This window comes from Hemitrygon akajei, chromosome 13 (genome assembly GCF_048418815.1).
Source record: "Hemitrygon akajei chromosome 13, sHemAka1.3, whole genome shotgun sequence".
Classification (NCBI taxonomy): domain Eukaryota; kingdom Metazoa; phylum Chordata; class Chondrichthyes; order Myliobatiformes; family Dasyatidae; genus Hemitrygon; species Hemitrygon akajei.
Window position 1 is genome coordinate 63,688,274 of NC_133136.1, and position 288,358 is coordinate 63,976,631.

General features: G+C 40.2%; 2 protein-coding genes across 16 annotated transcripts; one reads left to right on the forward strand and one right to left on the reverse strand.

The window, feature by feature from the left end:
- The first annotated feature begins 1,529 nt into the window (after positions 1-1,529).
- rbm47 (RNA binding motif protein 47) lies at positions 1,530-184,596 on the forward strand. 14 transcript variants are annotated; one of them, XM_073064789.1, is made up of 6 exons: positions 44,507-44,723; positions 48,639-48,712; positions 161,735-162,882; positions 176,757-176,963; positions 180,137-180,312; positions 180,961-184,596. In XM_073064789.1, the coding sequence occupies exons 3-6, from the start codon at positions 161,766-161,768 to the stop codon at positions 181,207-181,209; spliced, it is 1,749 nt and encodes a 582-aa protein (XP_072920890.1). In that variant the 5' UTR covers positions 44,507-44,723; positions 48,639-48,712; positions 161,735-161,765; the 3' UTR covers positions 181,210-184,596. The 14 variants fall into 14 exon arrangements, with proteins under 14 accessions (XP_072920896.1, XP_072920894.1, XP_072920890.1 ...); XM_073064787.1 differs by lacking the exon at positions 44,507-44,723 and adding an exon at positions 45,285-45,846; XM_073064795.1 differs by lacking the exons at positions 44,507-44,723; positions 48,639-48,712 and adding an exon at positions 1,530-1,601.
- A 51,520-nt stretch (positions 184,597-236,116) lies between these two features.
- Positions 236,117-284,402, reverse strand: chrna9a (cholinergic receptor, nicotinic, alpha 9a). Of its 2 annotated transcripts, none has more exons than XM_073063962.1 (4): positions 284,377-284,402; positions 253,786-253,940; positions 248,079-248,611; positions 236,117-238,877 (listed from the first exon to the last, which is right to left on the reverse strand). In XM_073063962.1, the coding sequence occupies exons 3-4, from the start codon at positions 248,584-248,586 to the stop codon at positions 238,228-238,230; spliced, it is 1,158 nt and encodes a 385-aa protein (XP_072920063.1). In that variant the 5' UTR covers positions 248,587-248,611; positions 253,786-253,940; positions 284,377-284,402; the 3' UTR covers positions 236,117-238,227. The 2 variants fall into 2 exon arrangements, with proteins under 2 accessions (XP_072920063.1, XP_072920062.1); XM_073063961.1 differs by lacking the exon at positions 284,377-284,402 and adding an exon at positions 255,006-255,108.
- Between the last annotated feature and the right edge of the window lie 3,956 nt (positions 284,403-288,358).

The following is a 288,358-nucleotide window of genomic DNA, read 5'->3' on the forward strand; positions in this document are numbered from 1 at the left end:
GTGTGTAGCTCAAGATTTCCGGCATCGGGTTTTATTACACTGGCTCTAGGTCACCGTGTGTTAACCTATTACCCCTTGAACTCCTTGTTACTACCTTTCTCCCATGAACCCCGATCCTCGAATCCTCTGCCTTTCCTTGATGCCAGCGCCCCGGCCCTCATGCACGAGCCCCGCGCGTCCCAGAGAGCCTGTGCTGCGCGGCGCCGACGTGTCCGTTCACACACACACGTCCACGGACTGAAGAGGGCGCGGCGAACGAGGAACTCGCCTGTGATGACAGCACACCGACTGTGAACCGAATTTCTTTATAATTGTAGTACCGGCGGACCGATAATTAAAATAATAAATAAAAATTGACAAATTCCATGCACGAGTCTGGTCTCCGAGTTTAAAGTTGACCTTAGCTGTTACGCAATGGCAGCGGATCACTTTAATGTAAAAGGTCAATGTAAAAGATAAACATCTCGTAGGAACGCGCCCAAATGTAAGACTTTTAAAAATTTTATTGACATACAGCACGGAATAGGGCCTTCCGGCCTAATTGTAATCCTAGCCTAATCACAGACAATCTACAACCTACCACAATGGGGGTCGCGTTGTAGAATATCCCGATACACATGGGTGTTTTTAAGAACACACACTGTAAAGCGGGGGTCGCCTGTAATAGAGAATTGCAGTTTATAACTTCGCCCATGGCTATTTCCGTAAAACATTGAATTACAGCGATGATAGTCAGTTTTTTATAAGGATCCTATAATCTTGCCTTTTCAATGAAGGCACCAATGCAGAATGCATTTTAAACCACAGAACCTTGTCCTTCCAGTTTAAAAAATGCGCACGTATAGGATGACAGCCAGAATCGAAACTCTCAGATCGTGTGGGCGGGACTGTTGTGCTTAGCAACCCGAGAATATGCGAGCAATTTATTTCCTGATAAGACTGTGCTGCGTCGTTGTTGGAGATGTCCAAGCGGCCGGGGCCTGTTTCATCTTGTCAGAGCTGTTTAAAGTGATCGGCTTCTCTTCTCAGCTGCCGAGACTTTGTTTATAAATTGCAATCTTTAAGTGTTACCTTTGTTTTTGGCGTGTGACGTTCTTGACAAATCCAAGGTTATTCAAATTCAAAACAGCCGCACTTTCAGAGAAGTACAGTATTTTATCCTGCATGTTTCTGGAGCCCGTGCCTAACAGTGCGTTTTAAATCTAAAATTAAAAAAACTACTGCAATGTGCCTTGTTCTCAGTGATTTTCCTTACACTCACTTAATAATTCACATTCGTTTAGTTGCTCGAACGACCCGCTTTAATATCCAAATTCAAAACTTATCTGGAGTTTCTTAGGGTAGAGGTAGGGTGAACAGTTTTTACACAAATAGGAATAGTGATTAGAACTTTAAAACAACGCTAAAGTTAATTCATTTCAAGGCCGCGTTAATAATATCACTGGCGCTTCCTGATTCACTGAGATTCCGAATCACTTCCTCCTTCCCGGGATAGGTTTTCGGTTTAGTTCTTTTACATGATAGAGATGTAAATTGGTGACAAATTGGTGATCTGTCTGTGGAGAAACACTCATCGAGGCAGCGGCGGGTATCTACCACCGGTGAGTTCGGTCGCAGATACAGATCTTAAACCTTATTTTAAACCTTCTTATGTTAAAATAGTTCCAGTACCAAACTCGAGAATTAAACAGCTTTGTTAAGTTTAGAACTAATATTGATCACATCGAGAGATTTTTTTTCAGTTAGAACTAAATTTGGTTTTCGTTTGGAGAGTGATGAAATACGTGTAAATACTGGAGTGTCGGAGTCGAACATCATTTCGTAATCAGTTTGTACTCCATAGCAAACAGAAAGTTGTGAATTCATCTTGTTTGTCACAAGTGATTTTCCTTTTTATATAACAGTCACTATTATCAAGTACTTAATGAAGGTGTCAAGTGAATCATAACATTGCAGAAGATTTTCCGCTTTTTGTATTGTCCAAATAAATCAAAAATGAAGGTTGGTAATTGATGGGTATTGATGACACGTTTATCATTATAGCATAGTTAATAGATAGTAAACTTCTCATGAGAACAGTGTTTTTAATTATTATCTTATTGTTTTTACCTGGAATAAAGCGAAGACTCCAGAAGTAGCACAGAGGCCTTATCAGACATTGGTCAGACCGCACTTGGAATATGGTTAGCAGTTGTGGGCCCATATCTAGGAAGGAATTTCATTTATGGAGATACAGCATGGAACAGCCCTTCAACTTACTCCCCCCAGCAACCCCCAATTTAAACCTGGCCCAATCACTGGACGATTTACAATGAGAAATTAATTGACTAACTGGTATATCTCTGGACTATGGGAGGAAACCGGAGCACCCAGAGGAAACACACTCTGTCACGGACAGAACGTACAAACTCCTTACGGACTGTGGCGTGAAATGAACCCAGATCGCTGGCACCATTAAGTGTGTACTAACCATTACGTTACCGTGTTGCTAATGTTCTGGCATTGGAGAGGGTGCAGAGGAGGTTTATGAGAATAATCCCAGGGATGAAAGGATTAGTGTACAAGAAGCGTTTGACGCCTCTGAGCCTGCACGCACTGGAATTTAGAAGAATGATAAGGGATTTTATTGAAACATTACTTATATTGAAAGGGCTAGATAGAGCAGACATGGAGAGGATGTTTCCTATAATCGAGGAGACAAGGACCAGAGGGCACACCCTCAGAATACAAGTAATTTCTTTAGCCATTGGATGGTGAATCTGTGGAATTCATTTCCACTGAGTGCTGACAGCAAGTCATTGGGTATATTTAAAGTGGAGGTTAATAGGTTCTTGATTAGTAAGGATGTCAAAGATTTCGGAGAGAAGGCAGGAAAATGGGGTTGAGAGGGATAATAAATCAGCCATGAATGAATGGTGGAGCAGTCTCAATTGGCCAAATCTGCTCCTATGTCTCATGGTCTCATGATCTAATACATAATGCAATTCGTTCAAGGGTGAGATAATAGGTTTGTGCAAGAGAATGGATTGCAGGAAAATAGCTAGGGGACTGGGATTGAAAATCATTGAAAGTGTTGGAAATGCAGGTCAGACAGCATTTTTGGAAAGAGACAGAATTACGGTAACATTTCAGTTTAGAGACCTATTGTGAGAGGGAGTGGAAATGGTGTATAATTGAATTGGGAGTCCAAAGGCTGAATGGCAAATGCTTTGATCAATTAATTGCATGATGTTACTGATGATATGATACTGGACAGAGGACAATATAAAGTAGGATGAAAGCTGGATTAATGTGCAACATGATTTTAAAATGCAAATCATACATGGAAGAAATTTCACCCAGAGTAGTGTCTATTTTGGTGATTGTTTTTGAGTGATATTATGACCACTGAGACATGATCTGAGCACATAAAAAACAAGGGTAGTCGATCTTCAGTCTCTTGACCATGTTCCACTGCTCCTTTAAGATAATGGCTTATCCCGTCTTGATCTCAACACCACTTAACTGATCTATTCTCCTTGCCCCTTGACTTGTTTGTAATTCAAATTGTTATTATCCTCTGCCTTGAATTTATACAATAATTTCCACCTCACACAAATAGAGAATTCTAAAGAATCTTGAGAGAAAAAATATTCCCTCATCTCTGTTTTGAAACAATGCCCCTGGTTCTACATTAGTGGGTGGCACAGTGTGGGCGGTCACCTAGTGACCTAGGTTTCGTCTTGACCTTGTGTGTTGCTTTGTAGAGTTCACATGTTCTTCTGTGACCTCGTGTTTTTAACCACTTTCCTCACACATCCCATATTGACGCTGGTCGGTTAATTGGCTACTGTAAGTAACCCCTGAATACAAGTTACTAGCAGGAGAATTTAATGGGTGTCTGAGACAGAATTTTTAAAAATTACAGTACAACAGGGAAATAAGTAGAGGGGGGAATAGGCATTTTAGTGGGGGGGGAGCAATCTAGGGTAGCATGGTAGCGTAGCAGTTAGTATAATACTCTTACGATGCCAGTGACAGTTTTAATTCAATCTGTCAAATATAGTTTCTCTTTCATAAAATTACATTGACCCTTCTGTGTATGATTTATCTAAGAATGGTTGATATTCCATCAGTAGGCAGTCATACACCTAATGACGTTGCAGTTGACCAGCATACACATCTACCCTGACTGGTATAAATTGGTGCTTTTGAGTGCTACCTCTGACTTTTGCTGAACATTGCACAGAACAATTTGAAGCACATCACTGAGGAATTTATAACAAAGCATCAATGAAAGGGTGTGTTGTACTGATGCCTTGCATACCGCATCTGGCGGTGTCAGTTTTCAATGAATAGAATAAAGGAGACTTCATCAGCAGAACTTACAGCACTTTTGTTACCTTTTTGTACAACTGAGCTGCAACTTGGTGATTATACATCTCTTCATCACCCATATTATTCCTTGACATTAAACCACTAATGCATCTAACTCAATTGAGTATCGAGACAGACGATCACCATGTGCTTCATATTCTTTGTCCATCATTGTAGCCTTTTACACAATTAATTTGTGGCTGTTATAAGAAATGTTGATCAATATCCGATGCATTTCTTGATGATCAGTAAGGTGATGGTGCAGCAGTTGTGAGGTCCACATACAATGGAAACTGCATGATTTGGTGTGCAAACTGCCATTGCAATATTTTTAGGGAGAAGCGCTGTTGACGTTTCAGGCCGAGACGTCGACAGCGCTTCTCCCTATAGATGCTGCCTGGCCTGCTGTGTCCCACCAGCATTTTGTGTGTGTTGTTGTTTGAATTTCCAGCATCTGCAGATTTCCTCGTGTTTGCTATTGCAATACTTTTGTTGTGTTTGTAATCAATTTCACAATTTTCACAGGAAAATCCTTTGGGCATCAATCACATGCAGCACCTACTTAGCACATTAAGAAAATGACAAGTTTCTAGACTTTGAATTTTAAATTCCACCACAGAATGGTGGGATGATGATGAGATCTGTTCCCAAGTATCTAACAGTCAAAGGTTTGGGATGATTTCAAACTGTGAAACTGGAGCTTGAAACAAATAAATATAAAAATGATTATTGAATATTGAATATCATCCACGTTGAATGCTAAGAATTTTCAATATGAAATGTAAAATGTTGCAATCATAAGAAAAAAATTACTCCTGGACATGGTCCATGAACTCACTGGAGTGGCTTTATTTCTTCATGAGTCCATTTTGTTAAGTGGATGAGAATGTACCTCCATATACTGGCAAGCAAATAAAACAACAGAATATAAACTGGTAATGCTTCTAACCATGAAGCTGAAATGTAAAGCCTTGCTTTGACTGGGATGAAATGAGGGTAATTAACAATAAAAATAGCACTAGTGATAATTGCAGTGCCCCACCTGGGTGCTCAGACACCAGGTATGGTGTAGGATTAACGAATACTGTCGATAAGGTGAGTTTTTCCGTTTGCAGTGTTACGAACCCCGTAACTGGGTCACTTACCAGCAAAGATAGAGAGGTCCGTTGAAGTCTGATGGTACTATTTTTAACAGTATTTATTGGTAAAAATACACAAAAATAATATCAATGCCAACATACAGATACTATACGTTGTCAATACTAGATCTAAAAGTGCGGGTATAATAATAATCAATAAGAAATAGCTCTATCGTTGTCTAGGAGATAATGTATTGTCCGATGGAAATATAAAAGTCACTCAGTTCATTCAGGCTGCAGCTTTTTGGTTGGCGAGAGAGACAGATTTTTAGAAACTTGCCAGCTTTCCTTTATCCGATCTTGATCCGTATTCGTCCTTTAGCGAGGCCATTCCGTGGAAGACTTGTCATCTGGGCAAGGATGGGCAAGCCCCCACCGGTCTCATACGTTTCTCCTGGTGCGTCTAAAGGAATTGTTCCCCAGACCCTCTTTTATCCTTACTCACGGGGTCTCAGATGTCAATCAGGTTGGGATGATGCAATCCCTCAACCAGCCCACTCTGGTCATTCCCTGAGGGGCTTCACTGAATAGTACAGTACTCAATACACAATTCCGTCTCCAAGAGACAATGGCTGTTATCAATGGTTCCACCTTTCTGGGGCCAGGACACATTCCAAACCTGTGTATTCTGGACATCTCTCTCTCATTTCCTGGGTCCCAGACCCGAATTAATAGCGATCTTGCGATTCTCGAAAAGGAGGGGGCTACTTTGTACCCTTCGGCCCCTCAGAGTTGTGGCACATTCGTAACAGCAGAAATTTATTTATTTTGTTTAGAGATTCAGCACAGCCTGTGCTGCGCAATTACACCCATGTAACCAATTAACCTACTAACCCAAATCTCTTTGGAAACCCATGCAGTCACAGAAAGAACATGCAAGATCCTTACTGACAGTCACTGGCATTGTTTTACACTAAACACTGCACTACTGTGTCGCCATTATGGTCAGAACAGATTTACCATAGCCTATTGTGTTGGCAATGACTTTAAGTAATTTCTGAGAAAAGGCTGAATTTAAAAATTGGCATGTCTTTTTTTAGACTCTTATAAACAAAGTAATCTGAAGCTATGAACACTTCAGATTTGTCACCTAAATACTACTAAGCAAGTCTAGAAGAAAGCCATGTTAGATTAATAATGGAAAAAGAAATGGGAAGATGCATGATTGTGACATTTATTTCTACACTTCATTCAGTAAATATTTAAAACAGTTGTGCAATCCTTTATCCAATTGCAACATGACGGACGTAGTAAAACATTTCACAACTGCCTCATTATTGCTGATACTTTCTCTCCAACATCCTTGAAATTTCTGACCTATTGCAAATGGAGCATTCAGAATGATATTTATAATCTCCTCTCAATGCATTGGAAGTATGCATAAGGACTGAGAAAAACAACAGATGTGTATTAGCTCATTTGTACCATATGCCTGACCTGCCTGATGCATCCTGCATCATCTGTGAAAGAGTCTGTGGCTCCCATATTGGCCTTATCGGTCACCAAGGAACCCATAACATTGGAAATGAGCCAAGTCATTCCCATTTCCAAGGAATTGTCTAGAAAAAAGAAGCTGGTTTCTCTGCTATTTCCCTGAAGAAAAGGTTAGTGACAGTCTTCAGCCAGCTAAGATCTCAAAAACCTACTGTACAAGAGGTAATTAGGAATGGAAAACTGAAGTACAAATGGCAATTTCTGCAAGCTCTTAGCAGGTTAGGGGCTTTTAATGGAGAGAGGATAAAGCATTCATTTCATTTCAGGTAAATGCTTTTTCAACAGAACTGTGAACAGTTGGAAAAGGTGATAAGGGTAGGAGAGAGCAAAAGGGAAAGTCTGTGATAGAGAGGACGGATGATGATTTAAATGGACTGAGAATACAAAAGATAGAGGGTGGCAATTGAGAAAAGTAAAGAAATATAACTAAAGGAGAGATAAGTAGAAGAAGCGCAATCATTGTCTGAATCTGGCAAAAGAAGATACTGAAAATCTGAAATAAAAGCAAAAAAGGCTCAAACTCACATATTTCAGTTTCTGAAATCATTGAAATCAATTGTCTGAAAGGCAATAACGTGGCCAGTTGGAATGCTGTTCCAACAGATTATCTTCAGCTCATTAGCATTGTGTTAGAGGCTAAAGACAGAGAGGTCAGAGTGAGAGTGAGATGTAAAATAAAAGTGACGGGGTAGGGAAAGGTTATCCTAAACTGAACTACTTCACCAGACATCCACCCTGTCTGGATGATTATCATTAATGAATCCAGTATATTTTTAAAAAAAACAAGTAAATTGCTGTTTCATTTGAGAAGAGTATTTGGAATCCTGAATAGTTACAAGGGATGAGATAGAAGTATAAGGTTGCATTCTCGCAACTCTGTTAGAGTGATAGAACACTACAGCTTAGAAACAGGCCCTTTGGCCCATCTAGCCTGTGCCAAACCATTAACCTGCCTAATGCCATCAACAGGAGTGAATATTGGTGGAGATGGAGAAGTACTGTAAACCAATGTGTCCCAGAAGGAACAATTTCACTGGAATGTTACAAGGGAAGGAGAAACTTGATGGGTGGCGAATGAACATTCCAAATAATGGTTTACAAATTGATTAGTTTCATTTTCCACAGAATATTTCAGTTCATTATTGATTAGTATCACACAACCTAGCGGGTATGACTTTGGACTGTGGGCGGAAGCCGGAACACCTGGGGGAAACCCATGCATTGCACAGGGAGGACTCCTTACAGATTGCACTGGAATTGAACTCTGAGCTCCGACGCCCTGAGCTGTACAAGTTTCACACTAACCACTCTGCTACCATGGCACCCCTGGAGACACTTGATATTTCTTCATCAACAGATATACTTTGTTCAAAGGAGTAGATTTGATATATTGTTTTTAATGGTGCAGGCAATTTTGCTGTCCGTTATAACATATCTAATCTGTGATCTGTTCACAACAATTCTAAAAAAAAAGCAAGTGGTCAAAAGAATACGGAATTATAGTAAGGATAAATCAGAAGTTCAGATGTGCATGCCTTCTCATTAGCTCTGATACTTTGTTTTTAATGCTCAACAAAAGTCACAAGCTACTTCAATATTTACAAAGTGAACTATTTTGTTAAAGAACACTGTGTCCTGGACAGTGAGTAAAGATATGGTATTTGAATGGCTAACTGGCTTCCAAAAATAATTGTGGCTGGTTTCATGATTGTGTGTGTGTGTGTGTGTGTGTGTGTGTGTGTGTGTGTGTGTGTGTGTGTGTGTGTGTGTGTGTGTGTGTGTGTGTGTGTGTGTGTGTGTGTGTGTGTGTGTGTGTGTGTGTGTGTGTGTGTGTGTGTGTAAATCTATATGAAGATAACAAAAGAAACAAAGGAGAACAACGTGGCATAATTTCAGAAATTAATCACCTTGTACGTTTTTGAGTATTGCATTCTTATTTATGAAATATTAAGCATTTTGAGTCAGAGGAATGCAGAAAGGGTTAACTAATTTAAAAAGCCATTATCACTTTCAGTGGATCTCCCAGTGGCCACACATTTTAATTCCACGTCCCGTTCCCATTCTGATATGTCTATTCATGGCTTCCTCTACTGTCAAGATGAAGCCACACTCAGGTTGGAGGAACAACACCAGCTGGGTAGCCTCCAACCTGATGGCATGAACATTGACTTCTCTAACTTCCCTTAATGCCCCTCCTCCCCTTCTTACCCCATCCCTGATATATTTAGTTTTTTTTCTCCCCTCCTCTTTTTTTCTTTCTCTCTGCCCATCACCCTGCCTGTTCTCCATCTCCCTCTGGTGCTCCCCTCCCCCTTTCTTTCTCCCTAGGCCTCCTGTCCCATGATCCTTTCCCTTCTCCAGCTCTGTATCCCTTTTGCCAATCACCTTTCTGGCTCTCAGCTTCACCCCACCCCCTCCAGTCTTTTCGTAACGTTTTGCATTTCCCCCTCACCCTCCTACTTTCAAATTTCTTACTATCTTTCCTTTCGGTTAGTCCTGACAAAGGGTCTCGGCCCGAAACGTTGACAGTGCTTCTCCCTATAGATGCTGCCTGGCCTGCTGTGTTCCACCAGCATTTTGTGTGCGTTGCTTGAATTTCCAGCATCTGCAGATTTCCTTGTGATCACTTTCAGTGGTTTTTATTGGCATTTAGATAGCACTCTGAGGAAGTGGTGACAACAGGTGTCAATAGAAAAGATAATATCTAACTGGGGTTTGAGGGGGTGGGGTGCAGTGTTATATAACTAATTCACACATAGGTCACTACTTTCAGTATTATTTGTTTTCATTGTATTGTTAATTACTGCCAAATTTGTAAGCTGCAACCTTTGATCCACTTTCTGTCATTAAATAATTATTACATTCTGAGAAAACAACATGGAAATGAAACCTATATTCAGGTAAATCAAGAACAAAAATGCCCAGTCCACTTTTCTGGTGGGCGAGACTGGGACTGGAACTGAAATTGGGCACAAAACTACTTCAAATGGGTACGTTTCTGAGGAATGCACACTAATTTTGAAAGTTTATACAGAAAACAAATCAAATACCCATCTCACATAAACACTTGTCAGCCTCTTATTGCTGTATCATTTGTTGGGGAGCAGCATGGAACACTGAATACAGATGGGCATATCCTTCAGAGGCCCTGAGGTAGATCCACACCTTGAGGAAGGATTTTATTAATTAAGGATATTGTAAGTCCAAGTTGTTCCATGTAATGTGACTCCGTAATTAGCATTTTCACTGATCTATGATCCTTCATTTCTTTTAGACACACAACAAGCAGCAGTAGGCTCAATCAGATGCAACATTATAGATCAATAATGTTATTTTCATCAGTTATAAATTTAAAAAGTCAATTGCTAAGCAGCGGTTTTGAACGTAGTCAGTAGCATAACTTTTAAAAATGTGATCAGGAATCTTTTGCCTTGTCCCTTGTGGGTTAATGTGAAAATTATAATGTTTCTTAATTTCAAAACATTGCAAAAGATTTCACAGCCAACTGTGGAGGCTTTGGAATTTCTACCCAATAACAACAAGTGAGGTAATGACAAATAATATCATTTCATAATATTGTTTTGGCAAAATTTTGGATATTCAGATCATCCTTGATCTTTTTTGCTCATGTAAAAGACAGTAAGTACATAAAGGCAATCTAGTTTGTCCACATTTATCCCAACATATATTAGGTCATATTAAAACACAATTGTGTCTAAAGTTACTGATCGTTGATCAGCCACATTCTGCATTGTCCTAGATGCTCATTTTGTTTATTAATAAACCCCAATTTCTCAATATAATAGAGAAGCTGTTTTAATATTATTATTATTATAATATTGAAGTCAATCTCATAAGTTATTTTGTTCTTTTAATGAAAAAATTCTTAATGAATATAGAAACCTGGCATCACATTCACTAAGACTGAAGTTTAGTTATTTGCTTACTGCCTGTTACCCTGCTGGTATTGAGGGCAGCAATGAAAGTCCTCCATCTCTCTCTGTCTTTGTACATCTCCTCTATGTGCTCCAGGTTTGGTTCAGGGTCCTAATTTCTGCCACTACAGTGCAGTGCCAGGCTGTCTTTGGTCTCCCACATTTTCTCTGCCCTCAGGGGTCCAATGAAGTGCTGCCTTAATGATGGGCTCTCTTCTCATTATGTGACCAATCCAACTCCATTGTTTCCTCATGATCATTGTTGCCATGGCCTCTTGATGACACTGAAGGAGTAGGGTGTGCTTGGAGATCTTTCTTGGCCAGAAACTATGGAGGATCTTCCGGATGCTCATGGTGTGGAATGACAACATCGTGGCAAGGTCGCTCTCTATCATGTACCAGCATTCTGACCCATACAAGAGTGTGGACACAACACAGCTCTGGTACAGCCTCACCTTGGTGTGGATGCTGTAAGTGGTTGAGCCCCATATGTTGCTCATTGACCTGAAGACGTTTCCCACTTTGCTGAGTCTGGACTGGATGTCAAATGAAGTTTTCCATGTAGGTGAATCTGCCCGGTGCTGGGTAAGTCGATGCTGGAGGACAACACTCTACATGAGGGTCATGGTTTCAGTCTTTATCTAGCTGACTCTGAGTCCAACCTGTCCACCAAAGGACATCGGACATGTGCTGGTATGTATGTGACTGTAATACGAGATCATTTACAGTCATCTAAAATAGAGAATAGAGTCTACCTAACGCCCATCTGCTTATCTTTCATTGTTTGCCTCTAAATGGAGTCAATCACAGGTTAAATAATGTCACTGACATCAAACAGCCTTGCCTGACTGCTGTCTTGACTTCAAAGCTCAAATTGGAGCTCACTTTGGATAAACTGGACAATTTTGGAAGGAATCATGTATGACCTGAGAATGTGTCAGATGCTCTCCCTGTGGATGCTTTCAAAAGTCATGTTTATATGTGATTTAACATGACACAGTCAAAGCTGAGTTTATTGTCCTATGCACAAGTACATGCACGTACAGGTGCAATAAAAATACTTAGCTCCACCAACATCACAGACACATTACATCAGATACACAATATTCACATGATAAACACAAATTAAACATAAAACATGGGCAATTTTTTCAAGAACACAATTGAACAGAATAAAAACTGCCCACTGGATGCAGTGCAAAATGGTTATCATGCTAATAAGCTGATAATTTGTGCAAATAATCATTTGATACAAAAAGATTGTGGAGATCAATTGTTGCATGTCGCATTTTATCATTCACTGAGAGACTGTGCATTGTCCTTGTGTATTTAATATATCAATAATGTTTGAGTAATATTGTAAGTATATTGATTGATTGAGTATTCTTGTTCATTTAAATAATTCATTATGGTTATATGTATGACACTCCTGACTGGCATACATAATTGCGCCGCTGCATCATATGTGCGTGCCTCACTTAAAGTAAAAGTGAAGTGAGAGACTTCCTGTGTTTTATGTTTTGGACTTACAAAGCATAACAGTGATGATGAGGAAGTTTTAAACAAATGCAAGATGACCTACCTGTTGAAGTGCAGCAAAATGTTTGAGTTAAAATTGCAGTGAGAAACTGTTGCATGAAAGAGAATAGCACAACACATGCTTCTCGGAGAAGAGAAGACGGTTGAGTTTAATAAAAGGCAGGAAACAGTCAAATTCATGGGTTCATACACAGAGAGTACTAGGTGATAATAATCATAAATTAAAAAAGCAGAAATGGCTAGCTACATTGAGAAGATAGGTGCAGTTGATTGCACAAGAGATAACTGGATTTTGTAAATTGAATGTACTAAGCAGTATTTTAAAGCAAATGAAATAGCCAATGAGAAATAAATATTAATTTTGCATTGGATTTAAAGCCATAAAGTTTGCTTAGACTGCTCCAACCAAACCAGCCAGAATGAGTTTTGCTGATATCATGAAAGTAATGCAGAAACATTTAGAACCATAATCATTGTTAATTCCAGAATGATTTAGATTTCATAAGCAGAATCAGAAGGAAGGGGAGTCCATTTCAGCGTAAGTGGCTGAATTGAAGAGATTGTCAGAGTATTGTCAGTTTGGTAATGGACTTTAATGATGCACTGAGAGATCATTTAGTTGTGGAATCTTATAAGAAAACATTCAAAAACAGCTGCCAACTGAAGCACAACTTAAAAGATCAGCTGAGTAGCTGTTTCAAAAGAAACCTCAGACAGAGATGCAATTGTGTTGCAGTCGGGAATGAAAGTTAGTGTGAACAAAAATTGCAACATCTAAACTGAAATTGGCCTGGCCAAACAAATTGTGTTACCATTGTGGCAGGGCTCACATACACCAGACCAAAAAAGAAAGGAGTCAATAGAGATATGAAAACAGAGGATTCATCAGATGATATTGTGAATACTCTAGTGAACTAAATGGCCCTTCTCATGATCAAGATGTACCTCGTAGAAAGAAGAAAAAGGAATAGAAGGAGGAGGATGATATAAGTGGTAGGATAAAAGGGATCCAATTTCTTGAGAAATTAACAAATTCAGAGATATTCACAAGAAACTATAAGAAGAAAAGGAAGGAGAGAAAAAGAAAGACAAGTTGAAGAGGAGAGAAGAGATAGAAAGAACATAAATGAGAAAGAGAAAAGCATGGAAGAGAGAAGGAATGTGAGAAAGAAAAAGGCTGGGAACAGAATGTGATCAGGATCAGGTCTGTGAGTGAGACTATGATAGGGACCATGAAAATAGCAAGGGTAAAGAAAGGGATCAAGTGTGGGACAAAGAGAGAAAGAAGCCAGGACTAAGAAAGAAGCAAGGATCCAAGCAGATCTAGTGCAAAGCCAATAAAAGGAGTCTAGAGCTGTCAGAACTACTTCCTGCAGTCTCAGTGTTCTGAGACTCCGAGAACCCTACTCCTACAATCACCACAGAGGAGGCCCCCAAACCTGAGAGTGCTTTCACAACCACAAGTCTCATCTGCCAAGCAGAATGGCCACCCTTAGCAGGAAAGATGTTATCCCACAAAATTAAGAAATCTTCCACCAGAATTAAATCTTTAACTCTCAATGGGACAATTTAAAATTTACTATGCTGTGGATGTCTATATAGTAGTTGTATTATATAGTATACTGTATATATAGTTTATGTATTACTATATATACTGTAGTTGAGATGAGATGCATTCTCTATTGAGTTAGAGTCTATAGCTAAGCAGGAAGGAGTATCTAATATAATCTAAAATATCTAATGTATCTAATATATCAGTAATATTTGAGTAATATTGTAAATATATTGTTTGATCAAGAATTCTTGTTCAATTAAATAATTAGTTATGGTTTATATATATATATATATGATACATGAATGGCATATGTCATCATGCCTCCACATCATATGTGTGTACCATGTAAAAGTGAAGCTTTTCCTTGCTTAGCTTACACATTATGGACTCCTTTCAATTAGTCTTACGTTTTGGAGTTCCAAAACATAACATTTCTCTATGTGAATTAGTGTACTCTTTTGCTGAAAATATATTTCAGGTTCAGTTCGATTTATTTATTTTTTCTCAACTTACCTGCACACAAATGAAGCTAGTGTTAAACATTGAAGAGTTACTTTAGTCTTAACCTGCCTGTATTAAAAAAGAAGAACCTCCTTGTATTTAGCACTTTCCACATCTTCAGTACATGTTTTTATGCAGGTACATCAGGTGGATTATATACAGTGTTATTACCTCCTCCCCTGCAGATTGTAATGAGGTAAGTATGCAAGTAATATTTTACTACAAAAAAGATTGGTGCTGCTGTGCAAGTGAAATAAGGTGTTCAAGATATGGTGAGATATTCCAAATTCTTCCTAGAATAGTACCAGGAGATCTCCCCCAGTACTCTATAACTTAGCTAACATTGATTTTTTGTCTTGAATAAAACTGCATCACCAAATTTTATAGAAAGTTCATGGTTTTGTTCACATGCCAATGATGTTGCACAACTATTTGCATCCATAATAATGGATTTTTCACTCAACACATTTAAACTAATGAAAAGTAGGGGATAGGATACAGTTTTAAAATTAACACAACAGAAGTTCATTATGGGCTACTTTAAAATGATTTAGAAGTGTAGTCCTTCTGCACTTTTAAGGAATTGTTCAGTATATGTTGGGTTACTGAAGATCAGTAATTTGCATAGTTCTTTGAATGCAATTTTAAAAAACAAGTTTCTTATATAATGGTCTGCATTTCAGTTTGTAATTATCTTTTTGTAACACATCCCTAGCATATATTGCTCGAATGCCTCCCTCAGATAGTACTGGATGTTGTTTTACATATTCTACTGTGATGCATCGTGTTAGAGTTTGATATTTTCCCAGTTAAGTAGTTTCTCTGAGTTGTTTTTTTCTGATTACTATTATTCAGCTAAAGTTAGCAATGTGTGACAAATGCATACATACCTTTTCCATCAACACTTTCAAATTATTCAGCTAATTTCAGTTGTAATATGATGAGCACTTTTAAACTGAGATTCTCCCTTGCTTAGCTTACAATGACAAATTAGAATTCTTTGAACACACTAACTGTGACTTTTGATCTGTCTTTGCAATGGGCTCCAGCAAGAGATAATATTGTTGTAACATCATTGACATTATTACCCAGTAAAGTCTCCACCTGCTTGTGTTGGTGAAGCTTGCTCAAATTCACTTCAACCTGCTTCATGTTTACCAGCTGTCAAGAAGGAAAATAGTTAGCAGAGATGAAATACACAAGACCCAGTCTCCAAAGGCTGGCACAGTATATCTCTGATCTGTTGATTTAATCAAGATAGTATGGATCCTTCATTCAAGAAATCCAAAACAAAGGCAATTTATCACCAAAATTAGCTGTCAATAGAGAGGGTACATTTCTGGCTTGCGTGATTTCTGGCCCACGATCTGCAAAAAGTGCACCCTTTATTATTGGTGTAAATCTATATCACTAAACTGACATGGAGAGGTCTGTTGCTTTGAATAGAGACCTTGATATGACCCAGATGTGGTAAGACTAAATAATTCATGAGTCATTGTTGAGATTCTTTGAATAGGAATCAGTGGCCAATAGCATCATGACATTTACAGTAATCTGGCAAGAAGTTTCTCTTGGGAGTGTCCCACGGGGAAAGGCAAGAAGTGAAATGAAAAGAAGAAATGAAACAGGAATTTGAAAAGATATCCTAGGTGTGGGTTTCCAGTTCTTAGGCTGGAGATCATTGATTGCACATTAGCCCTCTGATTTTTTCCCCCACTCTTTCCTCTGCATCCATTTCTTACAACTTGTCAACTGGCTTACATGAAGTTGATAACTTCATAGATAGTTTCTTGACTTTGGCAGATTAGTGATGCTATTAATAAAAGGATATTATGGGGAAGGAGGCCATTCTGTAAAAGTTCAAAGTAAATTTATTACCAAAATATGTTACTATATACTACCTCAAGAGTCATTTTCTTGCAGGCATTTACAAGAAAAAAGAAATACAATAGAACTTTACAAAAAAGCACTATATATAAAGACTGACAAGCATCCAATGTATGAAAGAAGACAAATTGTTCAAATAAAAATAAAACTGAAAACATGATCTGTAAAGAGTCCTTGAAAGTGAGTCTATAGGTCATAGAATTAGTTTAGAATAGTGGTGAATGAAGTTATCTCTGTAGGTTCAGAAGCCCAATGGTTGCAGGGTAATAACTCCTGAAAATAGGGTGTGGGCCTGAGACATCAGTTCCCGCTACCCAGCGGTCGTAGTGAGAAGAGGACATGGCCTGGATAGTGGGGGCCTTTGATGATGGAAGCTGGGTTTTGTTGCAGCACTTGTATTAAATGTACTCAGTGTGGGATGGGCTTTGTTTGTGATGGACTGGCCTGTATCCACCACTTTCTGTGGCTTTTTTCATTCCTGGAAATTGCTCATTCCTTACCAGGCTGTTACGCAACCAGTTAGGATACTCTCCACTGTGCAGCTATATGAGTTTTTGGTGATGTGCTGAATCTGCATAAACTACTAAGAAAGTAGAAGCACTGTTGTGCTTTCTTTGTGATGACACTGCGTGTATTGGTCCTATGTCAGATCCTCTGAGATGTTAGTGACTACTGACACTCTCCAACTCGATTCCCCTAACGATGATTGGCACCCAGGGAACAATCTTTGGGTACAATTGGATATGTTTTAAAAAGCACCTGAGGAACAACCTGTTTTTATGCAGTAAGTGGATTATGGAATCAGCTGCCAGAGGAAGCCATAGAGGTGGATAAAATTACAATGGTTCAAAGACATTTGGACAGGTTCATGGACAAGAAAGGTTTAGAGGGATATGGCCAAATGCAGGCAAATGGAACTAGCTCAGCTATACAACTTAGGTGGCATGGATGAGTTAGACCCAAGGTCTTGTTTCCATGCTGTATAGCTCATGACTCTATGATTACTTTCTAATGTTCAACTATTTTCTCACACTCAGCCCATACCACAGTCTTCGAATATCTGTCAGTTCTACTTTGCTCTGCCTCCACAGCAATTTAGTTGAGATTCATGATAGTCTGAGTGAAAAATTGCCTTCTTATGTCTGTCTTAAATGAGCATCCTCTTATTAGAAGCCTGCGTTGCCCAGTTCTAGATACTCTCAGGATCCAACCTGTCAATGTTCCTCAAAGTCTTATGGTTCTCATGAGTATAGGGTCAAGTGAACATATTGGCAGTTTGTTGCAGGTTGCTAGGTTGAGGGTGGGGTAAGAGCTTGTCAAAGTTGTCAAGGCTTCATAAATGTTCCTGGTGGTCAAGCACCTACTTATCCAGGAGGGACAATATGTCAGCAATCATCTTTGGAGTTACGAACCACAGCCATTTGACCAATTTACATAATGGTCTTAATTATGTGTTTTTTTTAAAGAAAAATCATAGTTGAGCTATGGTGTGAATGTTGTTTAAATGCATGAGATCATGATAGGCTGGTTCACCATGTTGAGAACATTAGAACAGATGGATATGGTTTTATGTTAAAAGGATGTTTATGGAAAAATAAATGTACTTACTGAGAACACTCTATTAATTGGAGCTAGGGCTTATGGCAAACAGTCTATTGTTTTATAGTTAAGTTACTCATAAAATAATTAACTGCATTAGGTGGGAACACAAACAATAGGAAGCCAGCATCGAACTGAGAAAACAGATGCCCATTATTGTACGGACTGGGCAAGGAGTGGGTTGAAAAGATTGGGGAGAAGGCTAGAGACTGAGTCTAGGGAAAACCGATAGACTTGGGGGAAAGGGGCATGACTAAGATCAGGGCTCAGTGAGGCAGGCTAGAGTCAGGGGCTGGCAAATATCTAGATGTTATATGTAAGAAAGACTGCGTAGCATGTTTGGGGAAGGAAGATATTGATGATTGCAAGGGGGCAGCTGGTAGTCAAAACCAGAAATTGGTGCTTGGGTAGTCTGGGAGGCGAACTGGATTTCTGATGGCACCCAAAATATTAACTTGTTTAATATTAACTATTAACATTTAATATTAAATATTAAATATTTGATTAACTATGTGACAAGCCAAATGTTCCTTCTTTATTATGTGCAATCAATTGGTCATTGCAGTTTGTCAAGGGGAAATTCTGAATGTACTTGAGAATGTTCTCTGTCCATTTGGTAATTTCTTCTAATGATAGAGCTCCATGTAGTTTGTTTTGAGAGCCTTGGTTTAGATGTGTGAGTGATGCAACCTGCCCATTGGAACTGACTGAGCCTGAATACTGGAGATGTCAGCCTGAAATTGAACAGTGATTCATTTAGTGGATTTGGGATAGGTGAATTCTGGTATAGGTGACTCCTGTGGATAGTCCATGTTTCCAAAGCATATAGAAGACCAGGAGACATTCTATCAGTAGACCATAAATTTTATGATAGTTTAAAGTTTTGATCTTAATACTCTTGTCATCAGCCAAGCAAAGGCTGTGCTTGGAAGGATTTCATCATCAGTATGAGATATGAGATTGTTGAGATACGAACCCAATGTATGGAAGTGGTTCACATTTTCCTGCACTTTTATTGTCAAAGTTCAATGTCGCACGGCCACGATACGTTGGTAAAGGACCCGTGTTTAGTGGATATTAAGAATATGGCCCATTATCCTTTTTTGCTTGAATGAATATGTCAAAGGAGATTTGGCACCTCAAGCATTTTGGTTGAGAAGTTGCAGAACCTGGGCCTCTGTACCTCCCGCTGCAATTGGATCCTGACTTCCTAACCAGAAGATCACAGTCTGTGTGGATCGGTGATAAGATCTCCTCCTCGCTGACAACACTGGCACACCTCAGGGTTGTATGCTTAGCCCACTGCTCTACTCGCTGTATACACATGACTGTGTGGCTAGGCATAGCTCAAATACCATTTATAAATTTGCTGACGTTACAACCATTGTTGGTAGATTCTCAGATGGTGACGAGAGGGCATACAGGAGTGAGATATGCCAACTAGTAGAATGATGCCGCAGCAACAACCTGGCACTCAATGCCTGTAAGACAAAAGAGCTGATTGTGGACTTCAGGAAGGGTAAGATGAAGGAACACACACCAGTCCTCATAGAGGGATCAGAAGTGAAGAGAGTGAACAGCTTCAAGTTCCTGGGTGTCACAATCTCTGAGGATCTAACCTGGTCCCAACATGTCGATGTAGTTAAGACAGCGACAATGGTTTATTAGGAGTTTGAAGAGATTTGGCAGTATGTGCCAGCTCACAATATCATGTTCAAAGAGAATCAGAGTCAGGCTTCATATTTTGTTAATATTAAATTTCCCTACTACATCTCCAGCCTGTCCTGACTGTTGAAGTTGCATTCATGCTCCTCAAAGTTCCTTTGAATCATTTTTTCTTGTGTATTACTAGATCTGAGAAACAGCTAATTGATAAGGATAACCCGATAAAATTTATTCTCAGTAATTTCTGCCACCTTCAAAGAGATTCCACTTCCAGACGCATCTTCCCTCTTCTCCCCTTTCAGCATTTCACAGGGTCTATTCTCTTTGTGATTCCCTGGTCCACTCTTCCATTCCCACCCACTACTCTTCTTTACAACACTTTCCTTTGCAAAGAAAAGCAAAGCAACATCCATCCTTCCACATCCTACCTTCCCACCATTCTGGATCGCAAACAGTCTTTCCAGCTGAAACCACGGTTCACTCACACCTCTTCCAGTGTTCACAGCATGGGCTCCACTACCCTGCAGAAGCCAAGTACAGATTAGGTAATTGCTCTGTGAAGCACCCATGTTCAGCCTGTAGAGTCAACCCTGATTTCTTGTTTGCTTACTATTTTAATTCTCTGCTCCATTCACAGTCTGGCCGATTCACCTTTAGTTTCCTGCAGTGTTACATTGAAGTTCAATGGGGACTTGAAGAAGAGTACCTCACCTTCCACCTAAGCATCTTGTAGATTTCAGGATTCAATACAGAATTCTGCAACTTCAAGTAACTTTATTTCTTTGTTTGCATCAGTCATTGGCTCAGCTTGTTTTTTTTCACTCTGTTTTTCTGTGGAAGACCCTGTTTGACCTGCTAGGCAGGTCATTCCTTTAGCTATGTCCTCACTCCCAGCTGCTGCCATTCAGTCATAGACCTGATGACCTTTTTTTACAGTTTATCTCCATGGAGTCATCTCACCCTTCCCCCCCATAGCCCAAGGAACTTCTTTTCTCTCCACCCCAGATCTGAAGAGGGATCTTTGGCCTAAATGTTAACTCTGTTCCTGTCCCCACAGATGCAGCCTGAACCTGCAGCATGTCTTACTGTTTTTATTAAATGAATTCACTGTTACGTTAAATGTCATTATTGTTATTATGAGACTACTAGGATGTGAGGAGATGAACTTTCTAATGGATAATTTTCTTGTTTTATTTTGTCGATATTAGATAGGGCATTCATCCTTGGTGGCATTTTTCATTGTGCGGAGCTAAAACGATGTTTATTCACTTCTTTAGGCTTAAATTGTTTCTCTGCAAACTAGGCTGAATCAAGACAAGGAGCAATAAAAAGTGATTACACTTCACTCATGAGATGAATGTTAAACACACCCTTAGAGAAGGAAACAGTTTTAATGAAGGAAGTAGTTTTTAAGCATAATGTTTTTTGCTATGTGCCTACTCTCACTTCCCCCCATACTCATTCCATAAATTTCTAAATATCACATGTTGAGGAACTAAGCTAATGGTACGTGCAATGACAAGCTGAGATCAGTGACCTGGAATTAAAAACAGCCCTGAGAGCTCTCTGTTATACAGTATTCATACGAAAATTGGATCTTTTCACTCCACTTTGAGTTTGTGTATTCAAGGTATGTGTGATTTTGTTTATCATTCCATTTGGAACAACACACAAAGTACTGGAGGGACTCAGTAGGCCAGACAGCATCTGCATTGCACCCTTCTGCCTAGATACTGCCTGAGTTCCTCCAGTGCTTTGTGTGTTACTCCCAGCACCTGTAGTCTCTTGTTTCTTCACCACATTTCGATAATGCACGATCTACTGAGAGTTGTTTAAAAGAACAATGCCTTGGTCCCTCTGTATGTTCCTGCTTGTTGCTGTGTACACTCACATATGCAGAGTAATAAAGGGTTTGCATTTGCACTGATTGAAAGCCCAATTTTGGAATGCAAATAGTCAATCATTGTTTTATATAATGGAGCACTTTTAGCCAGATTAGCATCCTGTTTCTAGACAGTCCCTTGGACTTGCTTCCAGTAAGGTTTTGCAAGCTCTTGGGAGTCTGACCAAGTCGATGAGCGTCCCACCAATGAGTCAGCTGTGGGTAGTTTGGGAGGCTGTGGACATCTTCTGCTGCTTTGTTTAATTTGCTGGGCTTCCTTATACTCAGATGTAGAGACTTGTGGTTCACAGTGCTATCCCATATGCTTTGTCATCATTTCAAGTAGGCACAGTCAGCAAAGACACTACATTATTTTTAAGAAGCTTTACCAATATCTTTGTTTATGTTTTTCTGGAAATCTCTTGCTGTGTTCGAGCTTCAGATTCAGATTTATTCATCACATGCACACCAAAACATACAGTGAAATGTGCCGTTTGCATTAACAACCAACACACCCAAGGATGTGCTGGGGGCAGCCCACAAATATTGCCATACATTCCAGCCCCAACATAGATGCCCACATTTGTTCAGAGTCTAAAGAATGCACTGCAAGCAATGTCAGCAAAAGATATTACACTGGGATTGAATCAGAAGCTCACCAATTTCCCGCAGAACAACACGGAACACAATAAATCAGACCCCAACAAGTATCGAAGCAACAGCAGCACAGCAAGTCCCATTTTCCTCTCTCCTACTAACTCGCCCTCCCACGCACAAGCACAATCTCTAACCCCAGTGGACTTCAGCTTCTGGTGGGCCTGCTGATTCACAGACATTGGGCCTTCAACTTCCTCAGCGGACTCACAGCTATTTGTAACTCAAGGTTATTGGACCTTGACTTCTGGACTTCTGATTGCCCTATGGGTTTCAATCTTTGATGTCAATTCCAAGGGTGACAATGGGTGAGAATCCTGAACTCTAGGCCTCAAACTCTGGGAATGCTGATGACAGGAACCCGAAGACTAGGCCTTGAACTTTGCTCTTGCCAATTCGCATACTGGCTCTTGTACCTCCTGGCACATGAACTCAGATCTTGGAAGCAACTGACGGCTTGCCCTCATCCTCCCTGGTTGGCTGGCCGACATCCAATTATGAATGTCCTTCATCTCACACCCAGATTGCTGGTGCTTGATGGTCTAGATTCTGGCCTGATTTCTAACTTCTTCACATCCGTAAACCATAACCTCATCTAAAATAGAGTGCCTTTTCTGGAATCAGAGGACTGGTTTCGAGCTTGAGAATGATATGGCCCTCACATCAGAGCATTCCTGAGTAAAGCAATTTCTCCTTCTTTCAGTTTTAAATGACCTGCCTCTCTGACACTTTAATTCAGATTGAGCCTCCTTAGCTAAGAAAAGCATTCTATCTTCGTCTATCTTGTGAAGCCCTCTATGATTTTTGTATTTTGAAATGAAATTATCTCATTTCCTTCCAATCTCTAGAGAAAAGAGACCTGGTCAACATAATATCCCATAAATAGGCTAGAACTTCCCTGGAGAACTAGAGTATCTGGGAATTCTATACCAGCTTCTCTCTACAGCAAATACATCCTTTCTAACACAAGAAGACTAAAGTTGTACTCAATACTCTGGGTATACGCTAAGGCAGTGGTTCCCAGCCTTTATAGTTCAATACCCCCCTAAAGCACTTTCATACTTGCCAACATCCCCCAAAGCACTTTCATAATTGCCAACATACCTCTTAGGCACAATATACTTTCTGGCACACCCATAGTGTAAAAACATGTCTACCATATGCAAACATGAGAAAAGTGATTCAGCTTTAAATGCTTATTTGTCTTCAAACCTAGCTTACACAGTACTTACGCACTGTGAGCACTTCTGACACAGCAGGGATTATTAATCTTTCATGAATTGTATGTGATTTTCCACACTTTGCTGTCATTTTGGAAATGTTATAAGAAGTAATGGGACCACTATCAAGGTCAATTTTAGCTTTATTGGCAAATGACTTGAGTGTGCAATGCTTCTCAAATGCTTCTTTCATCTTCTGGAAATGAGTAATACCATAAGGAGCCTTTTCAGGGTGTCTTTTATGGAAGTGTTCCTGCAATCTTGATGCTTACATGGTTTCATTAGACAGTATAGAATTACAAATAAGATATATGGGGCATTGCTGATCTGACAGGAATGGAATAAAACCACACTCCAGGTATGTAACATTGTATTAACACTCTTTCTGTAGTTTCTGTTTCTTAGCAGGATTAGAATTGAAGGCTTCATTGCCTTCAAACTCAGAGAACATGCCATATGAATTTATCCAATTAATGGGTATAAATTAAAATAAAAAATTAGTACAAACTGGGAATACCTATTGTATGGTGATGATGGTAGTGAATTGACAAGGATGCAAAGATGGTAGTCACGTGCAAAAGGATGACAAGGCAAAGATGAAGATGATCACAACAGTGAAAATTATGTTGACAAGGATTCAGATTGAAATCTGAATGTTAGTCAGGATAGAGCTGGTGTTTGGCAAGCTACCTTTATACTAATGATGAATCGCATAAGGTCTCTCAATGGCTGAAGTTGGTTCTTGATCAGACATCGGAAGCCATAGTCACTTTGAACGCCTCAAGATGAATCCTCGGGGTTGGCAGGTTCACTGATTGACGCTATTTCACCATTTGGTGCCGGTCAGCGCTGTATCATTGCGCGACCTTTTCTCCATAGGTCTGTAGAAAAAGTTAAGAGGGTGTATATGACTTAGCAACTGTTAAACTTTGTGCCGCAAATCAAAGGGAACTGTTGGGCACTCAATGTCTATTTGGTTGGCAAGGTTGGATGAGATTGCTGAGTTTTAGATGTGTTGTGACATCGGGTGCTCACTGTCTGCAGAGCTATGGTTCTTCCTGAGTTCCAGTGCCTTATCCTTATTTTTTGGAAGTGCCTGCTCTACTAATGGTCGGTCAGGTCTTGTCCCTCAAGTTAGGGTGCTGCTTACTGTCCACCCCTCCAAGAAACTTGAACGCCCCCCCAATGCCCCCACCCCCAATGCCTTCTATTTCCCTAATGCCCCCTTCAGACATGTAACCACCGCCTAAGGCCTATATATTGCAGTAAGACTGTTTTACTCTTGTAAAGGCCCCCAAACATCCTGATTACCATTGACATCTTTGTTAGCTTTCTGGACACTTTGTGTATTAACATTTACCAGTCTCTCTCCTTTTCTCACAACACTTCTGGTTTTTCAGTCAGTAGACTACCTTGTATTTTCCACATTGTACTTCACCTGTTATTTTGTTGCTCACTCACTTTGTCTGTATACCGTTGAATGTGTCATTATTCAGATTTTCACGTTCATGTCATCAGTAAATTTGAAAATACTATATTTGGTCCCCTTAGCCAAATTGTAAACAAGGTGGGAGAGTTTAAACTTCATTGGATGAGGACTAACCAATCAGGAAGGACAAACTACGGGGGTATAAATACAACCGGACTAGACATGCCCAGGTATCTTCCCTGAAGTAGATGGCAGAATTTGTCATCGAAATGTCGGTTATAAGCAATATCTGCACCCAGCTGGAAGCCCGCGAAGAGTTTATTCGTTATAAATCCAAATGTCCAACGTTCTTGCTTGCTCTTCATTCATTCTACTAGATTTAATTAGGTCTTGGGGATTTATCTGTTTTCAGGCTCATTCATTTTTATGGTAGTCTTTTTTTAGATAATACTAATTTTTGTAACTTCCTCATTTGCTTTGAACCCTTTGTTCTCCAGTATTTCTGGGATATTTTTGGCTTATTTAAAGACAGGCGTAGAACATGTGTTAATTCCTCTTCCATTTCCTTATTTCCCATAAAATCTATCCTACATTTTTATCTACTAGGGACCTATATTAAGTTCCACTTCTCCTTTTAAGAACATCTCTCTAGCTTATTCTCCTGTACTATTTTCCATTTCTTATTCAGTTCTTTGAATTCCCTTTTTTAATGGGTCCTTTTGAGGTTTCTTTCTTTTGTGACTGCCTGTAAGGAAGCAAAGCTCAAGAATGTATAATGTATACATTGATAATAAATGGAAGTTGCACTTCGAACTTTGAAATACCTTGCTGAATTATAAACCATTCACAACCTGCAGGGTTTTGTTTTGCTTTTTTTCGAGCAATTATTTTTTAGATATTTGCTTTAATTTCTCTTGTCATCTATGTTTGGACCACTCTTGTATGTTTGTGCCTTGGAAAAAATGCATGGTTGTTGTCAGTCTTGCTTGCTTTATTTGTTTAAAAGCTAGTCACAGGAAGCACACAGGAGGAAAGCCTCTGAAACTTAGCATACCATGAGCTTTGTGCTACATATCAGTTCCTCAAACACTCTTTTCCCCAAAGAGGAAGATTCTTGCTTGTCAGACTGCAGCAGGAAATAGAAATACAGTAAAACTGCATTAATCCAGACGGCTCACGACATTGGCGGTCTGGAGTAGCAGATTTTCCATGCTACCAGATGTTCACAATTTTTTGATGTTACGCAGTGAAATAATTATTTTTCAGGTGAACTTTACTATTGTTTATTCGTGTATCATTACCACATGTACCAAAATTCAGTTGAAAGCTTGTTTTCCATACTGTTCATACAGGTAAAGTCATTACACATTGAGGTAGAGCAGGTAAAATGAGTAACTATTGCAGAATACAGTGTTAAAGCTACAGAGAAAGTGCAGTACAGGTAAACAATAATGTGCAAGATCATAATGAGGTAGATTGTGAGATCAAAAGTCTATCTTATCATACAAGTGGTCCATTTCAGAATCTAATAACAGCTACATAGAAGCTGTCCTTGAGCCTGGTGGTATAAGCTTTCTTGCTTTTGTATCTTCTGCCTGTTGGATGGGGTTTCTGTCCTGTTCTGACCTGTGTTTATGGTCACATGTAGAGCTGTTGCGATACTAAACCATAATGCATCTAGATAGAATACTTCCCATGGTGCATTGATAGAAATTGGTAAGGGATTCTGCAGAATCTCTCATATTTATGATTGGTGAGGGTTGGTGGGGCCATGCCAAATTTCTTCATCCTTCTGAAGAAGTAGAGGTGTTGGTGAGATTTCTTGGCCTTGACATTAATGTGGTTAGACCAGAACAGGCCGTTTATGATGTTCACACCGAGGAAGTTGAAGCTATCAACCCTATCAACGTCAACACTGTTGAAGTAGACAGAACCTCTCCTTCTTGAAGTCAACGACCAACTCTTGTTTGCTGACATTGTGAGGGAAAGGATGTTATCATGACACAATGTCACAAACTTGGCAAGGTTAAAAGGTCAAATGAGACCCTGGAAAGTTGACACCTAGATTAAGTTTCAAGGCAGTGCAGAGAACAAATCCAGGTTAGTATAAAGAGAGTGTGGGTATCAGGGCCTCAATGACCAAAGCTGAAACACAGGAACCAGGTGAGTGAAATGCAGTCCCATTGAGTCAGATGTCAAACCAATGGGTCCTAGTTAATAGTGAATGATCAGAGTTCTACTGTATGCAGCCTTGTGATGACTGCAGGCTTGTCATTGGCTGCACACGCCTGGATTTCTGGACGCCACATGTCTAAGATATGCCAGAATTAAACAAATTCCAACCCATTAAAGTCCAGTGGTTGTGTACTGTGAAATGGAGAATTCTGCAGAATGTCTTGGTCATAGTAATTTTATAGCCCCCTGTTGTGCCATTTTATATTTGAGGGCATCTACTAGATGACAAAAAACTATCTGCTGCTAGCAGGGCTGATATGGAATCTATATGGAACCTTGTCATTGACTGCTTGGAGGAGGAGGGAGAATACCTCTCCATGGCAAGTTGCTGATCAACAATCTGTTTGTCAGTAGAAATAAACTGAATTCCCCATTCAGCAATTGTACCACAGCATTGATTGGCTTAATTGGGAAGGAGGTACTCTTAGGTCCCACGCCTCAGGGTGCAGGAACAGTTATTAGCCTTCAGCTATCCTGAACCAGAGTGGATAACTTCACTCACTCCAACCCTGAACTGATACCACAACTATTGGACTTACTTTCAAGGTCTCTATAACTCATGTTCGCAATATTATTTATTCATCGGGCGGCACAGTAGGTAGTGGTTAGCACAATGCTTTACAGTTCTATCAAACCTGTTTCAATTCCCGCAGCTGCCTATAATGAGATTGTATGTTCTCCCTGTGACCGCTTGGGTTTCCAGGTTTTCTGGTTTCCTCCTACAGTCCGAAGACATACTAATTTTTACGTTAATTGGTCATTGTAAATTGTCCCACGATTAGGTCAGGGTTAAGTCAGAGATTACTGGGTGTTGTGCCTCGAAGGGTTGGAAGAACCTATTCCATGCTGTGTATCAATAATAAAAAATAAAATACATATTATAATTTATTTTTCTTTTTATAGTTGCAACATTTGTCGGCTTTTGCACTTTGGTTGTTTGTCCATCTTTTTGTGTATATTCTCATTGATTCTATTGTGTTTCTTTTGTTACTGTGAATGTTCACAAGAAAATTAATCTCAGGGTAGTATGTGGTCACATGTACGTACATTGATAATAAATTTACTTTGAAATTTGAACTTTGATATCCTTCCGAAATAAACAACACAAAATTTATAAATGGTAAATTACATATAAATGCCAGTCAATCACAACACCTCCATAGTAACTTGGTGTCAATTTTCCATGTTTTTGCTCATCAGGCTTCTGAGTGTTGCTATACAAATGGCAGCAGCATGACTAATGAAGATGTATTCTGCAGATAAACTTGGATGATATCCTTGTGCAAGTTTGGGCCTAGGGCCAATGATTTTGAATGACACATCTTAGTTAAGGCTGCAGCACTCTTGGCGGGATAGGTAATATGAAAGAGCAAATAGCTGTGGTGTTCTTCTGTCAATACAAACTTCCGTCATTCTGACAGAGAGATCAGCAGGTTTTGAGAAGCCAAAGCCACACTGTGGGGTAATGCCTCAAGACTAGCAATCTACTGGATAAAAGTTACTGGGTGACTGAGACACCTGGAGTCAGATTTTCTAAAGGTGCCATTCTGCAAACCCGTTTGAATGCATATGTTTCTAATTTCTCGGCAGCAGTTTGCAGTTACATGGCATGTTTCAATAGACTGTCTTCTGCTTGTGTTGCAAAGGCAACTGAAGCATCAGCCATCAGCTACTGCATCATGGTTGGTCCACAAGTGTGTCCATTATGTTCGGCAAGAGAGGGGGATTGTGTATTGATCTGGCTTTTAGGATCGATTAAATTGATACGTGCACACTCTGAGATGTTGTTATGAGACTTGTGCTATGTTTGTGTTGGTGAGGAATATCTGTAAATGTCAGTTTTGAGACCTAATTGATTGAAATTGTGGCAAGTGAGAGATGGATATATCATACAATATGCAGTGCGTAGACTAGCAATGATAGGCGCTTACAGGTATATTCATTCCCCTTGTATTGCCTATCACTCTGCTTCCAGTGGAGCATTTGAAGCTCTTTCAGTCTGATGTTAAATGATTGTTATGTCTTTCTTCACACCAGAATAAATGCCATAACGGTGTCCAGCATCTGTTGAAGCCAAATTGCACATCCCTTATAGAGATGCAGTGCGACCTAGCTTTAAATTGGAGCCACTTGCATTACTGGCCCTCTGATGTGGTCTGCATCATCCAACCTCATGACAATAGCATTGGCTGTAGGTGGCACAATATTGGCATGCTGCCTGCATCGGAAATAAATGTGTGTCCGTGAATCATCTGTTTCTGGAAGCTAGAAGATTCAGTTTTGAAAATTCAGCCAAGTTTTGAATACTGATTGATTTGGTTGTGCCAATAGAAGCGAGTGAGCTGGATGGCCTTCTGCAATTCTTTTGTTCCTTGATTCTGTGTGTGATTTTACTTGCTCATCATCTACAGTTTCATATTGATTACAATTTCAAGATGGAGAACAGAATGCTGTAAATGTATGCCCACAGGATGATTTCTTCATCAATTCTAGCTTTTAAGTTTATCTTGCCTTTTGTGATTTCATTTTCTTATTAAAGAATAATTCTGCTGGATGTCTTAAAATACAGATTTCTGGTAAAAGTTGCATCTATCAATGCCTGTTGGGTTCTTGTACTGTACATTAAATGGAAATTGAATCACAGTAGTGCTTAATGATCACTCATTGATAGTCTTGTCTTTTTTTCTTAAAGATAAAACTTCCTTTCACTTTATATTTGTGTGCATTCTTAGCTTGGTTGGGTTTGATGATGAAACATATCAACTTCTGTTGAGAAGTGACTTGGATCCACTCTAATTTGCCTACTGGCACAACAGGTCAACAGCAGATGCCATCTCATTGGCTCTTCACCCAACCCTGGAACATCACAACAGCAAAGGTGCAAACATCAGGATGCTCTTTATTGACTTTATGGCTTTATTTTAGGTAAGGGAGAAATACAAAGAGATCTAGGAATCCTTGTTCATCAGTCACTGAAGTTGAATGAGCAAGTGAAGAAGGCTAATGGAATGTTGGCCTTTATTACAAAGGGGATTGAGTACAAGAGCAAGGAAATCCTTTTGCATTTGTACAGGGCCCTGGTGAGACCACACCTGGAGTATTGTGTACAGTGGTCTCCAGGGTTAAGGAAGGACATCCTGGCTGTAGAGGAAGTGCAGCGTAGATTCACAAGGTTAATTCCTGGGATGTCTGGATTGTCTTACGCAGAAGGGTTAGAGAGACTGGGCTTGTACACGCTGGAATTAAGGAGATTGAGAGGGGATCTGATTGCAACATATAAGATTATTAAGGGATTGGACAAGATAGAGGCAGGAAATATGTTCCAGATGCTGGGAGAGTCCAGTACCAGAGGGCATGGTTTGAGAATAAGGGGTAGGTCATTTAGGACAGAGTTAAGGAAAAACTTCTTCTCCCAGAGAGTTGTGGGGGTGTGGAATGCACTGCCTCAGAAGGCAGTGGAGGCCAATTCTCTGGATGCTTTCAAGAAGGAGCTAGATAGGTATCTTATGGATAGGGGAATCAAGGGATATGGGGACAAGGCAGGAACCGGGTATTGATAGTAGATGATCAGCCATGATCTCAGAATGGCGGTGCAGGCTCAAAGGGCCGAATGGTCTACTTCTGCACCTATTGTCTATTGTCTATTGACTACAGCTTGGTATTCAATACTATCGTCCCCTCGAAACTAGTCAATAAGCTTCAGGACCTTAACCTCAATACTTCCTTGTGTAACTGGATCCTCGATTTCCTCACTTGCAGACCCCACTCAGTTCAGATTGGCAACAACATCTCCTCCACAATCTCCATCAGTACAGGTGCACCACCAGGCTGTGTGCTTGATCACTACTCCACTCGCTTGACACTTATGACTGTGTAGCTCAGCACAGCTCCAAAGCCTTATTTAAGTTTGTTGACGTCACCACTGTTGGAGGCTGAAGCAAGGGTGGTGATGAGTCAGCATATAGGAAGGAGATTGAAAATCTGGCTGAGTGGTGCCACAACAACCTCTTACTGAATGTCAGCAAGACCAAGGAGATGATTTTTGACTTCAGGAGGAGAAACGGAGGACTATGAGCCGGTCCTTATCAGGGAATCAGAGGTGGAGAGGGTCAGCAATTTTAAATTCAATAGTTCCATTTAATATCAGAAAATCCAACCTAAAATTCTTGTTCTTTGCAGACATCCACAAAGACAGAAGAGTGCCCAAAATAATGAGGAATAATGAATAATATCATTTTCCATTGTTCTAACTTAAACACTGGTCATTGCCACAAAAGAAAGAGAAATATTTAATCATGAATGCCATCAACATGTTTTTTGAAGTAGCTGTCGTATTTACTAGCTGGTGGTGTGTGCAAGTTTTGAATTTTCAATTTGATGTTTACAGCATTGTTAAGTGTATGAGGTTTTACTGGAGAGTTTAACTTTTCCCTCATTGCTCTCATTGACCACCTGAAAATCCACACAATCACCTACAACCCCAAGTGAGTGATAAGAAGAAGGGCGTTATGTATAAGTCCAGCTGAAACTGTAAGTCACTGAATTTTTTCAGCAATGCTTGAGAGTTGGGGTTCAATTGGTGGGAAGTTATGTTTAATAACTGAATTCACTAATTTTGACTGTATGTCAGATCACTGTTCTTTGTGTGGAACTGCAATCAGGTCTTTCGTATTTGAACCCTAGCATTTGCTTCTAAGACCATCGTCTTCCACTACCTTTGAGAAATAGATCTGCAGTGCATCCTGGCTTTTGGAAGATCTTTGTGTCTTTACTTCTCCTCTTACACCAAGATCGCCTGGTGAAATATTGGAAAACCTAGGAGCCAGCTTTCTCATGTTTGTTGATTTAGTAAGTTCCTGGCAGGTCACCTTCAGATGTACGTAGAGTGCCTGTCAGCACTGGCTCTAGCCAATACAGGCCTGATTTTAAGAGGGGCAGGTTAGCTTTAATTTGTGCAAGGTGGTTTAAGTTGGTGCAGGTCATCTATTGTGTGCAGTTTTAATCACCTAATTACAGGAAGGATATTAATAAGGTTGAAAGAGTGCAGAGAAGGTTTACAGGGATGTTGCCCGGACTTGAGAAATGAGTTACAGAGAAAGGTTGAATAGGTTAGGACTTTATTCCCTGGAGTGTAGAAGAATGAGGGGAGATTTGATAGAGGTGTATAAAATTATAGATATAATTTTATAGATATAGATAGAGTAAATGCAAGCAGGCTTTTTCCACTGAGGCTAGGGGAGAGAAAAGCCAGAGGACATGGGTTAAGGGTGAAAAGGGAAAAGTTTGAGGGGAACATTAGGGGGAAGCTTCTTCACACAGAGGGTGGTGGGAGTGTGGAGTGAGCTGCCAGATGAAGTGGTAAATGCAGGCTCACTTTTAACATTTAAGAAAAACTTGGACAGGTACATGGATGAGAGGGGTTTGGAGGGATATGGGCCGGGTGCAGATCAGTGGGACTAGGCAGAAAAATGGTTTGGCACAGCCAAAAGGCCTGCTTCTGTGCTGTAATGTTCTATGGTTCTATGGTTCTATTTAGCCTGTAAGTTGTATTGGTGATCTTTTACATCATTCCAATATCTTCCTTTAAACAATTTGTGTCATTTCACTCACTGAAAATGGTGTATCTTTTTGTTTTTCTCCCTTCTGATATCCTTTTCATTTTCTTCTTTCTTTGTGAATTTCCATCCACTCAGAACCACTTAATTACTTACCATTTTCAATTTGGTTGTAGGGAAACACCCAAAACATGGCAACCTGCCTGTTCCTCTTATAGATAGTTACAAGCCAGCTGCTATGTTCATATATGTAAAAAAGTTGTTATTTTCAGGAAATATAAATTTTACTTCTTATTCCCTGTATGCTCACTTAATGATCATAATCAATACCGGATGTTTAGCTAGATACTGTCTTGGTGAAAGCTCAGAAAAGGGAGATACATCCTGAATTGTTTGATGTACCAGTATATCTAAAGCATAATAAAGCTATCAAAATGTTAATAATTCCCTTTTTTCACTTCAGCACCACTATTTAGTACTAACCATTTATCTGTTAATTTCCCTAATATCCTTACTTAGTGGAAGGTTGTCCTTTTTGAAGGATGTAATTTTATTTAGTGTTTTTACAGGATGGGCATGCTATTAGAAATCCCAGAACTTATTGTGCATTCCTGTTTTTCTCTGATACTGAAGAAGTTGTTAGGAGTCAACCATATTGATGGGTCAGATCCATAGGACAGACTGAGTAAAAATAGCAGGTTTGCTTCCCTTAAGAAAACCAGTGAATCATATGAGACAACTTAACTACCAGTTGCCATTCCAATTTGACCTCTTCTCTGTAGATCAAATCTTGAACTGCGGCTGTTGCTCCAATAACAAACCCACCACATTGCCTTGTGAATTATACTGTTAATGTGTTGTCTTCTGGGTGGTGCATTAAAATAAGGACCCATTTCAAGATCATGTAAACATATTTTGAAAAAGAAACAGCAAGATTTTCGAATGGTCAGTCAACACATGCTTTTTAACCAATTGTAGACTGGTTATTCATTCATATATAATCAACACAACTGTTCATAACTATAGTCCTAACCATTTGAAAGGAATGCATTGATCAGAAATGTCCAGGAAACATATGAAGACACATATTAATGCAATGTTTTAAATTCCTAAAATGAAAATCCTTACATACTAATTATTTCTACCAGACTTATAAAATTTAAAATTGAAGCACATAATATATGGACATTGCCCTTTAAAAGAAGAAATAATAAAGGCCTAATTATATCTGGGCCAGCTGGTGGTATGGTGGCATCAGCATTGGACTTCAAGGGGAATGGTCTGGTGTTCAAATCCAGTCAGGTCCCAACCTGGGCAGCAACAGTATCTGTGCAGAAGAAAAGCCTGGCAATCTACTTCTGTATCTTACCACAAAAACCTATGGACAATTATGCTATCCATAGGGTCGCCATGAGTTAACAACGACTCAGTGGCACTCAACAACAACAATTATATATGACTGCCACAAACACAAATGGCTTCCCTCTGTTCTATACAAGTGCATGATTACAAAATTATCTTATTAAACCCAATAAACAGATGACCAGCCTCAACGATTACTAGTATTCTTCAATTTACAAATTTTCACCATAGCATCAATGACACTTTGGGAAACATCTGTTTATTTTAGGTCCCTCTTCTTTCACTATAAAGAGTAGTAGTCAACTCTGCTCATCGCAATACATTATAAGATATCATAGCAACACATGCAAAATGTTGGCGGAACTCAGTAAGTCAGGCAGCATTTATGGAAATGAATAAACAGTTGACCTTTCAGGCCTAGACCCGTTTTCAGGACTGGAAAGGAAGGGGGAAATTACCAGCATAAAAAGGTGGGGGGAGGGGAAGGAACTAGCTAGAAGGTGAGAGGTGAAACCAGGTGGGTGGGAAAGGTAAAGGGCTGGAGAAGAAGGAATCTGATAGTAGAGGAGAGTGGGCCATAGGAGAAAGTGAAGGAAGAGGGGACCTGGGGAAAGGCGATAGACAGGTAGGAGAGGTAAAAGGCCAGAGTGGGGAATAGAAAAGGGGAGAGGAGAGGGCAAAAATTATCGGAAGCAGAATTTGATATTCATGCCATCAGGTTGGAAACTACCCAGACGGAATATAGGTGTTGCTTCCACACCCTGATGGTTGCCTCATCTTGGCTTAAGAAAAGGGCATGGACCAATATGTTGGAACGGGAATGGGAACTAAAATATTTTGCCACCACTTTTGGCGGATGGAGCAGAGGTTCTTAACAAAGCAGTCACCCAATTTATGTAGAGAGGGCTGCATTGGGAGCACTGGACATAATAGACACCCCAGCAGATTCGCAGGTGAAGTGTTGCCTCACCTGGAGGGACTGTTTGGGGCCCTGAATGGAGGTGAGGGAGGAGGTGAATGGACAGGTGTGGCCCTTGGGCCGCTTGCAGGGAGAAGAGCCAGGAGGGAGTTTGTGGGGTGGGATGAATGGACAAGTGAACGATGGAGGGGACGACCCCTGCGGAAGACACTTCCACTTTCAAACTTTTGCTGACAGAAATGTTTCAATTATGCAATCCTTTTTAAAATCAGGTTATGTAATTTCACAATAGAATAATATCCAGAAATTAGTTCATATTTTCACATTAAAGTCTTAATTAGCTATAAACAGACTGAGCAATGTAAATGTTTGTTGTGTTTTGTGGATGAAACAATTATAATTTTAAAGATTTTAATATATTTTGTTTACTTAGTTTAATTTGTACAGGTTATGGTCATTGATGTTTCCAAAGTGTACAATACAGTTAAAGTCTAGCATTTCTGTGGAAAGCAAGACATAAAACTGACATATTCCCATACAAAAAGGCCTGATACATGGCTCCATTTTCTTTTAAATAGCTCACACCTGCACACCAAGTGTTTCTTTAATGGCTGACCTATATTGCAAAAGTTGCTGTGTAGTTCTTGGCAATGTCATCTAACCTCAAAAGCACGAAGCCCTCTTCAGAACACAACTTCCACAATGAAAGTGATAGACACTTATCTGAAAAGGCTTTGAGGATTTGCAAGATTAAATTCCATGCAGCTCATAAGGCTGTTCTGTGAAAAAGTCTTTCGTAAGAAATACAAGGACACTTTCTCTAGAGGAGGCATAGCATTGAATCTAATTTGCATACATACAGGGGTGCTCCCTCTTGAGAGGCTGGGAATCCAATATAGGTTTCCCCCTGTCCATGTTTGACCTGATATCCTGAGACCTCAACATTGTCAATGTTGCTCATTCCCTAGACCTCTCCATCCTGACACAGTACCTCTGTTCCACAAACTTTGATGGGTGCATCATGCCAGTGCATGGGACATCTCCATGGTTTGTGTAACCTGGGATGTTGAAAGGTGTGATTTTGCAAGCAACAATGTTGGTGACACTGTTATCCTAACTTGTTGTGATATGATTTACATTGGGACTACAGCACTCTAGCTGCAAGAAACAAGAAGACAATCAATTTCCACACATTTGGTGTTTGCAATGAATATCATCCAGGAAACAGAACATTGATTAATATTTCAACTCCGTCCTATGGCACTGAAGCCATTTGTAACATTTCTACTATTGGCCCATCAAAGATCAGCCATTTTGCCATGCATCAATTATTGTACCTGTGACATTTGAGATTTATATAGTTTTAGATTTATATCTATTATATACTGAAGGAATCTTAAATTTTTAACATAAGAAATATTGTTATGTATTTATTATACTATTCTCATACCAATGGGCATTATAGCCTTATAAAACTATTTTCATTAATTTTCTCACTTTGATAATTTGTAATAGCACCAAGTGTTACCATGTGCTGACATATTTTGGGTTTTTAGAAAGTCTTGGCAGTAGACTCACAACAAGTATTTATGTACTAAACACAAGAAATTCCGCAGATGCTGGAAATCCAAAGCAACATATCCATAATGCTGGAGGAATTCAGCAGGTCAGGCAGCATCTATGGAAATGAACAAACAGTTAACATTTCATGTCGAGACGCTTCTTCAGGACTAGAAAGGAAAGGGGAAGACACCAGAATAGAGGTGGAGGAGGGGCAGAAGGAGAGCAACAAGGTGATAGGTGAAGGCTGGTGAGTAGAAGAGTTAAAGGACTGGAGGTGAAGAAATCTGACAGGAGATGAGAGTGGAGCATAGGAGAAAGGGAAGGAGCAGGGGGAGGTGATAGGCAGGTGAGAGGAGGTAAAAGGCTAAAGTGGTGAATAGAAGAAGAGGGGAGGGGGAGGGGAAATTTTTACAGGAAGAAAAAATCGATATTCATGACATCAGGTTGGAGGTTACCCAGATGGAATATCAGGTGTTGCTCCTCCACCCTGAGGCTGGCCTCAGCTTGGCACAAGAGGAAGCCATGGACCAATGTGTAGGAATGGGAATGGGAATTGGAATTAAAATGTTGGCCACTAGGAAGTTCCACTTTTCGCAGATGGAGCGGGGGTGCTTGATGAAGCGGTCTCCCAATTTACAATGGGTTTCATCAGTGCCGAGGAAGCCACATTGGGAGCACCAGGTACAATAGATGACTCCAGCAGATTTGCAGGTGAAGTGTTGCCTCACCTGGAAGGACTGTTTGGGACCCTGGATGGAGGTGGGAGAGGAGGTGAATGAATAGGTGTAGCACTTTGTATGCTTGCAGGGATAAGTGTCAGGAGGAAGATCAGTGGGGAGGGACAAATGGACAATGGAATCACAGAGGGAGCAATCCCCGCAGAAAGAGGAGGTGTGGGAGGCATGTAGGTAAAGATGTGTTTTGTGAAAGGATCCCTTTTGCGGTAGTTCTAGAGAATGATGTACTGGATGCAGAAGCTCATAGGCTGCTAGGTAAGGTAGGTGCGTACTGTTCTCAACATTCTAAATTATCTCAAGGCACATCATGTGCATTTTGAAGCAAATTAGTCAATGGTGAAAAGATAGGTCTAAGATGTAGATTATTTTGTAGGAAAAAGAGGTATGAGGAAGGAGCTCATGATGAAGAACCCAGAATTGGAGAACTGCAGAAATCTGAACCTTTATAAAGCTCAGAGAGATTGCAGCTGTTTGGAGGGACTAGGCTATGGAGGGATTTGAAAGCAAATATTTTTCAAATGGATTGTTACATAATCAGAAACCAATGCAGCACTGGAGTCATGGTGTCATAGAATACTAGAGCACAGAAGAAGGCTCTTTACCTCATCTAGTCCATGCCAAGCTGTTTTTCTGCCTTGTGCCATCAACCGGAACCTGGACCATAACCCTCTAATCCTCCCATCTATGTACTTATCCAAACTTCTCTTAAAAGCTGCAATCAAACACAACTCCACCACTTCTACTAGATGCTTGTCCCAGACTCGAACCACCTCAGATTCCCCTTAAGTATTTCACCTTTCACTCTTAACCCATGGCATTTACTTCTAGCTTCACCCAATTTCAGTGGAAAAAAGCTTGCTTGCATTTACTCTATCTATATCCCTCTTCATTTTATATATCTCTATCAAATCAACCCTCACTCTCCTGCACAACAGGGGAAAAAAATTCCTGGTCCTCAAATCCCAAAAATATACTTGTAAATTTTCTTTCTTCTGTTTCAATCTTTTTGATACCGTTCCTGTAGGTAGGTGACCGGATCTGCACACAGTACTCCAAATTTGGACACAGCAACATCTTATACAACTTCAACATAACATCCCAACTCCTGTACTCAGTAATTTGATTTATGAATGCCATTGTATCATGACCCTATCCACCTCTGACACTCCTGTCAAAGAATTAAAGGATCTGTATTCCCAAAACCCTTTGTTCTATCACACAACTCATTACCCTAGCAGTCACGTATATTCCTACTCTGGTCCGTTCTCCCAAAGTGCAATACCTCACACTTGTCTGCATTAAATTCCATCTTCTAATTTTCAGTCCATTTTCCAACTAGTCCAGATCCCGCTGCAAACTTTGATAGCCTTCCTGGCTGTCCATTATGCCCACATCTTGGTGCCATCCACATATCTACTAATCCTGTGTTTATCACATCATCATCCAAATCATGAATATAGATGACAAACAACAATGGACCCAGCACCCAACCCTGTGGCACACCACTCTAGTCCTCTAGTCAAAGAGACAACCATCTACTGCCACTTTCTGGCTCCTCCCACTGAGTCGATGTTGAATTCACTTTACATCTTCATCCTGTATGCCATGCAACTGAACCCTCTGGACTTGTCTCCTATGTGGGACTTTGTCAAAGGCCTTGCTAAAGTCCATGTAGATGTCATTCACTGCCTTCATTCATCAACTTTCTTGGCAACCTCCTTGAAAAACTCTATACAATTGTTTTGACATAACCTACCACGCACAAAAACCACGTTGACTATTCCTAATCAGGCCCCGTCTATCCTTACTCTATATACTTACTTTATATCCTGTCCCTTAAAATACCTTCCAGTGATCTATACATTGTTGAGGTCAGCTTCACTGGCCTGTAATTTCCCGTCTTACTCTTAGAGTCATTCCTGAACAACGAAACAACACCAGTCCTCCAGCACCTCATCCATGGTTTTAAATACCCCTGCCAGGGCCACTGCAATTTCTTCGCTAGCCTCTCACAAGGCCTGAGGCAATTCCTTGTCAGGTCCGAGGGACTTACCCAACCTAACTTGCCTCAAGGCAGCAAGTACCTCCTCTTCTGAAATCCAGACAAGGTCCATATTCTCACTACTGTTTTGCTCTAGTCTTATAGACTCCGTACCCATCTCCTGAGTAAATACAGATGCAAAACATCCATTTAAGATGTCCTCACCCTCTTTCAGCTCCATGCATAGAGAACCATGCTGACCTTCAAGTGGACCGATTTTGTCCCTTGCTATTGTTTTACTCTTATTATATCAGTGAAAGCACTTGTGATTCTCCTTCACCTTGTCTGCCAGGGCAATCTCATGCCTTCTTTTAGCCCTCCTGATTTCCCTCTTAAGTGTTTTTTTTTTGCATTTTTCATACTCCTCAAGTGCCTCATTTCCTCCTTGCTGCCTGTTGCTTTGCACTTCCTTCCTCATCTTAACCAAGGCCTTAATACTCCTAAAAATAGAGATTCCTTAGACCTGTTAACATTACCTTTTATTCTAACAGGAACACACGAAGTCTTTAATCTCAATACTTCATTTTGAAAGGCCTCCCACCTACCAAGCATGCCTTTGCTAGAAAACAATCTGTCCCAATCCCTAAGAAATGCTGGGGGAGCTCAGCAGGCCAGGCAGCATCTATGGAAAAAAGTACAGTCAACCCATTTTAGTTCACCTATGCTCCATCTGCCAGTGGCCACCCTTTTTAATTCCACTTACCACCCCCATTTCAATATGTCTATCCATTGCCTCCTCTACTGCCGTGATGGACCATACTCAGATTGGAGGAAAACACCTTATACTCCGTCTGGGTAGCCTCCAACCTGATATCTTGAACATCGATTTATCAAACTTCTGGTAATGTCCCCCACCTTCTTCACTACTCCCCATCCACTTTTCCCTCTCTCACCTTATTTCCTTCCCTGCCCATCGCCTCTCTCTGATGTTCTTTCTTCCATGGCCTTCTGTCCTCTCCTATCGGACTCCCCCTTTCCAGCCCTGTATCTCTTTCACCAATCTGCTTCCCAGCTCTTTACTTCATCACTCCTCCTTTCGGTTTCATTTATCCCCTTGTGTTCCCCTCTCCCCTCCCCCCACCTTTCAAATCCACTCCTTGTCTTCTTTTCTCCAGTCCTGTTGAAGGGTCTGGGCCTGAAGCATTGACTGTTCTTTTTTCCATAGATGCTGCCTGGCCTGCTGAGTTCCTCCAGCATTTTGTGTGTGTTGCTTGGATTTCCAGCATCTGCAGATTTTCTCTTGCCTGCCCAATCCACAACCGGCAGATCCTTTCTGATACCATCAAAATTTTCCTTTTCCCAATTTAGAATCTCAGCCTGAGGATCAGTCCTATCCTTCTCCATAATTATCTTGAAACTAATGGAATTATGGTCGCTAGATACAGTATAAAATGTGCCATTACCCACACTTCTGTCACTTGCTCTGTCTTGTTTTGTAATAGGAATAGAGTTGTGGATGAACGTGGAAGTGCGAGTTAGGACATAGGCAGCTGTGTTTTAAACCGTTTTGTCAAGCATCTCTGCTCCATTTACATAAGGTGAAATTTCCCGGTGGACAACCATTTTAATTCCTGTCCCCATTCCTGTTCTGACATGTCAATCCATGGTCTCCTCTTCTGCCGTGATGAAGCCACTCTCAGGGTGGAGGAGCAACATCTCATATTCTGCCTCCAACCTCCAACCTGATAACATGGACATAGATTTCTCCTTCCGGTGTTGTTATCCCTCCCCCTGCCTTCTTCTTCTATTTCCCACTCTTGCCTCTTACCTCTTCTCAACTGCTTACCACCTCCCTGTGATGCCCTTCATCTTTCTCTTTCTCCCATGGTCCACTCTCCTCTCTTTATTAATAGAGTATATCTGGCACTTTCTGTTTCTGTTTCATAATTACAACATCAGGTTTTTTTATCCTTGTGTAGAATGAGGTGTTGTTGAAGTACCTATGTCCAGAGGTAACAAAGACAGGAATAAGAGTGTTTAGTCATCAGGGAGGGAGCAGCATAGTTGGGTGATATTATGGAGGTGTGTTCTGGTCTTATTCATGACATTGTTTCAGACAATTATAAGGCAGAGCGATAGAACCTTGGCTTGGATTAGAGTTTGTAAGTGTGCCCAAAGAAAAATGATACTTCAATACTTGAGTAAATTTCTTCTCCTCAATTATTGCATATTGGACACATAAAGTGGCTATAAGACATAGTGGAGGAGTTAAAAGAGGCTATGATAATTCACAGGAAATATCTCTCAATATACATTTGGAATCTGACTCTGCTTTTCAAGGATGTCCTTAAAGGACAACAGAATCAAAGGATAAATCCTTTTAGATACCAAGAATTAACAGCACAGTTGTGGGAAAATAAGCCATTTGATTTCCCAGCTCAAATGAATAAAAAAGGACGGTGCCAACAGTAACAGTCATAGTGAGTTTTCAAATCCTATAATGCAACTACTTTATATCATTAGGTTAGCATCCATCTCTGTACTATAGCAGTTCCTCACATCTGCACTGATCCCAGTTAAAATTTGCATATTAATTTGCATGCCCAGGAGAACCTAATAATTAACAGATCTTGGTGAAGTGGCAGTTGTACATCTGGGTTGCCTAGCACTGCATGGGACTTGTGAAGCAGAGGCATTTCCCTCACATCTGCAATGGATTGTGAGGACTGTTGAGAGAATCATCTCTCCCCCTCATACAGGACATACACCAGAAGCCCTGCATTCACAGAACCCTCAGCTTTGTCAAGGATTCCTCCCATCAATCCCACAATCTCTTTGACCACCTACCGTCAAGTAGAAGGTACCGCAGTATAAGAACAAGGACTGTTAGCAGGGTAACAGCTTCTTCACCCAGGCTGTGAGACTTCTGAAAAGCCTGCTACCATTATTTATGATTCCAGTAACAGTAATACTTTTGTATATTGCCTGCACTTTATGTCAACTTGTACACCTGCAGAATACTTTTTTAACTATTAATATTACTGTGTTAATATCATTTTATTATCTGTAAGTGATTTATGTACCGTGTATGGCACCTTGGATCCTGAAGAATGTTGTTTCATTTAGCCATATACATACTTATGGCTGAATGGTAATAAACGTGGACTTGAACTTTAACGTGAAGAATGAATACTTGTGGTGGGTGAAGTCACCGATGGTGTTTGTGTGGCGTGCATCAGTAGTTACATAGCGTACTGTCCAGACCATCTGGTAGAATTACTCATTGCCAGATCTTACCAGAAGGCTCCATGAACTTGGTCGGCTGGTATGAAAAGTCACTTCAACTGTGCACTGCTCCCCACCTCCCCCCGAGTGGCGATGAGGTGGTCTCGCACCTCTTTGCGGACTGCCGCTTTGCGAAGAGGGTGTAAGGGTTCATCCCCAGCAGCTGTGTGACAGAGAGCCCTCCAGGCTATGAGCTGTTCCCAGGGATGGACGTCAACTGCTGCTGGAAGATAATCAGCTCGGTGAAAGACGCCCTTTGGTCTACCAGCACATCAAAATGTCTGTAGAGGAATACTGCTGACTGGCACATTCCAGTCACTGAAGTAAGGCAAAGCTTGCGCAAAGGCTCTCTGTGGAAGGCCCACAGTGTAGGCTTCTTCTACTACTGGACAGAAGGGTGAGGAAGCTCCTCAGTTTGTGAAGTGCTGTACCACCCCACGAGTGCCAACAGTGCTATTGATTTTAAATTGAACACTACTTAACACCTTGTCTCTGGATGTAATTATGAAAAGGCATTATGATTTATTCTTGTAAATAATTTTTATTTTGAATACAGCTTATTTTCATATATACAGTAGGAAACATACAGTAAATTAAAACCTAACCTTGTTGCAACAATCCCTTTACAGGCTACCTGTTGGAATGCACTTAGACAAGGCTCTGCCTTAGAACAAACCACTCTTGCTGGGTGCTTGCTCCCTTAACTGCATATGCTGAGGGTAATAAAAATTTCAGCATAGTCCTGCCAGTTACTTTATGCCAATATGGCAGTGATGCTTTTGCAGCTTAGTATGAGCATGGGCTTTCGGCTTGGTAAATGGAAGTTTCACGTTCAAAAAGTCAGCACAGAATCGATATTGCTCATTAATGAATTTTAATAGAGCAGGATGAGATCCCTTGGAAATGTACAGACCTATTACTAGGGATACATGATAGCTGTAGGGCTGATGTTTCCCTTGTCTGTGATGTCTAGAACCTGGGCTCGCTGTCTTAAAATAAGGGTCTGGCCTACAGTACAAGACTGAAATGGAATTTCTTAACTGAGGAAGTAATATTCTTCAGAATTCTTTACCCTAGAATCTCAGTCACTGAGTACATTCAATCCATGTTTCTATATAATTGGGGGTATCAGACAGTATTTGATTGGTGCGAGAAAGTGACATGAAGTATGTAAAATAATCTCCAGTAACACTATAGAATCCTGCGGTACAATTGAGGGGCCAAATACCTCATTCCTGCTTCAATATTTTGTGACAAGTTTCTAATCCATTATTTGTCAGTTTACCCCAAAGATGTTTGTAGGATCATATTGAGTATAAATGATGACAGCACTTTGCCCTGTGGCAAGAGGGCTTACATTTCCCATGTACTTCTTTGACTCTAAAGTGCTTTGGGCTGTGCAGTGGTTTTGAAAAGTGATTTATAATGAAAAATTGATTTTCATTCAATTACGGAAAGCTTTGTCTCTATTGATCCAGGTAATCAGAAGAAAAGAAAGTGTAAGCCCGCAAAGAAACCAGAGCAATGTTACAAGGGACAAAGGAAGAAGCTTTGGGGATCAGAAAATTCTAAATCAGAATGTTGTGGAGATGCAGAGGCAATGTAAAGTTGGATACAGAGAGCTGAACTCTCGCAGAGCCCTGTATGCGATTTATTTGGTGGCGTGGCTGGGACTGAGGTTATATAACCAATAAGAATATTCTATTCAGAGGCACTGTTTCCTTCCCCTCCTATTTGTTATGGTCCCCAAAGTGCTTGAAATCTAAGCCTGCTTATGTATCACAAAGTAAACAGGGATTTAAAAATATGCCTCTTTTTTTATTGGATTATCAAATTTCTGTTCCAAACGGTTTGATCGGAAGCAACAAAGTAGATTCTGATTGGATAGTGCAGTTTACTATAAACTTTAATTCAATTTGACATCATGCTTAGCCCTTCCTGAGGTAGCTTCTGTGAAACAGAAGGCGGGAACAATCTGTTCATAGGTTTTTTAATTTGCTTACGTAGACAGGTCAAAACAAGAACGATACTGGGAACACATTACTTTTCCTCTTGCTAGTTCAATTTTCTCATCTCAGTGATTTCTCGGCACTTGACTGAAAAAAGGTGTAAGAATTTTTGTCACCTGCTTCTGCCACCTGTTCACAACTGGTGTGTTGTTATGAATACATCAGAAAGGTCATGGGTCTCTCCTAGCGATGTACCTTGCTACTTTCAGCGTTTTGCCCCAGGTAAGTGAGCTCAGCAATTCTCTGCTGAAAATTCTTGTCAGTCAAGTTAACACAACACGTCACCTTTCTCTTTTAAAAATTCAGCTAAGCTGAGTTCCGACAGTATTCAAGGTAAGGTGTCCCTACGTTTTATATATAATTGAGTTAGTTAGTTATTAAGTTATTGGCTGGAACTAAACGATTTCTTCAAGAATTTTCAGTATGTTAGTGCTAACAGGTGCATTCTTAAATCTGCATTTTTTTTCTTCGCATTGTGGTTAAGTCTGTGAGTATTCTCCGCCTACAGCACACCATTGTAACTCCCGAGTTTTCTCACAGTAACAGGTTGCCTTTGCCATTCTGGCCTACCATGATTAATAAACTCTTAATGCCCAGGGTTTCTTGTACAATTGATCTTTTTTAAATCTTTATAAGCATGAGAAAAGGTAGATATCTGTGCTCCTACCTCAAATGGAATGTTAGGCTGGCTTTGAGCCAATGAGGGCTCAGTGAACAGGGTAAAATTTCATTTTAGGTTTACGGGAAGTTGCCAGTGTTGCAGCAAAATTCTGGTTTGGTGACTTTAGGGGAAGGGCATTACAAGACGAAAACTTGTTTGAGAAGAAAGGAAACCAGACGAGCGAAAGGGTGAAACTAAACAAAATGTGAGTTAAAACTCACAATCTTAGTTTGGGCTACAAAGAAAAAGGCTGTCAGCTTTTTGCTGAACAGCAATAAGTGGGCTGAAAACAAGCATTAAGGGAATAATGCCTCATACTCTAAGACTAGCTAGGATTTTTTCCTCAGAGCGCTGGAGTTTCTGAGCTCTGTTTAGCTCCTATGGAATGTGCAGCTTAGGTCAGTGAGAGTCAGGTATTTTAGATTAACTGAGTCTAATTGTGAGTTTGCCAAAGCTTGGTTACATTTTTGATGGTCTCAGTGTCGTTTTGAAAAAGTTTACACATACGAAGAAGGAAGACAGAAAAAAATTAACCGTAATAAATAGCAATAGAAGGAGTTTCTGGCCACTCCTTGCTGAGATATATCATGAAAATGTGAGTATGCTGCCAGACCCTTTGCACTTCTCACTAAGTACGATGAAGAAACAAGCAATTACCATCTGAGGCCCTAAATCTAAAAGGAGGTAGGTCAAGATTCTTGCTTATTATTTCTCCTCTTTACGTTTTGTTTTCAGTAATCAATGCCATGGTCATTTTTTTCCACAATTACATTTGTAGAAGTTTAAAACTCACTGTAAGTTAAAGTGCCACATCCTACGCCAGGGGCTTTGTAGAAATGGGAAACTATTTTAAAATTGTTTTTTGACTTAACAATATTAGTTTTGTTGACTCTATGTGAATTAATGAGTAACTGCTATGTTTCACAGAGTTTTATATACAGTATTGGTAAACTAGCCCATATGGTGCAGTTACTGACTAAGCAGGGTAAAGATTAGATCACATCAAGGCTGATGGGACATAAAAGTGAACATCAGGTTCTACAGCTGAGAATCTTAATGGTTTCAGTGATAATAATCATGATCCTATATTTAACCATAGATAACAGTGTACAATCCAGAAATCAAATACCTAGGCATAAATAACCTGACGATAACGAAGCTTTTTTTAAAAAAAAGGAATTAACAAATTAATTTAAAAGGCCATAAAGGATAACCTTAGTACTATGAGGTTTGTTCAAAGCACTTGAAAGGTATTTCAGGACCAGAGGCTGTTTGCCACAGCAATCTGGATAGACCATGCTGAGCACCAGATCTGTTTGCACCTTATTACAACAAAGTAACAGTGTACACTGAGTAAGAAATAGTGCAAATAGTCTATTTGACAAACAATTGCCTCAGCCGGAAGCCCTCAATTCATTCTTACTTTATCTGAATAGCATCATTTAGTGAGAGATCAAATAATGTCAGAAAATTTAATCTGACCAGAAAAGGCTGAAAATAAGATCCATTTACACTAGGGTCTCATCAAGAATGTTCACATTTCAGATGGGACAATTCTCAGAAATTTCATAAAATAATTATTCTCTACAGAAACTAAATACTTAACTTCCATCATGTTTCTCGGCCCTTTTGCTGTAAAGATGCAGTCTGATTTTTACATATCATTTACCTTTCACCACCTTCATTCAGATGTGAACATGGAATTTCATCAAAGCTCACCTGGGACATTGGGGTGCAATTTAAATGTGGACAGATTTGGCAAAACTTTACACCGGTGGTTCCCTGGGGCATGTTCTGAAAAATTGGATAGGTGCTTATAACGTTGCTGAAAATAATGCCGTTAATGGAATTGAAGGAACCCATTAACTAAAAGCATTCAATTCTCTAGAATAACATTTTGTTTTTGAATATAATTAGATTTTACATCAGAGCACAATAAAATAGTGATGCAAGATTGGAAGAAGGGAGACCATATACTTCCTTAAAGGCCATTTCCTGGCCCACGAGGACACTGTTGAACATTGGGAGCTGGCACCTCCTTTCACCACCAGATTTCACAATTGCTGGGAAACTCCTGTAGCAGCATTGAGTTAAAGTTGAACTCCCAGTTGTATTTAAATTTCTGAGTTCAGCGTCCTGGCTCACACAATGTGACAACCCAGGAGCCTCAACGTGCACAGCTATAAAAAGACGGATTGCTTGTGAGCATATTGGGAGAGCATTCCACATATTTAATACTTTTAACTTCCCCTAATATCTTTTGAAATCTCTCTTCAGGGGGAAGAGTGAGGCTAATAATGCTTTAATTTCCTTATGCCATGAATAACCTGTTTTGTCAATGATATAAAACTCAATTATATGCCTCAATTAAAAAGTGGAATGATGTTGCAAAAAAATGGAAGCCAGAAGCAACAAAGATTCTAAAACACCCACAAAACACTAAGGGTACACTTTCCGACCCATTAATCTGTGACTTCAACAAATTTATTCTGAGCATTGTAAAAAGCAACAGTGGTGGTTAGCTAAAATACATCAATTTGTATTTAGGCCCTAAATCAGGAGGCTTCACCTGCTACCTCAGAATACTTCAAAATAAACACAGAAAAATTAATTTGATGTATTAAATATTCATCAGTACCTTCTTATATTCATCATGTTTACTTTTACAGATACAAATGCATAATTTAAAACCAAAATATATTCTTAAGAAATATTGACAATGGGGAACTAAAGTGGCATGTTAAAAGAAATGATTTTCCAAAAATCCTATTTGGAAATATTCCCTTGTACTTCTTAAAAGAAAGGCATATACTGTTGCCTCTCTCATCCACAGCAGGCTTCTAATATCTAATACACATGACTCTAAAATGTGGAAGGAGTTATCAAAAAAGTAGAAATTAAAATATAGGAATGACCATTTAAGAATATCTTTTTTTTTGGAAATAGTTTCCTTATTATGAATGAAAAGGAAAAGAAATCCATCCATTTTTTGCAGTTATATGAGTTAATAGTACCAAGTTATTAGCAAATTCTAACTTTACTATCGATCCCAAGCTGCTACCCGGGGAGAAGAACAGGAAGGAAATGTCTGTTTAATGGGACACATTAGTCACCAGAGCATACAGTGCATGGTAGATCTTGTCCAGAAATGAATAATCTGGTGATGCTATTGAGTTTGATTGCTGAGATATTGGAGAGCAAAAGCAAGCAATGAAATCAAACCATGAGGGGTGGGGAGGGATTGGGGGAAGGGTCATGATTAGATAAATTGAGATCATTTCCAGTTCTAATTTATGCCATTGGCCAGTTTGTACAGATTGGAACAACGATTAAATTATTTGGAGCATTGTTGCAAGACCAGCCAATGTGAGCCTAGTGAACTAATAGGGTAATTGCATATGTTTTTGTATAGTGTGCCACCCAGAATCAGTCAACCATAATGAGCGGATGTAAGTTAGATTTCTTTTATGTTTCAGGCCAGTCTTAGGTGAGCAACTTGCGTGACAGCGTGCCTGCATTTATTCAAGAACTGCCATTTCATACAATACTGGTAGGGGCAATTTGACTATTTTGCATAAATAAGACAATAGGATGCTGGTATGGAAATAGCACTTTAACTGGGGATCAATGCGAATGAGGTTTCTAATAAAAGAGACTAATTAGTTTTTTCATTATGGCTGTCACTGTGGGAGAGTCGGAGTAACAGAATAGAATCTTGACATTCTGTCAGAGAGGTAGTAGCATTCGTGCTTAAGTTTAGATTTTTTTCTCAAGAGGTCTAATTTTGACAGAGCAAATTACAGCAAATTCTTTGTTGAAATTTTCCTCTCAACAATGATTGCTCTGTGATTGATCAGTGAGACAAACATTGAAATTTTAGTAGGCTTTTGGTAATTTACACTGTTTCATGTCCCCCTTTGCTGTTAGTAATAATGGATCGTTCAGAGGCTTTATTGTCCTTCCATGCCTTGTTTCTGTGAGTGAGCTGATATTTAAACAATACCATGTTGAATTCTGCACTCAAACTTCTAACTATCTGGTGACAGTCATATTATAGCCATTTATGAGTTCATATTCTACAGCAAAATAGTAGAAATGTTACTATGATTACACAATATCTCTTCAGACAGATGGTGCCCTTTTAACAAATCTGAAGTGTAACTCCCTCCACATAGTAAATCCTCCCCACTCAGTTAAGTCAGTATTCATATTTCATTTTGTCAGTTGAATAACTAATTCACAGAAGAGAAGGGAGAGACAAGGAAGTAAAATTAGAATTACCTTCTCAAGTTTCTATGCAACTGTAAATTTTTTTTGAACAAAGACATTTCTTGGTGTATCTGAACCCTGCCAAAAAGAGGCACATCTTCTCTTGGGCTCATGAAAATAACATGGCCTTTGTAAGTCTGACAAATGAGAGATTTAGAAAGCACAAGGAAGTTGAAGATGCAAAATCTTCTCCTAACAGGCGCTCACAAGACACCTTAAGGCTTTGGCTTTTTATCTGTTGAAAACAGTATTGACCTGTTTGTTTTCTTTTGTCAGTGACCTCAATACTTTAGATTATTACTTTCAGGAGAACTGTGCTGTCTTAGTTTCATATCTGAAATTTTCCAACAGTAGAACAACAATAACCCACTACTTCAAAAAGGGACAAATGCTATTGTTTATTTGGTGAAATGTATTTGGCTTTGGGAACCTGGTCTTGGTTAAAATTAAAATGTTGGTTAATTTTTTGGATTAGAAGAACTTGCTTCAAAATAAGCATGTGATCCATCTAAAATATCCTCCACTGTCATTCATTCCTCTCTTCATCCTATATAATTTCTGTCACATTCTGAAGTGTAGCTTCAAAGGTCAGCCCCTGACATCTTTATCAACTAGCCATTTTTCACATAAGGAAATCAGTAATTGCCAACACTTTCTGATTAGGACATTTTAAATGGCTAAACCTCAACTGTCACCAGATAGGTGCATTCCAAAGGGAGGTCACTAGATGAGCAATAAGCTTACTGCTATTTTCTCTCTTCTGTGGGCACAGTTTCAAATGAGAAGGACCTTATCTTTGGGACTAAGAAAGGAGAAACAAGCTTCTGATGGCTATCTGTGGACCTAGACAGTGTATATGTGAATACAAAGTGAGTGTGGAACTGGTTTTAATTGTGATTCCCTCTAACATTCAGACAGTACAAGGGGCACTGTGGATTAGAAATCAATCCCTTAATTGTTAGAAAACACGTTCCACTTAACACCAGGGATCATGTAGAGAAATACTACAGAAAAAAAATGTTACAGGTGTTGGAAATCTGAAGTAAAATTACAAAATGAGGGAAATAGTGGATAGATAGAAAGAGGGACTGTTTCAGGACAGTAATCTCTTAATGGTTCAAGGCATGATCTTTCATCAAAACTTATTAAAGATCATGGACCTGAAACATTAACTCTGTTTCTCTTTTTGCGGGTTCAACTTGACCAAATGAATATTTCACCAGTTTTCAGCTTGCAGAGGTAATGAATCCACATCATCACACTGTTTAAAATGCAGCAGAAGTTAGTTATCATTAGTGGAATAAATGAATTTATTCAAGGGCATTGACTGATGCTAGGCAAGGAAATTTTTCATTGTTATGGTATACAGTCACAGCAAAGGTGTTCAATAGAAGCAGGATTCAGTTAAAGTTAAGAATTTCACTTTAAAAGGCTGTTTACCAATTTTCTTTGGTCCCATATTTGAATCTACTGTTAGCATCAGGCTAACAGAGCAAAAATACTTCATGTTAAAATTGAATACCAATGGTGAACAATCGCTCAGTTATTTGACAAAGGTAGAACAATCACATATATAATTAAAGGCAGAGGAATGCCTACAGAAATCCAGTACCAACATGTTTCATGAACAACTGAACATCAGACGACTCAATAAAACTGAATCATTATAACATTTAGAAACATTGCATTCATCCCATTCAGGCTATTTCCAGCATTAATGGAGCATTTGAGCCTTTTCCAATCTATCAGTGTAAACCTTAGTTCAAGGCTTCCCTTAAATGCTTTGATACTATTTTCTTCAACCACAGTTTGAGCAATCAAGCTCTCATATCCATAATCTCTAGTAATGATATTCTCCACAAGTAGAAAATATCATTACTAAATGATCTGTTCATATTCTCCATCGAAGCTTTTCATTATTTAAAAATCTATATTAGTCAGTCTTCTTTTGTCATAGGTAAAGTTGTCCAGTGTGTTTATATTTTTTCCTGATTGTATCATCATTATTAATTTTCTGTGTTCTCCATCCACTGCTTCTATATCCATGTTATAATATGATGATCAGAAATGTATGCTGGTATGTAATGCAACCAAATTCTGATCTGGGTTCAACATCACTGCACTACTTTTCAATAATGTCCTTTTGGAAATAAACTCTAGACCTTGGATTTCTTGTTTTATGTTTTAAAAATCTGTATCAAAAACTTGCAGTGGTTGGTGCTCCTGAGTGCCTTTGTTCCTCTCCCCCACCTACGTAATCCACGGTAATCCAACGTGAAGGCAGAACACCAGTGGTACAGTGACTGAATCTCAATCTTAACAATTTGCTGGGCAAGTTTATCAGCCTAGCAACTAGATCCTGTAGTGATGATTATTTCAATGTGACAGCACTTTATCCAAAGTGAAACTTGGATAACAAAAATTTTTGTGATGTTCAAGGTTAAAAAAATTAAATTTATGATCAAAATACATTTATGTCACCATTTACAACCCTGAGATTTATTTTCTTGTAGGCATATTCAGTAAATCTAAGAAACATATTGAATCAATGAGAGATCACACCCAATAGGGCAGAAAAACAACCAATGTGCAAAAGGCAACAAACCGTGCAAACACAAAAGAAAAAGGAAATAAAATTAATAAATAAATGAGGAATAAATATCGAGAACATGAGATGAAGAGTCCTTCACAGTAAGTCCATTGGTTGTGAGAACAGTCTGGTTACAGGACAAATGAAGTTGAGTGAAGTTATCCCCAATGATTCAAAGAGCCTGATGGTTGACAGGTAAAAACTGTTTGTCAGCCTGGTGGTATGAGTCCTGAGGCTCTTGTACCTTGTTCCTAATGGCAAAAGTGAGAAGAGATCATGATCCAGGTGGTGGGGGTCCCTGACGATGGATGCTACTTTCCTGTAACAGTGCTCCATGTAGATATGCTCAACGGTAGGGAGGGCTTTACCCATAATGCATTGGGCTGTATCCACTAATTTTTGTAGGATTTTCCATTCAAAAACATTAGTGTTTCCACACCAGGCTATGATGCAACAAATCAATATACTCTCCACCACACATCTCTAAAGTTTGTCAAAGTTATTTGTCAAACCCACAACCATCAAGCTCTTGAAGAATTAGTGCAGATTACTTAATTGAACTTCACTTGCCCCATCACTGAACTGTTCCCATAACCAATAGGCTCACTTTCAAGGACTTTTCATCTCATGTTCTTGATATTTATTGCTTATTTATTTATTTTCTTCTCTCTTTTGTATTTACACGTTTCACTGTTTTTTTGTACATTGGTTGTTTGTCAATCCTCTTAGGTGCGGTCTTTCATTGATTCTGTTATTGTTCCTAGGTTTACTGAGTATGCCTGAAAGAAAATGAATCTCAGGGTTGTATATGGTGATACATATGTACTTTCATAATCAATCTACTTTGAACTTTGAAGTTTTAGATGTCCTGCTGAATGTCCACAAACTTGTAAGGAAGTAGAGGTGTTGTGGTGCTTTCCTTGTAATTACAATTACATGCTGGGCCCAGGACAGACCCTCTGAGGAATTTAAAGTTACTGATCCTCTTCGCTTCTGATCCCCTGATGAGGACTGGCTCGTGGACCTCTGGTTTGCTCTTCCTGAAGTCAATAAGCAGTTCCTGGTTCACTCCACAAATTTGATCAGCAGTTCGCAGCATAAGTTTCACTTGCATGTCTACGTGATTTTAGAACCTGGCCCAAATTGAATGATGTTATTACAGGTTCAGCAAGCATTGTCGGGGAAATTGGTCCACATTATTTTAGACAGTGACTGTTGTTTGTCGTGTTCAGAACAGCCATACCAATGCATCAGGTGATTGGGATCATTTCTAATCCACTAATAATCAATCACCCCCAACCCTCCTACCCTATATCACTGAAATCACCCTCTGACTCCACCCTCTAGCTCTAGCTCATCTTTACCAAATGCCCAACTCCTCAACAACTGACCCCTAAAATTCCCTACTCACACAGACCTCTAAACTCCTAATCACTGATTTCCTGAATGCCCTGAGTTTATAGGCATTGCTATTCTCTGATCATTGACCCTGCCAATACTCCTTCCTGATACTCTGAACTCCACAGTGGATGTCCACATCTGTAACTTCACCAGAACAAGGCACCAATCACTGGGCAGCCAAACCAAATACCCTCCCTGGCCCTGATCTGGCATCAATTGTAACGGCTTCATGCTACCCTAACAGACCCCAAAATGTGATCTATTGCAGCGCCAACACCAACCCCCACCAACTCCAGCCTTGATCTTTGAATTGGTTATCTTCAGTTTAATCTGGAGTCTGGAGGTGAATAATGCTGGCATCTTATAGTCTTGCAAGCCTTGAAACTAGCAACCAAAGATGGCTTTAATTTCCTTCCTCCACAACCCCACCCCTACAAATCTTTTCCATGTCACAAACCGAAGAACTGCTAAATAGTGAGATCCGGTGGAATCTGCTATATCGATCTTAAGAAAGTGTTTATTTTTTTTACCCTAAGTAAATTAAATTGCCACATTAATAACCTAAATCACACTGTATAACTTCATACTTATTCTGTAATCCAAAAATATTTCCCATAGTATACTTACTGGAAATGAAGAAAATAGTTTTTTTTTGAATTACAGAATAGTAGGAGTATTATTTTCAGACCCAGCAGGGCGATATTGCCAGATCTTCAGCATATAATCTAGCAGTTTGATTTGTAAAGAATGAGAGTTGTGAATGGGAGTGGTCCATGGTGCTGAACGAAAGATAAATATTAGGTTACAACTGAAAAGCATTCCTAAGTCAGTTGGTGGTTTTAACAGCATAACGGCATAATAGGATAATTGTGGTGTTTAAATAAACAATATACAGGTCTACTTCAATAGGAAAGTAACCAAGGATAATTTAAGGCCAAATCCTTTACAGTGATACCTATCCACCCATCACAAATAATTATTCTCATTCATCTTTAGTAATATTGCTGCCAACCTGTTTGATACCAGGAAAATGTGCATTTACTACATTTTACAGGATATTATCATTCCTAATGAGGTTTGTGAAGATGGTGGGCTAAGGACAATTAGTATATCTTTAGTGTCAATGGGTTATGGAAACTGTTAGCCAACAAGATAGAAATATCCTTTATGTCAGCTACATCCTGGAATTCTGTAGTGTCTTTACCAGATGGACTGTAGTGATTCAAGAAGGCAATTCATCACCAAATTCTCAATGGTAGTTGGAGATGAGCAACAAATGCTGACTTTGCCAGTGAAAGATCTTCTCATTTGTAAAAAAAAGACTTCCCATTCAATAAGCCATCACTATCTAATATTCTTTCCAACTATTGTTTATCCACTTTTTCTTTGAATTATGAGGACCAATGTCTACTGTTCTGTCCAATTTCTGAGATTTCAATGCTGAAGACAATAATGGCATCTTGCACTACAAATGCCTTTATCACTGCTTTCTGCTTTCCCTCCCATTAGCTGCTTCATTCCCTTCAACTGTACTCCATTTCGTTCCTTTGGTGCTTCTCTCTCCTGGTCCTGATGCTGCATCAACCTCTTGCAAAGACTGCTGAAATTGCTTGAGATGACTCGATCTCTAATCGTATGATGAATTCAGGATTAGGGTTAGGGTCTGTCACCTGAACTGTCAATGTGCTATCTTTTGAAAATAACAAGCAGAAACATGGAACAATCATACCAAGTACAGTAATACGAGGGGTAATTGATTTTCCTGGCCTAGGGTAGAAGGAGTCAATTTTAGAAAACCTAGCACATTTATTTTTCAACATAGTCCCCTCCTACATGTACACACTTAGTCCAGCGGTCGTGGAGCGTACGGATCCCTTCTTTGTAGAAGTCGGCGTCTTGAACCTCCAGAAATGATCGACAGCAGGGGTGATTGATAAGTTTGTGGCCTAAGGTAGAAGGAGATGAGTGATGAACTGCAAACTTTCTGCATAATCACTCAAAGAGTTGAACTGCATGTGTCTGTAAAGACAGCTGTATAACTCATCCCCTTCTACCTTAGGCCAGAAACTTATCAATCACCTCTGCTGTGGACACTTTCTGGAGGTCCAAGATCCATATGCTCCACGACCGCTGGACTAAGTGTGTAAATGTAGGATGGGACTATGTTGAAAAATAAATGTGCTAGGTTTTCTAAAATTGACTCCTTCTACCTTAGGCCACAAACATATCAATCACCTCTCGTAATGTCAACCACTACCACTCTATTTCTTTCATTATTCACAAGCCATTGTCACATTCTCCAATGATCTGCCTGATACAAAAGAGCAGGAATAACAGGATCAAATCCACTGTCTCCCACCCACATGTCTATTTTCATAACCTTCTCTCTGTTGTCTTCCTTCAACGTTGCCTCAAGTCGTGGGCTGTAGAATCAATGGTTACCAAATTGGTTTCAATTAGTACATTTAATGTCAAATGTATACAAACAGCCACAAAAACAGAGGAGTGCCCCAAAGAATGAATGACAGTTAAATGTTAGAACCTCAAACCCCTCCCAACTCCCCCCCATGCATAAGCAGCAGCAAAGCAACAAATACCCCCCCACCAGCAAAAAAGCATCAGCACCCACCACCGAGCACTCAAGCGTGCAGCAAAGCATCAATAAAGACACAGACTTGTGGTACCCCAAACACTACTCGTTCACCCAGTAATTCGACATACCACAGGTTCTCTCTCTCTCCCTAATAAGGGAAAAAGAGGTGTGCCTGTTTCACAGCGAGAGGGGAAACATCACAAAACAACTCACTGACTTATGGTGTTAAAAGTCTGTTGCATCTCTCTCTCCGAGCTCTGTGCCCCAAGAACCCGGGTCTCTGGCACACAGCCAGCTCGCTGCTATCGATCTTCCATCTCCCACGACACATCAGGTGGTGGCACTGACCTCAAGTCCGCCCGCCTCCAGAGCCATGAAAATCCGGCACCCTGAAGGTGCACTAATCTTCCAGGCCGCGTCCCTGGCATAACGAAAAGCGACCGGTAATGAGGCCCTGAGAGTGGGTCCCATTTCTGTAAAGAACCGAAGTCAGCGTGTAACTCCAGGTCAGGGTTTCCAAAAGAACCCTGAAAAGGAAATAAAAGAGATATCAAAGATAGAAATAGAGCTGTTTCTGAAGATGCAAGCAAAGGAGTTGCTGTTAGACCCCATCATCCTAAGCTCCAAATATCTACCAATTATTTTGAAGTCAAAACTATTTCTTTTTGTTTGCCTTGTGTTTTAGGCAACAAAATTATTTTTAATCAAATCACACTTTCACATGGGGCCATGATACATATGTATATATGATCTGAAAACAAGTCTCTAGAAGTTCCAAAGAATCTTGAATTGTATTGTCTCATAAAAACGTTGCACTCAAACCCAATCCATTGACTTCGAAAGAATGATTTTCAAAGTCAAAATCAAACTTATTGCCATTGCTTTGGTACCTGTATGCACAGTTGAAATGAAAAACTTAGTTGCAGCAGCATCACAGACATATAGCATCACAAGAAAAACATAAATTAAACATATTATACATGTTTACAGTATATCTATACATCATAATCCACTTAACACCCCTGACCAGGGATAATGTGCTAGGTGAACATTTTTTAAGGCTTTTATCCACTTTTTTTAAAAAGCAGTAAAATTTTTGAATAATGTTTAAAATTGTACAGCTCTCAGTTATCGGTTGGAATTTTTAAAAACATGGTTTGACAGTGGTAATGAAAGGTTAATTTAAAAAGCGAGTCAATGTCCTTTTGAGTTGGCAGCTTTTGTTAATTTATTGAAGTCGTTTTTATTGCTTTGGGAGTGGGAGCATTTCAGTGAGTCCAGCAGGTTGTATTCTGATGATGTCACCAGTATCCTGTTTAGCAGGAAATGTGCTCCTCAGCTTATAACCGTGAACACAATACCAAGATAAAAAGGTCTGCATCACTGATCATCATTAATCCATTTTCAAAATTGTTGGCATACAGTATGTAAAATCCAAAATTGTACAAAGATCTCACAAACATGTGATGTTCATGTACAAACGTGTAATTTTATGAGGCGGAAAGCAAGTAATAATATCAATATGAATTTTTTTTTAAATCCTGATGGTTAATTTGAAAATGTACTGATCAATATAGTACTACTCCACAGGAATCAAAAGTATTTTTGGTCATCAGAGTTTGATCATCTCGGGTTGAACATAAACATAGAACATAGAATAGTACAGTACATTACAGGCCCTTCGGCCCACAATGTTGTGCTGACTCTCAAACCCTGCCTCACATATAACCCCCCACCTTAAATTCCTCCATATACCTGTCTAGTAGTCTCTTAAAGTTCACTAGTGTGTCTGCCTCCACCACTGACTCAGGCAGTGCATTCCACGCACCAACCACTCTCTGAGTGAAAAACCTTCCTCTAATATCCCCCTTGAACTTCCCTCCCCTTAACTTAAAGCCATGCCCTCTTGTACTGAGCAGTGGTGCCCTGGGGAAGAGGCGCTGGCTGTCCATTCTGTCTATTCCTCTTAATATCTTGTACACCTCTATCATGTCTCCTCTCATCCTCCTTCTCTCCAAAGAGTAAGGCCCTAGCTCCCTTAATCTCTGATCATAATCCATACTCTCTAAACCAGGCAGCATCCTGGTAAATCTCCTCTGTACCCTTTCCAATGCTTCCACATCCTTCCTATACTGAGGCGACCAGAACTGGACACAGTACTCCAAGTGTGGTCTAACTAGAGTTTTATAGAGCTGCATTATTTCATCGCATCTCTTAAACTCTATCCCTCGACTTATGAAAGCTAACACCCCATAAGCATTCTTAACTACCCTATCTACCTGTGAGGCAACTTTCAGGGATCTGTGGACATGTACCCCCAGATCCCTCTGCTCCTCCACACTACCAAGTATCCTGCCATTTACTTTGTACTCTGCCTTGGAGTTTGTCCTTCCAAAGTGTGTCACCTCACACTTCTCTGGGTTGAACTACATCTGCCACTTCTCAGTCCACTTCTGCATCCTATCAATGTCTCTCTGCAATCTCCGACAATCCTCTACACTATCTACAACACCACCAACCTTTGTGTCGTCTGCAAACTTGCCAACCCACCCTTCTTATCCCCACATCCAGGTCTTTAATAAAAATCACGAAAAGTAGAGGTCCCAGAACAGATCCTTGTGGGACACCACTAGTCACAACTCTCCAATCTGAATGTACTCCCTCCACCACGACCCTCTGCCTTCTGCAGGCAAGCCAATTCTGAATCCACCTGGCCAAACTTCCCTGGATCCCATGCCTTCTGACTTTCTGAATAAGCCTACCATGTGGAACTTTGTCAAATGCCTTACTAAAATCCATGTAGATCACATCCACTGCACTACCCTCATCTATATGTCTGGTCACCTCCTCAAAGAACTCTATCAGGCTTGTTAGGCACGATCTGCCCTTCACAAAGTCATGCTGACTGTCCCTGATCAGACCATGATTCTCTAAATGCCCATAGATCCTATCTCTAAGAATCTTTTCCAACAGCTTTCCCACCACAGACATAAGGCTCACTGGTCTATAATTACCCGGACTATCCCTACTACCTTTTTTGAACAAGGGGACAACATTCGCCTCCCTCCAATCCTCCGGTACCATTCCAGTGGACAACGAGGACATAAAAATCCTAGCCAGAGTATCAGCAATCTCTTCCCTTGCCTCGTGGAGCAGCCTGGGGAATATTCCATCAGGCCCCGGGGACTTATCCGTCCTAATGTACTTTAACAACTCCAACACCTCCTCTCCCTTAATATCAACATGCTCCAGAACATCAACCTCACTCATATTGTCCTCACCGTCATCAAGTTCCCTCTCATTGGTGAATACCGAAGAGAAGTATTCATTGAGGACCTCGCTCACTTCCTCAGCCTCCAGGCACATCTTCCCACTTTTATCTCTAATCGGTCCTACCTTCACTCCTGTCATCCTTTTGTTCTTCACATAATTGAAGAATGCCTTGGGGTTTTCCTTTACCCTACTCGCCAAGGCCTTCTCATGCCCCCTTCTTGCTCTTCTCAGCCCCTTCTTAAGCTCCTTTCTTGCTACCCTATATTCCTCAATAGACCCATCTGATCCTTGCTTCCTAAACCTCATGTATGCTGCCTTCTTCCACCTGACTAGATTTTCCACTTCACTTGTCACCCATGGTTCCTTCACCCTACCATTCTTTATCTTCCTCACCGAGACAAATTTATCCTTAACATCCTGCAAGAGATCCCTAAACATCGACCACATGTCCATAGTACATTTCCCTGCAAAAACATCATCCTAATTCACACCCGCAAGTTCTAGCCTTATAGCCTCATAATTTGCCCTTCCCCAATTAAAAATTTTCCTGTCCTCTCTGATTCTATCCTTTTCCATGATAATGCTAAAGGTCAGGGAGCGGTGATCACTGTCCCCCAGATGCTCACCCACTGACAGATCTGTGACCTGACCCGGTTCGTTACCTAATACTAGATCTAGTATGGCATTTCCCTAGTCAGCCTGTCAACATACTGTGACAGGAATCCATCCTGGACACACTTAACAAACTCTGCCCCATCTAAACCCTTGGAACTAAACATGTGCCAATCAATATTAGGGAAGTTAAAGTCACCCATGAATACAACCCTGTTATTTTTGCACCTTTCCAAAATCTGCCTCCCAATCTGCTCCTCGGTATCTCTGCTGCTACCAGGGGGCCCATAGAATACTCCCAATAGAGTAACTGCTCCCTTCCTGTTCCTGACTTCCACCCATACTGACTCAAAAGAGGATCCTGCTACATTACCCACCCTTTCTGCAGCTGTAATAGTATCCCTGACTAGTAATGCCACCCCTCCTCCTCTTTCTCCCCCCTCTCTATCCCTTTTAAAGCACTGAAATCCAGGAATATTGAGAATCCATTCCTGCCCTGGTGCCAGCCAAGTCTCCGTAATGGCCACTACATCATAATTCCATGTATGTATCCAAGCTCTCAGTTGAAGATTTAACAATTATTTTACTGCTTTTGGGTAGGAAGTAAAGAATAGTAATTTCATCTCCAAATGAGTGTCATTTTTGTTCAGGAGCATCACTCCTACTTCTATTGGTTTTAGTCCAACTCCATAAATTGGGGAGATTCTCCAGAGACATATGAGCAGAATTATGTGCTGTTGGAGGAGTCTCTATGATAATATGTCAAACTCAAAGTCCTACCTAATGCTTTGATACAATGTTGTAAAATGGTCAGAGACTTGTCCTGGTTAGTACTTCCACCACCATCACTGAAACAGATATTTTGTTTGTCTACTTCATTGCTGATTGGAGTCATAGGGAATACAGCACAGAAGTAGGCTCGTCATCCCACCGAGTCCACACTGAGCAACAAGCAACCTCTTCCACTAATTCTGTCCTAACTCATTTTATTCTCCCCACATTTTCATCAATTTCCCCACAGATTCTAACACTCCTCTATACACTAGGAGAAATTTACATTGACCAATTAACATATCAACCCACACATTTTTGGGATATAGAAGGATACTAGAGCACTTGGAGGAAACCCATGAGGTCAAAGAGAGAATATGTGGTTAAGAAGGTGTATGGTGTATTGGCCTTCATCAATCATGGAATTGAATTTAGGAGCCAAGAGGTAGTGTTGCAGCTATACAGGACCCTGGTCAGACCCCACTTGGAGTACTGTGCTCAGTTCTGATCGCCTCACTACAAGAAGGATGTGGAAGCCATAGAAAGGGTGGAGAGGAGATTTACAAAGATGTTGCCTGGATTGGGAAGCATGCCTTATGAGAATAGGTTGAGTGAACTCAACCTTTTCTCCTTGGAGTGACGGAGGATGATAAAGGTGTACAGGATGATGAGAGGTATTGACTGTGTGGATAGTCAGAGGCTTTTTCCCAGGGCTGAAATGGTTGCCACAAGAGGACACAGGTTTAAGGTGCTGGGGAGTAGGTACAGAGGAGATGTCAGGGGTAAGTTTTTTTACTCAGAGAGTGGTGAGTGTGTGGAATAGGCTGCCGGTAATGGTGGTGAAGGCAGATACGATAGGGTCTTTTAAGAGGCTTTTAGATAGGTACATGGAGCTTAGTAAAATAGAGGGCTATAGGTAAGCCTAATAATTTCTAAGGTAGGGACGTGTTCGGCACAACTCTGTGGGCCTAAGAGCCTGTATTGTGCTGTAGGTTTTCTATGTTCTATGTTTCTAATATGCAAACTCCAAATAGACAGCACCAGAAGTCAGGATTGAATCTAAAGTGAAATAGTAACCATACCATTGTGCCACTCTACCACCTCAATTATGCAACTTTGTACGCAAATTGGCAACCACATTACACATTGCAACAGTGACTTTACTTCAAAAGTACTCTTTTAACTTTAAAGCTTATCTGGAAATCTGAGTTGTTGAAAGCTTTTTATTATTGCTGTACTAGTTCTTTTTGTTACAGAGCTTTGTCGTAAATAAACATGTAGGAACGCTAAGTGAGGGCCCAGCTAATTTAAGTGAATAAAGATCTCACATATAAAGTGGTCAGGTATGCAAAATAACTAGACCTACACAGGGAGATGGGAAGTGGAGGATATATAGTGGAGATATTTAATCGTTGTGTTATTCAAACTTGTGTAAGTAAGCATGTTTAAGAATCAGGTTTATTATCACTGATATATGTTGTGAATTTTTTGTTTTACAGTACAGTGCAATACATATGAGAGGTATAATAAAGCAACTGGTCTTATCCCCAGGGTAGCGGAGAACAAAACAAGGTGGCATACGTTTAGGGTGAGAGAGGAAATTTTTAAAAGGGACACGAGGGCAACTTTTTCACGCCAAGCCTGAGTATATGGAATGAGCTGTCAAAGGAAATGATTGAGCGAGGTACAATGGTTTTAGAAGTTACAGTAAGAAATATATAGTGAAGAAGAAAGCAAAATAGTGAGGTAGTGTTCATGTGTTCATGGACTGTTTAAAATCTGATGGCAGAAGAGAAGAAGATATTCCTAAATCTATAAGTGAGTGTTTTCAGGTTCCTGTGCCTCCTCCCTGATGGTAGCAATGAAAAAAGGGCATGCCCTGGGTAGCAGGGGTCCTTAATAATAAATGCTGCCTTTTTGAGGCATCATCTTCCCAATATTTCCTTGATGATGGAGCTGGCTGAGTTTACAACACTCTGCAGTTTTTTTCTCGATCCTGCATCAGCGCCTCCAGACCAGGCGATGATGCAACCAGCCAGAGGCGGCCTAGAAATCTGTAGAACGTTTCTGGAGTATCTAGTGACATGTCAAATCTCCTCAAGCTCCTTATGAAGTATAGCTGCTGCCATGCCTTTTCTGTAATTGCACCAATATATTGGACCCAGGATAGATCTTCAGAGATATGGATACACAGAAACTTGCAACTGTTTACCCTTTCGACTGCTGACTCTTTATTGAGGACTGGTGTGTGTTCTCCCAACTTCCCCTTGCTGAAGGCCACAATCAATTCCTTTGTGCAACTGACACTGAGTGAAAGCTTGTTGTTGCGACACAACTCAACCAGCCGATCTATCTTACTCCTGTGCACCTTGACAGTGTATGAGATTCTGCCAACAGTTCATTTATCGTTTATTTATTTAGAGGTACAACGTGGAAATAGGCCATTCCAGCACTTTGAGCCACGCCTCAGCATCCATATGAAATCCTCAATTAACCATAACCTAATCACAGGCGATTTACAATGACCAATTAACCTATCTGGTATGTCTTTGGACGGTGTGAAAGGAAAATGAAGCAGAGAAAATCCACGCATTCCATGGGGAAGAAACTCGTTACAGAGGATGCTGGGATTGCAGTTGTGTCGTTGGCAAATTTATTGGTGACATTTGAGCTTTGCGTAGCCACACAGTCATGGGTGTAGAGAGAGAAGAGCCGTGGGCTAAGCATGCATCCTTGAGGTACACTGGTGTCGATTGTCAGTGAGAAGGAGATGTTAATTCTAATCCGCACAGACTGTGGTTTCCCAACAAGGAAGTAATCATTCAGATGCAGAGACCCAGATTTTGAATCTTGTAGATTACTACTGAGAGATGGTGGCGCTGAATGTTGAACAGGAGCCTGACAAGGATATTGCTGTTGTTCGAGTGGAGAGCCAGTGAGATTGCATCCACTGTAGACCTATTGTGACAGGAGGCAAATAGCAGTGGGTCCAGGTTTTGCTCAGGCAGGAGTTAATTCTAGCCATGGCTAACCATTTCGAAGCACCTCATCACAGTATATGCGAGAGCTACTGGGCAATAGTCATTGAGACAACTCACCCTGGTCTTCTTGGGCACCGGTATGACTGATCCCCCTTTGAAGCAGTGAGAGATTGAAGGCTGCCTTGAGCACTCCAGCCAGCTGGATGTTGGTTGGCACAGTTTTTCAGTGCCCTGCCATTTACACCACTGGGGCTTGACGCCTTGCAAGGGTTCACCCTGTTAAAACGTGTTGTGATGTCAGCTTCTGAGATGGATATTACTGGGTCAGAAGATGCTTCAGGGATTCACACAGCTATAGTCACATTCTCTCTTTCAAAGTGTGCATAAAAGACATTCATAAAAGGTCTAGAAAGATAATAAGATAATTTTATAGTATTTCCCAGTAGTTTAAAACAACAGTCTGCATGAAGAGTGTAAGTCTGACAATTTGTAGGATGATGGAGAAGAAATAAAAAGATAAGCGACAGAGAAAGGGCAAGCTGGGAACAGAATGACACCAATATGCATGCAACAAGGGAGACAGAATCACAGTGTATACTTCTACTTAGTTGGGAGTAATGACTTTCTCAGCTTCGGTAATCTTGTAATGGTGGCATGATCCTGTTTCACTGTTAGCAACCAATATCTGTGCCCACACTAAGATGTGTCCAGATATTATCTCCAATTTGTTCTGTGTCAAGCTATAGGTGACATAAAATGCATATTACAAGCATCACTACATTTAAAGTGTTCATAAATCACTCTGTGATAAACTCAGGTTATGAATTACACAGCGCAGAACACAGTCCCCTCAGTCCAACATGTCCACGCCTACTGAGCTGGTCCCATTTGTCTGCATTTGGCCTATTTCCCTATTCATGTACTTGTCACTTGAATCTTTGCAGATAGTGCATGTTTCCACTTCAGGCAAGGAATAATTAACAGCACATATCATCAACAGGGCACATTTGTATGATATCCTGCAGCCTTCCTCAATGGTAACGTCTTCCTTGTAATAAATGCCCAGGCCATACTCTGAAAACCATGCGTGTGCAGATGTTACCCAGGAAGATGGAAAGATGTCGCCACCCTGTGACAGACCACAGTGTAGACCCTGATAACTGTCTGGCATCAAGGACTGAAGGCTACCCACAAAGCTCTTTCTTTGGTATCCACACCCCTCTACAATTGCAAAGGCTACCTGTTCAACTGTGCTGCAACCGTGGTCATGAAACAATCATGCCAGACCGTCCATCAAGGAGTAGACTTTAGGAATATTAAATCTTATTTCAGTTAGTTGCATTGATCAGGCCACACTCCAAAATGCCTACTGCTCTCATGGTTACATGTAGAGATGCCTGAATTATATCATTTTAATTCACTGTTGACCGTGTACAGATCCTAGACAAAGAGCAGTGGAAAGACAATCCAATGAGGGGAAGATGGAAGGAAAGGAACATGAAGTGAGTGTCACACACAAAACACTGGTGGAAAGCAGCAGGCCAGGCAGCATCTACAGGAAGAAGTACAGTCGACGTTTCGGGCTGAGACCCTTTGTCAGGACTGACCTGAGAGAAAGCAGTCATTAAGCTATTTCAATGAAATTGAAACACCTAAAATAACACTCTCCCCTTATCTATATATTCTTAAAGTCTACCAATTTTATAAGATCTACAGCTGTATATTTTAAAAGAACAGCCATCTTTGATGAATCATGTACAAAATGCTAGTTAGAAAGGATTGATTTTTATTAAGTTAATGTGTTACTGAAATAGATTACTCCAGGCTCCTGTGCTGTTTTGTTATTGTGCTGCTGTGTTTTTAGCATTGCTGGTGATATGTGAGGTTCAGTTCCTCAAGCAGTGCAGTCAATATTTCTATTTGGTAGTGGAACAATTGCCTAGGAGTAAAGCTGACACTGAATTCAGAATTTGTAATGATTTTGCACAGAACTTTTCTGATGTTGAAAATGATCTCATGGTGCAAAAACTCCAGCCTGCTTTCTTTCACTTTAAGAGATTACCTGTTTGATGTTCCACCTTCCCCTTATTGGTACGCTATCCATTAATGTGAAGAAACGTCACAGCTTCTCATTGTATGATAATGATGCTCAACCACCAAAATGGTTCATACTTCTCAAATGGTGTCAATTCAGAGTCCAAAACAAAACTCAAACCCTAAAGGCATAATCAACTCTTTAGAATGAAAGATAATCCCCTTTGATATCTCTTGATCAAAAATCTATACTCATCATTTCACTTAACTGAGTCTTTAGTGTGATTTTTGAAACTACCAAAACTCTCCTATTTTCTCAGTTTTGTTACTTCAAGCTCCTCCTTGCTACTACTGCTAACTGGCACAAGTACAAGCAAATCTTCATGCCAGCCAGTATTTCTGGAATTTTGCAAGCCCTAGCAAGCAACAGCATTAAGAATATAGAGGTACTGCTGTACATAGCTAAAGGTGTGAGGACTCAGGCCACTTACAGTTTATCTTAGAACAAACATCCCCTTCATATTCAAATTAGTTAAACATTATAGCAAACATTATGTTGCCACACAACAATATGTTTAACAAGGTAATCTTTCTGCAATCATAATCAGTAAAATAGTTTTGGCAATTTTCAGGAAGTAGGTGTTTATGGATTTTTATTTCTAAGGTCCATTCTATATTTTAGTATCATTCAATAAAATAAATTGAGTTTCTAAGCAGAGGTTAAAGTGCAAGTCAATGTTGGAATTTGAAATAATCATGAAAAGATAATACTTTATATTTTTTAATTGTAGCAAGAGCAAATTGTACTCCACTTTAATTCAGTAGGAATGGCATTTTCAGTAAGGGTATTAACTTTTAATTGCTACCAAAACTGAACAAGTAGATGTTGTCCCACTCATAATGCATTGCAAAGGTGGAATTTAGTGAAATTTTAGTTAATCTTTTGATCCCTGTCACACCATAGAACTATGCAGTAATACAGTGTGGAATTTCTTTCAGACTGAGAACTTGTGCTCTGGTTGGATTGTGAACTGTGGTTACATAAATCTCTATGTAAGGCTGATTTAAGTAATATTAACAGAGATTCCTATCATTGTACAGCACCTGCTATTCACCCATCTGTGTATCTAACCATGTGGTTTTAGGTGCTCTTTGGTGTCCTTGCTAAGTCAGCTCTTCTTCAGGTGATAACTCTAAAACATTATTGTTTGTCATATTCGAATAACTTGTCATCTTTATCAACAGGCAATATAGCAATTTTAAGATAAAGTACCATTCTATTGGCTTCCCAGCAGTTTGTTCAGGAGTATAACTCTTTTTAAGGCAAATAAAAGAGTTAAGATGGCAGCACACTTGGATGCAGCTGCTTCTATAGGGGCCGTTATAGGTCATGAAGAGGATTATTAGAGAAGGTGTAAGGTAGGGGTCCTAGGATAGGGTAAGGGAAGAGTGTTGAGTTTAGAGCAGAGAGGCATTGATAAACTACTCTGCATGAGTTTCTTAACATTTTTATTATTCATTTAAACAAGTTATGGTAGGAAAATAGAATGAAATGTAATTGATCTTGTTAAATATATTTGAAATACAGACATTAGGCATTAAAAATATTATATCTCGGCAGAGATGGTAGTTATTCACTTACTGTGGAGTTCATGAAATGAAATATAATCGATTATTCCTTAAATCTGTTGAATGCGAAAGAACTTGGAAATCAACATAAACAAAGCTTTAAATTTCAGATACCCATTACCTCTGGTGTTTCCTCCTCTCTATCTCCTTTTATCGACTTTGGATCCTCCTATTCTCATTCTCTTTCCCCAATCCCCATTGCCATTTCTGTCTCTATTCCCACCTTGGTTTCATCTTCTTATTACCTATATATTTTGTCCTCTGGAACACGCCCCCCCCCCACCTCTTTTGCTCTTTGGATTCCATCTGCTGTTTATCTGTGGCTTAATGGTTCCCTTTATCTCTTTCCTTATTTATTTGATTCTATTACTGGAAAGTTATGAGTTCCTGCTTATCACTGTCCAGCCTCTGTCTCCACCTACACCCACATGGCTCTATCTGAGTTTTCTTTTTGTCCTGTCTGATGTCACTTCCACTTATCAACCCATACCCCCCACCTCTATCTCCCGATTCAATCCCTCCCCTTCATCCAATCCCTCCCCATCTGACTCCATCTGCCTGCCATCTTTCACCATTCCTCAACAAACCTGTCACCCACTGGCACCTGTCTCATCCCCTCTGCTCTCCTCTTTATACGGGCTATCTTCCATCTCCTGGTGCAAAGTCTCAATCTGAAATGTTAGCAATCCTGTCTCACCCCACCTCCAATACTACTCACTCTTGCAATGTTTTTGTTCTAATTGTGTTCTTTTTTGTATAATATTGCATCATCTATGTTTAATTAATGTTTTTTCTTGCAAATGTTGTGCTTCTGAAGCTATGCATCAATGCAGCTGCTGCAAGTGTGTCTTTCATTGCACCTGTGCATTTATGGCAATAAACGGAACTTTGAATTTGACCCACGTGAGATACTCCAGCCATTTCTTTCTCCTGCTTTAAATTATAGGATACTGAATGGGTAAAATTGCAGACTTATCTTAACAACAAAAAAAAAATCGCCTTAAAAACAGAACAAAGTCAGTTTGAAAAATATCAACCAATCTCTAGTTTAAAGCAACTGCCCTGGGAATTCAATTGAATTGAATGGGACTATACTGTAACAGGAATTAATGAAACAGTGCTGCATGACACTGATGTATAAATTCTCCTTTTTTCTATTTTTCCATTTGTCTTATGTTTTCTGCAACACTGCAAATTTATTTAGTAAAAGCATATCTTGATTTATTTTATTCTCCTCTTATGATCTAAGGTAATTGAGCTGAATTGACTTTATTACTTACATCCTTCAAATACATGAGGAGCAAAAATCTTTACATTATGTCTCCATTCAAATGTGCAATTATAGTAATTTATAATAAATAGCGTGTACAACAGGATAGTCAATATAACATAGAAATACAGTTGTGTCAGCATGAATTAAACAGTCTAATGGCCTGGTGGAAGAAGCTGTCCCGGAGCCTGTTGATCCTGGCTTTTATGCTGTGGTATCGTTTCCTGGATGGTAGCAGCTGGTACAGTTTGTGGTTGGGGTGACTCGGGTCCCCAAAGATCCTTTGGGCCATTTTTATGAACCTGTCTCTATAAATGTCCTGAATAGTGGGAAGTTCACATCTACAGATGCACTGGGCTGTCCGCACCACTCTCTGTAGAGTCCTGCGACTGAGGGAAGTACAGTTCCCATACCAGGCAGTGATGCAGCCAATCAGGATGCTCTCTATTGTTCCCCTACAGAAAGTTCTTAGAATTTGGGGGCCCATACCAAACCTCTTCAACTGTCTGAGGTGAAAGAGGCGCAGTTGTGCCTTTTTCGCCACACAGCTGGTAAGTACAGTCCACATGAGATCCTTGGTGATGTTTATGCCGAGAAACTTAAAGCTGTTCACTCTCTCAAACCCAGATCCATTGATGTCAATAGTGGTTAGCCCGTCTCCATTCCTCCTGTAGTCCACAACCAGCTCCTTTGTTTTGCGACATTGAGGGAGAGGTTGGTTTCTTAACACACTGTAACAACACACAAACACACACACACATATATATATATATATATATATATATGTGCTAGCATAGTGAAAATGGACCAACTGGTCTCTTTCTGAGATATGTCATTCTGATGTTTGGATAATGCCTACAGTCTGAAAGAAAAGACTCAATTAATGTCCTATCTTGTAAACCAATCTGGAACAGTGTTTCTTCAAAAATTACAGACACTACTCATTTTTTAAAAATCAGAATATCATGGAGTCATGGAGTTTTCCAGTCACTTAATAATTAGCAAGTCACATTCTTAGATACTTAATACTGTATATTAAACAGCTCATGGATAAATCTCTCTCAGAATTTACAAGATCAGACAGAATGAGAATGGGAGGATGAATAGTTATGGTAGGCTCCTTGACACAGGGCTTCTGTGACCTCAGTGAGTTTCTCAATGCCATTATGAATAATTCTTTACTTTCAGCTGCTCTGAGCAGATGTTCTCAGGATTCATAAGACCGTAAGATATAGGAGCAAGATTAGGCCATTTGGTCCATTTCATCATGGCTGATCCATTTCCCTCTCAGCCATTGCATTCTCCCCATACCCCTTCATGCCCTGACTATCCAACAAACTATCAGCCTCTGGCTTAAATATACCCAGTGACCTGGCCTTCACAACTGCCTGTGGCAATGAATCCCACAGATTCACCTCTCTCTGTTTAAAGAAATTCCTTTTCACCTCTGTTCTGAATGGTCTTCCCTCTATTCTGAGGCTGTGTCCTCTGGTCTTAGGCTGCCCTACTATAGGAAACATCCTCTCCATATCCACTCTATCGAGATCTTTCAACATTCAATAGCTTTCAATAAGGTTCCCCCCCCACCCCCCACATTCTTTTGAATTCCCATGAGTAGAGGCCCAGTGTCATCAAACACTCTTCATATGACAAGGCGTTCAATCCCAGAATTATTTTCATGAACCTCCTTTGAACTCTTTCTAATATCAGCTCATCCTTGCTTAGATAAGAGGCACAAAACTGCTCTCAATACTCCAAGTGAGGCTTCAGCGATACATTATAAAGCCTCGATATTACTTCCTTGCTTTTATATTCTAGTTTTCTCAAAATTAATGCCAACATCAAAATTTCCTTCCTCAATATCAATTCAACCTGCAAATTACCCTTTAGGGAATCCTGTATGAGGACTCCCAAGACCCTTTGCACCTCTGTTCTTTGAATTTTTCTCCCCATTTAGAAAATAGTCTATGATTGAATTTCCTTTACCAAAGTACGTGACCATATACTTCCCAACACTGTATTCCATCTGCCACTTCTTTACCCATTCCCCGAACCTATATAAGTCCTTCTGGAGCCTCTCTATTTCCTCGAAACTACTGACCCCCTCCACATATCTTCATATCGTCTGCAAACATAGTGAGAAAGCCATCAATTCTATCATTCAAATCATTGACATATAATATAAAAAGAAGCACTACCAACACTAACTCCCATGGAACACCATTTGTCAATGGCAGCCAACCATAAAAGGCTCCTTTTATTCCCACTCTTTGCCTCCAGCCAATCAGCTAATGTTCTATCCATGCTGGTATCTTTACTGTAATACAATGTGCACAACATGATGAGAAACCTTATGTGTGGCACCTAGTCAAAGGCCTTCTGTAAATCCAAGTACACAACATTCAACGATTCTCCTTTATCTGTCCTGCTTGCTATTTCTTCAAAAAATTCCAACAGATTTGTCAGGCAAGATTTTCCCTTGTGGAAGCCATGCTGATTATAGCCTATTGTATCATGTGCCTTTAAGTACCCCAAAACCACATCCTTACCAATTGACTCCAACATCTTCCCAACCACTGAGGTCAGACTAACTGGCTGTAATGTCCTTTCTTCTGCCTCTCTCCCTTCTTGAAAAGTGGAGTGTCATTTGCAATTTTCCAGTCCTCTGGAAACATGCCAGGATCTAATGATTCTTGAAATGTCATTACTAATTTCTTCAGCCACCTCTTTCAGAACCCTGGGGTGTAGACCATCTGGTCCAGGTGACTTATGTATCTTCAGACCTTCTAGTTTCCCAAAACCTTCTCCCTAGTAATGGCAACTTCATTCACTTCTGACCCTTGACACTTCTGAACTTCTAGCATACTGCTAGTGTCTTGCACAGTGAAGATTGATGCAAAATGCATCCACTATTTCCTTGTCCCCCATTAATCCATCTCCAGTATCATTTTCCAATGATCCTGTATCTACTCTCACCTCTTTTTTACATTTTATATATCTGAAGAAACTTTTGGTGTCTTCTTTAATATTATTATATTAATAATATCATTTGCCAGCTTATCCTTGTATTCCATTTTTACCTTCTTTATGACATTTTTAGTTGCCTTCTGTTGGTTTTTAAAAACTTCCCAATCTTCTAACTTCCCATTAATTTTTGCTCTATTATATGCTCTCCCTTTAGCTTTTATGTTGGCTTTGACTTCTCTTGTCAGCCATGGTTGTGTCATCCTGTCTTTAGAATACTCAATATATATCTATCCTGAGCCTTCTGAGTTGCTCCCAGGAATTTCAGCCCTTTCTGTTCTGCCATCATCCCTGCCGGCATTCCCTTCCATTCAATTTTGGCCAGCTCCTCTCTCCTCTGTAATACTGATATATTTGACTTCTCGTTCCCAAATTGCAGGGCAATTCTATCATATTATGGTGACTGGCCCCTAAGGATTCCTTTTCCTTATGCTCTCTAATCAATTCTAGTTAATTGCACAACACACAATCCAGAATAGATGATCCCCTCATGAGTTCAAACACGAGCTGCTCTAAAAAGCCATCTCATAGCCATTCAAGAAATTTCCCCTATTGTGATCAAGCACCAACCTAATTTTCCCAATCTACCTGCATGTTGAAATCACCCATGACTATTGCCCTTTTGCCATGCTTTTTCTATCTCACATTGTAATTTGTAGACTACATATTTACTTCTGTTTTGGGGGTCTGTATATAACTCCCATCAGTGTCTTTTTACCCTTGCAGTTCCTTATCTCTACCCACAACGACACTACACATTCTGATCCTATGTCACCTTTTTATAATGATTTGATTTAATTTTTACCAACAGAGCCAACCCAACCCTTTAGCCTACCTGCCTGTCCTTGGGCGTTAAGCTCCTCGTTAAAAATCAGTGGGGATGTTGCATTTATTGTAACTTTGAGCACATTCTTGCATCTCCTTCCCTGAATGCTTGGTACTCTCTTCTCAGAGAGCTTGAAGCAGGATGTCTGTTTCGGGAGTCTGTTGTTGGGTATGTGAGCAAAGTGACTTGCTGACTGAGTGTGAGTAAGGCCTGTATGGTGGGGATATTGGACTGTAACAGGACACCATTTCACTTGCCCTTCCTGTGAATCTAAGGATCTTATTGGAGTCAGTGTTGATATTTTTCCTGTGTCTTGAGTTGTACAGGTCTCAGAGGCTCAGAGCACTGGTTACACTGTGGCTTGGTAGACCAAGAGCTTTTTTTATTCCACATCTGAGAACCTGATTTGTAAATATATTTTTTCTCAATTGACCAAGGCACATTGGCAAGAATTCAAAGGTTCAGAAGTTCATTTATTAACAAAATATGTATGCAATATACAACTCTGAGATTCTTCTTCTCTAGACAGCCACGAAACAAAGAGAATGGCAACATGAACATCAACCTCCCAAACCCCCCTCCCCCTGCTCAAAACACATCAGCACCCAAACCCCCCGCCCTCGCACAAACAACTAACATAAACTCAACAAGAACATTGACCCCCCCAAAACCCCTCACAAAATGTAACAAGAACTTCAGCACCCAACACCCTCCCCTCATGAAATGCAACATGAACATCAGCCCCCAGACTCCCCTCCTCCAGCACAATAAAGCAACAAGACAGTACTACAAACAAGGAGAAAGTGTAGATTTTGTCATCATTAAGAAGTAGCTGCCAAGGTAATGGAAGTTTTCCAGGGTGTCAATCAGAATTGATAATATAAATGTGGCCTGCTCCATAGATCATAATTTATCCTGTGCGTACAGTGCAGCAAGGGACTGGAACGTGCACGTGTGGTATGCGGTTAGCTCCTTTGCACCTTTGCATTGTCCTGATGTTCTATATTTATTTTTGTATCTCAGAAGTTAGACTTTGGAGAATATGTATGACCCTTCAATTAATCTCTCCAGCATTGAACCCTTTTAACTGGCATTTCCTGTCAGGCTTGTTAACTAATCCCTTGAGATGGGAAACTGCACCTCATCAGTGCTGTGATGAGCACTTGTGCAAGGTATGCTATTGTGAACACAATTCTAGATTAATGCAAGTATGTAAGCTACTCAATTCAACAAAGAAGCTTAGAACTGCAATTTAATGTTTTTTTTTGTTTTAGTCCTTAGCAGCTTTATTTTAAAAGGGAACCTAGCCCGGTTTCTTTTTGTTTTGCATAGGATAGCACTGAAGGTCCTGCAGACGGTTACTTCATGGAAACAGTGACATGGTATTGTAATGTGAGATCATGAGCTTTAAGTCATCTCTTTCAGTACTTGGTAGGATGTGGAAACCAGTTTCACTATTGTGCAATTTTATTGATGAAGCGCAAAGTGAAACTGCTTTCATTCTGCTTTCAGACCTTCCTGCTGCACTCATGTATTTTAATTTGGATTCAACCCCAACTATATTTAGTACACAGATTTGCTTACTTTGATGTCCATTCAGTGATGTTGAAGGTCCTTGTGTGTAGCAGAGAGAATTGACAGTAGGAACTCATTTATACCAAGTAGCTAACTTAATCATTCAACCACTGTTAGTATTCTGTTTGTCAAGAATTAGGCCGGGTTCATCGAAGACCATACTGGCTTTCTTCGCTTAGCTCCCAGTAGGTAGTGAGACTTCACCGAGTGGGCATTCATTGTCCTGGACTGTAAGTGGCATTAAACTATTCAACCTGGTGAGTGTCACAGACTGATTTTGCACTGTTTTAATATCTACATGCATGCTTTTAATATTTGGCTCCTAATTCAAGGTTGTTAAATGTAAAGTAGGAAGCCCCTTTCTTCCATTGGACTACTGAGAATGGCCAATTTGTGGATTATACAAAGGTCCACAATGCTCTGTACACATGGATAGCAACGATCTCTCCAAAATGTTCTGCTTACATTTAATTCAACACTCAGTAGCTTCATTGGAATATTAATCCTTAAAGATCAACTCTTCTTTAGTCTAACTTGTTTTAGAAATTAATGGCATGGATGGAGAAAATTTGGTACCTTTGTATTCATGCTGCCCAAAAATGGTGTCATTTAAGTTGTTTCTTCCTTCCAGTATTTGGTCCACTGCAATGTGGGTTATGGTTCTTCAAGTGCCCATTCAAGTACATTTAAAAAAGTTGAGTATTTTAGCCTCCAGTATCTTTTCAGGCATAGTTTTTATACTGAACTGAAATAGCAACATATAGATTAATCAAGGTCAATAAAATGAACAACATAGTCCAGATACTTATTAATGAAGAACTGTTTATTTGGCAATGTTGATTTGTTGGCATTGTTTGTTATTTTCCAACAGTAGCTAAAAAATAATACTTCAAAGTTTTCAATCTGGGGATCAATAATTAAATTGCAGCAATGCAAAAAAAGTGGTTTCTAGGTTGCTGACTTTTACTGATATGGCTTGGCTTACATCTGTATAATAGAATTTTCAAACATCAGCTGAGTTTCCTCCAACGCACAGTAATTAATTGTAAATTCCAACCACCCCATCAGACCTTGAAATATGGTTGCACTCTCTGATTAATCAGGGTAAACTTGCTCAACATCATAACACGGTGGTAATTTAGCATCTAAGGCTTGAAAATGACACATACTCACAGGAAACTGTTCCAAAATATTGTATGCCTACAAATAAAAGAAAGCACCGTGAAAGCATGTTAGATATAAACAAGTCTTCAAGTAATATTGTGACTCTTCGCAATGACATATTCCTGACTGTTTATGGAAATTAATTAGCTTAGAAATGAAGACTGTCTAGTGAGGGGCAAACGAGTAAAGAATGGTTTCCCCTTCTGAAAAATTCATGCTTCACCCTTGTTTTAAACAAGTGCATTGTCAGTGTTAACATTATGAATACAGATACTTCTTCTGACAGTGCAACTCCTCTTTGTACCAAATTCTACTCTTGCCATCCATGATGTTACTCTCAAAAACATCTTTCTAAAAGGGCACTACCTACATGAAAAAAATATTTGGCAAACCATTTTTTGTTTGTTGGCAAACACAGACTGTGATGACATAAATATGTTGAAATGTGCCATCATGTGATTTGCACGGGACGCCGCTGTGAACAAAGTGGTTTACTCTCTCCAAAATTAAACTTACCATGGCATTTTTCAGGAAGATGCAACACCAAAACCTTACGGTTGTTTTTAGCATTTATACCAATAAATTCAATCTTGCATCCATACTAGCCAAAGGAGGAACTTTAAAATTTCAGTTAATCTTATAAAATTCTAAAATGAGGATATCTTTAAACCAAACAGAAAACTCCAGGTCTGAATACCATTGTTGTTAACATTCTGCTCATTAACACAGTTCACTTTTATATTTACTGCACTTAGCTTGCTTCAAGATTATAATTAAATCTTCAGTTGTATTCCTAAGTAGTTTGACCCTGTATGTCCTATGGTTGATTGTGCATTTGTAGTGTTGGTAGATTTAATGCATTCAGCAGCAGAGGGAGTTACATACAGTACATGTATTTGTGATAACTAACGCAGATAATGTTTGATCCATCACAGGAGTAACAAGTGCAGAAATTTTGTAAATTCCTATTGACTGTTCACTGCCCTCACTCTGACACTCATGAGGCAGTTAACAAGCGATCTTGCAGATAATTTCTGCAAATAATTTTGTAGTATCTTTCAGATGCAGCATCGATACGAATTGGCACTGGCATTTTAACAGAAGCAAAGTAATGTATGAAATGTTCAGCTAAACTTTTACACTACCTCTTAGTCTGGGCAGGTTAGATATGATGTGCTATATTTTATAGGACTAAATAAAAAACAAAGTGATTCCATCAGATATCTCAAACAGTCCTACTGATATAAAATAATTAACATTTGTTTTGCTATATTAAATGCTGTTTACTATTGATGCTATGTTGATTGTGTTACAGCTTTAGCCCAGAATGTAAGAATTTCTGGTAATAACATTTCTTCATCTCTAGTTTCTCTTTCTGTTAATAATCTGACATTAAAGACTAAATTAGCCCAAATAAATCTCCCATTTTATTGAATAGAGAGCAAAACAAGAAAGGGTAGCCAGGGGATATTGCTTAAAGGTAAAAGAACATGGAGATGATATATGGCAGAGGAGCAACTGAGAAATGAAAACAAGCAGTTGTAGTGATAAAAACTATCTTCAGACAAATATAGAGAGTGAATAAGTCAATAGATGTGGAGCAGAATTAGCTGCAAGAATAAAAGATCATGGTTTTAAAGTGATGTGCAACCTGCTGATGGCCTCACCTGCTCAGTGGTATTCAGGTCTGGCAACGAGAGGTCTAGGTATGACCTTCGGAAAGCCAGCTCACGTGCAGAGTGGCAATTCTGGACCAAACTGGAATCACAGAAGGGTGCTTGACAGCTGCAGCAGAACCTGATGCTATCTCCTTCTACAAAGTAAAACTGACATATGTGAAACGAGGTTTTGTTCCCAGATGAGCTCAATGCCTTTGACCAACAGAATGTGGAGACACCTTCACAAACTCCCACAGCCCCCGATGACCCAGTGAAATCAGTATCTGAGGCTGACGTGAGAGCATCCTTCAGGAGGGTGAACCCACGGAAAGCATCCGGCCCTGGCTGAGGGCTAAAGAGCTGTGCTGCTCAACTGGTTGGAGTGTTCACTGATAACTTCGGCAGACTGACGTACCCACCCGCTCCGAGCAGGCTTCAGTTATACTGGTGCCCAAGAAGAAAAGGTAACCTACCTGAATGACTATTTCCCAATCACACCTACATCCACTGTGAGTAAGCGCTTTGAGAAGTTGATGATGAAATATATCAGCTCCTGCCTGAGGAGCCACTTGGATCTGTTCCAATTTGCCTAATGTCACAACAGCAGATACCATTTCACTGGCTCTTCACTCAACCCTGAAACATCTGCGCAGTGAAGATGCATACATGAGGACGCCTTTCATTCAGTGCAGCTCGGCTTTCAGTACTATCGTCCGTTCAAAGCTCATCAATAAGCTCCCAAAACTTGGTCTCAGTACCTCCTTGTGCAATTGGTTCCTTGATGTCCTCACTTGTGGACTCCAGTCAGTTCGGATTTACAACAACGTCTTCTTCACAATCAGCATCAGCACAAGTGTACTACAAGGCTGTGTGCTCAGCCCCTGCTCTGCTTGCTTTATACCTATGCCTATGAGGCTAAGCACAGCTCCATTGTCACATTTAAGTTTGGTGATGACACCACTGTTGTTGGCCAAATCAAAGATGGTGATGAATCAACATAGAGGAGGGAGATTGAAAATCCGGTGGAGTGGAGCCACAGCAACAACCTCTCACTGAATGTCAGCAAGGCAAAGGAGTTGACTATTCACTACAGGAAAAGGAAACCAAATGTTAATGAGCCAGTCCTCATCAGAAAATCAGAGTTGGAGAGGGTCAGCAACATTAAATTCCTCAGTGTTATCATGTTCTGGGTTGGCATGTAACGGCCATTACAAAGAAAGCATGGCAACACATCTACTTCCTTAGAAGTTTGCGAAAATTCGGCGTGTCATTTAACACTTTGACAAACTTCTATAATGTGCAGTGGAGAGTATATTGACTGGTTGCAACATGACCTGGTATGGAAACACCAGTGCCTTTGAATGGAAAAGCCTGTGGTCGACATCTTGTGAATAGACCACAAAACTATTTACTTCAATTCTTTTACTTCTTTTTTTCCACCCTGAACGTGCCTCTGGAACTGCCAGAGCCTGTGATTTGCAGTTTGGTGAGTGTTTGGATGATCCGGAGTTTTGCTGTCTCTGAGAGGATTCTGGGAGGAGACGTGCATGAGCCTCAAGGCAAGGAGATTGTGGCACAGGGCGTGAGCCAATGTTGACTCATTTCACAGATTAAAGCTTCCATTGTTTGCCAATTAAAGCGACAAGGGTCATTGAAACATCGAGGCAAATGTGGAGGGTGCGCACTGAGTGCCTGCCTTCTGATCGCTGGCGGGATCACTCTACGGCTGAAGAGGGCCTGTTGCTATGCTTGAAGGATGTTACCAAGGTTATCTGTGTTCATGGATATGGATTTGGTCTATGGACTATGGACTTTTCCTCAATCATATAGTTTTTTACATTCTGTGTTTTCGCAGTCTTTCTAGTTTTTTGTGCGGGGGAGGGTGATTTGTGGTATTTTGTGCAGGGGAGAGGGTTTGGGGGTCGATGCTCTTGTGGCATTTTGTGCAGGGGAGAGGGGGACTTGGAGGCCGATTTTCTTGTTGCATTCCATGCGAGGGATTGGGGGTTGGGGTCTGATTATCGTGTTACTGTTCCTTTTTTCTCGATTTCATGGTTACCTGGAGGATAATCTCAGTTGCATACTTTGAACCTCTGAAAAGCTTACAAAAAGTAGAGTATGCAGCTTATTCCATCACGGGTGAAGTCCTTCCCACCATTGAGCACATCTCCAAGGATCGTTGTCGCAGGAAAGCAGCATCTATTATCAAGGACCCCCACCATCCCGGCCATACTCTTCTCACTGCTGCCATCAGGAAGGAAGAACAGGAGCCTTAGGCTGAGGATTATTACCCATTAATCATCAGGCTATTGAAACAAACTTCACTGAACCATTCCCAGTCCTATGGAATCACTTTCAAAGATGCTTCACTTCATGTTCTCGATTATTTAAGCTTATTTATTATTATTATTTTCTTTCTTTTTGTTCTTTTTGAATTTGCACAGCTTGTTGTCTTTAGCACATTGGCCATTTATTGCGTATGGCTTTTGACTGATTCTATTGAGTTTCTTTTTATTTACTGTGAATGCCTGCAAGAAAACAAATCTCAAGGTTGTATATGGTGATATATATATGTATGTCCTTTGACAATAAATATACTTTGAAAGAGTTGGGTGTCATCATTTTTGTAGTTAAACTGTCAGTGTGTTTGGAAGGTTTTGCTAAGGGACAGCGTGTAGATGAGTAACAGTAGGAGTCCAAGGAGAGATCCTTGGGGAATCCTGGAAGTATATGTAATAGCACAAGAGGGAATCTGCTGTAGCAAGCAAATGTAACATTTGAAATAAAAGTTTTTCATTAAAAGCGGATTTACTATGGACCTTAGACTATCACTGCAAAGTTAATCGAGTTGACTTCAGTGAGACTTAACTCATGTTCCCCCTTGTATTTATGCTAAATAAGCAAGTGAAAGAATAGCTGAATTGTGTCACAGAATTGAGCTGAAAGGTAGCAGAGTTGGTGCCTTGTGAGAACTTGTTTTGAGAATGAAACAGCACATTTTAAACCTCTAAACGTATCTTCCCCTTTACATTTGGCATCCCATCTAAAATGCAAATGTGAGAAAACCTGCAGATGCTGGAAATCCAAAGCAAAACACACACAAACCTGGAGGAACTCAGCAGGTCAGGCAGCATCTATTGAAATAAATAAACTGTTGACGTTTCGGGCTGAAATCCTTCATCAGAACTGGGGAAAAAAGATGAGAAATCAGAGCAAGATGATTGGGGGGTGGGGGGAGACGAGGGGTGACAGATGAAACCGGGAGAGGGGAGGGTGAAGTAAAGAGCTGGGAAGTTGATTGGTGAAAGAGATACAGGGCTGGAGGAGGGAGAATCTGATTGGAGAGGATAGAAGAACATGGAAGAAAAGGAAGGGAGCAGAGCATTAAAGGGAGGTGATGGGCGGGTAAGAAGATAAGAAAGCGAGGGAAACAGGAATAGGGAATGGTGAAGGGGGGGCAATTACCAGAAGTTTGAGAAATCAATGTTCATGTCATCAGGTTGGAGGCTACCCAGAAGGAATGTAAGGTGTTGCTCCTCCAACCTGAGTGTGTCCTCATAGCGGTAGTAGAGGAGGCCATGGACTGACATGTCGGTATGGGAATGGGAAGTGGAATTGAAATGGGTGGCTAACGGGAGATCCTGCTTTTTCTGGCGGATGAACCATAAGGTGCTCAATGAAGTGGTTTCCCAGACTACGTCGGGTCTCATTGGTATACAGGAGGCCACACCAGGAGTACCAGGTACAGAAGATGACCACAGACTCACAGGTGAAGTGTTGCCTCACCTGGAAGGACTATTTGGGGCCCTGAATGGTAGTGAGGAAGGTGTAGGGGCAGGTATGGCACTTGTTCCACTTGCAGGGATAAGTACCAGGAGGGAGATCAGTGGGGAAGAACAAATCGACAAGGGAGTTGGGTAGGGAGTGATCCCTGCAGGAAGTGGAAAAAGGAGGGAGGGAAAGATGTGCTTGGTGGTGGGACTCCATTAGAGATGGCAGAAGTTATGGAGAATTATGTGCATTTAAAATGCAACCTTTGCTGTAATTAAATCCAAACCTGGAATGATTAGATTATGTATTTATTAACTGACTTTGTCCACTTTTAACCATGTTATGGAACTTAAAAGGAACAAAGTCTTAACAAATTGCTGGGAGTGGTTCTCAAACCTTTTTCCATTCCCAGTTTTAGCGTTAAATCTCACAATTTTATTACTTTGAAACCTTGAACATAGGTGCAGTGGATAAAGGTCAAACTAAGCCTCATTTACTCCAGTTCTTTTGACCCTTTTACAACACCCTAACTACAGTATAGCATTTATTTTTATGGAATGCACATGTTATTTCAAGATTAGTTACAATATGTTTTTTTAAAAACATAGAACAAGCTAAATCTCTGATTTAAGATATGCTATCAGTCTAACATGAGCAAATGCCTTCCAGGAGAAAAAAAGTCAAGATTATGAATATCCTTTTGCACATTATGTAAATATTTGCAATTTAAAAATCAGGAGGCGATAATTACTGTTAGAAGGAAATTGAAATTTGAAATTTAAATAATAGAGATAGAAGTATTATATTAAAATAATTATTTTAAATCCTGTAGTGACTTTGTGTCTTTTATTTTAATTTACTGGACGTAAGTAAAGTTCTTGATTCATCATTGATGTTGTATTTACTGATTTCAAACAGTCCTACGTTCCACACATTAGTTCTTATAAAGCGTGACAATCACAACCCAGTGGTATCATCATTTTAGAAAATGAAATTACAAACTGAAATTAGTGGACAATTTGGAACTCTGTTGCAAAGTAAACAATATGTAGGGAGCAACAGTGAGATTCTGGAGGCTAAAGCCTGCCTGTTTCGTAAGGTTCATGTTTTAGGCTAACAGGCAGAATGTGAATCACAACTGAAATGCAATTCGAGCTGGAGAGAATTTTGATTTCATAGAAGTCCTGGTCAGTAATGCAGAAGGCAGAATCTGAATAGTCTACAGAATCATCACGTCTGTAATACCCAACTTCTATCCACAAGCCCTCCCAGTCTGTCTCATATCATTCTCTCTGCCTGCAAGCCCTCAGTGTTTGTTTATCATTGGTACCCTTTGGAATTTGTTTAAGTGAAGCTCACTAATCAAAATCAATAAGACTTTCTACTGGGCAGTAAGACTTCCTACTGGACAGTAGTCTGCCCACCCGCTGGACATAACCTCAAATGAACAAAATCTCCTTTGTGCATAGATTTTAAAAGACTATTAGGAATGCTGATACACTGATGCATGTTTGGAGTCCCAAATGATCAACTGAGCAATGTTTTTCTAAATGTCACTAATTGTGTGTTAAGGGAATGACATTCTGCTCCTTGTAGAATGTTGTTAAAGTGAGAAAATGTGAAGTTGCTTTACAACAGATCTGTAACAAAGAGTTTGACCAGACCTCCTTCATTGATTAAGAGTCTCTAATTCTGCCATGTATGTGGCAGTGAATAATACATGGATTATTAATTTATGCTCCATTATGTATTGAATTTTACTAAAATAGATTTAATTCTAAAAGTTTGAAAAATCTGACATTTTGTTGCTTTATCTCACTCAGCAGTTAAGGACGCAACTAATGATATGAATTTTAATTTTGAGATTTACACAACCAGCAACAATAATCTGTGGTTGTGAAGAGCACCTAAAAGACCCAAAGCATTACAAAGTGGTTCGTAAGAACTACTATTTCAGAAAGTCTGACCCAGAGTATGATAGAGAGAACTGCAGTGCTGAATGACATCACAGAGACAAGGGCCATAGCTTTTGGAGAGAAAGAACAGAAGGCAAGAACTTTAAAATCAAAGTACCAAATCATTGGGAAAGAGTAGCCAGTTAATGTTTTGGGCCAAGACCCTTTTAAGAGTTTCAACCCAAAATGTCAACTGTTTACTTTTTTTTCTAGAGATGCTACCTGGCCTGCTGATTTGTATGGGTTGATTTGGATTGCCAGCATCTGCAGATTTTCTCATGTTTGCTAATTTATTGGGAGCTAATCAGCAAGCACAGGAATGATGGATGGATTAAAATAAAAAGCAGAGTATTGGATAACTAAGCTTATATGGTTGATGGAATGAAACTGGTTGGCAAGAGTCAAATCCTGAAAAAAAATAGATGAGGGTATGGCTACATGATATATGGCTGGTGAACAGTCAAGTGATGTTACAGAGTAGAAATTGGCAATCTTAATGGATAATATGTGCTCTGAAGTTTACTCAATGGTCAAATGTAAAGGTAAGATTGCCAATAATTAAGAGGGAAGGGAATCAATGGCTAGAAATTGAGTTTGTTAATGGGACCAAGACAATGAGTCCTCAGTCTCAGTTATTTAGTTGGGAGAGATTTTTGCTCATCCTGATAGGCAGTGTGGCAGTGCCAAGAAAACTGATTATAAGATGTTAGGTGTTGTCAATGTGCATTCAAGAACTGGTGCTGCATTTTAGTATAGAGATGATAAAATAATAAATCAAATCTGAATCACTAATTGATTCATTTGTAATCACCTTGCAGATAAACTTTAGAATCCCAGCAGATGCAAGGCTCCCCCCTCCCAGATCCTTTATTCCCTGAAGACCATTGAGTCTGCACCTCATTCCATCACAGCTAATTTATTATCCCTCTCAACCCCAGTCTCCTGCCTTCTCCTCATAACCTTTGACACTGACTAAACAAGAGCCTATCAACCTCCACTTTAAATATACTCAATGATTTGGCCTTCACAACCATCCATGGCAATGAATTCCACAGATTAACCACACTGTGGCCAAGGCATTCCTCCTCATTCTATTCTAAATGGACAACCCACTAGCCTGAGGCTGTGTCCTCTGGTACTAGACTCACCCACTATAGGAAATGACATCTTCATATCACTTTCTCAGTCTTTTAATATTCAATAGGTTTCAATGAGATCCCCCATCTTTCTTCTAAAGTCCAGTGAATACAGGCCCAGAGCTATCAAACACTTGTATATTAACCCTCTTATTCCCAGAATCATTCTTGGGAGCCTCCTCTGGACCCTTCCCAATGCCAGTACTTTTCTTAGATAAAAGGGGCCCAAAACTGCACACAATACTCCAAGTTCAACCATACCAATGCTTTATAAAACCTCAGAATTGCATCCATGCTTTTGTATTCTAGCCAGCTCAAAAGGGAACCCTAACATTGTATTTACCTTCCTTATCACAGACTCAACCTGCATGTTAATCTTCATGGAATCCTGCATCAGGACTCCCAAGTCCCTTTGGACCTCTGCTCTTTGAATTGTTCTCCCCATTTAATAAAAAAGTCTACTCCTTTATTCCTTCTACCAAAAATACTTGACCATACACTTCCCAATATTATATTCTATCTGCCATTTTCTTTCCCATTCTCCCAACCTGTTTAAATTCTTCTACAGACTCCCCACTTCCTCAACACTACCTGCCCCTCTACCCATCTTCATATCATCTATAAGTTTGGGCACCACCAGAAATGTTGTTAGTGAAGCAGGATTACATTAAAATTATTTTTAAAAAATCAGTAAATTTATGTAATATTGCTCTGCCACAACTTAGTATTTCATTCACATGCACCAAGTGACATCATTTATCAGCTCAGTATGTGGAATTACTACAAAGCCAATATACATTTAGATGCAAGTACTTTTATTTGTAGAACACAGGTACTACTGATGGACATTAAGACCACAGTATGAACACCTGAGCATCTATTCAATTCACCATGATTCACTTCCATCAGGTTGGAGGAGGAAGTAGAAAAACATTCATCCAATACTTTCTTTATCTTTCTGGTCATTCTTTATGTCAATTGTACTTTAGACCTTATCACCTGAAAGTATCAACTCCTGATAACAAGGAGGAATTTGCATGCCAAATACCTTTACATGTCTGTACAATTCCTCATCTGCAATCCTAGCCACTAAACATCAGTTAGACTTGAAACCTGGATGCAGTCACATCTGATCACATCTTTATCCAACATGGAATACAGTTTCAGAGTCATAAAGCAAGAAAACAGGGCCCTCTGGCTACTGTTGGTCCTTTTCATACCCTGTGGCACATTAGGCAACAACCTTGCTGTTTTTTTAGAATCTTTGTCAGTTTATGAGGCTGAGTTGCTAGCTCAATGTTCAACCCAGTACAGAGGGAAAGCACGTAAGCAGCTGGCCAGATTTGAACCTGCAACTACTTATCTCAAAGTCCAGTGCAGATACCACCACACCACCAGTTAACTAACCAACTCCATTCCATTAAACATCCAGTTACATTAATCCCATTATATTTACCCTACATTCCAGACTCATGACCCAACCCAGGAGCAGAGTCTGAAAGTGATGACAGAATCACTGTGAAGTAACAAAGATTAGACATAGGAATACCAACAGAGCCTCAGAAGAACAACTACATGGAGCAACACTGCAAGACAAATCATTCTCTCTACCATAATTACTCCACTAAGGCACCAACCAAGAGCCCTCCTTTAAATAATTATTGAATGTGGGAACCACATGCCAGTCACAATTAAGTTGACCAGATCAAACCATAAACACAAGAGCTTAATGGCTCTAGTTAAGATAACAATTAGTAAGAACAGGTACTCAAGAACCCTGGAAGCTCAACACTCTACGGCAGGCCATAGAGGTCATGACAGTACCTTTCCCCCTAAGGCTGACACCTGAAGGCCCAGGGAGCTCTTGAGGCAGGTCTGAAGAACTCAAGGTAGATCTGGAGCTTAAGGCAACACTGGAAAATCCAGAACACCTGTGATGCTCCCGAGGCAGATCTGAAAAACACTAGGCAGACCTGGAGCTGGGGGCAGGGCTGAAAAATATGGAACAGATCTGGTGCTCTCGAGGGCAGGTCTGAAAAAATGCAAAGCAGACCTAATACTCAAGGGAGCACCTGGACTCAGGAACATAGCGTGAAGCTCAAGAGCATTGCATGTAACTCAGAAACAAAGCACAACATGGGAGACCTTATGAACCTTGTTAACTCAAAGGACCTTTGAAAAAATCTTGAACATAGACTGGAGAAACTCGGAACCTCCACAGGGTCCATAGTTAGTGGAGTCATTCTGTCACAGTATGCTCTTGGAGGACCAAACCCAGCTGTGGAGGAACGGCAGGGTTTCTCTGTCACAGAGGTCGTTAGCACCAGGAACTGCATACAGCAGACTCGTGGCTCAACCCAGGATTGACCTGATTAAACTGAAAGCACAAGGGCTTAACGACTCTAGTTAAGATAGCAATTAGTAAACAGAGGTGGTCAAGGACCCGAGAAGCTCAATGTTATATGATAAGGCGCAGAGGCTGCAGGGCTCATGACACGGAGCGTGCACACGAGCTCACTGACGTCTTCACAGCCATCTTCAACACTGCACTCATCCAGGCTCAAAAGGTTCAAAGGTTCATATTATTATCAAAGTATGTATGCAGAATGCAACTCTGAGATTTGTCTTCTCCAGATAGCCATAAAATAGAGAAAAATCTTAGAAGTAGTTAAAAGAAAAGATATCATTTGCACCCCCCCACACAAAAAGAAAAAAAGAAACAATAACTCACTAACTCAAGACCCCTCCAAAACCTCCTTCACACAAAAACTAACAGATCGCCCTCACAGAGAAACAGCAACAAGAACGTCAAATCCCAAAACCCCTGCCCACCAATTGCAACAGGAAAGAATGGGTGAGAACACAAAAATAGAATGGAAAGAGGCTAATAGGAACTATAGCTAGTTTGAACTACAGTCTCAGAATTTTGATAATATCTCTGAGAGCAGCAGGGAGAGCAATGCTCGAACCCACAGCCTTACTGAGGAGAGCAACTGGGATCCAATGACCCTCCGAGGGAAGTGACTCAAACTCAGCAGCCCTTCTGAGGAAAGCAACTCAAATCAGAAGCCACTCCAGCATCTAAAGATTTTCTCTTGTTTGTGATTGTTCCACTACGTTTTTAGGCTTTTCCAATCAAGGGCATTAGTGTTTCCATATCAGGTCATGATGTAGCCAGTAAATATACTCTCCACCACACATCTATAAAAATTTGTCAGCGTTTTAGATGACGTGCTGAATCTTCACAAATTTCTAAGGAAGTAGAGGCACTGCCATACTTTCTTCATATGTTAAGGTCTTAGGACAGATCCTCTGAAATGATAACACCAAGGAATTTAATTTTGCTGACTCTCTCCACCTCTGATGCTTCAATGAGTACTGGCTCATTGACCTCCAATTTCCACCTCCTGAAATCAATAATCATCTCCTTGGTCTTGCTGATATTGAGTGAGAGGTTGCTGTTGTGGCACCACTCATCCAGATTTTCAATATGCTCCCTCCTATATGCTGATTTGCCACCACCTTTGATGTGGCCAACTACAGTGGTATCGTCAACAAACTTAAATATGGCATTGGAGCTGTGCTTAGCCTCACAGTCATAAGTGTAAAGCAAGTAGATCAAGGGGCTCGTGGTTCACCCATGCTGATGGAGATTGTGGTGGACATGTTGCCATTCTGAACTGACTGGGGTCTGCAAATGAGGAAATTGAGGATCCAATTGCACAAGGTGGTATTGAGGCGAGATCTTCAAACTTACTGATCAGTTTTGAGTGGACGATAGCATTGAATGCTGAGCTGTAGTCAGTGAAGAACATCTTGATGCATGCATCTTCACTGTTCAGATATTCCAGCGTTGAGTGAAGAGCCATTGTATTGGCATCTGCTGTTGACCTGTTATGACTGAAGGCAAATTGGAGTGGATCCAAGTCACTTCTCAGGCAGGAGATGATACGTTTCATCATCAACCTGTCAAAGCACTTCTTCACATTGTACGTAAGTGCTCCTGGATAATAGTCATTGAGGCAGGTTACAATGTTTTTCTTGGGCACCAGCATATTTGAAGTCTGCTTGAAGCAGATGGGTACCTCAGACTGCAGAAGCAAGAGGTTAAAGATATCAGTAAACATTCCAGCCAGTTGATCAGTACAGGTCTTCAGTAATTGGTCAGGTATCCTGTTGAGCTGGATGCTCTCTGTCGGTTCACCTTCCTGAAGGATGCTCTTACCTCGGTCTCAGAGACTGAAATCACAGGTCATCGGGGCTGTGAGAGTTCATGAAGGTGCCTCCATGCTTTGATGGTCAAAGTGAGCATAAAAGACATTGAGCTCATCTGGAAGTGGAACCTTGTTGTCACCTAGGTAACTTGGTTTCACTTTGTAGGAGATGATAGCATTCATGCCCTGCCACAACTGTTGAGCATCCTTCAGTGATCAAGTTGGGTCTAGAACTGCCAGTTTGCATGTGAGATGGCTTTCTGGAGATCATCCCTGGATCTCTGGTATTATAGATGGTTTTCAGACCTGAATGGCCTCAGCAGACTGCAGATCTCATATATCATATAGGGCTTTCGGTTGGGGTAGACTCTGGGTGATTTTGGTTTGAGGGATAAAATCATTGACAACCATGGCATATTCATTCAGATCTAGTGATGAGTCCTTGAACACAACCCAGTCCATTGACTTGAAGCAATCCAGTAGCTGTTCCTCTGCCTCTTGCGACCACCTCCTCATTGTCTTTATTTCTGGAGTCTTGATCTTTACCCCTTGCTTTTCTGCAGGCAAGAGGAGGACAGCCAAATGATCAGATTTACAAAATGTGGCCTAGGGATTAAACAGTAGGATTTCCTTATGGTAGTATAGCAGTGGTCGAGTGTGTTGGGACCCCTGGTGCTGCAGGTGGTATGTTGATGATAGTTGGGCAGAGATTTCTTCAAACAAGCCTGATTGAAGTCCCTGACATTGATTCAAAAGGCATTGTGTTGGGCTGTTTCTTGTTTGCTGATGGCAGCAGTCAGTACCTCGAGTACCTGCACACTGACACTCCTCCACCCACTAATTCACCTCACCTCCACTACTTTATCATTTCCTGTCATAGTCACCTTATGTACCTAGTGTCACTTTATGTACATGCTATCTACTTATGTATATAAGCTGTCTTATGTATTTATATTTATTGTGTTTATTCATTATTGTGTTTTTTTAATTTCATTGTTTCTTTTCTTCTGTGTGGCATTGGATTCAGACTAATAATTATTTTGTTCTCCTTTACACTTGTGTACTGGAAATGACATCAAACGTCTTGAATCTTGAAACAAACCCTGCCTATCTATTCCCCCCTCGTAATTGAAATGCTCCATATGGGCAACATCCTGGGGAATATCCTCTGCACCCACTCCAGGACAATCAAAACTGTGCACCGTGCTTCAGCTGTGGCCTAACAAAAGTTTTGTAAAGGAAAACAAGTAATATTGCAGATGCAATATTAACAAAAAAAAAACAGAAATGCTGGAAGAGTTCAGTCAGTTTCTGGAAAATGATCATTGTTAGCATTCAATGTCGATGACTCTTCCTCGGAGTTTTCAAAACAGAGCTGGGGGAAGACGGACATGAGTTAAGACAGCTTGGGTGACAAGCAACACACACAAAATGCTGGAGGATCTCAGCAGGCCAGGCAGCATCAATGGAAAAGAGTACAGTCAACATTTTGGGCTGAGACCCTTCAGCAGTACTGGACAAAAAAGATGAAAAGATTTAAAAGGTGTGGAGAAGGGAGAAAGAAACACAAGATAGTATGTCAAACCAGGAGGGTGAGGGATGAAGTAGAGAGCTAGGAAGTTGATTCTTCCGTGGCCTTCTGTCCTGTCCTGTACTATCAGACTCCCTCTTCTCTAGCACTGTATCTTTTTCACCAATCAACATCAACTTTACTTTGTTCCATAGATGCTGCCTGGCCAGTTGAGTTCCTCCAGCATTTTGTGTGAGTTGCCTCCACCGTCTTGCAGGGCCTCCCATTACCAACCCAGTTTTTGGATTTAATTTTCTAATTTGCTGTAGATTTTGTGGGCCCTAACCTTTTGAATCAGTCTTCCAGATGCAACTTTGTTAAAACCCTTACTAAAATCCGCAAACCCACATAAAATCCACATCAACCATAGCATTCTTATCAAGTGATTGATTCTCCTAAAATTTCAATCAAGTTGTTCAGACAGGATCTTCCCTTATCAAAACTCTGCTATCTTTGATTAACCTGCTTACCCAAATGCAAGTTAATCCTGTTCTTCAGATTTTTTCCAATAACTTCCATTCCACTTACACTAGACCCACAGGCCTCTGATTACCTGGCTTGTCCTTGCTGCCCCCACATTTGCTGTCCTTTTGTCATCTGAAACCTTATCTGCAGCTGTAAAAGAATTTTTAAATCTCTGTCAAAGTTATAGCATCTTTGCACATTTGTCCCTTAATTCTGATCATGGCAAGAAAACACAAAACTCATTTCAATGACTTTTTTATATCAGTATCACAAATGATGTTTGCCTTCAGAATCTGAGAATTTTTTTCCGGACAATTGGCAAAGTTGATCTTTTGTAACATGTTAAATAATGATTGATAAAAAAATTATTAACTTATGTTGAAATCATGCTGGAGTTTATTCACTTTAGAATGATTTTGGGTACAAAACGTGTCATGCTGAAGTATTCTGCTGTTCCTGATCAACTATTCTTGGGAGTAAGATAAGAAGAGGCAAATATTAATGTAAATTTACCAGTTAAATCAAACTTCCAACTAATTACTAGGTAAAGTTTCCCTTACTGCGTGCAATAGTTTCAATATTTTAATACAAAATCCATTTAAATTTATTTATTTATTTGTTTATTTATTATTTTACATACAGCATGGAATAGGCCCTTCCAGCCCTTCTTGAGCTGTGCTGCTCAGCAGCCTCCAATTTAACGTTAAGCTAATCACAATGACCAATTAACCTGCCAACCTGTACGTCTTTGGGCTGTGGGAGGAAACTGGAACACCCGGAGGAAACTCACACAGAGAACGTACAAACTCCTGATAGACAGTAGTGGGAATGTATTTGTTAGAATTTAAATTAGGTACAGAGTGACAGAAGAAAGACGTTCAGTTGTTGTTTGAATGTAATGTGTAATAGATTTAAGTTCAGGTTCGTTTTTGTTTCTCAAAAGTACTTTATTAGAGAAGTTGTAAGCAAAATACATTCTACAAATTATTTTGCTTGCATTTGACTCAGGGAAGATAATGTCTGCCTTTCTGCTATGGCATTGATAAGAAAGGTGAATATCTTGGTGTCTGTGCTGGCAGGACTCTTGAGGTGGAATGATTTATAATAAAAAGAACATCAATTTTAATATGGTTGACTGGCTCAGACCTTCATCTTACTGAATGCTATGGCAGGTGCACAGTGCGTACATTTTGTACTGGAAATCTCTAGCTCACAATGATATTTGCATATTTTTGTTCTTCCCGTATCATGTTTCAACTGCATTTAGCCTAATTGCCTCAGCCATTTCAAATCGTGTTCTTTCTACTTGGGCAAGGGACTAAATCTATAATTCACTTCCTTAATTATCATCTACTTAACATACCTCAATGTAGTTTTAACCAAATAACATCTACACTATATTATTTATGTTTTAAAAACACATTTTCATTATTGGTTTTGTTATAAAGTGATGACAATTCAAATATAAAAACCATTACAACTTTTGAAATGGTTAGATCATGTTGAGTGGCATTAAAAGAGTTCTAGGGTCAAACAAAGCTATTCCGGGGCACAGTACGTTATGTTCTGTGAATCTTCTTGTATTTAACTAAATGTTATTAACTTCCAGCATTTGTGGACTCAGTGCATATACATCTGTCAAAAATGGATATAATGGTGAATTTAGAAGTTTTAGAATCAGTGCACATTTCATATCTATCATTAAAATATAGTAAGAGGGAATTTCTTTGGATTAATCATCTGAAAGTTTTCTGGAGAACATGGCTTTAAGCCACAACAACAATGAGCACAGCAGGGAATTGAATACATTGGTTACTATATTTAGTGTAAGTTTCTAAGGCAGTCTTGAAAGATATAGCCTTCACCATTAACAATAACCACCTCTGCAATTGTACTTACATGCATGTTATGCTGCTAAAATGTCCCAAAGAGTTAGCAGGAACATAATCAAGCAAAATTAGGCACTGACATGTTAAGGTAAACCTTTTAGCAAGATTCACCCAGATCTGCTGGCAGGGAGCTGAATTATTCCTAAATCAGCAAAGCGCCAGTCCCATGATTCCACATGGAATCTAACAGGGCAATGACATCTTATGCAGATGTTCTGCTCTCAGCTGAGATATTGACCCACTAAGCTTCCAAATGAGTAGGCTCGATACAAGGGATGATACCATTAAGATGATTATGAGCAATTGGTGCTAGATGAAATATAAAGTTTTAATCGTATTAAAAGTTCTAAATATTTATCTGTGTTTAATTATTGTTCTAAATAATTTACATATTTTTCATCAATATTCACTGGGGATAGGTTTGACGTCTGGTGAGCCTAGATACTGAATCCTGCAAGAGATACTGGCTACCTTCAATGAGACAGCTCCTATGATCCAATCTGCCATGCAAAGACTACCAAACTGCACAGCACGAGAGCAAGCAGTAATCTCAAGGCACTCAATGGTCTGCCTCACCAAGATGGCCAAATATGCCGCAAAGACACAGGCCCAGAATTTCTTTTATATAGTGCAACATTTTGGAGTGAAATGCAATATGTCCACTGATGCCCCTCTGTAATTCGTCATCCTCTCTTTTGGGATCTGCTGCTGTGATTAACTCTTTGCTTTCTGTTTCATAGCCTACGTGCTATCCATCCTACCACCACAAGTTTTTTCCTTAGTCATCATGTGATAACTTATTAACATCCTTAGGAAAATCCAAGTACATCACATTGACCATGTAAACCTTGTCCATTCATTTTGTTAACTTTTCAGTGTTTTTTTCTTCTGTATCTAACTGTTGGTCTTTAATATTATTTTTACTTCGACATTTATGTTTTACATCCAGTCGCAGATATTCCTCTTTTCACTCCAACCTAAATCACATGCATTTTTCTCCAATATTGATGAGGAGCCCTTGACCTGAAACATTGATTTTGCCTCTGTCTCATTGGAAGCTGCCTGACCAGATGAGTACTTCTTTCATTTTTCATTTTTCTTACAGATTTCCAGTAGCCGTACACTTCTCTCCAATTAGCTGAAAACAAATTGCATAGCACACAACATGAATGTATTTTATAATCATTATCATCTTATAATCTTGAAGAAATAAGGAAGAACTTTGTCATATACTGCAGAATAAAAATTTACATATGATTTTAGATTCTTGGTCAAATAAATATTTCAAGACTGTGATTAATAGATTTTTCTTGGCAATATTAAAAAGGGATTTGGGGTACCAAGGCAAGTTAAATAGAACTGTTGGAACAGGATAGGCATGAATGTGTAGCAGAGCAATTGCAAGGGATAAATGGATTACCCCATTTCAATCTTACCCTAAGTGACACACAAAAATTGCTGGAGAAACTCAGCAGGCCAGGCTGAGCTTCTATGGAAGAGTAAACAGTCAACATTTCAGGCTGAGACCCTTCATCAGGACTGGAAAGGAAGAGGAGAAGTCAGGTCTCTGCAAAGTCTCTTCGAGGGATGCCTACCCTGAAGAAATTTAAATTTTCACTGACTGTTAACTCTTTTCCATAGGTGCTGCCTGGCCTGTTGAATTCCTCCAGCATTTTGTGCGTGTTGCTTTAGATTTCCAACATATGCAGATTTTCTCGTGTTTGTAAATCTTTTCCTCTTCATATCACCAGGAGGTAAATCAGGAGCTTTGAAACATTTGACTTTAGGGGATGATTCACTGAGCTGGTATGAGGACTGAAACCCTTTAGTTCTAAGAGAAACAGAAAAGAATAAGAGATTTGCTAAAACTCTCAAAATTAGGGAGGAGTTTTGATAAGGCTAGTTGGGGAAAATTGATATCACCGGGCAAATGGCATGAATTTAAAATGAAAATCATTAGAACAAAAAGGATCATTCAGAGACTATACTTACTGGCAGTATCTTTCAGATAATACACACGGTTTAATGTAGCAAAATATCTGGAGCTCCTGTACTTCACCAAGGTAACAGTAAACAAAATTAATGTTGAGCTATGTGGAGAGACTTTTTTTTAAGAGTATCTGTCCACGAACTCACTCCTCCCAGTCTCTGCAGATTCCTACATTTCTGCAGATATTCTCACCTAGGTAGCTGTACCTCTTGCAATAATGTTTCATTCGGCTGGCAAGATTCTAAACAATGGAGTTCAGTCTCTTTGTTCCTCATTCCTCAAAACCTACTTGTTTCATCAAGTGCTTGTAATTGTCCCTGATATATTTTCATTTTGCTCAGCATTGATGTTTGTTTTCCTGTCATTAACCCATTGATGGGCATTTACATACTTTATTGAAGGTGCTTCATAAATACAAACTCCCCTGGTAATGGAAGCCAGTGTGTTTTACTGAACAGCCAGATGAATGTCAAGCTTAGCAGTCTTTCCTTTGCCAAAATGTACACTCCGTGGAAGATACAATCAACAGTTACATTGTCACAAACCATGACCTTAAAACAAATGGGCATGTGAAAACTTACTGTTTCAAGACAGAACGGACTGCAGAAATCTCCCTGCGATATAAGCAGCGCAGTTGCTACACAAAAAAAAATGGAATTTGTGGTTGTTATTGTGGAACTGCTTCCCGAATTGGTCAGACAGCAAAACTGATCACCAGACATGATTAGAAAGGGAAATATCAAAAGTTGAGAGATGGGAGAGGAAGCAAAGCAAACAGGAGAATGGTTGAAGCCGAGCAAAGCAGGGCAGGAGGCACATCTGTAAGAAAGGGAGCTAACAGGAAGACTAGCTGGAATGTTGCACTGCCAGCAATTGCTTGATATACCAGCACTTCCTTGATTTACCAAGTGCTGGATTTAATGGTGAAACTGCTGCTTAACAAGTGACTGTGAAAGGATTAGACTTCATGCCTTAAATGTCATTTTGTCATATTTTACCTACAGCCGTAAAGGACCATGTGCAGAGGTAATCATTTTCTTTGCTTTTCACAGTGGCAGCATTAACAGAATAAAGGAGGCGGTAAGCAAAGTAATACTTTTAAGAGATTTTAAGCTGTTTGGGAATAGTGGTGACCATTCAAGCTACATTCCGGTCAAAAAGAAATGAGGGAAGATAAAATTTGTCAATAATTTTATCCAAAACTTTGAAGTGACATCTTGCTATGTAATTGCAAGGACTTGAATGTAAAAGTTATCAAACAGGTGAATTTCACTATTATTGAAAAAAATATTGCAAGGTAACATTTGGATATTTCTGTGTTTGCTGTGTTCACTAAAAAACTGGACAAATTTTATATTTTAACTTAAGCTGGTTTGTTTGTTCCAATCAGTTAAGTACACCAAGTACAATCACTCTTTTATATGAAGCTATACGGATGTATCAGACTAAGCCAGGGTTAAACATACTTTGTGAAAAGGGACAATGATGTTCGAAACTGAACTTCTTTTCTCCATTGGAATTGTCTTTCATCAATTTTCTGTATTTCACAGCGTCCTGTGCTGAGGTATATTTCCACAGAACCTAGTTGTCTTTGGTAACATTTCAAATATCAGCATGGTAGAACCAAATGTATATGGACAATGCAATGGAGTTTTATCATTGTAAATCTTCCATTGTTGGTGATCTGCACCTTGGTCCTCTGTGTGTGTGACATGGAAGTTTCTGAACATGTGGAGTGATGTCCAAAGATGTAAATGACAGATGTAGATGTAAGTGGCGTGGGTCACTCACACAGAAGCAGGACTTCACTAAAATAATTATGGAGACTGCTCTGGCAACCCGCCAGGGATGTGTGCTCAGCCCACAGCTGTTCACGCTGCTGACAAATGACTATACAGCAAGATCCAGCTCAAACCAGATCAAGTTTGATGATGAATGAACAGTGGCTGGCATCATCAACAATGATGACAAGACGGCATACAGAGAAGAGGTAGAGCAGATGGTGTGAGCATAACAGCTTGGCTATCAACATGTCCAAATCTAGAGATGATTGTAGGCTTTTTGGAGGCGCAGGCTGACCATTCCTTACCACACATAAACTGCTCCTCCATGGAGAGTTAGAAGCACCTAGCTTCTGTGAGAGCACATTACAGATGATCACAACACCAGCTCTTTGGTAAAGAAAGCAGAGTAGTATCTCCCTTTCTGAGGGGATGTGGGTGAGTGAGTCTCACAACTGCACATACCCCTCACCCCCACACATTCTAATCAATTTTTACAGGAATACCATTGAGAGTACCCTGACAAGATGAATCACTGCCTGGTATGGGGGTTGCAAGGCATCAGATCCTACAAAGGATTCTGTGGACTGCTGAGGGTATCATTGGTGTCTCTGTTGCACCCATCAGGAGCACTGCATACGCAGGGCCTTTAGCATTGTCAAGGATTCCTCCCATTTGTCCCACAGTCTCTTCGACCCCCTACCATGGCAGGAGGTACTGTAGAATTAGGACAAGGACTGTTAGGAGGGAAAACTTTATCCCCCAGGCCGTGAAACTACTGAACTCCCTGCCACTACCCAGGTATGAAGTGCCAGTAGTGTTATACTTTTTAAATTGAGTCGAAAATGCATCTTATGCTAAATGTCAGTCTTCTGGAATACGTGTTATTATTTGTGGCAGTGTTACTTCTGTGTTGTGTGTGAGTTGTATGTACTGTGTTGGGCACCTTGGTCTAGAGGAATGCAGTTTCGCTTGAACTTGATGTTAGAAACCTGAAGCAAAAGCAAAGAAACATTCAGTAAGCCAAAGCTGAGGAGGGAAAAGGTTATGTTAATCCTTAAATTACAAAACCTTCAATAGAACCAGCATATTCTGGACATGAAAACGTATAATGTATTTGTTTTCTCCATAGGTTGCGCTTTATCTACTGAGTACTTAAGAGTGCTGTATGTTTTTGTTTAATATTTTGATGTGCTATGTTAAGCTGTTTCCATATCACAGAGTCACAGAATGATACCATGCAGAAGGAGGCCATTTGGCCCTGATTCATAAAAGGAACTTTCAATAGTTGCACTCCATGTCCCTAATTCCATTAAATGTTCATCACTTACCATTTTAATGTAATCATTTAATCCGTTTCACTTACTCTTTTAGACATTGCACCACAAAATGCATTATTAGCTTTTCCTCATGTTGTTCCTGTTTCCTTTGCCAAAACCCCGTTGAAAAAACACTGCACAGCATTTTGTACTTGTTCCATAAGCGAATTTCCCAGGTTCATTTTCCTTCAGCTGCTCTAATGCAGCCCTGCCTCCATCTTAAGGTCAGAAGGCAGTTGTTTACTGATGACTGCACAGTGTTCAATTCCATTTGTAGCCATTCCCCAGATAATAAAACAGTTCATATCAGGAAACAAAGTCAACATTCAAGCACAAGTTAATAAATAGCAAGTAAATTTTATTTCATACAAGGCAATCCATCTACAACAAGAGTCTGGTCATATCCCTTTTGACCAGAAATATGACTAAAGTTGCCACATGTATAATGCAGTGCATGAAAGAAGCCCAGAGCCTGAGTGTCTGAAGCAAATTACCTTTCAATCGAAACCCTGAAGCTTACTAACCATCTACGATCCACAGGTTAGGGGTACTTTGCAATACTCTCCATTAGCTTGAATGAGTGCTCAGAGCTTTGCCACCTGCTGAAACAAGAGCTATGCCCAGAAGGGAGCACCACAGCCTCCAAATTCACTTTCAAGGTGCAGTCACTGAAGGACCTCTGGCAGGTATATCGCCACTCCTTCCTGTCACTGGGGCAAAACCTAGAAGTTCCTAGGCAAGGGAGCAGCTTAGGTTAGGCCCATCTTCTCAAACTAAGAGAGTCTGGCTATGTGACCTGGATAAGGGGTGGGGCAAGGAAATAATGGTTGGTGTTGTAGAGAATCACCCATAAATCTGGTCAAAGGGAGAGCATACTCACTGTACTAGATGGTTCACTCTATTAATAGTTCTATAAGTTTTTTTTAAAATACCAAACGTCCTGCTGTATTGAGAAAAAAAGTTTCCAAACCAGAATTTCTCAAAATGCTTTGCCCCTTTTTTCTTCCGCCGAGGGCTCCCTTGACCTTTAACAGCCTGTATTTTCTGTTTTTGAAATGTCAAGTTGTTAATTTGCTCAACCAGAATGGCTGGAAATTTTCTCAGCAAAGGTGAGAAACATCAAACTGAAGTAGTTAGGGAGTAAGTTTACCCAGCACGCAAAGCAGGTGGGGAATGATCTTTGCCCCATTCCTGCCACCACTATTTCAATTAACCTCAAAAAGAGTGCTAAGGAGTGTTGAAGATCAGCTGACTAGAACTAATGGCAGAACCACAAGTAACAGAGAGACAGAAATCCCCAGCAGTTGCAGAAACCAAATCTTCATCCTGATGTTATGCAAATTGTGTAACTTTCAAAGTGGAGCTGACTTCCTCCCAGCTTTAGTCAAAAATTAGCAGAGAATTTACTCTGGAAGAATGCCCTATTTATAATCTACTCCAACACTGGTAATAAGTATTTTTCTAAACTTTAATCTTCTACCAATGATTATTTCATACAAATGCTGGAGGACCTCAGTAGGTCAGACCGCCCCCATGAAAAGGAATAAAGATAGTGGTTTGGGCTGAGACCCTCGTCCCAAAGCACTGACTGTTTATTCGTTTTAATAGGTGCTTCCTGAACTGCGGAGTTTCTGCAGCATTTTGTGTGTCTTACTGGAGATTCCAGCATCTTGTGTTATTTCATCTCTGATAGATTTGGACCTAGTTTTTAGAACTATTTCATTCCATGTCACAACGTTTTCTCTTCCCTTTCTCCTGTTATGCAGGCAACCCTAAAATTATGCCACAGACGACAAGTACTTAACCCTTCCTGTGAATACTAGTGAAAGAGAATCATTTTAGGTTACTCCCAACACCCAGCACCCAATCCATTTGCCTGCAGGTTATAGCACTTCCAGCTATGTCTTAAATGTGATGGAGGTTCTGCCTGCCACACCCCCAGCCCAAGTTTCAGACTAGTCTTTATGTGAAGAGACAGTTGTCAGCTCTCTCCTGTATAAGTAATTGTGCTAGCAATTATGTCTCCGCCTTCTAGTTATTAACCACTTTGCCAGAAAACTGTGTCCTTTCTATTTGCCCTCTTTCAACATTTCATTATTTTACTCACCTCAGTTAAATCTCCCTGCCGTTTTCAATGTGCCAAGAGAATTCTCAGCTTAGCGAGGGTCCCTAATAGCTCGAAATATCCTGAACTGCACAGCTTTGTATTACCTCCTGTGTACCATTTTAAATCCCATCACATGGTGAACGACTAGAGCAGTACTCCAGTAATTTTATGCAGATTTTACAAGAGTTCCCTTCTTTTATATTCAGCTTCAGCTGATAGAGGTAAGTATCCCAGATGCTTTCTTAACCACCTTATCCATCTGTGCCATTTCAAATAAGAATCTTTGGGTATGCACCCCAAAGTCAAGAACAATTTAAGCAAAATGTAGAAAAAGGTGCTGGGAATTTCAAAGGAAACCAAAATTGACAAACCACAGAGGATTGAAGAGCGGAACATATGTCATTTTTTTTTGTTGCTCCCCAACCTGCACATGGCAAAATTCAGATTGCAGTTTGAAAGGTACTTTCCTTGCGAAGAATGGTAAAGGACAACTTTTTTCTTATTTCTCAGTTGTTGGTGGGTTTGCAAAGGTGAGGAAGATTAAACCTTGTCAGGCCTGCACAGATAGGCACCTCCCAGTCACCACCCAGCTAACAGGAATCACCCACCACTCATTTCCAATGCATCACCTGCAGTCTATTTAAACCCAGCCCTCATCCACAGACTATGTTCGTCCATCAAACCAGCCAGCCTCAGCCGGTTGCTCCTAGATTTCAGTCACCTTGTCCAGTTAAGTGTCTGTTCTCGCTTGTTTTGTGGCTCATCTTGGCTTGTAATTTTGTAGTTTATTATTAAAGTTACCCCTCACTGCTAAATCGTATCTGCTGCTCTGCATTTGAGTCAAGCCTCCTCTACATTTCTTGACAAACTTCCCAACATCTGTGTTAACTGGGGACATTCAGCAAGCACAGGAATGAGACAGTCATCTCTGATAGATTTGGACCTAGTTTTTAGAAGTGACCAGTTCGTTCATGTGCATCCTTCTGTTCTGAAGCCTGATCCTGTCATTGTTATTTCATTGGTATGTGGTTTTGAAGGTCTAGAGTGTTTTGCTAACAGGTGTTTCTCTTGTGAGTCAGAGGTTGATCATAAGGGATTCAATACTTCCCCTCACCAGAATATTTGCAGTGTTGGGTTAGTCCTAAGTGCTGACTTTTGAGATGCAAAATTATTAAGCCCTGCCTTCAAACTGAGGTGGGAACTGACAGCTATTGAAAATGTCAACAACTTAGAAACACTGTGAACGTCTGGCATTCGCAAACACTCAAAAATGTAAAAATCTGTTCAAAATTAGTACAATCAATTAATTAAGACAATGCTAAAAAGTTTAAACATTTTAAAATGCAATTAAAATATGAGGAAATACTGTACTTGAAATCTATTAAGTACTTTTAAGTTAGCTCAATTAACTTGAGGAATGTAAATCATCTAGACCAATTGAATCTCTCTCAGAGCTGTTTCACAGCCATTGTAATGTCAAGTTCTGTAGATAACCGCCATGAAAACTGCAGGAAGATGGTGCTTCAGTGCTGGTCTCCATGACGAGTCCCATGAGGCCTTGCTTGGCCAGCAGTGAGAGGGGCTCTTCTTGTCAAATCTTTCCTGCAGCGTCAGATTCTCACGGCTCATGCATGCTGTCTTCAGGACAGCAGTGATGAGGACGAGACAATCAACTGCCTATTTGTGGAAAGTGAATTTTCAAAGAAGATCTAGACCAGGATGCAAAAGTCCTTTATATGGTTCGTCCCAAGACAAGTGTATAACAGAAAGCTCTCTGTGACAAAACAAACAGCTAATGATGCTGGAACATTGGTGAAAGATACTGTTTGTTCTGCCAGAAACTTGTTGGTCTTCCAATACAATGGGATGTTGGGAAGGTGAATGCTACCAACCAGCACACCTGGGCCACAGGAATACAAGGAGCAAAGTTTGATGAAACCAGTGTGGGAGGGACTGAATTTAAGGTCCTCTGCTACTAGACAATGAGGGGTTCAGTCCTGTGTAGAAGTCTTTCAAATGTTTAGCTGGTATTCACACAAAATGCTGGAGGAACTCCACAGGTTTGGCAGTATCTGTGGAAGGAAATGGACAATTGACATTTTGGGTTGCAGCCCTTCATCAGTTTCGATTCTGACCCACTTCTCTCCATAGATGCTGTCTGACCTGCTCAGCTCCTTTGTTTTGTGCCAGGCTCTTGTGTCTCCCAAGAAGGGCACGTTAGTGGCAATGGTGCTCTGTACTCACCAATGTGCTAACACTGCAAATGTATAGAACTGGTAACACCACAAATGTGTAGACTGAATGACACCGTGAATATGAAAAATGCTATGGACTGATTTTGTATTTATGAGTATCAGGCTTTTTAAAAAAATTAAACAAAAAATCTAGTATCGGAGCACAATGTAAATGATAGTGACCATGGTTACTCAGAAAGTTCGGGGCTTTAGTGTTCATGTGAGTGATCCTATACAATGCTTCAGATTATCGTCTTGACTTTCCTGATTTTTAAAATATAACACACTCTGCACCACTGGAATAGAATGACCCATGATGCCTTAAGTTGAAAATAGTGGATAGTTAATTGTAGATGTGATAATAGCATCAGTAATTAAACAGATCCATCATTCTATAGTGGAGGTGAATTGCAGAGGAAGAAGGAAAAGAACATTTCAGAAGCATTCAGCATTGTCAAAGCAGATGTAATGGAGACAGATGAAATGGGAGCAATTCTTGCAGGAAGCAAGGTGGAAAAATAATAATCTAGGTGTTCCTGAGCCGGGGGGAAGGGGCTTATAGGAGCTATAATTGAAAGTCTATGTCCAGAGGCAAAGAAAGTAAATCATAGAAATTTGGAATTTGATTGCATAAAGGTAAAGAAAGGGTAGAAATCTGAAGCAAGATTAATCACATCTCCAGATCAGGAAGGCACACTAAAAAAGTAAAATAGGTCAAGGAAGAAATCCGAGTATGCCCAGAGTAAGCTCTGAAACACGTGAGACTGCAGAGTCTGGAATCTGGAACAAAAGAAAGCTGCAGAAGGAAATCAGCAGGTCGGGCAACATTTGTAGAGGGAAATGAGAGTTGACATTTTGGATTGAAACCCTTCATCTGGATTGAAATATAAACAGGAGGTAGCAAGAGGGAGGGGTGGGGCATGAGCTGGCAAGTGTGGGTGGCTTCAGGTGAGGAGCAGATGGAGACAGATGGCAGAAGGAATGGCGGAGATGGTAATTGAACCTGCAGATGATGAAAACATAAGAAAGGAAGGTGAAGAGGAAGCAAATAAAGAAGGTTTGGAGCAGATGGGAACAGCGTGGAGGAGCTGTGTGTGGCTGATGGACGGATGGAGTACGCGGTGGAGGGGAAAGAAACTGGGAGAGAGAGGGCTGGAGGTAACAGCAGCTTAGAAAGAAGGGTATGTAGGAGAGGGCCAGGGTAAATCAGATGGAAAGAGAAGGAGACAGAGGGGGAGTGGGTTGCTTGGAACTGGAGAATTTGTTGTTCATGCTGTCAGTTTGCAGACTACCAGGTGCTTCTAGTTTGAGTTTGGCCTCATCTTGGAATTGGAGTAGACTGTGGTCGGATGGGTTGGTGTGGAAATAGGAAGGGGAACTAAAATAGTTTACTGTCGAGAGCTCCAGATGACCATGGCAAATGGAGTGCAGGTGCTCGGCAAATCACTTAGCTAGGTAAAATTGGTCTCAGCAATATACAAGAGGCCATATCAAGTGCACCACATGTACTATACAACAGAGGAGGTGCATGTGAATCTCTCACTTGCAAGGTCTATTTAGGTCCCTGGACGGAGGTGAGAGAGAAAGTCTAGGGAGAGGTGCTATACTTCTATAGGTGCCTGGCGAAGGGGAAAGATGGGGTGGGAAGGGATGAATGAACCAGGAAGACCTATAGAGAGTACATCCTGCAGAAAGTGATGAGAAGGGGGACATGTGTCTGGTGGTGTGATCGCATTGTAGCTGGCAGAAAGAATGATGTGGCACGTGCATAAGCTGGTTGGCTGAGAGGTAATGACCAAGGGAATTTTGTTCTGTAAGTGGGAAGTGGTGGGAGTGGGGGAGCAAGTGGATGGAGGCAGGATGAAAGCTGAAATGAGGGAAATGGGGCAATTGTCGGTGAGGGCTCCATCAAGCGCAGAGGCGGGGGGGGGGGCAATGGTAGGGAAGTCACATTTTCTGAAAAAGTAGGACATCTTGGTGCAAATGAGGAACAGACAAAGAAACCAAAAGAAAGGGGTGGCGTCCTTACAAGAGAACAAGTGCGAGAAGGTGTAGTTCTAGGAGGCTATAATAAGAATCAATGTACCCAACAACAGATGAAGCTTAGCCAGAGCAACACACATAAAGTGCTGGAGGAACTCAGCAAGTCAGGCAGCATGTATGGAGAGGAGCATAATCATCAGAGTTTCAGGTCAAGGCCCTTTAGCAGGACTGGAAAGAGGGGTGGGAGCCCGACTGAGAAGGTGGGGAGAAGGGAAGCAGTACAAGTTGGCAAGCGTTAGATGAAACCAGCTGAGGGGCAAGCTGGAAAAGATAAGGGGCTGGAGCAGAAGCTTAACTAGAGCCAATATAGATTCCACAATGAAATCTTTCAGCTGGAAGAAGTCTGTGGATGGAGTTAAAGAAAAAGTTGCTTCAAGTGAGAGGTAAATGGATTAAGGCAGACTAAGATTCTGGCAGATGTGGACTGGTTGAGCTGCTGTGCAGGAATGGAGCAGAGTCCTCAAGCAAACAATTTCATAGACTGTTCAACCAAGCTTCCATCTTCATACGCTGTCTATCACAGAATCCTCCTTATTTAACATTGCCTGCCTTAATTCCCACCTCAGCTCACTTTCATTACTTACATTTAAAACCCTCTTAATACTATTAAAGCTCCAGACAGAAGCGGAGAATCTATGGCACGCACGCTCAAGAGTGCAGCACAAACATTTTGTTGATGCTCAGCACGCAGTGTTGCCCCTCAACTCTTTAACCCCAATCCATGATAATAAAAAAATACATTATGATTATCTTTACTGCCAAATGAAGCAGCAAATTTTACAACCCAAGAGCTGGAAATTTCTTACACCAGCTAGACGATTGCAAGAACACATGATTTTGAATGATATGTTTTGAACCCCTCCCTCACAGACCTGGTGAGCACATCAGTTATTTGGATAGTAACAAGTAAAATTACAACACTATTTAGAACTGATGTTCATTTTCAATTGTCTTTTTAAAAGATTAATGTTAATAATTTTTGAACAGGTTTGCTAAAATGCTTCATTTATTTCAATCTCTCTCTACTATACTTTTATTAATAGTAAAACAATGCATACACAACAAGACTTATCCTATTTCCTTAAGTAAAAGGCCATAATTATTGTTACTAATTCAATAATTGGTGATAATCTCTGCTCAAAATTACAATAGGGATTTTCTTTTTGGAAGATTATCTTCAGTTCATACACACGCTCTCAATAAGGTTCACCATTCCTGCTCTAGGGACTTGTTTTCTAATTGACTGGTCTTCCTGTTCTGCCATTCATAACCAAACAACTGCAATCTAATTGACATTGTCCATTCACCCCTCCCCGTGTATGTTTTATTCTCTAGTCCCTAAACTCACTCGCCATCTTAACATTACTGAGATAACCTCTGGAATTCCTTCTCCTCCTTAGAAGGACTCCTTAAAATGTAGTACTTTGACTAAATTTTTGGTGATTAATGTCAATTTTAGCCAATTACTCTCCTTTGAGAAGCCTTGAAATCTTTTCCTATGTTTTGAGGCTATATACAAGACCGATGTGGATAGCGATGAAAAGGAAACTTCTTTTCCCTTTCCGATCTGTTACTTCCTTGTTACAGAGAGAACATAATCATATCACAAATTTTCCAGTTTAGGATTTCTGCTTCGTCTTTACCCAAAATGAGATGTTCTGCCATTGACAAAGAAAATGAACCATGCAGTTGTCAATCTTACCTTTACCCTTCTGATGCAAAAGATATCTTGTCAGCAGCCATAAGGGTGCAGAAAATTTTAGCCAAGTTGTACTCTTAACTGCCACTCATTCAAGACGAGAACTTAAAATCTTGTATAAATTCAGTTAAACAAGATTGACAAGCGAATGGGTATTCATGAAGCTCTGATTATTGGCACTATATGTCTGCTATGTTCTATATTAGAAGCTTATAGAAATTACAAAAGTGGCTGCTATGTATTTCCTGCTAAATTATTCATAGTTATAAAGTAATTCCTCCGATATCTTTAAGACTTTTGTCAACAGAGCAATTCAGCTACTAGGGCATATCTCAAGGACTTCTGATCATAAATCAAAAAATTATAAACCAGATGATTTTAACCCTGCCTGAACCTGTTTGCAAGACCATAATATTAGTGCATGTATATCTTGAGAAATGCACCTTAAAATTGAGATTGAACAATTGGAAGTGGGCAGGAGAAGATCAAAACACTAATTCAGGAATTTCAGACTATATTAGGAACAGTTATTGACAAATCTGGGTTTGTTTTCTTTGAGGAAACAATATTTTTAAGTATTAGTGATTCAGTTACTTTAAGTTATGAAAAAGAGAGATAGTGTAAGAGCAAAAATTGTTCTATTGTGCTGATAAAACCGTAAGGCACCAGGGCAACACTAGACCAGAGATGGGTTCATTTCATTTCTCATTGAGAAGTAAGTATCCATGTTAAATTCCCATTGGAAATACATAATGTAGGATTGATTAACTGTTTTAAAAATGAGTGGGTATGCACTCATTAATTAGTGGTGACTGAAACATGAAGACAAGGAAAGTTCTGAAGAAGAGAAATTTCCTAGTCTTCAGAACCATTATTTCAGTTTCTCTTTTCTTAGATGCTACCTGACCAGTATTTTTCTCTTTTTTTATTTCGGATTTCCTGCACCTGTAGGTTGTTTTGATATTTAGACAAGGGAAGTTGTAGGTTCTGTCCGTGGTTAGTGATCTCAGACCACTCAGACCACTGCAACAGGGTGCTTAACATTGCCTCAGCAGCCCAGGGTGTTCCACTTGCTTATCTTTAACCAGGCATCAAACCACATGATGAGAGCATCATGTGAAGACCAGATTAGTCTTATCTGTGCAAACTCAGTAACTAGCCATCATTGCTCAAATCTGACGCTGCGAAAAAAAATCAGGTGAGGAGATGAGTAAGACAAAAATAATGATTGAAAAATTGATCTAATAATTAGAAGGGGGCTAATGTGAACAAGTTTGAGAAATACCAGGTATTAATGAACCAAGGACCCCATCCAAAATTACCACTCACGGTTTTCCACGTTTATTTCTACTCAATCTAGTTGCAAACAGCAGATCTTGCTGGGCTGGGGTATCCCAGAGTCCAGCAGCACAGTCTGAGTGACAACTGGTGTCCAGCAACAAAGCAGAAGGACCCAACTCTAAAACCTACCGACAACATTTGTTTAAACACAACATCCTCCCTCTAGGTTTCCTGGTTGTCTTTACTTCTTAATTTTTAATAACTTCAAATGTATCAGACTTCAGAGGCATTCTCAAATGATTTAAGTGAATTAAAATGAATGTATTTTAAATAAGTAGTAGTATTAACTAAAAACACTTTAAATTTGCAATTAAAACATTAAACTAAGGCAGAATAAATTTAAAATAACTTATCTTCCAGGTTGCCTCCTAATCTAAAGCATAGCAATTTTAATTGATATCAATGGGACCTCAGGTCCTGAGAGTTCTGAGCTGGTGCAGGGGCTGGGAATCAATCACCAATATCATGATTGGGATTCACAGCAAGACTGGGCTGTGCCGTTGGATTAATGTCGGGCATGTAGTGGAGCATTTCAGATTCAGCAAGTCCTTGACTCCTACATTTGACACAAGTGCTGGACTTCCAGAACTTATTACTGTGAAAGCAGGTGAACACTGGTGGTTCTCTTAGGAATTGCCAGCAAAGGCCCCCAAGATCCAGGTTGTTGTAAATAAAGGATATCATAGAATATTAATAGAATTCATATTTTAGTATTCATTCTGAAGCTTTCATCTGGACTTGGCAAAATATGAATTAGGAGTTTAGGAGCAAGAGTATTCATGCTTATTCTGCCAATTAATAAAATCATAGCTGATCGACTTGTAGCTTCGAGAAGGCTGATGACTGCAGTCTTTACAAGTAACTTTGCAATCAGTTAGAATTTTGAGTAGCATTGTGGAGGTGGCTTATCATACTAATATTTCAATCTGGCCTTTTCCTGTACCATGTTTTGTTCATTTCGTCAAACTACTTTATCAGTTCTTATCTGTCTTAATGTGTGTAAGTTCATAATCTATAGCCTCACAGCAGAAGCATTTACAGTTTCTCAGGGAATTATTGATGCAGGATTGGTTTGCATACAACAAAATGGTGCTGCATACGGTTGTTCTTTAGAGTTGCAGAGTGCAATGTAAATGAATGTTCACCCTGTCATAAATGCATCCAAAGGACCATGCCTGAGATGTATGAGCAAATCCTTTATGTTAGGTCTTGCAATTCCAAGTCGCTCACTGCAGTTAACTGAAACTCCTCAAGTCAAATACAGGAACATACATAGTATTGGTGCTGTATGTATTAAATGGACAAACAGGGTACCCAAATGTCATATAACTCCCTAATATAGCTATTATGAATCATGGATTTTCTTTAAGTTCATTCTAGAGGAGTTATAAGACCACAAGAAATAGGAACAGAATTGGGCCATTTGGCCCATCGAGTCTGCTCCACCACTTCATCATGGCTGATTCATTTTACTTCTCAACCCCATTCTTCTGCCTTCTCCCTGTAACCTTTCATGTCCTGACTGATCAAAAACCTGTCTACCTCCACCTGAAATACACCCAGTGACCTGACCTCCACAGCCAACTGTGGCAATGAATTCCACAGATTTACCACCCTCTGGCTAAAGAAATTCTTCCTCATCTCTGGTCTGAGTGGACATCCCTCTATTATGAGGCTGTGCCCTCTGATCCTAGACTCCCCTACCGTAGGAAACATCCTCTCCACATCCACTCTATCTAGGCCTTTCAGCATTCTTCTAAATTCCAGCAAGTACAGGCCTAGGGCTATCAAACACTCCTCATACAATAACACTTTCAATCTCAGAATTATTATCATGAATCTCCTTTGAACCCTCTCTAATGTCAGCACATCCTTTCTTAGAAAAGGGGCCCAAAACTGCTCACAATACTCCAAGTGAGGCCTCACCAAACCTTAAGCATTACATCCTTGCTTTTATATTCTAGTCCTCATGAAATGAATGCTGATGTTGCATTCGCCTTCCTCACCACGGACTCAACTTGCAAGTTAACCTTTAGGGAATCCCGCACAAGAACTCCCAAGTCCCCTTGCACCATTTTTGAACTTTCTGCCTGTTTAGAAAATAGACTATGTTTTTATTTCCTCTACCAAAGTGCATAACTACACCATATTCCATCTGCCACTTCTTTGCCCATTCTCCCAATCTGTCTAAGTACTTCTATAGCCTCCCTGCTTACATAATACTTCCTGCCATTCTTCGTATTGCCTGCAAACTTGGCCACAAAGCCTTCAACTTTGTCATCCAAATCATTGCCATATAACATAAAAAGAAGTGGTCCCAACACCAACTACTGTGGAGCACCACTAGTCATTGGCAACTAAACAAAAAAGGCTCCTTTTATTCCCAATCTTCGTCTCCTGCCAATCAGCCAATCGTCTATCCATGCTAGTATCTTAAGAACCCATGTCATTGCAGGAATGATACTAGCATGGATAGAGGATTAGCTGATTGGCAGCCTCGTGTGTGGCTCCTTGTCAAAGGCATTCTGAAAATCTAAATATCCAACATCCACCGATTCTCCTTTTCTACCCTGCTTATTATTCCCTCAACAAATTCCAGCAGATTTCTCAGGCAAAACTTTTCCTTAAGGAAACTATGCCGACTTTTCTCATTTTATCATGTGTCTCCAAGTACTCTGAGACCTCATCCTTCGCAATCAACTCCAACACCTTCCCAATCACTAAAGTCAGGCTATAATTTCCTTTCTTTGACCTCCCTCTCTTCTTGAAGAGTGGAGTGATGTTTGTAGTTCTCCAGTCCTCCAGAACCATGCCAGAATCTAGTGTTTCTTGAAAATAATTATGGCTTTTGGTAACTGCAGCAATATGCCTACTCAAAATTAGAAAGGAGATGTGGGCCTGGATTTGTATTCAAAGCATAACTGTGGTTTATGGAGTCTGCAGCAGACTGTAAATGGACATGACACCACTTGGATCTAGTTACCATTATCTTGATTCTGGTACACAGAACATAGAAAATCTACAGCACTTTACAGGCCCTTCAGCCCACATTGTTGTACCGACCAAGTAACCTACTCTAGAAGCTGCCTAGAATTTACCTACCGCATAGCCCTCTATTTTTCTATGCACCATGTACCTATCTAAGAGTCTCTTAAAAGACCCCATCGTATCCACATGTTTGCCATAGTAAAGATGCACTGCCAACCATGTTAGAATTTGGAATCCATTCTCACTTTGAAAAGGCTGGGCATTTGCTGAAATGTTTTGCTGTAAGTCTCTGCTAAGCATTATATTTTTGTGAAATTAAAGTTTTCTCTGGGCATTTAGTGCTGTAGTGTTCAGCTAATAATTCAAGAAATCATCCACTGCGTATGTTGGAAATCCAAAATAAAGCAGACACCGCTGGATAAGTCTACGCAGCCAGGCAGTGTTTTGTGGACAGGACTGGCAAGCTAAAGTTTTTGTTACGGACACTTTGAGAGCTGTAATGTGGTCATTTAAAACAGAGCAAAGGAAAAGGGGATAAAACATGCACACACAATTCTAGTTTAATTCCCACAAGATGCTGGAGGAACTCTAGGAAGCATCTACGGAGAGGAATAAGGAGTGAAGGTTTTGGGCTGAGGCCCTTCATCATTCCTGCTGCCTGATCTACTGTGTTCCTCCGGCATTTTGTGTGTGTTACTCCTGATTTCTAACATTGGCAAAATTGAATTTAATTCCTATGTTCTCTTTCTTAATCTTGTGCACTCCCTTACACCGCTTCTTTCAATCTTTTTCATTTTACTTTTATCTTCTACATTCCTAGTTTTTCCATCTTCTTTTACTTTCTGTTCCCTTGAAGAGAACCTTTCACAGCCGGGCTAACTGCCAGCGTGCAGTGCCACAACTGAGTCATCTTTTTGCATTTCCTTGTGCTGTAGGAAAAATAAGGTTTAGGCCTCAGGGACTCTTGGGGCAAGTCTGGCACTGAATTTAACAAGTCTGTTTTGGGATGTGATCTAATCATGAGTTTTTATCAGCTTCCATTGTAAACTGGGAGATGCTTAAGAGTTTAGGTTGGTGTATTTATTAGATCTGTTTGAAATATAAATAAAGGTTCACCATGTGATAATCGATCTGTAATATAATGGAACTTTGTTAACTGCAGTAAAAGTAATTGGCCAATGCATTGTACATGGGGTTGACGGAGTTAGGGAGTTTAGTGGTTGATAGGGTATATCATGTTACAGAAATAATATAGGTCAGGACTCCCGAATTTGATTAGCATTAGAGGTAAATGTTTCAGTCCATGTCAGGAGCAAGATATCTAATTGACTGTAAACCCGTTTCAGATAAAGTAATTGCTGCAGTGGTACTGCAGATATAGCTGTCTCAGGCTAACAGGTCAGTGTCATTCTGATATCTGGAGCTGTCTATGTGAAGTTTGCTTGTTCTCTCGGTGTTCGTTTGGGTTTCCTCTGGGTGCTTTGTTTTGCTCCTACGTTTGAAAGGCTTCTGTATATTAACCCTAGTGCAGATGGCTAATGGGGGAATCGAAGGCCAGAGGGTTAACAGGAACGTGAAAGAGAATAGATTACAGGGAAATACACGGGGAATTGGCAGTCAAGAGAAAATCTGCAGATGCTGGAAATCCGAGCAACACGCACATCATGCTGAAGGAACTCAGCAGGCCAGGCAGCATCTGTGGAAAAAAGTACAGTCGACATTTCAGGCCAAAACCCTTCGGCAGGACTGCTGGGTAATTGGCAGAGATCGGATTGCCCTGTAAATCTCCATAAACTGAATGGGCCATATGGCCTCCTGTATGATTAAGAAATATGAAATAAAAATGGCCAGTAACATGCAAAGCTTCTATAAAATGCACTGAAATAGGTGCAATACCTTGTAACCAACATACAATTGGAACATTTGGGTTCAGCTCTCAACTCAAAAAATAAACGCCAGGCAATTTTTGGGAAGAGGTGGAATACAATAGAAACGGTTTGATCCATTTTATTCACAAACTACATTCTGAAACACCAAGACCTGGAAATTCACTCCACACCATGCAGTGTTCTTATGCACGAAACAATTGAATGCAGGTACAAATTTGATCACAAAGTAAGTCCAGAAAGTGCCAAATATGAAGCTGACATACGTCATGCTCTGTGCACATGACGTGCCTTTGCATGGAGGACAGTGCACAAATGTCAGTGACATCAACCAGAATAGAATGGGAGGCTGAAGACAGCCAAAATCCAGTCCAGCCAAAGGGTCTCAGCCTGAAACGTCGACTGTACTCTTTTCTATAGATACTTGCTGGCCTGCTGAGCTCTCCCGGCTTGTTGTGTGTGCCGGCTGATATTGTCACAGCAAAAGATCACAGTAAGAAATCTGTGTGGTACTCAGCTATGCCAGGAGGCTTGAACAGAAGGAATCAGGCCTGCTCAAGTGTTATTAAAATTCTAGTCTTTACTTGAGCTGTTGTTGGTGAGGACAACCATAAAGCTTCTCCAGTGGACCAGATGATTTCAGGTCATGCTTGTTCCATGTAATGATGTCTTCTTACTTTGAGGGAAGTGCCCTACTGGTCAGCACTGCTGCAGCATGTCCACTTTCACCAATATGATTCCTGGTGTTCCATCAGAGACAGAGGGAGCTCGCTCCATTCTCTGTCCTCCCGTTCCTCGCTTGATCCACTGCTCGAGGCCCATTACTTTGAGTAACACACACAAAATGCTGGTGGAACACAGCAGGCCAGGCAGCATCTATAGGGAGAAGCACTGTTGACATTTCGGGCCGAGACCCTTCGTCTGGACTAACTGAAAGGAAAGATAGTAAGAGATTTGAAAGTAGTGGGGGGAGGGGAAAATGCGAAATGATAGAAGACGGGAGGGGGTGGGGTGAAGCTGAGAGCCGGACAGGTGATTGGCAAAAGGGATACAGAGCTGGAGAAGGAAAAGGATCATGGGACAGGAGGCCTCGGGAGGAAGAAAGGGGGAGGGGAGCACCAGAGGGAGATGGAGAACAGGCAGAGTGATGGGCAGAGAGAGAAAGAAAAAAAAGGAGGGGGAAAAAAACTAAATATATCAGGGATGGGGTAAGAAGGGGAAGAGGGGCATTAACGGAAGTTAGAGAAGTCAGTGTTCATGCCATCAGGTTGGAGGAACAACACCTTATATACTGGCTGGGTAGCCTCCAACCTGATGGCATGAACATTGACTTCTCTAACTTCTGTTAATGCCCCTCCTCCCCTTGGCTCTCATAACATTGTGCAATGGCCCACTTATTTCCTCCTGATGTTTCTTGGGAAACAAGGATATAGTGATTTACTGGTTATGCTCTACAAGCAAGTTTTATAAAAATATAACATGAGAAATAGAAGCAGGAGTAGGCCATCTGGCCAGTCAAGCCTGCTCTGCCTTTCAATATCATGGACTCATCTCCACCTACCTGCCTTTTCCCCATAACCCTTAATTCCCCCACTATGCAAAAATCTCTCCAACCTTCTCTTAAATATATTTACTGATGTAGCCTCCACTGCTTCATTGGGCAGAGAATTCCACAGATTCACCACACTCTGGGAAAAGCAATTCCTCCTCATCTCCGTCCTAAATCTACTCCCCCAAATCTTGAGGCTATGTCCTCTAGTTCTAGCCTCACCTACCAATAGAGTTGACTTTCCTGCTTCTATCTTATCTACCCCTTTCATAATTTTATATGTTTCTATAAGATCTCCTCTCAATCTTCTGAATTTCAGTGAGTACAATCCCAGGTGACTCAGTCTCTCCTTATAGTCTAACGCCCTCATCCCTGGAATCAACCTGGAAAACCTCCTTTGCATCGCCTCCAAAGCCTGTTTTGGTCTGCATCTTTAGGGCTTTAGTTTTAGCATCAGTAATAGCTCTGCTGATAGTTCTTGAATTCCTCCCTTCTTTTGCCCTGCAGGGCTGTATGTTTGCTTTTATTTCTTATTTCCATTTTAACTGCCTTCAGGATCCAACTCTGCTTTGAGTCTTTTGTTTCTACCATCCTATCTGGGAATTTATTTAAAATTTTTACCATTCGGCAAAACAAAAGTAATATATTGTAGCTGTATCTTTCTTTGTTGACTGAAACGGATTCTGTTTTCCTTATTTACTTTGATGTAATTTACTGAGTTTTATGTAATTTACTTCATTATTACATTTAAATGCTCTTAAGAAACTCCTACCTCTCTTACCCATTTTCCCTATTTGCTGTATTGTGTTCAACTTTCTTTAATGTTTCTTTTGACTCATCCCCTACTTGTGTGAATTGGTGCTAGTTTAGACAACTCCCACCCCAGGGCCTGGTGTAATCATGATGATTCAGACGAATGCTAATATAACCTGATAGTGAATTTCTGACTTAATTCTTCTTGTACTCTCTCCCTCCTCCCTTCCCCTGGGCTGCCCAGCCTCCATAGTTTAAATAGTGTGCTTATACTTGACTTAGTTAAACCATGACCGCTGATTCAGGCTTCTTTGGGATTTTTTATAAATACACGACAAACTTCTAAATGTGATCACTTTCCACATGTCAATAATAAAGTCTCTTCATATGATTGTAATCAGTGATTGATGGCTGAAGGCTAATAAGAGAGCACCTCCCTTATTTTACATTTAGGTAAACAGACTAGTACCAATGCAATTTAGTTGCCAGTGCTGACTGATTAAGGTTTCACTGTATAGTCTTGAAGAGAGTGATCCAGCTTGCACAGATTTCCAAGAGTGTATGCTTTCACTACCCAGGTATGACCTTTCCATTTACTGCATTTTGAGGTGGTACTTTCATGGTCATCAGCAGTGAATGTGATTACTTCAACGCAGAGTTTCACATACCTAATATAATCTTATTATTGGGGGGCACTGCGTTGCAGGCCATGGATATGAGAAAATGTACTTTGACTTTCTTCTTATTTACTCCTTACAATGAAAAGATCTAAAAAGAGTGCAAAGGATTAGTATCTTATGGAGATGACATTTAAATTCTGCTTTAATGCTGAGGAAGGAGATTCAACTGATTTGGAATGAATGAACATCACTTTTTAACTATATAAAAAAAAGCTTTCTTCAATAGATGGTAACTCTACTTTTTTGTGGTACAGGGTTTAAAACATTCTTGTTGACAAATTTTGGAGAACTAAAAAAAAATTACAATTCGCAAGAAAATCACTTTATTTTCACTTCCATTTTAGCTGCACCACCTAATAAATACCTCTTATTTTACTCCTTCCCATGTCTTTGTTAAACCTGTCAAATAATCATGATTCATTTACTCTGGTTAATTTGCAAACAACAGTTGCTTTAGCCAAGTAAAATTTTAATGATGAAAGATGTTTATTGCTTTTATACCTTACCCGCTGAGGAGTAAATAATTTTCAGAAACAAATTCTTAGTATATTATGCAGTAAGTTGGAAAGATCTAGTTAATAAAGTGGAAATCTCCAATGTGTGTCTTGTTTATGAAATACTTAGCAAACATTTCACTGTAAAGACTGAAGTATACTTGGTTGAGCTAAATCATGGCACCATATGCTTGACTAACTGTATATATTAGCTATGGTCTTCAATTTTCAGTTTTTCTAAGCTTGTACAGTCCTTAATCTTGTAAAGGAGATTTAATAATAAAATCTTACCTATATCAATGTCAGTTAGCATATTTACGCAGATATTTTTAGACTGATGTTTTGGTTTTTAATTTCCCATAAATATTTGACAAAATGCACATCAACAGTGCTGCGCTTGGCAGTGCAAACGCCATGTTCATTTCTTTCCCTTTCCCCTCTGAGTGTCTCTCTTTGTGCACCTTGCACTCTGTGGAGCTGTTTGCTCTGAGGGTGGGACATGAGAGTTTTGTGTCTGGTGAAATATTAACTAAAGGCAATCAACCATGAGTCTGAAGGGCATTCCATTGCCGTGCTGGGTTGTGAGAGGAAGGTACACCTTGCTGAAGGTAAAGATTGTACTTTATTGCCAATATATATGCTCTCTTTATATATATTTATTTAAAATTGGCCATTTTTTAAATTAGCTTTTTAGAAAGTGAGGTAGTAAGATCACAAAAAGGAACTTAATCATGTTTAAACATTTGTAATTAAATTTATTATATTCTATGAGATGATCATGGCAATGTAACTTTTCCTAATGTAACTCACACTGGCTTTTCCAATTGAATACTTTGCGGTCAGGTTTGGTACTGTATTGTTCGGCCATTTATGTTTTGCTGATAACTCTGGTGGCTATGAAAGTTATATTACAAGTGTTGTGCGGACTGTCTTGGTAGCTGAGGCTCCTTCCAGTTCAAGCAGCTTATTTTCCTGATTTCCATTACTTTTGCTGCTCTCACTTGAAGCTGCAGATTCATAGTCAACTGACGTTCCACAATTTGCAGTGGAACAGTCTTGCCTGAGTCGTGCAGTAGATCTCAGTCTCTGCAGACTGCTGGCAGGCCATTTGGCTGTGAGGTACTGCAGCTCATAGCTTGTGCATTCTCCGGGGAGAAATAATTACACAGCAGCAAAAGGCAGAATTTGTTATTTTTCTTTCCTCCTGTTTCAACAGTATTTACTACAAACAACCTGTTTCCCTGGCTGATCAGACAGCTACATTAGCATAGGAGAAGACTGCACTGAGAACATCCTGGTCTACAGGATTTCTTTGTTAATTAATTTTTAAAATGTACGGTGACAGACGCTATAAATAAGAGGTAATATTATGAGGAAGATTGTCTGCAGAAGCAAAGACTAATGCCAGGAGGAGGAAACCAGAATATTACTTGCAGTGAATACATGTTCATTGGCTTCTTGTGGATATTAGACATCATCAAATAGCCAGTGAGCCTTGTTCCCACACCACCACCAGCATAAGGAGATGAAAATGACTGAAATTAGGATATTTAATCCCAGAATAGAAAATCCAAACTGTTACAGCACAGCAGGAGCCCATCAGTTTTTGTAGAAAAATTCAGTCAGTTCCATTCTCCACTGTGCCATGGAAATTTTTGCCTTCAAATATCATAATAACTCCAAACATCCATACTGAATAGTTTTTAAGAAATACAAAGGGGAATATAATGGTATCTATAATCAAACCTGTTGATCAAAGTTCAGGTAATAATTGTAAACCACCTGAACTTTGTTCCCAAAATTATCTAAAATTGCCAGTGAGGTTACTGCCAAATAATCTCCCCTGATAAACAGAGAATTTTACTTTTACATTGATCTGACATTTTGACTCTGGTCACCTCTACAGTCCATGTTTTGATTTAAAGTTCGCAAAGAGTTGATTCACACAAATATAGCAATGGTAAATATTTTGCATTTTAGAGTGAGGAAGGAAGAACATTTTAAAAATCCTAAATCTTGTTAGTACCACTATGATTATAACTAGACTTCATCAAGTAAGGTGGCTGGATGCTTGTGCAAAGTTGACTTTTAATACTATTATGGATGCTTTTAAGGATTTTTTTTAGTTTTGGTAGTAAACCTATGATATATGTATATAGAGGACGCAGCCTCCAATACAAGGCCTTTTGGTACCAATGGAACCACACCACAGCAGAGCCTTCGAAACAGGCCATTCAGCCCAAAATGCCCCTGCTGACCTCTGGACCTGTATTAGTCCCCATCTTGCTGCATTTTTCCAATCACCTCCAATGTCTAGGTGATTAAAGTGCTCTAAAATGCATGGACAGAAATACTGCACTTGCCCATACAGAGACTTCCCTCGCAATTTCCTGCCAGGAGCATCCGTCTATACCCCTAACAGGTTGCCATGGCCTCCTGGACAAGGAACCATGACTCCCAAGCACAGTGCACATCACTCTGGGATCACCCTCCTGTCCCCTACCATCATTACAGCATCCATTCATTCAGCCATAACAAACTCCATTAGATACAAAGGTATTGCATGTATTGTGACTTGTCCCTTTGGGAGTCTGCTATAAAAATCCCATCAGCCATGCTACATGCTAAAACTGTAAGAACTTTCAACACCTCGAAAGGAAGTGCCATGCTGAAACCACCAATGTCAGTTTCAATGCAATGGTACACAGTTCAACCCAACCAATACAATCTTTGAACTTTGCTAGTGAAGATTTTGTTCTGTGACCTTCACACACAGCAATAGGATTACCCACAAACCTGTTCTAGTATCAACAAAATCGTATGGACCATAATGCTTGTCTCATCGTCATGCAAATAGTCTACCAAGAACTTCATCCATTTAATTTAATTTTTCAATTTAAAGTTTTACATTTTCCTAGCCTTCCAAGGATTTAGCTAGCAAACCTACAGCCAATCAATAATTTGTCCTTGACCAGTTCTTTGCTTTGGCCTGTTAATTTTATGCTTTCTGCTGAAAGTTGAACCAAAATGTTTTATAAGATTCCCTGAAGTTTCTGTTTTTGAAGTTGTGTCAAATGGAATGTGTTTTTCAATTATTTTGGATGTGAACTGCACTAGTATCAAGAAATTTGTTGTTTGATTCTCAAACAGGAACAGGGAAGAGTTATTTTACTTGCAAAGAAATCAGTGCTTGAGACATAAAACCTTTATGCGAAGTGACTTTTAAGTTAACAAAATTTGCGTCACACTGATAGCATAAGAATGCATTTGGAGTATATTCAAGGCTTTCACCTTTCACCTGATAAACTGTTTCTATAACTAACAGTTCCACAGTCATTATTCCAATTTTAAGCAAAAATGTTAAGATGATTCAGCTATTAAATGAACCACAACATTAATCTGTAATGTTGGTTTAACAAAAGAGAAAAAAACCCATAATTTCTTCCAGCATGAACTGTACAATGAGAGTTTTTGTTTTCTACTGATATGGTTCCCATATGTAAATTTCTAATGAGGTTCATAGATTTCAAGTTGAAGAAGTTTCATTTGTAAGTAATTTTGAATTTGGTAGTTTCTCTTTCTGACAAGTACAAAGGGTCTGAAATGTAACATTGGTATATTTTATGCAGTGTCCAAATTTAAATATTACTTGAACATGGGTTGATTAATATATGGGAAATTATCTTCCTTACTTTTGCATGTAGGTGTCCTGGGTTTCATAGGCATGATATCAATTTTGCCAGAGAAAGGTATGAAAGCATCATTTCACTAAGACATCTACCACCCCCACAGCTGCTGGTAGATCTAATGCCTTATTCTGATCCTTTATTCCAATGCCAGACCTGGAACCCTAGATAAGAATCTGAGTTAAATGGAAAGTTTACAGGCACTCTTGGAACCTTAACAAAAAGATATATAGTCAAAGCGGTTATAAAAATATTAGTGATCTTTGTGAAATTTGCCATTTTATACACCTGATTGTCTCCTGGTGATTATGTTACAAGTTTGTCATAGTAGTAAAAAGACTTTAATTTATTGGAACATTATTAGTTAGCAAAATCTGTTTTTAAGACTTTATTTATGAATAATATATATTCAAAAGTGGAGCATAATGTTTCTGCCATATTTTGTGTATGTGGCACATCTACTGTATACTGTCAATGCCTTTATTTCCTCATCACTATGTTTACCTTCCTGCTTAGATTTTTAGATCTCTAATGCTAGCAATCCGCAGCCAGCAATATATCTTGTTTTTGAAATCTACAAACTCCATCTCAAAATGGGAAACTGTAAATAAACAAGAGTTTGCATTTGGTGAAATGCAAAACCTCCTCTCTGTATATTCTTTGTAGAGTGTAATACTCAAGTCCCCTTTGAAAGTCAAAAAGCCTACAGATACTGAAATTAATTGAAAAACAGAAGGTGCTGGAAATCATCAGCAGGTTCAGCTGCATCTGAGGGAAGAGAAACTTCTCAGGTCTTTTCAGGTCTCTTTTCACACACATTGCCTATCCTGCCGAGATATTTCCAACATTTTTGGTTTTTATTCAATTACTCTTTGTTTCTACATTTTTTTCTTAGTTTTAAAAAAATACTTTATAACCTCTCTCCGATTTCAGGATTTTGGTAACCTCCTTTGCTCTCTGCATTCAAATGTCATATTCCACCTGGCATCTCCCTTTTCAAACATGCACTCTGTTTTGAGTCATTGTCATTCTCCAGCCAAGGAAAATCCTCAAAATGACTAACCAGCCATAGTCAAATTGGAGTTGCACTCACCTATCCTGTAATGCAAAGGAGCCAATTGCATTACAGGAGAGGTGGAACAAAGAGTATCCTCTCTGACTCTACAGCAGTTTTTCCTTTTGAGCCAATCAGAGACAGTTTCTGTATTTTAATTCCTCCTTTCTGACATGATGGTTTACCTGATTTAGATTTGTGGGGGTGGAATCAAATTATAGTGCACTGGCCAATGAATGGAAAGAAAATGTTGGTAGTCAGCATCTTTCAATCACTTCTTTGCTTAAAGCTAAAATCCCCTGACTTCCACTATAAAATGCCCATTTTACCTCTATATACAATCTAATTAGAGCAGCGTAATCCTGGGCACCTCGACCATAGAGTTCATCAATGGCCCTGACAACAAATTAAAGGTCTTGGTGTAACTTAAATCGTGACAGCCAAATATGTGCCTTGTTAATGTATGCCAATTAAATTGCGTATATTTTGGCTATCATAAAATCTGACCACTCACCCTGGCAATTATCAAACTTGTGAGCTGGACTCTTTCTGTGGAAAGATTTGCACTGCTTTTACTCTTGATTCCACAAAATTATTGACAATTCTTGTCAGGGTAATACATACAGTGTAAATATATTTTCTCTTTTCTCCAGAGTAAAACTCAGATAGCTTTTTGTCCTGGTTGGATACTAGTTTAAATAAAGTACGTAAGACTCTGCAGAGCTAATTTAACATGGAAAGCACCCCATTTAAAGGGGAGTGGTATAAGTTATTCAACCCCTTGGCCAGACGATAGTCAGATTGCTGAGTTCAGTGTTCCAAGCCAGCAATACACTTTTACCATTGCTGGTAGGAATAAACCATAGCCCAACAAGGAAGTAGTTCCCTGAACTTTGTACTGACTTTGCAGTCACATGCACTGTGACAGCTTCACTACAACTTGGGAGTAACTCCTAATGCCTGACAGTAAGTAAGATTAGGAAAGTTCACTGGAAGAGTCAGTGTGCGTGTTTTTAGGGACTGATAATGGTGTATTACTTCGGAAGGTTTCATCTGCTGCCCATGGTTCAGCCATCACCCTTTATTCTCACTGAACTAGTGTGGCTCTCCTCTGACAACATCTTGATTTTAATACTTGCATCATTCTACAGAAACTTGTTCCTTATCTGTGCCCCTCCCTGTTTCTCAGCAGCCGCACCTTCAGTTGCTTAGCTCTAAAGTCTGCAGTTCCCTTCCTGAATCTCCCTTTTTTCTCAAAATCTACCTCATTGACAGAACTTTTTATCTAATATCCTTTAAGTCCCATATGCATTGTTTGATTATTGTTCCTTGGAATATTCTACATTATCAAAGGAGCAATAAAATGTTAATGTTGTAGTAAACTGGTAAACAAGCTTTTTTTATTTCACCGTGCCTTGCACACAGAAAAAATCTCTGCTATTTATATAGCAGTGTACTTTGACATGAATTATGGAGCAGTTCTTGTGATGCAACCTAGTTAGTGATAAGTCATTTTTATCTCCATTGCAGTTAGTCATTATCAACCAGAGCACTGGAAAGTTCACTAGTTCCAATTCAAACTGGTGTGTGTACACACACGCAATTGTACACGCACATATGAAGTAATCATGCTTGATCCCCTGTACACATACAAACCCTTACATTTAATCAAATTGAAAGATTGCCAAAGGCTTGTTGATACTTTTAATAGGAGTGAGGGCAGGGCAGTAAAGTATTGAGAACCTTTTTGTCAGAATTCCCATATAGCCACCCTGAATGCACTCTACACCTCCTTAGTTTAAGAACCTAGGCCAGTTGCAATGCCACTCTGAATATTAATCTTAATATTAGGTCCAGTGCTCAAAATCAAAAATCAAAACTCAATTAACCATCATTATTACCCTTCATTCAGTTAGGTCTTTATTCTTTGGAGCGTAGGTTGAGGGGGGACTTGATAGAGGTAATTAAAATTATGAGGGAGATAGATAGAGTTGACGTGGATAGGCTTTTTCCATTGAGAGTAGGGGAGATTCAAACAAGAGGACCTGAGTTGAGAGTTAAGGGGCAAAAGTTTAGGGGTAACACGAGGGGGAACTTCTTTACTCAGAGAGTGGTAGCTGTGTGGAACAAGCTTCCAGTAGAAGTGGTAGAGGCAGGTTTGATATTGTCATTTAAAAACAATTGGATTGGTATATGGACAGGAAAGGAACGGAGGGTTATGGGCTGAGTGCAGGTAGGTGAGAGTAAGCATTCGGCACGGACTAGAAGGGCCGAGATGGCCTGTTTCCGTGCTGTAATTGTTATATGGTTATATATACGGTTCATGACACATTGTATATTGTGCATTCCCTACTTTATAAAAGAGTGTCCTTTAGGGAAGTTTTTTTAAAATCTGTAAGTTATTGCATTTTTCCCCCCAAAACATGAGATGCCTCCATGAGGGGAACATCCCCTCAGCACCCACCCTGTCAATTCCCCTTGCATGTTTTGATAAGATCATCTCTCGTACATCTAAACTCCAAGGATCGTGACCCTAACTGACTCAAGATTTCTTTATATATCAACTCCTTTGTTCCAGTGAACCTTCTCTGCACTGCCTCCAGTGCACGTGTACCTGTCTTTAAATAAGGAAAGCAAAACTGTACCCAATACTGCAGGTGCTGACTGACCAGAGTACTGTAGAGCAGCATCTAAACTCCTCTACTTTATACTCCAAACCAGGCAATAAAGGCCAACATCCTGATTACATCTGTACCTGCAAACTAACCCACAGATCCCTTTATATCACCACATTTTGCTCACCCCAAAGTGGCTTGCATTTTATAGCCTTTTTAAAAAAAAAAGATTAGAACTGTTTCAGGTATGGAATCTTCTCTAGAATTCAGAACTTTATAACGTACATACTATAGGCAGAATATATGTATTTGGTGAGAACATCGTGGCTCAGCCACACATTCGAGTACTCTGTTACACCTAAGTGACCAGCTAGCTGCAGTCAGTGTTAAGCCTCAGAACGTATGTTAGAACAGACCAGGTGAGGAGCACATAACAAAATTCCGGGAAGGAAATTGAGAACCGTTTGCTTAACTTGTTTCAATTAAAAGAACTGATACCACGTTCAACTGGTTGCAAGCAATAAATAGGTTAACCAACTGAAACTCCTGGAGTTGATATTCATTGACAGCCCCACCCAACCACTGACGCGTTTCACTTAGTCACACATTCTTTCAAAAGACTACTGTAAGTACATCAGTTTCTTGGCATTAATCCACTTTCTGGAAGTTTCTCAGCAAACTTGTGCCAGTGGAGCTTCTGTTAACAATTTTAACTGAAAGATAGACAAGTAGTTGATCAATATCATCCAGAGTGCATTTCCACTAAAGTCACATTTGATCTTCTGTCCTACACGGATTGAAGCTTGGTTCTTACTGTTCGGGCTCAGCTGTCATTCTAACCGTGGGCCCAAGGAAGAAAGCTGTTGGGAGGTTGTTGTTGTTTTCCTGTCACGTTAGTGCAGTGGAAAGAGAAACCCGAAGACAAAAGTCTTAGAGATACTTCTATCAATCCTTGAATATAGAACAATACAACACAGGCCCTTCAGCCCACAATGTTGTGCTGACCTAATCCAACAATCAATCTAACCCTTCCCTCCTACAAAGCCTATAATCCTCCATTTTTCTTAAATCCCTAAATTAAATGTCCCAATTCTATCAGCCTCCACCACTAATCCTGGCAATGCATTCCAGGCATCCGCCACTCTTTGTGTAAAAACACCTTCCTCTGACATTGTCCTCTGGTATTGGTCAGTACCGCCGGTCCACTCAGTCTGTGCCTCCCATTATCAAAGAGCCTCTCACTCTCTGTCATTCCAAAGTGCTAGAAAGAGTAGATGTTTTCCTCCTGAACAGCAAAAGGAAAATTAGCCCTGGGGTCTCCCTACCTTATTGAGCAAAACTCACCTCCAGATGGGCATCATTCCTTCTCTCACCCCAAGTTGCACTGTATTCCAGCATCAGACTCTTCCTCTCAATGGCTTCAAAAGGTTTCTGGCAAGAGTTATGTCAATGATGCCCAGGAGTATAGATTTAACAGGCCTGGCAATGTTGAAATGAGTGATACTTACGGCACACTTTGGCTGCTTCCTGCCGTTTCCTGTTCTGAACTAAATTCATGGCTGCTTTGTGTTAATCAAAATATTTCTTCTTAAGCACCAACAGTTTAATCAAGGACAGATGGCATACAGCCTCCTGTGTAGCTAGGTCATAAAGACCAGGTACGCCTCTGTTTGATCTGTGGTCTGTGTTGACTTAGTAATGAATGGCAGAGATGTTCCAGAGCTTCAAAGTGTATTAACAGAAGTCAGACCCAGTGCAATGCCTGATCAATTCTGCGGAAATATCCAGATGCTGTCCAAGAATATGATCAAGTTTGTTCTTGATATTTTCACTTTTATTGACTGAAACCACAGATGAGCACACAGATAAAAGGATACAGTTAGCAATCATGCAACTGAACTATGGAACAGAGGAGGCATCTTAAGAGGAAAATGGCGGCATGTGGGAGGAGCAAACAATATTTATAAATGAAACATGTCAAGTGTTTTAGTAACAATAAGAACCTGTAACACACATCATTAAGTTGTCTCAGAGCATCTGAACTACAAAGAAAACACAATGACTACCCACACAGATGTAGAGAAAGGCGCTAGTTCAAGGAGCCAGGAGTGCTCCTTGCACTGAGCAGGTTTTAAAATTTTATTCATGGAATGAAATTAGAATTATTTGAGTAAGATTGAGCTCCAAAGGTTAGGAGCGCGTTAGTCAAATGAGAAACCACTACTGACAGAGTTAGGGTCGAATAGTTAAGATTGAAAGCGTAAGGTAGGATAACACAGGCTGAAGGGTTAGTCCAGATTGCAGAACAATGAAGGGATGGGCAGATATCAAGAAGACCCCACGTGTTTCCATTTGCTGACTTAACCTAAGGTGGAATCTGGAACAATGAGGACAGTTATGTAGAGATGCTGTTATAAACCAACAAACATAGAAGTCAGTTTGTTAGGGTGAGCTGCTTCAATGACTCTCATACCTACTATGATGAAGGGCTTTGAGTGGTTGGTCAAGACTAGAATCAGTTCCTGTCTAAGCAAGGACCTGGACCCACTGCAATTTGCCTATCGTCACAATAGGACTACAGCAGATGCAATCTCACTGGCTCTCCACTGGGCCTTGGATCGCCTGGGCAATAGTAATACCTCTGGCAAGCTGCTGTTTATTGACTACAGCTCAGTGTTCAATACAACCATACTGTCAGTCCTAATCAACAAGCTCCAAACCCTGGGCCTCTGTACATCCCTCTGCAACTGGATCCTTGACTTTCTCACCGGGAGACCACAGTCTGTGTGGATCAGAAATAACATCTTCTCTTCACTGACAGCCAACGCTGGCACACCTCAGAGGTGTGTGCTTTGCCTACTGTTCTACTCTTTCTACACCCATGATTGTGTGGCTAGGCACAACTGAACTGCCATCTATAAATTTGCTGATGACACCCCTATTGTTGGCAAAACTTCAGATGGTAACACGGAGGTGTACATGAGCAAGATAGGTCGGCTGGTCGAGTAGAGCCACAGCAACAACCTTGCACTCTAGGTTGGTAAAATCAAGGAATGGATGGTGGACTTCAGGAAGGGAACATGCACTAGTCCTCATCGACGGATCAGAAGTGGAAATGGTGAAAGTGTCACGTTTCTGGGTGCCAACTCTGAGGATCTATCCAACATATTGATGCAATTACAAAGAAGGCACGATAGTAGCTATACTTCGTTAGGAGTTTGAGGAGAATTGGTATGTCACCAAATTCCTACAGATGTATCATGGAGAGCATTCTAACTGGTTTCCTCACCTTGTGATATGGAGAGGCTACTGAACGGGATTGGGAAAATCTTCAGAAAGCTCAAGAAAACTTGCACCATTCACATCCCGCTTTACATCGATGGCAGAGCAGTGGAAACTGCGAGCGGTTTCAGACTCCTGGGCGTGCACATCTCACACAACCTCTCATGGTCCCAGAACACATCCCACACAGTCATGAAAGCTCACCAATGCCTCTACTTTCTGAAGAGGCTGAAAGGAGCGGGGCTATGCACATCTATATTCGTGAGCTTCCGCAGATGTGCAGTAGACAGCATCATAACATGCTGCACCAGTGCTTAGTACAGAAACTGCACTGTGATGGATAGAAGGCTCTACAATGGATAGCGAAAACTGCCCAATGCATCACCAGCCCCTGCCCACCCAACATCAAGGTCATATACACAGAAAGGCCAGTAACATCATGAAGGATCCCACCCACCATGCTCATGGACTGATTGCCTCTCTCTAATCATGGCGGAGATTATGTAGCTTCCACACCAGGATTACCAGACTCAAAAATAGTTTCTTTCCCCAAGTAATAGGCTGATCGACACCTCCAACTACTAATTTACCCCTCGACTCCCCACCACCACTATTTCATCATTTCCTCCAGTCACCTTGTGTGCAGACACTCAATCTATTTATATAAGGTAGCTTAAGTATTTATATTTATTGTATTTTTTTATTATTATGTTCTTTATCTTATTGTGTTTTTTGAGCTGCATTGGATCTGAAGTAACAACTATTCTCCTTTACACTTGTGTACTGGAAATGACATTAAACAATCTTGAATCTTAAATTTTGAATCTTGAAATAACCATTCCGCAGCTTCCAGTCTGTTCAGCTATTGCTCTGGAACCTAGAAAACTAAGAGACTCCCTCATCTAGGCTGTTGCCCAGCAACACTCCCATTTTACTTCCAAGATATGCTTGGTTTTTATTCTCCACTCCTAACCATCTCCCTATCTCTTCCAACCTCATCAGCAGCAAAGGCAAGGAACTCAAAATATCTTTGTCACAAAGACTGAAGCCATTCAGTCAGCTGGCTCTGCAGTTTTCCTTCTTTCTCAATTCCACTCGGCCAGATTATTGAAGTATTGCACAACTCAAACACAATTGTTCTTTAATTCTTATCTTGTCTCTTTTCATCATATCTCTCAACTCACATTTCCAGGCAAATTATGTCCGAAGTTCACAAACACAAGAAAATCTGCACATGCTGGAAATCCAAGCAACACAAAGGTCCTGATGAAGGGTCTCAGCCCAAAAGGTCAACCGTTTACTGATTTCTATAGATGCTGCTTGATCTGCTGAGTTCCTCCAGGATTTTGTGTGTGTTGCTTTAATGTCCTAAGCTGTCAACCCTATTTCCACTAAATGGTTGCAGATCTCTCAATCCTTATATTTTAATGAATGAGTCAGAACATAACTACTTATGCTGTGGAGTAGGAATCTCTTCCAACTCAAACTGAGATTACTAAAGCCAATAACTTGCCAACCCATAGTCATTGGCTCCATTCTCTTCATACTTCTCCTACAACACTTTATTAAAATTCTCACCTTCATTATGAAATCTCTTCATCATTCAGCCATCCCATCATTCTAAACCCTGGCAGCTCAAGAACCCTTCAGAAACTTGTGCATGTTTAGCTAATTATCACAACTGTTACTTATGCTCCCATTGGTGGCTCTGTCCCTTTCAGCCAAAGCTGAAATTCTTTACCTAAGCATCTCATTCTCTCTTTCCTCCATCAAGTTTGCCTCTTCGACTTGACTTGGTCATCTGTCTGAATGGGTTTGTGTAAATTTTCTCTTTGATAATAGTCCTGAGATGCGCCATAACAACAAGTTGTGGTTGTATTAGTACATTTTCAGGCATATTTTATCAGGGAGTTGAAACAGAAAAGTGTGTGCAAATTAAATTTAAAGGAAGTATTAATAATAAGTTGATGTTGCAATAGAATAATGAGAATTCTGGAAGCCTTTTCAATGCCTGAGAAGTCAACTGTTTGTATTATCAGGTTTTACCAGGTCTAAGAGTGAGTAACCATGAGAATAGCAGGAAAAACATAGTCAGGAGTTAGCAGACAACAGTGCAATTGATTACCTGACTCCTTACTTAATAGCGACTGAACTAGTTCTGCAAGTGGTGGTTTCTATCTCGGTGGTACCTGCTCCAAATCTCAGCAGTGTAATGTTTGAGCCAGGAGATGGAGCCATGTTTAAAACCACAGATAAAAGTTATCTTCCCCCTACCTCGGAACTCTATGTTTTCTGGTATCAAAAACCACAGAGCGGCATATGATTCACTATGTTGCCTCAAACAGCCTGATATCTATGTTCCAGGGTCTGCAAATATCTGTCCAGTGATTATTTTTGGTATGTATTACTTCCCTGTTAAACTCCAACATTGTCAAAATGCCTTCAGCTACAAAACTCTTGAACTTTCACCCAAAGCTTCTCTGCTCACAGTCCACTTTTAATACTCACTTACTCATTTTTCTCCTTTGAACTGTCACTTGCTTATCATATTTCATGTTTCTGTAAAGTGCTTTAAAGGCTCTGCACCAAATATATATTGCCATAATCGGAATGCTTCTGAAGAAACTTCCAAAATTAAGATTAATCAGCCATTCTGCTGCTTCAAAGAAGAGAAATTTCTATCTCCACTAACTAAGCGCTGTTCATTTCCATTGGAAGATGCAAGTCTGAAACCACTAGGTGATGAGAACTAAGTACCCATTGTAAGGTCTGGCATCTCAACACATAACTTCCTCCTTTTCCAAACATATTTTACTATGTGTGAAGGATTCCCAAAGGAACATTAATGGATCTCCATAGGACTGCCATGGGCAAGATAACTCACAGAATATGAAGAAAATATTTCGAACAGTTATAAGTCAGCAGAAAAAGTTTAAAAGGGATGCAGTGCTTTCTCTCCCCATATTAGTTTTGTATTCCTTCCATTATCTCCAGAGTATGTATTACTGCTTAAAAACTTTGATATCTGTGCCATATAATTATAATTAATGTTGGAAGTTCCAAGATGGCAGGAAATAATTTTCAAAACTGATAATTGCCACAAATTAATAATTGAAACATGTTAATGTGTGTGTCTGCGTGTGTGTGGATTTAATTCTACCAGCTATAAAGATACTGAATACCTACTGCTGTTTCAGTATGTTTCTGTCTGTGATGGGTTTTTTTTCCAAAGGACTAAGTGTAATCCAGAATGATCTGTCACTTCTCACACACATTGTTGGAAATGAAACCTCAGAACCACCTCCTTCCAATATTATATTCACCTTTCTGTAAAAAAAAATCTCCCTTCCAAACATTGTAGTTATTTGTTACTATAGTCAAATAGAAATAGACCATTTGGGTTAAAGCACTGAGAGGTATCACCAATAATAGATCTCTGCTAAATCTTTCAAATCCACAGCAGGATAAATGAACCAACAATAGTGTATTGCGACCGCTACTTTTCGCATTGTTTGTCAACGATTTAGGTAATGGAATTGATGGCTTTGTGGCAAAGTTTGTGGATGATATGAAGATAGGTGCAGGGGTAGGTACTGTTGAGAAAGCAGTGCAATTGCAGCAGGACTTAGACAGCTTGGAAGAATGGGCAAAAAAGTGGCAGATGGAATACAGTGTTGGGAAATGTGTGATAATGTATTTTGATAAAAGGAACAATAGTGCAGACCGTTATCTAAATGGGGAGAAGATTCCAACATCAGAGGTGCAGAGGGACTTAGGAGTCCTTGTGCAAGACTCCCAGTAGGTTAACTTACAGGTTGAGTCTGTGGTAAAGAAGGCAAATGCAATGTTGGCATTTATTTCAAGGGGAATAGGATATAAAAACAAGAAGGTAATGCTGAGTAGTAGTTAGGCTGCACTTGGAGTATCGTCAACAATTTTGGGCTCCATATCTCAGAAAGAATGTGTTGTCATTGGAGAGAGTTCAGACGAGGTTCACGAGAGTTGACCTATGAGGAGCATTTAGCAACTTTGGGCCTGTACTCACTGGAATTTAGAAGAATGTGTGGTGGGGGGGTGGGGGGAATTCTCATTGAAACCTACCGAATGTTGAAAGGACTAGTTAGGGTGAATGTGGAGAGGATGTTTCCTATGGTGAGGGGTATCCAGAACTAGAGGGCACATAGCCTCAAAATTAAGGGATGACAGAGGTAAGGAGGAATTTATTTTTAGCCAGAGAGTAGAAAATCTGTGGAATGCTGTGCCACAGACTGTGGTGAAGGACAAGTCCGTGTGTATATTTAAAGTGGAAGCTGATCACTTCCTAATCGGTCAGGGCATCAAAGGATATAGGGAGAAGGCAGGCGTATGGAGTTGAGTGGGATATGCAATCAGCCATGATGGAATGGGGGAGCAGCCTCGATGGGCTGAATGGCCTATTTCTGCTCCTATGTCTTAAGGTCTTATGGTACTTTCCTAGGCAAACGTCCCTGGTACTGAGGCGCTGATTATTGGTTTGCAGTAGTGAATAATGTCTAATTTGCATACAAGAACTTCCTATTTTATTTCTACCAAAGAGACAATGTACTATGTGAAGATGAAATGTGCTGTCTTTTGATCTGCCCATTGTACAGCAGGGAGATTTCAGTCTATTTCGTTAGATCTGTTCTTTACCTGTTTCATCAAATTACTTGTCAAAAGTATTTGGATTATATGAAGATTACATGCTTAATACAATCTAGATTCGGTTTACAAATTAGCTATTTAAATCTTCTGCACTATTGAGCATAGTGTGTCTACAGAACGAATATCGCCTTCTATGTCCCCACCCCTCATGCACACACCTTTCCCTGCACCCCACCACTTGACTCTGCCTAGAATCAGATCTCCAACACTACGCAGTACGACGGAGTTGTATTGTGTGCCTATTGTTCTACCTGATCCACAAGAGGGAAGCAGTTCCAATATGACGATTTTACAATTTTACCTATTCCATAACACTATCAATTGCATTCCTACTTCATGATTAAACTTATTACTTCCTATCTTCCTCCTGGTATCATTCCTAAACATTAAAATTACCTCTCCTCCTTTCCTAATTACATTGATGTTTATAAAACAAATCTGCGCAGACATAGATGTAGAGTAATACAGCACTGATTTGTCCAACTCATCCACGCCAACCACAGCATCCTCTCTGCTACTCCCATTCGGCCCATAAACCTCCTAACCCCTCCCCTCCATGTACCCATTCAGCTATCTCTTAAATGCTGCAATTGTACCAGCCTCAACCACTTCCTCCGGCAGGTCACGCCAGGTACTCTATTCTCTCTGATGTTACCTCTCAGGAGTCTTTTAAATACATGCCCGCTTACCTTATATTTGTGCCCTTTAATTTTGGACTGCCCAACACTGGGGAAAAGACTTTGACTATGCACCTTATCCATAGCCCTCGTGATTTTATAAGCTTCTGTGAGGTCACCCTGTGTCCTTTTTGATTCCCAGAAGTAAAGATCCAGTGTGGCCAACCATTTTCTACAACTGAGTCCCTATAGTCCAGGTAGCATCCTGATAAATCTCTTCAGCTTGGCAATGCCTTTCCTGTAACAGGGTGACCAAAACTGTACACAATACACCAGGTGCAATTTCACCAGCAACTTGTATAACTGCAACATAACCCCCATACTCCTAAATTCAGTACCCTAAATGATAAACACTAGCATGCGTAACACCTTCTTCACCACCTGTCTCCTTGCGTGGCTGCTTTCCTCCAGTCTGTGCACTTATACTCCCAGATCCCTCTGTTCCACAACACCTGAAACTTGTCTACCATGGTTTACTGTTCAAAATGCATCACCTCAACCTTATCTAACTTGAAATCTATTTGTCATTCCTCAGCCCTTCTCCAAAACACCAATTCATTGTAACCTGCTTCACTATCAACAAAACCCTTTAGTCTAGTATGATTTCACCACGTACATTCATATCCAAGGCATTAATAATAAATAACAGATGTCCCAGCACTGACCCTTGGGGTTTCTGATTGGTCATGGGCCTCCAGTCAAAGAAGTGAACTTCAACCATAACCCTCAGCCAGTTCTGAAACCACTTCTAGCTCCCCCTGAATTCCATGTGACCTAATCTTCCAGATCAGCCAGACGAGTGAGACCTTGTCAATGACCTTACACAGCATCCACTGCCCTTCCCTCATCAATCCCCTTAGTTATTACTTAGAAAAACTCCAAAATATTCATCAGATACGGCCTACTACAGATAAATCCATGCTGCTTAGACTATCCAAGTGATGGTAGATCTTATCCCTTAGAATTCCCTCCAGTAACTTCCCTACAAATTAAGTTAGGCTCACCGGCCTGTACTTCCCTGGCTTCTCCTTACTATCCTTCTTGAACATTAGCCATCCTCCAGTCTTCTTCAATGTCACCAGTAGCTAACGATGAAGGAGATATCTCCATGATTTATTCCCTAACGTCTAGGGGTGCACTTGGTCAGGCCTTCGGGATTTCCCTACCTTAATGTACTCCAAGGCAGCAAACACCTTCTTCCTCATAATATGTATATGTTCAAGACCTTACAACTTATTAACCTCATCTTAATAAACACCAAGGAGAAATAGACATTAAAAATCTCACCCTTCTCCTGCAGCTGCACACATAGATGGTTCTGATGGTCTTTAAGAGGACTTGATCTCTTCCTAGTCGCACATTTACTGTTAAAGTAAAGAACCTCTTGATATCATCCTTAACCCTGTCTGCCAAATCCCTCTCCCTTCCAAGCATTGTAGTGTTTGTTGTTCAAGTTTATTGTCAAACAACCGTACACATGTATATAGCTAAATGTACCAATGTTCTTCAGAGCCCAAAGTGCATAATGCATCATAATGTATCACATACAGCACATAAAATAAAAAAGTAATCTGTAGATGTACAAGCTGACATAAAATGCATGTATGTCATATAGTTAAATATACAACAGCATTACTTCTACTGGCTTTGTCATAAATAATGCGTGGTGGGTGGTAGAAGTCTCACAGTGTTTGGGGGGGTGGTATAAGCTAACAGTCCTTGTTCTTATATTGCGGGATCTTCTGCCTGACAGGAGGTGAAAGGCTTGTGGGATAGATGAGAGGGGCCCTTGACAATGCTGAGGGCCCTGTGAACGCAGAGCTTCTGGTGTATGCCCTGGATGGTGGGGGGAGGGGGCATGGAGAAAGACCCCGTTGATTCTTTCAGCTGTCCTCACAATCCATTGCAGGGTCTTGTAGTCAGATGCTTTTCCATTCCCATACCAGACAGTGATACAGCTGGTCAGGAAACTCTCAAAGTGGTGAGAATGGGGATGTGGAGACTTTATCTCCTCAGGTAGTAGAGGCACTGATGTGCTTTCTTGACTAAAGACATGGTGTTGAGGGACCAGGTGAGATCATCTGTGATGTGCATCCAAGAAACTTGGTGTCCTGACACTCTGCACAGAGGAGCCATTGATGTGCATTAGGGAGTGGCCAGCCTGCACCTTCCTGGGTTCAAAATCATCTCTTTAGTCTTGTTCATGTTGAGCTTCAAGTTGTTTGTGTCCTCACCAGTCCATAAGCTACTCTACCTCCCCTCTGTATGCTGACTCATCATTGCTGCTGATGAGGACAATCACTGTTGTGTCATCAGCGGATGTAACGCTGTGATTATAGTTGGATCTAGCAATACAATCCATGTATCAGCAGTGCGAACAGCGGTGAGCTAAGCTCGCAACCCAGGGAGCTGCTGCTACTCAGCGTGATGGAGCTGGAGAGGTTGCTGCCAACAAGGATTTTCCGAGGCCTCTCTGTCAAGAAGTGTTAGAATGCCTCCGAGGGAGGGATTTTGTTGAATGCCTATGAGATGGCTTTTTGGAACAGCTTGTTGTGACCTTATTCAGGGAAAGGCCAATAGATTGGGTGTTGAGTAATAACCCAGATTTTATTAGGGAGCTTAAGGTAAAGGGGCCCTTAAGAGGCTGTGATCATAATATGATTGAATTCGTACTGCAATTTAAGAGGGAGAAGTGCAAGTCAGCTGTATTAGTATTGCAATGGAATAAAGGGAATTACAGAGGCATGAGAGAGGAGCTTGTCCAGGAGGATTGGAGGGGAATACTGGCAGGGATGACAGCAGAGCAGAGATGGCTGAAGTTTCAGGGAATAGTTCACAAGGCACAGGATAGGTATGTGCCACATAAAAAGAAGTTCTAAAATGATGGGGTAGGCAACCATGGCTGACAACGGAAGTTAAGAACTGCATAAAAGCCAAGGGAAGGATATATAATGTAACAAAAGTGAGTCCGAAGCTGGATGAACAGGAAGTTTTTAAAATCCAACAAAAGGCAACTAAAAAAAGCCATAAGAAGGGAAAAGATTAAATATGAGGGCAAACTAGCCAATAATTTTCAGCAGGATACTAAAAATGTTTTTAGTTATATAAAGACTAAAGGGAAGTTGAGAGTTGATATTGGACAACTGGAAAATGATGCTCCTAGCGTAATAATGGGGGACAAAGAAATTATGGATGAACTTAATAAGTACTTATTGTCAGCCTTCACTGTGGAAGACACTAGTAGTGTACCAGTGTTCTGTGAGTGTCAGGGAACAGGAGTGAGTGCCATTGCTATTACAAAGGAAACAGTGCTAGGCAAACTCAAAGGCCTTAATGTGGATAAGTCACCTGAAGCAGATGGACTACTCCCAAAGTTCTGAAAAAGCTTGCTGAAGAGACAGAAGATGCATTGGTTATGATCTTTCAAGAATCACTTAATTCTGGCATGGTCCCAGAGGACTGGAAAATTGCAAATGTCACTCCACTCTTTAGGAAGAAGGAAGACAAAAGAAAGGAAATTATAAGCCACTTAACCTAACCTCTGTGGTTGGAAAAGTGTTGGAGTCCATTATTAAAGATGAGGTTTCAGGGTACTGGGAGACTAATGATAAAACATTGTTTCTATAAAGGGAAATTCTGCCAGACAAATCTACTAGAATTCTTAGGAAGTAACAAGCAGGGCGGACAAAGGAAAGGCAGTGGATGTCATTTATTTGGATTTTCAGAAGGCATTGATAAGGTGCCACACACGAGGCTGCTTAACAAGATAAAATTCCACGACATTGCAGGAAAGATACTGGCATGGATAGAGAACTGGCTGTCAGGCAGGAGGCAACCAGTGGGAAAAAAGGGGGCCTTTTCTAGTTGGCTGCCCGTGACTAGTGATGTTCCTCAGGGTCAGTATTAGGACCACTACTTTTCACATTGTTTGTCAATGATTTGGATAATGGAATTGATAGATTTGTGACAAAGTTTGCAGATAATACGAAGATAGCTGGAGGGGTAGGTAGTGCTGAGGAAGCAATGTGATTGCAGAAGGATTTAGAGAAATTGTTACAGAGGGATGTGTTAAGACCCAACAAGGACAGTTTACTAACCATTTTCTGAGGAATGATCATACTCAACGCCAAAATGAAGTCAATGAACAGCATTCTGACTTGGGAGACACCATTCTCCATGTGAGACAGGGCTGAGTAGAGGGCAGAGGCTATTGCGTCATCGGTGAACCGACTCAGGAGATATGCAAACTGGTAGGTGTCCGATATAGTGGGAAGGCAGGATTTAATGCAGATCACGACCAGCTACTCAAAGCATTTCATTATTATTGATGTCAGTGCCAGTGGACAGTAGTCACTAAGGCAGGTTACCATTTTGGACACTGGTATTGCAGTTAAATGGCTTGGACTAACAGTTCAAAGCATTGGAGAAGTAGCATCAGTGTTCTGTCTGCTAAATTATATAAATCCATGCATACCTGGCGTCATACTTCTGAAGCATACACTCTATTCTGAGCTCTTGGAGCTCTTGGATTATTTGGAGGATAGAGAAAATACTTCAATGATGTTTTGCAAACCTCTTTAAAAATAGTGCAACAGCCTTACTGGTTCATGGGAATTCCTGGAAACAGAGGAGAATCCAGGAAAGCACTAAATACCTTAAGTCACTTCAGCAAACCAAGTGACAATGGTGAAAGGAGCACACCAGATCACAAAGAATCCATCCACCCTATCGCACAATGCCTGCTCCATTAGAGACTGCAGATACCACACTGGCCCCATCAGCCAACTAGGAACCCATGAAACTGGAGGAGGAATATATTATCCTATGTCCCAGGGGATTGTGTAAGAACAAATAGTTAAGTATTTTTGATAATATGCCTTTACAGATGCTTGAGGTCCATAAAAGTCTTTAATGACCAGCTTAGATGTGATGCATAATTTGGTATTCCGAACAATTGGTATATAATGTTTGGGCTGAACAAAGTTTAGCAAAATGAGTAGAACAAAAAGCCAGGTGTTATCTGTACGCACACCCACTAAACCAGAAAGACAAACAAACTGACAGGTCCAGCAAGATTCCAGAATGTTCTGAATTTTTTGAATGTTGTTCCTACAATCCTGTCCTTTATTTAAGCAAATGTTGCTCTTCCAGAGTGGGATGGCCTTCATTATTTTATTAAAGGATAGGTTACTTAAAGCATCTTCTTCGAATAAGGATCCCATTTTAACAACATGATCTGCAGTGTCCGCATAGTTCATTTTTAAATATTGCTTTCAAATGAAGTGTAACAGTGGAGTATCTGTGTAGTCGACTCAAATGACTGTCAAACAAAAATGCATAACTTTTACATGCAAAGAAGAACTGCAATAGGACAAGTTTCTTTGTGGGATTGAGTACATTGCAGGAACATTAGAAAAAGCTGACTGAACATGAAGTATCACGTGATTTACATAATTCAACAATTTTAGTGCATTACCAATAAAGTTCTAAAAGCAATTCCCTCTAAAGCCTTCCCAAGTATTTTGTTCTCTATTCTTCTATTAGCTTAAAGGTTCTAGGCTCTTTTCTACTGTGGTTATTATTGGCATCTGTGATTGCTTCTTTCAATTCTAACTTGCTATTACTTTTCAAAATTTCCAAGTACATTTATTATCAAAGTACATATGCAGTATACAACCCTGAGATTTGACTTCCTGCAGGCAGCCACACGACAAAGAAACACCATCATTTCTGAGCCTCATTGTGCCTGGTGGAAAGGGTGTGGCATGGGGCCCACTTGATCTTTTCATGCAAGTTCCTTCAGTGTTCATGGTAAACACGATCATTTTGTTATAGATTGGAGAATCCAGGTCAATATCTCTATTTTGCTCTCTCTGCAGTTTATTCCCTTTGCAATGTCCAAGCTTAGGTTTGTAGTTTGACTCGTACATTTTCACATTCAATCCACAGGAATATGAACCCAGACACCGTCTGAAAGAACACAAAATGAATGGAACATACAAGTACATGGTGTCAGATTGTTCAAAGAGACTGGCAACCTGTTCACCCATTAGGGCACATCGGCTACTGTCTATTTCAATACCTGCTTCACAGCTGAGAATGCCACCACTTGTGAAGTCTTTCTCATGTAGATCTCTCATCCACAGGGCTTCTTAAGTTTAGCTTCTGTGCTTTTTTTAACCACTTTCTCATTCTATCAAGACACCTTCAATGAATTATGCACATGTAATCCTAGGTTTCTCTTTTGTAATTAGGCCTTCTAGATTACATTGCCTCTTATTCATGTAAAATCTGAAGCTTTGTGTTTCTCAACGTGAAATTTATTTGCCATGTGCCTGCCTATTCCACTACTATGTCTATAACTCCTTTAAGTCATAGCTTTCCTCATGGTTTTAAATGTCTCCAATTTCAATAAGATCCAAAAATTATTAAGTGATATATAAATGAATGTAAAGGTCCTAGTACTGGAATTTGGGAAACATCACTCTATGGTCCTTTCCAGGATAAGAAGCAGCCTCTCACTACCATTGTTTCCTGAGTATAATACTATGACTTTCACATCACAATTTTTTTCTCTTATCAAGAGATACTGTTAAAATATGTTTGATGGAGACAATTGCTTTTAGTATTTTTCTTCAGACCTTAGCCGCAAGATATAATGTGCTTCCACAATTCAAGCAGGCAGCAAGACCCATTGGGAGTGCAACAGTGAGGGTCTGGGCTGCACAGCCAATGAATGTTCCTACCTTTGAAGGAATAGGTAGGAAACCTTGCCCAAAGATCCCCACAGTTCATTCACTTAACATGACACAGCCCAGTGGAGAACAGAATTGTCGAATCAGCGATCGTGGTTACACATTACTTCAAAGTTCAGCATAGTGAGTCAGATCTGATCACGTTGTCTACAACATAGTAGCTAGGCCTTCTGTGGGAGTGTAAGCATGTGATAATGTTATTGAGTAAGTAAAAAAGAAGCACCTTCTGCTGTTTTGTCATGTTGATTTACAAATAGAATGTATCAATATTTAAAAAGTCTGCAAACTGGAGTAAAGTTGATGAAGTTGGTTTGTACTCACTTCAAGGAATGGTGACACTATTTTCTATACTGTGCTATCTTTAAAGCTGCAAGCACTTCATTTCAGTTACATTAGTTGTGGGCACGTAAGCATTGAAAGAGAAGCCTTAAGGGGTTTGACTAATACTTGAGGAAGTGCCAAATGACAGCAGTGAGCAAATTAACTTGGAACTTAGTAATTTTTACATTTATCATTGATTTACAGTCCTCTAATTTTTGTGGTATGCTTTCTAGTTTCACATATTCTCATATTTCACATATGAGTGAGCTATATTTTGCTTTGACTGCTGTATTCTCCAAATTGCATGCTGAAGATTTTACCATTCAGATTTCAGAAAGCCTCTGTGCAAGTGTCTTCTAATACTCAGGCAGGGAGAGAAATATGCACCAGTATTCACTTTGGAAAGAATCAATAGATGAATATATTAGGAGTTTTTATATTATTGTAATTCTTGAAGGGTATTAATCTATAATAAATCAGTAGTGGTAATTTGCAACTTCTCTGATACTGTGCTATAGTATGCTGGGTTTCCCAGAGCAACAATATCATTCAGAAAAGTTGCTGTGTCCAATGGAGTTATTGCTTTCCAAGAGAGAGAAGGGAAATTGTCTCATGCCACATCGCCATAACAGTCAGCTAATGGAAAGAGAAGGAAGGGAAAGCATCTTCAAAAATAATAGAAAGACTCATCACAAAATGAAGAACAATATTTTACATCTGGATTAAAGTGTTCACCAGTCTGCCTAAACTTACATATTTCATGAGAAGAGAAAATGGGATACATAATCAAATCCATTGTCACATGAGCAAATGTGAGTGATCTCTTTTTTTCACCAGGAAATGCTTATTGGTGTTCTATAAACTATTGGAGCTCCTGACTAAGGCTTGATGTAATAATGTTGGGTATTAGAGAAAAATGAACATTTTTTTTCTGGCTAACGTCAGACTGTAAATGTATAATTTAAACTGATGAACTGCTCATGAAGAAAGCACCTGATTATCTTATCAGGCCAATTGCTAATGTTGGAGATTGGTGAAGGCAATTATGTCACAAGGTTATTCCAGGATGCAACTAGTAATATTGATGATGTTTCAATCTTTAACGGTTCACCAATACTGAAAAAGGACCAACATTCTCACTATCCTAAAGATGGAGCTATTGGAGAGACCTTAGGCCTCCTTTGTGCTTGATCTTTGCCCAGTTTACAGAGCAGTCATGCTGCCAGATAATTCACCATTGGTCAACTAAATTGTCAAATCATTAAATTGCTTCATTATTGTCACATGTGCCAAGGTACAGTGAAAAACTTTGTTTTGCCATGCACACAAATCATTTCATCTCACCAGTATATCAGTACAAGGGAAAAGCAATTACAGAATGCAGAATATAGTGTTACAGTTGCAGAGAAAGTGCAGTGCAGGAAAAGAAAATTATTAGTAATTCTTAGTCTGTCAGAATTTAAAAATGTGGAATGAATATAATAAAATAAATGAATAAATTTGCAGCAAGCAGCTTGCGACGAGTTGCTGCAGTCTGGCACCATCTCGCACTTCTAGAACCATTGTTCCACTTTCTGGACCTTTTCAAATGAGATCTGCAATTCACTGTCTCAAATGCCTACACATTTGTTACCTTGCATTGCATGCTACATGTCTTGTTATGCAAAGGACAAGCCTCTCACCATTTGAGACGGATGTTGTGGAAGAAAGGGGGCATAAAAAGGAAGAGCAAGGGAAGAATTGATCACTAGTCCACCTTAGTGCCATAGCTTTCAGAAAATAACTTTAATGTAAATGGATTCCATATGAGTAACTCCTTCTCTTTCTTCCTGAAAAAAATGTCCTGACATCCTTGTATCTATTGTCTCTACCATCAACATCTGAAGACTCATGACTACAGTTACGAAGACCAAAGACAGTCAAGAACTTTATTTGAATAATTCCGTTCATATTTGCACACCATTTTGCTATAGAAGAAATATTCTTGAGCAAACTATTCAGTGGCTGCTGTTCAATCTACTCAGTTGCTTGTCCTGGTGCTCATGTGAAATTGCTTCCTATGGCAGCAATATGGAAGATGGAAAACTGAAGATTGTCTGCTGACAGTAGAATCCCAGCTGGGCCCAGCCAGTCTGATCCTGCTAACAGTATGGCACTGAGAATTACTTTACCAGAGGAGTGCCTCAGCACACCTTATGAAGGCTGGGTACTAAAGCAAAGCAATGCTCTGAGGATCCACTGTTACTACAGGTTCACAGAGTCAAGTTGACAACTGCCAAAGATTCAATAGTAGCATATCAGCTGACATGGAAGCTAAAAGCACTTTATGCCAGAGGAGGCATTGTCACAGGCCTTACTGCTGTGTCTGTGGTGGCTATCAATGCTCCATTTTGAAAAATAGTCTTTGATAAGAGTTAAATCTGAACTTTAAGCCCATGACACTTGCTGACCAGATCACGTGTGTGTTTAGTACTTCATGGTGCTTTATCTGATCTCTTTGTAGCAGGATTAAGAGTCAATCTCAAGTTCTCTGACCTGGTATTAGTGCACTTCTATCCTGTCCTGGCTCCTACAGTTAGTCACCACATAATAATCTCTCCTCTAGTTCTGTGCTGTTTTACTATTAAACCAATTTGAGTAAAGAGTTTAAGATATAGTCATAAAGGTTACAACAAATGCTTAATTTGTATACAGCAGAGTAGTGGATAGGTTCAAAGTTCAAAGTAACTAGATACAAAGATTCAAACTCCACCATTGCAACTAAAATGCAAGCAATTAAATAAATCTGAATTCAAATATAAAGCAATAACAGTAACCAGGAAAAAAATGTTGCAAAAACCTATCTGGTTCACTAATTTCCTTCAATGGTGGAAGTCTTCCGTCCTTGTTTTATCTATGTTATTCGTGACTCTGGGCCCTTTTAATGGCCGTCACTGTTCAGGCAGATTTAGGGATTGGAATTAAATTCTGGCATTACCTGCGATGTCCACATGCTGTGAACAAATAAAGATATGAAAATGAAGAGAATGTTTAGCAGTTTAGAAAGGTTTGTCCTTTGTAATTCTTCTTGGAGACTAAATTCAGAAAGACTGACAAGTAGTTTGGGAGGTTTGGAGTAAGATAATAGATCTGAGAATAAGATGAGAAGTAAAAAAATGTTGTCTCAGTTACAGACAGAACTAAACTTGTAATTCTGAATTTTTTTTTGTCAGGAGCTGAAAGCAAGGTCAAATGGAAGAGCTACAGTACCTTGCTAATTTTTAATATAGAGAAGCCCCTACACAATTTTTCTGAGAATGGTAGATGATGTATAGTTTTATGCACAAAGATAACAGGACTAGGTCATGTAATTTACAGTGTATTATACACCTATAGAAGTTTATAATCCAACAGTGCAGCAGCTCAGCTATTTTGCAATGGACTATTTGCATTGTAAATTTTATAAGGTTTAGTCAGTAAAGCAATTGACACTTGTTTCTGTGATAAGAATCAAACGTAAGCCCAAACATCGAAATGCTCAGTGTACATCAAAGTGAGAAATTCTATTTTTGTTAAATAAATATGGGCTCAGATTAGTCGACGTTACCATTTGAAATGCACCTGTTGGTTTTTGACTATATTGTCAATGAGTCCAACCATATAAAATTATTTTGCACCTTCGGTTAAAGGTGACACGTGGAATGCGGCTCTAAGTGGTAAATTTCTCTAGAAGATATTGTTAAGGAGTAGTTTGGAATCATGGAATGACCTGCTCCCATTTTTCAGGATAATGACATTTACCTGGGTGTCCTCACTTCTAATAGTAGAACTGATGTATCCGAAATCACATGATGTACTGCTGATCAAAATCACAGAAATGAAAAGTATGACTTTTAATTGGCACTCTTGAGGAGGAGAGAAACTAACAAATATGAGATACACAGGCAACTCTCCCTTCTATTTGGATCCCACCCGCCAGCAATTTCCCTTATATTTTCCATTCTAAATGTTGTGTGTGTGTGTTAGACCTTTTTACAATAATTTCTCATCATCACTCATCCTTGGAGAAATTCATTGCGATAATATACAAAATGTACATTTATATGCTACAAATGGCTCATCTTTTTAATAGGGAATATTAAATAAAATTGAATCTAAACTTGAAATAATGAAGGAGGAGTTTGTTATAATGATCTGGGCAATTGCTGAAAAGGAAGAGCCACTAAATTTAGGCAATCCATGTTTAAAATCAATAGGATAAACAGATTTAAATCTTTATCATTTATGCTTCAATGTGCTATAGGAGTGCAATAAAGATTATTTCTCACGTCATATTTTCATGAAGTCATTGTCATTTTGATAGGAAGAATTTAAAATGCGTGTGTGGATGTTTGACAATGGTTGCACAATCCATTGAACTGAACTGACACTGAAGGCTACACTTGGTTTGTGTGGTGAGCTTCACAAGTAATAGGATTTATCAACAAAGAAGGCCTCAGCTCTCTAATATTTAAAACAGTTGAGCTGTAACATTCTTGGTCACTAGACTTTAATTTCATTTGAGTATGCATTCATTTATATTCACTTCTAATAGTGTGATATCATTTGTTTGCTGAAGTCTTCTTAAAACCTGAATTTTAGTTCCTGGAATCGTGTTGTGGCCAGTTGTACTTACATAGCAGCAGTTTCAGCCAACATGCAGCAATAGTTGAACTCCAGACTTCCCTTCAAGAAGCACACTCTCAGCCTGCTGCTTGCAAATGTAATAGCCCTCTAACTCTAGCACAAGAGCAACAAGCTCCATTCATATGATTAGCTCAGCTGGAATCAGGTTATACCTTTAAAGTTTCTGTTAATGACGAATGCTGTGAAGCAGTACCATTGACAAAGGACAAGCAGGTTGGAAAAGATTACATGGATATTAAGTTAGTTAGTTAAAGTCTGTCCCGAGCCTTTGTGGCTCATCATGCCAATGCTTATGCTGGTTTCCATGGCATGAAGCAACTGAGAGTACAAGACTCCCCCCACACCCCCCGGATAGGACGCCAGTGTATCGTGAGGTTAACCCCCCACATTTTGCTGGTACCCATTTTCAGCTGGGTGGACTGGAGCAATGTGTGGTTAAGTGCCTTGCTTAAGGACACAACACACTGCCTTGGCTGGGGCTCGAACTCAGGACCTTCAGATCACTAGTCCAACGCCTTAACCACTTGGCCACGCGCCACAGCATGGATATTAAGGTGTTTATCATATTTTGTGTATAATTTACCTTTCTAAATAATTTCTATTAACAGTTATCACTGGGTATGTTATTCTCATCGCCTCAGATGCTTTTAACAATTGTTCTATAAGATTGTTTGATTCATCCTCCTCAAGCCACGGTGCTTTGCAGCTTTAGTTTAGACAAATAAGAAAATGTTAGAATTATGAACACAAGGAATTCTGCAGATGTTGGGAATCCAGAGCAATGCGCACAAAATGCTGCAGGAATTCAGCAGGTCAGGCAGCATCTATGGAAATGAATCAACAGTTGACATTTCAGGCTGAAACCCTTAATCAAGACTGGAAAGAAATAAATTTATCCTACCACTAACCATATCCTTACCTCTGCCCCTCTCTCCGTTTCAGCAGCGATTGCTCCCTCCATGACTCCTTTGTCCATTTGTCCCTCACCACAAATCTACACCTGCCCATTCACCTCCTCCCTCAACTCCACTCAGGACCCCAAAAAGTCCTTCCAGGTGACGCAACACTTCACCGATGAATCTCTTGGGGTCATCTACAGTATCCTGTGTTTGCAATGTGGCCTCCTCTACACTGGTAGAACCCAATGTAAATTGGGTGACATTCGCTCCATCCAAGATATGTGGGATTTCCCAGTGGCCAAACATTTCATTTTCCATCCCCATTCATGTTCTAACATGTTGGTCCATGGCCTCCCCTTCTACCACAATGAAGCCACTCACAAGTTGGAGGAGCAACACCTTATACTCCAGCTGGGTAACCTGTAGCCTGATGGCATAAAAATCAATTTCTTCTGGTAATTTTTTCCCTTCTCTCTTCCTTCTTCCTCTATTCTCCACTCTGGCCTCTTGCCTCTTCTCTCACCTGCCTATCACCTCCCCCAGTGTCCCTCCTCTTTCCCTTTCTCCCATGGTCCAATCTCCTCTCCAATCAGATTCCTTCTTCTCCAGCCCTTTGTATTTTCCACCTATCACCCACCAGCTTCTTCCTCATCCTCCCTCCCCCATCCACCTGGCTTAAACTATCACCTTCTAGCTTGTCCCCCTTACCCTCTTCTCCCACAACCTTCTAATTCTGACATCTTCCCCCTTCCTTTCCAGTCCTGATTCAGTGTTCCGGCCCAAAATGTCGACTGTTGATTGATTTCCATAGATGCTACCTGAACTGCTGAGTTCCTCCAGCGCTTTGTGTGTGATGTTAGAACTTTGAATGGTTTTGACACAGACTTTTTTTACACGTAGAAAATCATAATGAGAGCCTAGAGGGTAACAGTTTGAAACAGAAACAGGTAATCCAAAGGGAAATTCAGGATGAGATTTTTCTCTCTCTTACCAAAGAGAGTGTTGAAAATGTGGAACACATTACCTCAGGGAGAGGTTTAAGTGAATATTTCACAGGTGTATATAAGAATGCTAAACAAGAGTATGAGAGAGAAAGGAATAGAGTTACTTCTGCCTGTCCTGGGTTGGAGGACTGTTTGTGTTAGTGGGTGGGAGGGGAGGAAAGGGGCTTGTTCTGCTGTCGGGGTTTTGTCATTGTGTTCTGTGTTTTTCTGCAGAGCATTGTGGACGTAGCTATGTTCACACTGGAAAGTGTGCCAACACTTGTGTGTTGCCTCCAGCACATACTTAGGTTGTGCTGGTTGTTAACATAATCAACACATTAAGTGGAACATAATGCTGACAGAGACTAACTGGTCTGAATAGCCTGTTTTCTCAGTCCATTACTCAAAAAAAACTCAATTACCCACCTACAAAGACATGATGGCTATCGCTGCTCAGTACCTGCCTTTCAAAATGTACATAAATCCCCAGGATTTCCCTCAACTTTCTTCAATAATTTCCTTACCGCTGACCTAAGGCATTTGAGGGTTAGGCCAAGACTGTGTGTACCACCAGTATACTAAACTCTTATCTAAATATTTGCTAAGAGATGGCAATGATAAAATAATAGGACTGACTTTCCTTCCTTGGACAAGAATTTTTTTTTCAACATGGTCCCAGGGAACAGATTTCAGTTGGGAGGCTAGACTTCAGCTTGACATATGGTCCAGAGCTACTTAAGACTGTGTTTCTCAAAAGGTCTCGGCAGATTATGAGGCTCCAGACTCACCAGTTGCCATAGCTACCAATGCAATAAAATATATGTGAATGCCAACATTCGGAAATACCAGGGCAGCGTCAAAAATTCTAAAACCATTAAAATTGCTTTTCAAAAATTGTTAAAAATAAAACACAATTAAATGCATTTAGCTGACTGACTTCAACCAGAGGTGTCAATACAAAAAGAGCCGGAGGGATTTCTTCAAGTTAATTTCATTTGGGCCATTGTCCATTAAATAGGTTAACCCAACACAATAGATAAATTTACCAGTTTTCTAAGCAGAGAATCTGTCCCTTTGATGTTAAGTAATAAATGCATTGGGAATATGATCATTCTGAAGAGATTACAAAGCACTGCCTCACTCCATTAAATTTAATCAGTATTGCTAAAGGAGACACTGGCGTGACCTTCAAGAACATACGAAATAAGCTTGCTAGAGAAATAACCAGCAGCTTCCAGAAATAATCAGTCTGTTGATCAGTCACCTGACCAAGGTTTTAGGTTCCGCATTTGATGTGATGTTCTTAGAACTGTCCTCTGTGGCCACAGAAATCATTCATGGTTACAATGCTCTAAACCTGGTGTCAGTATTCTCTCAAACACTAGTGTCATGTAGGCTCCAAAGTGAAAAATCTGGACCATAGATTCCAACTTTTTTTTTCACCATCTCACTGTATAAATAATCTTGAAAGGGATTCTTAATATAAGGGGCTCCACCACCTCATGAAAAGATAACCTGGATCTAGCTGAATACAATGAACCACATTTACTCATTCAAGGAGGAGTAAATTCCATGCATGTGTTGTTATACATAGGATCCTGAATTTATTGAACACTGAATTTGTCAGTTTGCTCATAGCTCAAAGTCTTTAACATTTTAACTGACACAGATTTTGAGGCTGGTTACACCTCAAACAGGATTGTGGTCCCATTGTCTTCAATAGGCAACTTAGGATAATGGTTAAGAAAGTAAAGGGGACCTTGTAAAACCTTCGGGGATTGGCTATTAGAAACTCCATAAGGGAGAGGGTGTGCAGATGGGGTTTGGGATAGAGTGATTTATGAGCTGGGTTTCTGGCTACAGCTTACCGTGGGCAGGGCCACAATGAGTTTCACTGTATAACAGATTACCCTGGGAGCAGCAGGGGCTCAATGGGCTAAATTGGCTCCTGTATCTTGGGCACTAAATGAAATAAGTTAGGGGGGAAACAGAAAATATAAAATGATTTACCAGTGACTCATCTCTGAAATTTAATATTTTTTGTGAAATCACTGCAATCTCCAGGGTGTCTATAATTAGAAACACTTCCTCCCTCACTCACCCACATCTCTCACTGAGTCAGCTCAATCTCAATTTCACAGTTGTGTAACTTCATCCACAACAATGAGGGGAGGACCAAGGGTGGGATCTCAAAGAATCTTATAGCCCAATGTGTCTGTAGCAACACTTTATGGAGTTCTGAAATTGAATTTTGGCCAGGCAAGAGACTTGAAGCCATCAGGGCTACTCCAGTGTGACAGACCCATGCTCAATAGTAACAGTCACCAGAGTATATAGCTGGATGTGGACCTGAATATAAACTGGCCCAGAATAAAGGATCTGGCTTGACTGTTTCCCTGGTGCTAGACCCTGTGTGCTTCCTCTTCTGGGCATAGCAACCTGGTTGTTGGACCTAATGTTGAACAGGCTCCAGTACCTGAACCCAATGCTGGCAAGACCTTGAGGACTTGGATCTGCTTCAGCCTTGTTCAAGCATCCAAGCTCAATATTGGGTTTGTTGCAGAGCATTTGGCAGGCTGCAGGGAGATTTATTTTACCTTGAGTCTCCAGCTGCAGCCTCCAAGGCCATCCTCCCGGTTATCGTGTATAGGGAGGGTTTACGCCTCAGCTTAAACTGGCTGCTTCTTTTTAAGAATCTCAATGATTCGTTGCCCAGACTCCTACAATGTATTGCTTTCGTGGGAAGGTTGGCGTCCTGTACCAATGGCATATGGGCAGATAGCTTTTCTCTCATTAACTGTAGATTTAAAATCATTCAAGACATTTGGCAGCATTACTGTTACTAGTCAGACCATTCTGCAGGAATCCAGAATGATCAGAGCCAGCAAGATTGGCCCCTTCAGCATCCAAACCAGATAAGATACGTACCGTTTCTGCCGACCGTTCAAAACAATTTACCAAGTAGTCTCCTCTCTCTCTCTCATTTATAATCATGTTGTAACTGTTAATCTAATATTAGATTAATAGTTACAACATGATTATAAATGAAAGCTTGGTTCAGCACAATAATTAATTATTACTCCATATGACAGTGCAGAGTTCCCCAAACGAGTCTAAATAGTAACTAACCTGGTTTATAAGTATCGTATTTGTTTAAGCCTGGAAGCAATAACAGTGAATGGTTTTCCAGCTTACTTAGTTCTTTGCGACCCATTGAACTGTAGGGGCATTGTGAACTGTATCTCAATCAATATGTAGGGACATCTTGGACCTGATTCAGCTCTTGATTCCCTAAAAAGGTGTGTTATTTGCTTTACCTAAGTGTTCCTGCAATCTGGTTTACTGTTACTATGTACAAACTGCTTTGACTCATAAATCATTCTTTTGCCATCCCTACCCACCATTGCATTCAGTTTACAAATGGGAACAATTTGTTTTCTCACTAACTTTTGTTAGTGGAGCTACACAGAAATGAACCCATTGATTCTACAAAAGAGGTTTTCATCGCAGCATTGTAGCTTATTAATTTGCAACAACACAGGAAGATGTATTTGTTTCACAACAGTGCGCACTGATACAGAAATGAAGGTAGAAAAGCAAGTTTTAAGTAGATGAGGATAGCAATAATATTTATTAATGATAAGAGTCACATCTTTTTAAATTCTTCCAAACTGCTGGCTTGCTTTGTGTATATGAAGGAGAGTTTGTTTGCATATGATTAACTTTCTCCCTTGTCAATTCCTTTGTTAAATCGATTCTAAAAAAAATTATATAGTTGTGAAAATGTCAAAATTTCATTTCGCTTTCTCATTCCTCAAGTTTTGATTTGATGCATTCTGATATCCATTAGTTAAAAACTTGGGCAACCACCAACTTCAAAATAAATTTAGGCAGCAGGTAGTTCACTGTAGTTTGAAGCCTGCCCCACCCACTAACTTTTTTTTCAGTTGTCCTCAGCGAATGACTTCCCAGGAATTTAAGTAACTGGGGACAATAAATAGGCACAAGAACAGTACAATAGAGTTGAACAGTTCTTGTAATCCAGACGAAGAGCTGTTCTTTGGCCGAGACATTAGTGGTAACCCAGTTAACCCCGGGAAAAGTAAAGGTACAGCAGACTTTCTCTTTACTAATGTAAGGTTTTGAGGTAAATGAAGTGAAAGCTTTGCTGTTAGTTTATTTACAGTAATCATTTTCCTTCAATGTCATATTCTCCCAAGGTTAATAATGATTCAGTCTTTTTTATGTAAAGCACATTTTGAGTAAGTTGAAGTTTGTTGCTGTTCTCTGACTTTCAGTAAAAATAAGCAGGAAAATTTGTCCACTTATTTATTTTGCTTGTTTTTCCTTGGATTTTTAATGTGTTTAACCAAAAGGTCTGGTGTCCATAATCTAAAAAAATCTGCTGATTCATTAATTAATTTTATGTGGGTGAGATTGAATTGTACAGACCTAGACTTTTGGAGATAACTGATAAACTAGTCTTAGTATTACTAATTACAACTCACACAAAATGCTGGAGCAACTCAGCAAGTCAAGCAGCAACTAAGCACTGTTCTTTTTGAGTTAAGTTTCTTATTAATGTTCGGTGTATTATAACTTGTAGTAGTTTTTCAAAACATAGTTTGAGAATATTCAAGGTCAAGTTCAAGTTCCAGTTCAAGTTCAATTGTCATCCGACCATACACATGAATACAGCCAAATGAAACTGTGTTCCTCTGGGACCAAGGCACAAAACACAGAACCAATAGTGACACACATCACATAGAGCACACATACAGTATATGTACTGCGTAGGAAAATGTTTCGATAGTGTTTACAGTGATTTTTATTTATAATATTCTTGTTTTACATTTTCTGTAATCAAGTGGTTTCTTTATTCACAATCTCCAGTTCAAGGTGAACACTCAATTCATGTAAAAATGTGAAGCTAACTTGTCACTGTTAATATTTTATGGATGAAGAAAACAAAAGGGTTAATGTGGTATTATTATTTAATAAAGCTAAGTCCTTGAGACCATTCTGTTCATTTTATCCTTTAAATTATTAACTCCACCAAGACATCATGAGCATTTTTACCCAGTAGTAATCTGATTGGCTAATATTTCATTTATTTCCAGAGTTCCAAAGGGCTAGAGCAGCTCCAAAGACCGGGGGGTTAAGTACAAGTTGTTTCTTTTGTATCTCTACTGTGCAGATACAACAGTATTTATAGATATAACTGTTGCATCATTTTCTCCAGATTAGGGCTTTAAGCAATAGAAGACTTTGATTAGTGCAAGTCAGACAGTGGTACCACTAGTTAATCAGTAACCTGATGTTGCCTCAGGTTTCCTTGGTGCTAGGTACTTATTAGATTGAGGTCAACTGTCACTGAAAAGAGTTACTAGCTCTTTTAGGTGTGTGACATCTAACTGTAAAAGTTTAAAAATTGTTCAACATTGCCAAAATATAATTGTGAATTTATCCCAAACACATCCAAAAATTGTTGGTCATATGCAAAAATTAGATATATGGCCTCTACAAGAAATGCATAACTGCTGATATTTAGTCTGGCAATGTAGTGGTTAGTACAACATTTAACAGCACCAGTAATCGCCAGTAATTTGGGGTTCAACTCCCACCAATGTCTTTAAGGAGTTTTTATGTTCTCCCCATGGCAGCTGGGTTTCCTCTCATATAAGATGTATGGGTTAGGGTTATGGTTATGCAAGTGGCAATCTCCATGCCATTGCAATTTCCTTGTATTCCACCTTGCTCTTTGTGACATTTACATTAAATTTGAGTTCATTATTTACTGTCATTTCTTCTGTCGGAAACTGTTTCTCCGGGTCTGGTTCTGATTCTCTCTCTCTGCTGCTTTTCATTTGAATATTTTATTAAGTTGCGCCTTAAACTTGTCTGTTGTAAGGGGAACAATTCTAGCTTGTCTAGACTCTCCACAATGTTAAAGTGTCTTTCTTATACCTGGTACCACTCTGGTAAATGCACTCACCCCGTGGAACGCATGGGATTTCTGCAGGTGCTCCAGTTTCCTCTCTCAGTCCAAAAACATAACAGTAGGTTAATTGATCATTGCAACTTGTCCCGTGATTAGGTTAGGGTTAATTGGGTTTACTGGGGCGGGGGGGGGGTGGTGTTTGCAAAGAGTGTGTGCAAGAGGACCCAGGTAGGTCAGAAGGAAAGAGAAAGAAACAGAAAGGGAGCACATTAGCCGAAAATAGAGAACTCTGTATTAATGCAGTATTCTACCCAGGCAGAAAATGAGGTGCTGTTCTTCTCTTTCTGGTCCTGATTATTTCTTCCTCTGTATGCCATTCCTTAGTGAAATTTTCAAAATTTAAGTCATTGGGTTCGACGATGTCCCTCTTGAACACCTGGCTGAACTCCCAATTGCCTCCATGTTGTCAGAGGGCTCGCCCAAGCTGACTCCCACAGTGTGCAATTTCCATTTGTTAAGCCCTGCCTAACTAGTCTAACCAATACCATCTGCCTGCACTTAGTCATTATCCCTCTGTCTCCCTGTCTATCCATATGTCAGTCCAAACTCTGATATCCTATCTGCTTCCATCTCCTCCCCCTGGTAATGCATTTCAGGCAAGCACCACTCTCCATGCTTAAAAGAAGACTTGCCTCATATATCTCCTCTAAAAATTTCCCGTCTCACACTAATCTGGTGCTCTCCAGTCCTCCCACCATGGGACAAGACACATGATTCAGCAGATGCTGGAAATCTTGAGAAGCACACACAAAATACTGGAGGAACTCTGCAAGTCAGGTAGCACCTATGGAGGGGAATAAACACTTGATGTTTTGGGCCAAAACCTTCCATTAGGACTGGTGTGAAAGTGGGAAGAACACAGATTAAGAAAGTAGGGGTGGGGAAGGAATACAATTAGGTAAGATAGGTGATGCCATGAACATCAATTTCTCTAACTTTTGATAATTACCTGCCCTCCTCCTTCTATCTCTTTCCACCCCCATTTTGGGTTACCCTCACCCTCTCTCTTCTCACCTGCCCATTATCTCCCTCTGGTTTCTCTCCTCCATCCTTTTATTTCATCGTCCACTATCCTCTCTTATGAGGTTCTTCTTCTTCTTCAGTCTTTTACCTCTTCCAATTATCATTGCCCAGCTTCTTACTTCATCCCTCCTCCCTCACCCACCCACCATTCCCCCTCACCTGGTCTTACCCATCACCTGCCAGCTGTACTCTTTCCCTCATCCCCCTTATCTTCTTAGTTTAGCTTCTACCCGCTTCCTGTCCAGTCCCATTCAATCAACTGTTTATTCCCCTCCACAGATGCTGCCTGACTTGCTGGGACAAACACAGTATATATCTTATCTGTGACATTCATGATTGTAAATAGTTCAATCAGGTTGCCCCTCAGCTTTGATGCTCCAGTGAAAACAATTTAAATTTGTACATCCTCTTTCTATAGCTAATACACTCCATTCCAGGCAACCTTGCAGTGCACCTTCTCCAAAGCCTCCATATCTCTTCTCTCATATGGTGACAATAACCCAAATGTGACTTCCCAAATTTTATACTCAACCAAGGAAGGCAATCAAAGGCAATAAGCCTTTCTTAAAATAACCCTACCCACTTACATGGCCCTTTCAAGGAGCTATGGACTTGTACCTCAAGATCACTAGATCAATATAGCAATGGGTCTTGCCAATTGCTGTATGCTCTCCTCATCTATATGACTTCTCAAATTGCAACACCTCATGCTTCTTTTGAAACTTTATCTGCAGTGACTCCCCCAAATTTCCAACTGAGTTGTATCCTTTGACAAGCTTCCTCACTATGCACAACTCCAGTTTTGGTGTCATCTGCACACCTACTAATCAGACCAGATATACATACATCCAGACCATCTATGTACATGATAAACAACAGATACTTCAGCACAGATCCTTGCAAAACAACACTGGTCACACACTTCCAATCAGGAAGCACCCTGCACCACCACCATCCGTCATTTACGACCAAGCCAGTTTTGTATCCAGTTTGCCAACTCACACTGGATCCCATTTCACTTAATCTTGTGGACCAGTCCTGTTGCCTGATCAATTAAAATTTTCTTTTCATAATTCTCATGCTCACCTCCTTTTATGTCCTAGCCTGTAGCTGCATAACCTTTCAATAACCTGACAATGTTTAAAGGACTTTTGTATCCCTAAGTGGTACAATCCCTGGTAAGGCAGGAGTGACCTATTCTGAGAGTTCAGTTTAAAGACAACTATTTTAGATTTTTGAATAATTATGGAATATCTATTTTCCTTTGAGGTACAGCTGACAGTATTGCAAAGTTTCTTTGGGTACTACGTCAGCCATATCTGACATTCAGCATTTCCCCTCACTAAGCTTTTTATTTTAGAAACCTATGTTTAGGGGCTCTAAGATATAACGTTGTTCGAGACAATACCAAATTAACATTTTTCTTTAATCTTAGTTCCGTACCAAATTTATTATTTCCCTTATACATACTGGCTCTCTATAACACGCACACTAAGGAAGTTGGAGTAATTAATCTCTTCTAATTCATTAAAACTTCTAATTGAATGAAATTACAAACAGGTGTTGGTAAACCACTTCAGCACAGGGATTGGAAACTCAGCGATTTCGGTAAAGAATGTAATATTCTCCTCATGAACATCAACATAGAACAGTTAAAAGACAAACTGAAATATCCCAGCAGGATATTGAAATATGTATTCTTTCCAACATTGTTAGTAGTTGTAAATCAAGCTTTTTAGAAGGCGGCTGGTGACTAAAGCTTGCAGAAGTTTAACTATCAACCATGAATTGTGTGCTTTTCAATTTTCTAATACAGCAAATACCATTTACTCAAGTAATCCATCATCACTTCTAATTCAGCAGTTCTGTCAAAGTGTTACATCTACAACATTTCCTGTACTTTGAACTGTAACATTAAGGGCACTTAATAATGTTCCTGCAGAAATAGGAATAGTGCAGTTTATATATGGATGTAAGGGATACCATTCATCACTTAAAACTTAATGAAAACATTATTTGAATCTTCCTGTAAATGAGAAAGACTAATGTGTTGGCGAGTTCTGCTCACTGTAGATGGAAAATTTGTGTCCCAGGGCACTTGCATGCAGTGTTTTCCCCTTGAACTCCTACAGAACCTAAATACATTTTAGGAACTACATTTATCTTGCTTATTGAAGCTTGCTATCATTCTACATGTTTTGCTTCACCTGAAGATGCAGTTTCTCTGGTGTGACCCTCCAATATCTCCTCATTAAACAAAAACAGTCAATATACACACGTGAGCCTGGATGATGGCCAGACTTTATTCTTAAATTGTGCTATTGGACGCAAATTTCCGTAATGTATTTCCGAAAGCAAACAAGAAAGAGATCTATTGACTTATTTAACTCTGCTATTGAGTCACGCAGGATAATTGGAGCAGAAATAGGACATTTGATCCAAATAGTCCATGGTATACCTGAACCATTTCTGCTCTTTCCTCCAGCTCTGAACACTTGGTCATCCCTGATTTTAATCTCTCCACCATTGAAGGCTGTGCCTTCAGTTGCCAAGGTTCTCAGCTCTGGAATTGCCTCCTTAAACCTCAATACTTCTCTACTTCACCGTAGGATGCTCCTTCAAACTTAACTTTTGACCCAGCTTTTAGTCACCTACCTACTATCTACAATGGGCCTAGGATGAAATGATGTTTGTAACAAATGCTGCGAAGTGCCTTTGGATATTTTACTGCTGTAGGAATACAGGATGTTGTTGGTACTATATTGCTGTTGTTCTGCATGGATCAGAGTTTTGGATTTTCCTGATCTTTGTTCCTTAAGAATTCACTGGATTATCGAGGTAAATGAACTGATCATAATAAATAATCCACAGATCATTCAAAATCCATGCCATAGATTTTTATTAAAGCAAACTACTAAGGGTAGAAATGTGCAGGGAATAGATCAGTGTTGCACAATCATTCTGGTAATTGGGCTGCAGCATGGAAAACACTCTTTCCTATTAATTCAAGTGCACCCAGTTTGGAGGACATGTGTGCTTTAATATTAAAGGGTGCAAGTGAAAGAGCTGGGAAACTTCACCTTATGCACAGATTTTGGATAATTTTTCATCTTGATTGCCAGCACCCCTGCCAAGCCTCATGTACACTACCCACCACTATACTGCGTGGAGAGAGAACAGCATTTTCAGGGCAATGATGATTTATTTCCTGACCAAATCGCTCATGTCATTATGCTTTCTTACACATTTCTGCAAGCAGAAAATGGTAGGGTTGTGAGGTGTTTTATACTGTATCCACTTAATAAACTGATATGTATTTGACCCTTGGAGTCATGTGCATTGCCTGACTTACAATTTAAAATAATTTTTTCCCCCTTTTTGGAAACAAAACCAATAGTGACTGGTACACACTGACTGTTGTTTGAACTTCCTTTGTTTTAATGTGAAGTTGATAAAGCTTCACTTCCAAAGGTGACCTTTATAATAATGCTTAATTCCCTGTTTTACGGATCCCAAATTCCCAGACGGTTTATCACAACTTTGTGTTGTGATTTTGGTGGGAGTCAGTAGAACTGCAAACACATGACATTTCTCCCAGCGCCTCCACTAATCTCCCACTAACGTAACAGCAGGAAACTGAAAATCTCAATGGGATTTTGAGATTTATTTGTTTCATAACCAACATTCATTTTAATAGTGAAATAATTAAACAGGTTAAAAGGTAATGGTAATATTTTGCAAAAAAAAATTGCAAGAATTTTTTTACATCTTCTAGTTAATCTCCATGGTGATGCTTATAGGTAGTCTGGGTTTAGAAGCACCACTCTTACAACTGCTAATCAGTGCCTTTCAGTTATAGATCATAGAACATAGAACAGGCCCCTTTGGCCCACCATATTGCACCAAACCAGATAAACTATTATTAATCAAATGGCCAACTAAACTAAACACTTTTGCCTACATAATGTCCGTATCATTTCATTTCCCTCACATTCATGTGCCTATCTAAACATCTTTTTAAAAAATCCCTAATGTATCTGCCTCTACCGGGCAGCACATTTCAGGTACCCAGTACTCTCTGCGTAAAGAAAAAAAATTGCCCTTCACATTTCCTTTAAAATTACCCCCTGTCACCGTAAATACATGCACTCTGGTATCAGGGAAAAAAGATGCTGTCTGTCCACCCTATCTATGCCTCTCGTAATCTTATAAACATCAATCCGATCTCCCCTCAGCCTCTGCCACTCCAAAGAAAGCAACTCAAGGTATCACCCTCAGGTAAAATGAAGTGACACGACTAACACTAAGTCATTAAGGGGCACTCGTTGTGGAACCGTAAATGTAAATAAACCTCTACTCTCTAATTAAGGAGAGATTGAGTGAATCAAACATACTATAACAGTGGGGAATGTTGGTATACTTTATCATGAGGGTTTTAGTCCTTTGAACTGTGAGCGCTTACATGATTTTTATGTGCTAAATGCAAGACACATTGATGTGAGTTTGCTGAGAGTCTAATGTTATGGACAAGTAACCTACTTTTAATACAGCATGCAAGTAAGCCTATTTTTCATTCTTTTAACTGATAAAATATCAGAAAAAGACTTCTGGAATTTTGATACAAGCCTATTTACCCCCAGTTACCACAAATGTTGAGGTTTTATTTATGCACACTGACTTGTGAATCAATTTTCAATTAAGAAAACTTGACTATCATCTGTGTGCTCAAAAAATGGTTCATTTGCAAGTAGACTAGGATTTGCAGTCTGAAGTAAACACTCACCCCAATAACATAAAGTCAGAAAGAAACCTCTGAACTCTACACACGAGCATTATAAACAGAAATACAAAATATGCACAGATGTACTGTTTTCTTCTCCAGGCTAATCGGACAAAATCAGTGATCTGTTGACAATTTTAGATGTTAACCAAAAAACAAGTGAAATGCGAGTGTTTAATTTTGGCCTAAACCAGGGGTCAACAACATTTGCTCAACAACTTTTCCAGTTCTGATTATTTAATTTTATATTTCAAAATTCCATACATTTTAAAATAATGTTTAACTTGATAATTTTCCATCTTGTATTTTAATCCTATTTGTGTATTCCTATCATTTTATGTTTGTAAAATATTTTTAAAAATTAGATTAAAATGTGATTTTTTATTTGTTCACTGTGTTGAAATTTCTACATTGTCTCTCAGCTTGCTCGATAGCCGTACTGCTGCTACTGGTCTCTTAAAACTAGGTGTGACAACAGACAGCATCAGAAACTTGAAATCCATACCATAGAGAGCATTACATTCTTGAGCATACATTTTTTAAAGTCAGCCACAAGTGCCGTCATTTAGCTTCTGACAGGAAAATTGCCGTGGTAAGTTGTAAAAGTGATGTTGTAATAGTGAGTACTCTTCCAAAGTATTGTAAAGTGCTGTAGGATGCCCTTGGGTCAACAGTAGATGGCAATTAAACCCATTTTTCAATCTTTGTCTCTTTGCCAGAATGATTTTTTATCCAAAGGCTGCATCAGCTGTTTTGTGAATTTAATAACCGTGTTATCTTGGTTGACGTTTATCTAAACTATCCAAAATCCCAGAATTCAACAGTAGCTTGCATTGGGTTATCTGCTATTAGGCCTCTTAGAACACTACAAATTGAGTAGGGCTGAATTGAGCTGAAGTGTTTCAACCCACAAATCTGATCACTAATCAGAGATTTCAGATACGGGAACACATACGTTGTCATTTCATAAGATTTCAGTGATTGAGGTAACCACCAACATCCACTGATTGGCCTTGTGCAAATAGAACATTCCACAACTTGATCGATGTACCTGTTGTGCATGAAAAAAATCAGATTTAGAGGTCAATCCACTAGTTCAGATTCTTAAATGCTTTAAGATCTAAAGGATTTCAAAACAGTATGAAGAACATCACGAGTTATTTCAGACTTTGAACAAATAAGGGAAACAACTTTATTCACACTCATTTGATGTATTGACAGATGTTTCATTGGGTAACTTGTACTTTGAAGAAATGTATAGAGTAGAGGAGACTATTTTACCATTATGTCAATCCCAAACAAATGATCACTCAATCCTAACCTTCACTTGGCGGCCAATGACCTATAATAGGGGTTTAAAACATTCCCCTTGTCTGCACAAGCTTTTGTAAAAGTGGAAATAAGATGCAAATGACAAATTGTATGTTTTATAACTTTGAGGGTAACGTTTAAGAAAAATTTATTTGATACTCCTTATGCTATTTATTCATAAACAGAAGGATAGAATACAGTGATGTATGAATGGTGCCCTTTATATAATGCAAACAAAATTGAACCTACAGACATATAGTCATTTAGTAGCTGCCAACTTAAGTTGGAGATATTCTTGAAGGCTTAATCATGTGATGTTCCCATCACATGACATCTAATCACATGGTATCCAACCACATGACATAAGTGAATGAGAGTCTAACTGCCAAAGAGAGGTTAAGTCCTCTGAGGTTAAATTTTGATGCAACTTTATGCCAGGAGTTATTGTGTGAGAAGTTATGAGAACTGGAAGACCAACTTTTGAGCAGGTGAACAGTGAATGGTTGGAAGGGTTTAGAAGGGCAATTGGCAGAGTGTGGAGCTAGGTTTGTGAGAGGAAATTTTTGATTGCATTGAAATTGCATTTGTGTTAACACTTGTGACTTGATATAATCAATAGTGTTGCAATAACTCATTGTTAATACATTGGTATGTATATATAAAGAACCAGGTGTAAGATGACAGTACCTTATATGTATTAGTTGTATCTTATCTATAGTGCGTCTCCCTTTTAATGCTTAAACTATAAGAAACCCCTTTATAACGTAAAGGGTATTCAGGCTCCCCAGCACGAAACACGTTTTGATAGGTTCCATCTACTTCTATGTAATGGTGCCAGTTCTAAACTGGAAGGCTGCATCACATAAGAAGGTTCTGGTGATGTATGCTCATCTATTAATAGGTATTTGATTTTTATGAATCGCTTCTCATAAATCTAAGCAACTGATCTTGGCTGCTGTAAGTATTTGTTTTCTTTCATTCTATTAATTCATATATTCAAGATTTTTTCCACTGATGTAACTAATATAGCTGAGATAGTTTAACTATCTACATTGTGAAAACTTCGGCTTGTGTATTACTTATAAAATGGGAACTATTTATTATTGAGGTTCATTTGTGGAAATGCTTGTCAGCCACATGACTTGAAACTTCCCAAATACCAGTGAAGTCCAGCAAACAGCTGGGCAATCAGCAATCATTTATATTGAGCGGTGTAAGATGCAATCATGTGCTCATATTATCTGAAAGCCTTCAAGTTTTTTTAATCAGAAGATTCTCTCACTTGTCCCATCATTGTCACTCTAAGTCAATACTGTCTTCACCTAATGCAGTTTCTAGGGTGAACATTAATAGCTGCCCAAGTATAGTTAAGTACAGAGTGAAACTTTCCTTGTCCAGGTGGATTTCTTGATGGTAATGTTATTTGTTACAGTTCATTTATTTTTCTATATGAACTGCAGTATGCATTTGCTTTACAGAGCTATATTACTGATCTCTGGTTAGCTATAAGCATGTGACCTGAAAAGCTCATGTACTGCACATAAAGTTATTAAAACTGTTCTCCATAATTTCTTTCATGAACTATTGTGTATACTTCAAGAGCACAGTGTTACTCTGTCGCAACAACGCATCTTCCCCCCCCCCCCCCAACTCTGTAGGACAAGATAGGGGTTTGTATCGAGTAAAGTAGAAGACATACTGATCTGAAAAATGTACTGTATAAGCAACTCAGTGCCCATAGAGACTTTAATTTGCCTGTATGATAAAGTTTGCTTTTAATCTTTTGACACTGCATTAGACATCAGTGCAGTAAGTGGTTGACATATCAAATTTGGTGTTATTCAGCCTCCCGAGTTTCAAGCCAGATTGCTCAGCATACAAAGCAAACCATCAAGATTTCCTGTTAGTTTCCAGTGTTGCTAACGCAATATGGATTGTGTGGCTTTCAGCTATAGTTTAACTCATAAAGGCATTAAAACCACCAGTGCATTAAACTAATTATAGGGAACTATATTGGTTGTATATGCACAGAGAATAAAGCATTTGCTTTAAACAAATAATTTGATGTGGGTAACTGAGAACACAAGTGTTTACTTCTGAACTACATAATACTCAGAATAATCACTTTAACACATTATTTTCTCTGTTTTGTTTGACGTTCCTTCCAAAATACCACAAGAATTTTATTTCTTTAGAAAGGCACAACTCTCCTTAGCATTGGTACTTCTCACTTTTAATACCAAGTTTGCGTCATAGTACAGACGTGGCTAGACTCCTCAGATGACATTGGTGCTGTAGTGGTGACAAATCTATCAGCAGTTGCTATCTAATTAAAGCTGGCCCCAGCTTCACATGCCCACATCTGCAATTCAATACAGTACACCCGAAGTTGTAGTTAATGCCCTGCATCTATGCACAGTTAGTGATTTGATATGTTTTAACAACTTGTTACAGAACAATCAAAAGGTGTAGTTGAGGTTGTGACAGTGCCATTAGTCACAATTCTTGCTGAGCAACTGTGTGTCAGTTTCTTTACATTTAAAAATCCACAATTATTTTTTAAAAAGCTGACATTTTGCTGAAAATCAGTAGTAGTTCCACACCAAATCACTGGCATTTCTCATTGCAGGTACCATTATGTTTTGGAGCTCCAATGAACAAGCAGGTTACTTTCTGTGTATGTTAGAGAGTGTGTTCACAGATCCTGTGGCTTATTAGACCTGCAGTTGAACATGAGAGCCCATTGATTTCAATGAGGATTGTAAGATTGCTATAAAGAAAGACAAAACAACTTCCTTTTAATTAACTTGAACTTTGTTTAATAATAATGTATGTATTTTAGTTGATTATAGTTTTCTGATTTGAATGTATTCTTTTCACTATTTCAATTTTAAGTCTTTAGGTGTTTTGTAATGTCAGAGACAGATGTATTTAAAAATATTTGATGGGTGGCGAAAGTTGGAAATAGTGATTTTGCTTTCTGTCAAAGACCTTGAGTATTACACACACTGCGTGTTCTGGCCCAGCCACATTTTCCCATTACATTGTTTGAGGCCCTGCTAGCTCTCAGTCCCTTGCTGCTAAATTTTAAAACCCTCTGAATTGGCAAGATTGACCTTTTGGATTTGGCCGAGGCAAATTCAGTTAAGACGTAGCTGAGGATAACAGGCCCAAGTCAGTAAGTATCTCAGCCAGCGTTTGATATTTAAGCTTCCACATTAATTCCATGTCTTCATCTCTTTTCAATGTAATGTTAAAATTATAATATGTGCTTTGAGATCTGTGAGAATTAGTCTGCTGGGCTGGTCAGCATCATTTCATTTGCTGCTTGATGCCACTGATCTAAAAGATTTCAACAGATTCAAAGTCACATTAGGATAGAGGGAAGTGATGCGCAGGGCGTATTGATTCTTTTGGGTTACCTTTTACTTGCACTGATCAATAAAGTCCATACCTTCATTGCTGTTTGCATAATCCCTTATTGATAAAGTAACGCCAATAATTTCTTGTATTTTCAGTGAAATAACTATTCAGTCAGAATATCAGCATGCTCATCGGACTACTGCAAAGCTCAGTTTGAAAGTGTTTTCATGTTTTATTGCCATTTAGAGGAAGTGTAACATAGATCAATACTGCCTCTTATTTTCATCCACAGTAGTTAGTGGAAATGTAAATCAGACACTGCAAAATGGGAAGCCGATCTCCCCTACCTAATTGATACATCAAAATCAAAATTTCTTCTTTGTCCAGATTTAATCAGAAGTTATGCCACATCATGTTCCACAAACATTATGCATCACTGCACTTGTTCCCTTAACAGAGCACAGCACAAAGCATTTATGTCCTCTTCCTGTTATGGTTGCTCATTGGTTGAGGGCCAGTGTTGTATTAGGCCACTTAAAAGTTCAGAAAGGTGAAATGCAAGCACAGCATTCACCTCCTTTAGCTGAGAATGTTTCTCTTCACTTTATTTTGACACAGAAACATGCGCATGCTATTTTAAAAATCATTGTGCTAACAGTGGCTGCAAGAAAAACAGACGTAGAGTGTGGTAATTTCTAAACTCAGTAAAGCAAGTTACCATGTAGGAAGAGCTAAGCAACTAGCCCAATTCTACTACGTATTTGCTCTCACCATTAAGTTGCTGTATATATCACTTTAATTCTGACTAATTGGTTGCTATGTTCCTCGCATTTCAGCAGTGACCTCATTGAGACATTGAGGTTACTGGAGCTGCTTTACAAGGGCAGGTTTTTTTTCAATGTCACAAAGCCAATTGAAGTTTCCTCTCTTGCCTTTTCAGGTCTGAGCACAATTTGAATGGTTTAGACAGAATGACAGCTGAAGATTCCAATACCATGATGAGCACAGATTCCTGTAACACGTCTTCAACTAAAGCCATTGAAGGGGTTGCCGGCGCCCCTAATGAGTCTACTCTTCTTGCACTAATCGAACGCACCGGCTACACGATGGTCCAAGAGAATGGCCAACGTAAATACGGTGGCCCTCCTCCAGGATGGGAAGGGCATCCTCCTCCACGTGGCTGCGAGGTTTTTATTGGGAAAATTCCTCGTGATGTTTATGAAGATGAGCTGGTTCCCATTTTTGAGTCCGTGGGGCGAATGTATGAAATGCGTTTGATGATGGACTTTGACGGTAAAAATCGTGGCTATGCCTTTGTCATGTTCACAGCCAAGCACGAAGCCAAAAGAGCAGTCAGAGAGCTCAATAATTACGAGATTCGTCCGGGAAGGTTGCTTGGTGTTTGCAGTAGTGTGGACAACTGCAGACTTTTCATTGGGGGCATTCCGAAAATGAAAAAAAGAGAAGAGATTTTAGAAGAGATTTCTAAAGTAACAGAAGGTGTGTTAGATGTGATTGTCTATGCCAGTGCAGCTGACAAGATGAAAAACAGAGGATTTGCGTTTGTGGAGTATGAAAGCCACCGTGCGGCTGCTATGGCGCGGAGAAAGCTGATGCCTGGAAGAATCCAGCTGTGGGGTCATCAGATTGCAGTTGACTGGGCGGAGCCAGAGATTGACGTCGACGAAGATGTGATGGAAACTGTAAAAATTCTGTACGTGAGAAATCTGATGATTGAAACCATGGAGGACACAATAAAAAAGGTGTTTAGCCAGTTCAACCCTGGATGTGTAGAACGAGTGAAGAAAATTCGTGATTATGCTTTTGTTCATTTTGCCACGAGGGATGATGCAGTTCATGCCATGGAGAAACTGAATGGGACTGACCTTGAAGGTTCTCACATTGAGGTGACCCTCGCCAAGCCTGTAGACAAAGAGCAGTATAACCGTTACCAGAAGGCAGCAAAAGGCGGACCAACAGAATCTCCTCAAGCAAACATCGTGTACTCCTGTGATCCCTACACACTAGCTTACTATGGGTATCCCTACAACACTTTGATTGGTCCCAACAGAGAATATTTTGCCAAAGGTCAGTAAAATGCTAAGAACTGAAGACATTTAAATTTTTTACATGCTTTGTGTGTGTCTGTCTGTGTTTTCCTTCACAACCATAGGTGTTGCTATGAAGACTATGTCCATCATGACTGTTCTTGCTTTGGTAGTGGTGAGCTGTCTTTTGAGCCATTGGTGTACATGTGATGAATGCAGTGATCTTTAGGGAAAGGGGAAGAATTCATGATGGCTGTCTTGGAGATGGTAGAGTTGCTGCCCTTGCCCTTCAAAGTGTTGAGAAACTGTGTGTTTGGCAGGATCCCTGGTAAGTTATTGCAGAGCTTGATTAGCAGACTCCATCCCCCCAAATTCAGGCATTCATTCACATTTGTCAGTCATGCACCAGGACAGTAGTGTGTCCGGTCTCGGAGGAGATGGAACTGTGCGCCAATGGCTGAGAGAGCAATTATTTCAAGTGACTGACTACATTGCCAGTCAAGCAGACCGCTTTGTCCTGATTAGTATTCGGTCCTCATTTTCCTGAAAGGCTCTGTGCATAGCATAGGCTTTGAGTGAGTTAGCAAGTGAATCACTTGCCACAGAATATTCAGCCTGTGAGCTCAGTAATTTTGTACTTGCAGTTCTGCAGCAACCGCAGTTACTAAACATGAAAATGGAGAGCCATATTTTTGTTGTCAAGAAAACTGGGCTCTGTTGAACTAATGAAAATATACCTCTGCTTTCTCAAGTAGATTTTGTTATCTGAATGGTGTTCAGATAGAGGGCATTGTTTTAGATCTGAATGTTTAAAATGTGTTGTGGAAATGTGTATTTAATTTTCTTTTAATTTTAAAACTATCTTACTAGAATTGTAACATTATCATAATTATTTTCTCAAATTCTCTTTACAATGGAGTTCTTTGAATACACTTTAAGTTCCTATAATAAACCTTTCAGTAGAGCAAACATTTTGTTTCTTTCAGTGCCTGCCATTTCCCTATTTTCTATCACATCGTACCATGCTTCTGTACTTAATGTACTTACTTCCATTCCACTTTATTGTTCTCTTAACAATTGCAAATTTTTATTATTAGCTTTGGTTGCATTTTTGAAGTTATTTTCATATTCTTATTTTGTATCTCTTAATTTTGTTCTTGTATCAATTTGTGCTTGTGGGCCACAGCAGATCTTTACCTTGCAGTTTTATTAGTCCTTTGGCATGAAGTTAGTTCTTGCCTCATTTGTTGACAATGGTTACTAAACCACACAAATAGAATTTTTGTCTTTCAATGAATATGTACTGGATTTTTACTTTCTGCTTTTGGTTCTGGTAACAAAGTTGTCTGATTTATATTGTGTGTAATGAAATCTTGTATCTTAATGAAGGGTCTCAGCCTGAAACGTCAACTGTTTATTCATTTCTATAGATACCACCTGACCTGGCATTCACAGTAAATACAAGAAACATAATAGAATCAATGAAAGACTGTACCCAACAGGACAGAGAAACTATCAATGTGCAAAAGACATCAAACCGTGCAAATACAAAAAAATAAGCAATAAATATTGAGAACATGAAATGAAGAGTCCTTGAAAGAGAGTTCATAGGTTGTGGGATTAGTTCAGTGTTAGGGTGAGTGAAGTTATCCCCTCTTGTTCAAAAGCCTGATAGTTGAGGGGTAACAACTGTTCTTGAACCTGGTGGTGTGGGTCCTGAAGCTCCTGTATCTCCTTCCTGATGACGGTAGTGTGAAAACGGATTGGCCTGGATAGTGGAGATTCTTGATAATGATTGCAGCTTTTCTGTGACTACACTCTGTGTAAATGCACACAATGGTGGGGCAGGCTTTACCCATGATGGACTGGGCTGTACCCACTACTTTTTGTAAGTTTTTCCTCTCAAGGGCATTGGTGTTTCCATACCAGGGCTGTGAAGCAAACACATATCTACAGAGGTTTGTCAAAGTTTTAGATGACGTGCTGGATCTTTGTAAACATCTGAGAAAGTAGAGGCACTGCTGTGCTTCCTTGCATGCTGGACCCAGGGCAGATCCTCTGAAATGATAACACTGAGTTGCTGATCCTCTCCTCCTCTGATTTTTTTCCCCCCAATTAGGACTGGCTCATGGACCTATGGTTTCTTCCTGAAGTCAATAATGAGTTCATTGGTCTTGCTGAAATTGAGTTGATGTTGTTGTGGCACCACTCAGCCAGATTTTCAGTCTCCCTCCTACATGCTGATTCATCACCACCTTTGATTTGGCTATCAGTAGTGGTGTCGTCAACAAACTTAAAATAATGGCATTGGAGCTGTGCTTAGCCTCACAATCATAAGCAAGTAAAGCAGGGGCTAAGCACACTGCCTTGTGGTACACCTGTGCTGATGGAGATTGTGGCGATGTTGTTGCTAATCTGAACTGGCTGGGGTCTGCAAGTGAGGAAATCGAGGATCCAATTACACAAGGAGGTATTAAGGCCAAGATCTTCAAACTTATTGATTAGTTTTGAGGAGACAATAGTATTGAATGTCAATCTGTTGTCAATGAAGAGCATCCTGATGTATACACCTTTGCTATCTAGATGTTCCAGGTTTGAAATGCCATCTACTGTTGATCGGTTGTGACTGTAAGCAAATTGGAGCAGATCCAAATCGCTTCTCAGGCAAGAGTTGATGTTTCGTCAACTTCTCAAAGTGCTTAATCTCAGTGGATGCAAGTGTTACAGATAATAGTTACCGAAGCAAGCTACCGTGTGCTTCTTGAACACCAGTATAATTGAAGCCTTCTTGAAGCAGGTGGTTACCTCAGACTGCTGAAGCACAAGGTTAAAGATTGGTGAACTCTCCAACCAATTACTTGGCCAGGTTCCCCATCTGAGCTGCTGCTTCTGGTGGGTTCGCCTTCCTAAAGGATGCTCTCCCGTTGGCATCAAAGACCGAAATCAGTGGGTCATCAGGAACTGTGGGAGTTTGTGAAGGTCCCATCACGTTTTGACTGTCAAAACAAGTGTAAAGGACATTGAGCTCATCTATGGCGAAGCCTTGTCGTCACCTATGTCGCTTAGTCCACTTTGTAGGAGGTGATGGCATTCAGGCCTTGCCACAGCTGTTGTGCAGCCTTCACTGATTCAAGTTTGGACCAGAATTGCCACTTTGCACATGAGATAGCATTACTCTGGATTCCCAGCATCTGCGGAATCTCTTGTGTTTGTGATTATACTGAAGATTACTTTTTATTGTAAGCCATTAGTTTGTGACCTTCTGTTATCCTCTCAAACTCACCATGACTGAGAGAATAAAGAAAAGTCACCTGTTCTGGGTGCGATTTGTAAAATATTTCCTTACGGGCAGATTGTTAACCAGCCCTTGTTAACATCATCTCTAAACTGAATCAGTTCTAAAACATATTTCCCAGAGGACTGACTTGAACACTTACTGTCTTTCCATCTTGATTGGTTCTGCCTGTTCCAATCTATGTTTAAAGATAATATAATTAGAAGCATTTTGCTATTTGTTTCCCTGATCCCTGTGTTTATGATCCACCACAATACCTTTGATATTTTCTTTCATATTTTCAATGAATGGATGTGGGCTTCACCTGAGCCAACATTTAATTTCCCATCCCTAGATGCTCTTGATAAAGCAGTGGTGAGCTGCCTCATTGAATCCGTGAGATATGGGTAATACCTGCCATTAGGAGGAGTGCCGGGATTTGACCCAGCGATGGTGAAGTATTTCCACAAGTCACGCTAGTGTGTGTCTTGGAGGACAACTTGCAGTGCTGGTGCTCCCAGGCTTTTGCTGCCTTTGTCCTTCTAGCTTGCAGAGGTTGTGGGCTTGGCAGGTGCTGTCCAAGGAGTCCTGGTGAGTAGTTGCAGTGCATCCTACAGACGGTAGAAACTGCTGCCACTGTGTCTGTGCTGGAGTAAGTGAATGGCTGTGGATAGAGAGCCTAATGAGTGGACTGCCACTTACTGTAAAAACGTTGCGCTGCTTGAGCTCCATTCATCCAGGCAAGTAGGGGCACTCTATCACATTCGTACTGGAACTGCCTGTTACCCTTGTTCAAAACCATTCATTTGTGCACTGGTAATTGTATTTTACTTTGTGTTACTACCTTTTAGCTTTCCTGTTCTTTCATGATCTCATGCCCTGGAATGCTCATCTCCCGGTCACACCTATTTTGTTATCAAGTCTCTGTAACCCTTTAAGCTGAAATTGTCCAACAAGTCACTTGTTTCATGGCTAATGATTTGTGGTTTAACATACAGAAAACATGGATAACTGTCTGTTCTTGTGCCTTTTATTTCTTGTATCAGACATTTTTTGTTACTGGAACTCTGTTTCTATACCCATGGTTTAACACCAGGAGGTTTGGGTTCACTTGCACAGTTGTTGAAGTGAGATTTCCTCTGACATCTGAGCACATTGTGAAATAGAATTTGAGATTTTCAGCTCAGTGGAAATTCTTTCTGCATTAGTTTAGCAGTTTAAAATATATCTGTGCTTAAAATAACCCACAATCAAAATATTGTGGGACTTTTAGTCATCCTTTATCGGTGCACTGGCAGGTCCAACTTTTGTCATCCATTTCTAATATCCCTTCAATATTGTGGCACACTATCTTCTTGAATTGCTGCAGTTGTGATGAAAGTGCTCCCATAATTCAGTTGGGTAGGGAGTCCAGACTGAACACGCTGTTTTCATTCAATATTATCCTATACATTAGAAAGGATGTTGGATGTAGTGATTTTTCTTTGAGCTGTTGCTCCTCACTGGTTTGGCTAGTGCTGTTGATGAAACATGGTGGTGGACAGTGTGGGGATTGTTGAAGTGAAGAGCTGCCAGCTGATTATTTTCATTGATGGCTTGTGGGTTTTCTCAGCTTCATCTATCCAAATAAGTGTGCGCGTGTGTCCTACAGATGCTGTAAATCTGAAGCAAAGATGGGAAATCTTTAAAATATTATAATATTTCAGATCAAATTCCCTACAGAGGTTTTCAGTATTATTTATAGGACTGGTCCTATTAAGTTACTGGTCAGAGAAAACTCACAAGATGTTGATGGTAGGGACTTTGTTTGTAGTACTGTTGTTGAATATCATGGATGAGTGTTTGGACTTTTTCCTTTTTACTAATAGGAATCTCTAATAACTGTCCTTATTTAAGCTGAAACTTTTTCAGTGAAGGGAAACAACAGGAATGTTTTCTAAGGCTGTGATTTCACTTTTAAGGTCAAACATATAGAAACATAGAAAACCTACAGCACAATACAGGCTCTTTGGCCCACAAAGCTGTGCTGAACATGTCTCTACATTAGAACTACCTAGGCTTTACCCATAGCCCTCTATTCTTCTAAGCTCCATGTAGCCATCCAGGAATCTCTTAAAAGACCCTGTAGTTTCCGCCTCCACCACCGCCGCTGGCAATCCATTCCACGCACTCAGCACTCTCTGCATATTCAAAAAAAAACTTACCCCTGACATCTCCTCTGTACCTGCTTCCAAGCATCTTAAAACTATGCCCCCTTGTGCTAACCTTTTCAGCCCTGGGAAAAAGCCTCTGATTATCCACACGATCAATGCCTCTCATTATCTTGTACACCTCTATCAGGTCACCTCTCCTCCTCCGTCACTCCAAGGAGAAAAGGCCAAGTTCACTCAACCTATTCTCATAAGGCATGCTCCCCAATCCAGGCAACATCCTTGTAAATCACCTCTGCACACTTTCTGTGGTTTCCAAGCTGCCAATTATCCTGTTCCAAGCCAACTATACAATAATTCTGGATATTGTAGAAAATTATTTTCAAAAACGTAAATTGCACTTCACTAGAAATAATTTTACCAGAAGGACTTCGGTTCACTTAGGAGCTCTCTCTTCTGCTTGAGCAGTAAATTCAGGCCTATTCATAAATCCCATAAATTGAAGAAATACAGTTGACACTGCTCCTTTGAACCACGTTTTAAAATTTGTGTCATTTTTCTTCATCTGTTGAGCCAAATTGTACTGGCCGGCAGTTTCCTTTGGAACCAATGATTTTACCTTTTACAAATAACTAAAACATGAAAGTAGTGTTTTAATATGATTTTAATTTTAAAATATTTTAAACTTTATTTGAATATTTTTGAAGCATCTCAGATGAAGTCCTGGTAGTGGAGCTTCAGGATAAACCTGTGATCCAGTTGCTGCTTAGAGCCCAGTCCACTTCGCTGGGCTGTTGTCAGATGAGGTAGATGGGAGGCATGATTGGTGATGGGCAGCTTGCCTGGTCTTCCACACCCAGCAAAAGAAAATACAGGGGCCCAAGGGTAAGGTGATGGGATAGTAAACCAGATCCATGACAATATCGCTCTTCAAGTCAAGTTCTTCTCACGTCGGCCACGGAGAGACAACCTATTGCAACCTATTTCCAAGGTTCTGGTTTGAAAGGTAAATTTAAAAAACCAGTTGCACAGGTTTAGGGGAGAATCTGCTCAGTGATTTGCAAATAAGTTTTAATGAAGGTAGTAGAAATGGATGCAATTTCCACTGTAATTTGTGATTTTTTTTTTCTTGCCAAACTTTTACTAAAATATTTAAAATTCTTAGCCTGACATTCTATGGTATGGTAATTCCTGCAGTCTAGCATATTTTAGAATCTACGGTAGACCTTTATTAATCCACAAATTCTAAGATCTAAAGTTAACTAAGATCTATACTAATCAGTCACTAATAACCTACAAGTGCAAATTTCACATTATCGACCATCAGTGATCTCAACTTACAGAAACTTCACGGAACCCTAACATGACAGGTCCCAAGTGTGCTGGATTAGAGAGTTTTGACCTGTAGTACTTTTCAACATGTTTGTTTCAATTAATATTTTACTGCTTCCGGGATCTCTTCTGTACTTTGAGTTTATCTTGTGTTGTTTTTGACTCTTTATTTTTCGTTCACTATGTTTTTATAAATTATACCCAAATCCTTCTCTTTCTTGTTTCTTTTCCTTGACATTGACTTATGGAAAGGCAACAACGTAATTTGTCCCAATACCATATTTTTTTTAATGGTTTTTGTCATATTGGCACTATCTTTTTCACTTGGTGCTTTCTACAACCCTTTAAGATATCAGTGGCTTTGAGCTCACTGATGAGATGCAATCTATGTCCTCCTTTCACTACTCTTACTGCTAATTTCCCATGAAGAGTGCTGTGCACTTAATATTTAAGTTATATTTTGAGAAATCTTGTATATGTATGTATTATATTTTGAGATGTTCGAGTGGGGAAGAATTGCAGCAAGGAATGGTGAGTAAAATATGCAGCCCAGCATGTGGAGATGGTCAAGTTTTTTTTTAAAAAAAGGCTGTAAACAGAAAAGTTCAGAGTTGATAAAGACTGAGTACCGGGTGATGATTTAAAAAAAAAACAAAGCTGGTTACATCAGAAAGATTGAGTTTGATTACGTATTGGCTCATGTATACTGAGCTATTGGAATAGTATTTTGAAGCAAAATTAAACAGTCAATGAGAAGCAACTGCCAATTTTGTGAAGTTGTTTAGGTTTAAAAGTATACTGTTGGCTTTGAGGTTTGACTGCTCCAAACAAAGAATCAGAAATGAGCTGTCCAGGTATCATCAAAGTAATGCAGGAACATTTGGAACCAAAGCCATTATTGATTGCAGAACACTTTAGTTTTCATAAGTGGAATCAACAAGGAGAGTCCATTTCAGTTTACATGGCTGAATTGAAGAGATTGAGCATTGTCAGTTTGGAAATGGTCTTAATGATGCACTAATGTTATTTAGTGGCTGGAATCTTGCAAGAAAACCTTCAAAAACTGCTTGTAACTGAAGCACAATTTAAAAGAGCAGTTGAAATTGCTGTTTCAATGGAAACTGAAGACAGACACAATTGAGCTGCAGTCAGGAATGAAAGTGAGTGTGAACAAGATTGCAACATCTAAACAGAAACCAGCCTGGCTGAGCAAATTGTTACTGTTGTGGCAGGGGTTCACATTCACCACAATGCAGGATTAAAGATGAAGCTTGCAGAAAATGCAACAGGATAGGACGCATACAAAGAGCATGTCGGGTAGATAAAAATAAATGGACTGCACAGAGAAGAGGAAAAAGCTGAAAAGTCAGTTGCAGTTTCAAAAAGACCATTAACCTGCAAGCTGTTGATGACAAATCTGATAATGATGAGACTGATGCAGGACTGAGTACCCTTGAGATTTACAATGTGAAAACTAACAATAGACTAGCTACAGTATATGGAATTGGACACTGGTTCAACTGTTTCAGTCATCCCACAAAATAAGTTTGAATGGAATTTCAAAGATAATAAACTGAAGCCTGGAGATATCCAACTAGAACTGGAGAAAAGATGACTGCTATTGAATGACATTTGTGAAAGTGGAAGACAACAAACGAGTCACATTGAGCCTGTAGTGGTAGAAACAGGAGGACCAGCATGGTGGGATTGTGACTGACTGAGACAACTACAACTTGGTTGGAGATCCGTCCATAATCTGCATGCAACAGCCCTGCAAATCCAGAAAGAGGCTGGATGATGCCACATTGGTCATCATGAACTATTGACCAACAGAGGGCAAACAGGTGTTGGTGCCAACCTCTCTGCCTCTGGTTAGAAAGCGTATTGGACCAAGGACCATACTGCTCAGAGGAAGCATGAGAGTGACAAAAGCCGCGGACGAACTACAACAGTGTTCATAGGCAACACATCTGAGAAACCTTCCAATATGTTAATCACACAGTTACTTGTGAAATGTGGCTTGGTGTTAAGCTGGAAGATTGTTCAAGGAGCTTCAGGGAAGTTGCAAACATTCAGCTTTGAGAATAAAGAGCCAGAATCTACCATGTGCATTAAAGTTTTTGCATGAACTTCAAGCGGAAAATAAAAAAAACTGCTTGTACAAGTAGATGCAAAGACCAAAGCCCAGTGAGTTAAGTGGAAGGCCAAGAAGAATGGAGTCAATGAGGATGTGAAGAAAGATCTGTCAGATGTTGTGGATGTGGAAACCTAGAGGAGAGATCAGATCATAAAGGAGCAATAGAAAGATTAATAAGAGAATATTCCTGTGAATTAAATGCACCTTCCCAGGATCAAGAAGCACCAACTAGAAGAAGGAAAAGGTGGTTATTGCTATAAGAACCATTTCCTGCAGTCTGACTCAACTCCTACAACCACCACGAAGGAGGTCCCAGAACCCAAGATTATTTCACAGCCACGTCTCACCTGCCCAGCAGTGATTTCCACCCCGTCAGGAAAGACATTAACCCTCAAAAGTAGAAATACTCCACAGTGATTTTAAATCCACAATGATTATATCATTGTTCATTTAAATAATTGAGTTGTATGTAAAAATACATTACATGGATATGTCATCATGCTACCACATGATATGTGGGCACCTCGTTTAAGGCAAAACTCAGTTAGACCCTCTTTTTGGATTCCTGTGTCTTTCTTTGATTAATTTAATGTTTGAAGTTACAAAGTGGAATCACTTTATGACACAAATCTAAGCATATTTACTTTCCTGATTTGATTATTCAAATCCCAATATGCATGGTGCCTTGTTTTACTCATTAGAGTTGCTCTCAAAGTTCCCTCAATTTAGCTATTTATCTGCTCCTCATGTATTGCTACTTTCTTGTATCATTGACTCCGATGTAATTATAACAGCTAGTTTCTTCCACTACCTCTTCAAAGTTCACTTTCAGTATTTCCTGCACTGTTCAATTTTCTCCTTCCTCTCACCATCATCCACCATTTATCTCACCAGTCCATCGTAGATGCTTCCCTGTTTCTGATTAATTGCCTAATATGGGTGAGATTTTCCATTATCACAGAGGTTGTCCATAGACACATTTCTACAAACCATGTTGAGTCTCCCAAACCTGAACACTTGGGAGGGATTTTTGGTTTTAGATTGCTGTTTAGTGCTGGTTTCAGTTGATCAGGAATGTCTAATGCGTTCCACAAGTTGGATTCAAGAGCATAAAGACTAAGCTTTGGGAGAGGGCAAGGAACCTTTACAAGAAGTTGCATTTGACAAACCAGCAAGAAGGAGATGGCATTAAGCAACTTTAAGCCGTTTCATCTCAGTTTACTGAAATGTGCATTTAAACCAGAAAAAGAAATTAATTTATCTTTACCTTCCAGAGTTTAATTCGATAATTTAAAAATAAGTATATAACTCTGTTGTAATTCAGGTTCTTGGGTGTCAATAAATATTGCAGCATTAAAATGGGGGAAAGAAGTAAACATTTTAATCAGATTGAAAATTACAAATTATTCCTAACTGCCCTGAACAATTAGTGAATACTTGAAGTCTTAGTTAACAAGGAAACATTGTAATAAACTAATGCTTCAGATTCTCAAGCATTGTTACAAAAAATCTATTAGTTTAATAGCCAAAAGAAAACATCAAATAAACTTCTGTTCTGGACCAAATGTAGATTACACATTTAAAATGTGTCTATGGCAAGGACAACTTGAGTTTTACAATGTCAGACATTAAGGCCAATAAGAGAAAACAAAGCCCTGCCTGGTGCAGTAATCACTGACACACTAAAATGTGCTTTGAGACAAATTTCTGTGCTTGATTTAAGGACATTCATTGAAGGATGTCCTTATTTAAAGATGTGCATTAAAGGACAGAATATGTAACTAATGTAACATCAAAATGTTTTTTTTAACCATATAGCACATCAAATTTTGCAAGACATACAAATAGCAATAAACATTTGTAAGTCCTATTTTCAATGGGAACATTAACCAAAGCCACAATCTTGTCATTGCCAAGGACATGTATTATGGTGAAGAATTTGCCCTGTTTATCTTATTGAATATTAAATTGCAGTATTTTGAGCATCACACAAAATACTGTAAGAACTTGGCAGGTAAGGAAGCCTGTTTTTAACTTTTAACATTTACTGCAGGTAGGGTAAACGTCTCAGTTTTTAAATTCTATTTCAGCTCATCCAGTTACCGGTACTTTCCCTTAATAGTATTAACAAGTGACAAACAAGAAAATCTGCAGATGCTGGAAATCCGAGCAACACACACAAAATGCTGGAGGAACTCAGCAGGCCAGGCAGCATCTACGGAAAAGAGTACAGTCGACGTTTCAGGCCGAAACCCTTCAGCAGGACTGGAGAAAAGAAGCTGAGGAGTAGATTTGAAAGATGGGAGGGGAGAGAGAAATGCCAGGCAATGGGTGAAACTCTGACTGAGAGGGATGAAGCTAAGAGTTAAGAAGTTGATTGGTGAAAGAGATTGAAGGCCATGGAAGAAAGAAAGGTAGGGGGAGCACCAGAGGGAGGTGATGGACGAGCAAGGGGATAACATGAGAGAGGGGTAAGAGGATGGGAAATGATGAGGTGGGGGGAGGCATTACCAGAAGTTTGAGAAATCAGTGTTCATGCCATCAGGTTGGAGGCTACCCAAACAGAATACAATGTGTTGCTCCTCCAACCTAAAGTGTGGCCTGATCCTGACAATGGAAGAGGCAATGGATGGACATATTGGAATGGGAATGGGAAGTGGAATTAAAACGAGTGGCCACTGGGAGATCCCGCTTGATCTGGCAGACAAAGCGTAGATGCTCGGTGAGGTAGTCTCCCAATCTATGTTGGATCTCACATAGGGAACAAATCTTCCCCACTGATCTCCCTCCTGGACACATCTTTCCTTCCCCACTTTCTGCTTTCTGCAGGGATTGTTCCCTATGTGACTCCCATGTTCATTCGTCCTTCCCCACTGATATCCCTCCTGGCACTTGTCCTTGAAAACAGAATAAGTGCTTCACCTGCCCCTATATCTCCTCCCTCACTACCATTCAGGGCTCTAAACAGTCCTTCCAGGTGAGGCGGCACTTCCCCCGTGAGTCTGTTGGCGTCATATACTGTGTTTGGTGCTCCCAGTTTGGCCTCCTGTATATCAGTAGGACCCAATGTAGATTGGGAGACCACCACCAAACATCTGTGCTCCGTCTGCGAGAAATAGCGGGATCTCCCAGTGGCCACCCATTTCAATTCCACTTTCCATTCCCATTCCAATATGTCCATCCATGGCCTCCTCCACTGTCAGGATCAGGCCAGTGATTTCTCAAACTTAGAGTAATGCCCCCCACCCCCTCACCATTTCCCATCCCCCTGTCCCCCTCTCATGTTATCTCCTTGCCCGCCCATCATCTCCCGCTGGTGCTTCCCCTACCCTCTGCTTTCTTATTCCTTCCATGGCCTTCTGTCTCTTTCACCAATCAACTTCCCAGCTCTTTGCTTCATCCCTCCCCCTCCAAGTTTCACCAATCGCCTGGCGTTTCTCTCTCTCTCCCCTCCCGACATATTTCAAATCTACTCCTCAGCTTTTTTTTCTCCAGTCCTGCCAAAGGGCTTCAGCCTGAAACATCTACTGTACTTTTTTCCATAGATGCTGCCTGGCCTGCTGAGTTATTACAAGTGACAGTAACTTTCAAACTAACTTGATGTACTTCATTGAAGACACCTTAGTTTAATATAGTCTATGCTATTTTAGCATAAATATTAATTTTAAACTAGGAGCATGAAAAATAACTAACTCATCATTACAAATGGTGAATTTGCAGCCACTAGGTCTTTGCCCAACACTGTCACCTGGGACTAGTCTACTTCTATTTTTATTATTCATTCAGTTTTGGTACAAGAACTCAAATAAATTTCCCTATTTGTATCTGGTGCTGCCCTAGTGTCTACTTATTGTTTATCAATGTACTTGCTGCTTTGTAATATCAACAAAAACGTCAGTTTTCAGATGTGAGCTAGTAACACCCAGCTGTGAATTGCAACTACCTCTGTTGTCCCATCACACTCTCTAAATTGTCAGACTGCTTATCGAACACTTACTATGATTAAATAAGAACTTTTACAACTTAATTGAGTAGACTATAAGTTCTCAATCTACTGCGGTTGAGGTTTTGTTTACATTTAAAATTACAAATTCTGTTTCTTAGCCACCGACCAACTTTCTACATCAAAACTAAATAAAGAGTGCTGGTAATCCTGGTGCCATATTTTGGGTTCAGGATAACTTTGAATTGTATATCCAAGGTCTCATTAAGACTGGCTATTTCCACTCCATAACAGATGCAGACTTCATTGCTGCCTCAAGTGGGTGGTAGAACCATTATCTACTTCAGTTAGCCTTTTGCTTTGACAGTTCAGTACTCGTCTGACTGGCTGGCTTACCATTAAAACAACTATTTGAAAATTCCTCGCATTTAAAAAAAAATTTTTTCCCTATAGTTGTGTAGCACCTTCCAGCCCTGTATTCCTCCTATAAAACTGTATTTAATATCTGGACCCTTATCCACTGACTTAATAGAACATAAAAATCTACAGCACAGTACAGGCCCTTCAGCCCACAATGTTGTGCCGACCATGTAACCTACTCTAGAAACTGCCTAGAATTTCCTTAGTGCATAGCCCTCTATTTTTCTAAGCTAAAAGGCTCTTAAAAGACCCTACTGTATCAGTTTCCACCACCAGTAATCTCTCTACCATTGGTAACTTTGCCTTCAGTTTTTCAATCCCTCAACTCTGGAATTATGTTCTGAAACCATACTGCCTCTACATCTCTTTTCTCCTTTTAACCGAGCTTCTAGGAATCTCCCTGAACATCTGTCATGAATCAGCATCAAATTTTGTTTGCTAATCTTTTGCGAAGTATCTTGGGATATTTTACTATATTGTTGCTATACAAATGGAGAATATTTGTGTTCAAAATATGTCTGTAATCTGTTACTATGATCCTTTAAATCAAAAACACCAATTATGACACACTTGCAAATAATCATACCTTCTGGAATCTGACAATGAAATGCAGTCTTTGAATGTATCTTTTAAAATTGGTTCTTTCTGCTTTTTAAAGCAGGCGCTGTGCGTGGAAGAGGTAGAGGGGCAGCTGGCAACAGAGCAGCGGGACCTCGCGGATCATATCTGGGCGGATATTCTGCAGGCAGAGGTATTTACAGCAGATATCATGAAGGGAAGGCCAAGCAACAGGACAAAGCGTATGAACTGATACCCAGCTTAGATCTGGCCACAGTCAGTCCAGTCGCTATGAAACCTGGTGCAGGTTAGTAAAGGAAATGTTTTGCTAAACATTTACCTTAACAGTCGGAGAGACAAAAGTGGAAATAAATAGCCAATAATTTAGGATTTTAAGATATTCCTCTAGGCCAGGTGTTCCCAAGCTGTGGTCAATTGATCCATTGGTGAATGATGGGGGTCTATGGCATATAAAAGGTTGGGAGCTCCTGCTCTAGGATAATGTATAATCCCAATTAACAGTGAAAAGCTAGCAATTTTTGTGTCACTATTGAAGTCCCATGGATTTCAAGTCATTTATTTTATCAAGGAATCTCATGGCCACGAATGATCTGCATTACATGAGGTTATAAATAGCTTACCATGAATTATTTTATATGCTTACCAGAGGTTCGGGTTACAAACTGGTATTGCTATTGAAGTTTAAACATTACCATAGTTTGTGGTTGAGAATTCAATTGATGATGTTCCATAATTGCACCAAAGCAAATAATTTAAAATGATAACATGATGTCTGTAAACATAGAAGAAATAGTGACTTCTTAGCATGACAGATCTTTATAACCCAGATCAGAGTGACCTGGCGTGCTAGCTACGTTACTAAACTTAAAGTATTCACTGTTTTAGCTTTTTTTTTAAAATTAGGTACTCCAAGCTTTTTAATGCTTTTTTTTTTAAGCATTCACTTTTCTTTTAAATGTGATTCTGTATTTTGTTTCAACAATTGCTTCTGGTAGAGCAACGCTTGTTTTATTAGCCCCTAGGTGGAAAAGAAAAATCTACTAAAAACTCCAATGTGCAGTCTGCTTAAGTCTTTCCGGGATGCATCCTCTAATTACTGAGCTTGCTGACCCATGAAGTCATTTCATTGTTCCCCATTTATCTCCTTAAAATACATCATATTTTTGAATGCACCTCAGTGGATCTTGTAATCTTAACTACTTTATCCTATTTAGACCCAATGGGCACTTGGTCTCTACTGGGAATGTTGGGGAAATTCTGCATATTGGAGCAGTTATGGGAACTTTCAGCAATAATAGGCAAATTCAAAGCCATGCCTATTAATAGAAACTTTGAGACTTACAAAGTACCCTTTCCTCATGTGAGAGCATTCTGTGACCTCATTATCAACACAGGGAATGTTCTTCCCTCATTCTTGTTCTGTTAAGTTGTCTTTATACTTTGTAATCATTTTTTAAAATCTACAAACTTGTAAGTCCTTTTTCTCCTCCTCCTCTGGTCCTTTTAGTTTTATTATTTTCCATATAGAGTTTGCTGCCTCTTAATTTTCATCCCAAAATGTACCCCCCTGTATTATGTTTCATGATGTATTCTGATGTCTTTTAGTCAACATCACATCTACCAATATTCCCTATATTTATATGAAAATTGTATATTGTTAACTCTAACAGATTACATATACTGAAAAGAGAACTAGTCCCAATGTTTCATTGCTTCATTTCAAATAAAACATTGCCTTTCTTTTCTCGTGGTCCCTAGATCAATATTCCTTCCAATAACAGTGTGGGAGCCTCTTCACCTTTCTCTTGCTATTTGTTTTGCCTTCGTCCAATTGAAATCTACATCGTACTACTGTATCTGTCTCGTCTATTAGCAGAGAATCCCATCATCTTTGCCTTCACACCTAAGTCAAATTCCCACGAATATTTTTCCTAGCTTGATATCTTTGTAACCGTGTCTCCATAATGGCTGTTCAATCAATCTGTTCTTTTTCATTGTGCTTTTAGTTCACAGGTCTTTGTTCAATACATTTATTTATAGAGCTCTTTTAACCACTTTTCCTTGCATTACCTTACTTTCATTCTATTTCCTCCTTAGTCCCGTTTCTTTTTCTTTCTACTTTTCTGTTTTATTTTTATCCTCCCGTCTTCTCCATAACCTGCTTGGATACCACCCCCCCCCCCCGCCATACCAGTCTAGTTTCTCCCCAGCATTCCCCCACAAGGATATCAGTCCTGGCCTCAGCTGGGTCTAACCAGCTTGTACAGATCCTTCCCAATGCCTTGGGAATCTAACTTCCAGCTCCTTACACCATCCTTTGAGCCATTTGGCCTTTTCTATCCTTTGTAAAGCTTTTTCCTCCACCATCCTGGGATTACTACTTTTTGATGTCATCCAGTTAATTTTTCATCTCCCTAGAGTCTGTTTGCAGGATTTCGATCTTTTTACCCAGACATTGTATTGATATGTACAATGACTGTTAGCTTTTCTCCTCCCCTACTCTATCCTTATTAAACTTCTGGAATTTCCTACCGCCACTTTGTGATGTCTTTATTTCTTGTAATGACGAGGCATAGTACATCTTGGAGTCATAGTTGTGGGTTGCAGAAATACTATTTGTCCCCCTTAACATTTGAATCCTCAATCATTATAGCTCTCCCATTCTTTCTTCCTCTTCTGTTCAGCTGAGCCACCCATGGTGCACAGATTTTGCTCTTGTTGTGTTCCCCTGAGAAGCAGAACAGTATCCAAAATGGTTCATTAATCTACCTGAAGGGTAGGTAAACCATGTGCTAAAAGTCATAATAACTATGGGAGTCTGATCCCACGTCCTTCTAGAAAATATCCTAATTGCTACTAAAAAGTGGCTATAAAATTGTAAGCTGTTGTAAAGCACTGGGATTGATGGTGCAAAATCATCTTGGCCATTTTATCTCTTCCTGCCACACCACTAGGCTTCTGTGGGATTAACTTTGATCATTTCAAACTTGACCATTCCCTCTCTTCAGCTATTGTACCTGTTGAATCATTTTTCATTATGCCTGCAACATCTCTGCTGCTACTTGCATGACCACTCCCCCTACCCCCCACTAATCTTGGGAAACATCGCCTTGGACTCATACATGTGAGTAACTGCAGCCAGAAGAAATTAAACAATTGAAAGTTTCCCAATAATACCTTGTGATTCTATTGTAAACAATGATCAGCTATGATGTGGTGGTGAATTGTGAAGTAAATGAAGGGAAACTATCTATTGCTGCCCAAATTTGAAATGAATTTTACCTCCATCCAACTTTTTAAGTTTTTAAATATTCTATATGCTATTAAAATTTCACTGCATTCTTTTAAAAATCAGTTTTCTGGACTGTATGCCATGAAGTTGCATTTAATCTGTTCACATGTTATAGTAATATTATAACCAGTAATTTTTATTAAAATTGGTATTTTATCTGATTTCAGTGGCCATTCCTTCCATTGGAACCCAGTATCCAGTGTTTCAGGCAGCTCCAGGCACCAAGTTAATGGAAGAAAACAAAATGCATCCAATGGAGCACATTCTTAATCCTATTGCTGTTCAAACTGATCCGAACGGAGCGCCCATCATTCCATCCGTTTCCACTCCTCCACCTTTTCAGGTTAAATAAAGTTATTTTTCCTTGTAAGAGTGAAATGTTAATCTTTATCCTCTCTGCAATTATTGCAGTTATGTTCTCCTGATTAATAATTGGTTATGATTTGATTAGCCATAAATGGTCAGCCTAGAATGATTGGTGGGCTAAGAATGGGAATTATCACTTACAGGATTCCTACTTCTGATTGGTGTCAGTGGCCCTTACTTTAGACAAATAACAAGACTGGATTGGCCATGGCTAACTTGATCTAGCCCGCTGATGCTGATGGTTTGGATAAGAAGTCACGTTTGGGCAGCACTCTAGGAACAGAACTACAAGATAAATCAGGATAGGAGAAAATCAGATTGGGGAAAAATATAATTGCATAAAGCAATAATTTACATGTTGAAGCACAGATAATCTTAGAATTAAAAATAAATTATTTAAAATGCTGGGAATACTGAGTAGGCCGGGCAGCCTCTGTCTGCCCCAAATATTGCCTAACTGGCTAGCACTTTCTACTTTTGTTTCAGATTTACAACTTCAGCAGTATTTTATCATTTATACTACTCCAGAAATACTGAGTTTGGCCGAGCCACAATTTGTTACCCACAATTTTAAATTGTGACTGATTTAATTGTTGCAATGCCTTGATGTTTTCTTTCTTTGCAGACTCGCCCGATAACTCCGGTGTATGCAATGGCTTCCAACATTCAACGAATTCCCGCAGCTGGTTTCTATGGGGCAAGTTATGTTCCAATTGCAGCTCCTGCTTCTGCCGCTACCATGGCAACACTGCAAAAGAACGCGGCCACTGCTGCAGCAGTAGCAGCTTATGGAGGATACGCTAGTTATGTACCACAGGCATTCCCTGCAGCCACCTTTCAAGTTCCTTTACACGATTTCTACCAAACCTATTAGGATTTTATAAACAAAGACTTTATAATAGTGAAGGAATACACTGGTATTTATGAAGAAAAAAGCCAACATGGTTCATTGTGAAAGATTCTAATTTGGGACTTAAACTTCATACCAAAAAACTATGTGAAAGACCGAAATGTTTTTAAAAAAAAAAAAATCTTGTTTGTTACTAAATTTTGAAAGTGTTTTAAATGTTTTTGAGGGTTAAGAACCTTTCAGTAGAAACCATTCTATGCATTCTATGAAAACACTTTATTTGAAATTGTCTTGTCTTAAGTAAATATAAGATCTTCCGTCCATAAGGTTTGAACTCTTTGAATGTGGACAATTAGAAACTAAAGGTTAATACATGTAGGTATGGGTTCTTACACACTATACTATGAGGTTTTGTGTGATTTGTTCACTCCAGTTATTTATCCTGTTGGTGCCTTCAAGAAAAACTCAGCCTTAATTGAATCACATATCCTTAGATCCTCATAAACGTGCAGATAAATAGTGATCAACATACACGATATATATCCTAGCGTAGGCCTGTTGTGGCCAAGAATTGTGCACAGTGCTATTCTTTAAAAAAAAACTTGAGTTGTTTCTTTGGTGAGCAGCACCATTTCTTTTCTTAGTACATTGGGTACAAATGATCTAGGAACTACAATATTAAAAATTTGGACTGTTGAGCACAAAGCCAGAATGTTGCTTTCATTTATTTTCATAATTTGGGCTCTTTCAGGGACTCTTCCAGCTTCACAGTGAGTATTTGCAGTGCTGACCATCATGGGATTAGGTATTCAGATTGAGATTGGAAGACTGAGGAGGAAAGTATCTAGAATTGTGTTTGTCTCTTGAGGCAAGGTGTGCATTATTTTGAAAGAGGAAGAAAAAGCAAGGGAAATAAACAGTGGTAGGATAAGAGTTTTTGATGCTGGATAGTACACAGGACAGTAAGTAGAAGATAACCATTCAGATGAATGCTCAACCTAGTGAAAGCAAGGCTTAATTATCTTTTGCAATGCTCTTTTTGTTTTTGCTCTAAGCTCAGCTGAAATACTGAGTTTTGTTAGGACAAGGAATGAAATAAGCCTTGTCAGCATGAAGTTCTATTATAATAACTTCTCATCATGTTAAAGAAAATTTATAGCTGATCTGTGGTGATAAAGTAGTTATGGGTACTAATGTTGTATTTTGGTTATGTAACAAATTAGATATATGTGTGAGTGTGTACATATTATGTTTTAATATAAGTTTATGAGCAAAAGTCTTTTATGGTGCAGCAACACATGGTATGTGGTTTGCCACAGAGTTTTACCAATTTCTTTCAATGCTGTTGAAGAAACAAAAGAAATCTTTTATTATTATAGTAGGAACTAAATGTATTTTTGCAGTGTTTCAGTGGCCTGTAAAAGAGACTTTTATATAAAAAAAAGTCATGTTAAAACATGTTGTGATATTCACTAAAACCTGCATAATGTGACCATACTCTTTGGGCCAACCAAAGGAAACTGTTGATTAATGATATGCAGTTGAGCTACATTCATTGTTTTTGACCTGGGGAAAAGTTATTTGGTTAAAATGGTGTAGATTATTATGTTTTTTAAAAAAAAACAGCAACAGGTTTGCCTCTTCACACTTTCAACTGTTTTGAGAATAGAAGCTCTCATGCACTGTAAGAACATATTGATAATCTCCCAGAAACACTAATTCCATTTGAGAGGCACATTATAGATTGTTCGGTTTTAATGCTTCACATTCCACATTACCTTCTCACTCAGAGTACCTTAAATAAATTGAGATAAGAAAGGCAGTTGTTGTATTTGTCAGCACTGCCTCAATTGTTTAAAAGCCAAAAGTGAATTAAGCAATCTTGTGCCTCTCGCTTAAAACCAAATGAGGTATCTTTATTTTTTAAGGCAAATTCTCAATATTCGGAGGTCACGTTATATCTTCCATTTCTTAATTACAAGTCACTGTTCTTGCCATCCTTAGTCTCACCGGAAATGCCACTTTTTATAATTCATGAATTATTATACACTGGAATATGCACCCCTATGTCACAGCATTGTTGTTCCTTGACATAACTTTTTAAAGTGGAGTCCAGTTCACTACTTCTGTAATTCTCATTCCTAATGTTGTGTCTATGATATTCACTTTAGCATGTTAGATCTGGTAAGAACTAAGCACGGCATCAACTTGGAGGTGTCTATTTTCATCTGCACTAATAAGACGATTAAAGAGGCAAAAAATGTCCCCTTTTGGTTAGACTTGAAACATAAGATAAAGGTTGAACAATTTCAAATACGCAGGGTGAGGAAGCTTCTCTTCAACACTCCAACAGTAAGCAAACACTCCCTTTCTTAGTGGCTAAATTCAATGATGCTGTTGAATGCCAAGGGAATTTTTAAGATCTGAGCAATATTTTCTTTTTCATGTAGCCTCGTGCCCCAAATTAAAATGATGAATCATTGCATACTAAAATATTACCCAAACTATCTGTAAAAGCATTAAAGTATCAAGAAAAATTTTACCAGGCTAATATAGTCTAACTGCTGCCCAACTTACCATCATGGATTTAATATGTCAAATTCTTCAGTCACATTTTCTGCAGGCTTTTAGGTATAGTGTTTAAAATCAAGATTTAATAATGTTGCCAACAAAATAGATACTGCTGCTAGAAAATGCCTCTTTTAGTTGAAGTGCCTTGTTCGTAGAAGAAATATTAATTTTCATTGGGTAAGACCACTAATCAAAGTACAAAAGTTTTTCTGTTTTGAAAATGTATGTTAACTTAAAAAGGAGGGGGCTGTGGTCAGATTTTGAGAATTTGTTTTATTCCAAAATACTTTTATTTGACTGAATAGTTTCTAATAGCCCAGTGAGATGAGAAGAATGTAGATGTATTTAAAAGTAATATTTAACTTTCAAGATGCATTCAAGACCCAGTTAGAAGTGGGAGAGTACTTTGGAAGAAAAACAAAGGGTTTCAAGTAACTGTGTGTCAAGTAGTAAAAGCTTAATGTATTTTTTATTTGCTCTTTTGTTTTTGCTCTGCACAAACAAGGACCCGACAGTGATCTTGCAAGGCCAAAGTATTGAGTGACAGCTTTTGGCAGGGGCCTGTAAAAGGCTAGGTTGGGATCCAGACTTGTGCCACTTTCTAGCAGCTATTTTATTCAAGCAGCATTTCTTAAGTTCAAAATGTTGGTCTGGTGCATATAAAAGAACAAGGTATATATATAGACAAGTCTTTTAAAACTAATGTGCCTTATTAGCAAACGAAAGCATTACCATTAGGTGTTTGAACTGTTTTCTATTTACCTTGTGTTTTAAAAGCTTAAGCTTAGTCTGTTGCATTTATATTCTAAAGCAGTAGTCAATAAAGCATTATGAACCCTGTTTTGGTTTGGCTTGGTTCTTTTGTAATATAAATTTTGGCAATTAAATAGATTCTCTATTGATTTCAGAATTCGCTTAGACATTTGTTGCCTCTACGAGGTGGAATACTATGGGAAAAGCCGAGATTAAAATGTTTGAGCTGTTACCACAAACATTTCTTTTGTAAAATCAGAATTTGGCAGTACTTTGTTTTAATTATGAAGATCATAAAAATCATTAGAATTAGTTAAATATTCATGTACTCTTTTTCTTATTTTAGAAAGTAAATGACAGTCTGGCATATAGATTGTGATTTTCATAATGAAGTTTGAGCCAAATCCAGTACCACTAAATATGTGATCCATGCATGAAGTTACCGTAAGACTATGCTTGCATAGCATCTCCTCCACTTATGGGATTCGTGTTCTGGGACCTCTGGCTGACTGGAATACGCTGGATTTGTTTGCTGATGAATGTATGAGCACTTAACTGACTTTCAAGATGATTCCCTCAATCATTGCTTAAGTTTGCCTGCCAGCTTTCAGTAGGCATGCCAATGGGCAAAACTGTAGCAAGCTTCAACTGAGTGGTCAAGTGGAAACAGCCCTGGTCCCTGTCTGGGATTTATTTGGGGAAGAAAATTTTGGATGAGATGGTGCCTACCAACATGGCCAAAAGCTTTCAGGCGTTAGTTTGTAGACAGGAAACAAGCATTCAGTTTCCGCTTATCACGACATTCCAAGATACAAACCAGTCTTTAATGAATTTTAACTCCAGTCATCTTTGAATCATTATAATATAGACAATGTAGTTCTCAGTTTGCGTCCAGAAAGGTCTCTGGTAGAGTATATCCACAAAAAGTTGTCCGGTTCCATTTGTGTATAAATATCGTTTTTTGCTAAAGAAATGTTTTTGACAGAGTCACCCCTTCCTTTCAATTCTCCCCTTTCTTGATGCTGGGCTGGAGAACTGCTGTCAGCGAAGCAGACGGTGCAGGACTGAAACCGGGAAAAGGCAAGCTGCAGGTGGAGAACTGACAGGTGATGCAGAGCTGGCAATTGGGCAAAACACCTTGGAATGCGTCAACCTGTCTGAAATGTATGTTTTGGGTAAAAGGTTTTATTCAAACTCCACCTTGTGGCTGGTAAGGCATTGGAGGGTCATTTGGTCAGCCATTGAGTCATACCATAGAATGCATAGTGACACATCACAGAAGTTGATCCAGTCAGTGCCAAGCATCCAACGTGGTTTCTTTAAAGGGAATTCTTGCCTAACAAATATGTTGGAATTCTTAGAGGAAATAACAGGCAGGATAGACAAAGGAGAGTCAGTAGATGTTGCTTACTTCTATTTTCAGAAGGCCTTTGACAAGGTGTCCTACATGAGGCTGTTAAACAAGATATGAGCACATAACAGTTTCAGGAAATTTACTAGCATGGATAGAAGACTGGTTGACCGGCAGGAGGCAAAGAGTGGGAATAAAGAAAACCTTTTCTCCTTGGCTGCCAGTCACTAGTAGTGTTCTGCAGGAGTCTGTGTTGGGACTGCTTTTTACATTGTATGTTTGTGATTTGGATGACAGAGTTGATGGCTTTGTAGCCAGGTTTGCAGGTGGAGGGACAGGTGCTGAGGAAGCAGGAAGTCTGCAGAAGGGCCCGGATGGATTGGGAGTTTGGGCAAAGTGGCAGGTGGAATATAGTGTAGGGAAGTGTATGGTCATGTACTTTGGTAGAAAGAATAAAGGCATAAACTATTTTCCAAATGGGGAGGAAAATTCAGAAATCAGAGGTGCAAGGGGACTTTGGAGTCCTTGTGCAGGATTCCTTAAAGATTAACTTATAAGTTGAGTTGGTGGTAAGGAAGGCAAATGCAATGTTAGCATCAATTTTGAGAAGACTAGAATAAAAAAACTAGAATGTAATGCTGAGGCTTTATAAGCATTGGTCAGACCACACTTGGAATATTGTGAACAGTTTTAGGCCTGTTATCTGAGAAAGGGGAGGTGCACAAGGATGGTCCCAGGAATGAAAAGGTTAACGTATGAGGAACATGTGATGGCTCTGGGTCTTTACACACTGGAGTTTAGAAAAATGCTGGGGGATCTCAGTGAAACCTATTGAACATTGCACATCCACTATCAACACCTTTCAAAGGATATTTCCTATAGTCTAGGACCAGAGGGTGTAGCCTCAGAACAGAAGGACGTTCCTTGAGAACAGAGTGAAGAGGAATTTCTATAGCCAGAGGGTGGTTAATTGAGGAATTCATTGCCACACATGTCAATGGAGGCCAAGTTATTAGGCATATTTAAACCAGGGGTTGATGAGTTCTTAATTAGTAAGGGTGTTAAAGGTCACAGAGGAGGCAGGAGAATGGGATTGAGGGTGGGGGGGGGGGGGAATAATAAATCAGCCATGATGGAGTGGTGAATTCTGCCCCCATGTCTTATGGCCTTACCTATTTATACTCACCGTCTCTTGCTCTCCTTTCAACCTTCCAGATTCTACTGCTTACTTACACAATGAGAACAAATTACAAATTTAACTTGCCAACCCCTGCATCTTTGGCATGTGGTTGGAAACCAGAATATCTGGAGTCAACATATGGCATCTTGGGAAGCACGTGCAAGCTCCACACAGACAACAGAGAAGGTCAGAAATGAACCCGTCATAGTGACTGATGCAGCAATTCTTCTAGCTGCGTCATTGTGTCAGTGACTGATCCAATTAGGTTTTTGGTCATTAGTCATCAACAATCCACCCTCTAAGCAGGATTTTGCTGGTGGAGTAACAATACTTCTGAGTGTCAAAAGGAAATAGTTTAGCCCAATATAGTCAGTGCTTGGATTGTTCCTCTTCATGTTTCCCCTTAAAATTTTCACTTTTCACCCTTAACCCATGACTTCTAGTTCTAGTCTCACTGAGCCTCAGAGGAAAAAGCCTGCTTACATTTACCTTATCTATACTCATAATTTTGTATACCTCTATCAAATATCCCTTCATTCTTCTGTACTCTAGGGAATAAAGTCCTAATCTGTTCAACCTTTACCTACAACTCAGGTCCTCCAAAATAGGCCTCACCAACATTTTATACAATTTCAACATAACATCCCAACTCCTGTATTCAATACTTTATGAAGGTACAATTGTGTGTAAATCACCTCAGTTTAATTAGCCAGCAAGGAAAGATTAAGATTAAGTTCTTTACAAGAAATGGTCAAAAGCTGTCTTTTTGGCACGAAACACATTAGGCCCCCCAGTGGTAGAATATCCTAGTGCATGGTAATGGAGGTATAGCTGAGATACCATCACTACGTGGTACAGTCGCTGCTGATGATCCAATACTTATTCTAGTTCTAATCAGCATATGCAATAAAATCTAATCATTTTCTCTCATTCTTAACATGATATATAGCTACTAAACAACATGACAAATCAATAAAAAAAAAAGCAACAGCCATTTTACAAAATCTACATCCCTTTTGTACACCAAGTTGTTTCTCCCCACTCTCGGTATAGGGTTCAGAGGTTAAAAATGGCTTTATTAATGATTAACTTGTCACATGGTTTCAAATATGCCTTAGTCATTCTGCAACTGTTAGCATGAATAGTGCAATTGAAACAAAACTGTTGTCTTGATGACCTTGCTGAATCTGGATTGGTTAAGAAATAGCTGAAGTCAGAGGTTGTTATGACTACAAAGCTTCATGCCAAAGTAATCTTCTTTTCTCAAGCATTTCCTTGATACAGAACAACTTCCACGTTTGGTTCTTTGCCATTATCAAGTTTCTTTGCAGTTTCAGTCACATATAGTTTGTTTACTTTACAGCACCACTGCCAACAGCAACTCAACCTGGTCATTGTATCTAAGTTACTAAAGTCCATCTCCAACGTGTTTTATACTGGCATAAATGCCATTCATACTATTCGTACACTTAAATTACATTGTTGTTGTTCTTGAAATATAATATGAATGGAATGCCCCCAAAAATGCTTGTAACTGAGCAACAGAGGACACTACTTTTAGTTAGACTTGTCTATGGCTACTTAATGTTGGCAATATGATGTTGCTGGGAAGTGCAATATGAAAGCTGGGTGGTGTCCTCTGCCGGGCAGCTGGGATCTGAATGAACAGGTCAAGAAATAGTACCTCCTTAACCAATCAGATCGAAGAATTCTGAAGTTAAAGATTTAAAGAACAAGGAAGTGCAAGTTAGAGTGGAAGAGTTCAGTGACAAATCTGATAAAGAAAAAAGGTGTAAATGAAGAGAGAAAGAAGGGAAGAAAGATTGAAGTGAGAGGATCAAACTTCAAATTAGATTTATCAAAGTACGTTCTGTACATGTCACCAACTACTACCCTGAGAATTATTTTCTTGTGGGCATTCACGGTAAATACAAAGAAATACAACAAAATCAGTGAAAAGTCACATACAACAAAGATGGACTAGCAAGCAGGGTGCAAAAGACAACAAATGTCTTTTTTTTGTATTTGCAAACAGAATAATGTATAAATAATTAAATAAATATCGAGAACGTGAGATGAAGAGTCTAAAAGTGAGTCCACAGGTTGTGAGAACAGTTCAGTTGTGGGAGCAAATGAAGTTTATCCCCTCTGGGTTAAGAGCCTGATGGTTGAGAGGTTAAAAACTTTTCCTGAACCTGGTGGCGTGGGTCCTGAGAGTCCTGTACCTCTTGCTTGATGGTAATAGCGAGAAGAGACCGTGGCCGAGATGGTGGAGGTCCTTGATGATGGATGCCGCTTTCCTGCGATGGTATTCCTTGTAGATGTGTTCAGTGGTGGGGAGGGCTTTACCCTGATGGACTAGGCTGTATCCACTACTTTTTGTAGGCTTTTCCATTTACGGGCATTGGTGTTTCCCATTCCAGGCCATGATGCAACTCTTCACTGCACATCTATCGAAATGTGTCAAAGTTTTAGATAACATGCCAAATCTTTGCAAGCTTTTAAGAAAGAAAGGCACAGTTGTGCTTCCTTTGTTATGGCACTTATATGCTGGACCCAGGGCAGATCCTCTGAAATGATAATGCCGAGGAAGTTAAAGTTGCTGATCCTCTCCACCTCGGATGCCCCGATGAGGACTGGCTCATGGACCTCTGATTTCCTCCTCCTGCAGTCGATAATCAACTCTTTGGTTTCACTGACGTTGTGTAAGAGGTTGTTGAGGGGGCACCATTCAGCCAGATTTTCAGTCAGTACCCATGATTCGACCAGCAGCAGCGGTGTCATCGGCAAACTTAGATATCACATTGGAGCTGTGCTTAGCCTCAGAGTTGTAAGTATAAACCAAGCAGAGCCTGGGACTAAGCACACAGCCTTGCAGTACAGCCGGGCTGATGACGACCGTGAAGGAGATGTTCCCAATCCGGGTCTACAAGTGAGGAAATGACGATCCAATTGCACAAGTAGCTATTGCAGCTTAGGTCTTGGAGCTTATTGATTAGTTTTGAGGGGATGATAGTATTGAATACAGAGCTGTAGTTAATGAAGAGTATCCTAACGTATGCATCTTCACATCCAGATGTCCATAGACAGAAAGAAAAAAATTAATAAAATAAATAAAAAATAAAAAATCTGAAGAAACATGAATTTCCTTATTTGATAATTGATTGTTATTGATTGCTTGATTAATTTGTTTAATTCATTCAGCTATGATTATTATTCTATAGATTTATTGATTATGATCCATAATCAGTATTATCAGTTTTATGGACTGCCATAAAATAAAGGAGCAAAATTAAGCCACTCAGCCCATTGAGACTGTTCTGCCATTCCAACATGGCTGATCTATTATCCCTCTCCACCCCATCCTCCTGCCTTCTCCCCATAATATTTGATGCCCTGACTAACCAAGAATCTATCATCCACTGCTTTAAATATACTCAATGACTTGGCCTTCACAGTCATCCACGGCAAGGAATTCCACAGATTCACCACCCTCTGGCTAAAATTATCATCACTGTTCTAAATGGGTGTCCCCTCTATTCTGATGCTGTGACCTCTGGTTCTAGACTCACCCACTACAGGAAACATCCACTCCATCTATGCCAGGGGTGTCAAACTACCAGCCTGCGGGATGACTTGGGGGAAAAAAAAAGTACCGTATATTCACGACTATTTATTATGTATCAGTATGGCAGCCGTACAATAGGCAGCAGTTAAACACCCGCTGTGCATAAACACCAACCACCCTGCACTGAAGACCACCAGGGCCCCACTGTCAGACACAGTATAAACATACAGAGTACTCGGGTAAGTAACTCCTGTAGCAAGACTGAGACTGCTTGCTGCTGTGGTTCAAAATGCCTTCCAAGAAAAGGGAAGTTGACATCGAAGGTCGGATATTCAACAATAATTGGAAAGATAGTTTTTTTCTTCTGTGAGGTCAACGGCAAACCTGTGTGTCTGATACGCTCGCAACAAGTGGCTGTGGCAAAAGAGTAAAATATCAAACGACACTATGAGACATCACATGGAGAAAAATATGACAAGTACGCAGGACGGCTCAGGATGCAAAAGGTAAACGAGTTTGAAGCAGCTCTGAGAGAACAGCAATCAGTGTTCACCAAAAGTCAAGAGACTCATGATGGAGCTGTCAAGGCCAACTATATTATGCCAACAAAATAGCTGCTGCGTTGAAGGGGAGTTCATCAAAGCACGCATGCTGACGGCAGCTGAGCTGGTGTGCCCGGAGAAGAGACAGGCTTTTGGTAATATCAGCTTGTCAAGAAATACTGTGGCAGAGAGAATCGGGGACCTTGCAGGAGATTTGAACAATCAACTAAGAGACAAAGTGAAGTCATTTACTACCTTCTCTATTGCAATTGATGAGAGCACCGATGTGACTGATGTAGCCCAGTTGGGAATATTTCTTCGTGGCGTTGATGCACCTTTGACCATCACCGAGGAGTTTGTGGAGATGGTGCCCATGACAAACACCACAACGGCAAACGACGTTTTCTCCAGCCTTGTCGAGGCCATGGACAGACTGGAGTCACACTGTCAGCGTGGCAACAGATGACGCACCGTCCACGGTCGGGAAAAAGGCAGGTGTTGTTGCGAAACTCACAGAGAAAGTTCAGACAGAGAATCCAGAGCAGGAATTCTGGAATTTTCATTGTATTATACACCAAGAGGCGTTATGTAGCAGGAGCCTGGAAATGGACAATGTCATGGATGTAGTAATCAAAATGGTTAATTTTATTAAAGCCAAGGGATTCAACCATCGGCAATTTTACACCCTTCTGTCCAAAAGGCCTACCCTACCACATCGAAGTCCGCTAGCTGAGCAGAGGAGTTGTGCTCAAACGTTTTTTTTTAATTACGTGTGGGAATTGGACTATTCATGAACTAGAAAGGGAAGCCAGTGGCAGAGTTGGATGACCCAGACTGGCTTCATTTTGCAAACACGAGGAAATCTGCATATGCTGGAAATTCAAGCAACACACACAAAATGCTGGTGGAACGCAGCAGGCCAGGCAGCATCTATAGGGAGAAGCACTGTTGACATTTCGGGCTGAGACCCTTCGTCAGGACTAACTGAAAGGAAAGATAGTAAGAGATTTGAAAGTAGGAGGGGGAGGTGAAAATGCAAAATGATAGGAGAACACCGGAGGGGGTGGGTTGAAGCTGAGAGCCGGAAAGGTGATTAGCAAAAGGGATACAGAGCTGGAGAAGGGAAAGGATCATGGGACAGGAGGCCTAGGGGGAAAGAAAGGGGGAGGGGAGCACCAGAGAAAGATGGAGAACAGGCAGAGTGATGGGCAGAGAGAGAGAAAAGGAGGGGGAGAAAAGCTAAATATATTAGGGATGGGGTAAGAAGGGAAGGAGGGGCATTAACAGAAGTTAGAGAAGTCAATGTTCATGCCATCAGGTTGGAGGCTACCCAGCCGGTATATAAGGTGTTATTCCTCCAACCTGAGTGTGGCTTCATCTTGACAGTAGAGGAGGCCATGGATAGACATATCAGAATGGGAATGGGACGTGGAATTAAAATGTGTGGCCACTGGGAGATCTTGCTTTCTCTGGCAGACAGAACGTAGGTGTTCAGTGAAACGGTCTCCCAGTCTGTGTCGGGTCTCACCCATATATAAAAGGCCGCACCGGGAGCACCGGACGCAGTATACCACACTAGCCGACTCACAGGTGAAGTGTCGCCTCACCTGGAAGGACTGTCTGGGGCCCTGAATGGTGGTGAGGGAGGAAGTGTAAGGGCAGGTGTAGCACTTGTTTCGTTTTCAAGGATAAGTGCTAGGAGGGAGATCAGTGGGAAGGGATGGCGGGGATGAATGGACAAGGGAGTCACGTAGAGAGCAATCCCTGTGGAAAGCAGGAAGAGAGGGGTAGGGAAAGATGTGCTTGGTGGTGGGATCCCATTGGAGGTGGCGGAAGTTATGGAGAATTATACGTTGGACCCGAAGGCTGGTAGGGTGGTAGATGAGAACAAGGGGAACCCTATCCCGAGTGGGGTGGTGGGCGGATGGGGTGAGGGCAGACGTGCGGGAAATGGGAGAGATGTGTTTGAGAGCAGAGTTGATTGTGGAGGAAGGGAAGCCCCTTTCTCTAAAAAAGGAAGACATCTCCTTTGTCCTGGAATGAAAAGCATCATCCTGAGAGCAGATGCGGCAGAGACGGAGGAATTGTGAGAAGGGGATAGCATTTTTGCAAGAGACAGGGTGGGAAGAGTAATAGTCCAGGTAGTTGTGAGTCAGTAGGCTTATAGTAGATATCAGTAGATAGGCCGTCTCCAGAGGTGGAGACAGAAAGATCAAGAAAGGGAGGGAGGTGTCAGAAATGGACCAGGTAAATTTGAGGGCAGGGTGAAAGTTGGAGGCAAAGTTAATGAAGTCAACGAGCTCAGCATGCGTGCAGGAGACAGCTCCAATGCAGTCGTCGATGTGGCGAAGGGAAAGAGGGGGACAGATACCCGTATAGGCTTGGAACATGGACTGTTCCACAAAGCCAACAAAAAGGCAGGCATAACTGGGACCCATACGGGTGCCCATGGCTACACCTTTGGTTTGGAGGAAGTGGGAAGAGCCAAAGGAGAAATTATTAAGAGTAAGAACTAATTCCGCTAGACAGAGGAGAGTGGTGGTAGAGGGGAATTGGTCAGGTCTGGAATCCAAAAAGAAGCGGAGAGCTTTGAGACCTTCCTGGTGGGGGATGGAGGTATATAGGGACTGGATGTCCACGGTGAAAATAAGGCGGTGGGGGCCAGGGAACTTAAAATCATTGAAAAAATTCAAAGTGTGAGAAGTGTCACGGACATAGGTGGGAAGGGATTGAACAAGGTAGCCTCCAACCTGATGGCATGAACATTGACTTCTCTAACTTCTGTTAATGCCCCCCTCCCCTTCTTACCCCATCCTGATATATTTAGCTTTTTTCCCCCCTCCTTTTTTTCCTCTCTTTCTGCCCATCACTCTGCCTGTTCTCCAACTCCCTCTGGTGCTCCCCTCCCCCTTTCTTTCTCCCTAGACCTCCCGTCCCATGATCCTTTCCCTTCTCCAGCTCTGTATCCCTTTTGCCAATCAGCTTTCCGGCTCTCAGTTTCACCCCAACGCCTCCGGTCTTCTCCTATCATTTCGCATTTCCCCTCCCCCTCCTACTTTCAAATCTCTTACTATCCTTCCTTTCGGTTAGTCCTGATGAAGGGTCTCGGCCCGAATCGTCGACAGCACTTCTCCCTATGGATGCTGCCTGGCCTGCTGTGTTCCACCAGCATTTTGTGTGTGTTGCTTTATTATCTTGCATTTTTGGTGGATCTAACAGAGCATTTAAATGTGCTTAATGTTAATCTAAACTATCTCGATTCTACCCTGGCATTAGTCCGCTCTGTGATAAATGCAAGAGGGGCGTAGCCTCTCTCATCCATATGTACTGGTTCTGTCCTAGCTTGGAGAAATTCTGGAAAGATGTCTTCACTACATTATCGGGTATTCTGAATCAGCACCTAGAACCTAACCCCTTAATTGCTCTGTTCGGTTTTTGGGGCGAGACAGATTTATGTCTGGGTCCGACCAAATGCCGAATACTATCCTTTGCCTCTCTCCTGGCGAGACGCTTGATCCTCCTTAGATGGAGAGATGTTGCCCCGCCCACTCATGCGCAATGGCTTAACGACATTATGGCCTGCTTGGATCTCGAAAAAATTCATTATTCAGTTCTCAATTCGGATCTAAAGTTCCATAAGGTCTGGGGACCTTTTATCGAGTACTTTCATAACCTTCCTCTTGACTAGGGTTTTTTTTTTCTTGTTTTTTCTCTTCTTTTCGGTCCCTTGCTTTCAGCTCCCTTTTTTTTTCTGGTAGTAGGCATTATTATCCTCTGTTGCTAAGTGTATTCACAGTCTGGGAGTTTGACTGTCCGGACTTATACTCTTTATATTGTGTGGTGGTTGGTCTGGAGTTGTTGTTTTTTTCTTGTGTTGTGGGGCTTGGGGAGGACACTAAGCTCAATTGTCTTTAATTTAGGTGCTTTTTTGTTAAATTCTCTTCCTTTGTAGCATATTGTTATTGTATGCTTAATCTTGCACTGTATTAATGCTCCTCATTGGGATTTGGGGTTTTTAATTTTGTAAAATGTTTTGAAAAACTAATAAAAAAATTAAAAAAAAATATGCTTAATGTTAACATGCAAGGCCACAACAAACTTGTTATGGAATACTATGACAGCATTCAAATTAAATTAGGCCTGTGGGAGATGCAACTATCCCGGAGCAATCCAGCTCATTTCCCCTCTTTGCAGTCTGTGCGTGTCGCTCATGCGAATAATGACAACATGGACAGGTACAAGGACCAAATATCACGGCTGAAAAGTGAGTTTCAGTATCGTTTCCAAGTCTTCACTCAGCTCGAGAAGGAATTCTCACTATTTTGCTCGCTGTTTGCCGTCAACGCAGCATCAGATGTGCCGGAGGAACTCCAAATGGAACTAATTGAAATTCAGTGCAACTCGGCTTTGAAATATAAATTTGGGACTGTGGGTCTGGACTCATTCTATCAATATCTGGGACTGATGTACCCCAAGATGACAGACTTTGTCTCAAAGATCCTTTGCATGTTAGGAACAACACATCTCTGTGAGCAGGCATTCTCCATAATGAACATTAACAAATCCAAACTGCGCTCGCAGCTGACACACAGACATCTAAATGTCAATATGCAAATCACAACTGCCCAGAAACTGGTCCCTGATGTTGACAGGCTGGTTAAAGCCAAGAGACATCAGGTGTCTGGAAGCACAGGTGAAAAATGAGTGACACTGTTTGATGCACTGCGACATGTAAGCAAAATGCATTATGAAATATTGAGTGTCATAATATTGTGATTCATTCATTTTCTGACTATTCTATTACCGGTATTGTTGTTATGCCCGCAGCCCCCTCCTTTGTGAGAATCGCAAGATCACTATTGGGTTGGGTCAGGGGGCCCAGGAAATGAGAAGGAGACGTGCGGAATGTCTCGCTCCCCGACGATGTAAAGCTAGGGGAAATGGCCATTGTCTCTTGGAGACAAATTTGTGGATTGAGATCCTATGCTACGTGAGAGCCCTCGGGCAAAGTGGGCTGGGTGAAGGGGAGAGATTGCATCATCCCCCAACCTGATTGACATCTACGACCCTGCGAGTCAGGATAAAAGAGGGACTGCAGGAGCAGCCCCTCAGACGCACCGGAAGAAACACTATCGCTCCCGTGATAGTGGGAAGACATTCGAAGGAGGCCACGTGCGTTCAGTTCTGTTGCCCAGGACTGGTGGCTAGTAACACAGAAAACGGCTTTTAGCTGACAACGGGGAACTCAACCCCCAACGAACGTCGAAGGATTGACATCATAAAAGGAACGGGCAAGTTTTAACCCGTCTTTCTCTCCAACCCACTCAAAGAGCTGCAGCTTGAATAACAGTGACTTTTATATTTCCATCGGACAATACATTATCCCCTAGACAACAATAGAGCTATTTCTTATTATTACTATACCTGCGCTTTTAGATGTAGTATTGACGAAGTATATTATCTGTCTGTTTTGCATTAATCTTATTTTTGTGCCCCTTTATTAATAAATACTTTTAAAGTCCACACTTGGATCTGGTTACGCGGGTAGCCAGACAGGAAACCAGCAAAGATGGACGTGGGGGAATTTATAGAAAACCCGACTCTGGAGGCGCTGGAGGCGGCCATCAAATCAGACTTGATAAATTTGGTGAAGGGGTTAAACCTCGCAGAGGTGAGGTTGTCAATGAAAAAGCGGGAGGTGCGAAGGGCCATAACTCAGTATTATATTGGGAAGAATGTGTTTACAGCTGAGGTATTGGAAAATATCCCTGAAAAGGTACCAGCTAGTGGGACGGCTCAGTTAGAGTTGGAGAAATTAAGGTTGGAACATGAAATTAGGGTAAAACAGCTGGAAGCAGCCGAGAAGGAGAAAGAAAGAGCCGAGAGAGAGAGAGAGAGAGAAGGAGTTAGAGCGGGCCGAGAAGGAGAAAGAAAGGGAGCATGCATTCCAGCTAAAAGAGTTAGAGGTGAAACGGGAGCAGGACAGAGCTGAGAAGCAAAGAGAGCATGAACTTCAGTTAAAACAGCTGGAAGCAGCTGAGAAGGAGAAGGAAAGAGCTGAGAAGGAGAAGGAAAAGGCCGAGAAGGAGAGGGAGGCAGAGAAACAGAGGAAACATGACTTGGAGATGGAGAAGTTAAGGCAAGAACAACGAGTTCAGGGGTCAGACCGAGAGGAGCGGTTTAATGTTAGTCGGGAGTTGAGGTTAGTACCTCCGTTCGAGGAGACGGATGTTGATAGTTATTTCTTGCTTTTTGAAAAGGTGGCAGTGAATCAGAAGTGGCCCAGAGAACAGTGGGTGGCATTGTTACAAAGTGTGTTAAAAGGGAAGGCACAATGGGCATATGCGGCGTTGTCCATGGAGGAGGAAGAGGAGGAGAGTTATGACAAAGTAAAGGCGGCCATTCTCCGGAGTTATGAGCTAGTACCTGAGGCGTATAGACAGAAGTTTAGAAATTTAAAGAAAGGGTGGAATCAGACGTATACCGAGTTTGCCTATGAGAAGGGTGTGCTCTTGGACCATTGGTGCACAGCAGAGATAGTGGAGGAGGATTATTGGCGTCCCAGGGAGTTAATTCTGATTGAGGAATTTAAAGGTTGTGTTTCAGAGGATATCCGAATGTATTTGAATGAGAAGCCGAATAAGTCCATCTCAGAATTTGCTAGATTCGCAGATGAATATGCCCTAACCCACAAGACAAAGTTTTCCTCGAATAAAAGTTCCCTGAGAGACCGTGGGAACAATCGAGAAAGTCTGCCGGCTGAGGCAGAGGCCCCGCCGGGAGCTAGTGGTAAGGTTGAGGGGGAAAAGCCAGACGGACAGAGATTTCCGGGCTTGACCTGTTTTAATTGTGGGAAGAGCGGGCATATTGCATCTCGGTGCTTTGCTCCGAGGAAAGAGACAGGAAAAGGGAAAGCAGCAGTCCCTATCGGATGTGCCGTGGTAATCAGTAAATCGACAAGAGAGCCCCGGGTAGACAGAGTACGAGAAGGGTCTGAGACTTGTCTGTCACACGGAACCGTGTCTGTGAGGAAGGGAGACACACCAGTTCTTGTACGGATCTGGAGAGACACGGGGGCTGAGCTGTCGTTGATCAGCAGTAAGGTACTAGAGTTTGGTCGCAAGACGAGAATGGTAGCTGTGAAAGGAATAAGTAAAGTGACAGAAATGGTGCCCTTACATAAGGTCATTATGGATTGTGAGCTGCTGTCTGAACCAGTTGAAATAGGGGTGCGATCAGAATTCCCGAGAACTGACGCGGACGTCCTTCTTGGTAACGATTTAGCCAGTGGTAAGGTTTGGGCAGCCATGATGCTGACAAAACAGCCTGTGAGTGTTGAGGCTCCGCCCCTAGATTCCAAGAGCTATCCCGCATGCGCGGTCACTCGCAGCCTGTCGAGAGAGGCAGCTGAGAACGAGAGCAGTTTAAATCTGGCCAGTTTCGATTTGGCCGAGACGTTTTTACCGACCCTGTACCACGAGGGTTTAGAGGGTGGTAACACGAAGAGTAGTAAAGTGAAAGAGGGTAAGGGAGAGGAGGTAGATCTCCCCTTAGCGAGGAGAAAGGTTCTAGAGGCAGAAAATAAAGATGAGGAACCGTTAGAGCGGTTAAGAGGTCCAGAGTTGCACAGGGATGATCTGTCTGGTTTGGCAGAACTGTTTGAAGAAGTTGAAAATTCTAAAGGTGTTCCCGATAATGAAATGAGGGCAGTCCTAGATGAAAAGGGTGCCCTTGCCTTGAAGAAGTCTGCTGGGTTGGCAGATGAGGTTGTTTCAGCCCGCGGGGTTGAGTTTACTCCGGAAGGGAGTTGCCCAGAGAGTAACTGGGAGGATCAGGGGAGCTTAGAATTTGAAAAGGGTACGGGTATTGAAAGCCTGGAAGAGGTCAATGTCCCGTTTGAGTGTGTCCAAGATGGGGATGCATGTGGTACTGAACCTAGTAACGGAGCTCAGAAAAAGTCTGAGGTATTTGATTCAGCTGAACGAGACGGCCGTCCTTTTGGGTCAGATAGACTTGGTTCAGTGAAGGAAGGGTTAACCTTGGTAATAGTGGGAAGTGAGAGTTCCCAGGTGTTTGTGCTTGAAGGTGTGTTGAAAGTTAATGCGGAGCTCAAAAATGGGGAGATAAATATTATTATTGAAGGAAACGGGAAATCTGTAGTTCCCAACTCGAATGAAGAAATTTTAAACCCTGCAGATTGCTTACAGACTAAGCCGGGAGATGGTGGGGCCCCCCCGTACTATTGTTATTCCAGAATGTGGTGTGAAGAGGCCGAATTTGAAATACTGCTTGAACAAAGAGTTCGAATTAAAAACCAATAGCCTGAAGGGTCCTGACGAGAGGGCTAGCCACCTGTGTAAAATTAAAGAATTGGGTGGAAATGGTCTAAGTTTGGGACACGGTGTTGATAAAATAACCCCTATGAAAGAGGCGGGTGGGAGTTTACCTCGCCAAATTACCCAAGTTCCCCACGTGGGAACTCACCGGAAAAGAGGCGACGGTTAATGGGGACGCCATTTTTAAATAGCAAAGCCGGTTGTACGGGATTTCGACAAAGCATGTAAATAATAAAGACAACCCCCTGGAAGCCTGCCTGTTAAGTTTGAAAAGGACCAAAAGATTAGTATTTACATAAACTTTTGTAGATGCACGTAAGCTAAGATCACCACTCCTTAGTTTTGTTGCTGAGGGGAGGAAATAAAAAAAATAGGTGGTTATTAAATTGAAGTCTGATGCTACAAGACTTTTGTAAGGTACAAGACGTTAAGCTATTAAAGGAAGTGACACTGTAATCGTTAACTGTTTGGATGCTGAATTGGATGTATAACTGTATTACTCTGTAGTGAAAAGGAAAAGCTTTTATATTGTGGTAGATTCCACAGTCCTGTAAGACTCTGTACTACTTCGTTTTAACCGCTGGTAAAAACGCGTTGAAGAAGGGGGGTGTTATGCCCGCAGCCCCCTCCTTTGTGAGAATCGCAAGATCACTATTGGGTTGGGTCAGGGGGCCCAGGAAATGAGAAGGAGACGTGCGGACTGTCTCGTTCCCCGGCGATGTAAAGCTAGGGGAAATGGCCATTGTCTCTTGGAGACAAATTTGTGGATTGAGATCCTATGCTACGTGAGAGCCCTCGGGCAAAGTGGGCTGGGTGAAGGGGAGAGATTGCATCATCCCCCAACCTGATTGACATCTACGACCCTGCGAGTCAGGATAAAAGAGGGACTGCAGGAACAGCCCCTCAGACGCACCGGAAGAAACACTATCGCTCCCGTGATAGTGGGAAGACATTCGAAGGAGGCCACGTGCGTTCAGTTCTGTTGCCTAGGACTGGTGGCTAGTAACACGGAAAACGGCTTTTAGCTGACAACAGGGAACTCGACCCCCAACGAACTTCGAAGGATTGACATCATAAAAGGAACGGGCAAGTTTTAACCCGCCTTTCTCTCCAACCCACCCAAAGAGCTGCAGCTTGAATAACAGTGACTTTTATATTTCCATCGGACAATACATTACCCCCTAGACAACAATAGAGCTATTTCTTATTATTACTATGCCTGCGCTTTTAGATGTAGTATTGATGAAGTATATTATCTGTCTGTTTTGCATTAATCTTATTTTTGTGCCCCTTTATCAATAAATACTTTTAAAAATAGTACCATCAGACTTCAACGGACCTCTCTATCTTTGCTGGTAAGTGACCCAGTTACGGGGTATGTAACATTGTAAATGTGATCACTTCAATAAAAATTAGAGGTTAACTGTGTTCATTGTCTGAGCTTGATTGCTGGAAGCAGGCTAATAAAAATTAGGTGCGGTTGTGTAGCCTACATTTACAATTTGTTTCATTAGGTCTACATTTGTGTCTGCTAATGTTCAATTTCAAATGGTTTATTAATGGAAAGAGTCTGGCTCCCAAAACAATCTTAGCCAAAATAACATCGTTTTTTTTCTCTCTCATCACAACTTTTTTGTAGCCTACGACCATGAGTTAATACCCATCATAAAAATAATGCTTGCTAGGCAATCTTCTTCATGAGAAACAAAATTCGTAAAGTGAAACACTTCGTAGTTACAGCAGAGACTGAGACACATGAGAGCAGGTTGAAAAGACGAAGGCAACGAAAACTGTGTGAGCACACGCGCACACAACTGATCTGGCCCACATGAAGTCGCATTTTGTCCAATCCGGCCCGTGACCTAAAATGAGTTTGACACCCCTGATCTAGGCCTTTCAATATTTGATAGGTTTCAGTGAGAAACTCCAGCAAGTATTGGCCCAGACTCATCAAACATTACTCATAGATTAACCCTTTCATTCCCAAAATTATTCTCCTGAACCTGCTTTGCACCCTCTCCAACACTACCACATCTTTTCTTAGGTAAGAGCCCAGAAACTGCTAACTATGCTCCAAATGGAGTCTGGCCAATGCCTTGTAAAGCCTCAGCTTCACATCCTTGTTCTTATATTCTAGTTATCTTGAAATGAATGCTGGCATTGAATTTGCCTTCCTTACCAATGACTCAACCTGCAAGTTAACCTTTATGGAATCCTGCATAACGACTCCCTAGTCCTGTTGCACCTCTGATTTTTTTTTTAATCTGATTTTCTCGCTAATTTAGAAAATAGTCCATGTCTTTATTCCTTCTATCAAAATGCAATGCCATACACTTCCCTACACTATATTCCATCTGCCAATTCTTTATCCATTCTCCCAATCTATCCAAGTTCTTCTGCAAGCCCCCTGCTTCTTCAACACTACCTGACCCTCCATCTATCCTTGTATCATCTCCAGACTTGGCCACAAAGCTATCAATTCTTTCATCCAAATCATTGACATATAACATGAAAAGAAGTGGTCCCATTACTGACCCCTGCGGAACACCACTTGCCGCCAGTAGCCAACCTGAACATGTCCCCTTTATTCCCATTATGGCAGTCAGCCGATCTTCTATCCATGCTAGTATCTTTCCTGTAATACCATGGCTTTTTATATTGTTAAGCAGCTTCGGGCTCTTACATATATTATACTTGGTTTCCTTCTTGAATAATGGGACAACGTTAGCTCTTCACTAGTCACCTGTGGCTAGAGAGGACATGATGATATTGAGCAAGGCTCTAGCAATCTCTTGCCTCTCTTAATAGCCTAGAGTATTTCCCATCAAGCTTAAGAGACCTGACACTACTTCCTCCTTTACCTTGAAATACCCTAGGATATTAATAAGCTCAGCACCAATCCCTCTTACCTCCATGTCCTTCTCCTTAGTAAACATTTATGTAAAGTATTAACGACCTCACCCATATCTTCTGCATCCAAGCAAATGTTCACCACTTTATCCTTGATTACCCTCTCTCTAGTTATCATTTTGCTCCTGACGTATGTATAGAATACCTTGGGATTCTCTTTAACTCCACTTGCCAAGAACTTCTCAGTGCTCCTCAGAGCTTTCCTAATTCCCTTCTTGAGTTCTTTTCTTTATAACCCTCAAGGGCTCTGAATGATTCTAGCTTCCTAAGATTCACATTCTTTTTCTTCTTGATTAAATTCATCACCTCTCTCAACATCCAAGGTTCTCTTACCTTGCCATCCTTGTCCCTCCTTCTGACTGGAACATCCCTGTCCTGCACTCTGTGCCATTTGACTTTAAACACCCTCCACACATCAGATGTGGACTCTCCCAAAAACAGCTGTTCCCAATTAATTCTCCCTAGTTCTGCCTAATGCTCCTGTAATTGCCCTGCTCCAATTTAATACTCTCCCACAGGATCAGTACTTATCCTTAACTATAGCTATTTTATATCATAAGAAGCTGTGGTCACTGTTCCCTAACTACTCACCCCCTGAAATTCACCTGGCCAGGCTAATTACCCAACACCGGGTCCAGTATAGCCCTTCCTCTTGTAAGACTATCTACAAACGTACATATTGATTTAAGAAACCCTCATGAATACACCTAACAGATTCTGCTCCATCTAAACCTCTTGCACTAAGAAGATAGCCGTTTACATTAGGGAAGTTGAAGTCCCACATAAGGGACAGGCTGCAAAAACTGCAGGAGAGCCAATATCCTGGCCGGGAAGTTTGTTAGAGCTACTCAGGAAGATTTAAACGAGATTGGCACGGTTGGGAAGCAGAGCACCAGGTTAAAAAGGTCATCCATGCCCCAGAAGAGGCTCCAATAATCCAAGAACCTGAAACCTTGCCCATTACCAGTTTCTCAGCCACTCATTCACCTGTACTAACATTCTATTCTTGCCCTCTCTAGTACGTGGCACCAACAGTATTCAGAGATTATTACCCTGGAAGTCCTCCTCTTCAGCCTTTTTCCTAATTCATAACTCATCTGAACCCATAACTCATTGGTTATGGTGAAATGCTACCCAGTGAATCATATCTGACGCAATGTCATACTTTATGTAAGCTGGTACTATTTAGAGTCACAGTCATACAGCATAGAAACAGGCCCTCATACCAACTCACCCATTCTAATTGTGTTGCCCAGTGAACTAATCCCATCTGCCAACAATCAATCTAAACCTCTCCTTTCAATCTACTTATCTAGATAGCTTTTAAATGTAGTTAATGTGTCCACCAGGGCCTCTATTTCTAGCCACTCATTCTAAATATGCAGTAACAGTTGCATAAAGAAACTGGCCCTAATGTCCCTTTTAAATCTCTCACCTCTGATCTTAAACCCATGACCTCTTGTTTTTACCATCACTTCCTGGGGGAAAAAACACTGTGCTTTCCTCCTGTCTATGCCATTCATGATTTTACTGTTTATACCTCCATTAGGTCACCCCCTCCATTTTGTATGTTCCAGGGAATAAAGTCCTAGTCTGTACAACCTCTCCTTGTAACACAGCCCCTGAAGCCCAGGCACACTTTCCACAACATCTACCCTATAGCAGGTTGACTAAAACTGTACACAATACTTCAAGCATGGCCTCACCAATGCCTTTTAGAATTGCAATGTAATTTCCCAACTCTTCTACTCAATGCTCTGACTGACGCTGAAAACCTTCTTCACTACTCTATCTACCTGAGATGCCACTTCCAACAAACTATGCACCTGTATTCATAGAATAGTACAGCACAGTACAGGCCCTTTGGCCCACAATGTTATGCCGACCCTTAAACCCTGCCTCCCATATAACCACCCCACACCTTAAACTCCTCCATATACCTGTCTAGTAGTCTCTTAAATTTCACTAGTGTATCTGCCTCCACCACAGACTCAGGCAGTGCATTCCACGCACCAACCACTCCCTGAGTTAAAAACCTTCCTCTAATATCCCCCTTGAATTTCCCACCCCTTACTTTAAAGCCATGTCCTCTTGTATTGTGCAGTGGTGCCCTGGGGAAGAGGTGCTGGCTGTCCACTCTATCTATGCCTCTATTCCTGGGTCATTCTGTTCTATAGCATTCCCCAGAACCCTACCATTCTCTGTACTAGTCCTGCCATGGTGCAATATGTCTTGGTGTTTGCTGCCTTGATGCAAAATATGGTGGATGGATAAGTCCCCAGGGGTGACAAGGTGTTCCCTCAGACCCTGTGGGATGCTAGTGCAGAAATTGCAGGGGCCCCAGCAGAGATAATTAAAACACAGGTGAGGTGATAGAGGACTGTAGGATAGCTAATGTTATGTTGTTTGAGAAGGGCTCGAAGAATGAGCCAGAAGTTATAGGCCAGTGAGCCTAACATTAGTAATGGGTAAGTTATTGGAAGCTATTCCGAGGATATATACATTTTTGGACAGGCAGGGACTGATTAAGGATGGTCAACATGCTTTGTGCAAGAAAGTTACCAGGCAAGGTGATGAAGGCAAGACAGTGGATATTGTCTACATGGACTTTAGCAAGGCCTTTAACAAGGTCCCACATGGGAGATTGGCCAAGGAGGATTAGTCGCTCGGCATTCAAGATGATGTAGTAAATTGGATTAGATATTGGCTTTGTGTGAGTAGATGGTTGCCTCTCTGACTGGAGGCCTGTGATTAGTGGTGTGCCCCAGGGATCAGTGCTGGGTTCATTGTTGTTTGTCATCTAGGTCAACAACCTGGATGATAATGTGATAACCGGATGCGCAAATTTGTAGATGACTTGAAGATTGGTAGTATAATGGACAGTGAGGAAAACTATTATAGCTTGAAGCAGGATCTGGACCAGCTGGTAAAATGGGCTGAAAATTGACAGTTGGAATTTAATGCAAACAAATGCGAGGTAGGTGCACTTTGGGAGGACAGATGAGAGTGGGGCTTACAAGGTGAGAGGTAGGGCACTGAGGAGTTTGGTAGAACAGGGGATCTGGGAATACAGATCCATAATTCCACGAAAGTGGCATCACAGATAGATAAGGTCATAAAGAAAACTTTTGACACATTAGCCTTCATAAATCAAAGCACTGGAGTTGGGTTGCTATGTTGAAGCTGTGTAAGATGTTGGTGAGGTCTAATTTGGAGTGTTATGTGCAGTTTGGTACTTAACTATAGGAAAGATATCAATAAGATTGATAAGTGCAGATAAAACTTACAAGGATATTTCTAGGACATGAACACCTGAGTTATACGGAAAGCATAATTCCCTAGAGCGAAGGAGAATGTTAGGAGGTTATGAGTGGTATACAGGGTAAATGCAAACAGGCTTCTTCCACTGAGATTGGGTGAGACAAGAACTAGAAGTCACGGGTTAAGAGTGAAAAGTTAAATGTTTAAGGAGAACGTGAGTGAGAACTACTTCAGTCAGAGGGCGGTGAGAGTGTGGAATGAACTGCTAGCAGAAGTGGTGGATGCAGGTTCAATTTCAACATTGAGAGAAATTTGGATAGGTACATGGATAGGATCGGTATGGAGATTTGGATAGGTATGAACGGGATGGGTACGGAGATTTGGATAGGTATGGATGGGATGGGTATGGAGATTTGTATAGGTACATAGATGGGATGGGTATGGAGATTTGGATAGGTATGGATGGGATGGGTATGGAGATTTGGATAGGTATGAATAGGATGGGTATGGAGATTTGGATAGGTATGGATGGGATGGGTATGGAGATTTGGATAGGTACATGGATGGGATGGGTATGGAGATTTGGATAGGTATGGATGGGATGGGTATGGAGATTTGGATAGGTATGAATAGGATGGGTATGGAAATTTGGATAGGTATGGATGGGAGGGGTATGGAGATTTGGATAGGTATGGATGGGATGGGTATGGAGATTTGGATAGGTATGAATAGGATGGGTATGGAGATTTGGATAGGTATGGATGGGAGGGGTATGGAGATTTGGATAGGTATGGATGGGATGGGTATGGAGATTTGGATAGGTACATGGATGGGATGGGTATGGAGATTTGGATAGATACATGGATGGGATGGGTATGGAGGGTTATGGTCTGGGTGCAGGTCAATGGGACTAGGCAGATTGATTGTTGGATATGGACTGAATGGGCCAAAGGGCCTGTTTTGGTGCAATAATGTTCTATGACTCTATAACTCTATGGCACGTTTATGTGGATTAAAATCATTTGGTAATCAAGTTCAAGTTTAATTATCATTATCATCCAACCGTACATGAATAAGTTTAAATACAACCAAAGGAAACAGCTTCCCTCTGGAGCTAAGGTGCAAACCACAGTACCATCAGTTATACACAAGGCACAAATAGAACATATAAGATAGCAAGTTCACATAGCCACACAAAAATATTTTTTCTCAGGTATTGAAGGAATATTGCCTGAACCCTTAGGAATTGTTAATTTGATCTTCCATAATTAACAATAGGCTCCATTTTTGACCTGCAAAAAGTATATTGTCAAAAAATTTGACGAACATTGAGAAAAAATTCAAAACTTCCAAAGAAAATGCAGTTAACAAAGACGTTCACTTTTCAATCTGCCTTCCTCTCCCACTCATAATATCTTTGCTCCAGTGTGGTTTTCATATCACCATTCATCTTCTTTCCATCTTCCACATATCCATCCTAATAAACTTATTTTGTGGTCCTGTAGCCATTCCAGAGCCAATTCAATTTGACTGTTCAGTCTTTGGAATTAACAAGATCTGATTCTAGTTACAATTGTTACGAACCCCGTAACTGGGTCACTTATCAGCAAAGATAGAGGTCCGTTGAAGTCTGATGGTACTATTTTTAAAAAGTCTTTATTTATAAAGGGGCACAAAAATAAGATTAATACAAACATTCAGATAATATACGTCGTCAATACTCAATCTAAAGGCATGGGTATAGTAATAATCATCAATAAGAAATAGCTCTATCGTTTGACTAGGGGATAATATATTGTCCGATGGAAATATAAAAGTCACTCAGTTCCTGCAGGCTTCAGCCTTTGGGGACTGCTGGGTTTTCACTTATTGGAGAGAGAGAGATTTGTGAGAAAAGAAACTTGCCCGGGTCTTTTGATGAGGCCAATACGTTGAGTCGGGGGAGTTGGTTCCCCGTTGTTAGTTCAAGAAAATCGTTGTCTGTGGTATCAGCCACCGCCCCCCCAGGCAAGGGAACCGAACGCACGTGGCTTCCTTCAAATGGCTTCCCGCTATTACGGGATCGCTAGCGTTTCTTCTGGTGCGTCTCTACAGCCCCTCTTTTATCCTGACTCGCAGGGTAGGGGGTGATGCAATCTCTCTCTCAACCAGCCCACTTTGCCCGAGGGCTTACACGTAGCATAGTCCCCAATCCACAAATGTGTCTCCAAGAGACAATGGCCAATGTCGCGTGACTTTACATCGCCGGGGAACGAGGCAATTTGCACGTCTCTCCCTCTTTTCCTGGGTCCTTTGACCCAACCCACTAGTGCTCTTGCGATTCTCACAAAGGAGGGGGCTGCGGGCATAACACAATGAATCTGAAAGCACTTTGCTCTCACCAAACTGAGTTTTATCATTTTGACCTGTGGATTCAAATTCATGAACTAAGTTCTGCAAAATTATTATTGTATTTTTCAATATAGTTGGCATGCTTGACTCAAAGTCTACAGAAGCAATATCCAAACCCCATCACCTGTGCATCAGGGCAGAATTTATCAGGCTTTGGAATCATTCACTTTGGAAACAGAAACTAAACTATACATATTAAAGTCACGTAAGCCTGTCAGTGAAGTAAATTTGCATATGATTAGGTTTTGATGCTCAGTGGCTCCTGGCAATAATGTCTGGGCACTCCTACAACTAGCAAGTATTTAAAATGCCTTTAAATGTCCTCCAAGAATGCAGATCATTTTTAATTTGTTACCAGTAAACCAGAGATTAGGGATGAACAATACCAGAGGCTCTGCCAAGTAAAGAAAACTGCTGCAAATTCTTTCTGTGTCCTTGTGCATAGAGACTGTGAACAGGATTGCTCCAGGCTCTTCTGGTCCTGGTCCATTTCAACACGTTTGACATTTCACAACCCAGACATTCATATAATGCTGTCAAACCCATGCACAATTCAGCTCGCACCAATTTACATTGAAGCTGAAAATGCCATACAACACTGCAGTGGAACTCGCACAAGAATGGGTTCACAGCTGCGAATGGGTAACTATGATGTTGTTGGGATAACGGAGACATGGCTGCAGGGAGATCAGACCTGGGAAATGAATGTACAAGGGTATACGTGCTATCGTAGGGACAGAAATGTGGGCAGAGGGGGTGGGGTGGCCCTGTTGGTGAGGAATGAGATTCAGTCCTTTGCAAGGGGGGACATAGGGTCAGGAGAAGTAGAGTCTGTGTGGATAGAACTGAGGAACAGTAAGGGCAAAAGGACCCAAATGGGTGTTGTCTACAGGCCACCAAACAGTAGCATGGATATTGGGTGCAAATTGAATAGGGAGTTAACATTGGCATGTGGCAAAGGTAATGTCGCAGTAGTTATGGGGGATTTCAACATGCAGGTGAACTGGGAGAATCAGGTTGGTGCTGGACCACAGGATAGGGAGTTTGCAGAGTGCCTACGGGATGCATTAATGGAACAGCTTGTACGAGAGCCGACCATGGACAAGACTATTCTGGATTTAGTGTTATGTAATGAACAGGATTTGATAAGCGATCTCGCAGTAAAGGAGCTATTAGGAGGTAGTGATCACAATATGATAAGTTTTTATCTGCAATTTGAGAAGGATAAGGGCAGCTCGGAGGTGTCAGTGTTGCAGATGAACAGGGGAAACTATGGAACCATGAGGGAGGAGCTGGCCAAAGTTGACTGGACGGATAGCCTAGCAGAAAAGACAGTGGAACAGCAATGGCAGGTATTCTTGGGAATAATGCACAAGGTGCAAAATCAGTTCATCCCCCAGAGAAGGAAGGATTCAAAGGGGGGAAAGGGGCCTCAGTGGTTGACAAAGGAAGTCAGAGACTGCACAGCATTAAAAAAAAGGAAATATGACAGAGCTAAGGTGAGTGGGAGGACAGATGATTGGGAAGTTTTTAAGGAACAACAAAACTTAACTAAAAAGACAATACGGGGAGAAAAAATGAGGTATGAACGCAAGCTAGCCAGGAATATAAAGGAAGATAGCAAAAGCTTTTTAGGTATGTGAAGAGAAAGAAGATAGTTAAGAACAATGTTGGGCCCTTGAAGAATGAATTGGGTGAAATTGTTATGGGAAACAGAGAAATGGCAGAAGAATTTAATGAGTACTTTAGATCTGCTTTCACTAAGGAAGACACAAGCAATCTCCCAGATGTATGGATGGGCCAAGGACATAGGGTAACAGAGGAAATGAAACAGATTGACATTCAGAAGGAAACGGTGATGAGAAGACTGATGGGACTGAAGGCTGATGATGCACCATCAATAACTCACGCTGAGACTTAGGAAGTGAGATATCGGCTTTTATTGACTGGAATAATAAACAGCACTACATCCTGGGGAAAATGAGGGAGAGCAGCAGCCCACAGTCGCCTTTATACAGGGGTCTGTGGGAGGAGCCACAGGAGCAGTCAGACAGGTATATCTAGTTCACCACAGCTGACAAATCCCCAGGTCCAGATGGTCTGCACCCTAGGGTACTAAAGGAGGTGGCCCTGGAAATTGCGGATGCATTGGTAATCATTTTCCAATGTTCATTAGATTCAGGATCAGTTCCTGAGGATTGGAGAATGGCTAATGTTATCCCACTTTTTAAGAAAGGAGGGAGGGAGAAAACAGAGAACTATCGACCTGTCAGCCTGACATCGGTGGTGGGGAAGATGCTAGAGTCCATTATTAAGGATGAAATAGTGGCATATCTAGATAGCAGTGATAGGATTGGGCCGAGCCAGCATGGATTTACCAAGGGTAAATCATGCTTGACTAATCTGTTGGAGTTTTTCGAGGATGTAACCAGGAAGTTAGACGGGGGAGATCCAGTGGATGTAGTGTACCTCGATTTTCAGAAGGCATTTGATAAGGTCCCACATAGAAGATTGGTGGGTAAAATCAAAGCTCAGGGCATCGGGGGGAAGGCATTGACATGGATAGAAAACTGGTTGGCAGATAGAAAGCAAAGGGTAGCGGTGAATGGGTGTTTCTCGGAATGGCAGGTGGTGACTAGTGGGGTGCCACAGGGCTCGGTATTGGGACCACAGCTGTTTACCATTTACGTTAACGATTTGGATGAAGGCATAGAAAATAACATCAGCAAATTTGCTGATGATACTAAGCTGGGTGGCAGTGTGACATGTGATGAGGATGTTAGGAGAATTCAGGGTGACTTGGATAGGCTGGGTGAGTGGGCAGATACTTGGCAGATGGCGTTTAATGTGAATAAGTGTGAGGTTATCCACTTTGGGAGGAAGAACAGGAAGGCAGATTATTATCTGAACGGTGTAGAGTTGGGTAAGGGAGTAATACAAAGAGATCTCGGAGTCCTTGTTCATCAGTCACTGAACGTGAATGAGCAAGTGCAGCAGGCAGTGAAGAAGGCTAATGGAATGTTGGCCTTTATTACAAAGGGTATTGAGTACAAGAGCAAGGAAATCCTCTTGCATTTGTACAGAGCCCTGGTGAGACCACACCTGGAGTATTGTGTACAGTTTTGGTCTCCAGGGTTAAGGAAGGACATCCTGGCTATAGAGGAAGTGCAGCGTAGATTCACGAGGTTAATTCCTGGGATGTCTGGACTGTCTTACGCAGAGAGGTTAGAGAGACTGGGCTTGTACACGCTGGAATTAAGGAGATTGAGAGGGGATCTGATTGCAACATATAAGATTATTAAGGGATTGGACAAGATAGAGGCAGGAAATATGTTCCAGATGCTGGGAGAGTCCAGTGCCAGAGGGCATGGTTTGAGAATAAGGGGTAGGTCATTTAGGACAGAGTTAAGGAAAAACTTCTTCTCCCAGAGAGTTGTGGGGGTCTGGAATGCACTGCCTAGGAAGGCAGTGAAGGCCAATTCTCTGGATGCTTTCAAGAAGGAGCTAGAAAGGTATCTTATGGATAGGGGAATGAAGGGATATGGGGACAAGGTAGAAACCGGGTATTGATAGGAATTGATCAGCCATGATCTCAAAATGGCGGTGCAGGCTCGAAGGACCGAATGGTCTATGTCTGCACCTATTGTCTATTGTCTATTGTCTAAGAAATGGGAGCATAGTGGGCTACATTCTTGCTTTACTCAAGATTTAAAGGGATCTTCTGCTGCTATCAGCAGACAGCGCAGTCTGCTTCAGATATGACTGCCACTGCTCAAACAGATCACGTCTGTTAATAGACCAAAGGACAACACTTCTATAATCATTCTGTAGCTGGAATCTGTGCACAAAAGACATCACATCACACCTGGATCTGTCCTTTTGAGTCTGCTCTGCCACTTATAGAAATTGAGGATGATCTAACTTCAACCTCAGTTCTGCAGTCCCATTTATCCATGGCATCATTTTATCCATTCGCTAATGAAAGATCTATCTGTTCTAAGCTTATTCAAAAACTCTGCTACCACCAGCATTCAAGGGAGAATTCAAAAAGACCCATGACCAAAGAAGAAAATTGGTTTTGTCTCTGTCTTAAATTGGTGAGCTTTAAACAGTGAACCTTGGTTCCAGATCCTGCCAAGAAAGGAACTATCCACTTACTTATCCACCCTAGCAACATCCCTCAGGACCTTACATCTTTTAATTAAGTCCCTTCTGACTATTCTGAGAAAAAGCAGATGCAAGTCTAGCCTGTCCATCTTTATACCCACTCATTCCAGGTATGCAAAAAATGTTTTCACAGAGTCAAGTTTTCTCAGCTTGTAATAGTAGAGGTGTGTTATAAACTGCAGGTCAGTCCCTTGCTCACATACACGCATTGAGTCTGCCCTCTGTGGAGGTGAAGATCACAGTGACTCTCAACGTCCAGCCCACAATTACAACTGACCACAAAGAGACTACCACATTTCTGAGTTATTGTTCACTGCTGTCACAGAGTCTCTGTACTCATGGACAGACAACTTTGTGTTTTTAATTACTTTGAGAAAAAAGTAGCAGCATAGGCACTGGGACTGGCCACCTCCGCTAGTTCCCAGTGAGTGTAGGAAGCTATCAATGGCACTCATGCTCACATGGAACTTTGAAGATGTCCATTCCCATTTTGTTGTCGATCTTGTAGTTGTTTGTTGTCTTTCCCAGTGACTCCCATGACTTCCTTACAGGATTCTGTATGCCAGATATTTTGAGCAGCCATCATGGTCTGAGAGGTGGGTCCTGGGGGATGAGAGCATCCTTCCCCTCTACTTTTGTGATTTTTCATGCCTGTTCACACTCCAACCACACCAGTTAAGATAGTGAAAGATAGCCACACAAGGGCCAGCACAGATACTGACAATCTCCCGAGGGCGAGTTTTGTAACACTGTGCTGCATCACAGCATCAACCTGCAAACAGAGCAACAGCAGGTGGGACCCAGAGCCAAACGGCCATATAACAAACCAGGAGGAACCAGAGGAGCTGGAAGAAGATGATCACTGCTCAATGCTCAGCGCTTCCTGGCTGAGCAGAAGAGGGAAGCCAAAGATAAATGTCTCATAGAGAAAACTTGAAAACAGCCAGCAAAATTATCATCCCAGTTACTCACTCTACATCCCAACCATTACAGCAATGCAGTACACTAATAATTAGCCGGGAGAGCCTAGATATGCAAAATATTCCACCACATCCTTTTTGTAGGTCCAATTTTACTACTTGTAACAGTTAAGGTGGTTAAGGAGATTTGGTGTGTTACTGAAGACTCCAGCAAATTTCTACAAGGGCATTCTAACTGGTTGTATCACAGCCTGATACAGATGCTTCATTGCACAGGATTGAAAGGTGCTGCAGGGAGTTGGAGGCACGGCCAGCTCCATCAAAGGTATAGCCCTTCCTGTCATCGATTATCTTCAAAATGTGGTGCCTCAAGAAGGCAATGTGCATCATTAAGGTCCCTTACTATCTAAGACATGACCTCTTCTCATTACTACCATCAGAGAGGAGGTACAGGACCCTGAAGACCCACATTCAACATTTTAGGAACAGGTTCTTCTCTTCTACCATCAAATTTCTGAATCACTATTCCTCTTTTGCACTAATAATTTTTTTATTGTTGACTTACAGTAACTTTATGTCTTGCACTGTACTGCTGCCACAAAACAGCAAATTTCGTATCATATGTCAGAGAGAGTGAACCTGATTCTGATTCTAAATGCTTCATAGGACTATTCAAATGGTGTGCTAAAAAATATCTTAATTCCTGATGAAATCCACCCTGTTTAAGGATTCCACTGGACAAAATACACTTTCCTCAGAGAAGATACACCCCATTGGCTGACAGCTTAACCTCTTCAGAAAGAGTTCAATATTAAAGGTGGTTTAATGTAGCAGATGTCCATTACCGTGGTTCCGTATCATTCAAACATCCGAGCACCATTCCCTTTTGGTGATCACGTTGGCAAATGGTCTTGATAAGTAGCACTACTTGGCATCCCGTCCCTGGCTGGGGGAAGGCTGCTCCTTGAGTCCTCGGTGACTCAATTGAAGATTTTACTGTGGATGGGCCAGCTTCAGTCTCAGGAGGGCAGCTTTGGATCACAGATGAACATGCCACCAGGCAGACTGTGGTGGAGATCTCCAGCCTGGTGAAGTTCCATACCTGAAAGAGCCTTCTTGAGTTTAGACAGCTTCCCTTATGCTATTTGGTCTATTTCATTACCTACATTTGGAAGTCTGATTTCTGTTTTGGGAGTACGATGTAAATAGGATATGTGGGAGCTATATTTTAAGTAACAGCTGGTGTGTGTGTGTGTGTGTGTGTGTGTGTGTGTGTGTGTGTGTGTGTGTGTGTGTGTGTGTGTGTGTGTGTGTGTGTGTGTGTGTGTGTGTGTGTGTGTGTGTGTGTGTGTGTGTGTGTGTGTGTGTGTCAGAGAGTGTACAGCTCTTCCATTTCAAAAATTAGTGATATTTATGTTGTAAAGCAGTCTGTAAATCTATTTTGTGAAGTCATGAAGTTTCTTGTGATACTGCTCTACTGGGTGGAGATTCTTGGTCCTGAAGAAAATGACTCCATCCATGGTCACTCGTCCTGACAAACAGTCTCAGCCCGAAACGTCGACAGCACTTCTCCCTATAGATGCTGCCTGGCCTGCTGTGTTCCACCAGCATTTTGTGTGTGTTGTTGTTTGAATTTCCAGCATCTGCAGATTTCCTCGTGTTTCTATCCATGGTTTCTTACCAGAGAGGCTCCCCTGGAAATGCTCCCACCTACCTCCAATCAATAAGATTTTCCAACTGAGATGCCCTAATTTCTGAGAATGTCTATGTCTTTCTATAAATCATGCTGTCTCCTCTTCTCTCTACATGCTTTCTCCCTCTATGCCAGCTGTAATGTGTATAGCTGCAATCCAGTTGGCGGGGTTGTGTTTTAAGTGCTGAAGCCCTTCATCGATTGCTAGGTCAGCAGCTAAACAATTTAAGTGATGTTCTATTGGGAACCACAGAGGTTGTACTGTGGCAATTATGTTTTTGTGTAAGACCTAACACTTTTATATACTTACTTTGACTAAAGTTGCAGGTTTTTGATTTGGCTGTAGAAGCAAATATGACAATATTTTAATGCACCAAGTATGTAATCAAATTTTGTAATCAAGTATTGTGTTTCATGCTTCACTTTACAATTCCACTAGAGGGGGTTATTGAACTACAATTATCTTTATTGACTAGAACTCACATAAAATAAGTTTTCATAAAATAATTCTTCTTTGTTGTTTTGTTTAATAATGACATCCAGTTTGTGCACTAAATCATTTTGCACTCCATAATTTTGCCTATCTTTTCAAAGTTTCTAGCATGGGGTGGCACTGAGGCGCAGTGGTAGAGTGTCTGCTTCACAGCTCCAGCGAACTGGTTCAACACTGCCATGCGCCACTGTCTGTGTGGAGTCCGCATGCTCTTCCCATGACTGCTTTGCTTTCTTCCTGTGCTCTGCTTTCATCTCACATGCCGAAGACATTTGGTTAATTGGTTATTGTAAATGGCTTTTGTGCAGATGATCAGTTGAACTGGTGTAAGTACAGGAAGGTTAGGTTACAGGGAAATCTATTGGGGAATTACTCTGTGAACCAGTATAGACTCATGGGACAAATAGCTACCTCTATGTCACAAGGAAAGATAATTATATCATTTCAATAATGACTTATCCCAGAGTCTTGGTGGTATAAACGCAGTACAGGGGTAATAGCAAGTGAAGTTGAGGCAAAGGCTTAATTCTGCAGGAACTGCCTTCAGAAATATCCAATTAATTCAATTAAATAATCTTCAAGTCCAAAGCTCCAGATAGTATACTCACTCCTTTTAGGGTAGACAGCATGGTAGAGAAGGTTTTGGGCATCCTGGCCTTCATCAGTCTGGACACTGAGTATAGAAGTAGGGATGTTATTTTGCACTTGTACAGGATGTTGGTAAGGCCATACATGGAATAATGTATTTGGTTTCTGTCACCCTGGTATAGGAAAGATGCCAGTCAGAGTACAGAAGTAACTTACGAGGATGTTGACAGGACTCAATATCCTCGCTAGGGAGAGGTTAAACAGAGTAGGACTAGGGCATAGAAGACAGGGGTGATATAGAGGTGCCTGAAATCATAAGGGCCATAGATAGGATGAAAACACACCATCTGTTCTCCAGTGTTGCTGAATCATGAAATAGAGGGCACAGGTTTCAACTGAGAGGGAAAAAGTTAATAGGAACCAGAGGCAACTTTTTTACACAGAGGGTGCATAAGGAACAAACTGCCAGAGTAAGTGGCTGAGGCAGGTGAATTAACGACATTTAAAAGACATTTGGACAGGTACTGTACATGGATAGAAATGCTTTAGGGGGATATGGGGCAAATGTGGTCAAATGGGACTAGCTTAGATGGGCATCTTGGTTGACATGGATGAGTTAGGTCAAAAGCCCATTTCAATGCTGTATTTGCCTGACAAATCCTTGAAGAAATAACAGGCAAGATAGACAAAGGAGATTCAGTACATGTTGTTTACTTGGATTTTCAGTAGGCTTTTGACAAGGTGCTGCTCAGGAGGCTGCTAAACAAGGTAAGAGTCCAGGGTATTGTAGGGAATTGGTAGAAGATTGGCTGACTGACAGGAGGCAAAGAGTGGAAATAAAGAGGGGGGGGGGCTTTTCTGGTTGGATGCCAGTGACTAGGGGTTTGTGTTGGGACCATTTCTTTTCATGTTATATGTCAACAATTCAGATGATGGAATTGATGGCTTTGTAGCCAAGTTTGCGGATGATACAAAGATAGGTGGAGCGGCAGGTAATTTTGAGGAAACAGAGAGTCAGCAGAAGGACAGTAGGAAAAGAAATAGCAGATGAAATATGGTGTTGGAAAGTGTATGGTCCTGCACTATGGTAGTATAAAGCCATAGGCTATTTTCTAAATGGGGAGAAAATTCATAAATCAGAGGTGCAATGGGACTTAGGAGACCTCGTGCAGGATTTCCTAAAGATTAAATTGCAAGTTGAGTCGGTGGTAAGGAAGACAAATATAATGTTGGCATTCATTTTGAGAGGATTGGAATATAAAAGCAAGGATGTGATGCTGAAGTTTTATAAGGCATTGATCAGACTGCAGTTGGAGTATTGTGAACAGTTTTGGGCCCCTTATCTATGGAAAGACGTGCTAGCATTGAAGAGAGTCCAGAGGAAGTTCAGAAAAATGGTTCTGGTTAACATATGAGGAGCATATGATGGCTCCGGGTCTGTACATACTGGAGTTTCGAAGAATGGTGGGGGGGGGGGGGGGGATCTCAATGAAACCTATCAAATATTGAACGGCCTAGAAAGAGTGGATGTGGAGAAGATGGTTGCTTTACTGGTGGTGTCTAGGACCAGAGGATACAGCCTCAGAATAGAGGAATATCCCTTTAGAGCAGAGATGAAGAGGAATACCTTTACCAAAGAGTTGTGAATCTATTGAATTCATTGCCACAGATGGATGAGGAGGCCAAGTCAATGGGTACATTGACCAAGTCAATAGGTACATCTCCAAAGATCAGTAGGTTCTTGCTTAGTCAGGATGTCAAAGGTTATGGGGCAAAGGCAGGAGAATGGGATTGAGAAGGATAATAATTCAGCCATGATGGAATGGTGTTGCAGACTCTATGGACCAAATGGCCCATTTCTGCTCTTATGTTTCATGGTCTTATGATGCTGTGATTCAAATGTCCAATTTTAGAACCAGTCGCATTCTTACAACACCATTTGATATTCATGTTCATCTAGTGTCTTTAGGGCAGGAAAGATCTGAATGAATATGACCTAAAACAAACATGAAGGCCTTGGATGATTTCACTCATTAACATCTATGTCACCAAGGTATTATGCGCCTATGCCACAGGATTCCTCCATTTTGTGGCTTCCAGATAAGCCAGACCACAGTTCATTCCTGAATTAAACTAACGCTACAGGCATGTCAGTGGAAGCAATATGATCATAGTGGAAAAGTGATTCTAATTGGAAAGGACATATAGGAATTATCTTAGAGGAACATTTAATGGGATTCCACTATGAGTACACTTCAGATGTTATTCATGAACTGTTAGATATTCCAATTCTGTGAAAGGTGTTATGTAGATGGAAATCTGCAATTCTTTTACAACTGCAATTTATCTGGTTATGGGACTTCATACATCAGCTCTAACATATGGCTTCATGATGGAGTCAATTATTGTCAGACCTCAGAAAATTAACCTGAAACAACAAAGGAAAGGCAAAAAAGAATGTTAAGCCCTACCAATCAACTTTAGTGTTAACACTTTAGGGATTTTTAACACTGATTCCATGTTTGTGTTCCATTGCTATATCCCTCCTTCAGTTTTCTATCTTATTTGTTCTTGAACGCTGGCACTATCACTACTTCAGTCATCACATTCAGTGGATGAAGCTCTTCTTCTTGGAAGTGAGTCGAAGAGCAAGCTTCCAGAATTGAGTAGCCGCTTCAGGCAGTCATGTGGCTGCAGCTCGAGCTTTACATAGCAGTATTAAAACGTGTGCTGGCACGATGAGGGCTTATGAACAAAATGTAGAAGTAATTGCACCAAAATATGAACTCAGTCCAGATTCAATTTGAGTAAGAGGAAGCACCTCATGGTCAGAATATCTCGTCCAGAATCTAGAATCATCCGGCAGGCGATGTGATCTAGAATCTAGAATCATCGGGCAGGTGATATGATAGGAGAGATTGAGACGGTGGAGATAGGCAGTGTGATGACACGTGAGCCGACCAGCTTTGCCATCACATAATCAAGTTCCACATCTGAAATTATGGATTTTGCAACAAGGAAACAGGTAATTGCAAGGCCACAGTTAGGGAAGTGTGAGTATTGGGGGGGGGGGGGAGGTGATAGTTCAACAAAGAATTTGTCATTTTAATAGATCAACTAGAAATTGAGGAAGAACCTGATCCTAATATAACTTTGCTGCAAGTGATAATACACACAGCAGATGAGGCAACATCTAGATTATCATCTCCAGTACTTCATAGTTACCATTGCAATAGGAGGACAAAACATTTCCTCAGAGGCGTTACGTGAATCAAATGAATGGGTCAGAAGAAACTTTAATAGTTGCTGATGTTTACCCTACTTAAGGGATCTCGCAAGGGAAAATATATATAGCTTAAAATATCACCAATTTATTGAAATTTTTTGTCATCTTACCAAAGATTTTTTAGAAGTACAATTTCTACATGTTACAATACCATCTAGTGATTGTGGGGATTGCTGATCCAATTGATGGCTTACACGTTTTCATACTTATAATCTATAGTAGAGAACTATCTAGAGCAGTATTCATGTCTTGGGGGCATAACTTGTTAACAATCTTGTCCTTAAAATGTCAGCAATGTAATAGAAGCTGTGGAACTGGCCAATACCATAACAGAGAGGCTGTAGATAAAAGACTAAGATAAAATAATGGTAGACCCAGTGCCAATAGCTTTCATTATAGACAGAAATATGGTTCTTTTGGCCTAATCTGCTTCTAGCAGAAAGGATGGGTTTCAGATTTTGCAAAGCATGCCCTGTCCGCTGTTCAAATGAACTACAAGCCTGAGGAGAGCTTGCTCAGAGCTGGTCTATATAGCTCAGCAATGACGGGGCAGGGCTGCTAAGGGGCTGCAAGTCACCAGCAATGGGGAGTTGTGGTGACAATCAGGCTGTACATTGAACTGAGTTACATAGCCACTGTCACTTCTTTTAATGCCACGTAAATCCCACTGGAGAGACTGTCCAAAGAGAGCAGTACTGGTTTCAAGACAAGACATGGCAGCTGTGCTTGTAGCCTCTGTGATATTCTAAAGGACACCAGCAATATTCAGTGTCATAGGCAGCATTGCAGGGAATGTCATATTAATGAACTTCCAAGTGTTTTGTTGAAATGAGAGCTTGTGAATTTCTTGGATTATTCTCCCCCTGTATTGATTGCAATCCATAAAAACCGGTTGACTTCAGCTGAACTGGTTTGAAGACAGTGTGGTAGATTGACACACAAGATCAAACCAAATTGCTATAGAAGAGTCTGATCTGGTAAACTCAATACTGTTATAATGTTTCGCTTGGCTGCAAGGAAATGCATTAGTAGAAATTAAGTCCCTAGAACAGTAATCCAAAAACCTGAATTTAAATCTCATTATTTTAGGGGGTTCGGCTTATCACTGAACACTCTAACAAAGCACAGATATATGAAAGTATCCTGTGCACAATATCCTGACTAGTTGCTTCATGACCTGGTACAGCAATTGAAATGCTCAGGAACGTAAGAAGCTGCAGAACGTGGTAGATTCTGCCCGATACATCACAGGCACATTCCTCTCCACCATTTACAGGAGGCAACACCTGTAACCAAGGATCTCCACCATCCTGGCCTTGCCACATTTTCACAGCCACCACTGGAAAGGAGGTACAGAAGCCTGAAGTCCCACACCACTGGGTTCAACCTTTCATTTCTTGAACCAACTGGCCAAACCCTAATCAGTACATTTCAACAAGACTACTAACACTAACCGGCATGAACATTCAACTCACAGACCTCCGTTGATACCCCTGCCCCCCCTTACCCCATCCCTATATATAATTTTAGTCTGGTTCTCTTTCTCTCTCTTATACCCCCCTCACTATAATCTCCCCCCTGCCCTTTCTTTCTTTCTCTTTTATTTCCTATAATTCTCCACCTTCCCCCTAGCCCATTTCCCTCCAGCCTATCACTTCCCAGCTCTCTACTTCATCCCTCCCCCCACTTCTTATCCCCCCTCGACCATCCCATGTTACTTCACTCCTGATGAAGGGTTTCGACCCGAAACGTCGTCACTACCTCCTCCCATAGATGCTGTCTGGCCTGCTGAGTTCTGCCAGCATTTTGTGTTTTTACTACTAACACTTCGATGACTTCACACTGTTTTCTTTGTTCTAGTTGCGTTTTCTTGTAAAAATGATGCATGTTTAGCTTGTGCATACTGCTTATGATGCAATGTGCCTCAGATGTTGCTGCAAGTAAGTGTTTTATAGTCCCTGTGTATACATGTACTTCTGCGTATTCCAATAAACACAAAGTTGACTTTTGAGTATTTAAAGTCAGTTTGGAAAAACAGCAACTGGTCAATAAGAAGATGAAAACTGTAGATATTGGAAATCATTATGGAATTATGTATTAATAGAATTATACAGCATGGAAAGGTGTTTATCTTGACTCGTTTATGTTAACCAAGATGCCTACTTAAGCTAATCAAATTACACTGTGGGTTGTCCATTCCCTTCTTAAACTTACATATCATGTACCCATCCAAATGCTTTTAAAAGGTTGTGATTGTACCAACCTTTTCTGGGTCCTCCGAGACTCATTCCATATACCTACCACCCTGTGTGTAAAACTTGCCTCTTAGATCCCCGTTAAATTTTACCTCACTCATCTTAAACATAGGTGGCATTGTGGATAATGAAGTAGGCTTTCAAAGCTTGCAGAGAGATTTAGGCCAGTTAGAAGAGTGGGCTGAAAGATGGCAGATGGAGTTTAATGCTGATAAGTGTGAGGTGTTACATTTTGGTAGGAATAATCAAAATAGGACATACATGGTAAATGGTAGGGCATTGAGGAATGTAGTAGAACAGAGTGATCTAGGAATAATGGTGCATAGTTCCCTGAAGGTGGAATCTCATGTGGATAGGGTGGTGAAGAAAGTTTTTGGTATGCTGGCCTTTATACTTTGTAAATCAGAGCATTGAGTATAGGAGGTTGGGATGTAATGTTAAAATTGTACAAGGCATTGGTGAGGCCAAATTTGGAGTATTGTGTACAGTTCTGGTCACCAAATTATAGAAAAGATGTCAACAAAATAGAGAGAGTACAGAGGAGATTTACTAGAATGTTACCTGGGTTTCAGCACCTAAGTTACAGAGAAAGGTTGAACAAGTTAGGTCTTTATTCTTTGGAGCGTAAAAGGTTGAGGGGGGACTTGATAGAGGTATTTAAAATTATGAGGGGGATAGATAGAGTTGACGTGGATAGGCTTTTTCCATTGAGAGTAGGGGAGATTCAAACAAGAAAACATGAGTTGAGAGTTAAGGGGCAAAAGTTTAGGGGTAACACGAGAGGGAACTTCTTTACTCAGAGAGTGGTAGCTGTGTGGAACAAGCTTCCAGCAGAAGTGGTAGAGGCAGGTTCGATATTGTCATTTAAAGTAAAATTGGATAGGTATATGGACAGGAAAGGAATGGAGGATTATGGGTTGAGTGCAGGTCGGTGAGAGTAAGCGTTCAGCATGGAGTAGAAGGGCCGAGATGGCCTGTTTCCGTGCTGTAATTGTTATATGGTTAAACCTATGCCCACTAATATTGGACTCCCCTACCCTAGGAAAAGTACTGTAACCATCTACCCTGTCTATGCTCTTCATAATTTTATAAAACTCTGTAAGTTGGCCTACTTTGCTAAAGGAGAATCAGACACAGCCTCCCAGAATCTCTTCTTATAACTCAAGCCTTCCAGTTCAGGCAAGATCCGTACGAAACCTTTCTGCACCTTCTCTAGCTTAATCACATCCTTCCTATAGTGTGGAGAGCAGAACTGCACACAATACATAAGTGCAGTGTAACCAACATGCTGTGACATAACATCCCAACCCTTGTACTCATGGCCATGGCCGATATAAGCCAGCATGCTTTATGTCTTCTTCACTCTGTCAATTTGTCCCATCAACCTGTGTTGCCACCTGCAGGGGTTTCTCTAATTGTATGCCCATGTCTCCCCCAGGGCCCTACCATTCACTGTGTGTACCCTACCCTGGTAAAACACTCCAGGAAATAAGAGCAGAAAATGCTAAAAATACCTGAGAAAAATAGAGTTTAAGAGTTAAAAAAGGAGTGTTGTTTTTTTAACTGTATAGCCCTAGTTTAGTGATTCTGATATTTCTTAGTATCTTAATATCATTTCCGAAATAGAAAAAATTTATAAAGATTCTTTGTTAAAGCAAACGCACAATGCACTGACATGCAATGGCTAAAAAGCAAATTAAGTCAAAATTGATGCTAATTAAATAGAACGGTTGAAACAGAAATGACTTAAAAGTTGTTGGACTTCTTTGAAGAAGCAAGTTGCATTGTGTGTAAAAGGCAACTGGTACTATAAATAAATCTCCGCAGGACATTAGATACGCTACAAAATCGAAGGTTATGTTGCAAGAAAAGCTCGTGCTGTGGGTGATAACCTATCAGCATGGACAGAAGACTATCTGGCTAACAGGAAATAGATATGCGTAAATAGATACTTTTCTGGTTGGCAAGGTGTAACAAGTGATAGAGAGATAGGTATTGGGGTGTCAGGCTTTTACAATTTAATAAATGTTTTGGGTGAAGCACTGAAAATTGGTTGCTAATCTGATGCCACAAAGATAGGTAGTAAGGTAGTTGGTGAAGAGGAAATCAGGTTATAATGGGATATAGATAAGGTAAGTGAGCATGCAGAGAATTAGCAAATAGAGATAAATACAGAGAGAATAGAGAAATCATCCGTTTTGATTGGAAAATAAAAAAGGAAGCACTTTATCTGAATGAGGAGAGGTTGCAGAGTTCTCGGACAAAAAATTATCGAGGAGTTCCAGTACATAGCTCACAGAAAGCAAGTATGTAGGTAAGGAAGTGATTATTAAAGCCAACAGAATGTTATTGTCTATTACTGGGAGAATTGATTTCATTAGTGAGGAGGTTATGCTAATGTTGTACAAAGTGCCTGTGAGAATGGAGCTAGAGTATTCAGTATGCTATCAGCCTTCTTATTCAAGGAAGGATGTTCAGAATAAGTTTGCTGAATTGATATGATAAATGAGCAGGTTGATTTATGAGGAAAATCCTTCTGATTGAAGCACACAAGATTCTGAGAAAAGAGAGTGAATGTGATGAGTGTATTTCCTCTTATGAGAAAATCTAGGCCTAAGGGTCATAGTTTAATGTTGTATCTAATTATTATAATCTATATCTAATGTAACTCTTCTCTCAGGGTCATGACTCTTTTGAACTTGCTTCTTTAAAAGGTAATGAAAGACAAAATAAATTTGCAGCCCTGAAATGGAATCATTCTTGATAAGCTAGAGAGTTAAAGGTTATTGAGGGTTGGTGGAAATGCAAAGCTGAGGTTACATTAAGATTAGTGATGATTTTATTGAACAGTGGACCAACTCAAGGGGATGGATGACGAATTTCTGGCCCTAATTTGCATGTTTGTGCAACAGTATGAAGGTCAAGGTACTTATTTGGACTATGGCATAAAGTTTGAAATCAAAATAAGCAAATTATGGGGAAATGCAATTTAGAAGGCAGAAGAAAGGAAGTGTTCACACATTCAAGATGCTGAAACAAAAATAATTCGTAATTTAATGTAAGTCAATTAATGTGAAGATCATAATTCAAAGAACAGCTTAATCTGTGTGGGAGCACTCTCCAAAGAAACAGCATTGGTTATAAGTAAAACATAAATTATATTCTTTAAATGACCATAAGTAGCAAAGTTCAAGAGATTGGCACTTGGCATACAAGATCAAGTGAAAAAGCAAATAAAGGTACGGAGTCCAAAAAAGACAGTGCAAGCAAGCCTAGGGCTCAAAGATCCTGTGGTCAATAGAGCAGAGCAGAGGGAAAAGCTGCAGTACCACAGAAACACCCAGAATGAGACTCTGACATTACCAGGAATGGTCTCTGACTATCGTCTTTGTTAACTTGCTTTTTGGAGTGGATGCAAATTACAATAAATTTGTTCAACTTATAATCAATATCCATCCTGATTTGTTGCAGTCATGAACAAGATCCTTTAAATTAAACCTTGAACTTAAAACAAAGCTATGCATTGACATATCTTATAGTTTCAGGCAAGTGATCTACCATCAGTAGATTGTTATTTGATGAAACTATCATCAGAGCTTATTGGGAATATGAGAAGTTTTATTATCAAAGGAACTTATGAAAGGTGACTGGCTTGAAATGTTAACCTCTGTCCTCTGTCCACAAATACTACTGGATCTGCTGAATATTTCCAGTAAGTAGAAGCTATACCACACTCACTTAACTGTCCCACAATTAACACATCAAACTTGCTCTAATTTAATATCTTCCTGTTTGTTGCTCAGACTAATACTGAATTACAGTAGTTGTAATTTGGTTTTCAAATAATCTTCTAAAGCAATTTTTCCTCATGCACCATATATAACATATATATGTTTTATATATATATGTGTGTGTGTATGTATATATATATATATATATATTTGTGTTGGGTATTGTAGCACCAAGTACTGACATGTACATCTTGTATAGATAAACAGACAAAAGTAAATTTCTAACTAACAGTTTGTTTAACTTCTGGTCAGTCTTCAGTTCTTAAAATGTAAAAGGAAAGCAATAACCCATTTGAAGTTAAAAACACAGCTTTTCAAACAAGCTCTGTATTTAGAAGAGACTGTCTGTAAGGAATCCCTGACCTGCTTTGCTCAAGATGTAGCATAATTTGGGTTGTTTCAGAGCGGACAAGCAGAACGAAGTTGCTTAGTTCAAGGAAGCTTGCAGAACCAGATGGATATTATCATTTAGCATATCAATAACTGATGTGTCTATAGCTGCAAGGTTTATGTCTTCAAGGAAATTAGCTGCACAGCATTTACAGCATTTGAGGTCTATGTCTCAAATAAGCTTTTAGACCATTTCTGTCAAGAGTATCTGAGGATATACAACATGCATATGAAGTCATTCAAGTGGAAGAAAAGGAGTATCAGTGTAGTGAGCAATTCAGGCTTATTAGCAACGGGCTAAAGAACATCAAGAAGAAACCATGAAGAAACCATGAAGAATCCATTCCTCAAGAAGAAACCATGAAGAAACCATGAAGAATCCATTCCTCCAGCTTCAGTTTCTGTGATGGACAAACTTCTTTACCTGCAACTCTTGGCATGTCTTTTTAGTATATAAGAATTGTATCTGTGTTTTGGAAATCCTTGAAGGTTAATCCTCTGTTTTTAAGAAATGCTTTATGCTTTAAGTTTAAGAAATGGTTTATGCTTAAGAAATGCTTTGTGCTTTAGAAATGGCTTGTAATTTGGAAATGTTTTATAAAGTCTCAAGATTCAAAATAAGATAGAAGTCCACTAAGAGTTTTAAGAGTGTTGTTTGGACGTAAACATGAATCACTAAATAACTATGTTTTGAACTACTTTGTTAGTTGGAAGCATATTCTCCTTGGTAGGGAGAGGAGACCCACCGTTCAAATAATGGGTACTGGCAGCTAAAGTCCATGACGACCATCAAGTGCTTTTTTTAAAATAATCCTCTTTTGTTCTGCCCACATTCCTGGATTTTTCCACCCCGTCCTGCTTGTCCACTAGGTTCAATTTACAGAGGCCAATTAATTTACCATCCTGCAGCCCTTTGGGATGTGAGAAGAGCAGGCACGTACGTTCGAATGCTGTTCATAGACTTCAGTTCAGCATTCAACACAATCATCCCTCAGAAACTGATTGGAAAGCTGAGCCTATTGGGCCTGAACACCTTCTGCAACTGGATCCTAGACTTCCTGACTGGGAGACCTTAGTCAGTCCGGATCGGGAGCAGCATCTCCAACACCATCACACTGAGCACGGGGGCCCCCCAGGGCTGTGTGCTCAGTCCACTGCTGTTCACTCTGCTGACCCATGACTGTGCTGCAACACACAGCTCGAACCATATCATCAAGTTCGCTGATGACACGACCATGGTGGGTCTCATCAGCAAGAACGAGTCAGCATACAGAGAGGAGGTGCAGCGGCTAACAGACTGGTGCAGAGCCAACAACCTGTCTCTGAATGTGAACAAAAGAGATGGTTGTTGACTTCAGGAGGGCACGGAGCGACCACTCCCTGCTGAACATCAACGGCTCCTCAGTAGAGATCATTAAGCACACCAAATTTCTTGGTATTCACCTGGCTGAGAATCTCACCTGGTCCCTCAACACCAGCTCCACAGCAAAGAAAGCCCAGCAGCGTCTCTACTTTCTGCGAAGGCTGAGGAAAGTCCATCTCCCACCCCTCATCCTCACCACTTTCTACAGGGGTTGTATTGAGAGCATCCTGAGCAGCTGCATCACTGCCTGGTTCAGAAATTGCACCATCTTGGATCGCAAGATCCTGCAGCGGATAGTGAGGTCAGCTGAGAAGATCATTAGGGTCTCTCTTCCCGCCATTACGGACATTTACACTACACGCTGCATCCGCAAAGCAAACAGCATTATGAAGGACCCCATGCACCCCTCATACAAACTCTTCTCCCTCCTGCCATCTGGGAAAAGGCACCGGAGCATTCGGGCTCTCACGACCAGACTATGTAACAGTTTCTTCCCCCAAGCCATCAGACTGCTCAATACCCAGAGCCTGGACTGACACCAATTTACTATCCTCTACTGTGCCTATTGTCTTGTTTATTATTTATTGTAATGCCTGCACCGTTTTGTGCACTTTATGCAGTCCTGGGTAGGTCTGTAGTCTAGTGTAGTTATTTTCTGTGTTGTTTTCACGTAGTTCAGTGTAGTTTTTGTACTGTTTCATGTAGCACCATGGTCCTGAAAAACGTCTCGTTTTTACTGTGTACTGTACCGGCAGTTATAGTCGAAATGACAATAAAAAGTGACTTGACTTGAGATGTACCTGCAAGTCATCACAGAGAAAATGCAGGCTTCATTCAGAAATGGCCACGGTCAGGATTGCACCCGGCTGCTGCAGCACACATGCCTACTGCACCACCTTGACATACCAGTGCTGAAGGGGTTAATGTGACTTCTGGAGAAAAAAGTGAAGTAAATCATTTGTAGTATGACGATGATGAATTTGTAACGCAAGGTCTGACAGTGGCCAATGGTGATAGAGAAATGAAAACAGAAAATTATGGAAACTATCAGCAGGTCAGGAAATCACCCAGTTTCAAAATAGATAAAGCAAGTTTTGCATAATCTAGTTGTAATAGATGATAAGAAGCATAGACTGAATGGACAACCATAGACTTTTACCAAGGGCAGAAATGGGGCATAATTTCAAGGTGATTGGAGGGAAGTATGGGTGAGAGTATGTCAAAAGTAAGATTTTGTTTTATACAGAGAGGTGGGTGTGTGGAACACCCTACCACGAGTGATGGTAGAGGCAGGTACATTAGGAGCATTTAAAAAACTCTTAGAAAAGCACATGGATGATAGAAAAATGTAGGGAATACTTAGATTTCTGAGCTTAGGTTAATGGGTTGGCACTAGATCATGGGCTGAAAGACCTGTACTATACTGTAATGTTCTATGTAAAATATATCAAATCCTTTTTAAAAAACACTTGAAATAATGAACTCCACTTAATTTCATGCATCTTTACACAATAGTCCCCATTTCCAACTCTTCCCATGACAGACCTTGAAAACGGGGGTCTGCTTCAGAAGTATGATATTAGCTATGCAAGCAACGTGGCCAGCCCAATGTGCTCTACTGATGTGTAACTCGTCCACCAGAGATGGGGCGAGGACACCGAAATTAGTTCACTTTTCTTTCTAGTGAATTTGGAGGGTTTTGAGGAGTTAGCACTGACGGTGACTTTCCAGTGCCATGAGCCACTTGCTTCGGACATCCCAAGTCTAAGAGCATATTGCAGGGCAGGGATTATTGCTGCTTAGTAAACTATGAACTTTGTGCTTGGTCTTCAAATCTTGCAGAAGAAAAACATTAAAAGATATATTCAAAACCTCCTTGAAGAAATGCAACGTGACTACTGGGACCCATTGGTCAACTGCCTTTCAATATGGAGGAGTATTGAGAACCTCGAGGTCATGCATTGGGAGCACCGAGAAAATCTGCATACGTAGTGGATACAGAGCATCACCTCACAAAGCACTTTCAGCCTGTGGAGGGGAAGGTAGTGTTGAGGAAACAGGTAGGCTGTAAAAGGAATTAGACAGATGAGGAGAATGGGCAAGAGAGCGGCAAACAAAATACGTTGGAAAATGCACAGTCATACACTTTGGTAGTAGGAATAAATGTGCAGACTATTTTCTAAATGGGGAGAAAATCCAGGAATCTGAGATGCAAAGGGACTTGGGAGTCCTTGTGCAGAACACCCTGAAGGTTATCTTGCAGGTTGAGTCGGTGGTGAGGAAGGCAAATGCAATGCTAGCATTCATTTCAAGAGGTCTACAATACAAGAGCAGGGATGTGATGCTGAGGCTTTATAAGGCACTGGTCTGACCTCACCTTGAGTATTCTGAACAGTTTTGGGCTCCTCATCTAAGAAAAGATGTGCTGGCAGTGGAGAGGATTCGCAGGAGTTCACAAGAATGATTCCAGGAATGAAAGGGTTAATATATGAAGAATATTTGATAGCTCTGTGTCTGTACTTGCTGGAATTTAGAAGGATGAGGGGTGATCTCATTGATACCTTTTGAAAGTTGAAAGGCCTAGACAGAGTAGATGTGGAAAGGATGTTTCCCATGGTGGAAGAGTCCAGGACAAGAGGGCACAGACTCAGGATAGAGGGGTGTCCATTCAAAACAGAGATACAGACAACTTTCTTTAGCCAGAGGGTGAATTTGTGGAGTTTATTACCATAGGCAACTGTAGAGGCCAGGCCTTTAGGGGTACTTAAGACAGAGCTTGATAGGTTCTTGATTGGAGAGGGCATCAAAGATTATGGGGAGAAGGCCGAGAGGTGGTGCTAAGGAAAGATAAAAAGGATCAGCCATGATGGAATGGCAGGGAATACTTGATGGGCTGAACTGCCTAATTCTGCTCCTATGTCTTATGGTCTAAAATGGAAGAATATTAATTTAAACATTGCTACTCATGTCATCTAGTTAAGGCATCTACACAGAGAGCCAGTTAGGGAACTTATAACTCTTATTGACAGAAGCAGATAGACTTACAGCTTTGAACTACACAAACAATACAGAACATTAGAGATGCAATGCATTATTTAATAATGATAGCTTTTACTGCATCACTTTACTCTCTCATTAATGTTTAATGCATTATATATAGGACTACAAGAAATGTTAATTTTAAATGTTAGGGCCTCTTAGGATGCAACTCATCGCTAAAGACAAAATATAACAAGGTGTGCATAAGATCGTAAGTGAAAATCTACAATGATTTGATAACTGAAGACTACTTTATAAGACTGAATTCTCTAAACTTAGCTGGCAGATCTAGAATGGATAGGGAACTACTTAAGAGGGTGTTAATGCCTACTGTTTTCATAAGATTTTGTTTGCTTCCTGCTGCAAAATTCCTGAGGTCAAATTCAAAGTTCAGGCCATCTGGAGATCAAATAACATGATACTGAGTTCCTCAAAGCCAACCATCTCTGCTTCCATAAGAATCTGCCCTCCATCCAAACATTAGAAGTGGGAATGCCTGCTGAGAATTGTTGTGTTTGGTTGGAATTGCCTCAGGTAATAAGACAGTTTTTGTCTACTTGCCACTGATCCTGGATAATACCAGATTTCAGCTGCGCGTCACACTCAGCGGCAGTGCCATCATCCTAAGTGAAAGCGTCCCCAGGACCGCAGTTGCCCACCATCCTTCCAGCGCCCTGACCTACAGGAGTGAATCAGTGTTACTGTTGAACGACTCATTTGTCAAGTATCAGTGACAGAGGCAGAGTTCATTGCCTATTCCTAATCGCCCGTGGAGTGACGACAGTGACTTGCTCCAACAGCTTCAATCCACCTGGTGAAGGAACTCTTGGTGGACGACAGGACCGTAGAGTGCTCCAGGATCTTGACCCAGTGACAGACATCCACAGCAGGATGGTGTGTGATTAGGAGAGAAGCCTTTCCTAGTGGGGTTGGTCCTCCTTTTAGAAGCATAGAAAACCTACAGCACAATACAAGCCCTTCAGCCCACAAAGCTGTGCTGAACATGTCCTTACTTTAGAAATTACCTGGGGTTACCCATAATCCTCTACTTTTCTGAGCTCCATGTACCTGTCCAGGAGTCTCTTAAAAACCCTATCATTTTTTTTTTGTCCAGGTGGGTTAGGGCCAGGTGGAGGGTGATGGCAATGGTGTCATCTGTTGAGTGGTTAGGACAGTACACAAACTGCAGGGGGTCCAGTGGGGGGGGGGGGGCAGCAGGGTCCTGATGTGCCTCATGACGAGCCTCTCGAAACACTTCATGATGATGGATGTAAGTGCAATGGGACGGTAGTCATTGAGATAGGACACTGAAGACTTCTTCGGCACGGGGACGATGGTGGCGGCCTTGAAGCACGTTGGAACGGTGGCGCCGCTCAGGGAGATGTTGAAGATGTCAGTGAGAACATCTGCTAGCTGGTCTGCACATCCTCTGAGCACTCTACCGGGGATGTTGTCTGGTCCAGCAGCCTTCCGTGTGTTGCTCAAGATTTCCAGCATCTGCAGAGTCTGTTGAGTATATGAACCAGATGCAAGTGGCAGTTATAGAAGATAGGATGGGAGAGTTGGGAGGGAGCACAGTGGAGCAGCAGTTACTACTGTTCTCTCAATGTCCCTGAGACCCAGGTTCAGCTCTGGCCCTGGGTGCTGTATGTGGGGTGTAGGCACTTTCTCTCTGTGACACACAGGATGTTTCAGTTAGCTCCCCCATCACAAAAGCATGCTGTTCAGATAAATAGCCAATGCAACTTTCCCCTTATTGCTGGTGACTGGTGTAAGAATTAAAGGGGCGTTGACGGGCATTCAAGAGAAGATAAGTTGCAGAGCTTTGGGGAAATGAGGAGAAATGGCAAATGGGACTAATGGAATCTGCTGGGAGTCGGGATTGACACAGTAGATTGAATGGCCTTCCTCTGAACTGCAGTAGGTAAATAGGTGGGAAAGGGATGAGATCCTCCTGTCATTTTATATTACATTGTTATGTTCTCATTTAGACCATTGTCACTAAAACCAGATTAAAGGGAAGTTGGAAGGCAATCAAAATGAATCAACAGGATGAAGGGTTTCCATTGCGACATGCAGCCGTGAGAATGTTATATTTCCACAACAGAAAAAGTTGAATTGCAAATGACTTTGTGTCTTAATGTCTTTGGTATTCTTAGAAATGTAAATAGTTTAGGTGATGGGAATCCATTTTAACCTGCCCTGAAAGGAGAAATAAAACAAATATCTGTCCCATGCCTAAAAATAAGAGGCTGGGCAGCTGCTACAGAATGAATTTTTCAGTGCATCGCTGCGCAATTTGAGGCATGGCACCGGGGGGGGGGGGGGGGGGGTGCTTAACCAACAAAATGACAATGAATTGAGAGCCAGCGCCACGTTGACGCTCTGCATTTTATTTATGTGTGTCAAGCTCAGTACAAGCTCCCTCAATTAAAATGGAGGCTTGCAGGTTTCCTGGAACTTCTCAAATTATGAAAAAACAATAAGTGCAATGTAGGTAATCATAAACACGAGAGATTCTGCAGATGCTGGAAATCCAGAGCAACACACACAAAATGCTGGAGGAACTCAACAGGTCAGGGCAACATCTATAGAAATGAATAAACACTCGCTATTTCGGGCCAAGACACTTCCTGTTCAGTCTTTCCAGTTGGCCTGAAGTGTCAACCGTTTATTAATTTCTATAGATGCTGACTGACCTACTAAGTTCTGCCAGCATTTTATGTGCGTTGCAATGCAATGTAGAAGCCTGATGACTAGACAGGGGTTTCTGTCAATAACCAAGTCAATCTCACAGCTGCTTTCTTCACTGCTTCTGTGAAATGTTTTGGTTAGCACACCTGGGAGGTAACTTCATATATTTACCACATTGCATCACCACTGATAAAGGTCTCTGATCTCTCATTGCAGAATCGATGCTACTTACCCAGTGTTACCTGGGAATTCAGATAAAGAGCAGAATGCGAAAAGGCAGGGTAAATACCAGCAGGAATAGAAGAACAGGAACAGACGCACCCTATCCTTCACAGCCCGCAACCCAACAGCTATCAGCAGACCAGTGCAGGTTACAGATAACTTTACCTACCATGAAGGATGCAGAGACAGAGATAAGCTTCCTCCACATGTTGCAAACCCAATGACCCAAGGAACTAAAGTCCAGCCCAGGTGACAATGTTAGACATGCACAAATTGCAAATGGCAACCGTGGCTATCAAAGGTACCATCTGTCTTGTACAAACAGAAAAAAAATGCTGGCTTCTAATTCATATGTTTCATTAGCCATTGCTTTCTCTGTCAGCATCTCAGAATTAAATGTCTACTGCAAGTCCGTTAAAGATCAACAAATGGAAGTATGGCTGCTGACATGCATGGTACAGTTACGTCTTGTGATTCAGACTGAGTCAAGGCTTTTAATAACATCTGTGGGGCAGGAGAAGGTACCAGGACATATATATAATTAATTTCCAGGACAAAACAAGTCATAATAGACAAATTCCTTCATGTTTACTGATCGACTCCACCACTGTAACCTAATAATCAGGCTTTCTGTGCAGCAATGTGCGTCAACAGCTCAATGTTTCGTGGCACGTGTGTGTGCAAATGGTAGACAGACACTGGCTTATTTACTAACACGGGTCAGGCCGTTTATATTGCTTTTCTTGTTAGCTCTTTGCTGGATGAAAAGGTGAAAATTAACATATGGGTGGTGGATTTTCTACTTTTCACAAGGCAACAAATGAAAACAGAGAGCTGATGCAAAGAACCGACAAATACTTGAAACATTTGTAAATACCTCACTGTACTGAGTTAAGCAGGGTTTGGTGTTTGGAGATTATAGAAAATATGTAGCTTTAGCTTTAACCACGTCAGGGTTTGGGAACAGCCAAGCTTATGTCAAACTTCAACTCTTTCCTTGGCCATCATTTGAATAATTCTAATTTCAACTTTTCTAAACCATCACATGCTGACTTATTTAATGTTGTCTCCTACTTTTTTAAATGTTATTGTAAACTCAATATTTGATATTATTAGAGTAAAACAATTACCCTGCAGTTAGGTTACCACGAATGACCAAACATTGAACATTTCACAAAATTTGTCGGTCATTAAACAGCAGAATTGAGAACGTGGTTAATGATACAAGAGAAACCTGATTTAACATTCACCATGCATGTCCAAGCTTATGATGGAATTAGGATCACGTCTAGGCATAATTCAGTCATCCAAGCAGCATCCAAAGACAATTGCAATTTTAAGAGAAATATGTTCACTCCAGCACATGGAGATCCAATCTGTAATCATATTTATAGCAGCGTCTTCCACTACCGGTGGCAAACATTACTTTGTGTCTCTGCAAAAGCACTGACTGATTAGAAAAGAGAAAACAAAATACTAGAAGATGCTGTTTATAATACCTTTATACATTTTGGATACAAGGAGGGCACTAAGAAAATAAGCTTCTGAAGATGTGATCACTTCTTTCACCAAACAATTGCACTCGATTCCACCACATCAAATGATTACTTTTGAATTCCAGTTTAATGTTAGCATTTTGAAACACTAACTTTAAAAAAACTAAGTTGTCAAATTTTCTTCAGAAATTGCCCTAAACTGAAACGCATTAATACCCATGCAATAGAAACAAACAGAGTGTGTTCTTGGCTTTAAATAAGGGAAGAGATCCTTGGAAGTGTTTGCCACAGAACACAGTAAAACAATATTGGTGTCAGGAGGGAAGAGTACTCAGAAAAAACTTTTTCATCTAATGGTTTCAGGTGAGCCAGCTGCAGCCAGTAGAAAACATTTATAACACTTCACTCTGTCAGTTATTTTTTTTCTAACTTCCAACCAATCTCAAAAGAATTCCCAGTGTTCAACCCAAAACATTTTTCTTTTTAACTTGACCTCATTGACAATGTGAATAAGCACATTTTTACAATAATGATCTGGATAATAAATGCTCTTTGAGGAATTTTCAAAGATTTATTTGAAGGTTAATGTGATAGAGACCTCACTTCCAATAGCTCTGACACAACTCAGAGTTTTCCTCTTCTCATTGCAACATCACATGTCAATTAAATTTATATGGCCATTCCAAATCAGAGCACTCAAGTGAAGGATTAACTAAGAACTATTTTTACTCATTAGTGCACAAAGAACTTGCTCTGGCACTTACATATATTGAAAAACAATGCCAAAAATCTTCATTTTTAAAATGTTATTACTGATTTTGCAAACATGACGATTGAAACTGGAACAGCAGCTTACAACAGATTTCATTATTTATACACATTGATTTTTAAATTAACATTTATTTTGTCCCCTTTTTCGCTAGCAATGGATTTGCCTCTTTAACTTCGAGTGACTTGGAGATAGTAAATCTGCTATGACTCGTTATGCCTGCAGTTACAGAAGTTTGTACAGGGGAAAGCAGAACTGATGCAGAACCTCAATGGTACAACGAGTCACTATTCTATTCACTTGTTTCACTTTGGTTGTATTCTCTGTAAACAGGAAGGTCTAATAAATTTATGTCACTGTTACATTTTTCCAAGTAATGCTGAATTCAAGAACAGCTGCTTCAATTGAGTGGCATCACAGTTATTCATCTGGTTCCACCTCAGAAATGACTCTTCTGTTATGTTTTCAATATAATATGCATTATGTTTGATGCACCATCAATAACTCACTCTGAGACGTAAGAAGCGAGGTATCGGCTTTTATTGACTGGAAGAATGAACAACACTACATCCTGGAGAATGAGGCCGGGCATCAGTCCTCAATCGCCTTTATACAGGGGTCTGTGGGAGGAGCCACAGGAGCAGTCAGCAGGGGTCTGTGGGAGGAGCCACAGGAGCAGTCAGCAGGGGTCTGTGGGAGGAGCCACAGGAGCAGTCAGCAGGGGTCTGTGGGAGGAGCCACAGGAGCAGTCAGCAGGGGTCTGTGGGAGGAGCCACAGGAGCAGTCAGCAGGGGTCTGTGGGAGGAGCCACAGGAGCAGTCAGCAGGGGTCTGTGGGAGGAGTCACAGGAGCAGTCAGCAGGGGGTCTGTGGGAGGAGCCACAGGAGGAGTCAGCAGGGGTCTGTGGGAGGAGCCACAGGAGCAGTCAGCAGGGGTCTGTGGGAGGAGCCACAGGAGCAGTCCAGACAGGTATATGTAGTTCACCACAATGTTAGAGCTTATTAATCACCACATTCATGTTGTTACAGTGTTAACAGTCCAGTATTGCATATTTTAGGCATCTATTAGTCTCGTGAGACCATGGATTTGTGCCTTGGAAGGTTTCCAGGGTGCAGGCCTGGGCAGGGTTGTATGGGAGACTGGCAGTTGCCCAAGCTGCAAGCCTTCCCCTCTCCACACCACCGATGTTGTCCAAGTGAAGGGCACTAGGACCCAAGCACTGATGTCGTCACAGAGCAATGTGTTGTTATGTGCCTTGCTCAAGGACACAACACACTGCCTCAGCTAAGGCTCGAACCAGTGACCTTCAGATCACTAGACCAATGCCTTATCCACTAGGCCGCACGCCAACAGTATTGCATAGTACAGTGATTAAGTACTGTATTTTGCTGTAACTGCTAAAGGCACAAGATCCAAGACCTTGTATTCCTAGCTCCAAGATTTCTATTGCAGCAGTGGACTCCTAGAATAAAAGTCCGCGCTCCTCCCGTCAGCATAAGCCATTGTCTCTACCACAGATTTACAGAGTTGGATTGTGCTCGCTGGTGATTACATGCAAAACTGCTGGCCACCTGCACTGCGTAGTTCACCACATTCCCGACTTCCATGCCTACAAGCTACAGGACAGAAACACAGACTACACTGGTGCTGAGGCGGTGGCGCTTTTAGAATGCTGCTCTCTCTACCTCTGCTCTCACCAAACCTGAATTGTCAACTTAGGGGTCAGCTAGGATGAGCAAAATTTGAGTAAGGTCATTAACCTTAAAAACATAAGATCTTTTAAACAATTTTGATTCCTCCATAAGTTTTGTTGTAATTATACTTTAACTTTATTTTACAAGAGGGAGTGGTTGTACTTGAAAGAAACAGTTATGTACTGGATCAGGTGCTAAAGTGGGGTAAAAGCTCCAGGCTCCATGACGTTTGCAAGACCCTGCGCTGAACTCGGGCTGAAGCATAGCCTGCCCCAGCTGCTCCGGGCTTCATGCCCATGAACTCACTTTTGTTTAGAATGCCAATTGCCTACTTTAATCGCTTGCATGATTTGGTTTCTTTTCTCTCTGCTCAGTGTGTGTTTGACAGTCTTCTTTTCATGGGTTCTTTCAGGTTTCTTTGTAAGGTGACAAATCTCAAAGTTGTATAATGTGCACATACCTTAATAATATATGTACTTTGAGCTGAGGTATTACTATGATGTGGGTCAAACACAACATTTACATTCACCTTTCCCACTCTTCTTAGGTTACTTAACAGCTTCTACATTGAACGCTTCTGCTGCACTCATTGGCAACCTCCAGCCACGCTCTCTTTCTCCTACGACTAGAAGTCTATTTTCATACCTATCTTTGCAGACCAGGCACCACTCACCTAAACAATTCAATGCGAAAGTACTTACAGAAATAACAATGCAACCATATTGGTTACAAAGATGCCAATAAATGAAGGAATACTTCTGTTCAACAAAAGCAATGGATTAAAATTTATTCTGCACCAGGTACTTAACGTGCAGAGTGAATGAGTAATTGATCTGACAGACTATACATATGGCCTGAGTACAATAATACATACTTCTTTCCTTTGCTACCTCCATCTTTACAGAATTAGAGGACAACATTACTTGACACTCTGATTCCATGAAAGTTGGGAGGGAGCATGAGAAAATGACACAAGATGACCAAACTTTATCAGACTCTCAGTTGTGTAGCAGGATACAGATGTTGCTGAACTCAGCTCCAACGTCAGTAGATCTCACAGTATATGTCATGATTCAATAATCTGGTCAGACAATGAAACCTGTAAAACCTAACAGCTGATAGTGTTTGCAGATGAATTCTATATGCCCTAGATTCAGATTCAGGGAAATAACTTAAAATTTCATGAACCTATTAATTTATGAAACTCAAAGGGTTATTCAATTTCCAAATTTCATCAGCACTACATGTGAAACTACAATACTACTGGAATTGTAATTGACAAACCAATTAAACAGTATATAATACATATCAACATAAAGTCATATTGCCTTTCCAACAATCAAAATACTCATAAAGAATACCATGACAAAGAAAATCCACATGAAGAAACGATCCATTACCTTAGCCACCTTTTTCCACTCTGCAGATTTTGCATTGTTTGCTTTTTGCTCTCTAAAGCAATTTGCTATAAATTCAATGTTTCTTGCCACCCTACCTCTATGTAAGTAACAGAAACAAGAGGACATATTCAGATCCTCTTCACTGGCACAACTATTTCCTGTGCTTCCTTCAAAATGTCCATTACTTTCCTTGAGGTTGCAAACTGGACATCGATGCACTGGTATCACAGACAGTGCAGAATCTTCCTTCGGTATTGTATTGTTACATTGGTAATTTTTAGAAAGTTGGTCCTTTATTATTAATTCTTTCTCTTTTTTAAGTTTTACATTTGTTTTGGAGTTATCTGACCGCACTTTACAGTTCTTTTTCTCATTTTCCTTTTGTATGGTTGTGCAGGTTTCACCAATGTCATATACAAAGAAGATCTTTGACATGTACTGCAGTATGATCACCTTAGCCCATTTTGGAACTGGCTTGGCTTCTGGCCCGCAGTGATGGATATTCATGATGAAAATAGTCAGTGCAGTCGAGGCAGTGATCATTGTCATTGTTGCTATGTAGTATTTACCTGAAAGCAAACAGAAATAAATATTAGAATGATTTAATCACCTTTCTTTCAAAATTGTGCACAGGATTAAAAAGAAACATTCTCATCAAATCTGTTGCCTTCAGTGTAACGTGTGAACAATGTTTCATCAAACACAAAAATAAAACTGCAAATTCATTCATTTAATTCTCCCAAATTTAAGGAAGGTAAATTATTAAACACATATTTTCTCTTATTTTGTCAGCACAATCAATTCATGTCTTCCCTTCACTGAAGAACCTGTGTTTTGATTTTTATTTGCTTTACTGTTTATTCCTCTTTCCTCTCTCTCAAAGACATGGATTTTGTCTCAGATTTCTCCTTGAAGGCCACCACTTCCCAATGTCATGGACGTGACCATTGGATTGACTAGATTTTGAGATTAACTAATAATTAGATCTGGAGTATCATCAGAAATTCCATCAGAAATATCATCAGAAATTCCTCATCTAACGTCACAAGTCACTGCTGAAAGCAACTATAGTTATCAAATAATTTTCCTAACGTAGCCAGGATGCAACAGAATCTTAAATACCTGTAATATTGCCCCCCACCAACACTATCTAATTCATTCCAAAGATGTGTAAGTTGATATCAAGTCAAGACCTTATATGTAAATTCGCTTCTGTCTTCATATTTATTGTTCTAAATACTGGAGACATCATCATCACAATTTTTTTAAAGTCCCTTAAAGCAGTGGTCCCAGCCACCGGTCCGCGGCCCAGTGATTGGGGATCACTGCCTTAGGGGTTCTACCAAAATAGTTACAGCACCAAACATCACAGCATCAAAGGTACAACCTGGCATGTGATGTGACAGGTCCTTCTCAATTAGTTGGTAGCTTTTGACAGAGCTGACCACAGAACCTTCACAATTGAACATTTGCATGGGGGCTTCTTCACCCGCTTCCATTCTTATCCATCCACTCCATCACACGCACTGGTTTCTCTTTGAGTTCCTCTATCATAACTACTGATACCAGCCATTGATACTTGTCCTTCACTCGATTACTATTATTATGTTGGTTTCACTCAAATGTTTTTCATACCAGCACCAATGTCCATATACTTGCTGATTTACCTAACCAACACCTTTCAATCCCTAAAAAAACTGCCAGATTTAGGGCAAAAGGTCTGCTGGAAGCATTGGGGAGTCGAGCAGCAACAGGAATTGCTGATGTTTCAGGTTGAGACCCTGCACCAGGACTGAGAGTGAGGGGGAAGATAGTTGGTATAAGGAGTAGGTTCTCAAGCTGAGCCTGACTGAGTTTCTGCTTCATCCACCCATCACCCTGTTTCATTCCCTCCTCCTCCTGGTTCCATCCACCCACTCCAGCTGGTTCCACCTGCCCTTCACCTCTCCCTTTATTATTCCCACTATCTCCTTCCTTACTTAACAGATTCCAGCACTTGTTGTCGTTGTGTCCCCTCTCAACTCCCTCTAGCCTCTGTCTCCACCTTCACCAGCTCTTCCCCCCACCTGGCTCATTCTGACCAGGGCTAGTAGGGGACAGGTGGACTGAAGTGACATGAGAGATGACGGGCAGAAAGAGGCTGGTGGGAAAGGCTGAGAGGCAGGCAGGTGTGATAGATGGGTGCAGACGAAAGGAAGCTGACAGAGGCTAGAGCGGATAAATGGGACACAAAAGACCACAAATTTGATATCTGATAAGGATGCTGATAAGAGTTAAGGGAGAGATGAAGAGCATTCGGAACAGGATGGGGGAGAGACACCTGTGGTGAAGTATGTGGGTCGTAGGTGGATGGAACCAGTTCGGGGAGGGGTGATGAAGATGAGCAACGGTGGGTCTGGAGCAGAGATTCAATACAGCTAAACACTACACCCATCTTGAAAACCAACTCTTTAAAACATGATCTTGATCATCCAATCTACCATTGTATGCTCATAATGTCAGATCTGTTTATCAACTCTCTGGAAGATGTTTTGCTTTGTTAAAACCAGTATATAAATCCTATTTATTGATACGTGAGGGCAGGTAGTCTAAAATCAACATAATTAGGTTAGTTTCCTCACTCACTTTTGTAGCATGCTCCCTAGCTCATTTAAATCAAACTTCTGAACTACTGCAAAGCAATCATTAAAACAGAAGCAAGTAAGACAACTTTCATTACAGTCACAGTTTAAACATATAAATTGTGCTAAAATTACTAAGTAGTGGAAATTCAAAGATTTAAAGTACATTTATTATCAAAGTAAATATGCAGTATACAACCCTGAGATTCATCTTCCCCACAGACAGACAGCCCATTCAAACAAAAACAGCAAACCCTTCCCCCGCTGTGCCAGAAAAAAACAAATTGCTCAATCAGCAACAACAAAATTAAGCTAGCGGAAAAACACAAAATCGAAAGCGCCCAGGCATATTCAGTTCGGCTCAGTGTTCATTAGCTGAAAGCCATCCTGATTCAAGGTCGCCCAAAACAACAACAAAAAGAGAAGAAAGCAGAGCGCATGATAACGTGAACTACAGAGTCCGATCCACGGATTCAAACTTCCCCAAGAAATTAAACCCTGATATTCACAATGGAGAAAATTTAAATAACTTTACGATGTTACGATGGGTAGATAAAGTAGAAACTCAGTCAGGCTAAGCACTACATTCAGCTTGAATACTGACTTGAAAGCCGGCTCTTTATGCTAACGATCTTCTCCCTTCACTTTCCATCTTGGTGCAGGGTCTCAACCTGAAACATCATCAATTCCTTTCCATCCACAGATGCTGCTCGACCTACTGAGTGCTTCAGCAGACCCTTTGCTCGAAACCTCTGCTCATCTAGTTCATGTTATACGTATTTTTGTTACTGATATTTTGCGCAGTTCTGCTCAGTGTGATCTGGCTCTGAGGCTTGCAGTCAACTAACGACACAGCGCTAAACTGAGCCAAACTGAACATTCCTAGACAGTTTCAGGGCCTCTGTGGTCTGATGTTCAATATTCTGTATGTTAGTCCCTCATTTTTTTGCTAATTGCACAATTTGTTCTTTTTTTTTGCACATTGGGTGTTTGATGTTTTCTCTGAACAGATTCCAGGGTGTTTCTTTGTTCTGTTGCTGTCTGCAAGAAGACAAACATCAGAGTTTTATGCTGCATACATACTTGGATATTAAATCTACTTTGAATCTTTGATGCATGGGCAAGTGATTTGGAAGCTTATGCATGATATGGTGGAACCATCTTCATCTGACAGCTACTTGGTGTCTGGCTCTCTGTTTAACAGTGATATATAATAAATAATTTACATTCAATGAGCAAAAATACAATTCAACTCAAAAGCATATTGTTGTTCCAATAAAACACAATCTAAAACAAGTTTAAATACTTAAAACTCTCAATAATAAAAGCAATGTATCTAACTATTGACACTTTGCAACATAAGGAAACTTGCTGCAGACAAAGTGGCTACAATGAGTTTAACATTATAAACAGTGATTGCATTTAAAGTGCTTCAGTGGCTGGAAAGCAGTTTGGGTAGGGAAAGATGCTATGTAGACGTAGAACACAGCACATAGGTTAGTACAGAACAGTGCAGTCCCTTTGGTTCACGATATCATGGCGACCTTTTAACCTTCTCAAGATCCATCTGACTCTTTCCTCCCATGTAGCCCTCCATATTTCTTCCTGAGTCTCTCAGATGTTCCTAATCTATTTGCCTCTACCCTAGGCTGCACATCCTATTCCCCCAGCACTTTCTGTGCAAACAATCTACCTCTGACATTTCCCCATACTTTCCTCCAACCACTTTAAAATTATTCCCTCTTGTATAGCAATCTCCGCCTTGGGAAAAGGTGGAAATGGCCAATACTAGACAGCATAATTTTAAAGATTATCTATGCCTCTTATCATCTTATACACCTCTATGAAGTCACCTCTCATGCTCCTTCACTATAAAGAGAAAACCCCCAGCTTGCTCACCTTTCCTCATAAGACATGCTCTCTAATCCAGGCAACATCTTGGTAAATCTCCTCTGCACCCTCTCTAAAGCTTCCACATCCTTCTTGTAATGTGGCAACTAGAACTGAACACAATACTCCAAGTGTGGTGTACCCTTTACATCACAGCTTTTGAATTCAATTCCTCAACTAATAAAGACCAACACACCATACTTCCTTTACCCCTCTATCAACCTGCACAGTAACTTTAAGGGTTCTATGGAGTTGGACCCCAAGATCCTCCTCTTCTTCCACACAGCTAAGAATCCTGCCATTAACTCTGTACTCTGCCTTCACATTTGACTGTTCAAAGTGAATCACTTCTCACTTTTCTTGATTGAATTCCATCTGCCACTTCTCAGCCCAGCTCTGCATCATATCAATGATAGGTTGTAACTTATGACAACCTTCCACACTATCCATAACACCAAGCTTCATGTCATCTGCCAACTTACTAACCCACTCTTCCACTCCTCACCCAAGTCATTGATAAAAATCAACACTTACATTTATTTTATACTAATTATAATGCTGGTCTATTCTGGTTATGAAGCAAAATTTAATAGTTTTTGTATATGAACACTTAGGGAAGATGTTTTGAGGCCAAGAAAGCATTCACCAAATTGCCACATATACGTGCTGTTGGTAGGATGTGGTCAGTCTTAAAGCGAAGCCAACTATTTTGAACGAAATGTGCTAAGCAGCCAAAATAGATAGCTTGAAATTAATCTCCTCTGCAACACAACTTCTATAATCACAACACACCAAGAATGAGCGAGTTTTACATTGTTCATCTATCTTAAGATGTAAAGAAGACAAATCGTTGCTGGAAATCAATATTGTCAATTTACATTTTTCTACTAAATGATATCACAGACAGCAAATATAGAAACATAATATATGAAAGAATTGCACTTGCTTAGTGCCTTGCCTGGTTTCAAAACATCCCAAAAACTGTGATATTCATGTGTTTATCATCAAGAATAAATAAAGGTTTCCAATGCAATGGGTAATTCGACAGTAATTAGGAACTGATGCTGCGTTAGCAATTTAATCAAACTGGAAGGAATGAGACAACTTTTTTTCTGCTTAGTATATTTCATACAGAGAGAGGACAGTAACATCATGTCCCACCAATATATTAGCCTAAAAATTCATAAATTTAGAGGGGTTTTTTTCCAGCCCCACACATCTGAAAACTCGTTTTTTAAACAGAACATTATTCTGAACATTGGGTTGAAAACTGGCTATCACATACTGTAGAAAACAAGGAATTCAATTAAATGCGCCCTTCTCGGGCTGGAGGAATACACTTAGATAGACTTATTGTTTATATATAAGCTGTTTGTTTACTATCAGAAGACTAAGGAAATTCATTATGTTCCGGTTTACCCTTTTATAAATGCACAATAGAAAGTACCCTGTTTGAATGCATTGAGAAACACATAGAGTGAGTGGGTGAAAATCTGGCAAATGGAATTTAATATGGAAAAGTATGAAGTCATGTTCTTCAGTAAGAAGAAACAAAAGGCAGGTTGTTAAAATAGAACCTGCAAGTGAGCAAAGTTCAGAGGGATTATAGCATTCTAGTTAGCAAGCAGTCAAGAAGGAAAGCAGCATGTTATCTTTATTGCCAAAGGGGTGAAGATTAAGAGTTAGGAGATCTTGTTGCGTTTGAACAGGGTGTTGATGCCGACACGCCTAGAATACTGTACCCAGTTTTGGCTCCCTTACCTCAGAAAAGGATACAGCAACTTAGTCGTCAGTTCACCAGGCTAACTTCCTGGATGAGAGGGATGTCCTATTAAAAGAGGCTGGAGAGTTCAGGTCTGTAATCCTTGGAGTTTAAAAACATTGAAGATTGAAGGAGACTTGACAGGATAGACACTGAGATGGGAGATGGGAGAGTCACTGCAAAACAAAAGGCCATTCATTTAAAAAAAGGAGATCGAATTTGTTTATCTCAGAGGGAGTAAATTACTGGAATTCACTGCCCCCAAGAGTGCTAGAGGCTAGATCGTTAAAACTATTGAAGGTGGAAACAGATAAATATTTGAAAGATTGAGTAATTAAGAATATGGAGAAATAGCACAGGAGTTGAGGCCTGTTGTAAAGCAGCAATAATCATACTGAATTGGCCAGGCATCAGCATTGTATGGTCCTGGGTTCAAAGCTGGTTCCTTACAAGCTTTCCATCCATGCTGGGTTGAGCATCAAGATAGCAACTCAGCCTTGTAAAACATGGTCAAATGCTGCAGGAACAGCAAAAAATGTCTCCTGATGCGTCATAAGGCACGAACAGGAACAACAACAATCATACTGAATGGTGGGGCAGGAATGAGAGCCCTGGTGGCTTTGCTCCTCCTCATGCTTTCTGTCATCCGAGTGTTCGTTTCCATGTTGAATTTTACAACCCTGGTAGCCAATAGACTACTTTTTGTCAAGAGTTTCAATATCAAATGATTTCAGTTTCCAGTGGTGTACCTTTGGCAGGTAGTGCTCATTACCCTGGGAGCATCTGTTATTGAACACTCCAAAGCCACAATGTAATTCTGAACTACTAGATAAACCCACACCAGGTAAACCCTTCACTTGTCTCTACTCCTTCTGTTGGCCCCTGTATCCCCACAATACAAATGATACCAACCCTCTTACCTGCAAACTGCACTACCTACCATAGTCTCTAATTGTCCATGGTCTTTAATTCCCAATCTTCAACTTCCTCCTGACAAAGTGCAAACTTCCAGTCAAACACCATGACCAACAACTCCACATCCTCAGCAGGTCTTGATCAGGTCCCAAATGCCACCCAAAGGTCACATTCCCCAAACCTGGCCCTGGACCCATTTTAATTATGCACGCTGCTACACATAAAAGGAAATGAGCAAACGGCCTTTCAGAGTAAGCCTAACATGATAGTTGTCTGCAGGCTATAATCAAAACAGTTGCTGGTGTGTGACACAACACCTATGCAGCAATCTATCAGGGCTTAGAACAATTTCTAAATCACCATCTTTTCATAGCTTTGGAAGTAGCATAAAACCCACACAGTTTTCCAAAAGTTTGGATTTAGTTGTGCATTCAGTCACCATATGTTGCCGACAGTCTTTCACTGTAACAGTATAAACAGTAGAATAGCTATTGTTTCTGCAGTAAAATCCAGCCCCACTTACGAGCTGAACTGCAAGTGGGTATATGAGGCTAATTTCCAATTGACACACATTTCAGAAGCAGTATAATGAATGAGGACAGTGTATCAGTCAAGTGAAATAGACAGACCTGGCAGATAAAATTTCACACAGTGGTACATAATGATTCACCTTGACAAGCAAGAAAGAATTGTCTGAAAAAATCTGAAGGAAATACAAGAACAGTGAAATATTGACACATTTTTGAAGGATGAGATGAGAATGCTATTAAAAAAAAGCATTTAATATGTTGAACCTTGTACACATAGCTAGAGTATACAAAAGTAGACATACTAACTATCTATAAAACAGTGATTAAACCAGTGCTGGAATATTGCAGCCGATCGTCGGCACACAGTTAAGGGTATTAGCAATTGATGCAAGAATGAGCCAAATGACCCCTGAAGCTTGTTTGATCATTCACCGAGCATAAATCCTACATTTCAAGTACAATTTCATACTCAATTCTGATATCTATCAGTCACTTCAAGCACCTAAAACTCTTATCAGTTATGATATTACTAAGCGACTAAGTGTATACAGCCCTTTAAGCTAAACGATCGATATCACACACTTACAGCCCTCCTCGTCAAAGCCTTGAGATGAAGGAGAAGTTGTTTATTGGAACAATGCCAGGATTGAAAGCTTCAGGCTAAATCCTGAGACAGAAGAAATCAGAGTTGTTCTCAGAGCAAAGTAGGTTAAAGAGAAATTTGGAAAATGTGCTTGAAAAAAAAAGTTGGAAACTGTTTTCAAAAGAGAAAAGTGATTGCAACCATTTAAGACATTTTATCTAGCAATTCCAAATGCAAATCAGCCTGTGACAATGAAATTATTTCTACCACAGTCACTTCCAGATTGATATCATTGATTGAGGACCAAAATAAGCTGAAACCACTTCAGCCCTTTCGTTCAAAACCATCCTCTTGTCAGATCACTGACACTGTCCCACAGAGCTCCATCCCATCCAGAAGATAAAATGCAGATGAACAGCAATTCAGAAAGTTGACCAGCTGATCAATGGTCTCAAAGGATAGCTACTTAAATTTACCATGCCATGTATTATGGATGAAGGTAAAATTTAAATGGTACATATAAACAAAAAAAGAGAGATTATATTATAAAGGCATATTTCTAGATGACCTCTGTTCCTTTCCTGGATGACATATGTTTGCTAGAGAAGCAAGATCAAGGCCATTGGTGTTAGAATAACATATTTCTTCACATTGCGTAAGAAGAAATTTTCACTCAAGGCTATTGCAGTACGTATTGCAAATTAACCTGTTGACTACAATACCCCAATCGTCAACTGTGCTGAGTATAGGCAGAAAGAGATTGAACCAGATTTTGCTGGGACATTCAGAAACTCTGAGGAACATTGAGAACTGACAGAAAGCTGAGAGCATGATAAGGACATCTGCCAAAGGAATTTTCAATGGTTTCATTGTCAGCATTTATTCTGGCTCAGACAAGTGACCCAATTACAACTTAGGAGGTCACAGCGTTGCCAAGGTCATTGTCAATCAGAAGGAATCCGTACAAACCAAGTTTGGATGTGCCCATAATTTGGCTGTGGGTGCAGGCACCGTTAAGCCAAGTCTACATTATTAAAGGGGCAAAATAATCTATTTCACTCAAAGAACTGTATAATATGAATATTGATATCAAAACTTTGGAGTTAATTTCATTATTTCATTCCATTGCTGAGACTTATCAGAATGTGTGCATATGTGCAAGTGTAATATTACAGCCCAAGAACAGCATAAGAAGCCCAAAGAACGGAACCTTCGATAACTACGTACTGTTAACTAGATATCAAGTTATGTTCAAATTCTGCAAGGTTTATCTAAAGCAAATTTAATGATTCCACATGTCCAAGCTTCATTTAAAAGGTTAATTCTGAAACTCCGACTGCCACAATGTTCTTTCAAACCTAGTTTCGTCTAAGAGATTCTACATTTATGGGAACTAAAAAACTGCAAAAATGTACTGTATGCACCGACCACCTCCGAGCTGAGAATAGTACTCTGGAATAGCCACTTACCAATCAATGGAACACTTTCAGATGGAGGCATGCTTTCTGCAACCATCAGCTGAAACACAGTCAGTGCCAGCAGAACGGTCACACCAAGTGAGACCTTCTCTCCAGAGTCAGCTGGTAGGTAAAACCCTAATGGAGCCAGGAATGAAATCATTACACATGGGATCAACAAGTTAAAAATGTAAAAGGAAGACCTCCTTTTGAGAATTAATGTGTATGTGACATCTGGGTAGGGGTCTGAACAACAGCCATATGTTATCACATTTTTTGTTGCTGGCATTCCATGTACTTCCCATTCCACATTCTCCACAAAATCAGTCAGGTCTCCACTATCAAGTCCATTTGTGATATCAACCTGGTTTCCATTGTAGGTCCACGAGCCAAAAGTAAGGTTACATCTCTGATCATCAAATGGGAAATAGGCCACATCAACGACACACGAGCTCTTGGTAATTGCAGGTGAATCCCATGTAATCTGCCCATCGTATCTCAGGACCACATTAGTCTCCATGGATCCAATAGATTCATCATCAGCTCTAAAATAAGTTACCAACAGAACTTACAGTTGGTTACAAAGACAGAACTTCATTAAAAATTTCAGTAATATCATAGCTCAATACTTGAAGGTCAAATAAAATGATTGAGAATTTATCAAGAGTTTAGAAGTATATTAGAGAAATTAGAAGCAATTACAACAGGATAGAAAATTAACAGACATAGTTTTTAAAAGTCTTGCTGTTCAATGCATGGAACTAACAGATGGAATAGATGAACTCTTGACCTCACTATCTACATCTTCATGGCTTGTGGCTTATTGTCTACCTGCACTGCCCTTTTCTCTGCAACTGTAACACTACAGTATATCCTGCTTTCTGTTATTGCTTTTCCCCCTGTACTACCTTGATGCATTGATGTGATGAAATTATCTGTATGGATGGCATGCAAAACAAAGTTTCTCACTGTACCTTAGTAAGAGGGCCTTGTTGGTCAGTGTTGACCATGGATGTTGCATCCTAGCTGTCTACGTTATCGATATGCAAGCCAGAGCAATACGATATAGAGAGCGAGCTGTTACCCACTCAGCAGGTTCCTCCTCTCCGTGCAGCTGATGAATCCAAGGGAACGGCAGAGGCTGATACAGTTTGGCAGCAGCAGCTTCACAGGAATTGCCAGACAACGTCGAACTCAACGTACGACTGCCTTAGGGACTCCAGCTCCAGGTTTTTCCTCGGGGTTTACCCACATGACTAGGTATAGCCACCAGTCATAGTTTATTCAGAGTTTTCCTTCTCCTAGATGAGCTGCCTACCACAGCTGATGAGCCCCATCTGCCCAAAGTGACTGGGTTTGAGACACCAGGAACCCACCTTTGCCCCTTCTCCTGTCGGTAGAAATGGTTCCGCTGGGCTAGGTAGCTATGCCACAGATGAAAGCCAGGAGCTGGATTGTTTGTCAGAGGGTATTTGAGATGCACGCCATAGGGAGCATTTAATAGGTAGTGGGAGATTATCCTCACTAACCCCCACCCCCAGCTATGACAACCTTTAGGTTCCTGGACTTCAATACATGTGAAAATAGTGAATAAATTTATCAATTTCATTTAATTTACCAATGAAAGCAAAGTATAGTGAAATTACTTTATTGGGAAATTGGTAAATCTGAAGAAATAGTGATATTGATGAAGGTAAGAATGATTCTAGATATTCATAATTTGATCTCTGACACAGGGGAAATGAAATTTCAAATACTGAGTACAAGAGGATTAAATAGTTAAAAAGTTACCAAAACTGAAGAACCCATCACATAATGCTCAGAAGGATGATAAAGATAAGAAAAACAAATGTTAAATAAAGGAAAAGACATCTGAGGAGGGACTACAAGAAAATGAATCACCTGAATGTATTAAACAGAGCATTGACCAGTGACTAATCCGGACATCACAAGATTGAGAGGATTGGATTTCAATCAGGTCCATTGCCCAACTAGAAAAAAGCAGCATCAAGCAGGTCAAGGCAGTGTAATAGAGCATTGACCAGCCACCAATCCGTGTCTGGGATTGATTAACAGCAGAAATTTAAAGGAAGGTGGGGCAAACACGCTGTCATCTGAGTGGACAGAGTCAGAGTGGTGATCTTGAGGCTTTAGCTCTTCGGGACTTCAGCAAAGTGAGGCTTCAGTCAGAGAAAGCAAAGAAAAGAAAAGCTCTATGTTAAGTTCTTCTTCCCTTCTTTATACCTACTCAGTTAGGACAGTAGGGATGACAGGCAGAACAGTTGAATGCTCCTCTTGCAGGATGTAGGAAGGCAGGGAGACCTCCAGTGTCCCTGATGACTACAACTCTGAGAAGTCTGTAATGAACTCTGGATCATTCGGGAGGCTGAGGCGATGATAGATAGAACATACAGAGAGGCAGTTACACCAAGGAGCAGGACACAGGAGATGGGGTGACAGTCAGGAAGGGGAAAGGGGTTACAGAGCCAGTGCAGAGTACCCTTGTGGCCATCCCACTCAACAGCAGGTGTATCACTTTGGATACTGTTGGGGGGGGGGGGGGGCGGGGGAGTTGACCTAACAGAGGAAAATCACAGTGGTTGGGTCTCTGGCACTGAACCCAGCTCTGTGATTCAGAAGGGAAGGGGGAAGAAGAGGCATACTATGGCGATAGGGTATTTGTTAGCTGGGGGAACAGACAGGAGGTTCTATGGGAGAGAATGAGATTCCCGGATGGCATGTTGACTCCCGGGTGCCAGGGCCTGAAACATCTCAGACTGAGTCCTCAGCATTCTTAAGTGGGAGGGTGAACAGCCAGTGGTCATGGTTCATGTAGGTACCAATGATATGGGTAGGATAAGTGACAAGGTTCTGCATAGGGAGTTCAGGGAGTTACGTGCTAAGTTAAAGGGCAGGACCTCCAGGGTTGTCAAATCAAGATTGCTACCTGTGCCACGTGCTACTGAGGCCAGAACTAGGAAGATTATACAGTTTAATACGTGGTTAAGGAGTTGGTGTAGGAGGGAGGGCATAAGATTTTTGGATCATTGGGCTCTCTTCCAGGGAAAGTGGGACCTGTACAGAAGGAACATTTTCCACCTGAACTGGAGGGGGCTAATATCCTAGTGGAAAGGTTTATTAATGCTGCATGGTGGGGTTTAACCTGGAGTTGCAGAGTAATGAGAACCAGAGCATCAGAACAGTTAGTGGAGAGGTTGTGGAAGCAGATGTTGGTAAGACCTCAGACAAAGATAAGAATCAAAAGACTGAGCATGATGTGACTAGTGTCCTGAGTTGTGTATACTTCAATGCAAGAAGTATCGTAGGAAAGGCAGATGATAGTGCTGAAGATAAGGTTTACAACAGAGGCAATATGTCTAGAGGATAAGGCAAAACTAGTCAACAGGGTGAGTTGCACATAAAGGGTGGACAAAATCGAGAAGGGTGAATACAGGACTGATGGTATTATATTCGAATGTAAGCAGTATACGGAATAAGGTGAATGAACTTCTAGTACAGCTACAGATTGGCATGTATGATGTCATAGGCATCACTGAATCATGGCTGAAAGAAGGTTACAGCTGGGTGCTTAATGTGCAAGGATACACATTATATCAAAAGGACAGGCAGGAAGACAAAGGTGGCAGCATACTTTTGTTGGTAAAAAATGAAATCAAATCTTTAGAAAGAGGTGACAGGGTTGGAAGGTGTTGAATCATTGTGGATAGATCTAAGGAACAGCATGGATAAAGCAGTGGCTGATTGGCAGGAGGCAAATAGTGGGAATGAAGGAAGCCTTTTCTGGTTGGTTGCCAGTGACTAATGGTGTTCCACAGGGTCTGTGTTTGGACCAATTCTTTTTAAGTCATATGTCAATGATAGGGATAATGGAATTTATGGCTTTGTGCAAAGTTTGCAGATGATATGAGGATAGGTGGAGCGGCAGATTGGTTTGAGGAATTAGAGAGGCTAAAGAAGGACTTAGATTAGGAAAACGGGCAAAGAAGTGGCAAATGAAATACTGTTTCTGTTTCATGGTCATGCACTTTGGTAGAAGAAATGAAAAGGTAGACAATTTTCTAGATGGAAGGAAATACAAAGAAACTGAGTTCCAAAGGGACTTGTGAGTCCTTGTTTTAATTTGCAGGTTGAATCTTTAGTGAGGAAAGCAAATGCAATGTTAGCATTCATTTCAAATGGCCTAGAATATAAATGCAAGAATGTAATATTGAGACTTTATAAAGCACTGATGAGGCCTCACTTTGGAATATTGTGAGCAGTTTTCAGCTCCTTATCTTAGAAAGGATGTGCTGAAGCTGGAGAGGGTTCAAAGGAGGTTCACGAAAATGATTCCAGGATTGAATGGCTTGTCATATGAGGAGTGTTGATGACTCTAGGCCTCTATTCAATGGAATTCAGAAGAATGAGGAGTGACCTCATTGAAACCAATCGAATGATGAAAGGCTTTGATGGAGTGGATGTGGAGAGGATATTTCCTACAGTGGGAGAGTCTAAGACCAGATGACAAAACCTCAGAATAGAGATGAGGAGAAATTTATTTAGTCAGAGAGTGGTGAATCTGTGGAATTCTTTGCCACAGGCAGCTGTGGAGGTCAAGTCTTATATATTTAAGGCAGAGGTTGATAGATTCTTGAATGGTCAGGGCATGAAGGGATATGGGGGGAGGGCAGGAGTTTGGGGCTGAGAGGAAAATTGGATCAGCCATGATGAAATGGTGAAGCAGACTCGAAAGGTCATATGGCCTAATTCAGCTCCTATATCTTATAGTCTTACTGGCTTAACTGAAGCTCTAGAGTACTCTACAAATCAGTCAGCAAAACTGAATTATACATGAAGTGGGACTCCTGGAAGAAATGTTAGTGATTCAATGAAGGATAAACTAAATAATAGATTTTCTTCTGTGCACGTCTAGTGAGTTTGAATTATTACCCAGAATTTTATTATATTAGCTTCCCTGCTGGAAGACAACCAGAACTACAGAGAGCTTAGACCAATTTTTCATCTGATCTAAAAAGTTAGACACACCAATGAGCACCAGCCTGATCTGGTTGTTGCTCATTTTGTTGATGTTGCAAAAAAAAAGTATTTTACACTTCATGACTGAAGCATATTAGGAAGTTTTATGAATCTTTCTGCACTGTACACAGATGGCCTATACGGAGAAAACCCCAGCCATCCTGCTGTTCTCCAGAATGTCTGATTTTGTCCCATTCCACCAAACACACTCAATAAGCTATAAAATGGCTTCTGACAATCCAAAACCCAACGAAGGAGAACAGAAGGCTGGGACTTGCAAAAGAGGGGAGTGTGGTAGTAAGGGTTTAAACAGAGTGGACCATGCCAGTAAAAGTCAGTAGACCACACAAATAAATGGATCTAAGGTTAACCCCTTATGTTCAAAATGCACAATGCGATGTAAATTTCTAGCTTAACATAAAGCCTAGGGCCAATAAAATCACCTAACTTTGGGCCAACTTAGTTTTCTGCAACACCAATTCATTTATACAAAACCAGCAAACCATCAACAAATTAATTATAACCTATACACATGTGTGAAAATGCAAATCGTTCTTATGCATGTCAACAAAATATCTTCTAATATAAAGAGAAGTACAACATCAAAAAATGTGGTATTAAATTTCTAATGCATTAGAATTTTTAAATGAAATATACTAATAATCAATGATGTTCCACATACTTGTTATACAGAACAATGTCAGGTCTCCATACAGAACTACTAGGTATTCGAATAGCATCAAGTCCATCATATTTGTCTCGATCCCACTTGAGGAAAGCATCAAACCAGATTTGTCGAATCCAAAGGTAAGCAGTCAGAATTTGGTTCCTTTCATCCTATGTGCAAGAAATATAATCTCATAAATCAGAAATTTAAATCAATACTACTACAAAATATATCTACATTCTTCATCATATTTTATATATCCTCTTCTTCATGATTATCATTACTTCCAACTTTATATTCACACTGTAAACTATCCTTTCCAATAGTCCACACCAATGAGGCATACACCATAGATGGAAACCTTTTGCAACACTCTATGATATTCTTATTGTTGTTAGGGAGACAACGCACTGGGATTTGTTCACTGGCCCACTGAGTCAATACTGACAATTACCCATTTATATCAATCCTACATCCATCTTTTTTTTATCTTGCCCACATTTTCATTCACCCCCTCTAAATTCATGCTACTCGTCCACACACCAGGGGCAGTTTATATTAACCTACCTGTTGTGACGAAAAAGGCACTGGATTGATTAATATTAACCCTGTTTCTTTCAGTATAGATGCTGCCTCATTGGTGGAGAATTTCCAATATTTCTGTCTGTATTTCAGATTTTTTGACAGGCACAGTATTTATCTTTTGTTGTTCTTATTGTTTGAAATCAAGACTTTAGCAGCATTCTACCATTGCAACTGTTGGATCTATCCAACAATGACACAAGTCAATCAGCAGTTACATCTTCTTTTCTATTACAACTGAAAATCCAAATAGTAAAGCATACATGAGTAATTGATCGGCCTGTATTTTACAGAATATTGAAGAGTTGTTCACCATCGTTAGCCCACATCAATGAAGTAACTTTGCCATTTGCACATTCACACGCTGAACGCAGCTTTCCAGATATCACTCTCTGTTCCATAACAAACTGGAGGGATGCTGCAAGTTAGTCCCTGTCCCCCGGGCCATTAAGACAGAAAATGGAAAATCCCGTGTCCAATTACCCAAAACTCAATTAATGAACAACCCATTGACAGTTACTATCAAGCTTCAGAAGTGAATGCTGTCCACTTGAGCAGGGAAATGGTAGGACAAGTAATCCTGCAGAACTGTATCTTCAAAAGACGAAAGTATTTTATGAGAATTTATAGACAGCTATCCAAACAGCTCTTACCATATCTTTAATTTGTGAAAGGGTGACTTTCAAAGTGACATTTAGCACGAGATCTGTATCTTCTACAGGCCTGAGTGCATCTGTATAATCTTCAAATAAGTTCTTAAACAGCATTTGAGCATATCTTCCATCTGCTGACTCAGTACCTGTTCAAACATGATTCAAGTTTCTGGTTAGTCAACCACGTAGATTTATTTAGAGTTATATATTGTTCAAACCAAAATGAACGGGAACTGGATGGTGACAGGGCTGAGAATGCGTCAGTTGGTATACAACTAGATGCAGTGCGTAACAGGAGCCCAAAGTCAAAAAATATGATGAATACAGCACTGAATGTATTATATTTGAATGCATGCTATATATATGGAATAAGGTAGATGATTTGTAGTGGAATTAGTCACTGCCGAAGGAAGATCATAGTTGGGAGCTTAACATCCAGGTTGGTACTGGATCACAAGAGAGAGAATTTGTAGAATGCCTACAAGATGGCTTTCTGGAGCAGCTTGTGATTAGGCCTAACCAGAAAAAGGCACTTCTGGATTGGGCTTTGTGTAATAAACCAAATTTGATTAGGGAGCTTAAGGTGAAGGAACCATTAGCAGAAAGTGGTCATAATGTGATATAACTTACCTTGAAGTTTGAGGGGGAGAAGATAAAGTTAAATTTCTTAAAAAAATATCAGGCAGAATAAACAAAGGAGAGTCGGTGGATTACTTGGGTTTTCAGAAGACCTTTGACAAGCTGTTGCACTTGAGGCTGCTTAAGATAAGAGTCCACATTAATACAATGAATATATTAAAATGGATAGGAGATTGGGAGACTTGCAGAAGGCAAAGAGTCGGAATAAAGGGGGCCTACTCTGCTTGTCTGCTGGTTACTAGTGTTGTTCCACAAGGTATCGGGACCATTGCTTTTATTGTATTTGTCATTGATTTGAATGACGGAAATTAATGGCTTTGGGCAAACTATACAGAAGTAGGTGGAGGGTCAGGCAGTGTTGAGGAAGCAGGGAGTCTGCAGAAGGACTTGGACAGATTGAGAGAATGGGCAAAGTGGCAGATGGCATATAGTGTAGGGAAGTGTATGGTCATGCACTTTGGTAGAAGGAATAAAGGTGTGGACTATTTTCTAATCAGCGAGAAAATTAAGATGTGCAAAGTGTGTGTTTAATATTTCAGTAATATTTGAATCATATTGTAAATATATTTGATTAAGCATTCTTTGTTTAAATAATTCATTATGGGTTATACATAATAGTACGGGAATGGCATACGTCATCATGCCACCACATTGTATGTGCACACCTCTCAAAGTAAGAAAGTAAAACTAAGAATGTACATGAGTTATTCCCAGCTCTGTGTTTTCCTTTCAATGAATCTTCATGTTTTGGAATTACAAAACCTAACACAAAAGGTCTTGGGAGACCTTGTGCAGTATTCCCTAAAGGTTAACTTGCAGTTTGAGTCAGTGGTAGGGAAGGCAAATGCACTGTTAGCACTCATTTCGAGAGGACTAGAATATAAGAGCAAAGATGGGATGCTGAGTCTTGATAAGGTACTGGTCACCCTGCACTAGGAGTATTGTGAGCAGTTTTGGACCCCTTACCAAAAGAAGATATGTTGGTTTTGGAGGGGGTCCACAGAAGGTTCACAAGAATGATTCCAGGAATGAAAGGGTTAACATATGAGGCGCATTTGAAGGTTCTGGGCCTGTACTCACTGGAGTTTAAAAAAATCAGGTGATGTGCCATTGAAACTTGTTGAATATTGAAAGTCTCAGATAGAGTAGATGTGGAGAGGATGTTTCCTATAGTGGCTGAGCCAAAGACCAGAGGGCACAGCCTCAGAATAGAGGGACATCCATTTAGAACAGTGGTGAGAAGGAATTTTTTTAGAATAGGGTAATGAATTCATTGCACAGGGAGTTGAATTAATAGGCTGTGGAGGCCAAATTATTGGGTATATTTAAAGCAAAGGTTGATAGGTTCTTGGTTAGCCAGGGGATCAAAGGTTACACTACAGAGAGAAAGCAGGAAAATGGAAAACCAATAAGCCATGATGGAATGGCGGAGCAGACTCAATGGGCAAGTGGCCTAATGCTGCTCCTATGTCTTACAGCCTTATGGTCTAAACTTAATTAGAATGGCAGATTCATCAGGAACCTTCCCTGAAAAACATAAGTGAATAAAATAGTGGGGTTTTTTTTACAAGAAAGCACTAATTTCATAATAATTAGCTTTTAATTTCAAAGTAATTAAATTTAGATTTCAGTCTGTCCTGGTGAGATTAAAACTCATTTCTGTCCCACCAAAATAGTATCTTCCTAGTTTTTAACTATACAAACATATGAATTAGCAACAGAAGCAAACCAGTCAGTCCCTCAAGCTGCCTGCACCACTTAGAACACAAAGTTGAGGTGACAATCAGCCATACTCAAAGGTAATCTCAGTTTTGCATTCCAGTCTACCTGGAATAAACCTTCACAGTCTTGTTTATTAGATGTCTATCTATCGATCCTGAGTTTTAAAAAAAGTCAAAGACTCTGTCTCTAATGCTCTTTGAAGAATAAAGCTCCAAAGACTCATCATCCACAAGGGTATTTTTTTAACCACGATCCAATCTTAAATGTGACATCCTTTTATTTTAAACATCAAACCCTAATTCTCAGTTTTCCTGCAAGAGGAAACACTTTGTGCACATCACTTTTCTCAGAATACCTTAGGAAACTTCCATTTTTCAAATTCTACCATAGATAGTCAAATCAAATCCAGAAGTGGTTAAATGAGAAGACAGTGAACTTCATTTAATCTTCTAAAATGAGGTAATGAGTAATTTTGTGCATTTGCATTTTCCTTTAAAACCACATGAGGTTTTTAGCTCATTTATCCCAAGCTAAATCAAAATCTAATTCATATTTTCAGCTTATCAATAAGCATCCTGTTAAACTAAGCTAGTTCAGTCCAGCTTTAGTCCAAGGTTTGGAGCAGTGCAAGTGAGACACAGTCAATTCAGATCACCAAAATGAGATTATGCTTATCTTAGATATTGGGCCCAAAGATGCAATTTATGCAAGAGGCTGATGGGTTACAATAGTGCCAACACAATTATACATCCGTTGGTTAATCTGCTGATACTTTCACTGCTTCCCAACAAGAGCAAATTCTATTGAAAATACAACTCATTTATTTCTTTCCAAGTGATCACTAAAAATACATTTTACAGTGGTGGTAATAGTAATAATGATAATTGGATTATGATAATGCTTTTGTCTTTTTTAACTGTGTGGAATGGCCGGCTATTGTTTATAATTCATTCATTTTCTGAAAGTTGGTTATTACTGGCATGGCTGCTTTAAATGCCTTTCCTTAAGTTCCATCAAGTGGGCAGTGGTGAGCTGCGTTGGTGAAAATATTCCTATAATAATATTATTAGTAGTGATTTCCAAGATTTAAACTCATTAAAAAGAAGGGCTGGTGACATGTTTGCAAATCAAGATCAAGTCTGACCTAGAGAGAACTTGCAGGAAGTGGTGTACTTGGTGTCCTTGTTCTCTCAGAGTCACAGATTCATTAACTAGGTAGTATGTTACAACTGCTGTCCACGCTGACCTAGATTCACATTTAAACTAATCCCTGTTGACCCATGCTTCTCCAAACCTTTCCTATCTATGTATTTGTTTGTCCAAGTCTCCTTTAAATTTATTATTGTACCTGCCTCATCCATTTCCTCTTTGCTGTCAAAATAGCCAGAATGAGTAAACACCATGGATTTTTTAGGTGGCACAAACTTCAGTCACTCTACCTGTTGATGGTAGGAGTGACTCCTTATGTTAGGCTGCTTTGAGCTGGATGGTGTCAACCTTTTTGAGAGTCATTGGAATTGGTTTCCTCCAGGCTTACAAATCAGCATGTGCCTCTTGATGCACATGGCAAACATTTACTAACTGTTAAGGAAAATAGTAACTTAATGTGGGTGGACTGCCACCAACTTTGGTTGAAGGTTAAAAGGCCACATTAAGCAGTATTTAATACTCCAGGTCAAAATGGGTAGGTAAGGTGATGTGACACACAGCTTCCAGCAGTCCTGAAGAAGCCACATCACAATGTGAATGAACCCATTGCCTGATTGTGTTGCATGTGCAGTGTTAGTAATTGATTGTTTTATCTGGTATGACTCTATGTAGCTGGGACAGATTACCCTGAGCAGCAATCTCCCACCTTTCTACTTCAGTTAGACAGGCTCCTGATGCTTCCACTCCTCTGGTTGGTACCCTGACAGTAGAACTGAGGAGAGCAATGTAAACCTGTCCTAACCATTTGATTCCCAATGTGATGACAAGACCAATCGGCCAATCAAAGAGCATGTTGTCTTTGGAGCCAGTAGAAGAGTCGGGCTTAGGTCCACTGTCATTGCCATCTAGCAGGAAGGGAAAATGGAGGGTTGCGGAGGCTAGATCATTGTGGGTACATGAAAAGGAAGTAGATTTGGGAATTGAGAGCTACAGGGAACTGTCACAGAAGGGGAAGTTGTAATAGATCAGCAATGATCGCATAGAAGGCAGGGTAGATGAGGGGCAGAATGGCTTCTTCCTCCTAGTTTCTTATCACACTTCAGACAATACCACAGAAGGCTGATGTTGTCACACAAGCGACACTGGGTTACAACTTATGCCAATCATGAACATTCCTCCACTGTCATTGCTAGATTTTAGGCAACTTTCCACAAATTACAACATAAAGCAGCAGAAATTAACTAGTACTTAAAAACACATATTTTAATTATTTCAATGTTCTGGAAAGATAAAAATTTGCTCCAACATCCGCCAATGAAACAATTCCTTGAAAAATAACATCAGAAACATTTTAATTCTACTCTGTAAGTTTGCTTTGAGGAATGCTCCTAGTGATTTAAAGAACATTATTGTCCCTTTTAGATAGAAACAAGTTTGAAGTGACAAGTCTAGAAAGATGCTTAAAAATTAGTCCTTAAATATCTGCCACAAGAGATTCTGAAGGTGCTGGAAATCTTGAGCAATACACAGAAAATACTGGAGGAACTCAGCAAGTCGGGCAGAGGAATAAACAGTCGACGTTTCTGGCCGAAACTTTTCATCAATCTTAGCCAAAAGCGTTGAGCTTATTCTTCTCCACTAATGTTGTCTAACTTGCCGAGCCCCTGCAACATTTTATGAGTGTTCTTTAAATGGCTTCTGCACAAAATAGTTTCCTTATCCAGAGCTATTGGATGAAATAAGAAAACAATAAACCTTTAAATTATTCTTTTCTCTCCAGACTACTTTTTTCCTCTTTTTGTATATTTTGAGACCAGCAGTGAACCTGGCCAGACCCAGTTTGAGAAATGCAATTTGATATTTCCATAACTTACTGTACAAAAAAATTGCATAAATGAAAATAGCCAGTACGTAATATAGTCTTACCAATTATGAACAGTGCATTAAAGAGGAAAATAAATTCATAAGCCAAAAGGCAGGTGGATAACTTCATTCTCCAATATCTTCACCTCAGGATCGACTAAGAAGGAGTGCCCTTGCAGAAAGAAAATATTATCAAAAACGTAATACGTTTTATCGAACCAATAAAGTTATTAAATTGATGGGCATAATCACCAAAGACAGTCCTGTGTAACTCCAGGTGAGAGCTGGCCTGTGCTACACGAGACGCGCGCGACCAGGTGACAGGTGGCTCTACTCAGCGTCCCGCTGGAGTGGCGAATGAATCCAACGGGCTAATCTGTTAAATCCGCTTCAGGAAAATATTGCAGCTCCGTGTTGCAGACTAACATAATTCTTGCCTTAAGACCACGAACAGGTGGATGAGATACTCGTTCGTAATGTTATGGTTATCTCGCCTGTAGTTCTGAACAACCGGGCGTCATTTTTCAATGTAGATTTATTATGTGTCCCCGAGGCGAATGATCTACTAACTGCGGTTGACGAATCAACTGGTTAAAAACGGTCTTGGAGCAAGAAGGAGAAATGCACAAAGAGACGAACGTTCAAGCAGTAAAATTCTCCAGTCAATGAATTATGCAAGTGAATGCGAAGACAGGGATATTGCATGGATCAGGGGTGTACATTTTCAGTTACTCCTTCAATACACCGCTACTGAAATACTATTCGGTTGGTGCAGAGTGAGATGAAACACGTGGAGAACGCACAACAAAAGCTGTATTTAAAGGAGAAATCGAATGTATCGGGAAAGTCTGATAAAATCTCTTAAGCTAATATAAGAGGAAAAAAACTGCAGATACTAAAAATCTGAAACACACAAACAGAAAATGCTGAGAAATATCAAACAGGCGATGTGATTGAGCCAACCCATCAGATCAATAAATATCAGAAAGCAAACAATTTGTTTTTAATGAATCTCAGGAAATTGATGATTTGATTAAAATTCCAGCTGGGTTTTTTGATTAAAATCAGAATGATTTCTTAAAAAATAATGTATTTTGTGTGTGTTGCATTGAGTACAAGAGCTAGGATGTTATGTTGAAGTTGTACAAGATGCTGGTGAGGGAAAATTTGGAGCGTTGTGTGCAATTCTGGTCACCCCCCTCCAGAAAAGATACCAATAAGATTGAAAGAGTACAGAGAAAATTTACAAGGATGTTGCCTTGAGTTACAGGGAAAGTTTGAATAAGTAGGACTTATTTCCCTGGAGCATTGGAAAAAGAGGGGAGATTTAATAGAGGTATACAAATTTATGGGGGTATAGATAGGATAAGTACTAGCAGGCTGAGGTTAGGTGAGACTAGAACCAAAGGTGAGAGATGAAATATTTAAGGGGAATTTGTCGTACGAATGTGGAATGAACTGACAGTGGATCTACATTCAATTGAAACATTTAAGAGAAGTATGGAGAGCTGTAGTCCAGTTACAGGTTGATGGGACTCGGTGTGGGCTAGATGGACTATAAGTACTGTTTCTGTGCTGTTGTGCTCTAAGACTCTATAAGTCATCTTTATCACACAACAACTCCCTTCAAGAGTCTTAACAACAGGACAGAAACTTATCCTCAACCTGTGGTATGTGCTTTCATGCTTTTATATATTTTGTCTGAAGGAAGAGGGAAGGAGAGAGAATGACTTGGGAGAAGGGGTTTTTGATCATTTTGGCTGCTTTCCCAAGGCAGTACAAAGCATGGATAGGCTCAGGGAAAGGGAGGCTGATTTACATGATAGACTTGACTGTGTTGACAACTCTGCACATAGTTGCATGCTTGGGTAGAGCAGTTGCCACAACAAACTGTGATGTATCTGGATTTGTGCTTTCTATGTTGCATCTATAAAAATTAGTGAGGGTCAATAGGGACCTACTGAATTTCCTTAGCATTCAGAGGAAGTAGAGGCAATGATGTGCTCTCTTGGCCATAGCATCAATGTGGTTGGACAAGATAAGCTGTTGATAATACTTGCACCAAAAACTCGAAGCTCTTAACCATTTCCATCTCAGTGGCTTTGAAACATAGAGGGGTGTGTGCTCCACTCTATTTCCTGATGTCAAAGTTTTGCTGACATTGAGAAAGAGGTTGCTGTCTAGCCACCATACCACCTGACTCTCTATCTCCTTCCTGTGCTCTGTCTCATTGTTGTTTGAGATTCCACCCACTATGGTGGTATCACCTTTGAACTTGGGGATGGAGTTAGATCACAGAGTCGTGAGTGCATAGGGACTGAGGTAAAATATGTAACTCACTTATTAATGATACTATGGAATCTGCTTAAGCTACTTTCTAGCTAAATCAGCCTCCCTTTCCCTGAGCCTATCCATGCTTTGTACTGCCTTGGGAAAGCAGCCAAAATGATCAAAAACCCCTTCTCCTCAAATCATTTTCTCTATGTCACACTGTCTTGCTACTTTAATAATTTTTTTCTTTTTCTGTATCAGTTGCCAATTTATCTTAATTCAGTTTGATTTTTATCTTCTGTTTGAAGGTGTACTATCTACATTTAGCAATCCATGTAATGTAGGTTTGAAACATTACATTGACTGTAAGATTGTCTTCCGTGTCCATTAAATCCTTTGCACATTAGTCATCTGTTTGTCATTTAACTTACATCTGCTCAAATGACACTGACCAGGTTTAATGGCTGTATCCAAATGTCAAGTATTGTTTAAATTACTCACTGTAGATTTGACCATGCTGATATTACTCAGAGGACTTTTATTTATTTATTTTTAAAAATTTTTTTTATTTAATTGCGTTTTTAAGTAATTACAAGAGTGGGAAAAAAATGTATATATCCCTTCCCCCCTCCCCTTAACTCCTCCCCCCTAACTTCCCTATATAAAAAAAAGAGAAAGTAAGAAAGAAAAAAAAAGAAAGAGTGCCTGGTTGTTGGAAGATCTCCACATGCTCCATGGAGTTCTTAATAACTTTAGTATATATATTTATTTCTTTCCCCAAGTAACCAATTGTTTCATCTTCAGAGCACCTATATATTTAGTCCTGTCTTTTGTAAATAAGGGCACCAAATTTTCAAAAATGTTTCATATTTATCTCTTAAATTATAAGTAATTTTCTCTAATGGAATACAGCCATAGATTTCTTTCTTCCAACAATCTATACTTAAATATGAATCCGATTTCCAAGTAACTGCAATAGCCTTTTTGGCTACTGCCAGTGCAATTTTTATGAATTCTTTCTGATATTTATTTAGTTTGAGTTTCGGTTTTATCCCTTCAATATCACCTAGTAAAAGTAATATTGGATTATGAGGAAGTTGTATTCCTGTAATTTGTTCCAGTAAAAGTCTTAAATTTGTCCAAAAAGGTTGAATTTTAGAACAAGACCATGTAGAATGTAAAAATGTACCAGTTTCTTGGTTACATCGGAAACACTGATCAGATAAACTTGGATTTAATTTATTTATTTTTTGTGGTGTAATATATAATTGATGTAGAAAGTTATATTGCACTAATCTTAACCGAACATTTATTGTATTTGTCATACTATCAAGACATAGTCTTGACCAATTTGTTTCTTCAATTTTAATATTCAAATCACTTTCCCATTTTTGTCTTGACTTATGGACTCCTTGTTTAATTGCCTGTTTTTGAATCAAATTATACATACAAGATATAATTTTTTTAATATTTCCTTTTTGAATTAAAATTTCTATTTCATTAGATTTCAGCAATAACATTGTTTGACCTAGTTTTTCTCTTATATAAGCCCTTAGTTGAAAGTAACAAAATAAAGTGTTATTTGATACTTTATATTTATTCTTTAATTGATCGAATGACATTAATATACCTCCTTCAAAACAATCTCCTATGTATCTAATCTCTTTTTGAAACCAATTATATAAAAGTTGATTGTCCATTGTAAAAGGAATAAGTCTATTTTGAATTAAAGATCTCTTTGCTAATAAAGATTTTTTTGTCTCATCATCAACATTTATCTTATTCCATAAATCAATCAAATGTTTTAATACAGGAGATTCTTTCTTTTTCCGTATCCATTTAGATTCCCATTTATATATAAAATCTTCTGGTACGTTTTCTCCTATTTTATCTAGTTCTATTCTAATCCATGCCGGTTTATCTTTCTCAAAAAAAGATGCAATAAATCTAAGTTGATTTGCTTTATAATAATTCTTAAAATTTGGAAGTTGTAACCCTCCTAGATCAAATTTCCATGTCAATTTTTCCAACGATATTCTTGACATCTTACCTTTCCAGGGAAACTTCCTCACATATTTGTTTAACTCTTGAAAAAACTTCTGGGGTAATTGTATTGGTAATGATTGAAATAAATATTGTAGTCTAGGGAATATATTCATTTTTATAGTATTTACTCTACCTACTAATGTTATTGGTAATGCCATCCATTTATCAAGATCTTCCTGAATTTTTTTCAAAAGTGGTGAATAATTTAATTTGTACAAGTTTTTTATATCATTATCAACTCTTATACCTAAATATTTTATACCATTTGCCGGCCATCTAAATTGAGTTATTAATCGACATTGACTATAGTCTCCATTAGTAAGAGGTAAAATTTCACTTTTATCCCAATTTACTTTATAACCTGATATTTTCCCATATTCTTCTAATCTATAAGATAATTTACATAATGAATGTAATGGATCTGTTAAATAAAGTAGAACATCATCAGCAAATAAATTAATCTTGTATTCTTCCTGATTAACTCTGAAACCCTTAATATCTGGGTCCATTCTAATTAATTCAGCTAATGGCTCTATTGCCAACACAAACAAAGCAGGTGATAATGGACAACCTTGCCTAGTTGATCTTGTTAACTGAAATGGTGTCGAAATTTGACCATTTGTCACTACTTTAGCTTTGGGATTAGTATTTAAGGTTTTAATCCATTTTATAAATGATGTTCCTAATCCATATTTTTCCAATACCTTAAATAAAAAATCCCATTCCAATCTATCAAATGCTTTTTCTGCATCTAAAGCAACTGCCACACTCGTTTCCTCCCTCTTTTGCGCTAAATGGATTATACTAATTAACCGGGTTACATTATCTGTCGATTGTCTATTTTTGATAAATCCTGTTTGATCCATATGCACTAATTTTGATAAGCATTTAGATAATCTATTAGATAAGATTTTTGCTATTATTTTATAATCAGTATTTAATAAAGAAATAGGTCTATATGATGCTGGGTTTAAAAGGTCTCTATCTTTTTTTGGCAATACTATTAAAATAGCTGTTGAAAAAGATTCTGGAAGTCTATGCATTCTTTCCGCTTGATGTATTAACTCCATAAAGGGAGAAATTAATAAATCTTTAAACTTTTTATAAAATTCAGGCGGAAAACCATCTTCTCCTGGAGATTTATTACTTTGAAGTGATCCCAGAGCTTCTTCAACCTCCTTCACTGTAAAAGGCATACCTAATCCTTTCTGTTCTTCCGTATTTAATTTTGGAAGAGTTATTTGTGCTAAAAATCTTTCTATCTTAACATCATCATTTTTTGATTCTGATTTATACAACTCAGAATAAAAATTCTTAAAAGCCTCATTAATTTCTAGAGGCTTATAAGTAACTTTATTCACTTTTGTTCGGATTGCATTTATTGTTTTAGAAATCTGATCTGTTTTTAACTGCCATGCAGAACCTTATGTGATCTTTCACCTAGTTCATAATATCTCTGTTTAGTTCTCATAATTACTTTTTCTGTTCGATATGTCTGGAGTGTATTATATTTTAACTTCTTATTAATAAGTTGTTTTCGTTTTTCTTCTGTCATATTTCTTTGAGATTCTTTTTCTAATTTTATAATCTCTTTTTCCAATTGATCTATTTCTATCATATACTTCTTAATTTTAGAAGTATAACTTATTATCTGACCTCTCAAATATGCCTTCATTGCTTCCCACAATATAAATTTATCATCAACTGAATGTAAATTTGTATCTAAAAAGAACTGAATCTGCTTTTTCATAAAATCACAAAAATCTTGATGTTTTAGTAGTATTGAGTTAAATCTCCATCTATAAATTGATTCCTCTTTATCTATCATTATCATTGTCATTATTAAAGGAGAGTGATCAGACAATATTCTTGCTTTATATTCCACATTTTTCACTCTATCTTGAATATTCGTTGATAATAGGAAAAAATCTATCCTTGAGTATGTTTTATGTCTATTTGAATAAAATGAATAATCTCTTTCTTTTGGATTGATTCTTCTCCATATATCAATCAAATTTAAGTCTTTCATCAATGATAGAGTTAATTTTACTACTTTTGATTTTGTAATAGCCTTTATTGATCTATCTAAAACTGGATCTAGACAAAAATTAAAATCTCCACCTATTAATATTTTATCATGTGCGTTAGCCAAATTCAAAAAGACCTCCTGTATAAATTTTACATCATTTTCATTTGGTGCATAAATATTCATAAGAGTCCATAGTTCTGAAAAAATTTGACAATGTATAATTAAATATCTTCCTGCCGAATCAATTAATACATTTTGTATTTTAATTGGTAAATTTTTATTAACCAAAATTGCAACTCCTCTCGCCTTTGAGTTAAATGAAGCTGCAATAACATTTCCAACCCAGTCTCTTTTTAATTTCTGATGTTCTATGTCTGTTAAATGAGTTTCTTGTAGGAAAGCTATATCTATTTTCATTTTTTTAATATATGTTAAAATTCTTTTTCTTTTTACTGGTCTATTAAGCCCATTAACATTAAAACTTAAAAAATTCAATAAATTAGTCATTGTTTTTAATTATGTTACTCCAATCTATAATAATTCCTAATCTTTCATCTTTCGTGGTATCCTGGGAAATCTTTTTAGAAGTCTCCATGTTGCTATGTGTGTCCCCACCAATCAACCAGGCAAAAAAATAGAAGAAAAATAGAGTATAAGGAAAAAAACAAAATACCCCCCTACTAATGTTGTGAAAGGAAAAAAACACAACATTACCCCCCTCTGTTGTACGGGTCATGACAATCGCCATGATTACACACGTGAATCCCGTAGTAACCGATTCAAAGCTCCCCAGCCCCCCCGCAATGTAAAAAGTATATATATAAGAAAAGAAAAAACATATTATTCTCAATTAACATTTCTAAAATTTTACTTTTCTCCCTTGTATCATCCTTAAATGTCCACCAGTTCCATTCGCTATCTCTGTCTTCGTCTTTAACCATTACGTTTATAAATCTCTACGTTTAATTAGCGAATAGATGGAAGTTTTTGTGCGAACACCTCCGCATCTCGATAATCGGAAAAAAATCTTTTTCCCTCTTCCAAAAAAATTATCAGTGTTGCTGGGTGACGCATTAAAAATTTGTAACCTTTTTCCCATAAAACTTGTTTTGCTGAATTAAGTTCTTTCTTTCTCTTCAAAAGGTTATAACTTATATCAGGATAAAAAAGAACTGGTTTCTCTGCTATCATCAATGGACTCTTTCTTCTTTTGGCACCTTGGGCAGCCGCCCTCAAAATCTTTTCTTTATCCTGGTATCTTAAACATCTTATCAAAATTGATCGCGGATTTTGATCATCTTGAGATCTTGGCCTTAAGGCTCTGTGCACCCTTTCAATCTCAATTGAAGTTTCTTCTCCCATTTCCAATTTTTCAGGGATCCATTTTTGAAAAAAATTTATTGGGTCTTCTCCTTCGGTACCTTCTTTAAGTCCAACAATTTTAATATTGTTACGCCTACTAAAATTTTCAAGCTTATCAATTTTTTCCATGAGTTGTTTTCTTTCTAATGTCCAGGCATTATTATCAACTTCCATTTCCTTCATTCTTCCATCCATGTCTTCCATTTTAATTTCCAAATTTGTAATTTTCTTTTCCATTTTTTCTTGTTTCTTTGTCATTTTATCAAACATAGCCTCCATATTTATTATTTTTTCTTTAATTACTTTTTGGTTACTTTTAATTACTTTTAATGCATTTAATTTATGCATTATTTGCCTCAAAGTCTTTTTCATATTTTCAGAGGAATTTTCATCTCCATCTTCGTCTGATTTATCCAGAGAATCTGACTCTCTCTCAGAATCGCTGTCACTCTCAGTTGAAGTCGTAGCTGAAATTTGTAGTTCTGGTTGCTCTCGTTTGCGCATGCTCGTTCTTTTACGCTTGCGCAGTTCTCGTTGATCCTTTCCTTTAGAAATGGCCGATGCTGCCGCAGTTTCCTGTTCTGTTTCGCCAGTGATGTGTTGGAGGACTTTTATTTATGACATTTTCTCTCTGCTAGAAATAATTCCATGATTCAAGAGTAATAATTTTAAATATTATTTTAGGAAACTGAATTTAAGAATTCAGTTTATTAAGGAATTAATATTAAGGAATTTGAATTTCAGAAAAAGAACTATTGCCTATTTGTGCAACTACGGCACCAAATGAAAGGTTATTGAAAGTCCATTGCTTTTAATTGAGTTTCCAGGAGAACAAAAGAAGGTTCTTCTTTTGCCTTTTGGATTCTATTAGTGGATCGGCCAAAACCCTGTAATACAAGGTTTCATCGGAGGTCAATTTTAGCACAGAATGCTAACAAGTTTTATGTTTCTGAATCTCATTTATCTGCTCTAATTAATAATGAGTGGCCATCACTGCCACTTTCAATCTCTAACAATTATTTAAGTTGTATAATACAAATGCAGTATCATGTTGCATTGCTAGTGTGATATCAGGGTGACAAGGTAACAGAGACATTGTTTGCTAGGATAAGATCATTCAATGAAGAAAACAAGTACATGATTTTCTACATTCCTCTGACACTGTAAATTTTGCATAATCAAATCTCCACATTCCCAATGTTCCTCCTAAACTCAATGTATTTTCAAATCCATCAACATTGATGCTTGTGCAGACATGCCTTTGTAGGGATAGTGAGGATTAGTCGGTATGCTATTTTGGTTTCTCCTTTATTAATAAAATGTTTTATACATCATAAGTAAGGGAAAATCTGCAGATGCTGGAAATCCAAGCAACATACACAAAATGCTGGAGGAACTCAGCAGGCCAGGCAGCATCGATGGAAAAGAGTACAAGCGATGTCTCGGGCAGCCTTTGGCAAGCCGTTACTTTTTTTTACAAACACAGTGCACTAGATCACGCCATTTAGAAATGAATGGTGCATAGCTGTCTACCAGGAGGCAATTACTCAGTACGTTGACCAACTCACAGGCCATCAGTGACAGAAGTGTTTGGAGTCCAAAGCTAGTGCATCCAAAAGCATTGAAAATGCACATTTTGAAGTCACAAATGATATACTTTGTGAATACGATAATAAGATTATAGCCTTCTTGCTCTGCCTTGACCTATCAGATTGATCTGATAAGCAAATAAGCATGGCAGCCTGGTGGTTATCATAACGCTTCAGTGTGCAGTGACCCAAGCTGAATTCCCACCGCGGTTTGTACATTCTCCCAATGACTTGTGGGTTTCCTCTGTTTGGTGGACAAATTTTACATGTACACAGGAAATGTAAGTTTATACAACTCTCTCTCTCTCGCTCTCGCTCTCTCTCTCTCGCTCTCGCTCTCGGAGCCACCATTTTAGAAAACCAGGCCCTTCAGCCCTACTTGTTCATACACACTGTGTTGCCCAACAATCTAGTCCCATCTCCTTACGTTGGCTCATAGATCTCCATCCTCTCTTATCCATGGCTTTCAAACTCATATCCAGATTTATTTATCATGCGTACATGGAAACATACAGTGAAATGCACTTTTTGCATTAACAGCCGATGTGCTGGAGGTAGCCCGCAAGTGTTGCCACACATTCTAGTAGAGCACGCTCACAATGCCTGGCAGAGCAAGACAGAACTCAACAAGTAACAGAACAACAAGAGCAAATTAAAACAACAACACACACAAAATGCTGGTAGAACACAGCAGGCCAGGCAGCATCTATAGGGAGAAGCACTGTCGACGTTTTGGGCCGAGACCCTTCGTCAGGACTAACCGAAAGGAAAATAGTAAGAGATTTGAAAGTAGTGGGGAGAGGGGGAAATACGAAATGATAGGAGAAGACCGGAGGGGGTGGGATGAAGCTAAAAGCTGGAAAGGTGATTGGTGAAAGTGATACAGAGCTGGAGAAGGGAAAGGATCATGGGACGGGAGGCCTCGGGAGAAAGAAAGGTGGGGGGGGGGAGCACCAGAGGGAGATGGAGAACAGGCAAACAACTAAATATGTCAGGGATGGGGTAAGAAGGGGAGGAGGGGCATTAACGGAAGTTAGAGAAGTCAGTGTTCATGCCATCAGGTTGGAGGCTACCCAGCCAGTATATAAGGTGTTGTTCCTCCAACCTGAGTTTGGATTCATTTTGACAATAGAGGAGGCCATGGATAGACATATCAGAATGGGAATGAGACATGGAATTAAAATGTGTGGCCACTGGGAGATCCTGCTTTTTCTGGCGGACCGAGCGTAGGTGTTCCGCGAAACGGTCTCCCAGTCTGTGTCGGGTCTCACCAATATATAAAAGACCACACTGGGATCACCAGACGCAGTATACCACACCAGCCGACTCACAGGTGAAGTGTCACCTCACCTGGAAGGACTGTCTGGGGCCCTGAATGGTGGTGAGGGAGGAAGTGTAAGGGCAGGTGTAGCACTTGTTCCGTTTACAAGGATAAGTGCCAGGAGGGAGATCGGTGGGAAGGGATGGGGGGGACGAGTGGACAAGGGAGTCGCGTAGGGAGCGATCCCTGCAAAAAGCAGAAAGAGGGGGGGAGGGAAAAATGTGTTTGGTAGTGGGATCCCGTTGGAGGTGGCGGAAGTTACGGAGAATTATATGTTGGACCTGGAGGCTGGTGGGGTGGTAGGTAAGGACAAGGGGAACCCTATCCCGAGTGGGGTGGCGGGTGGTTGGGGTGAGGGCAGATGTGCGGGAAATGGGAGAGATGCGTTTGAGAGCAGAGTTGATGATGGACGAAGGGAAGCCCCTTTGTTTAAAAAAGGAAGACATCTCCTTCATCCTGGAAGGAAAAGCCTCATCCTGAGAGCAGATGTGGCGGAGATGGAGGAATTGTGAGAAGAGGATAGCCTTTTTGCAAGAGACAGGGTGGGAAGAGGAATAGTCCAGGTAGCTGTGAGAGTCTGTAGGCTTATAGTAGATATAAGAGCAAATTAAACTTCTTTTCTCACCCCCATCCACCCACATTGACATCTACCAACTCCAGGGCAGACCTTCTGTCCCAAATCTCCAGCCTTCCGTCTCCAGGCTTTGGACACCGGGCTTTGACTTCTGAGCTTCTGACCAACCTTTGGGCTTCAACCTTATTTTAAAACAATATCCCTTTGTTCATCAGAATCAAGTTTATTATCATTGTCTTAGATGATGTGAAATTTATTTTTGTGGCCGTAATACAGTGCAAAGACATATGTGAAAATACTATAAAATACAAAATGTATAAATTACAATTATAAGTGATAAAATGATAAAAAAGGAATAATGAGGTAGTATTCATGGATTCATGGACTGTTCAGAAATGGTCCATGAATCATGCACTGGTGAAGCATATTTGCAGCCACCATGTCAAGCCTCCTTAACTAAATCCCTTACTTAACCTGCATGCTTTCCCCTCCAACCACACTGGACTAACTGGCTCTTATCACCGCCCAACCTACTTTCTGCTTACCCCACCCCATCAGCCAGGCCAACTGATCATCTCCTCATTTCCTTATCACAGCAGGCCCCCGAAGTCTTTGCTCACACTGTCAACCACCCTTCAACATAGATTCCAGCTTTCTCATACCCACACCCTGACAATCCTTCACAGACACCTATTTCTTGCCACCATGCCCTCTCAAATGCATCCCGTTCCTACTCCAAACACCCACACAAGATCATCCAATGTTGTCACACAGTGACGTAGCATGTGGAAGCCCACTGAGACCACACCTTTCCACTAATCCTACACTAATCTCATTCTATTCTCCCCACTTTCCTCTCAACTCCCAGATTCCACACTAGGAGCAACTAACAGTAGTGAATTAACCAACAAACCTGCGTGACTTTAGGTTGTGGGAAGAGAACCAGCGCTCCCATGGCAAAACCATGTGGTCATAAGGCAAATGTACAAACTCCACATGGACAGTGCCCGAGTCAGGATCAAACCCGATTCTCTGGATCTGTGAGACAGTTCTCTACTTTTGTTTATTTAAAAAAAAATTTCATAAATATATTTATTCAGGAAATAGATAGAAACAGTATGTCTTTCTTCATATTCAAAGTGTCATCAAAACAATGTATCGAAGACAGCTTGGTGTTCAACACAATCTTTTGTGTATTTAATATTTCAGTAGTATTTGAGTAATATTGAGGATTAAGCATTCTTGTACATTTAAATAATTCAGTATGGGTTACTGTGTAAGAATAAGTGAATTGCATACGTCATAATACTACCATATGATACATACGCACTTCATGTAAAGCAAACACGAACTAAGACTCACATCTCCCATCTTTACCTTTCAAATTACTTTTATGTTTTGGAATTACAAATCATAACAGTGGTGATGAGGATTTTTTAAATGAACCCAAGATAACTACCTGCCCATTGAAGCACTGCAAAACTTTCAAGTTAAAAATAAGCAATTTTGGAAGGGAAAACACAATTAAATTAAACAAGGCAGAAAATGGAAGAACTCATGCATTCATAAACAGTGAGTACTGGGTGATAGTAATCATGAAAAATAAGAACAGAAATAGCTGGCTACATCAGAAATATAGACACATTTAATTGCTCAGTGGTTAATTGGCTCATGTATATTGAGCTACTTGAATAGTATTTTGAAGCAAGTGAAATAGCCAATATGTATCAATTTTGTTGAGTGCATTAGGTTCAAAGGCATACAGTTTGCTTTGAAGTTTAACTGCTACAACGAAACCAGCCAAAATGAACTTTGCTGATATCAAGAAAGTAATACAGAAACATTTGGAACCAAAGCCATTGTTGACTACGGAACACTTTAGGTCACGTAGCAAAATCAAATGAATTGAAGAGAAATCTGAGCATTGCATGTTCAATGATGAGTTTAATGATGCACTGAGAGATCACTTAGTTTGTGGTATCTTACAAAAAAGCATTCAAAACAGCTTCTAACTGAAGCACAACATTTAAAAGAGCAGCTGAAATAGCTGTATCAACGGAAACAGCAGAAAGAGATGTAATTAAATTGCAATCAGGATTGAACGTGAGCATGAGCAAAATTGCAGCATCTAGATGGAAAGAGCATGTTAAGCAACAAAAATAAATAGACTGCACAGTAAAGAAAAAAAGCTAAAAAGTCAAGTTGCAGTTTGAAAAAAAAACACTAAATTGCATGCTGTTGATGAAAAATCTGATAATGATGATCATGACACAGGACTGGCTAGCCTTGAGATTCATGATGTGAAAGCTAACAATAGACAAGCAGTATGTCTTGTCTTGTCATGCTGCACCAACCGCCACCATTGGGCTATAAACGTGCAGTCTCCCATGCATGCAGTTGTAATTTAAATTGCAGTGTTTAAGAGCAGCAACTTGACAGTTTTACTATCAGTGGCAGATTTAATGTGTGGCGGCAGGGAGTTCCAAACTGGAATGGCCCTAGGCGTACAGTGAGTAGCGGTAGCAGTCCTTGTTGGTCTGGTTGGCCTTGTAGTTCAGGGAGTGGTTTTGTCGGGTTGCTGGTCTGTTATTCTGTAGTAAGCCTGGCTATTGTGCGGCGTCTTTGGAGGGTATCCCATTTGAGGTCGAGAAGCACATCGGTAACACTAGTGGTCTTTCTATAATCACTGGCTACAAGCCTGGCAGCTCTTCTCTGGACTTTCTCAAGGTTATTGATGTGAATGGTTTGGTAAGGATCCCAAATGGCACTACAGTATTCAAGTCTTGGATGGACTAGAGTTTTATAAGCAATTTCTTTTGTAGTTCTTAGAAGGCCAAGGATTTTGTTGGAACTTGAAATGGTTTGGTTGATGTGTTTTGCCCAGCTAAGGTTATCTGACAGTTCAATGTCCAAGTAGGTGTGATGCTTTACTTCCTGGAGTGCAGCGCTTCCCATGAAGTACTGATGATGGTAAATTTTTTTCTTGTGAGTCATTCCTATAATGTAGCACTTTGAGATGTTAAATTTCATCCACCAGGAGGACTCCCACTTGCACAGCAAGTTAATGTCTTGTTGAAGGGTATTGCAGTCATTTGGAGAATTCATGAGTCTGTACAGAATCAGGTTATCTGCAAACAGTCTGACTTCAGATGTAACACAAGTTGGAAGGTCATTTATATAGGTTAAAAGAAGTAGTGGACCAAAGACCAAAGTACCCTGTGGTACTCCCGAAAACACTGGACAGCTGGATGAAGATTGCCAGTCAATTAATACCCTCTGGTGCCATTTTGTTAGAAAGCTTTTGATCCAATCCTTGGTAAAGCCTCAGATGCCAAGATGGTCAAGTTTAGCTAACAGGCATTGATGTGGTACAGTATCAAAAGCTTTACTAAAATCCATTATGTAAAGGTCAACTTGACTCTTTGCATCCAGAATCTGGGCTAGATCATTAACGAATCAGGCTAACTGTGTTTCACAAGACCATCCACTCCTAAATCCATGCTGTCTGTCGGAGTGAAGTGAGAATCTCTCCAGATGACCCATGATATTGCTGTGAATAATGTGTTCTAACTGTTTGCTTATAATACAAGTAAGTGACACAGGACGGTAATTAGATGGTGAAGACCTGTCCCCTTTCTTGTAGATTGCTATGACATTGGCATTGAGCTAGTCTTTAGGCAAGGTTCCAGTAGACAAAGACTTCTGATAGATGTTTTGGAGTATTGGAGCAGCACTAGTGGCACATTCTTTGAGAATACAGGCTGGCACATTATCAGGTCCTGCGGCTTTGTGGGCCTGGTGGTTTTTCCATAATCTTTCAACACCTGCGGTGGTAATGTTGATATTCGGCATATTTGGAACACTACTACGTCCTAAGACTGGTGCTAATGAGATATCTTCCCTTGTGAAAACAGAGCAAAACTGTTGGTTGAGTACTTCCGCTTTCTCCTTTGCACCGGAAACAATCCTTCCCATAGATGATAATGGGGAAACACCGAATACTTCCCAACGTATAGCTTTCACGTAGTTCCAGAAAGGTTTGGTATTTTCACTCTGGAGACTTGTACCAATATCATGCACATAATCACAGTGAAGTATTCTCATCTGCCTGTCAACCTTTCTACTCATCCCAAGCAGAAAAATCACTTGTCTTTCTGGCACGATTATACAGCTTACATTTCTTCCTAATACTCCTCTTAAGCAAAGCATTAATCCACGTTAAGCTTGGTTTGGAAGAGCTCATTTTGTGAGGAACATTAGCATCCATAGATTTCTGTGTTGTGAATGGCAAATTAATTAAACTGAAATTAGACACTGGTTCAGCTGTTTCATAAAATGAGGTTGAATTACATTTAAAAAATATTCAACTGAAGCCTACAGATATCCAACTAAGAACTTATAATGGAGAAAAGAGAACTCCTGTGGGAATGACATTTGTAATGTCGAGTTACGTCAACTCAGGCCTGGGGGGCCAGCGTCGAGCACGATGACGGACTCTCCACTCCTCCTTCTCCCTCATTAGTGTGTTCAGTTCATCCTCATTAGCCACGCTGCTATCTTCTAGGAGCGTGTAGACCATAGTCTTGGGAGGCCGCCCGGGGTTCATCCTCCCATGCTTGGGCTCCCATGTGATGACTAGGCTGGCAAGTAGCTCAGGGTGGCGTAGACAGTGCCCCGCTAGTTGTAGTCTTCTCACCTCGATTTTAGTAGTGAGCATCAGTAGGTTGTCATAGAGCTCGATGTTCGTCATGTACTGTTGCCAGCTCACATCAAGAGCCATCCGAAGCATTCGTGTATAGCAACCATCTAGAGACTTTCGCATGGTCTTGGTGAGCACCACATCTCGCATCCGTACATGAGAATGGACTCTATGACTGCTATGAAGAATTGTAACAGATGAAACAGAACAACCAACAAGCCACGTTGGGCTTGTATGTGATCGAAACAGGTGGCCAGCATTATGGGGACATGATTAGATGCGGCAATTACAATTTGATTGGAGATCCATCCACCACTTGCATGCTACATTCCCTGCGATAGAGTCAACTGAAAGCAAACTAAGAAAGGTACTGGATGATGCCACAATTGTCTCCCTGCTGTACAACATGAACTGATGCCCCACAGAGGGCAAACAGGCGTTGGTGCCTGTGCCTCTGGTTGGAAAGTATATTGGACCAAGAAAGGACCATGCTGCTCAGAGGGATCGTGAAAATAATGAAAACAGTGATCCAACTAAAACAGTTTTTGTAGGTAACATATCTGTTAATGATAATCAGGCAGTTACTTGTGAAATGCGACTTGGTTTTATGGTGGAAGAGAGTTCAAGGAGATTCAGGGAAGTTCAATTATTCAGCTTTTGTAAGTATAAAGAACGAAAATGTACTCCATATGCATTAAGCTTATTGCATGCACTTCAATTGGGAGACAAAAAGCTGCTGTAAAAATAGATACAAAAACCAAAGCCCAGCTGGATGAATGGAAGTCCAAAAGAAAGGATAGGATTCATCGGGTGATGCTTTTCTTTTCTTTCTTGATTTCATGGCTACCCAGAGAACTGAAGAATTTCAGTGTTGTGTACTTTGATAATAAAATGTATCTTTGAACCTTTGATGAGGTTGTGGATGAGGAAAGCCAGAGGAGTGATAAGATCGTAAAGGGAGCAATAGAAGGATTAATAAGAGAATACTCCAGTGAGCTAAATGCACCTTCCCAAGATCAAGATGCACACCCTAGAAAGAATGAGAATGAGAGTGAGAAAGAGAAAGGTGTGAAAGAGAGAAGGAATGTGAGAAAGAAAGAAGTTGATCCAGATTGAAAATGAGAAGAAAGGTGCCCAGAGCTGCTAGAACCACTTCTTGCTGTCAACTCCTAAAACCACCGTGGAAGAAGCCCCAGAACCTGAGATTGTTTCATTGCCACAAGTTCCTCCTGTCAAGCAGAGTGAATCCCCCGTAGGGAAAGACATTAACCCACAAGAGTAAGAAATCCTCCACAGCGATTACCGGTAAATGTTTAGGCCTGAATGGGTCTATTTTGAGTTGGAGTTTATAGCTAAACAGGGAACAGTGTTGTGTATTTAATACTTCAGTAATATTTAAGTAATATTGTAAGTAGATTGTTGCATATGTCATGATGTTACCACGTGATACGTAGACGCCTCACTTAAAGTAAACATGAACTAAGACTTGCATCTCTTGGGCTCCTGTCTTTTCCTTTCAAATTAGTTTAATGTTTTGGAGTTACAAAACTTAACAATATTTCCATGCAAACTCGTCATCAAGCTTCAAAGCTTGGGCATCTGTACCTCCCTCTGCAACATGGTACTTAACTTCCTCATCAGCAGACCTCCATCAGTGAGGATTGAAACAACCTCTCCTCCTCGCTGACCATCAACACAGATGCATCTGATGGCTACATTCTTGGCTCCCTGCTCTACTCTCTGTACACACATGACTGTGTAATGAAGCATTGTTCCAGTGCCATCTTCATATTCACCAACACACTCCTGTTGTTGGACGAATCACAGGTGACAATGAGGCAGACTGCCAGAGTGAGATAGGACACCTGCTTGAGTGGTCTGTAACTACAACCTCTTGCTCAACATCAGTAAAACAAAGGATGACCTTATTCAGAGCTGTTTGTGCACAACAGGAGCAGGAAGGTAAATATGCTGCAGTCTACATTGGGGGCAATCGGTGGTGAAGTGAGACAGCAACTTTAAACTAGTGGATATTATTGTATCAATCAGGCTTTAGATGATCTGAGCAATGGGATCAACATGCACGAGAAAGCACACCCTAACGCCTTCACCATCAATTTGGGAGATTTTAACCAGGCCAGTCTGAAAAAATCAATAAGCAATTACCATTATCAGAGCACTTGCAATACCAGAAGAAACAGCACACTGGACTGTTGCTACACCACCATCAAGAATGCCTACCGTACCTTCACTTCGGGAAGTCTGATCACCTGGCTGTACTTCTACTCCCTGAGTACAGGCAGAGACTGAAGACTGCAGCACCAGTAGTGAGGACCAAGAAGGTATGGACAAGTGAAGCACAGGAGCGCCTACAGGACTGCTTTGAATCCGTGGACTGGACTGTATTCAGGGATTCATCTTCGAACCTGGATGAGCATGCTGCAGTTGTTACCAACTTCATTAAAACCTGTGTGGATGAGTGTGTGCCCACAAAGATTTGCTGTACATTCCCAAACCAAAACCCGTGGATGAACCAGGAGGTTTGTCGTCTGCTGAAGGCCAGATCTGTGGCATTCAAGTCTGGCAACCCAGGCCTGTACCAGGAAACCAGGTATGATTTGTGGAGGGCTGTTTAAAGGGTGAAGAGACAATTACGAATGAGTTGGAGGCGACACCAGATGCACAGCAACTCTAGCAAGGTTTGCAAGACATTACTTCCTAGAAAACGAAACCCAACAGCATGAATGGCAGTAATGCTTCACTACCAGATGAACTCAACGCCTTCTATGTCTGCTTTGAAAGGGAGAACACAACTACAGCTGTGAAGATCCCTGCTGCATCTGATGACTCTGTGATCTCTGTCTCAGAGCCCGATGTTACACTGTCTTTAAAGAGAGTGAACCCTCGCAAGGCAGAGGGTCCCGATGGAGTACCTGGTAAGGCTCTGAAAACCTGTGCCAACAAACTAGCGGGAGTATTCGAGGATATTTTCATCCTCTCACTGCTATGGGTGGAAGTTCCCACTTGCTTTAAAAAGGCAACAATTATACCAATGCCTAAGAAGAATAATGTGAGCTGCCTTAATGACTATCGCCCGATAGCACTTATATCTACAGTGATGAAATACTTTGAGAGGTTGATCATGACTAGACTGAACTCCTGCCTCAGCAAGGACCTGGACCCATTGCAATTTTCCTATCGCCACAATAGGTCAATGGCAGATGCAATCTCAATGGCTCTTCATATGGCTTTAGACCACTTGGACATCACAATCACCTACGTCAGGATGCTGTTCATCGACTATAGCTCAGCATTTAATACCATCATTCTCACAATCCTGATTGAGAAGTTGCAGAACCTGGGCCTCTGTACCCTCCCCTGCAATTGGATCCTCGATTTCCTAACGGAAGACCACAATCAATGTGGATTGGTGATAACATCTCCTCCTCGCTGACTGCCACACCTCAGGGGTGTGTGCTTAGCCCACTGCTCTACTCTCTGTACACACATGACTGTGCGGCTAGGCATAGCTCAAATACCACCTATAAATTTGCTGACGATACAACCATTGTTGGTAGAATCTCAGGTGGTGATGAAAGGGTGTATAGGAGTGAGATATGCCAACTAGTGGAGTGGTGCCACAGCAACAACCTGGCACTCAACGTCAGTAAGACGAAAGAGCTGATTGTGGACTTCAGGAAGGGTAAGACGAAGGAACACGTAACAATCCTCATAGAGGGATCAGAAGTGGAGAGAGTGAGCAGTTTCAAGTTCCTGAGTGTCAAGATCTCTGAGGATCTAATCTAGTTCCAACATGTAGATGCAGTTATAAAGAAGACAAGACAGTAGCTATACTTCATTAGGAGTTTGAAGAGATTTGGCATGTTAAACAAATACACTTAAAAACTTCCATAGATGTACTGTGGAGAGCATTCTGACAGGCTGCATCACTGTCTGGTATGGAGGGGCTACTGCACAGGACTGAAAGAAGATGCAGAAGCTTGTAAATCTGGTCAGCTCCATCTTGGGTACCAGCCTACAAAATACCCAGGACATCTTTAGGAAGTGGTGTCTCAGAAAGGCAGCGTTCATTATTAAGGTCCTCCAGCACCCAGGGCATGCCCTTTTCTCACTGATATCATCAGGCAGGAGGTACAGAAGCCTGAAGGCACACACTCAGCGATTCAGGAACAGCTTCTTCCCCTCTGTCATCTGATTCCTAAATGGACATTGAACCCTTGGACACTGTCTCACTTTTTAAAATATACAGTATTTTTGTTTTTTGCATCTTTTTAATCTAGTCAATATACATATACTGTAATTGGTTTAATTATTTATTATTGTTATTATTTTTATTTTATTTATTAATATTTTTTCTTCTATGGTATGTATTGCATTGAACTGTTGCTGCTAAGTTAACAAATCTCACATCACGTGCTTGATTCTGATTCTGAGATAACTAGTCCTAGGCTCAGCACGTACAGTTAGATGCAATCATAAGGAAAGTACGGCAGTAGCTTTACTTTCTTATAAGGTTGAGGGGGCCATGGAACAAGCTAGTTAATTCCTGTAGCTGTACTGTTGAATGTATCCTGACTGATTGATCACATTGTGGGCTGGTACGTCAGTTTAAAAGCACAAGGACATAAGAAGCTGCAGAGAGTAGTGGATCTTGCAGAAAATATCAGGGGCACATCCATCCCCACGATCAGTAGCATTGACAGGAGATGCTGTCTCAAGAAGGCAGCATCCATTACAAGTAACCCCCCCCCCTCCCCCACTTCCAGGCCATGCCATATTTTCACAGCTCCCACCAGGCAGGAGGTATAGAACCCTAAAGTCCCACACCACCAGGTTCAAGAACTGCTTCTTCTGTTCAATCATTTGGTTCTTGAACTAACCAACAAAACTCTAATCATCACTACAGTTCAGCAACTCTGTAACTACTGATCATTTTGCTCTAAAATGGAATTTGTTTTTTTGTGCTAATTATGTTTTTTCTTGTAAAAATCATGTCTATTTTCCTGCACCCTGGACCGCAGCCCTCCATACCCCTTCCATCCATGTACAAGACCTGTCCAAATTTCTCTTAACTGTTTCAATCAAACCCAAATCCACCACTTCCACACTCTCACCCTCTGAGTAATGAAGTTGCCCTTAACATTTCACCTTTCACCCTTAACCCATGACTTCTAGTTTTGGTTTCACCCAACCTCCGTGGAAAAAGCCTGCTTGCATATACCTATCTATACCCCCCATAATTTTGTCTATCTCTATCAAATCTCCCCTCAGTTTCCTCCGCTCCAGGAAAATGCAGTTTGCCACTGGCTCCGCACCGTGCTGTTTACCTTAGTTCTAATAATAACACTCCAATCTCCCTCATCACATACAGTATGGCTGTCTCAGCCTCCTGAATACAATAGTGAGCAGCACGCTCGAGCTGAAGCTGACCTGCAAGACCTGTTAGGGCCCAGGTGCAGCTGAAGTCTGCAGAACAGCCGAAAGGAGCTGCTGCTGCACCCCACCCGGCAATGTGGCGATGGTTGTCTGCTAACAAGGGATGGCGAGGTTCATTGCTGGGTGACACCTGGCAAATAGGGTGGAGGATGTGGCAGCCCACACATCTTGGGGTTTCGTGCAAAGCATTTGAGTGCACTCAATCAGTGGAGGCTCCAGGCGTGGCAGGATCTCCTCAGAAGAGGTCACTGCGCCAATCGAATTGCCCAGGGTTGGTCAGGGCGCTGTAGCTGGGAGCCTAATGTCGCTCTTTATGTCTTCTGACCAGCACAGCTGGTTGAAGGTGCAGGATTAGTGGTTTAAGTGGTGTCATTGCTGGATCGGTGGGTTCATCAACATCCAACAGCAATGGTAGCATTGCCACGGACTAAGCCGCTCGGCACATAGCGAGTGACTGCATGCGAGATCTTATCCTCTTTGCTACAACTGTCATGCTTTTGAACTGACCTGCACAACCCCTAAAACTACCTCAGCCACAGAACATCACAGACCAGCTATGCACCGCAGTGAATCTTGTCTCATACTATGCTTACTTTTCCGCTAATGTCGTGGCTTTTCTCGTCACTGTCTTGTTTAATAAATGTTCTGCACACAGTCTGAATGTACATAACAATGATGCTGCGGCAAGCAAGTTTTTAATTGTACTTCTACCTCATCGCGCTAGTGCATATGACAATTAACATAGAAACATAGAAAACTACAGCATATTACAGGCCAAACACGAGGAAATCTGCAGATGCTGGAAATTCAAACAACACACACAAGATGCTGGTGGAACACAGCAGGCCAGGCAGCATCTATAAGGAGAAGCACTGTCGACGTTTCGGGCCGAGACCCTTCGTCAGGACTAGTCGTAGCGTAGACAGTGCCAACCTTTGTTGTTGTGCCAACCATGTAGCCTACTCTAAAAACTTGTCTAGAATTTCCCTACTGCATAGCCCTCTATTTTTCTAAGATTCATTTACCAATCTAAGAGGCTCTTAAAAGACCCTATTGTATAACCTCTACCACCTTCTCTGGCAGTACATTCCAAGCACCCACCACTCTCTGTGTGGAAAAACTTAACTCTGACATTCCCCTTGTACCTCACTTGACTTGACTTAACTGATCTTCCTCTTCTCCTGAGAAGAGATAAAGTGTAAAGTGTATATCCTGTCAGCAGCAGCAGAAAAGCAACAGACTGCAGCTGGCCTGGCCGATCACCTGCTCTCAGCCCTGGCTCAATGAGGATTACAGAAGGGCACACTAAAGACAGCACCATGTGTACCTGAAGATAGCACAGTGAAGCTGCAAATTTGGACAATGTGCTCATCAGTAAAAACAACATGTCAAAAGAATTAAGTGACTCAGCTTGTTCTGAGACCTCTTCCGTCCTATCACATCTAGTTCTGAATGGTACTGCACAGTTAAACAGTGAATGGGATGAAGAGATTCCAAGGACATCCCCATCCTCAAAGATAATAGAGCCCAGAATATGAGTGTGAAAGATAAGATTGATGCATTCTACCTTCAACCAGAAATTCCAAATAGATGGCCCATCTCTGTGGTGTCCTGAGATTCCCACTATCACAGAAGCCAGTCTCTAGCCAATCCACATAATATCAAGACATAGCTGGCAGTGCCGAATATAGCAAGGGCAAAAGATAATGCCTTAGCTGTGGTTCAGAATTATATTTCAATAACAATTGACTACAAAGCAAATTGTGAAGACTTGTAGTCATGAATGATACTACAAATACATACTTAGCTATTTCAAATCATTTTTATATTACAAAAAATACTGGAGCTGATAATGATAGTTGCTCCACATGCTTGTAGTTGTAACCAAATCATTAGAATGACCTCCTTTGATAGAAAATGTGCTATTAAAGCCAACATTTTTGCATCTTTTCCTAGTAGCTCCCTATGAGTTGGAGAACCCTGTAGTAGTTTTCCGTTTGTTTGAGTAAATAAAGGGGAACTTGCAACAGAATTTTTTATTGCCTTATATAGCAACTGATTACTTCACCTTCGCTCAGTGACGCAGCCTGCTTTGCATGGCTGCTTGGTCTTCATAGAAGAATAATTTCGTTTTCTCAGCACGTAGGCTAGTGGAGGAGCATTTCTGTTTCTTTTTTCGAGGAAATAAGCTCTTACTCTCTTCATCCACGAGCTCCTCTCTCACTCCCGTCACTTCCTCTCTTAATGCCCTGACTCTAAAGCAAAGGCTACAGTTGCCTTCTGATTGGGCTTGTCTTCCCTTCCTTTGAAAACTGCCTTCATAATATGGGTAAATGCTGCTCAGTCCATTTAAACAGGCTTCAGTAACTAGAGGTATAATATTTGTTCCTGTTAAAAAAGTTCAATGTGTTTGATTTCACACATGGGAGAGCACGCTGCTGCTTTGCCACTATGTGACTGTCACAGATAGGCCAACAGATGCTCATTTTATAAGTTGTAATATTCAATGGAAATCACTGCCAGTCAATTTAATATAATCTATTTGTTTGATAAGTGATTAACACCCCTTCAAAATTAAATAAGTTAAATTACATTAAAAATTTATAATTGAACTCTAAACATTATCAGTGATCAGCTTTACACGTGTTACCTTGTGTCAGTGCGCCAGTTAACACATTTTAATCTTGCCATAAATTTCTGGTTACATTTCCTTTATTCACGCCTTCGATACCTTTAAGAACAAGGGCAAGTCAACAATACTACTGCACTTGCTTTCACCAGAGCTCAGTACAAACTTACTGCATTAAGATTTATATTAAATTATTAAACCCCACAAAAGATTTAGGAATCCAATGTCACAAATATTTATCCACCTTTCTTTTGCTATTAGAAAATCAGTTTTCCCCAGAATCGAGAGAGCAAAGCTACTTGTACCATACATATCCTCTTGAATTGGCCTCTTTGTTTTGTGGCTGCCTGCAAGAAGACGAATCTCAGGGTTTATACAATATACATATTTTGATAATAAATATACCTTAATGAGATAAAAACTGGGGAAAGCAGGAAATGTCTCACTTGTTCTAATATGATGTTACAAATTCCTTTTCAAGATGGATGCAATGCAAATAGTATGTAAAAAATAAATAATCATTCCAGTTCAATTTGCCATTAAAGTTCAAAATATTGCAGGGAAAGTGAAGGAAATTACATTAGAACATGGTTTGTTGGATCATTGTGGTCCCTGGAAGTGTGTCCACTTATATAGCACTCAGGATCCAACAGTCCCAGTTACTGCCAGCTAAGTCAAAAAATACAGATGAGGTGAACCTAATTCTGGGAAATACTTCCGGAGAACACCAGACCTTTCTTTGTGTTTGGTTTTATTTTATTCATATTCTTTTATATTAATTTTATTGAAATGTAAATTGTTTACCTCTGTTATCCTTTTTATACCCTTTGTTTTAGTTTGCTCTGGAGCATTTACTACTATTTTCCACTGCTTGTGCATGTTGGTGGATATGAAACAAAAAATAAGTAATTTTGTTCACAAAAACCACAAACCACATAATATTCATCTATAGTGGATTCAGTACTATGATTAACCATTACAGGGGGATTTTTAATAAGCCTCTCCCTTATCAGACTGCCTGTCGGCTTAAGATTTTGGCTGTACTGAGTCTGCAATCATGCATTGAAATTATTTCCTGAGTTCAAGGTCTACAGCAAAGTGAGTGCATTATTTTGTCTGCCCCTTGACTGACACAGACTGTCCCTGCATAATTAGATGTGCCAATTTTCATTACTTTCCCTCATTAGATGAATATAAGAGGCATTATTTGGAAAAATAAAATACTAGAGTGTTTTATTATAGAAATACAGGATACTACAACATAGTACATAGAACAGTTCAACACAGGAGTCCAGGCCATTCAGCCCACAATGTTGTGCTAAACCAGCTGAAAAGCAAATCAAAAACACCCAAACACTTATCTCTCGTACCTACACAATGTCCAGATGCCTTCATCTTCCTTACATCCATGTGCCAATGCTAAAGCCTCTACTGTATTCACCTCTGCCACCAGAACCAGGCAGCTCATTCCATCCATCCAGCACTCTCTGAGTAAAAAACTTAACCCTCACATCCCCCTTGAACCTAACCCCTCACCTTGAATGCATGCTGTCTGGTATTAGACAGAAACTCCCTGTCAACTTTATCCCTCAGCCTCCACCACTGCAGAGAAAACAATTCAAGTTTAGCCAGCCTCTCATGATAGCACATGCCCTCTAAACCTCTTTTGAACCCTCTTGAAAGCTTCAACATCCTTCCTACAGTAGGGTGACCAGAACTGTATGCAATACTCCAAATGTGCCCTAATCAGAGATTTATAAAGTTGCAACATAACCTCTTGACTTTTGAATTCAGTGCATTGACTAATAAAAGCAAACATCCCATAAGCCTTCTTAACCACCTTTTCAACCCGTGTAGCCACCTTCAAGGAGCTATGATCTTGGATGCCAAGATCTTTCTGTTCAACAAAACTTTTAAGGATCTTACCCTTAATAGTGTGGTGTCTCTTTGCATTTGCCCTACCAAGGTGCAACACCTCACATTTATCTGGGATAAACTTCATCTGCCATTTCTCTGCCCATAACTGCAACTGATCTGTATTCTTTGCCAGTCTTCTACACCATCCACATCTCCACCAATCTGGGTATGATCCACAAATTTACTAACACACCCATCTATATTTTCATCCAGATTATTTACATCCATCACAGACAGCAGAGGTCCCAGCACAGATCCCTGCGGAACACCACTGATCTCAGATCTCCAGCTTGAGTAAGCCCCTTCAACCATTACCCTCTGTTTTCTATGGGTAAGCCAATTCTGAATCCAAGCAGCCAATTTGCCGTGGACCCCATACATCTTAATCTTCTGGATTAGCCTCCCATGAAGGACTTCCTCAAATGCCTTACTAAAATCCATGTAGACAACATCCACTGCCCTACCCGCATCAGTCTCTCCCATCACCTTGTCAAAAAACTCAGTTAAGTTGGTAAGGAATGACCTGCCCTGCACAAAGCCATGCTGGCTCTCTCTAGTTAGGCCATGGCTTTCTAAATGCTCTTATATCCTATCCCTAAGTATTTTCTCCAGCAATTTCCTTACAACTGACATGGGGCTCGCCAGCTATTTTTTCCAGGATTTTCCTTTGTTCCCTTCTCAAATAGAGGTACAACATTAGCCATTCACCAGTCCTCCAGGGCCTTGCCCAGGACCAGAGGGAACATAAAGGTACCGGTGAGGGGCCCAGCAATCTCATCTCTTGCCTTCCTTAATAATGCGGTAAATCCCATCAGGCTCTGGGGACTTATCCACCTTAATACTCATTAGGAAGCCCAACACTTCCTCCTGCTCGAACCTTAAATGCCCTAACGTATTTATACACTCAACACTGATCTTCTGGTCCTCCATATCATTTTCCTTGATAACTACTGAAGCAAAGAAATCATTAAGTACCTCACTCACGTTCTCCACATCCAAACAAATGTCCCTTCTTTATCCTTGGGCGATCCTACCCTCTCCCTAGTTATCCTTTTACTCTTGATGTATTTCTAGAATGCCTTGGGATTCACCTTAATCCTACCTGCCAAGGACTTTTCATGACCCCTCCTGGCTTTCCTAATTCCCTTCTTTAGTTCTTTTCTGGTTTTATACTCCTCATGTGCTTCATTTGATCCAGAATTCCAAAGCTTTACATACTTCTTTTTCTTCATCACTAAATTCATCATCTCTGGACAGCCAAGGTTCTCCTATCTTTCCATTCCATCTTTCCTTCTAACAGGAACATATCTTTTCTGTACTTGGAAATCTAGCACAAAACACTTAAAACAGGTGGAGTTCAGCGGGTCAGACAGTGTCTATGAAAGGAAATAGACAGTCAACATTTTGGGTTGAGACCTTTCAACAGGACTCATGAAACTGTCCATTTCCCTCCATAGATGTGGCCTCATATCTGCTCAGTTCCTCTTGCTTTTTGTGTGTTGCTGAGTAATTTTATTGTGTCCTGGTCGATGTTCTTGCTTCAACAATAATAAATGCACATTATCTGATCACTTATTTGTGACAGACTAAAGGAACTTACCTACTATTCATCTACTGATTAATTAAAAGGTAGCCTATTGATTATGAATACAAGGGATTCTGCATTTGCTGGAAATCCAGAGCAACACACACAAAATACTGGAGGAACTCAGTAGGTCAGACAACACCTACAGAGAGGAATAAATAGTTGACATTTCAAGCCAAGACCCTTCATCAGGAATGGACAAGAAGGGTCAGAAGCTGGAATAAGAAAGTGGAGCTAGAGGAAGGAACACAGGCTGGCAAGTGATAGGTGAGACCAGGTGAAGTGAGATCCTGGAAGATGATAGAAAAGGTAAAGGACTAAAGAAGAAGGAATCTGATATGAGAGGAGAGTGGACCATGGAAGAACGAGCAGAAAGAGGGGCATCAGAGGGAGGTGATAGGCAGATGAGGAGAAGAGAAGAGGTTAAGAACACATTATCTTAGTAGCCACAACCTAGCAAAGATCGGGACTCTCTGCAGCTGAAGTGGGAACACCAACACA

What these genes read in the sequence shown, in the direction of transcription:
- rbm47 (XM_073064795.1), top strand. Translation starts at nt 161,766, where the DNA reads ATGACAGCTGAAGATTCCAATACCATGATGAGCACAGATTCCTGTAAC. An exon ending in CGCTATGAAACCTGGTGCAG is followed by an intron (nt 176,964 to 180,136) that starts GTTAGTAAAGGA and finishes ATCTGATTTCAG; the next exon opens with TGGCCATTCCTTCCATTGGA. An exon ending in CCACTCCTCCACCTTTTCAG is followed by an intron (nt 180,313 to 180,960) that starts GTTAAATAAAGT and finishes CTTTCTTTGCAG; the next exon opens with ACTCGCCCGATAACTCCGGT.
- chrna9a (XM_073063961.1), bottom strand. An exon ending in GACATTGTTCTGTATAACAA is followed by an intron (nt 248,612 to 253,785) that starts GTATGTGGAACA and finishes AACTTATTTTAG; the next exon opens with AGCTGATGATGAATCTATTG. An exon ending in TGAAAGTGTTCCATTGATTG is followed by an intron (nt 238,878 to 248,078) that starts GTAAGTGGCTAT and finishes GTTTGCTTTCAG; the next exon opens with GTAAATACTACATAGCAACA.